General features: G+C 37.5%; 12 protein-coding genes across 27 annotated transcripts; 3 read left to right on the top strand and 9 right to left on the bottom strand.

Annotated features, from left to right (window-relative positions):
• Positions 1 to 5,760: 5,760 nt before the first annotated feature.
• On the bottom strand, positions 5,761 to 17,725 carry LOC124182404 (cytochrome P450 4C1-like). Of its 5 annotated transcripts, none has more exons than XM_046569633.1 (12): positions 17,314 to 17,725; positions 14,732 to 14,838; positions 14,572 to 14,662; positions 11,566 to 11,751; positions 11,407 to 11,476; positions 10,923 to 11,049; positions 10,352 to 10,421; positions 10,145 to 10,260; positions 8,084 to 8,152; positions 7,804 to 7,981; positions 6,842 to 7,094; positions 5,761 to 6,684 (listed from the first exon to the last, which is right to left on the bottom strand). In XM_046569633.1, the coding sequence occupies exons 1-12, from the start codon at positions 17,468 to 17,470 to the stop codon at positions 6,531 to 6,533; spliced, it is 1,578 nt and encodes a 525-aa protein (XP_046425589.1). In that variant the 5' UTR covers positions 17,471 to 17,725; the 3' UTR covers positions 5,761 to 6,530. The 5 variants fall into 5 exon arrangements, with proteins under 5 accessions (XP_046425589.1, XP_046425588.1, XP_046425590.1 ...); XM_046569632.1 differs by lacking the exon at positions 17,314 to 17,725 and adding an exon at positions 15,108 to 15,391; XM_046569634.1 differs by lacking the exon at positions 17,314 to 17,725 and adding an exon at positions 15,108 to 15,383 and having other exon boundaries at positions 6,915 to 7,094.
• Positions 17,726 to 17,943: 218 nt separating this feature from the next.
• LOC124182406 (ATP-binding cassette transporter abc2-like) lies at positions 17,944 to 19,559 on the bottom strand. The gene is made up of 2 exons (XM_046569639.1): positions 19,085 to 19,559; positions 17,944 to 18,418 (listed from the first exon to the last, which is right to left on the bottom strand). The coding sequence occupies exons 1-2, from the start codon at positions 19,118 to 19,120 to the stop codon at positions 18,023 to 18,025; spliced, it is 432 nt and encodes a 143-aa protein (XP_046425595.1). The 5' UTR covers positions 19,121 to 19,559; the 3' UTR covers positions 17,944 to 18,022.
• A 7,446-nt stretch (positions 19,560 to 27,005) lies between these two features.
• Positions 27,006 to 43,310, bottom strand: LOC124182605 (ATP-binding cassette sub-family C member 4-like). The gene is made up of 18 exons (XM_046570096.1): positions 43,179 to 43,310; positions 42,754 to 42,834; positions 42,189 to 42,333; positions 39,577 to 39,687; positions 38,811 to 39,186; positions 37,822 to 37,953; positions 36,292 to 36,483; positions 35,278 to 35,586; positions 33,878 to 34,318; positions 32,391 to 32,696; positions 31,983 to 32,117; positions 31,362 to 31,878; positions 30,992 to 31,222; positions 29,682 to 29,918; positions 29,334 to 29,596; positions 28,368 to 28,813; positions 27,840 to 27,969; positions 27,006 to 27,742 (listed from the first exon to the last, which is right to left on the bottom strand). Exons 3-18 carry the CDS (start codon positions 42,269 to 42,271, stop codon positions 27,569 to 27,571), a joined length of 4,083 nt encoding a protein of 1,360 aa, XP_046426052.1. The 5' UTR covers positions 42,272 to 42,333; positions 42,754 to 42,834; positions 43,179 to 43,310; the 3' UTR covers positions 27,006 to 27,568.
• Positions 43,311 to 48,237: 4,927 nt separating this feature from the next.
• LOC124182603 (ATP-binding cassette subfamily C member 4-like) lies at positions 48,238 to 67,894 on the bottom strand. Of its 10 annotated transcripts, none has more exons than XM_046570091.1 (18): positions 67,783 to 67,894; positions 64,975 to 65,118; positions 63,768 to 63,878; positions 63,018 to 63,393; positions 62,206 to 62,337; positions 61,182 to 61,373; positions 60,157 to 60,465; positions 56,191 to 56,631; positions 54,641 to 54,946; positions 54,233 to 54,367; positions 53,612 to 54,128; positions 53,242 to 53,472; positions 51,306 to 51,542; positions 50,958 to 51,220; positions 49,897 to 50,342; positions 49,351 to 49,480; positions 49,097 to 49,253; positions 48,238 to 48,996 (listed from the first exon to the last, which is right to left on the bottom strand). In XM_046570091.1, the coding sequence occupies exons 2-18, from the start codon at positions 65,055 to 65,057 to the stop codon at positions 48,968 to 48,970; spliced, it is 4,095 nt and encodes a 1,364-aa protein (XP_046426047.1). In that variant the 5' UTR covers positions 65,058 to 65,118; positions 67,783 to 67,894; the 3' UTR covers positions 48,238 to 48,967. The 10 variants fall into 10 exon arrangements, with proteins under 10 accessions (XP_046426047.1, XP_046426045.1, XP_046426042.1 ...); XM_046570089.1 differs by having other exon boundaries at positions 64,975 to 65,273; positions 67,783 to 67,868; XM_046570086.1 differs by lacking the exon at positions 67,783 to 67,894 and adding an exon at positions 66,127 to 66,333 and having other exon boundaries at positions 64,975 to 65,273.
• Positions 67,895 to 75,296: 7,402 nt separating this feature from the next.
• LOC124182659 (WD repeat-containing protein 35) lies at positions 75,297 to 79,402 on the bottom strand. Its single transcript, XM_046570195.1, has one exon. It carries the CDS (start codon positions 79,130 to 79,132, stop codon positions 75,590 to 75,592), a length of 3,543 nt encoding a protein of 1,180 aa, XP_046426151.1. The 5' UTR covers positions 79,133 to 79,402; the 3' UTR covers positions 75,297 to 75,589.
• A 692-nt stretch (positions 79,403 to 80,094) lies between these two features.
• On the top strand, positions 80,095 to 85,821 carry LOC124182364 (ras-related GTP-binding protein C). Its single transcript, XM_046569515.1, has 8 exons — positions 80,095 to 80,464; positions 80,704 to 80,852; positions 81,844 to 82,250; positions 82,576 to 82,712; positions 82,956 to 83,098; positions 83,177 to 83,325; positions 83,587 to 83,797; positions 85,577 to 85,821. The coding sequence occupies exons 1-8, from the start codon at positions 80,462 to 80,464 to the stop codon at positions 85,605 to 85,607; spliced, it is 1,230 nt and encodes a 409-aa protein (XP_046425471.1). The 5' UTR covers positions 80,095 to 80,461; the 3' UTR covers positions 85,608 to 85,821.
• Positions 85,822 to 86,213: 392 nt separating this feature from the next.
• On the bottom strand, positions 86,214 to 97,299 carry LOC124182363 (gamma-tubulin complex component 5). Its single transcript, XM_046569514.1, has 14 exons — positions 96,982 to 97,299; positions 95,474 to 95,911; positions 94,605 to 94,867; positions 93,989 to 94,166; positions 93,392 to 93,608; positions 92,440 to 92,740; positions 91,404 to 91,600; positions 90,866 to 91,178; positions 89,825 to 90,044; positions 89,350 to 89,638; positions 88,695 to 88,895; positions 87,985 to 88,067; positions 87,361 to 87,520; positions 86,214 to 86,818 (listed from the first exon to the last, which is right to left on the bottom strand). Exons 1-14 carry the CDS (start codon positions 97,051 to 97,053, stop codon positions 86,772 to 86,774), a joined length of 2,979 nt encoding a protein of 992 aa, XP_046425470.1. The 5' UTR covers positions 97,054 to 97,299; the 3' UTR covers positions 86,214 to 86,771.
• Positions 97,300 to 113,157: 15,858 nt separating this feature from the next.
• On the top strand, positions 113,158 to 171,007 carry LOC124182233. 2 transcript variants are annotated; one of them, XM_046569185.1, is made up of 16 exons: positions 113,158 to 113,495; positions 135,908 to 136,085; positions 144,566 to 144,682; positions 145,238 to 145,511; positions 151,173 to 151,234; positions 152,416 to 152,567; positions 153,063 to 153,256; positions 153,818 to 153,870; positions 154,393 to 154,527; positions 155,240 to 155,278; positions 156,093 to 156,286; positions 157,531 to 157,756; positions 163,904 to 164,033; positions 165,261 to 165,568; positions 167,097 to 167,295; positions 168,060 to 171,007. In XM_046569185.1, exons 1-16 carry the CDS (start codon positions 113,432 to 113,434, stop codon positions 168,222 to 168,224), a joined length of 2,490 nt encoding a protein of 829 aa, XP_046425141.1. In that variant the 5' UTR covers positions 113,158 to 113,431; the 3' UTR covers positions 168,225 to 171,007. The 2 variants fall into 2 exon arrangements, with proteins under 2 accessions (XP_046425141.1, XP_046425140.1); XM_046569184.1 differs by lacking the exon at positions 157,531 to 157,756 and adding an exon at positions 158,842 to 159,067 and having other exon boundaries at positions 113,165 to 113,495.
• Positions 171,008 to 171,702: 695 nt separating this feature from the next.
• LOC124182666 (endothelin-converting enzyme 1-like) lies at positions 171,703 to 189,939 on the top strand. Of its 2 annotated transcripts, none has more exons than XM_046570204.1 (18): positions 171,703 to 171,858; positions 173,040 to 173,214; positions 173,790 to 173,917; positions 175,335 to 175,397; positions 175,553 to 175,749; positions 176,414 to 176,518; positions 176,608 to 176,719; positions 180,824 to 181,046; positions 181,200 to 181,325; positions 181,408 to 181,512; positions 181,612 to 181,794; positions 184,056 to 184,184; positions 184,282 to 184,446; positions 184,535 to 184,635; positions 184,765 to 184,958; positions 187,770 to 187,939; positions 188,487 to 188,648; positions 188,927 to 189,939. In XM_046570204.1, exons 2-18 carry the CDS (start codon positions 173,074 to 173,076, stop codon positions 189,137 to 189,139), a joined length of 2,517 nt encoding a protein of 838 aa, XP_046426160.1. In that variant the 5' UTR covers positions 171,703 to 171,858; positions 173,040 to 173,073; the 3' UTR covers positions 189,140 to 189,939. The 2 variants fall into 2 exon arrangements, with proteins under 2 accessions (XP_046426160.1, XP_046426161.1); XM_046570205.1 differs by having other exon boundaries at positions 171,704 to 171,858; positions 173,790 to 173,931.
• Positions 189,940 to 191,451: 1,512 nt separating this feature from the next.
• On the bottom strand, positions 191,452 to 206,338 carry LOC124181990. The gene is made up of 20 exons (XM_046568765.1): positions 206,101 to 206,338; positions 204,745 to 204,982; positions 204,022 to 204,193; positions 203,517 to 203,684; positions 202,867 to 203,297; positions 202,577 to 202,751; positions 202,246 to 202,504; positions 201,869 to 202,038; positions 201,295 to 201,695; positions 200,553 to 201,129; positions 200,296 to 200,495; positions 199,999 to 200,146; positions 199,172 to 199,368; positions 198,825 to 199,087; positions 198,194 to 198,479; positions 197,971 to 198,103; positions 197,172 to 197,365; positions 196,103 to 196,591; positions 194,099 to 194,432; positions 191,452 to 192,000 (listed from the first exon to the last, which is right to left on the bottom strand). The coding sequence occupies exons 1-20, from the start codon at positions 206,336 to 206,338 to the stop codon at positions 191,452 to 191,454; spliced, it is 5,622 nt and encodes a 1,873-aa protein (XP_046424721.1).
• Positions 206,339 to 207,059: 721 nt separating this feature from the next.
• Positions 207,060 to 208,713, bottom strand: LOC124181989. The gene is made up of 3 exons (XM_046568764.1): positions 208,617 to 208,713; positions 207,922 to 208,203; positions 207,060 to 207,212 (listed from the first exon to the last, which is right to left on the bottom strand). Exons 1-3 carry the CDS (start codon positions 208,704 to 208,706, stop codon positions 207,060 to 207,062), a joined length of 525 nt encoding a protein of 174 aa, XP_046424720.1. The 5' UTR covers positions 208,707 to 208,713.
• Positions 208,714 to 224,485: 15,772 nt separating this feature from the next.
• On the bottom strand, positions 224,486 to 226,411 carry LOC124181988 (general transcription factor II-I repeat domain-containing protein 2-like). The gene has a single exon (XM_046568763.1). It carries the CDS (start codon positions 226,409 to 226,411, stop codon positions 224,486 to 224,488), a length of 1,926 nt encoding a protein of 641 aa, XP_046424719.1.
• Between the last annotated feature and the right edge of the window lie 16,985 nt (positions 226,412 to 243,396).

Genomic DNA, 243,396 nt, shown 5'->3' with positions numbered 1-243,396 from the left:
TCGCGCGATTTATTTTTTTTGTCGCACTCAATTTTCAAAAAAAAAGCGGATGGCGTGTTAAATTCTTGAAAATCAATCAATCACTGTGTGTGGCAACTAGCCCCAAAGCACGTATTCTACGGCAAGCAGATAGTAGAAATCGCTACGCAGTGTGCTGTGTGCACCTTCAATGAAGGTTACGACCCAATTTTAAAAATTTTGGAGACGATGGGATGCACGATAGGGCCGAGCGCCGCAGATTTCGCCGCTAAGTACAAGAATGCGCGCATCATCCAAGCAAACCGCCAGGCGTCCCTGGATAGCAAAGAGGCGAGGACAGCTCGTCGGACTGAACAATCCATTGAGCACGATCTTTTCGAAGAAGCAGAAGGGATATTGTACGGACCTGGCATCGCTGATTGACCGTAAGTGAACGATTTACCTAAAATTTCCTCACTTGAAACTTTGAACGCGTTTTTCTCGAAACAGCATTTTTGAAAACGGTGTCCAACTTGGAGGGCAGAGTTTTAAAGCTATCGAGTTGAATTTTTTACACAATATTCTTAACGTCATTGTTTATCGTGCTATGGAAGCTTTTTTTTTTTTTGACATCTTCCTATTTTTTTGTAAAAAAAACTGCCAAAAAAATGCTAAAATCGATACTTTTTGTTCAAACCGGCGCCATTTTCGCAAAAAAAAACAAAAAGCCTCCATAGCACGAAAGCCAATTATATATCGATCAATAATCTTTTTGTGTTTTTTGTTTCAGATCAAAATTGTGACCCCCAACGTGGACACCACATCTAAGTGCATTTTCTGCAACAATTGTTTCATCATTTTTATAGATATTAATTAATAAATGAATCGATCTTTAAAAAATTGTTTTGTATTCTTCAATACCCAATTAATATACAAAAAAAAAAAAAACAGACCGATTAGATTATTTTTTCTTTAAGAAAAAAAATCGGGAAAAACAGCGATTTTTCGGGCTGTCACACTGGAAAGCTCCCTTAACTAACTACCTGCTACCTGCTGACGCAGTAGCGTTTATTAATTTTTGCGTTAGTATGCCTTATACTACCTTAGTTTACCTATAACGCAATAGCGCATCATATTAGTATACTTTGTACTATTCCCCACCCCTGCGCAATAGCGCTTCAGCCTATGTTAATCTTAATCTCTATGTCACTTATTATATAATGCCGCTCCGAGCGCAGTCAGGTCCCCCGCTTACCGCAGCCGGCACGGAGCTTTGCTGGCACAAGCGCTCCGCTTCGGCATGCTCCAGCCACGCTTCACTGTCGGCTTGACCCACCGCTGGCGCGGAATTCGCTGACGCATTGTTTTGTTTCGCGCCAGCCCGCTCACACCTTTCGCAACTCGAGTCACTCAAGTTTACATCACACCTCGCTATACCACCCAATTAATTACTTTGTTATTGTTCGCATTGTCACTTAAGTCGGTGACTTGTCACTCCTGCTACCTGCTAACGCAGTAGCGTTTATTAATTTTGCTTTAGTGTGCCTTATACTACCTTAGTTTACCTATAACGCAATAGCGCATCATATTAGTATACTTTGTACTATTCCCCACCCCTGCGCAATAGCGCTTCAGCCTATGTTAATCTTAATCTCTATGTCACTTATTATATAATGCCGCTCCGAGCGCAGTCAGGTCCCCCGCTTACCGCAGCCGGCACGGAGCTTTGCTGGCACAAGCGCTCCGCTTCGGCATGCTCCAGCCACGCTTCACTGTCGGCTTGACCCACCGCTGGCGCGGAATTCGCTGACGCATTGTTTTGTTTCGCGCCAGCCCGCTCACACCTTTCGCAACTCGAGTCACTCAAGTTTACATCACACCTCGCTATACCACCCAATTAATTACTTTGTTATTGTTCGCATTGTCACTTAAGTCGGTGACTTGTCACTCCTGCTACCTGCTAACGCAGTAGCGTTTATTAATTTTGCTTTAGTGTGCCTTATACTACCTTAGTTTACCTATAACGCAATAGCGCATCATATTAGTATACTTTGTACTATTCCCCACCCCTGCGCAATAGCGCTTCAGCCTATGTTAATCTTAATCTCTATGTCACTTATTATATAATGCCGCTCCGAGCGCAGTCAGGTCCCCCGCTTACCGCAGCCGGCACGGAGCTTTGCTGGCACAAGCGCTCCGCTTCGGCATGCTCCAGCCACGCTTCACTGTCGGCTTGACCCACCGCTGGCGCGGAATTCGCTGACGCATTGTTTTGTTTCGCGCCAGCCCGCTCACACCTTTCGCAACTCGAGTCACTCAAGTTTACATCACACCTCGCTATACCACCCAATTAATTACTTTGTTATTGTTCGCATTGTCACTTAAGTCGGTGACTTGTCACTCCTGCTACCTGCTAACGCAGTAGCGTTTATTAATTTTGCTTTAGTGTGCCTTATACTACCTTAGTTTACCTATAACGCAATAGCGCATCATATTAGTATACTTTGTACTATTCCCCACCCCTGCGCAATAGCGCTTCAGCCTATGTTAATCTTAATCTCTATGTCACTTATTATATAATGCCGCTCCGAGCGCAGTCAGGTCCCCCGCTTACCGCAGCCGGCACGGAGCTTTGCTGGCACAAGCGCTCCGCTTCGGCATGCTCCAGCCACGCTTCACTGTCGGCTTGACCCACCGCTGGCGCGGAATTCGCTGACGCATTGTTTTGTTTCGCGCCAGCCCGCTCACACCTTTCGCAACTCGAGTCACTCAAGTTTACATCACACCTCGCTATACCACCCAATTAATTACTTTGTTATTGTTCGCATTGTCACTTAAGTCGGTGACTTGTCACTCCTGCTACCTGCTAACGCAGTAGCGTTTATTAATTTTGCTTTAGTGTGCCTTATACTACCTTAGTTTACCTATAACGCAATAGCGCATCATATTAGTATACTTTGTACTATTCCCCACCCCTGCGCAATAGCGCTTGAGCCTATGTTAATCTTAATCTCTACGTCACTTATTATATAATGCCGCTCCGAGCGCAGTCAGGTCCCCCGCTTACTAGTCGAGGAAATAAAGCAATGGACTGTCGATTTTTTGAGCAGTAAGACGGATTTTAATGCGGTTTTTTGCATTCGATTCGTAAGAGCGCCTACAAACTTTGTGAACTAAATTGATTAATTAATTTTTTGAAAATGCATTATGGCATTAATAATATGCATTTTGCAAGTGCACTTCCAAGAGACACTAAATAAAAAATTTGCTACTCGGGGGTTTTTGGGGTCGCTGAACACGAATATCGCCACGGCAACCGTCTCCGAGGTACCTGGTGCCCAGAGTGGACAGTATCAACGTCTTCTTCTAGAGTTTTGGCGAAAATTGTGATCGAATTTGTCGAAACTCGTTGCTCGGGGGTTTTTGGGGTCACTGAATACGAATATCGATACGGCAACCGTCTCCGAGGTACGTGGTGCCCAGGGTGAACGTTTCAACGTCTTTTTCTGGAATTATCTTGAGTATTATCATTTTTACCTCAATTAAAGTATATTGTTCTTAATTATTTATGGAAATATTATAAGAATTGTGTAGATTGTGGTGACAAGAAGTATAGACTTTGTCTTCTGCAGTTAATTTTTTATTTAGTGTCTCTTGGAAGTGCACTTGCAAAATGCGTATTATTAATGCCATAATGCATTTTCAAAAAATTAATTAATCAATTTAGTTCACAAAGTTTGTAGGCGCTCTTACGAAGCGAATGCAAAAAACCGCATTAAAATCCGTCTTACTGCTCAAAAAATCGACAGTTGGGCCGTTTTTAGTGCTTTATTTCCTCGACTAAGCGTTCCGCTTCGGCATGTTCCAGTTACGCTTCACTGTCGGCTTGACCTACTGCTGGCGCGGAATTCGCTGACGCATTGTTTTGTTTCGCGCCAGCCCGCTCGCACCTGTCGCAACTTGAGTCCCTCAAGCTTGCATCACACCTCGCTATACCACTTAATTGATTGATTTGTTATTGTTCGCATTGTCACTTAAGGGGTTAGGTGGGTTGCAAAATTTCAAAAAAACGAATTTTTTTTTTTTTGCTTATCTTATAATTGAATATGTTGAGAATATTCCTTCAAAATTTCAAAACGATCCGAGTCATATTCTAAGAGATATAGCCTCTGGATGTTTCACCCATCAGGCTACAACCGAGCGTGACGCAGGTATATGGAGGCAGGTATATCGAGGCAGCTGCTTAGCTATTGTTCGTTTATTTTTGTGATGCGAATACTAGGCTTAGGACTTGCCGGATGTAAAAAATTCTGTGGTTTGATGGATATAAGTTCCTCATTCTTGAATGCATCAACGTACAATTTTTATGTTGATAAAATACATGAGTGCGTCATAACTGTTGCCGAATCAATTTTGTTGTCTGCTGCAAATCAAGAAAAAAAATTAACGTGTGATGAAAATAATGTTGAAGATAAGACAGATGTTACCGTGTCAGGTGATGGCACGTGGAAAAAACGTGGGTTTGCATCATTATGCGGTGTGAGTACGATTATTTACATGTTATTTGAATGTAAATCTTCAATCGCGTTTTTCTCGAAACTACATTTTTGAAATCGGTAGTCACGATTTCTTGAAAACTTATGAACCGATCTTTTTCAAATTTTGCACACTTCTTCAAAATAACATTATCTCGTGCTTGAACGAAGGAATTTTTTTTTTCTATTCCAAGTAATTTTTCAAGGCCATGAAGGGTGCAAATTTTACTCAAAATAACGGTTTTTTGTTTTTTTTTTTTTCCTTCGTCCAAGCACGAGTTTTAAGCATCTACTAACAGAAAATTTTTGGTTTTTGCATTTCAGATGAATCTGTCATGAGTTATCCTGACTACGCCGAGAGAACTTTTTTTTGAGGGGTCATAGCAGACGACGTGTCCACGCCTTAATTGTCAATATTTTTCAATGAAAATTTCACAAACTACTTATAAAATATGTATCTTTTATGTGTTAAATTGATGGGATGAAATATTCTTTTGATTAAATAAAAAAAAATTCATAAAAATGTACCTATTTTGAGCTTTTGAAACCCACCTAACCCCTTAAGTCGGTCACTTGTCACTCCTGCCACCTGCTAACGCAGTAGCGTTTATTAATTTTGCGTGAGTATGCCTTATACTACCTTAGTTTACCTATAACGCAATAGCGCATCATGTTAGTATACTTTATACTATTCCCTACCCCCGCGCAATAGCGTATTAGTAACATTAAACTTGATTAGGTTCACTTGCGTTCTACAAATCTTCAAGATCATAAAATTACCGATTAAACAGTACTTTTAATTATCAATACCTAATCGAATTACGAACATCAAAGTGCCTAAAAGGATTTGATGCGCAAGGACGATGGGAACGGGCTGCTCAACACGAGCAGTATTCGTATAGAAATGGTGATAATTTGACAGTTTGGAGGTATTATACAAAAAACGAAAACCATATGATGAATATTTAATTGAGCAAAAGCAGCATCTCGTCGGACCGAAATCAGCCGTGTAACCGGTTGATCAAGTCAGTATATAACCATAAGAAATAACAAGTATCGTGTCGAATCACGCAATCACGTGTGTACAAAATCTAACGAAGGCCCGTGCAATACCAATTACTAATTCAATTTCTTTCCGGTCCAATAAGTAGCAGATGCCAATCCTTTGCTTGCGATCATGCAGTGGCGGCAAGGTTCGGTAGCAAACTTATGGGAGTAAAAAATCACAGACATTATACATTGCTTATATTTTGTTGAGAAAGTTATATCAAGTTTCAATTATACTTTTATTGTAAATTAACAGACATGTACTTGGCAATGGTACGCGATTAAAATCTTTTTCGATAAAGGATACGGATATTTATTTGTGCACAGTCTTCTTGTGAAATAAGTGTTTTTGTATAAAGTGATTGAATGCATACGTTTTTGATGAAAGAAGGTATTTTTGTGCGAAATAACCACAATTAATGTACTTCGCGAAAGGTTTTTGCGACAGAAGTGTTTTTTGGAGGGATAACATCGGGTGGGGTACAAAAATGCGAAAGACCAAAAAGCGACGGGACGAAATCCCAAAAGTCAAACTACCGACAAGCGAAAATGTAGAAAGACCGTTGATACGAAGAGATGATTTGTAGAAAAATAAAAATAAAGAACGCAAAACTGTATAGATAAAGTTAAACCGACATCTTTTTTTTCTCAAAATGGCCAAGATTACACAGGGCTAAATATTGAATTGCGAAAATATCGAAAAGTCAAAGAGTCGACTTTCTAAATCTAAGACACGTGTATTTGTTGAAAATCTACAAATCGAAATTTATCAATAACGATTGATCAAAGACTCGAATAATCAAAATCTCGAAACTCGCTGAAGACGGAATGGCTAAACTGGTGAAAGGTTGGATGACGTCAGAAACACATGTACAGAGAATTACGATTAAGAGTAGTTATATTTCCTATCATTGAACGTAGTAGGTATGAAATTTCAATTTTCTACCGTAGAAAAGTTATAAAAACTTATTTACGACTCGTGTTCTTTTCTTAATTCTCAATGTGATCGGTTCCGCTGGTCTCAGCACCATTTCCATTTTCAGTCGGATATGTTCGGCAGGTACAACTTGATCTTTCGTCAAAACATATCGTCGAAGAATCGTCGCCACGGACGTTTTCATCATCATCATGGCATACCTCGATCCTGGAATTGGAACATCCAGATCTAACGACTTGTAGTATTTATTTATATCAACATACTTCGTCACTACCGATCAACTTGTGATAGCAGAACTAGCTTATAAATATGTGCGAGTGAAATTAGCTCTCCTCTTAACTCGTCATGTTTTGCAATTTGTTACCGATCAACTTCGATACGAAGAGATAATCCATGCAGCAATTCAAGATCGTCCTCAACGTCGCTATTTGGCTTACCCAAACAACTCCTCGGGCCTGCGCCGAATGGTAGATACGAGTGCGGATATTGCTCGGTAATGTTTTCCGGTAGAAATCTGTCCGGATCAAACTTGAAAGGGTCAGACCAGTATTCTTCACTTCTGTGCAGCCTTAGAATGTTGGGAGCGACGGAACTTCCTTTTGGCAAAACGCGGTCACCTTGAACGTCAGTAATCGGTTCGATCAACGATTTTGCAAGCATAATGTGCTGCGACGCAATGTGCCAAGTAATGAAATAAGCTGCATCCTGCACGGAAAAAAAAATTCTGTTCGGCGAGCTGTATTCTACAGCTCCAGTAACTATACGCACTCTACGGTCTATCTTGTAGTTACAGCAACTATATATTAGTCAGCTCCGATAGCTGCAAGTTGTTCAGCTCTCACAGCTGAATGGTTTTGCTCTAAGAGCTGTAAGTTGCGCTGTGCTCTGGCGCGTTGACATATTTCATAACCTTCAAATTTCATGAGTATGATTTAAATACAGTTGATAGATAATTGTTTGAATAGTCCATTCAAATATGTAAATGACACTGAATGAATAATGATAATAATGATGAAAAATAATACTAATAGCAATATAATTGTACTATTTAATAATAAGCGCTGTGAGCGGAGCCGAAAAATTCTGGTCTAGCTCTTCGAACGAAGCTGTTTAGCTGAGAGAGCTGAACAACGTACAGCTATGACAGCTGACTAACAGTCAGTTATACGAACCATGCAGTGCTCTTCCAATAACAGAACGTTTAGTTCGACGAACTGTTTACAAGTAACTATCTAATATTTAGTTCCACGAGCTGAATTTTTTTTTCCGTGTGATCGACTCAGCTCGAGAAAGATCGAATGGGTTAAGTTACGACAGCTTACAAACCTATATCCAAGTCGTCGGTCACTTCTCGAATGAGAAAGGGTGAGCCTGGGAACAGCCTCATGGTTTCTTTGATCACCTGCTCCAGGTAATTCATCCTCGACAAGTCGTCCGGAGTGACGAGTTGATCTTCGTTATCATCGTCGCCGTAAATTTCTCTAAGTTCCTCGTAAACTTTGTCCTACCAACATGTTGAAAACGAGTCATTCGCCATGTGACGATGATTGTATTCGTGAAAGCAGTAGAGTATAACCCATAGGAAATCGGAATATTATTCACACACCTGCAGATCCGGGTGAGATGCCAGCATCAACATCACGAAAGAAACGGTAATTGCTGGTGCGTCGCTTGCCTGAAACAGAACAGCAAATCAGAATGAGTTTGTCACCGCGTAACATCGCTTTTAACATTTCTTCCTCTGTTATTTTCCCATCTTCTGTTGTGAAAGCTACTATTATCACGCCATATCAACGTTTTTACATCTACAACATCACCTCGGACCGGTTTTGGATGTGCATCTATTTTAACGTGTTCGGGTTGTTCTCGAAGCGATAGCTTGTGAGAACCCCACGTTAGTGTGGATGTCTTTCCCTAATTGCAAAGAATTAATTAACAAACAGGACTTCCCCGAAGAGGTTAAAATTAGGACCAGTCTTGTCGAACTGAAAACAACCTGACCTATTTCTAAGTTTCGTAAACTCGGGAATATCCTGAGCTGCCTTTGTCGAAGACAAAGATTTTCGATCGTTGCTACCTTTGAACAGAGCCGCCTTCCTGCTCAGATTTGGGTTAAAAAATCGAAGCTGATAACACCTGATTTGATTAATTACAACAGCTAAACTACGGACCAGGACGACTGTCGTGGCTGCCTGTCAGGCTATGGATCGCCAAATGTCGTTTTTGGACTCGGATTTCTCAGTGCCGTACAACTACTTGGGTTTTCCAGTTGCCTTCGGTTAATATATCTGATTGAATGCGAATTGAAAACAGATGCGTTGAATGTTGAACAAGTTTTCAATGAATCAAATCAAACATCAATTATAACGGTGTTGGAAGTTTTACAAAACTAAATTATAAAGTGAAGCAAAAAAAATAAAGTAAAATAAAATAAACCTAAGGTAGTTGGATAGCAACAGTAACATGATCCGACGGATAATCGTGAGCAGTGTATTCCTCGAATAATCAGAAAACAAATTTGGCAACGTCACGTGATTTTATTGCATTGTAGTCTGCTTGAGTCTTCCGTGTTTACTACGCCATAACCTTTATTTTTTTGACTCAAATGTCAGATTAGGTACGACTCAAGAAAAAAAGCGAACAAAAAATATAACAAAAATAATTGTTTTCGCAATACCATATGTAGACAGCAGAAAAAAAATAAATTGAATATCGCGCGTAATGGCATACCTATTTGCGACGCAATGATTACCTGTTTGTTGGACTGGACTATAAATCAAAATTAATAAACCATAAACATGGACGTTAAAGTATAAGAACAAAATAAAATTTGATCAAGTGTTACATTCATTAATGTGAAGGTGATCTTGACCTCGTAGTTTGAATGCTGTAGCATAAGTCTTGTATTAACAACAAATATTTGATGTCAACGTTTTGACTCTCGGATTGGAGTCGTCCTGAGGACAAATCTTCAATACATCTATCAAAAAACAAATTTGTACAAGTATCTAGTTGATGATGGCAAGAATGTATGATAGAAAAACTTACCTTAGCAAATATAAATTTATTCTTATCCGTAATACGAACGGTGGCTTTACAACAGAACTTTAAAACAACAGAAACAGAGAAATCATCCATAATGACAGTGAACGATCCGTTAATGATGTGAATTAAATATTTCAGAAATTACTGCCCAACTGCCTCAAAGTGTACGGAATTTATCGATTCTGCTACCAAATCGTTATTCTAATTAAATACATTCTGCTTCACGACTCTAATGGTTGCAACAATTCTTCATCTTACAATTAGAAATCCCGTGTTATGGTTGATTCTACAAATCTTTGGAACTCTATCATTTGAATTTAAGGCGAATGAACGCCGCCACGTGAAAGGTGAGACTGTCGATCTCACGAAGCCGTGTTCGCGTGACCTTCGATTGCATGCGTCACTTTCCGCGTTGACTGAATTTGGCTCAAAATCAAGCTCTGGGAAAATGGGATCCGAAAGGTGATTCGGTTCTCTTTATAGTCCTTCACTCTGTTGTCTACCGATTGTCCCACACGGAGAATAAATTGTTGAAATCGGACAGGTAGGTACAGATTCAAGGTATCCAGAGACTGGATCCATGGAATTCTCCATTTCACATCAACGTGTGAATAATACTCACAGGCAACACTATACTGTGCACCTCGTCCCGAATCTCATCGTCCGTGAGTGTTTTCTTGTCGCGGGGTAGGTTCAAGAGATGGTCCAAGAACACTTCGCCCCCGATCTTCGGCTCGTCTGTACGAATTGATACCGTTGACAGTGAGTGAATATAATAGTCAGTCAAGTTTCATATGATCCCTCAAATAAAACAGGTATTCGTACTGACCATATTCATTTGTGTTTATTTCCGGCTGGCAAGGACGATTTTGGAGCAGCTCTTTCTTCGTTCGTATCACCTGTAAAGTTGAAAGAGAAGACGTCAACAGCTGGCTTTCGATTATTCTTCGCAAAGTTGTAGGTGACGGTCAATTTCACAACTGATATGCAACCGGGACGATCTCTTGAAACTTGAAAATCAGCCGCGCATAGGCCGAATAATTTAATCTCATTGGTCGGCGAAATCTTCCCGCAGCGATATTCTTGTCCGCGATGCAGGCCGGCCAACGTACGCAAAATGTGTACGTTTGAATTTTCAAAGAGCATATAGACACTAAACTCCGACCGTTCTTTGAAGAATCAACTTTCCAACCCAATAACAAATGCTTCCCAATCCTTTCCGAGTCACTACCTCAATTATTTGACATTCTAACCTCGAAAATACGTATCAACTACATCGCCGCCAGAAACAGTTTGACAGCTGAAACTCGAGTTGGTCAGCCTGCACGAACAGCCGATTAAACTCGCGCATGCGCAATCGATTTTCAAGATTCAAGAGATTGTCTCGGTACATTACTTACGTTTTCAACGAAGTCATGCATTATCTGGATTTCCTTTTGCTGCTCTTTGCCAAGTTGCGTTCGGTAGAAAATGAAACTTGGATGCAACCAGGGTCTCAAGGCCCTCGTACAAATGCTGGACGTCGTTCTGCGAAAAGGTTATTTCACTTGTGAAAACCGTTTGAGAAGAATTCTCTCCAAAGTTGAGTTCTAAATGATGGGAAACTTGATTTCATTAATAAAATAGAATGACTTTCATTAATCCGTAAGAACTTGTAATCGATAATACGAGAAACAAGAATACATACAATACTTTCATGCAATTTACTCATGTGCAAGATTTGGTGTCTCAACAAAGGTTTGTGGGCTAGAAAATTTTCGGAATGAATTCCTTGTGCATGAGTTGTCTTTTTTGTTTTTCAGCAAGCGACTGTAGAGAAATAATTTCAATGATGATTTTCTGGCGACACGATGACAAAGTTCAACAAAATCACGATCGACTAACTTTTCTACCGCCTCTGCGTACTGACAATTTTCGTCCGTCTGTGCTTCCAATTTCACGCCCATCGTAGTTCCTGCGATAAAAACAAACATCGAAAGTACTGATAACGAAAAGTATCGTGGCTCAATAAAAGTAGATATCAAATCCTCGTAGTTAACGGACCACATATCATGTTCAACGTGTACGGTGATAAGTACTTTTGTACTTCGAATTCGTCTCCGTTCACGTGGCGCTCCATTTGCCGGACCATCATCGCTGACTGTCTGGAAAATACTTCGATGAAAGACTTCAGGATCATGGGACTGAAGGTCGGCTGTATCAGCTTCCGATGTACTTGCCATTTCGCTGCTGTAACGTAAAGATCAACCGATTTTAAAATCGGAGTCACACTGTCGAGAAATTTTATCCCGCTCTATTTTTTTTCCTTCACTGATAAGTTGTGCTGTTTCTTACACGCGAGCCAACTTGAGCGAGAAAAATTTGCAAACAACTTATAGAGGTCGTAAATTTTTGTCAATAGGTAGAGAGAGGCGTCACAAATAATGAGTTATAATGCTGGGTAATTGATTTGGTGTGGATTCTGTAAAAAAGTGCAAAAACCACCAGAATGTCGTTTTTTTATTTGTTTTTTTGTTTTTTTTGCCTTTGCCAATTATCTCGCTTCCCGCTAGTCATACCTAAAAAAGTTTGCAACGAAAAATGTCCGTTGGAAAATTTTCTATTCGAAGGCTTTAATTAAGAGTGTTCTGCTTCCAACAATCCATTGGTCTTTTCTGACGGCACTACAAGATTTTGACGTCACCAGCAATACGTTGAAAATTGTATTTCTCAATTTTTTGTTTACCTTGCAGACCTTTGCCGTAGTTGGAGAATAACATGGAAAACCCGTCAAAAAAATCCAGAGCCTTGCTTTGTAAATTACTCATTGTTAAACTAATGTGATTCGAAATTATGAGGAACTTCGAAACTCGCTTCGAAAAACCAAGTCTCTGGAAGATTGAAAATCGAAGGGTACGATCTTAGGATCGAATGAAACTATCGGACGAAGCTGAATATTTAATAAAATAAATAAAAATGAAGACACTAGTTAGTTCATCGGAATTTTCGTAAAAAGCACCGCACATGCAAAATAATTGTTTATTTCGGAAGATATGTTAATATTGAATAAAGGAAGAGCGTTCGAGTGAAAGAATGGCGAAACTCAATCCACGAATATAATTTGAAGCAGAAAAAAAAAAAAAATAATAATTCGTGCGTGTATTTTGCTAACTAGAAAAGCAATAAGAAAATCAGTCAGCAAATCGAAGATGCGGTACGTATTGTAATAGATTTTTAACAGATACGAAAATAGAAAAGACGGTTAAAAAAGTAGAGAAAATGATCGAAAGAAATTGGAGAAAAAGAAGTCCCATTCTGAATCTTGCGTAAAAATGTTCATTTTGGAAATTGAATGTTTTTTTTCTTGTTTTATGAAGAAAAATTGGGTTGTTTTTGAGATGGGCTTAAAAAATCATAGGGTGAAGACGAGTGATTAAAGAATTTTGAAAATATTTGAGGAAGCTTTTGAGAGGTCGTACTGAGGTAGGAAAAATCCATGGTAAAATTAAAATATGTCATGATCAACCGTTCAGGAAATCATTCGAGTATGAGCTAACGTTTTTTTTGCAAATTATTTCATCCCACCTCTAATGATGAAGATTGCTAACGTTTCCTTGTTTTGTTCACTAATGTTGTTTAACGTCAGCTAACGTTTTTTGAAAAGTTTATTGGAAAATGGACTCATTACCTGGGAATGACGGAAATGCCACTTATCGTCCCACCCTGATCAGTGTACTTCATTAAATGTTAATCCTTATTAATTAACATCAAGCGCTAACATGTTTAGTAAAAATTAATTCATTATTCATTGAGCATTGCGTTGTCTTTCTTCGGAAATGCATGCAATAAACATCATATTTGCCAAGATATTATTGTTGAGCAATTCATGCATTATTAACACCTCCGTTCAAGGATTTTTTTTTATTATTCTCAAGCAGGCCGCGTGTTGGCTTTGAATACGAACATCGAATTACCCATTTTAGCTAACGCTTGCCTGGAATGCCTTATACCGTAGAGTAACATTTGATAACGTTTCTCTGAATGGACTGACCTTCTCTCAGCGTTAGCTAATACATGAATGGTCCCTTACCGAGTTGGCATGGAATGCCCCAAACATATTTCAAAATTATTTCGAGTAGAACATAACATCACAGGAACTTTCGAAACGATTCAGAAATATATCAATCGTAACATGACATTCGAATATTTCGGCAATATTTCGGAAATATGTTATTCTGAGCGAAACAATTTAATTCTTTCAAAAATATTTCAAACATTTCTACGAATCAATGTTTGTATGTTTTCCGATACGTCTGAAATATTTCGGACATATTTCTTGAGATGCGACTAAAAATTTTTATTACTTTGGAAAACTTCGCTTAAAACCATATCTTTATGACAGATTATCCATTTAATATACTGTGACGATATTATTGAATTTTTTCGAATAACCAGTTATTTTATTATTGCCAAACTTCATTGCTGCTTCGGCAGAATTGACATCGGGAAAACTTGGATGATTTTACAAGCAGTAATGTAGCGGACATGCGATTGTAATGCGAAGATCTCCGTTCAAATTGCGACTGGAATATACCAATGCAAAGTACCACAGTGGACTTTGAATAGGCACTTTAGCCGAAGTTCGGGACCAAGTCAAGTTTACGATAACCTCTAAAAATTCCGCTGGTAAGTCATAAACGCGTTTTTTAATCCGCATATTAAACATACCACACGACACGAAATATGTCAGAAATCTTTCAGAAATGTTTCTGCAATGTGTCAAAAATTTGTCATGTCTGTGTTTAAATTTGAAATTCACGAAACATTTTCGACATGCAGACACGGACGTATTTCTGACATATTTTTGAAATGTTGCAATGAAATATAACATGTTTCAGATCAAACACTTTTGGAACATAAATAAAATATTTCGTGTCTTGCGGGTTAAACATGATTCGTTATGCACTAGCCCTTCTTTTCGCAACAATATTGCGGTGTAGTTGACGTGAAGTAATCTCAGATATTTACAATTCATGAGCGAAGGATTCTCGAGTAACGTCGACAACTTACCTTTAGCCAAAAGTATTCCCGAACCCAACCACGGCCGTGCAAAATCTAGCAGTCCTCCTCTATCAATGGTTTTCGAGCTGTTGAATATCACCTGAAACGGCAAGTAACTTTGAATGACAAAAATTTTAAATGACTTCGATTTCTATCATCAGAGACAAACCTTCAATTGCTCAGGAACACTTGTTACGAAGATCGAACGAGTGCCAAGTGATAACTGATAATATCTCGGATACAATTTATCCAATTCGAGGAACTTGTTCATGATAGCTGTAAACACATGAAACGCAAATTGATACGTACCCAGCCTTTCCTTATTCTTAGATTCGATATTCCCATTAAAGAAGAACCGTCAAGAATATTCTGTGTAATTATATATTATCGAATTAGATACTCGGAAAACGATAAGAATTCCAAAAAAATCCTGTACATTTTTCATCAGAATCCTTGTCAAAATTCCATATGTTTAATCGAAATCCTGCAACACCCCACGATATTTTCAAAACTATTGAACATTCTGGAAACCCCGTAAAAATTACCTTCGGCACTCCCGATAAAGAGATACGCATTGCCGATAATGGGCAGCCGTGGCGGTCCCTCAAACCTTGAACAACGATTGCCAAACGATCGCCTTTTCGCAAGGTTTACTATAATTTTCGACACAGCGTAGAAAATGAGGCAGGCAATAACTACACTTTGGGTGACTAGTGTCAAACGCTCCATCGCGAATGCTGTTGTATCGTATATTTTTGATAACCAACCGTTCGAAGTCAGTCTCCACTTGGGACTGTGACGATATTCCGCAAACTCTGTTTTATACTCGTTGTTGTGTATGATATTTTTTTTTTTTCTGTATATTCTACCGTTTATTTATTACTTCTACGTGTTTCTTTTTCTTCGAAATTGAAAGTTCCACGTCGTCGTAAGGTAATTCTCTTTTAATTATATCAGCACAGTTAGCCTTGTTTATCGTATAAGCCTCTTACATGTGACGATATTTTAAATTCAAAGTGCCCGCGAGGCTTTGCTTGACACATCCATCTCGATCCAGGCGTCAGGCGGGAGAAACGGCTAAACATTTTGAACATTCTACGGGAAGACGCCAAGCCGACCAATCTTAAATTCCCCGCAGAAATTTTATACTCATTTTTAATACCAGTTTTTAATCCATTTCAACACATCGTCATTACCAGTCAGTCTCCGTAATTACAAGAACGTGTAATTCATCATTATTACATAATTTTCTGTTCGTTACAGATGTTCCTTAAATATAATCGTTCCAAGGAGGGCCCCCGGGCTGAAACGTTAACAAGAAAAAAAAACTGTTTTGTACCGACCTTCATATCCAAAAATAATATTTACTCGAAAACTACCGAGGTCAAGAAACCATTATTCATCGTTAGTATCTTCTACCTGCTGATTAGTCGTTTCTGATTGTATTCTGATTTACTGTTGGCCAAAGTAATCGGACCATTCACCTAACGCTTATCAGTTTCAGTTGATTCCGCAACATCATTTGCATCTGACTTTTTTGATAGTGAACTTTCTTGATAATGGCACGAAAACGAAAATTTTCACCACAAATAAACATTCCATATCGTGTGAAGAGACGTTAAGAGAATTGCTACAATGTCAGAATCAAACTTGAAATCAAAATTTAACATGGAAACCAAGTCGAGCATTGTTAAATATTTTTTTTTCTCTCATCCTCCTAGCGACTTTTTCAAAACCCATTTTTCAAAAGAGTGAACCTCAGTAAGGAATGAAGATTTTACGGATTTTCCAACGCGGAGCAAAAGACTTATTTATTTCATTTCACGAAAAAAAAAAGTTTCTAAAACTCGATTAAGGCGTTCGGATTTTATTCTCGTTTTAAATCGATCCGTTTCTTGGCCCAACGTGTACGTGATACTTTGTTTTGGATATAAACTAATGATCAAACGTATCAGTAACATTGAAGTTGATTAGCTTCAGTTGCGTTCTACAAATCTTCAGGATCATAAAACTACCGATCGAATAGCATTTTCAATTAACATTACGTAATCGAATTACGATCATCAAAGTGTCTAAAAGTATTTGATGCGCAAGGATGATGGGAACGGGCTGCACAGCACGAGCAGTATTTGTATAAACACGGTGATAATTTGACAGTTTGGAGGTATTATACAAAAAACGAAAACCATGGTGAATATTTAATTGAGCAAAAGAAGCATCTCGTTGATCAAGTCAGCATATAACTATAAGAAATAACAAGTATTGTGTCGAATCACGCAATCACGTCTGTACAAAATCTAAAAAAGGCCCGCCAATTACCAATTACTAATTCAATTATTTTCGGATTTTCGATTCCATTATGTAGCGGGTGTCAATCCTTCGCTTGCGATCATGCAGTGACGGCAAAGTTCGGTAGCACACTTATGGGCGTAAAAGTTCGAGGAACTTATTCACAATAGCTATGAACATACGAAACGCAAGTTGGTACACCTCCAGCCTCTTCTTATTCTTATTGTTAGACTCGATATTCTGTTAAAAAAAAAAAAAAAAAAAAAAAAAAAACCGTCAAGAATATCCCGTGTAATTATGTTATCGAATTTGGTGCAGAAAAATCTTGATAATAATTCCGAAAAGCCTTACAAATTTCTCATAAGAATCCCTGTCGGAATTCCAAATAATTAGTTGAAATTCTGCAAAACCCCACGATATTCTCAAAACTATTTAAGATTCCGGAAACCATTTAAAAATTACCTTCGGTACTGCCGATGAAGAGATGTGCATTTCCAATGATGGGAAATCTTGGCGGTCCCTCAAATTTAGAACAACGCCTAGTTACAATTCTCGTAATCTCGTAGAATAAGAGATACGTAATAACTCCGATTGCAATGAATCCTGCCAAATGATCCATCGTGTTCAAATTCCGAATCGCATTAATTGCGCCAGAATTGAGACGGTTGATAACTGCCGAAATGAAAATTCCCTTCTGATATTTTCTCAGTATTTACTTTATCGACGTCACTGTTACTTTTTCCCCTACCGCAAACTATAAAATAATGCAATGATCGTCGCGACTTTATAACCAACAACGAACACCCGACTTTCACCAGAAATAATTTTGTTTAATCGTACCGATGCGTCGACCGCATAATCCGGTTGTACTCTTGGTCAGATTTTCTGGAGCGAATAAATACACGTATCCCCGCTAGCATACTCGAAAATTACCCCACCGTGTCAAACGGACCAATGAGATCGATTGAGCTTGCTATAAGATAGTCGTAACTTGAGTGTTCATAAAATCAACACAGTTATAGGCTACGAATGTTTACCACTTAACAAAGTAACGCGAAATATTAGTCTAAAAAATGAGCGCTCAGATCTTGACTTTACTTTTCAAATCGCCTAAAAATTTCTAAAAATCTAGCAGATCTGTTTGATTACTTTTTTCGATGGTCACATCAGGTTATTCAGAAGATAGAATATTTCCACTCATTTTTTCTATCGTTTTAGTATTGTCATGTATTTGATTCCACAACATTGTACTGGGCGAAGAGAAATCTGGTTCAGTTACTTTGGTGCAAATAGTCTCCTTAATAAAATCAGTCATCGTAGATCGAAATTTCAATGATTTTACTAGGTTTTTAACCATGTTGAAACGATTTGAAATGAACTGGAGTGGTATCCCTGACCACAAGTCGTTTAACCCAATCATCTTGGTGTTTATTTCGTCCAGAATGATTTTCCCGTCCAGTCCGTCTTCGATCAAACGAAACAGCACGGAAATCAGCGAAGATTTTTCAGCTCTAGTTCTTCCCACAACTTCAACCTTCCAGCCGGGTCGAATGTTCAAGTTCAGATCCTGCGGTTGGACGAAAGAAAAAACGCCGTTATGAAAACTGCCAACTCTGTGTAAAAACTATTGGTATTGGTGTGATTAGACGTTTTTAGAATCTAGTTTGTAAGAAAAAAAGCTATTATAAGATTAAACTTCGTTCAAATCGAGGAGTTAATTAATCACTCTGAAGTCTGGTATTCATGGATGTTTGAAACCCCAGAAAATATGTCCAATTTCAGTAAAGAAATTTTATTCGATCCTATCAAATTTTACATAAACTCTGTATACCTTACAAAGTTCTCTAAAAATCTGATGAAATTGAGGTTCCTTTCTTTAGACTCTGAAAACAAGAATTGAAAAATGCCTTTTACTAAAGCAAACTTTTCCACGTATCATCGCACATCATCTAGGGTGAGAATAATAGAGTGGTGATCGATGAGTCGACGCTTCAACATTCGGTCGAGGGAGAAATGAATTTTATAACTTTAAAGATTCCCCCCAAGATGACTTGAAAGCAATTTTCGACGTTGAGTTTAAACTTCAATCACAGCGATAACTTGCTTAATTCTTCTTCAACCGAACATTCAATTCCAACTGTTTTGGCTTGGGATCGTTACGGGTACTTCGGTCAGAATCAAAGCTGGACGTACTTATGAAGAAATGAAAGATATTAACGAATCATAAATTCACCTTGACCACTGATGTTTTACCGTCAGCGTACTTCATGGTAACATTGTCGAAGGCTAGAGAGCCCTTCGAAGGCTGGGAAGGCGAAAGCGGATCATCAGACCCAATGGTTCCTGCTTGGGTAGATTTGTGTACCGCAGTAACGGTTCGACCGAGGTCATTTCCGCTATCGGAACGGTGTATTGAGGCACTTGAACTGAACCAACTCGGTCAAAATCAACGATTGGGACATGGCGAGTCCCACCAAGCCGTCGTTGATGTTTCCTGTAAGTCACGGCAATCCGGTTCCGCTATGAACTGGTATTTACAATCGAACGACCGGTCCGCGTTGGCGGTCAGTCACCATCGTAGGTTAGTGTAATCCAGAAGCAAATGTAACCGATGAAGGAACACGAGAAAAAGTCAAGGACTTATGTTAAACTCTGCTTCTTGAATGGACATGCGAGAAGACGAGACTTTTCGTTGAAATGATCGGTTGAATTCATGCAAATTGCTATCGTCGAGTGCACTGCTAGTCGCTTACTCACGCCTTCGAGTCGCTTCAGATTCTAGTCATTTCCGAGGTAGTAAATATTGACGAAATACAACGTTCGAGGACCAACTACGAGGACCATTAGCGGATCAGCAGATCGGCAAATTAGTAAGCCTACGACTTTGGAAGGAGAGAGTTGTGTATGGAGGTGTCAGGAAATCATAAAGCGTGTGAAAATAACTCAAATCCTGATCAGGTAACAAATTAAATAAATAACGACGAAGTGAAACAATAAAGAACGTCACACCATTCTAAAATTATAAATACGACACATCAAACATTCTCCCTTCAAATTCTTCGAATAATTTTTCCGCTCGATTTTATCTATATACACTTTTACCGTCCGCTTTTATGTTATTGTTACTATTTTGTTTTATTCTTACTCGACTATTGTCTCTTATTTATATCTTTTAACTTATGCACCTGTGCCGTCCACTTATATTTTTTAAACTATCAAACCAAGTTTGTTGGGTTGCGACGTGCAGGGACTATGAATTGGGTATTCTGTACTATTAAATTATAATTGACTTTTTAAACCAAAATGAACGAAATAAATGCATAATTTTCTCTTTGATCGTCAACAACTATTTCTCGTAATTGTCCATTTATTTCCCTTTCTTTTACATTTGACTTATAATCAATAAGTTAAAATTCATCGCAATACCTATCATTATTTACTTTAGCCAACAGTTGATCAGAATTCAATCAGAAACGACCAACCACCAGGTAGATAAAACTAACATTTTCCAGAATTTTCGAGACGGCGTTGCGACCAACTTTTTTAATATTGGTGAATTAGAACCGTTTTTCTTCGTTTTCAAGAGCGTGTATCTCAGCAAGGAATAAAGATTTTGGGGATTTTCAAACCCTGAACGAAAGTTTTAACGTTATAATTTTAAGGGGGGGGGGGGGGGGGGGGGGGGGGTGAAGAAAGTCTTAAGTCTTAAATTTTGATTGACGAGTTCGAATCGTATTCATATTATAAATTAATCCAATTTTCTTGAGACATCGTGAACGGTGGTGATACATTTGAAAAAAAAAGAACGTTTCGAACTATGTGTAATTTGAAAGAGCTAATCTGAAAATTATATTGATGTATGTTTGAGAAAGAAAATGCAACTGCCGATTATTTATTCCAAAAATTATGTAATTCCTATGTTTAATTTCCGAACTCGACTGGTTTTTCGCATTAATAAGATATCTGGTTTACGCAGTTATATAGAATCAGGTTTACTGCCTAGCAAGCCTTCATTCTAAAGGCGTAATTCTGAGTTATCATTAACATTATTCATGTACTCGGAGTAAAAAAAGTTTGTTCTACACAACTATGAATAATTAATAATCTCTTGATTAGCGAATCCAAAAAAAAAAAAAAAACATCTCGTAGGAAATTTACATATTCAACGTTAGAAGTCACGTTGTACGGAGAGTTGTAAATCATCGACAGGTTTTTTAGTATGAAGATCGTGACCTGGGGCACGTCCATGATCGCCTTCCGGAGTATCTCATTCGGTGAAATAATTCTACCTGAGTCGATGTGTAAAAAGCATGAATTCGACCAAAATCATACTGGTCAGAAGATCATAGCATTGTTTGCAAAGAAGCATTTGAACTGATCAATGCGACAAAGTGCTCGTGACATTTGAACTAGAACGGCGTTGGTATAAATTATAAAAAACCTACGAAAACGAGACCGAATTCATTACTAAAACACGAGTCTCAATTTTACTGTCCAATTCAAGTGTCAAAAATCGAGACTCACCGAATTGATTTGTATTGCAGAGTCTTGTTGTGCGTATATCTCAGCAGTGAATAAAGATTTTTCAGATTTTCAAACGCGATATCAAAGATTCATTCTTCTAGTTTCAAGTCAGATAAAGTTTTTGGAAATCGATCAACGTGTCCGGATTTTATTCACGTTTCAATCGATCTCGTTTTTTCTTTCGCCCACCCTGTATACCGGGACAATCTCTTGAAACTATACATACAATGCGCATGCGCGAGTTTTATCGGCTGCACGGGCAGGCTGGCCACTCCGAGTTTCAGCTGTCAAACCCTGTTTCTGGCGTCGATGTAGTTTATACGAATTTTTAAGGTTAGAATCTCAAACAGTCGACATAGTGACTCGGAAAGTTGATGCTAATGCTCTTTGAAAATTGGCTTTATTCGAAAACATCGCCGCGAGGCGATTTCACCGACCAATGAGATTGAATTATTTGGCGCATGCGCATTGTATGTATAGTTTCAAGAGATTGTCCCGGTATGAATACTTGAGAATCTATTTGTCAGGTCTATAATTGAATGTCTTCAACTTCACGTTCCGTTATTCTATTCGCTCTATGGAATACTATTAACTGTATTTTTTGAATGTGTTATACATTTCGGGAAATGCGTGTGTTTTAGTTTCGCTCTTATAAATAATTCAAGTCATCGTTTTTTTCGACATCCGCATTTTTGTCCTTCGGCCCTTCGAACAATTTTTCAAGGATTGGCGTCCCTGTAACTCGCTTTTCCTAAATTCAATCGAGCCTCAATTTGCAAATTCGGCAAACTTTGGCGTGGGTTTAATTTGAGTTGAGTTAATTCATAGCTGTGTTTGTAAATATTATTTGTCAGAGGTGTAAACTTCGAAAAAGTTTGCGCAATTTATTTTCGCTGCTTGAGGATCATTAATCGTTTTTAATCGGATAGTTAAAACGATTTTGGGAATGTCTTCGAACGTTACTTTTTATTAAATTTCATATGTTTATTTCCTCTCTGTATATCTTGTCCTACATCTCTTAAACTTTCGTTTTAGTCAATAAAGAATTTTTTTTTTTTTCATTTCATTGCATCGTTAGTTAGATGAAAACTGGCTGTTCTTACCGTGAAAAAAAAAACGTTACAATTACAAATCAGTTACATACAAAAAAAAAAGGAAGGCAGCCCGTGATTTCACTAATGTGTGAGCAATCAATTCCGACATTTAGTCATCCGCAATTTCAGAGGATAAAAAACGATACTCTCATTCCGACACTAAACTCTCGGCGAGCGGACTTTAATCGCCGTTAAACTGCCAACGGGCATTTAAATTTTTTATTTGATTTATGACGCAGATGAACATAATTATAATACGCGTATGAGCAAAAAGCTTCTTCTATAATATATAATAGGTCGTATAAAATATACGATACTCAGAGTTTCATTTGGGAAATCCTTACAAGAAAAGATATAAAAAATGCTTTGGTTTCATACGTGAATAAACTGAGCGATGGAAAGTACCGTATAAATAAGAATTGGATGTAATTTTATATTTTTATTACACGTAATTCTTGCCAAAGCTCGATACTAGTTTTAGTCATTCAAGTCCATTACAGATTTTAATACGAAGACTTACGTAGACTGTAATTCTTTTAATGTAAGATTCCAATGCTTTTATGAGTCATTCTAAAAAGATTAGATATCATCCCGGCAGTCTCATAGTCACTATACAAATTTTTGAAACAGTACCTCGATTAAAAATTCCCTGAATTTTTATACTTTATGTCAATTTTGCATACGCAATAAAATAAAAATATTTGTGTGTGATTATAATACAAACATATTTTTGAAGCGCATTTCGGTCAAGGATTCATCAAAAGTTGGAAAAAGAGGAAAACCCCGGTCAAAAAATTTCTGGGAATGTTACTTGCGTTAGCAACAGTAAAATTAATAACATACAATAAATTGTGTGGTGGAAACGATTCTGAGCGAATTTGAAATTTTTGTTTCGTTAATGGAATTTGTTCAAATGTATTCCTGGTATGTAGTACGGATAGTGATACATTAGCGTTATTCACTATCATTAGCGCTAGTAATATAACTGGTCATTTTTAAGCGCCATTTCCTCGATTTTTAAACTTTCGATTCAAATGATCCGGCCGATTAATCCTTGAGAAGATTTAGCCCACAGATCGGAACATTATTGTTATCAGTATTGTTGTACGATTTTCAAGTCGATATTTTTCAAGTTTTTTGCCCTGTGGGAAGCAGGGTGAAATTCGGGTAATGAACTTCTAGAAAATTCATCCCTGAACAAAGAGCCTAATATATTCAGGTTTCGATTTGCAAAATTTTTCTCGTTTAAACACATACTTTTACATTGCCGCTGGATGCATTCACAGATTTATCATATCGTCAAATTCACGGGTATTAAAACGGTGTATATTTACCTGCACAGGCATTTGTTGTTATTGGAAAAATAAACTGGTTAAAAGTAGCCGAAAAAAATTAACTCTAAGGTCTTGAAAAATGTTCAAACAGAAAAGGGAATTTTTACTTACCTATCAACTTTCGCATTATGACAAAGATTGAAATGGTACCATTGTATTTTATCCTTGCCTTAGAAATTAATTTTTTGATAAAACGAGTGAATTTTTTTGAAATACACTTTTGGGCTTAATTGCCTAAACTTCTCAAAAGGTGTCGGATGATAATTACAGGTGTCATTAATTTCAGTCAAACGGATGAAGCTACCCAGCCCGCAGGAATAATCTTCCACTTTATTCCCTTGTGACGTAATGTACCTATTTTATTGCAAGCATTCCAAGCCTTCCGATTGGTCGGCTAAACTTTGCAAGCCAATCAGAGTATTTGAATGCTGGGAAATCTGAAAAGTGAAATTACATAATCTCGAACTTATCATGATCTAAGGAAATAAGGTGTGTCAAAACTGAAAATGGATTTTCACTCGCAATCAGTCTGCGCATATCCGAAATGACGTTACAGAATTCACGTAAATAGGTTGCTTGTTTATTTATGTATATTCTGTTTGCTGAAAATGCCAGTTTGTCCAGTCAAAAGTAGCAAAAACAATAATGTAAACACTGAAGGATAAAATATCAAGCCTCTGTGACGTCACCTTGAATATGTTTTCTGTTTGTTTACATTATGGTTCTGATAACCTTATTCTTGAACAACACGACTCATTGCCATGCACGACTGAAATGTTATTATGACGACTACTGTAAGACTCGCAAAGTCAATAATGTGCCAGAGTTGAGTCGAGAATAAAGTCCTATATGCAACACAGGAATAAAAGTCGGTTATTCCCTTGTTGAATATTTTTTAAAGCGTAAGCTTTTCACCTGAAAATTACGAACTCTCATTATATTTATGTGTATTGAAAACATTGACATAGTTGCTGATATTCTCGATTAACCCTTCAAAACATGATTGAATCGTTATTGAAGTAAGACATTACAGGACGTGAAAAATTTTATATTCGGAAATCATACGGGACTCGCTTCACGAATCTAGTTACATTTTTATTATTATTTATTTCATATTTCTGTTACAAAAACGATATTTCATTGTAAACAAATCCGTTGATGAGATGATGCGATTTCATAAATTTTACGCATATCACTCGTTTCGCATAAATTTGTATATAAATTCTATGTACTGTGACGTGGATTTTTCTGCACCTCGGTCACTCGGAGCAAATAACCGGGAACTTACCGCGTGCACAATAATTTGGCGTCCGCGAGGTATTCTGAGCCTGAAACAATATCGCGAAGTTTGTTGGGCGCCTGGCGTGATCAACACGCCTCGAAATCGGTAATATGACACACCGCGACCATATGCTCGGTAGCTCAGTACCGCGGAGAGGGGAGGGGTAAATTTTGGGTCGAGAGAATTGCAACACAAGTACGCCAACGCGTGATGTGGCTAAATTTCTATAAAATTCCAATGGTATATTTTTCATCAGCGATAATACAAAAACAAAAAGAAATAAAAATAATAAAAAAAAAATAAAAAGAATGATAATACGACCACGCAAGTCGTCCTTCGCGATTCCAAATACAATGTTACTTTTATCTAAACTAAATAAGAAAGGTAGAAATACTCCAAATAAAATGAAAATAAAAAAAAAATAACAACAAAAAAAAAAAGGTGAATAAATCTAGGAGACCTCTACGGCCTACGTGCGCTAGTCGCCGTCTTAACACTACCCTACTTCATAAAAAACCAAAAACAAAATCGGACTCGATGCGCTGCCCGCGAACGTCCTTTACAAAATGGCGCTGATCGCCAACTTAATACTAACTGATAATGCAAACAAAAAAAAAGAAAAAAAAATATTGAATAACTAAATTGATGCGAGGCTCGTCGCGACACCCGCGATCCTCCTCTAAAAACGCATACTCTTATCAGCACGCACCCGAGCTTCACTTCCTCGGCGACGGCGGGACGCAGTTGCGGATTCGAATGCTCCCCGTGACTGCTCGCGACCTATACGAGAATCGAGGATGTGCCGGATGACGTGAAATGACCCCGTGTAACGGACTTCGGTCACACTCAAACTCGAGACAATAACGTCTCGGCTCAACCCGTGGCTCGACTCGATTTTCTGGATCCCCCGAAATTAACGTTACTCTCTTACGCGCAACTCAGGCTACGGTCACCAAGCCAAAGAATCGGCAAACGAATTTCGAGTACTTTTCGACACGCAAACTAAAAAAAAGGACGGCTGCCCTTTATCGGATCAGCCTTTACTCAATTACCCTCGAAATTCGATCGCGAGAATGTTAACAACGCTTACCGCTCCACATCCACTGCACAAATTGGCCGACCCCCTCGTGACAGTTCATTGTCTTCTTCGCAACGAAATCAGTTTTTTTTTTTTTGTCTACCGCAACACCACTGCAAACGCTACTTCGAACAAAACGACCACCTGGGCCACTCGCCAGAACTAGAGTGATCTCGGATGGTCGCAACGCCGATCTCGTCGCGCTAATTTTTCGTGACGTCATCACCCTAAGAATGCGCAACAATCGATCGGTCATCGATTTTGGGGATTGCGCAACTTGCCGCGCACCTGTCGTCTCTACGCGGCGCAGAACTTAAGGCTAGATCGCGATGTCGTCTCCCGCGCAGCTCTACGTAGTCCTGGGGTTGGGCGGGGTGGTGCTCCCTCGTCGCTAGCTGGTACCTCGCGGTTGCCTTGGTTGGGCGTAAGCGGGGTGAGCGGGGAGGCTGCGGCGCGCCGGCCGCCAGCGGGAAACGCGTCCGCCTTGGATTCCCTCGCTGCAGGGATCTGCGTTGCCTCCCCCTCCGCAGCCTCGGTGTCCTTCCCGCGAGATCGTCGTGGTTTCGCCTTGCCTCGAAAGATGTTCGGTGTCGGAGTTGGTCACTGGAGGGTAGCCGGTGCACTCAAAAAAAAAATAAAAAAAAAAACAAAAACCTGAAATATCTTGGTCGCAATACTCTATTTCGTCCCTGTCGAAGCTCGGGTGCGTGACTCCAGTTCTGGCGCTCTCTGAGATTATTCCGCGACTCGATTTTCTAGACCCTGATTCCGGGATCTCGCCCAGGGTTCAGGGAGTCTCTTGTAACGGGCAGGCCTAACCGAACTGCCACGTTACAGTACATGTGAAAAAATTTTGGTATAGAGACCGCGGAGGAGTATAACTAGTAAATTCTGAAGTATGTAAGACCTTCGATGTAACGAATAGATACTATCTTACAAAGAACCTTTGCATACGAATATTCACTTTTCAAAGATGTATTGAAATCGTCTAACCAATTTCAGATTGTTATGCTTAGCAGACGTAATTGCACCCGATCATTAAATTTTCGAGAAAAAATTGTTCAATTCAATCTAGATCTTGAAATCTAATTACCTATGTCCAGGGTTATAACTGCAAGTAGATATATGATTATGAATAATTACATCTTACTGTTGATTATTCATAATTTAATCTTATTGGATGTCAATAGTTTTCATATTCTTTTTTTTTTAATGTTTAATGTAGAAATCTGAGATTCTTATATGTATCGAGGTGCCATTCGACATTATGAAAAATTGTTGAGAGTTATCGGATTGAAATTGCGCATAAGTACAGCAATAGTGGAATTTGTTATTGTGAAACTTCAGACAAGCAACTTGATCGTACAATAAATGAAGGACGCAAAATTATTGAAAAGGGATCTTCTCATTCTATTTTTTCACCATCATTTGTTACATCGCTCGCGATGTCTGAAGTTTCAGGAAATGCGCTTTCAGAAATCTTCGCCAATTCTTCCGCCATCGTTTTTCCGGTTTGTTGAACCATTTGCGAAAAGTAACCATCGCGATCCTTCAACAGCAAATGCGGATGGTCGAACTCCTGTTATAACATCGTGAAGAACGAGTACCGTTTTATCATCGATGCTCTACTTGTGCAATCGATTCTTGCAACAACTAACTGAAAATTATACACTCACCACGATGCAGCCGCCATCCATGACCAGAACTCGATCACTGTCCATTATCGTGTTCAACCGATGAGCCACTGTCAACACGGTGCAATCAACGAACCTTCGTCTGATGGTTCTTTGTATCAAGGCATCGGTGCTGTGGAATTAAAACAAATCAAATTGACTAATTGAAAGCAAATTTCTCTATGCAGTTTCATAAAACACCTGATTTGTCTGGTTCTTCTTGAAACAAAACTATCAAGTTACTGATCTCTCCTGCTGCATTCGAAAAAATATCGCTGCATTAAATTTAGACGCACACTTGTATACACGATAATCTCAACAACTCCATAACCGATTTTCATACAATTTTTTAATAAGTTTCCGCAACATCTCTGCAGTGTCATTAGAGGTATAAACCAAAGTCAGCTCACCCAGAAACCGAGAAAAAAGAAATGGAAGTAATTTTCATGGATGAATGGAGGGCGTTTTTTTCAATTAATTCATAAGCGGACAATACAATTTCACAATCGATGTTATGATGAATTTACTAACTTGGGATCAACATTGGCAGTAGCTTCGTCGAGCACGAGCAGCCGATTATTCCTGAGGATGGCTCTGGCCAAGCAGATCAGCTGGCGTTGTCCAACGCTGAAATTGGCTCCACCTCCGGCGACGGAAAAGTCGAGGGAAGATATGACACCGCCAAGTTCCACTTCCCGAATACTGTTCCACAGCTCTGCGTCCGAATACTGTTCGAACGGGTCCAAATTGTACCGCAGACTCGCGGAAAACAGAATTGGCTCCTGGGGAATGATCGAGATCCGTGACCGCAAGTCGTTCAACCCAATGGTCTTGGTGCTTATTCCGTCCAGAAAAATTTCCCCATCTAGTCCGTCTCCGACCAAACGAAACAGCGCGGAAATCAGTGAGGATTTTCCAGCTCCGGTTCTTCCCACAACTCCCACTTTCCAGCCGGGTCGAATGTTCAAGTTCAGACCCTGCGGTTGATCGAAAGAGAAATGCGGCCATGAAAACTGTCAACTCTGTAAAAACTCATGGTACATCTGCGGTTGTATTGTTTTAAAGTCTAGCCTGAGAGAGAAAAAGTATCACGAGACAAACATGAGAAACGTAGAGAAGAACAGGTCGTTCAAATCGAGGCATTCATTACACTCGAACTTCGGTGTACACCTGAGTTCAAAATTTCATGAAATCCTAGTTATGGGCTACCATGGAGTCCTTTGACTTTTGTAAACCAATTTTACGGAACCATATAAAGTCCCATGAATTCCTTTAAAGCTCTATGAGGTCCTGTAAATCTCATAGGATTCCGCACAATCATAAGATCAAGGTGATGACACGTTTTGAATTTCTTGAAATTTCATAACGGATATGAAAATCCTCGCAAGAACTTAGGTCAAATGTACACACTTATAATTTGTTGAAGCCTTTGACCCCTGGGTATATTAATGGGGACTATAAATTGAGAGCACCAGTAAATAACTATGTTGCACTCACCTTCAATGCCGGAGGCTTGTCGATTGAATACGTCATAGAGACATTCTTGAAGACAAGAGAGCCCATCGAAGGCCAATTCGATGGAGGAGAGTTGTCGAAATCGAATGGTCCCTCCTTGGGTAGATTGGTGTACTGTAGCAGTCGTTCGACCGAAGTCATCTGAGAAATTACGATAGTGATGTTCCTCATGCCCTCTTGAACCATAGCATTCAAGATAAGTGATTGTGAGATAGCAAGTCCAGCAAGCCCTCCGGAAGTATTTTCTGTAAATCGCAGCAATGAGGTTCCAGATTTTATCGCTGCACTTATCTGCAGTATAAAATAATTAAAACGGAACATTACACTGACCATTATCCATCAAAACCAACGAGAAGCAAACACAAGCGATAAAAAGCCACGAAATTAAATCAAGGGCAAAACCGAAGGCAGTTGATGTGGCAATAGTCAGATACCAAGCCGTAGTGTGCGTGTCTTGATGACGGTCGAACTCTTTTCGCAGCAAGTTTTCGACCAAGGGTCCACTGCTTCGTATTGTTACCAGTCCATCAAGGGTTGAACTGACGAGCGAAAAAACGGGGCTCTTCGCTGAAATGGTCAACCGCACAACATTTCACAGTACTCTTAAAATTTCAAAGCCTGAAGGCTTTTAAATCTGATTCATTAGTGATTGGTCGAAAGAAGTGCGCCGAAGGAAGCAGCATGTTGCGAAAACTGATCATCACGAAATGAAAATTTTTTTTTTCTGTATTACCATAAGTTTGGAAGATTTTGAAAAATCCATGATAGTGGTTTACTTTTTGAACGTCAGGAACCTCGTTTTATAGGGCCGATCATAAAACACGTAACACTGTTAGGGGGGTGGGGAGGCCTGTGCAATCATCACGCGTTGTCACATGGGGGAGAGGAAGAGTCGAGAAAAAGTCACGAGACGCAAGCGTAATTATCTAAATCAACATCACTAACCCTTAGCTGGCTTTGTCGAGTACGAAACGTGACACCCTTGCTCACGCTCTTTTTAAACTAATGAGATTGGAGAAAGAAATGGTTGAAAAAATATAAAGAAAAAACAACTTGTTTTTCCGATGTATTTGGAGTTTCAACATTTTTCCAGACTTAGTGTTGATTTCTTCAAAATAACCTGTGATATGTTTTGAAAAACAGTTGTAAGATACGCTGACAATTTTTGAAAATTGAAACAACCAGTAATTGACTCGCGATATGCATTTTAGTGGTTGTGGTATGAGACGTCCCAGTATCCCATTTATGTTATGCTGGGGAAGTGTGCCAGCTGAGGGTTAACAGAATTCGACGATTTCGTCCTTATACGTATGTAATGCTATTTTGATGACAAAATCATTCATCGGTGTGGTATTTTCACAAGAAAATTGCCCTAGAAAACAGGCGAACGTTATAATATAAGTGATTAGCGTACCTCTGTTCTTGGGAGTGGTTTTACTTCGGAATGAGCATACGCTGACCTACGTATATAGTGCCCACCAATTAGTTATGTGAAATGTGGTTGCTGATGTTCAAATAGTAAACACCAACCATCAATTTTGTGACACCTTCAAAATTTAGGGCACTCAAGGAAAACATTGATATCTGCATCACATGAAAGTCAGTTTTTGCCGCATAATGGTTCCTCAACTATCACTTACTGATGCCCTCTAATCTCTTTAGACCCTGCGCAGTTTTGATGTAGTAAATCATCATGGGATAGAAAACACCCCCTACAACGATTGCCGGAATGATCATCCAGTTGATGACAATGAATACCATTGCTAGCGATCCAATCACTGTAGTAAAAATCATAATCATCTCCATTATTGCCTTTGGTAGTATCTCATCCATCGCACCTACGTCCTTTGAAAATCGGTTCAGGATTCTACCTGAATAAAAATTTTTTGAATGTATTAACGCAAGACCCCATTCCAAAAACTATCATTAAGAGTCAGAGTAGTTGCCCTACCTGAAACTAGCGGAAGGAATTTATTTCCACAAAGATGCTATCTGATATTGAAAACCTACCAGATGGATTAGTGTTGAAGAACCTCATTGTTGCTTCCAAAATGTTCGAGAACATGGCATTGTGTATGTTGCGACTTGCGTTCATGCTGATCCTGACGAACAGTATGTTGCTCAGTACGACGGTGATGGTGCATCCGGCGATGCAAGCGGTATAGACCCAAATTCCCACATTTTGTCGCAGCAATCCGCGTTCATCGACCCACTGCGATACGGAATTATTGTAATCCATGTCACCGACGACGGATTTGTTAGATTGCAACGTGGATTTGAGAGTTTCCTGGTTGGTCCAATACGTCATCCAATAGTCACATCCACTGGCCGCCACTTGTCCGGCTACGAAGGCCAGAACGACGATCGCCAGTGAGCATAGATTGCCACCGGCAAAAAAATAGCCCCGGTATACTTCGCTTGATATTGATCCCGTTGCCATTTCCTCATCGTCTATGTTTTCCAATTCCTGCATACTCTCGGTGTGTTTTAGTCGCTGTTCATCGTTACCTGGAACTACGTCCTTTGTCTGAAAACACAATTGATTTTTCAATTAATTCCAGATGTTCTCGAAAATTTTCATGTCAATACCAATATTTGCGAAGTTGAAATTCGTCATGTGTACAAAAGTACCTCAAATTTTGTCGCGTCTGCGTCCACTTTTTCCGTGGACTCGGCACCGTCAGATTTTTCACAATTTTCGAAAATCAAATTCCGGAAGTTTGAGGCATTCAACTCCTGGAACGTTCCTTGGCATTCAACGGTACCCTGAAATAGGCAGCAAGTGTAATTCAGATGCCGCATGTAGGTAATAATTAAGACGGACAGGGTTATGTATTCTGTTACGAAATGTAAGTTCGTCCCGGAGACTCTAAGAATTCGTGGTCACTTCCCGACGAACTTGGAAAAGAACATATGGTTTCATAGTTAGGAATCCAGAAAACGTCTAGTGTCTATGACAATTCAACGACTTAATTTCAAGTGATTCGATGATGAATTCCTTGATCATATTGCACATTACAAAGCATTTCTCGAGCTTACGCGATTAACGAAAATAACAGTGTCGACTTGTTCGAGATATTGAAGCTGATGAGTAACTATGATCCGTGTTTTCGACTTTAGGAAACCATTGATGCACTTCTCGAAAAGGTGACGACCAACTCGAGAATCCACAGCGCTGAGAGGATCGTCGAGTAAGTAAAGATCGGCGTCCCTGTAAACGGCTCTTGCCAAGTTCACTCGAGCCCTCTGACCTCCTGACAAAGAAGCTCCCCTCTCGCCGACAAGACTCAGATCCCCTTGCGACAGTTGGTCAAAATCTTTGAGCAGGGCGCAGGCTTCGGTCACCTGTATATGAAAGTTGTTTATCCTGATTAACAGAATCATTCAAACGGATTGGAAATTTCAAGTTTCAGCTTAATTCAGTTGCACAAAGGTCTTCGAGTAGAATTTTCAAAGATGAGGAAATTTTTAGGTTTTCGATAGAATGGTATATGATTCTGATTTCATGGAAAGTTGGAAGTAAATGAAGAAATAAATCTAAGATTTTGAAATTTACATTTACAGCGGTGTGGTTAAGTGACTTTTTGGTTTGAAAAACTGACTAGAAGTAAACAAAAGTACCTTTTCTATCTCAAAGGCGAATGAAATCTAGATCCATCTACAAACACTCGTAATTGATGGACGTTCTCAGTCTTGAAAGTGGGTGAAAGCTAGTTTTTCAGTTAACAATTTAAATCAAATCAATATTTTCCAAATGAAAATCAGTCGAAATGATGCTTGCCGTTACAGAGTAAGAAGTAAGAAGAACTTCTTTTACTGATAAATCCTGAAAATTACCGAGAAGCGCCTTTACTTCTTTCTTCGTCTTTCACGCCAAAAATTGCATGGAAAACTTCATTAAAATTCTAGAAAAAAATAAATCCAAATTATGATATCTCGAGTACGAATCAACGAATTTTAATGATCTCGGTTTCGATCAACGCGGCTTTTTTCGCTAAAAACTATTTTGATTTTCTGTATTTTCCTGTTTCCTGAATTTTTCGAAAACCAAATTGAAAATACAATTTTCCAACACTTTGCGAACGTATCAATGAATTTTGACAATTCTGGTTTCAATCAACTCGTCACTTCTGAACTGTGAAACGATCAGATTCTTATGAGCCCGATGGTTTTCAATTTTTTTGCCTAACAAAATTAAAAAAAAAATATTCCTATCATAATGTCTCGAGAACGGATCAACGGATTTTCATGATTTTGGTCTCAATAAACGCGGGCCTTCTAAGCTGAGAGCGGATGAGATTTTGGATTCGATCGCTTCAGTAGACTCCAAGTCATTGAATGTTAAGCTTGCAGAAAAAAAGGTGTCACATAATGTATTCTGAACTCAAAACGTGCATTCAAGCGTCAAGTTCGCTAGCTGTCCAATTAGTGTCAGCCAAATAAGCAGCTTGTTATTCGGTTACATTCTGCAGAATTCCGTATTTCTGAAATTCCTTCGAATTGCATAATAATAACAGAAAATGCACCTCTTGGTACCGCTTCTTCTCGTACGGCAGACCGAACAAAATGTTGTCGCGTATTGAAGCGGAGAAAAGCCAGGGGTCTTGACTGGCGTAAGAGACGCGAATATCCCGACTGGTTATTTCGGCTTCACTTTCTTTCCCCGTGAAAAACGACAGCTTCCCAGCGCCAACGGTCAGCTCTCCCAGAATCAGATGCAGCAGTGACGACTTGCCCGATCCAACCGGTCCGACAAGCGCGCACGAACATCGGTTTTTCACTTCCAGAGAAACCTCGGACAGCGTTGGAGGAAGGTTGCCGAAAATCCAATTCGCCGCGACCGTGTCCATCCGTATTCCAACTCCGTGTTCAAGTATTTCCAATCTATCCACATCACCGGGCCCGTTTTCGGTGCAGGCAAGTTGAGCTTTTTCCACGCATTTTACTTCGTCCAGAAGTAAGAACTCCTGTTCAATCAAGATCATCGATTTGCACTTGTAAATTAGTCAACTCTACGCAAAATAAGATTGGTTTTTGAATTTGAAAAACTAAATCGTGTTTATTTTCACAATCAGGCTGTCAGGTTTTAGTTCCACGATTAAAATAAGAACGAACAAATATTTTCGAAAATTCGGGGAAGCTGTTTGGAATCTTAATTCAGCTGTATGAAAATTATTGCCTAAACGCAGTTTTACGGTTTTTGGTTAAATTTTGAGATGATATTTTCACGACGGGTTGCGATTAGTATATCTACAGTACTATTCAACCAATTATCGATCAGGATCCGAAATCAGTATTTTCGATTGAATCTCGAATTTTTGAGACGCGAGTACTGATCAAAAAACAAGTTCTGATTCTTAAGGTTGTTCTCAATCATTCATGTCTGAGATGTTACAGTTTTTACTCATATTATCGGGAACTTTGTCGATCATTTTCATGTGAAAAATGCATTTCAGTAGTCATTTTTGATTTTTTTTCATTTCTGAAATCCAACTTTCGCTGTACTGATATCTAAATCTTTGAATACGGCTGGAAAATGTTGTTGTATTTTCGCAGAATTTTGCAAACTGTTTTGGATTTAAAAACATGGGCGGTCTTAAAATGACAATATCTCATTATCACACACGGATGATTGAAGATATATGGAAAAAATCAAAGCATTGTCATTCGACCAGTACTTCTGCAAGAAATAATTTAGACTAAATGAAAAATTTCCGATCTTGATCAATACTTTATGGAATGCCCGATTTGTATATCGTGGTGAAACCAGATTTCATAAAATTTGTCTGGTGAGCTTATAAAGCCGATATCTTTGTCCTCGGAATCAAGGTTTAATGGATTCGCTTGTCTCGCAAAATGCGAATAGATATTCGAAAGCCTAAACAGATCTCCCTGGTTGATGTAATACGATTATAGAATTACTGACTGTTAATCTGTCCAAGGACACAGCGGCTTCACCGGCAAGGATGAGCGCCAGGGGAAAGTAAACTGCGCATGATATTCTCAGCGCGTTTATCAGACCAACGCTAACGAAAGCCGTTTCCGCTGTGATCGTATTTCCGTTGAGGACAAAACTTATCAGCGTCAAGTAGAGGGTGATTCTTCCCGACAGCATTATTATGCTCCAATTAAATCCTCTCAAATACGAAGCGTAGCTTATAAATTTCAGCTCCAGATCTCTGACTTTTGATACCATTTTGATGAACGGTTTTTCCCAGGAATACATTTTTACCACCTGCAACGTAATTAAAAAAATTCCAACTTAGATGGTTATACCTTTAGGATGAAAAATAATTTTACTTATTATTGCACTAGACTCGTATTTTGCTTGAAATGAAATACATGCACCGAACGCTGAAATACAACTTAAATTACACGCAGGTTTCAGGAATATTACCAGCCATTCCATGTGAATAATTCTGATGACCGACATCAGATGGATTTCAAAAATTCCGGTGAGTTTTAGAATTTTACCGGCTTTATACTTAACACAAATATGAAATTAATTCGGGAGATTTAGTCTGCTTTCGATTCGTGAGTTTAGGATCCCAACCGATTTCAATAAATTTCAGTGACTTTATATACATTCCAATACTTTCACTGGATTCAAAAATATTCCACAGGATTCCGATACCTATCGATAAGCCGTCAAATTTCGGAAAAAAAATGTAACCATAAAGAAGGAACAAAAATATTACAGCTTGCCGGACCGCAGGAAATCGTCATATTAATTTTGAATTTCAAGTAAAGTACACGAGCCCCATTTGTTTTTTCTTCATTTCTTAGGCAAGACAGTTACTTATTTAAAAAAGCAAATTGAAAATTTCGACAAATGAAACTTGTTGTGCATTGTATCCCACTTCGAGTATGATATGAAAGTTGAATCTTTTGGTCAAAGAATCAAAAATTGCCAATAATACGGGTCTGCCTGTAAGGTCACCTGTATTCCAGAAATCAATTCGGTCATCTGTTGCACCCTCTCGTCTGTTTTCCTGGCAATTTTAGCCCTCAACTTTCCACCGACGTGACTGAAATACCCTTGCAGAAGCAGCGTCTGGGTCACCATGGCTCCGATTCCTATGAACGCGGCGACGCCAATTGATAGCCACATCACGTATCCAGTTATCGCCAGCTAAAGTTCACAAAAACAATAAAACTTTGAAAGCGTTTTACACAAAGTTTTAAAATGAATATACGTTTCAATTTTATTGCCAAGCATTTGCGAATCACCGAGAAGAAACGGTGAAACTCAGCAAACTGATCGTCCGACTGCGCATGCGTGAGCCTTATCATATTTTAATGCAGGCCGATCAATTCAAACATGAGCTGTCAAACTCGGCTTGCAGAGGTTATGCAGAAGATGCGAATTTTTTTCAAGTCAAGCAGATCTGACCAAACAGTTTGTGTAGCAATTCAGAAAGGCTTTGCAAACTTTTGTCGTTCACTGAATGACGACTAAGGACCGATGAAAGTCATTGTAACAATGTAATTTCAACTCGTTTGACGTCTCATAATCTGTTTCAAGTAAGTTGGCTCCCCTACCTTGCAGACACAAAAATTCCCGCAGCACCCTTTCACCGAATAATACATCTTTCCGTACAAACAAGATATACTTAGTTTGATTATTTTACGCATACGCAGCCTGATGAGTTGAACAATTTTCTCTCAGTATACAAAAACCTTGAACATATGTCGAGGTTTCGACGCAGGACTTACCAGTATATTCTGAAATCATTTTTCTTGATCTATTTGTGAGGCGTTGTCCACCAACTCAGCCACTTTTGATTTTTTATCCTCTCGGATCTGTTCCATAATTGGTTGAATAGTAGTAATACTCAGAGGTATTCCCTGTGAATTTTTCTCCGTTCTTATTACGTACTCAAAGAATAAGTTATGTTTATTTAAGTTATGTGTATTCAAGTAAAATTAAAAAATCTGGGAAAATTCACCGACATTACCTTTAAGTAGTATCAATATACCTACAACCAATTATGAAACAGATCCGAGAGGATAAAAAAAAATGCGGGTCAGTCGGTGGAGAACGATTCTTACATGAGGTTATCATTTTTTCAACCATAATTTTAAGGAAGTGATATATTTAATCACTTCTGTCTTGAGTGAACATATACTTATATTTTACCTGAAAAATTGTAACACTTCAAACACGATTGTATGTATCTTCGGCTCGGACTTTATTGAGCTGTTGCAATTTGTCTATGAGCGTGTATTATAATGTGTACTATATATAATAGTGTACTATAATCTACTCAAAAATCTTAAGCATTCTCATTTATTACCGTTGCTGTGGTTTTATCGACAGATCTTTCACTGGCAGTATTTGATAATTACTAAACACAACAGGATTATTCAATTCGTGGGATCAAGAAAATTTCGACTCTGGGAATTGTAGAGATTATGTCAAAAATCACGACCTACCCGAATGAAATAGTTTATTACTTTGTAATATTACCTGTATTGGCATGATCCAAAAATGATGAAGGAATGTAAAAATGCTGTCAAATCGAGCCACGTCGTTGCTTATTAAATTTGCAACTTTGCCAGCTGCAGTGTTGTGGACCGCATTTTGATCAAGACGTAAAACCTGAAAATGCAAGGATTCAAATGCGGTTGATACTTATAACACCTTACTTCTCGCCTGCGTGCAGTCTTGTCTATCCAGTACTCCTTAAATTTTGCAAAACAATCTGAGATATTTAACTCTTTACAAACGTGTGGAAAAGAACAAAATTTCATTGAATTGTGTATCTATTGACAGATTGACATTTCATCTGATTCGAACACAAATTTTATATCTCGAAAGCGTCTTTTCTGTAAACAACTCAGATTTGATTCTCATGATTCAATGGGTCGTAATCAGAGTTGATTGCAGCTGCCGTGCATTTTTTCCAAATTTTTCAAATGCACCAGCGCCGAAAATTTCTGCGTTTTCCTGGATTTTCAAGAAACAGCGGAAACTATCACATTTCTAGCTTCTTTTAAGGAGGAATGCCGATAGAATTTCGATAATATCGAGTTTTTCGATTTTCAAATAATTGAAAAAGATGTGATAAAAAATACCTTACAACAGAATTGAGATTATGCCAGTGTGCGACCTAAAAAAAGACCTCAATCTTCCGCGATGAAAGCGAGGATGAAAGTGTATACCCAAGGAACTTTTTACGCGCTGAAAACTTGCTGCAAAAAGTTGCTTGCGCGTACAATTCCATAGCAGAAGATAAAAATTTTTTTTAGGACGCGTACTGCCATAATTTCAATTTTGTTATCAAACTCTCACCGGAGTCCCCCGTCAACATTTTTCAGTACCCTGGGATTCTTCTTGTTTCGTCATATCGCCAGACAATACAAGCTCGATATTTTCCCAAGTAATGTCCAAGACTCTTTTTAATCGTGTATCAGGATTTTTATCATATTTTCCAATCGATTCACGCAACCGATTACCTTTCTGTAAATCAGAGAACAGCAGGCAACCCTGACGCGCATCCCGATTTGCTGTGTGCGGAGATCAGTGTGATGCATGATGAGTATGCCGACGAATATCACGAGGACCAAAAGTCCGGCGTAAATGAGAGCCATGCTTCGTGTGATGCCACTTTCGACCCGATCGAAGTACTCGATGATCCACCCCTGGAGAACCGGTTCAACGATGTATAGAACCACGCAGAGGAAGAAAACGAACAGCCCTTGAACCATGTAAAGCAGCCAGAACATCCGCGTTAGCGCCCATCCAAGGCTCGGTTGCCTCGTTCGCTTCTTTTCGCCATCTTTATTCAGGATCCTCGTCGCTTCAGATTTAGCCAATTCCTTGATCCACTCTCTGATTCCATAAATAAACAGACTTACATTCATTTCCAGGAAAGCAGACAGCTGTAAACTCGATGAATTTGAGCCCGATTATGATCACCCTAAATAACTAAATAACACCTTAGATTTGGTAAAATATCGTGGAACCACAAATGTTCCGAATTATGTGCGATATCACTGATAATAATAATCGTATTAATAGCTGTTCGAAGTATTCAAAATTAGAAAACTATTTGAGGCAATAGAAGTTTCAGGCGAATATTGTTAAGCAAATTTTTTTTTATTTTCAACGTACTCAAAGTATTTATCACTACACACTCTGCTGTAAGAGAGTGGTCCTATGATATAAAAACAGCTATCTTGCATTGAACTTTTCAGTATAATTTTTCGGATACAGAATTACCTTTCCAGATGATCGCCGAGTTGTTCAGATTCGTCGGATTTCAAGGGATCGTACAAATCTGTTATCTGTAAATCATGCTTTGACCCCTTCCAGAAAATTGGCAGTGTCCATCTGTATGCAAATATGTTCAACATGTGACGATGATTGTACTTTAGCCGGCAAAATTCGTGATTTACGTTTTTGTTGTGAATCATGTAACGAATGCTTCGACTCAAATTGCGACACGAGAAAGCAATATCCTACAATAAGGTAAAAAAATGTCTACGTGTTAATTATATCGTCACATTGAATTATCTACAAACACCCGGGGTGGTCCCCGTCAACTCGAACAGATCCTGACACCGATTTATTGTGGTATTTCACTCATTGTAAGAAATTTTCGTGTGTTGTGAAAGTTTCTTTGTCAGTTTTCGTTTTGGAGCTACAGAATATTCACTTTTCGGTATTCAAATTTCTCAATGGATCGTATTTCAAAATTTGAAGGATTGCACGCGTTACATCCTTCAGAACTCGGATTCTTTACCCAGACTCTTACAGTTACTTTGCACCCTGCATCCTCGTCATATCGCCACCTCACTGTCTCGGTTTCCATACCGCATCAGCAGAATCCTCCCTTTACACCCAAACTGCAACTAGCCAGTACCCTTGATCCTTCCCCTCATATATTCACACTCTCAAGTCATCTTCCGTTCCCCCAACACGTGAATTCACCTCTCTTCCCTTCTTCGTCCTCCGCATCACCACTTGTTTTGCAATAAATGAATTATATACTCGAACATTAGACTCTTCAATGTAAGATCCTCTAATTTCCTCTCCGCTTTAGTACGTTACCCTAGTCGACGGATTACGAACCCGAAATAGACCGTAATAACTCCACGGCTAGGTGTGAATGCGATCATCGATAGCCGCTCGTCGTGATTACAATTATGGTGTAAGTATATGTCAGGTGGGGTCTTATCACGTCACTTTGCTACCGCGCGTTTCCGTTTAGAGTACATCTCATGTACTTAAACCATGATCACAATCAGGCACCCCGCAACATACGGCAGAAATACATACTACAAAAATGATCGCCGTTTATTTCATCTCTGTAATTCAATTTTCACAATTTTTTGGACTTACGGAATATATTGTTATGTATAAAATAATGTTTTAAAAAATCCCCCCCCCCCCGGCCCCTTTTGAATTTTTCACAGTTTTACATAAAATCCTATGAATCAAGCCGAAATTCTTAATACTTTGACCGAAATGGCTTGTGCCTTTATTACTGAGAACTTGGAGAAATATTGCCGTGCATGGTACACAGGAGTAGCAAAATGTCCATATAATATCACTTGTGCTGTAAAAAGCTGTAACTACAATAGAGAAAAGAAGAACAAAATTGAAACTCGGGAACAAGATAGTATGGCGGAACCTTTTATTTATTCGTTTTCAATATATGGTGGACTTGGTGTTCAACGGATGCAAAATACTTTTTTACGCATGCTTCACCGTCTATCATCCGTATGAAGCAGTGTAGTTTTTGTGTCGAAGAAGCAAACCACCGCATCGCATTCAGAGAATTGTTGGCACGAACGCGGTTCGATGAGATCATCTTTGATAATTGTAAACTTTTTACTTTTGGTTGGAATGATTGAAAATGAGTGTTAGGATCCGTAGAGTTTTCGATACAGTTACTGAAATTCATAAAAGAATGCATTTACAAAAAAATAGAAAATCCTTATCCGTTCTTAAAACTCTGTAACTTCTAAACAAAGGCTCAAAGTATCTTGAACGAAATATTAAAAGTTTCCGCTTCCGCCGGGATTTTTGGTATAACGAGATTTTCTATTTATTTGATTGTAACTATCTATTCCGTAACCCCCCCAAAAAAAAAATGTTTCACTTATTCGCATAGGAAAGATAAAAAGCAGTCCTTTCTGTGGTGTATATTTTTGCCACAGAACCCTTCAATTTCGAAATACAATCGTTCGAAAAGTTTGAATACGAAGACGTCGAAATTCGTTACCTCGAAAACGGGAGCTGAAAGAACATTAATGATAATTGACAAATGTTTTATACAGTGAGTGAGCAACCACAATAAATCTTTGGGTAAATCTGTGAAATAAGGGCCCAATCGAGTTAACGTGGATTACTCCTCACGGCCGCCTTTATGTGCGGATAAATATTTCTAAAATGTCGATAAAAACGGCGTCCACGACTTAATCTGTGAGTATTCGAACATTGAGAAACCGTTGAGTTACAAATCGTAGCTGATCGCGTACTCGAAATATTTCGAAATTAAATATTTTACCATTTTGAACCGTATATAATATATATAATATGGTACATGATATTTCTCCAATTTGGTCCGCAAAGAATTCGACATTATGCGTCATGTTTACTTTGAGTGTTAATCATCTCCTCGAAAAAAAAAACATTTTCCATTATTTTTATACCTAATTTTGGAAGATAAACGAAATTTTTGCTGTAGTTATTGTAGTATTGCGAAGAATTTTTTCGATTCCAAATGAAGATCATTTTTTGGAGCTGGAGCAACTAATGTCGTTTTTTGTAATTTTTTGGGGATGATTTATGACATTGATGACAATGGAATAATCATCATACTTTACCCGAAAAACAGTGCGCTCAAAAAATTGGACGATTCTTCAATATTTTTCCGGCGCCTGCATTCTTTTCGATCCCCGACGTCCATAATAACTTTTTTTCTTTTATGTATAACAATAGTTTCCTGTTGTATTTACTATTCCTTTCAACCTGATAAGTGAAAAAAAATTAAAGTCAATATTGTTTTGGCAACAATTGTTTTTTTCCTCACCGGCATTTCTGATTCGTAAATTACTAATTTCGAGTACTTCTTGTTTTGCCTATCCGGAATTTGTAGCCATTCGTTACTCTCTAAAAAAAGAATTTAATTCAAAAATGTAAAAAGAAATTCAAGAAAACTGAACTGTAATGCAAAATTCTTGAATATAATTGGTAAGGAAATGTTGAGAAAAGTGATAGAATATGTGATCTGAAATTGTTTAAAATATGTTAACAGCATCCGTAAAATATTCTAGATAAAAAATAAACCATTCAAAGTTCCAATCCCTCATCCAAATTCGCTAACCGATCAACAAAATATATACGTAATTGCAAAAATTAATCACTTTCAATACACACGCGGTAACTTACTGTTCACTATTGATTTCACATATTTCCTTTCATATTATATCCAATTCAACCCACTCGCACGTAACGACGACGTAACGTCTTCTGTAATTGGAACGATCAATTGGCTGCAGACTGTGAGATCAGGTGTTCCGAGTTTGAAAAGAATATCAAATATATTGAGGTCATCTTTAGCAAATGCCGTGAAAGTCATCATGCTCAACGTCTAATGGGCATACTAATATTAAACTATTATCAGTCTTGTAGATGCGTACATCTATTGCAATATATAATTTGTGCGAGACAATGCAAGTATTGGCGAGTTAGCGCTTGATGCGTGAAAAAAATATCGACGATACGGAATAAAGGAAATGAAAAATTACCCGTAAAATGCGGAAATTCTATGATATTGAATTTATTCATCATATGCGTCTGCAGAATTCACTTACTTTTTTTTCAACATTTTCAAACATTTTTTTTTAATCACTACACGCCTGATATAGATTTTTTTTAATCACAGTGTCCGCCACAATTCTTTAACTGGATGTGGTAAAATATTGCAATCGACTACTCGATTTTTTATTATCCAAAATTTCTTTCAAATCGTTCGAGCTACTCTTCCTGATATGTTGAGCACGCTCGTCAATTTATTATCTGCAGAAAGGCAGATATGGATTCGAAAAGTCTACGCGCCGAGAAATAATTTATTTTTTCACACACACTGGGAAATTATGCATGTATTGCAGAGAATCTTGGAATAATGCTTGCCAATGGTTTCAAAAAATTAACGTCACTGAATTACTATTATATATACTATAAAAAGCGTTTCATCGCTACTGAAGTTGCGGTGGTCCGAGTTTAGATGAGGCTGCCAAGTATAAAAAGTCCAATCGTGATTGTTTGTAAGTGATGATTATGTTGACTGACATCTTTTTGTTCATCCATATGTGCTATTTAATTATTACCAAGCAGGAACGATACGCAGTGAAATTACACTTTGCACTACAAAGTACACTTTAGTCAATGAAACAGATGAATTTTCAACCAAAGATATGTCATTCCTATAGCGTCTCAGGCGTTGGTAATTGCGAAACATGTGGCAGAATAAGGAAGAAGAACGAGTGTACCAGTCGGAGAATTAGTTAAAATGACTCGACGTATTGGTTGGTAACGAGACCGTAACTACATATAGATACCACTGTTTGTGACTAGAACACCAAGTAAACTGATGTAATTGTCACGTTGTAATTTTGAGGGAAATCGTATTCATTGTAGCATTGTAGCCGAGGTTGTGGAAGATTTCCGATCATTCAACAACAATGTTCTTGTGAAAGATCAACGTTAAAAATTTGATGGAGTTGTCTGATTCTCATTCTGAGGTACATACTGTACTGTATTTGAGGATTTAAATTATTAAAGAAGTAATAATTTATCCATATTGTCTTTGTGGAGCATCAACATGAAGAATACTGATGGAATCAATAAGTTCCAACTTCATGAGGACATGGGAGTTTAGAAAATCGATCAATACTTCCGAATAATCGTATAAAAATACAGGGTGTCCCAAAAGTTCCGAGATGGCTGAATCACTTGAAACCTTTGAGTCGTAAAAAAATGATGGATACTAAGGTCGTAGGGGTTCAAGTGCTAAGATATTGATCCCACCAGCATAATCCTCTGAATATATAATTTTTCAGCAGTTAAGGCATCTTTGAGGCAAAAAAAACCTATGTTTTGAAATTTCTACTGTACGCCCTGCTCGATTTCGATGCAGAAAGACCCAAGTATGATCCGCGAAAGCCCATGCCAATGAGAAGAATTCTATAATTTAACTTCCAACGTTATGAGCAAATTCGAAAGATATTGACAGTCAGAAGAATCGAAGTACAATCGGCGATGTGCCACCTCAATATTTATGAGCAGCTCTGACCGGCTGATTCACGCAACTAATTAGGCCCTATTTATTGATGATGATATGATAATTTGTTTGCGGGACGATAGCGACGGAGTCGGTACCACGCGGCAAGTCATGTGAAGCTCGGCGTTTCCAGCCGTGCTCCGACAGTGTTTTACCGAGCGCTCTCATTTCTTTGCCGATCGGCGGAATGAATTTACGATATTGTATGAATCGGGTACATGGAATCGGGCGGAAAAATTCTAGACGAATTCTGACACGTTACAATCTTATAGTTTTTCACTTGTAGTTAGATGTGACTGGATCTGAATGTTTTTTCCTGGGATCGGCTACCACCGAAGATAAAAGTTTTTCGCTAAAAATCGATGCGCGATTTGACAGTATGAAAAATTGCTCAAGCGTCAGCGGATTGAAATTGCGCAGAAGTACGGCAATAGCCCTGGTAGCATTTTGAGGTAAATCTGTCTACAGGCTGAAACTGCAGTCACGATGCGTCCACTTTCACATTTGACTGCGGGTCTGACATTAGAATCTACATTATTCGAAATCTTGCACAAGTCTGTGTCAGGTCAAGGATATCAAACTACAGAAGGATGTGTAGATCCCATAAGCGCATTGTTAACGGTCAAGTTCAGTGGTGGGGATAGACTGATGACGTAGCGTTAGGCCGTCGTAGATTCTTCTACATAGCGGTAGGTATGTTTCTTGACGGTTTTACATAATTTTCATCGTGATAACTCCATTATAACTAGAATATTCAGTGGATTGCGTTGAAATAATATTCTGTTATAATGTAAACTTTTGTTAGTGCCATATTATTCGAGTAAATGCACTCGTGACAACAGTGATTCCAGGTTAACCATACACATTTTTGAATATAATTAAAACGATTGGTTTTATGACAAAAATATCAATAAGATAATTTTCTACAAACTTGTTACGCCCCAGCCAAAAATTATGGCTGCACCCTCTCCGTATCGTAACCTACTGACGAGCAATTATCAGAAGAGAGCACACATGCTCGTACCATTACAACCCGCAGTTGATGAAACAACGAACGAAAATAACGAGGCTAATGTTCTGAGAGAAAAAATTCAAAATCTTGAGACTGAGAATGAAAAATTGCAACGGCAAATAACATCCGAGAAACGTCTTGCAAGGTCCACAATAAAACGTTTACAAAATCTCAACCGATATTTGAAATCGAAGAAGCATTTCGAAAAGGAATTAACCTCAAAAATAAAACAGGTTTTATCCTCCGTGTTCACATGTAATCAGCTTAACGTTATGCTCGGTAAAAAAAAAATAAAAACCAATCAATTGCACTACAGAAGAAATCTCAACTGCCTTTACCCTGAGATATTTTAGTAAGCGATGCTACATTTATATGAGATCAATCTTGAATTATCCACTGCCTGGATTGTCAACTTTGCAGATGAGGCAAGGACTATTGAACAATGTCTTCAATTTCATGGAGATGAAACTGGACGTGAAAAGACCCCAGGAAAAAAGTTTGTTGTAATTCAGTTCAACGAAGTGAAAGTGAAGGAAACGTAAGGATGATTATTTATGTGAATAAATGATCATAGCGGTATTTCATTTCCTAAGTCCTTACGTATTGAATTCACACGGGTACGAATACGACAAATTCAACGATGAAGTTGTCGGACCACATTCCCAACTGCAAGCTATCATGGCAAGAGGCTTAATAGGAAAGTGGAAGCAGCCAATATACTTGGATTTTGACCAAAAAATGACGTCAGAAATTTTGAATATTGAACTAAAAAAGCTGCACTCTGTTGGCTACGAAGTTGTTGTTTGTGTAAGTCACTGTGGCGGTGGAAACATTGGTGTCTGGCGTGATCTGAATGTATCAATCGAACAACCGCGGTTCCTTCATCCAATCACGAATAATAAAGTGCACTTCTTCGTCGACGCTCCCCACTTGCTAAAATTGATGAGTAATTGGCTTATGGAAACAGGTTTTGTATTAGAAAACAGCATAATTGTGAATAAGGAACCAGTAACCGCATTGATTAAATTGACTGGACACGAAGTTAGTGGTTGCCATAAATTGAACGAAGCCCACATTGCCTGTAACGGCAGTCGGCGACAGGATGTATCCCTTGCGTCTCAACTTCTTTCTCACTCTACTGCTACTGCTTTGAAACATCATCATCCTGCAGTCGATAAGGCACTCGCAATGAATACTGGAGATTTTATTGAGTTAGTTAATTCATGGTTTGGCGTCATTAATTCATACAGACCTGTAGTACCAGTTTTTTCATCAAAAAGTGGATTTGGAATGATCCTGGAGGCGCAAACTGAAATACTCGACAGAATGCTTCAAGCCATACACTTCATGCGCTGTATTGAAAACAAACCACTTCAAACGTTTCAAAAAGGTTTAATGATGTCGATCAACTCATTAAAGGCTCTTCGAAAAGATTTAAAAGTGCGCTATGATATATCATATATACTGACGCGCAAACTGAATCGAGATTCCTTGGAAAATTTTTTCTCTCAACTCAGAACTCGCGGTGCATTAGATGACCATCCTGCCCCAATGAATGCATTATTAAGAATACGCATGATAGTCCTGGGTGAGTGTTCTCTGATACCTGAAGTAAACAAAAAATAATCAGATAGATACCTTGCAACTCCTAGGATAAATAAATAAATATGTAGACGAATGAAGAAATAAAAATTGAACTCACGTTTGTATGTCCGACATATTTTGTTACAGGAAAGAATCCAGGTATTGTACAGAGAAATATAAACACTGTCGATGTTGCACATGACGAATACGTCGTGGCAAAAGTTCTTCAACGAGCTTCGATCAGCGTGCCTGAACCTAAATTGGAAATCGAAGTTTTCTTGGAAGTGATTTTGAGATCCTTGATGGTGTCGGTACATCATCACTTGCTTCTAGTAGCAGCAGCGACAATAACCACGGCTTTCGTAATAGAAATTACCTTGAAGGAGAAACAGCAGACGACGCAATCAATTACTTGGCTGGGTGGGTGGCAAGAAAATACCGCGATACCTATCCCAATCTTGGTGATTATTTTTACGTACGGATGGCAGACCACAATTATGCACTTCCAAACTGGACTCAGCGTCTCTCACATGGTGATCTGACAGTACCATCCGCTGAATGGGCTACAAATGCTCTAAGGTTTGAAAAATAGTTCAAAAAACATCACGGTGAATCGGGAGATGCGGCATGTCTGCAAAAGGGAAAAGGAGTAGTGGCAAAACTAGTTAAAAGAGTCATGCGCACGACAACCTTACCAGAACCTGTCGTGAAGCCTTCCATCGGACAGAGAACTTTTATCCGAATGAATTACCTAAGCTACAAGATCAAAGAAAAAAAATGTTAAAACGTAAATTCGTCGTTGCAAACCGTGAGAGTGAAATAAGAATGCGTATTCGTAATAAACAGCTCAAAATTATTGAATAGATTGTGGAGTAAATGTTTTACTTGTTTTACATATTGCGGGATTGAAATCATAATGAAACCCAATATTTGTCGATCCTTTTACTCAATCCTTTCTTCCTAACTTTTATACAAATTGTCTTATACATGACTACATACACTAATGCATAATATCATGATATGCTGAAATAAATATTACATGATAAACTTTTTGCAGACAAATATTTAATAAATTAATAAAGATATTCTCCGTTTTTATTGAAATAAAGAAAAGACCACAATATAATAAATAAGGCTTTTATGTTAGGGTTTACGTAGTTTTAAGCTAGCTATAAGGATCGAGATCGCGAACAAGCTCTGTAAGGGCTTATGCGACCCGCGAAGGTGCTAGGAGATGTGGTAATCTAAGATTAAAAATTAGATATAATACTGTTTTATAAATGTGATAAACTAATTGTAAACCTCTAGTACAAAAGCATCCACTAATAAATATGAACATGAATATGAATACATCAATAAACGTAATTTTCAAATGTTCAAATTTCAAAAATCTCGGTAATATATACATATATGGCTTCTTATCGTGTTTAATTTAACCTAAAAGCATTGAAAGATATTGCTTCCGAAAATAATAGCCTCCAACAATATTTAATACGATTAAAACGGTATGAAACCGTAAAAATGAATGACATTATAGCCGTTATTTTGTTTGTACCACCGATTTAGGGTCTAGCGCTACGTCACAGACGGACCAACCAATCAGCGTGAACGGTCGTATCGATACATCTATATATAGTTTGGTATCCTTGTTATCAGGTGGCACAAAGTCACTGTTCGGGAAGATTCTGTATTGACTCTGTAGAAAGACTTCCCGCCGAGTCGTCTCAAATTTTTTCATCTGAAGGTAAGGCTACTAGGGAGTGAAATATGATATTACGGCACTTGAAACAAGCACCTTGATCGTAGAATAGATCAAAAACGCAAAATTATTTATAATTATTATATTTTTTTACCGTCGTTCGTTACATCGCTTGCGATTTCCGAAGTTGCAGGAAATGCACTTTCAGAAATCTTCGCCAGTTCTTCCGCCATCGTTTTTCCAGTTTGTTGAACCATTTGCGAAAAGTAACCATCGCGATCCTTCAACAGCAAATGCGGATGGTCGAACTCCTGTTATAACATCGTAAAGAATGAGTACCGTTTTATCATCGATGCTCTACTTGTGCAATCGATTCTTGCAACAACTAACTGAAAATTATACACTCACCACGATGCGGCCGCCATCCATGACCAGAACTCGATCACTGTCCATTATCGTGTTCAACCGATGAGCCACTGTCAACACGGTGCAATCAACGAACCTTCGTCTGATGGTTCTTTGTATCAAGGCATCGGTGCTGTAGAATTAAAACAAATCGATTCATCAATGAAATCAAAATACACTAATTGAAAGCAAATTTCTCTATGCAGTTTCATAAAACACCTGATTTGTCTGGTTCTTCTTGAAACAAAAGTTTCAAGTTACTGATCTCTCCTGCTGCATTCGAAAAAATATCGCTGCATTAAATTTAAACGCACACTTATATACACGATAATCTCAACAACTCCATAACCGATTTTCATACAATTTTTTAATAAGTTTCCGCAACATCTCTGCAGTGTCATTAGAGGTATAAACCAAAGTCAGCTCACCCAGAAGCCGAGAAAAAAGAAATGGAAGTAATTTTCATGGATGAATGGAGGGCGTTTTTTTCAATTAATTCATAAGCGGACAATACAATTTCACAATCGATGTTATGATGAATTTACTAACTTGGGATCAACATTGGCAGTAGCTTCGTCGAGCACGAGCAGCCGATTATTCCTGAGGATGGCTCTGGCCAAGCATATCAGCTGGCGTTGTCCAACGCTGAAATTGGCTCCGCCTCCGGCGACGGAAAAGTCGAGGGAAGATATGACGCCGCCAAGTTCCACTTCCCGAATACTGTTCCACAGCTCTGCGTCCGAATACTGTTCGAACGGGTCCAAATTGTACCGCAGACTCGCGGAAAACAGAATTGGCTCCTGGGGAATGATCGAGATCCGTGACCGCAAGTCGTTCAACCCAATGGTCTTGGTGCTTATTCCGTCCAGAAAAATTTCCCCATCTAGTCCGTCTCCGACCAAACGAAACAGCGCGGAAATCAGCGAGGATTTTCCAGCTCCGGTTCTTCCCACAACTCCCACTTTCCAGCCGGGTCGAATGTTCAAGTTCAGACCCTGCGGTTGATCGAAAGAGAAATGCGGCCATGAAAACTGTCAACTCTGTAAAAACTCATGGTACATCTGCGGTTGTATTGTTTTAAAGTCTAGCCTGAGAGAGAAAAAGTATCACGAGAAAAAACATGAGAAACGTAGAGAAGAACAGGTCGTTCAAATCGAGGCATTGATTACACTTGAACTTCGGTGTACACCTGAGTTCAAAATTTCATGAAATCCTAGTTATAGGCTACCATGAAGTCTTCTGAATTTTGTAAACCGATTTTACGAAGCCATATAAAGTCTCGTAAATTCCCATAAGGCCCCATGAGGTCCTGTAAATCTCATAAAATTCCGCAAAATCATAGGATCAAGGTGATGACACGTTTTGAATTTCTTGAAATTTCATAACGGATATCAAAATATAAAATACACTTGAGGATGTGCGCTCGGCCGACTATGGCGCTGTAAATGTCTCCGTGTTGCTAACAGAACTGTCTAATGTAAAAAATTAGCCGTCTCAGATTCATTATTTCCAAATGGACATACTTATAATTTCTCGAAGGCTTTGATCCCTCAGTATATCAATGGAGACTATAAATTGAGAGCACTAGCAAATAAATATGTTGCACACACCTTCAATGCCGGAGGCTTGTCGATTGAATATGTCATAGAGACATCCTTGAAGTCAAGAGAGCCCATCGAAGGCCAATCCGATGGAGGAGAGTTGTCGAAAGCGAATGGTCCCTCTTTGGGTAGATTGGTGTACTGTAGCAGTCGTTCGACCGAAGTCATCTGAGAAATTACGATAGTTATGTACCTTAAGCCCTCTTGAATTATACCAATCAAGATCATTGATTGTGAGATAGCAAGTCCAGCAAACCCTCCAGAGGTGTTTTCTGTAAATGGTGGCAATGAGGTTCCAAATTATATCGCTGTACTTATCTGCAGTGTAGAATAATACCAATTTAACATTACACTGACCATCATTTATTAAAATCAACGAGAAGCAAACACAAGCGATAAAAAGCCATGACATCAAATCAAGCACAAAACCAAAGGCAGTCGCTGTGGCAATAGTCATGTACCAAGCGGTAGTGTGCGTGTCTTGATGACGGTCGAACTCTTTTCGCAACAATTCTTCGACCGAGGATCCACTGCTCCGTATTGTTACCAGTCCATCAAGGGTTGAACTAACGTGCGAGAAAACGGGGCTCTTCGCTAAAATGGTCAACCGCACAACATTTCACAGTATACTCATAAAATTTCAAAGTATGAAGGCTTTCAAATCTGATTCATTAGTGTTTGGTCGAAAGAAGTACACTGAAGAAACCAACATATTGCGAAAACCGATTACTATGAAGTGTAAATATTTTTTTTCTGGAGTACCACAAGTTGATCGAGTTGAAAAACATGACAAAGTCACTTATGGAGCAGGTGAGCACCTTGCTGAACCTGCTAACAACAGTCATCGCCAAGATAGCGTAATGGCTGTTGTCCTCAAACTCTCCACTTGGAATGCCAACGGTCTGTTCCAACATGCACAAGAATTGTAACTATCTCTACGGATCCATAAAATTGAGGTAATACTCATTTCGGAGACGCGCTTCACGAAAAAAAAATACATGAAAATGCCTTGCTACTGCATCTATAGTACTAAACACCCGGACGGAACAGCACACAGAGAAACAGCTATTATTATCAGGTAAAGCATTAAAAATTTCGATCGAGATAAATACCAACAAAATCACCTACAAGCCACAACCGTAACTATCAAAGGCTATTTAGGGGGCATGACAATCTCTGCAGTATATTGTTCACCCAATTTCAATAACAAAAAACAACACTTCGAGCATTTATTCACCACGCTAGGAAACAGATTCATCGTAAGTGGTGACTACAGTGACAAGCACCTTCAGTGGAGTTCAAGGATCGCAACAATAGAAGGAAAAGACTTATGGCAGCAATGGCAAGTAATCACCTGCAATGCTTGTAAGCCAGGCAACCTATGTACTGGCCGACCGACCCCAAGAAGATCCCTGACTTCATCGACTCTTCCATCATCAAAGGCATTAACACCAAACAGTGTGTAATCAGCACAACAGCGGACCTGTTGTCGTATCACTCACCAGTCCTCGTAACAGTATGCACAAAAATTAGTCACAGACAAAAACAACCGACATTCTGCAGCAAGTAAACTGACTGGGATGCGTTCAGAAAAAAATTGAACGAAACAATCCACATGAGAATTCCCCTCAAAACAGAAAAGACTGTGGAAAATGCAGTAGAGCAGTTCACAAATGCCCTCTAAACAGCGGCCTGGTATACAACCCCAGATCGAAACACGCTGCACATCCAAGAAAAATGCCTAATCATAATCAAACGAAAAATAGCAGATAAACGAAAAGTGCGCAAGCAATAGCAGCAAACAAGACTAGCATCGCACAAAAATATATTACCAACGCAGCAAAGGATCTGAAACAACTGATTAACAATCAGAGAAATGATGCGATCCAGGAATTCCTTGGGAATCTGACTGCCACCAAAGCTAACGACTACTCGCTATGGAGAACCACCGAGAAATTGAAAACCCCGCAACTTATGGTCCCACCCGTGAAGAATGGAAGAGGTAAATGTGTTAGAAGTGAAAAGGAAAAGGTTACGAGGTTCGCAACGCATCTCGAAGACTTATTCAAACCATTCGAATCAACGGTTACGTATAAAGAGAAACATACATAAAAAAATTGATAAGAATCAAATCATTTAGCCAGAGAGCAGCAACGGATTAAAATCCTGGGTCTGCAATGCAGCGAAGGAGTAACTTCCGCGTCTGCAAGCAAGGTTATTCAGGGAATAGTAACGGAGGTAACTCCCGAGTCTGCAGTTTTCGCGATATACTGGTTCCTCAATTATCACTTACTGATGCCCTCTAGTCTCTGAAGACTCTGCGCAGTTTTGATGTAGAGAATTGTCATGAAATAGAATACACCCCCTGCAACGACTGTCGGAATGATCATCCAGTTGTTGACAATGAATACCATTACCAGCGATCCAGTCGCGATGGTAAATTTTTGAAACATCTCCATTAACGCCCTTGGTAGCATCTCATCCATTGCACCTACGTCCTTTGAAAATCGGTTCAGGATTCTACCTGAATAAAAATTTCTTGAATGTATTAACGCAAGACCCTATACCAAAAACTATCATTAAGAGTCAGAGTAGTTGCCCTACCCGAAACTGGTGGAAGGAATTTATTTTCACAAACATGCTATCTGATATTGAAAACCTACCAGATGGATTAGTGTTGAAGAACCTCATTGTTGCTTCCAAAATGTTCGAGAACATGGCATTGTGTATATTGCGACTTGCGTTCATGCTGATCCTGACGAACAGTATGTTGCTCAGTACGACGGTGATGGTGCATCCGGCGATGCAAGCGGTATAGACCCAAATTCCCACATTTTGTCGCAGCAATCCGCGTTCATCGACCCACTGCGATACGGAATTATTGTAATCCATGTCACCGACGACGGATTTGTTAGATTGCAACGTGGATTTGAGAGTTTCCTGGTTGGTCCAATACGTCATCCAATAGTCACATCCACTGGCCGCCACTTGTCCGGCTACGAAGGCCAGAACGACGATCGCCAGTGAGCATAGATTGCCACCGGCAAAAAAATAGCCCCGGTATACTTCGCTTGATATTGATCCCGTTGCCATTTCCTCATCGTCTATGTTTTCCAATTCCTGCATACTCTCGGTGTGTTTTAGTTGTTGTTCATCGTTACCTGGAACTACGTCCTTTGTCTGAAAACACAATTGATTTTTCAATTAATTTCAGATGTTCTCTAAAATTTTCATGTCAATACCAATATTTGCGAAGTTGAAATTCGTCATGTGTACAAAAGTACCTCAAATTCTGTCGCGTCTGCGTCCACTTTTTCCGTGGACTCGGCATCGTCGGATGTTTCACAATTCTCGAAAATCAAATTCCGGAAGTTTGAGGCACTCAACTCCTGGAACGTTCCTTGGCATTCAACGGTACCCTGAAATAGGCAGTAAGTGTAATTCAGATGCCACATGTAGGTAATAATTAAGACGGACAGGGTTATGTATTCTGTTACGAAATGTACGTTCGACCCGGAGACTCTAAGAATTCGTGGTCACTTCACGACGAACTTGGAAAAGAACATATGATTTTGTAGTTGGGAATCCAGAAAACGTATAGTGTCTGTGACAATTCAACGACTTGATTTCAAGTGACTCGATGATGAATTCCTTGATCATATTGCACATTACAAAGCATTTCTCGAGCTTACGCGATTAACGAAAATAACAGTGTCGACTTGTTCGAGATATTGAAACTGATGAGTAACTATGATCCGTGTTTTCGACTTTAGGAAACCATTGATGCACTTCTCGAAAAGGTGACGACCAACTCGAGAATCCACAGCGCTGAGAGGATCGTCGAGTAAGTAAAGATCGGCGTCCCTGTAAACGGCTCTTGCCAAGTTCACTCGAGCCCTCTGACCTCCTGACAAAGAAGCTCCCCTCTCGCCGACAAGACTCAGATCCCCTTGTGACAGTTGGTCAAAATCTTTGAGCAGGGCGCAGGCTTCGGTCACCTGTATATGGAAGTTATTTATCCTGATTAACAGAATCATTCAAACGGATTGAAATTTCAAGTTTCAGCTTAATTCAGTTGCACAAAGGTCTTCGAGTAGAATTTTCAAAGATGAGGAAATTTTTAGGTTTTTGATAGGATGGTATATGATTCTGATTTCATGGAAAGTTGGAAGTAAATGAAGAAAAAAATCTAAGATTTTGAAATTTACATTTACAGCGGTGTGGTTAAGTGACTTTTTGGTTTGAAAAACTGACTAGAAAAAAACAAAAGTACCTTTTCTATCTCAAAAGGCGAATGAAATCTAGATTCATCTACAAACACTCGTAATTGATGGACGTTCTCAGTCTTGAAAGTGGGTGAAAGCTAGTTTTTCAGTTAAAAATTTAAATCAAATCAATATTTTCCAAATGAAAATCAGTCGAAATGATGCTTGCCGTTACAGAGTAAGAAGCAAGAAGTGCCTTTAATTTGCGCAAAATCGAGATGGTAAAATCTTCGGGCAAAGAAGTAAACAATTGCAAGTTCTTTTACTGATAAATCCTGAAAATTACCAAGAAGCGCCTTTACTTCTTTGTTCGTCTTTCACACCAAAAATTAAATGGAAAACTTCGTTAAAATTCTAGAAAAAATAAATCCAAATCATGATATCTCGAGTACGAATCAACGAATTTTAATGATCTCGGTTTCGATCAACGCGGCTTTTTTCGCTAAAAACTATTTTGATTTTCTGTATTTTCCTGTTTCCTGAATTTTTCGAAAACCAAATTGAAAATACAATTTTCCGACACTTTGCGAACACATCAATGAATTTTGATAATTCTGGTTTCAATCAACTCGTCACTTCTGAACTGTGAAACGATCAGATTCTAAGGCTGATAAGCCCGGTGGTTTTCAATGTTTTTGCTAAACAAAATAAAAAAAATATTTCTATCATGATGTCTCGAGAACGGATCAACGGATTTTCATGATTTTGGTCTCAATAAACGCGGGCCTTCTAAGCTGAGAGCGGATGAGATTTTGGATTCGATCGCTTCAGTAGACTCCAAGTCATTGAATGTTAAGCTTGCAGAAAAAAAGGTGTCACATAATGTATTCTGAACTCAAAATGTGCATTCAAGCGTCAAGTTCGCTAGCTGTCCAATTAGTGTCAGCCAGATAAGCAGCTTGTTATTCGGTTACATTCTGCAGAATTCCGTATTTCTGAAATTCCTTCGAATTGCATAATAATAACAGAAAACGCACCTCTTGGTACCGCTTCTTCTCATACGGCAGACCGAACAGAATGTTGTCGCGTATTGAAGCGGAGAAAAGCCAGGGGTCTTGACTGGCGTAAGAGACGCGAATATCCCGACTGGTTATTTCGGCTTCACTTTCTTTCCCCGTGAAAAACGACAGCTTCCCAGCGCCAACGGTCAGCTCTCCCAGAATCAGATGCAGCAGTGACGACTTGCCCGATCCAACCGGTCCGACAAGCGCGCACGAACATCGGTTTTTCACTTCCAGAGAAACCTCGGACAGCGTTGGAGGAAGGTTGCCGAAAATCCAATTCGCCGCGACCGTGTCCATCCGTATTCCAACTCCGTGTTCAAGTATTTCCAATCTATCCACATCACCGGGCCCGTTTTCGGTGCAGGCAAGTTGAGCTTTTTCCACGCATTTAACTTCGTCCAGAAGTAAGAACTCCTGTTCAATCAAGATCATCGATTTGCAGTTGTCAAGGGGTTAAGTCTAACCAAGGTAAAATTGGTCTTTGAACTTCAAAAACTAAAGCACGTTTATTCTTACAATTAGACTGTTACGTGAACGACTACGAGATTTCTGAAGTTTGGTTCTACCTCCACGATTCAAAGTATAACGAATGGATGTTTTAAAACAAAATTTAAGGAAACTTGTTGTAATCTCAGTTCAGCTGTATTGAAATAATTAGCTAAACGTAGTTTGATGGCTATTGGTTAAATTTAGAGATGATATTTCCACAACGGATTTCGATTATTATATCTGGTGCATTATTCCACAAAGTATCGGTCACGTTCGGAAATCGTTGTTTTCGATTGAATCTCAATTATTTTGCCCACAAGTACTGGTCAAAAAACAAAGCCCCGATTGGCAAATATTTTCCCGTCTCAGACATTTGCTATTGCGAGAGCGCCCAATTTGTGTAATCCGAAAAAAATAAAAAAAATTCTAGATAAATATCACTGCATTTTTGAGCCCTATTCAGAGACGGAGATTATCGCGGCAATTTGATTGCAAAAATAACGAAAATTTAAAAACTTACTTTCTGATCGCATTTTTCATATGGAAATAATCAAGGAAGTTCCTAATAACATGGTTCGAAAAAATATATATTCACAGAGTTTAACTAGAAAAAAATATGACTACCGAGGTCTTCGTTAGTTAGCGCACCGAACGTTATTGCTAAAGAAAGCTTTCTAACGCGGCGTCTAAATATCTAGCGAGGACCTCGGTAATTACACTTTTTTCGAATCAAGCTCCATGAACATATTTTTTCCAACCCATGTTACATGGAACTTTCTTGTTCATTTACATACGACAAATGCATTCCAGGAGTAATTTTTGAAATATTCGTTATTTTCGAAATCCAACTTTTGCTGTACTGACATATCTATTCTTGAATATGGCTCAAAAATGTTATCATATTTTTCTAGAATTATCTGAAATTTTTCGGCCTTCAAAAAATGGGGGGTCTCAAAAAGACAATACTCATCCTCACACACGAGATTGAAAAAAAATTTGAAAAAATTAAAGCATTGTTTGATGATCAGTACTGTCGGCAACAGACAATCTGGCAATTTGATTTGTACTCCAAAATAAAATTGATTGTTTATTTTCTACGCAACCCACTTCCTGTTATTGAACATTAAGCTATCTAACTCAGTATAACTGTCCCTTTCATTGTATCATAGAAAAAAAAATTGAGTTCGTAAGAGTCGTCGGCTTATGGTAAGGAATTTGTCCACCCAATGAACCCCGGTTACGTTACTCGAGCTTTGGCGAGTAAGTCGCACGCGTGAGGAAATTGAGAAAAATGGATTACAGAATACTGTTAGTTACAGTTCTCACAGCCGGGTACTACAAATACCCAAATTTCCTCGAGTACTAGCTATAGGTCTCAACATTCACCCTTTTCGAGAGACTCAAAACAATAATAGTGGGTTCGGGGTCGATGTAAGGATCAATAACATGGCCACCAGATATGAAACTGTACCTCACGGTTTATTGGACAGGCTTTACATTCATTCAATCAGTAATTATTCAACGCTTGTGTCAACTTGGGAGACTTTCTAACAGTTATCCGTTCGACACGGGTCTCGTCGCGAGCAGAACCGGAGTAGGCCTCAGGACGACGTGTACAGGTACCATCTCACCCGAAATCATCGGTCAGTACCTGTACTATTTTAACCGGGGGCTGCAAGCCGTTGCCGGCTACCCGACACGGAAACCACCCCAGGGTAGCTCAGCTACCCCGACAAGGCCACCCCACGCGGCTACACCAATCTTGTGTGAACTTGTTACTTATTTTCAAGTGTTCGTGATCCGTGGACTGTAATAACCATGTTGGTTTCCCAACGTGTCAACCACCCCGGGTCAAAACCTCACCCATGAGGCCCCGGGAAGGCCAGCGCGAGAGTCCCCAACCGGCTTTACCCAGTTCTGCTCTCGCATCTAATTACTCGATCACAAGTATAATCGAAACACAATCCCAATGCCATTTAATAATCAAATCGATCATTATGAGCCTCGATTCGTCGAGTTGATAGCCCCATGTTCACACAGTTCACTGTATCACTCTCGCACACATAACGAGCTACTTTCAACGAGACTCACGTGTTATTCCTTCCGAGATTCGACTAATACTGATCTGGTTTTGGCTTCTTCTTCATATTCTCATCTCGCTTGCTCTCACGGGGATTTTGTGAACTTTGGACTATATTGTCATGTTGACCACTCGTTGTAGCGTGCGTGAGATCTGCGTACTTCGATTCAATACATTCTGTCCCTTTACAAATCTCTAGCTGATCTGTAGCGGTCGTTTACCCCCTCGCCGTTCCATATCTCTCTGTTATTACATATGGTTTGAAGTAATGCTCATCCAAACTGTAGTGTCATTGTGTACAATTCTTAATTTTTTACACAGTCTCTGGTTGAGATCGCGTTAAACATCGGATTATAACTTAATAATAACATGTGGCAATAGTGGTCTGTGTCAACGGCCAATTACGAAATTATAGGTCAAAAAGGACTAGTTGTAGCTGTTGATTTCTATCTATGCATTGGCATATGTCGCCAACAGAATACGACGTTTTCTTCAACACCCACCAACCCGTGAGCTCGTTGGTACGGACGAGCGGGTTTAGAAATACCAAGCGGATCAATAGTCCGCAGGAGACTACAAAGGATAAGTCTGCGAGGTGGTAAAGTGGTCTCGGCATCTTCGTGCGGAAACGCCGGCCAGAGAGCCGTACACGTACACTTGGCGACAATGAATCTGAGACGGCTAGTTATGTTGGCAACACAGAGAAACCCACAGCGCCACAGTCGGCCGAGTGTGAATCAAACTCAATCTCAATAAACATAACATAAGCCATGACCGTCGAATCTAACCTTAGAATACGTGTCAATCCAACAAGTCATTATCCCCGCGGTCCCCAAGTGTACAACAAAAGGACGAGCCAGGCGTGGGGTCATGCGGTTGGCCGCCTTTGCGAGCGAAGCGCTACTGTACCGTACTCGTGCTTGGGGGTAGCAGATCGCGACTATCCGTGCTACGCATGCGCGGCGGCGAGTACGCGCGTCGAGCCAGGCTGCTCGGGCGGCGCTGAGCTAAACGTTCAGTCTGAACGCGAACCCCGAGTGAGGCAGCGAGTTAACCGAATTTCATCGCTACGAGATAGAAGTAACATTATCCTTGCGTACGTCACAAAAACTTGTACAAAAAGAAAAATGAATCGGATTGAATGGGAGATGTCAATTTCCGATCTTGATCACTACTTCGTGGAATACCCCATCTGTATATCGTGGTAAAACCAGATTTCATCAAATTTGTCTGGTGAGCTTATGAAGCCGATATCTTTGTCCTCGGAATCAAGGTTTAATGGATTCGCTTGTCTCGCAAAATGCGAATAGATATACGAAAGCCTAAACAGATCTCCCTGGTTGATGTAATACGATTATAGAATTACTGACTGTTAATCTGTCCAAGGACACAGCGGCTTCACCGGCAAGGATGAGCGCCAGGGGAAAGTAAACTGCGCATGATATTCTCAGCGCGTTTATCAGACCAACGCTAACGAAAGCCGTTTCCGCTGTGATCGTATTTCCGATGAGGACAAAACTTGTCAACGCGAAGTAGAGGGTGATTTTTCCCGACAGCAATATTATGCTAAAATTGAATCCTTTCAAATACGAAGCGTAGCTTATAACTTTCAGCTCCAAATCTCTGACTTTGGATACTATTTTGTTGAATGGTTTTTCCCAGGAATACATTTTTACCACCTGCAACGTAATTAAAAAAATTCCAACTTAGTTGGTTATACCTTTTGGGATGAAAAATAATTGTACTTATTATTGCACTAGACTTGTATTTTGCTTGAAATGAAATACATGCACCGAACGCTGAAATACAACTTAAATTACACGCAGGTTTCAGGAATATTACGAGCCATTTCATGTGTATAATTACGATGACCGATATCAGACGATTTTCAAATATTCTGGTGAGTTTTAGAATTTTACGGGGTTTATACTTACAGAAATATCAAATTAATTCGGGAGATTTGGCCTGCTTTCGATTCATGAGTCTAGGATCCCAACCGATTTCAATAAAATTCAGTGACTTTAGAGATCTCAAGAAGCATTTAAAAAAATATGTATAAATTCCAATATTATCACAGGGTTCCCGATACCTATTGATAAACCGTCAAATTTTGAAACCAAAATGTGACCATAAAGAAGGAACAAAAATATTACAGCTTGCCGGACCGCAGGAAATCGTCATATTAATTTTGAATTTCGAGTAAAGTACACGAGCCCCATTTGTTTTTTCGTTATTTCTTAGGCAAGACAGTTACTTATTTAAAAAAGCAAATTGAAAATTTCGACAAATGAAACTTGCTGTGCATCGTATCCCACTTCAAGTATGATATGGAAGTTGAATCTTTTGGTCAGAGAATCAAAAATTGCCAATAATACGGATCTGCCTGTAAGATCACCTGTATTCCAGAAATCAATTCGGTCATCAGTTGCACCCTCTCATCTGTTTTCCTGGCGATTTTAGCCCTCAACTTTCCACCGACATGGCTGAAATACCCTTGCAGAAGCAACGTCTGGGCCATCGTGGCTCCGATTGCTATAAACGTGGCGACGCCAATTGATAGCCACATCACGTATCCAGATATCGCCAGCTAAAGTTCACGAAAACATTGTAAACACTCTCTGTAAATTTTTTCTGTAAATTTACTTATTCGCTTTGGAAATGATTTTTCTTTCTAAATCCGTATGTCATGGAAGATTGCAGTGGGGCAAAAAAATTTTCAACGTAAATAAGTTATTTTTCCCCATGAACTATTTAATGCAATATATGTTATACTTTTTATGCCATGCCAATATATCGCATTAAGTAGTTCATGGAAAGAAATAATTTAACAATGCTGGAATTTTGTTTGTTCGACTTTAATCTCCCATGTCATATGGGCTTAAGAAAAAGATCATTTCCGAAACGCTAAGTTAAAAAATCTGAAAAAATCAAAGAGAGTACCCTTAAGTAGTACTACTATATAACCAATTCGGAAATACATCCGAGAAGATAAAAAAAAATGTGGCTGAGTCGGTGGAGACGATTCTTATGTCAGGTCATCATTGATTGAACTCTAATTTCATTGAAGTGATATATTTCATCACTTGTGTTTTGAGTGAAGATACTGACATTTTACCCGAAAAATTGCAACACTTCAAACACGATTGTACGTATTTCCGGCTCGGACTTTATTGGCTGTTGCAATTTGTTTATGAGCGTGTATTTACTATAATCTACTCAAAAATCTTAACCATTCTCATTTATTTCCGTTGCTGTGGTTTTATCGACAGATCTTTCACTGGCAGTATTTGATAATTACTAAACACAACAGGATTATTCAATTCGTGGAATCAAGAAAATTTCGACTTTGGGAATTGTAGAGATTATGTCAAAAATCACAACCTACCCGAATGAAATAGTCTATTACTTAGTAATATTACCTGTATTGGCATGATCCAAAAATGATGAAGGAATATAAAAATGCTGTCAAATCGAGCCACGTCGTTGCTTATTAAATTTGCAACTTTGCCAGCTGCTGTGTTGTGGGCCGCATTTTGATCAAGACGTAAAACCTGAAAACGCAAGGATTTAAATGTATTTGGTACTTATAACGCATTACTTCTCACTTGCATGTAGAATTGTTCATTTTATACTCAGTAAATTTGGTAAAACAATCTGAAATATTCAACTCTTCATAAACGTGTGCAAAAGGTCAAAAAACCAAAATTTCACTGAATTATGTATTTATTGGCAGACTGATGTTTCGTTTGTTCCGAATACAAATTTTGTATTTCAAAAGAGTTTTTTCTGCAAACCAATAAGATACGATTTTGTTCATTCAATGGGTCGTAATCAGAGTTGATTACAGCAGCTGTATATTTTTTTTTGCAAATTTTGCAAATCCGTCAGATTCGAAAATTGGCGAATTTTTCTGAATTCTTTTGTAATTAGTTTACAATTTTCATCAGGCTTTACATAATTCCAAATGGGAGATAAAATATTTTTGTACCGATTATCTAACAATACTATTAATTTTGCATCGCTGAGTGATGTTTTGGAAAAAAATCGCGATTCGGTAATTTCGCGCCCACACTTAATGGAACGAAAAGAAGAAAATTATTTCTGTCAAATTTGCGTATTTTCAACAGAATTTTCGTTACAAATATGCAAAGACGTTATACGTCTCAAGAATCTTTTTAATCGTGTGTCAGAATTTTTTTATATTTTCCAATCGATTCACGCAACTGATTACCTTTCTGTAAATCAGAGAACAGCAGGCAACCCTGACGCGCATCCCGATTTGCTGTGTGCGGAGATCAGTGTGATGCATGATGAGGATGTCGAGGAATATCACGAGAACTAAAAGTCCGGCGTAAATGAGACCTTTGGTTCGTGAGATGCCGCATCCGACCTCATCGAAGTACTCGATGATCCACCCCTGGAGAATCGGTCCCGCGACGTGTAGAAACGCGAAGCGGAAGAAAATAAACAGCCCTAGAATCATGTAAGGCAGCCAGATCACTCGCGTTAGCGCCCGTCCAAGGCTCGGCTGCCTCGCTCGCTTCTTTTCGCCATCTTTATTCAGGGTCCTCTTCGCCTCAGATCTAGCCAATTCCTTGATCCACTCTCTGATTTCATAAATAGACAGACATATTTTTTTTCAGGAAAGTAGACATCTTTCAGCTTCACGAATTTTAGCCCAATTATGATCGTCCTCAATAACTTTTGATAAAATATTAAGAAGCCACAAATGTTCCAAATTATTTGCGATTTCACTGATAGCAATACTCGTATCAATAACTGTTGGAAACATTTTAAATTTGGAAGCTATTTGAGATAGTTGAAGAAATTTCAGGCGGATATTGTCGACGAGATTTTTTCAATTTCAAACGTACTCCATAATTTATTATTACACAATTGCTGAAAGATATAAGTCCGATGATATAAAACCAGCTGTTCTTGCGTTAAATTTTTCAGTGCAATATTTCGAACACGGAATTACCTTTCGAGACGATTGCCAAGTTGTTCAGATTCATCGGATTTCAAGGGATCGTACAAATCTGTGGTCTGTAAATCATGCTTTGCTCCCTTCCAGAAAATCTGTCGTGTCCATCTGTATGCAAATATGTTGAACAAGCAAAAATGAGCACAACTCGCAATACTTTCAGTCCATTTACATTTCAACCGGTGAAACTCGTGATTTTCGTGTTTGTTGTAAATCATACAATAAATGCTTCGACTCAAATTGCGACACAAGAAAACAAAATCCTACGTTAAGGTCAAAAATTTTCTTCATGTTCATTATATCTTATCTATAATTAGGTCGTTGAATGAAAAATTTCGATAAATTCCATTAGGTCCGTCAGATAGAATGACGAAAAACAATTGACACGTATTTTTACTCTTTTCAATTAAATGTTTATTAATAAAGACATAGCTAGTCAAATTTGCGTGATGTCATAATGTTCTCTGTTATACGCACTCGTGTCGAAATACAGTGCTTTAATGCAGGGTAAATTTTTAGATTGAGAAGTCCATTGCTGCAGCTCTTCTGGCGTTATCATTGTTTTCTCAGTTTTGTAGAGTTGAAGATTTTCGTGACCCAATAATCAAACAACTATCACATTCAGACAGTTGTTGGTTTCAACGCATTTTGATAAGCGCGTCATTAATATATTGTAACCTTTTTGCTTTGGATTAAAATGATTGAAAACGTATATTAGAAACCGTAGATTTTTTAATACAGTTACTACACTTCACCAGTCTGAAGAATTCATTCATAAAAAATGGAAAATGTTTACCCGTTCTTAAAACTCTGTAACTTCTAAACAAAGGCTCAAACTATCTTTAACAAAGTATTAAAAGTTTCGGCTTCAGTCGCAAAATTTCATATAAAAAACGAAAATTTCAATAACGGGGTTTTTGGTATAACGAGATATTCTATTTATTTTGTTTATGCTTATCTATTCCATAATTACGCCATTTTTTATTTTTTCATTGTTTTTATAATCAATTTCGGCGGACAAATGAAATTCTTACTGCAGATATATTGCGAAAATATTTTTCGATTCTAAATCGAAATAATTTTTCGGAACTAAAGCAACTCATGTCGTTTATTGTCATTTTTTTGGGGATTATTCATGACTGATGGAACGTCATTAGTGATGAAAATGGAATAATCATCGTAAATTATACGTGTAGTACTTTACCCAAAAAACAGTGCACTCAAAAAATTGGACGATTCTTCAATATTTTTCCGTCGCCTGCGTTCTTTCCGCTCCCTGACGTCCATAATATTTTTTTTCTCCTTACGTATAACACTAGCTTCCGATTGTACCAACTATTCCTTCCAGCTTGATAAGTGAAAAAATTTCAAAATCAATATTACTTTGGCAACGATTTTTTTTCCATCCTCACTGGCATTTCTGATTCGTAAATCACTAATTTCGAGTACTTCTTGTTTTGCCCGTCCAGAATTTGTAGCGATTCGTTACTCTCTAAAACTGAACTGTAATGCAAATTTTTTAAATATAATTGATACTGAAATGTTGAGAAAAGTGGTAGAATATGTGATCTGAAATTGTTCAAAATATGTTAATAGTATCCGTAAAAATTTCTAAGCAAATAATTAACCATTCAAAATTCAAATCACTCATTCAATTTCGCGAACCGATCAACAAAAAAATATACGTAATCTCGAAAATTCATCACTTATGATATACACACGGTAACTTACTCTTCTCAGCACTATTGATTTCACATATTTCGTCCCATATTACATGAAATTCAACCGACTTGCTTGTAACGGCGACGTAACGTCTTTTATAATTGGAACGAACAATTGTCCGCAGACTGTGAGATCAAGTATTTCGAGTTTTACAAGAATATCCCATAAGTCAAGAACAACTTTGGCGAATACTGTGAAAGTCATCATGGTTGCCGTATAGTGGGAATAATAATAGTAAACTGTTTTGTAGATACGTGCAAAAAAAAAGAAGAAAACCATGTATGAAAAAGTCTGTTAATCAGCATAGGACCGACTTTATGATCAAGAAAACCTGGGGTGCGTTCGGAGCCCAGTCATGCGTTTGAGGGTAGAAAAATAGCGTCGTGAGTTCTAGGGTCAACATTTTCAAATATTTTATTTAGTCACAACATGCGTATTATAAATTTTTTTCAAACACGAAGTGACCGCCATAATTGTTTAACCGAATGTGGCTAAATATTGCAATCGACTACTCGATTTTTTATTATCTAAAATTTCGTTCGAATCCTTCGAACTGTTCTTCCTGAAATGTTGAGCACACTCGATAGTTTCTAATATGCAGAAAGGCAGATAAGGATTCGAAAAGTCTACTCACCGAGAAATAGTTTATTTTTTCACACACACTGGGAAATTATGCATGTATTGCAGAGAATCTTGGAATAATGCTTAACGATGGTTTCAAAAAATTAACGTCACTGAATTACTATTATATATACTGTAAAAAGTGTTTCATCGCTACTGAAGTTTCGGTGCTCCGAGTTTATATGAGGTTACCAAACAGAAAAATTCCAGTCGTGGTCGTTTATAAGTGATGATTATGTTGACTGACATCTTTTTGTTCATCCATATGTGCTATTTGATTATTACCAAGGAGGAACGATACGCAGTGAAATTACACTTTGCACTACAAAGTACACTTTAGTCAATGAAACAGATGAATTTTCAACAAAAGATATGTCATTCCTATAGCGTCTCAGGCGTTGGTAATTGCGAGACATGTGGCAGAATAAGGAAGAAGAACGAGTGTACCAGTCGGAGAATTAGTTAAAATGACTCGACGTATTGGTTGGTAACGAGACCGTAACTACATATAGATACCACTGTTTGTGACTAGAACACCAAGTAAACTGATGTAATTGTCACGTTGTAATTTTGAGGGAAATTGTATTCATTGTAGCATTGTAGCCGAAGTTGTGGAAGATTTCCGATAATTCAACAACAATGTCCTTGCGAAAGATCAACGTTAAAAATCTGATGGAGTTGTCAGATTCTCATTCTGAGGTACATACTGTACTGTATTTGAGGATTTAAATTATTAAAGAAGTAACAATTTATCCATATTGTCTTTGTGGAGCATCGAGAAGCCAACGAGAGGAGTCGGGCTCTTCTGGAGTCTTTGTCGACCAAAACAATAATCTTCCTCAATCCATAAAACGAAACTATCTTCCAATTAGTGAAGAGCAACGAGGTGTTTGACTGAACACTGTGCTTCCAGAACTTGGAAGGAAACATTAGGGGGTCAAGGATCTTGTGAAAACCCTCACTTTCCAATCATGCACAAATATACTTTTCGTAAGTTGAAATAGTCGAAGAATGAATGACCAGAATGGTTCCGTTTAAGTGGTTTAAGGTGTTTTCCGTATAAGATTTTCAACTTGATATGACCGTGACTTTTGACCTTCGTCAAGGCCATCTTCACCGCTTACTGCTTCTCACTGATCTCTACAACTTTTATGAGTATCACTGTGCTCTGGTGAACGCATTTTCGAAAAATTCATTTCCTTAGTCTAAGCCTAGCGTTCAACTTTGATACGACCTTAAGATGTTAGAATTTTTCGTGCCCAATGTAATTTCCGAGCATAGAATTTTCCACGCTTTTCCTTTCTGGGGTCAAAAACAGGATGTTCCTTTTGATGAAATCCACTTGACCATGAAATGATCTTGAAAGTCATAATTAAAGTCAAACCTAAAGTCACGACTACCCTACGTAGGAGCCTACGTAGGGCTGAAAGTAGGCGCTAAATTTCGACATCGGATGTCTATAGTTACGATGGACATGAATTGGTGCAACTCCGAATAGTACAAGCTCAGATCAACAGGTTGCGAGAATGCCTTCTTATTAGAAGATTCAAAATAATTGAACTTTGAGATTTATGAGCTCATTTTCAGTTTCGGATGATTATACTACTAATATCCATGTATTCACTTTGTGAGAATTACTATAAATCGCAGTTATATCAAATATACATACACGAAAAATTAACCGTGCTGATATTCTTTTTTCAACGAAATAACTTTTGTCGTTTTCCCCGCTGAAGCACAAATCACACATCCGGGAACAGACGAGCATCGACTGATGCCAGGTGAACGAGTTCTGCTGTATGACATTCGACATGTCGCAATTGGCCCTGGGCTATAGGCAAAATAATATATCGCAAAGCTCCCCACCGAGGAACAAAGTTTCTGTAATGTTCATTAGTTATGAAGCGTGGCGTGAAGAATGAATGTAAGTGCAAGCGTGTATGACTATGAAAGTGAGAATATGAATGTGGGATGTACCGAGTGTTTAATAGGCTAAGAGCCTTGGAGGCAACGGTCATAACTGTAACGCCGGGGTGATACGGGGTTACATTCGGTCGAAACCTTTCACAAATAGATTTTCTTCTTCATAATATCATGGCTATATCTCTCAAGAATATTTTGACCAAAAGCTCATTCCGAATTTCCAAAAATTGAAAAATTTATCAGTACTCCAGTGAAACAACGCACTGGTGTGCGCTTCAGTTGAATCGAGTTGAAGGCTAGAAAGATCAACCTGTTGGGAAGCTGCGTATGCAGCAAAAGGCCTTCTATACGCCTAAGGAATCGCCGGTTGAGAGTAAAAGAAATTTTCATTTCATCTGACATCAGATCAGCGTCAAAACCGAGGTTAAAACTTTAAACGCGTAAATTATACACACGTTTATCTATATACTGTATTTTCCCATGTAGTGGACCTCCTGATTCAACACGGATGGATGGAGTAACTTCAAAATTTGCACACACGTTCGTTCCTCTTATGATTACGCACGATACGATTAAACTCGCCATTTTTTGATCACACCTAAATACGGAGAGATTTTTGCTGTAAAAAGCGACGATTTTTAACAAATCATCATATCTTTCGCATTTTTTTGGCATTTTCAAAAGCCCGAACAACAAACCATAACTATTTTCATCTACGTTAATATACATACTGATTTCTTGATTTCAAACACGGCGCTTCGCCGCTACAAAGCCCACCGTTTGGTCCTGCGTAGGGAAGGATTCAGGAAATGAATACTATAACAATGTATTCAACATTCTTGTTTGTAAGATGTTCTAATGTTTTTGAGCCGGTCAAAATATTTCACAAAAAGTTACGTTCAAGTTGAATGAAGATAATTTTGTATAAATATGGTAAAACAGATGTTCCATAATAATCATATTTGCGCGTCATGTCTAACCTTTAATGTATTAAAATGTAATTTCTTCAACGTTTCTTAGACAATTCTCGAAAATCCCAATTTTCAATGTCTCAATTTTTTCATCCTAGTAAATCTCTTACAGAGTTCAGAGTTAAAACTCTTTTATCTCAGTGAATAAAAAGTGGAAAACATCAAATTTCCTTCTAACATATTTCTTCTTCTAATCTAGTGAATCACACAATGATCACACAACCGTCCGATTTTTCCACTCACCAAAATGTTTGCCCAAGGCGGATTAGAAATTAGAAAAAAAACACTATATTTTGAAAATATGTTAATTGCTGATAACTGCCAGTTACGTGATTACGGATAAAACAAAGTATATTGATCGAGAGAAGGAAATTTACTATCTTACGAAATTTATTCAGGACAATGCCTTATCCAGGACGAATTTCTTTTCACGACCAAATATTGGGTTGCCGCACAGCGACAAACTTATGTGACCACCAACCAATTACGACTGCCATAAAGTGAAAATGAGCTCTGCCCGATTTCTTAATTAATCCGAAAACACAACGGGCTAGTTCAGGAGCGTAGCTAAGACTCCAGCTGTGGTATAAAAATAACGAATCACCCCTGCCTATTGGTGTATGGTTAAATATGGTTAAAGAAACGTCTGAAATGTAAAAAAAAGCCGACAAGTACCACGGTAACCTTATAATGAAAAACTTATCGCCGATTTTTGCCGTAAAGTCAGGAACAACGCCAAGCACGACTTCCCTGTCCGTACACATCGTGAAGTCGGACCTAACTTTTCGTTTAGTGATATCAAAACATCATCCCAAGAGTCTCGAATCCACTTAGCGGACACATTAAATTTCTGCATATCGCCGTCGATATATACGTTTCTTGCCCGGTTCAATAATTAAAGAAAGAGAAGTATGCATACGTGCCTACACTACTTTTATTCATTTAGAATCTCGAGGTTCGAATACCGACACTGTACGCATGAAATAAATGCTGACATCTTTTCTAGAAGGACAATTGTTTCGGTACTTGGCAGGATATAATTTTTCAAGTATTAGGTACCTAGGCTCAAATGAGGATTGCGATATTAATCATCGACACTGATGATACATTATTAAATCATGTCAAACTCTGACCACGTGCACTTCAATTCCACCTTAATGATGACCGCTAATTGCTTTCTGTAATGATAATGAAAGAACGACTCTGGCGGATTCCGTCTCAGTGAAATGGTACTGATGTGACACTGAGATTACACTTCGATTACAATTATGTTTCACCGTGCAGTTGAGAATTTTTCACACTGTATTGTCACTGTAATTACGTAAAAAGCATACCAAGGTTCCAGCGGAGAATCACTGAAACAAAAATTTACTACACAACATAGAAAGTATACGTTTATTTTTAATTACTCTTTATTGATAATTGAGAATAAAATTTTCTTAAAAAGCTGTGCTTTAAACCCGGGCCGCCAGTATGACAATTGCCAACCTTACCTGCTGCACCACGCTCTCTTGTTCGCCAGGTTACAAGTGTCAAACTCAAAGGTACATGTATGTTGTGCGGAAAGGGATTTTTTTTTAATTTTCTCCGAAGCAAAGGCTTTTTCAACAAAATGCGGTTAGCCAAGTATTTGGCAAGGGTTTCTTTCAATATACCTGGCAATGAGACCCGTCAAACTCCTTTTTTAGTCAAATTCGTAAGTCTGGAACTCATAATTTGAAAATCGCCAATAGATGAAATGAGTGATATATTGGTGATACCACGGTGGATTTTCCGAGTGTAATTTAGGTAAAATCGCTGTGGAAAAATTTTATAACTTCACCGAAGGCTTAAGTGAAATTTAAGTGTATTCCTGGAATGTCAATCTGGGATCACTGACTTTAGGATTCACTGAAAAACACTTCAATAACACGTAGGAACCGAATCTGCCAGGGAAGACAGGAAATATGGAAGTGGAGGGCGATAGAATCCTTCTCAGGGCGTTTGGAATAAATCGTGGGCTGTCCAGTAACCTTAGGCTAACGATAAGTAAATGAACATAGACAATAAATCGGCGAGACACGGTAGACAATTGTATGTCACGAAAACTAATATTTGTTTATTCATGCAGTTAACGGGATAGGAACGTATACATTTATTACTGCGAGTAATGGTGTTGGGTGTTTAGGAGTTGGCACAATTTTAAGTGTATCTGGAAAGAAATTTTGTAGAATAATGGCACTTCCGCTATCCGAAAGTCGTACACAAAGATAATCTGTAATCCCCCGCTGTCGTATAGGTATACGAGGATTCATAGAATCAAATTAGTTACCCAGGGAGCAGCAACGGATCAAAATCCTGAATCTGCAACGCAGCGAAAGGAGTAAAATCGCGAGTCTGCAGTTTTCGCGACATACTGGTTCCTCAACTATCACTTACCGATGCCGTCTAGTCTCCTTAGACTCTACCCAGTTTTGATGTAGTAAATTATAATGAAATAGAAAATACCCCCTGCAATCATCACCGGAATGATCATCCAGTTGTTTACAATAAATACCATAGCGATCCAATCATGATGGTAAAAATCTGAAGCATCTTTATGAACGCCCTTGATAGTATTTTATCCATCGCATTAACATCATTCGAAAATAGCTTCGAGATTCTACCTGGATAAAAATTTCTTGAATGTATTAAGGGGGTGCCCTGGGCGATATCGACGTTGACGTAAATATCTTCAAATATCGAAGTACACGTATCTCAAACGCGAAAAAGAGATCAACAGGCTCATTCTATGCACAGTTCTGAACAAAGTCACTCCGACACATTTTCTTTAGACGTAGAAATAAAGAAATGGCATGATTCTACAAATTCACTGTTGGGGTTTCGTACAATACGTCATGAATTGCTGTGTTGAAAAAATCGCATTTTCAATCAGCGGTAACCATTTTATTCATACAGTTTATATCCCACACATCCACTTGTATGAATAAGTTATTTGACTATTCCTTCGGCCTCTCTTCGTAAAATTGTTCGACGTTCGAAATTAATTAGTGCAGCTAATTCAAGCTTGCGAAACATCTCCAAATGTATCATCAAAGACATTTTATATAACGCGAGCATGTTTTACGCATGTTTTTAAACTAGTTTTGGGAACCCAAAATAGCCGTTTCTGCGACGGTAAAGTGCATCTGTGAATGCGCATGCGCCGAGTATAGAAAAAATTCATTTTCAGCTTCTAGAAATTCAAAGTGGTAATTTCTGTACTGCGCGTACGTGCCGTCGCAAAGAAATCTGACATTGCGCGACCCTAACCTCAATTTCATGCTTCGTGAAAAAACGCGTGACATAGTCTTGTGATATAAAGAATCATGTGCAACAAGGAGGCGATGATCTTTTGCCTTGCGTATTTGCAATATTTCCCTTCGGCTCGTATGTATATTTATTGAAAACTTACTCGAGAAGACCGAGTTTGCCTTCTCGTTACACAATATGCTATTTCATTCGCAGATTGCGAAATTGCAACTAATCCGTTATTTCAATCTTATCTGTTCGTAGTTTGAAGCTGCGATTTGATATGACCAGTGTCCCATTTCAATTTCAGTCGTCATTTTCAATTTTGTATACCTATGCTGATAATTCTCAGAAAGTAAAAACTTTTGAGCCAAAGCATGAATTACCGATATCGCAAAATACCTTGAAACATTTTTAATTCCAAATTCACGCAAAGTTTTAGTAACAAGTTACGGAATTATTTTTCTTGGAAAACTAACGAAACATTTTGCTCATTGCAGGGGATGGTACAGTTTTGTAGCTAGTTTTGTTTTCCATTTTACAAATACATGTTCTCATCACAATTGTTTTCTTATTGAGAACCTGTTACTTAAACTTGTTTGCTTTGAAATAATAACAGTTTTGTGAATGAGCTCGCGACTCTTAACGGGAATCGCAGAGATAAATATGTACAAAAAAATTTTCGAAAGATCAACGTGATATCTTATTCTGGAGTAAAGTGCGATGTTGCAGAATTTTTTAACACGGGAATTGGAACTGAAGTCCAGCTAAAAATATTAGAATGATTATTATATACAATATATAATACATAATACAGGCAGCCAACATTTCCATTAGATAATCATGAAAAATGCATAATCGTTAATTTATTTTTAATCGTGTATACATGTAAAATGCATATACAATATATACACATATATGTATATATATACCTATATGTGTGAACATTAAATGTATAATAAACAATTTGTTAGTTAGTACTGATTGGACGGAACGAATTCTCTTTGTACTAAAACACTCTTTTTCCCTATACAATATGTTGTACATAATTTACTAACTACTTATATAGTACCTATTCAAAAAAATGATAATAATTATAATCACTAACCATATTACAAAACGATTCATTAACAGTTATTATAATACTAAAGTTTCAGGTTTTTTATAGTCCAGATAACTGAAAAGAATTGTTCTATTGAAAAAAATTTCGAAGTCTCTACAATGAACGTATGAAAAGAAATTGAAACGAAAAGATTCATAGCTCCGAAATGAATTTTCGAAAACGGAAAATATTGAAGTATGTTTCATTGATTTCAGATCACTGTGAAAAATACTTCGTTTTGTACAAAATTCAGATCTGTTCGTATTGCTCCTAACTACGTCAAGAAAAATTAATTGTCCGTCTCGATATATAATATAACTTATCAGAAGCCGAGACCCAAGAATCGGTTTTGCTACAAATGTACTGAGGAACAAATTTCAGATAATTTGTCACGTTAAGATAGCTCTTTTTGTTTTGTTACAAATTCACTTCATAATTCCAACATATAAGATTTGTAGTTAAGTTTTTAATCAGTCTTCTACTTGAAATGATTTCTTAACGAATAGCTGTTTCAAAAAAATGAATCCAACTCATTTGATTTACCCATTTCTAAGGCTTTTAGTACACATATGATTAAGTTGAGAGCATATTGAAAACCGTTGATATGCGCGAGTCCCAATTTATCATTGCTTTGTAAATGAGCTAAATAACTATGTCCGAGTGAATTGTAGGCCTCATTATTTTTTGATTAGATTCCGGAACTAATAAATTTCTGTTTCTCAAGTTATTGCAACTTAAAAGTTATAACGCTTTACTTTTAGCTAACTGTATATTCGGATATATCACAGAAAAATCAGATGTACAAGAATTGAATTCTAATGCAACGGTGAGTTTTTCAGAAGAATTGATATCTGGCAACATAATTATCTGAAACGCATTTTACAACTAATATTTCTCAATGATCCGTTATCGTAGCGTTATCAACTTCAACTTTGTATCGTCGAAGGGTATAAATCATCAGTATAACAGAATCAATTGAATCTCTCAAGAAAGCTATAATCAAAAACTTGTTCTTTAATAATAACTCTTTCGGCCGATGTCAATATGCACATTTTTGTAAAGAAAGAAAATCTGTTTGAGTAATTTTGCGGAACAAAGTCCCCTGAATAAAGTGAGCTGTTTAACATAGAAGTAAAATCGAATGAATCTACCCATTAGATTGTTTACAACTTTAAAGCGACTCGAAACGTACCAATGATATCCAAGCTTGGTTCACATAAGCCCATTATTTTCTATCTTCATAGTTTTAAGCAAAGCCTCCAATGCAATTGCTAAGTCCTATCCTATCAAATCCTAAATCGGGTATTTTTCAATAGAGCTAAATGCCCATTGGGCTACTTGTTTTGGACCTCAAAAACCACGAACAACCATCTCGAAACCGAAAAAATGTTTTTGGTGATACGTATTCTGGTCTTTGATAGGTTCCATACTTCTCGCTCTAATTTTTATTTTTTTATTTTTCTTATCAAGATTTTGAACTGTCACATTGATTTTTTTAGGATGCCTAGCACCCATAAAAGAATTCACAAATTCGCTTCTACTTTTTCATGCCCTCAAATCTGAAAAAACAAATTAAAACTCATGTTCTGGAAATAGGATTCGAAAAAAATTTACCAATGTTAGGTATTCTTCGTATAGTTCATGGAATACGACGAAAAATAGGAAGAAGTTATGAATACTTGGTTTCATGGAAATAAAAAAGAAACTGAAGAGAAAGTGTAAAGTGTGGGTATTAATTTTGTCTTTCAGATTTGGGGCCATAATAAAATAAAAACGATCCTAGGCATTCTTCGTATGGATGCCAAGAATCCTAAAACAAGTCTATGTGACAGCCCGACATCTCTTACTCAAAATAAATAAGAGTAAGTAGTCTAGAACCGAACAAAGACCAAAACATGCGTTACCAGAAACATTTTCGCGGTTATTAAATGATTATTCGTGGTTTTTAAGGGCCTAAATCAAATAGACTCATGCGCATGTTTGAATTGAACTCTATTGAAGATTGCGAACTTGGTAATGTCATCGGAAGCTCTCCTTAAAGATCTTTGCAGCATACGAATGAAATAACCCGACCAATACTCAATGTGCGACTATCTCGTTACAAATTTGGTGAAAATCATCAATTTTTGGCCAACAAACCTCCTCAATGGCAAGATTGAATATAAACCTAAGACTACGCAATAAGTCGCGATCAAATAACGTACTACGCTCTACATATAAGTAATAACACTGTGACAAAGCGGGCAAGCGTTGACATTGATGATGTCGCGTTCAGTGGCGGCATGATGCCGGCACACGCTGCAGACCCAGGCATTGGCGAGATCCATCAGAGGTTTTCCAGATATAACGCAACCTGGAAATCTCGTCGCGCAGTTTGGACAAGCGACGCACCAGTCAGGAACGAGAGTCTCGCAATTGACGCACTCCGACTTGGCGTTCCGCGAGTCTTTTGGACTGTACTTAGTGAAAATGGCCAACGCGAGTTCCTCGTAATCCTCCCTCTTCGTGTGGCCGATCTTTTCCATAGCCTCGAGCCTTATGAAGGCCTTCGAACACGCGGCGAAGGCGCGATTAATGCAGCTCGAGAGCGCCAGGAGGCAGTAAATGTCTTCCGCGTCAATGACGTCCTCGTACTCTCTGAGCCGCAACGAGGTCTTCATTGCGGCGTCTGGCTGTCCGTCGTAAAGCTGCCTGTGGGCCAGGAGCAGAAAGTGGAAGGCTTCGGCGCCTCGCCAGGCCCTCTCAATGACCTTGGTGTCCTCGTTGCTCTCTGTGAGTCCCATGACAACGTTACTTCGGCCCGCCTTCGCCGCCGGTGCGCCTTTCAAGTGGTCTTCGACGAGGAGAGCGGCCAACACGTAGATCTTCTTCGTCCTCACTGGATTCGTTCTGAGCTTCGCCTGCTCCTCAGCAAGCGCGAATAGCAGCTTTGCCGCCTCCAGATGGTGGTTCGCCTTCCGGTACAGTTCCACAGCCTGTAGCATTTTTCCATTGCCCAGAAGATGGCTCGCATACTTGTTCAGCAGCTCACCTATCTGTGCCATTTTGTACGTCTTGGCCAACTCCACCGCCTGGTCCCAGTGGTTCAAACGCACACAGGTGTCCACGGCCAGCTTAACATCTCCGTACTTTACGTACGCCAGGACAGCCTGAGGGCACATTCCGACCGACGCGAGCATCTTGCCGACGGTTTTGAGCAGCGGACTTTTGTCCGGTAGCTGCTCTATCGTTCCAGCGAGTTGGTGGTACTCTTCGAGCTTGTAGTAGCACTGGATGAGCCTCTCCGTGTTGCTGCCCTTCTCGTAATACTCCCTTGCGCTCTCCCAGTTCTGTCTCTCGGCAAAGAAGTCGCCGATCTTGTTGAATGCGTGCTCCATCTGCTTGTCCGACCCACCGATTCCCATCTTCATTAACTGGATCACGCGGAAATAATCACCCAACTTCTGACGCAAAGTTATCGCTAAATCCCTGCGGTCCAAGTCCAGGTAAAGCTTCTCCGCGTTGTCATAGTCCCCCAGGAACGCGGCGACTTCCGCCTTCTTCAGCTGGTCATTGTGCACGTTTCGTAGTCTTTTTATGAATTGAATTCCAAGGTAATCGGCGCAGCGCACCATCGCGTTCTCAGCCGTCTCGAGGTCCAAATACTTTAGCGCTGATTCGGCGAGAAGGCGCCAGAGTCTGGGGTGCGGATTGTCCTGAATGAAGCTGTTCGCCTCCTTGAGACCGACCTTGGAAAGTAGTTCCCTGGTGTCACGCAGCGACTTGACTTCCAAATCAACGATTAATTCGCGTCGCGTTTCTTCAGGCTTCTGCATTAGCTCGTCCAAGAGAACGCAGCGTATCTCCAAATCCTGGAAGCTGCATATGTACCCCGAGCAGGATATTGGCTCCTCGGGATCAAGTCCCCTTAAAACGTACATTCTGGTCTTCTCCATGATAGCAAGCAGCGAGGGGTTATCCTGAGCCCAGCACATCGCCCAGACATCCTTGCGCTCGAACTTTCTAACGTCTTCCTCGTCACCGGTACTATTTTTAGCTGGCTCTAGATCCAGCATCGTTAGGATCCCGACTGTATCAATGATCGAAGCTCTCGTGGAGTTGGAATTCACGGCGAGCTTGCAGGGCTTCGAGGCAGTTGCGTATCGGTTTGTCAGCGTTACCTGGGGCAGCGAGTACCGCTGAATCATCCCCGATTCTCTTCCTAGAAGCAAAACTTTCTCCGTCGCAACCATACAGCAGATTGGGTCCAGAGTCGGCTTCGTGTTCAGCGGAGCTTCGAAAGCTCTGTCTCTGTCCAGATCCTGAATGACCTCCGTAACCCCCGTAGGAGTGTCGTCGATGTGATAAGTTCGATCTCTTCTGGTCCGCCCAGAATTCAACGCCGAGTTTCTGGGCATCCTGAAACTCCAGAGCGTAAAATTGTCCCGTGAAGCAACTATCACTACGTTTCCGGTCATCGCCACCCACAACGGCTCCGTATGCAGGTGCTTGACGTCGATCGGAGTAGCGATCGTATTGCAGACCAGAAGCGCGTAGGGCTCGCTCACCTGCCCGGAGTCGTTCTTCACGGCAAGTACGCAGTGCTCACCGAACGACGCGACCGATATCAAAGCCCTGACGTGTTTAGTGTACGTCAAATTTCCTTCGGCGTTCCAGAAGGTGACACATATCCCGTCCCGGGTCAGCTTCTCGCTGGAAAATACCACGGTCCCCCCAAAGTAGGTCCACTTGTAGTCCGGTCTGATGTTCGCGAAGTAGATGTGCGAGTCGACCGAGAGCGCGAGTCTCAGCGAGCCGCCCTCCCAAGCGCAGGAGGTTACTTCTCTTCCTGGTACCTTCAGCGTCCTGACTAGCTCGCCAAATGGCGTGTAAAATTGGACGAAATTCGACTCCCTGGTCTCCCCACCGACTAGCGTCGGCATCATTCCGGCGACGGCGAAGAGCGAGCCACAGTGGTTCCAACAGCACCAAGCGACGGTCATTCCAGTGTCAAGGAGTGCCGGTCGGTCGTCGTTCTCGCCTCGCATCAGCTGAATCTTCCCACTTTGGTAGCAGACGATCAGAGAGGGCGCGTCAGTCGCGACGAGGCCGTTTTTTCCGTCGTACCAGTCCAGCGCCACGACACTTTGCGGCTTGGTGACACTCAGCGGAACCATGTTAAGCTTCATCAGGAATATACCCTGGTTGTCGTAGAGGTGGACTTCACCGTTCTTCACGCTAAAGAGCAGCAGCTTTCCGTCGGGAGACCATTGGACTCCCGTCAAGAGCGTGTTTTTCAATTCCTTGCCCCAGATTCGATTGCCGTCGACGGATCCGACGATCACGGCTCCATCCTCGTAAACGATGCAGATCTTCTGACCGTCCGAGCTCCACGCCATTCCCTTTACCACCGACTTGTTGCGGTTATTTATCATCTCCTCGTACCACGAACCCTTGTACAGCATCCAGACTATTATTACGCCGTGCTGGTCACTCGACGTCAACTTCTGGTGCTCCTCGTTCCATATCACGACCTGGACATGACCGTTGTGGCCTTCAAGCGTCTGGTTCATGCTCAGATTGCTCGCCGCCGCCAAGCCCAAGTTCTTCGAGGTGGACGATGTCGGGCCTCCGGTGCTTGAATCTACCCTCAGGACCTTCAGGAGGCCATCTTCGCCACCCACGGCGATAAAGCCTTGTTGCTGGTTCCAGGCCATGCAGTTCAATCGGAAGTTGTTCGGTATAGCTATTTTCTTACTCAGGTATACGAACATTGTTGGTTGTGTTTGTTACGCGTTTCTTGTTTGTTTGATTTTTTTTTTAGTTATGAGCGTACAAGGGTTCGTTTACCTTTGGAGGTTAATTACTTTTCGGTATGATTAGTTTCTGAGTGACATCGTTAAGACACGGTCGTAATTGCCCCGACTTTCACTTGAGACGGTTGAAAAAGTCCGTTTCTTCTAAACGTTTAACGTCCTCAGGCATAATATTGACGGCTGACGAAAACAAACTGACGTCGGCCGAGCTTGTTGACACTTTACCCAACTTCACGGCGCGTTTACAATGAACGATGAAATTATAACTCGGTCATAGATGAACATATTGCTAGACGGGGGATTCAGTGAGTGGAGATATCAAGCTTACTGTCTTACCGACAAATCCTCCAAGTCATATTTTGCATTCTTTTCTTCACCGGAGTTATAAATTCTCTTCCAAATTTGAGAAATGATTTAAAATTCCGAATGATATTTAAATTTGAGTATGATGTTTAAATTTGAAAATGATTCAGCGAATCCCATTTTGTATTTTTGTTTCATCGCTTTTCCAAACTTTAGAGCACCGACCGTAAATATTTATCAGGTTATTTAATGGAAATATTACATCCGGGTAATTTAAAAATAATCTAATCAGTCTATCTATCTGTATTTAATTAATTCAAGTTTCATCCCTGTTTTGGCAACTGAGAATATGTAACACGCACATATTTTATCCGTTTATCATTTGTCCATTAATAACATGATAAGTTGGCCAATTGTGATCAAGAATACAAATGAGGATCGGTAAACATGTACGTTGGATCGTATAAATGCAAGCGAATATTAAAATTAAAAAGGTATTTTGTCTCATGTGCTGCCACCGTGTTGACAATTCGAAGTTCGGTTACGTGATAATACGTATCGCACTGACGACACGACCATGTATACATATATATATGTAATTTATGTATTATTTATCCACATTTCACACACAACATATCAGTGACTACGGTCACAGTATATCAGCGATTCGTGCGATTTGTAGAGTCCGTTGATTTAGTGCTTGTCACAAAAACTTGATATAAACTGACAACCTACAGCACCGAGGAGCGAGGACAGCAACCAGTGGGCAGTAACAAGTAGAGCGGTGGTAAAAGCGTTTATAGCCACTGCATGTATCTATTGTTGGATTCATAGTTGAGAAATCATATAAAATAAAGAGGGTGAAGAAGAAAAAACAAAAATTAAAACAGATAAGAACCCAAGCGATACTCGGGCACAATACAGTATAAGCAACTGGTCAAGATTAACTGCACACACCTATTTCTCATTCTGGAATAACGAGATATGGTAAGTGTAGATACACGAATCTATGAAACGTACAAAATAACAAATGATAGTCTACTAGATAATTGTATTCACTTGCTAAGTCGTCACAACTTTTGCCCAGAGGCCGAAATATGTAGCGTGGCTATATTTGTCGCTAAACGAATCAACATTCTTTGCTATCCCTCCCTATTCAACATGATAAAACAACTGGCTTAACGGCCCGAGTTCTGATTTCGAACCTCTCAATCTTTCATTCGTAGGACGATGACGATCAATATCAAACCGGCTACGACGTCGGATCCTTTCCGAAGGACTTTGGCTACACACCGTTCGACGGTGAAGGTGATGGACCGGTCGGTCCCTTGGCCGGAGATCAGAAGCCTAGAATATTGCTCATGGGATTAAGAAGGTGAGTTCCAAATCCGAACAAGCTTTGCTGCACTTGTCGGACATATGCAGGCAGGGAAAATTTTGTCGCGAGATGACAGTGGTCAAGCATTATCGTCAGTCGAGTTTCAACGGAATTTAAAAGCTGGAATCAGAAATATCGAGTGAAATTGAAGTTCGGGCCATTCTTGTAACAATATATTTTTGAAAAAACTCGGTGTTTCACAATTTTTGGATTGTCCGAATTCGATAAATAATGATAAAGTGAGACATATACACATTTTAGAATAGTCAAGTACCTTAAAGTCATTCCAAGTTTACAAAGCAGTACTTGTTTCAATTGTTCATTATCTTAATAATACCAACTGAAGATTCGTTCTATCAAGTCCTAATTTGTGGGATGAAATACTCTGAGAGTCATACATCGTATCCAATAAAAATACAAATAATCAATTATCATTGCTGTATGCGTTGCTTTGTACTGTTTCTGAGATATCAGTCAAGGTTCTAACAAAGAAAGTTCAAAGTACATATGCCATCAGTTGAAAGTTCTCACGATTTCATGATTTCAAAGATAAGGAGAGTCAGTAACTTTGATTATTCTACTGATTTACCAAATTCTGTTATCAGGTTAAAGTTTGAAACGATACTGTAACGATGCATTTTCTTGAAAACACTATTTCGCAACTTTTGGATTGTCTAAAATCCAGTGGCAAATTTAACTCCTTCGAAGTTATGCGACAGTTGCAAAGCAGTTACTGTTCTATCAACATACAGTTACTTTGACGTTATCAACTGCAATTACATATGGTTTTATGAAATTACATTTTTTATGAATCATAGTCAGATTGGAGATTCAGAATGTTGATTTTTAGAGCTATTTTAAATTCAGTAGAGAAGAAAAAACAGATTTCTGATCAACTTATATTTCACGCAGTGTTTCATGATTTCGTAGCTGATTGCACTATTGAAAATTTCATTATCTCGTGAAAAATTAGTCGGCTTTCTTTCAGGAGCGGTAAATCGTCGATACAGAAGGTCGTTTTTCACAAAATGTCACCAAACGAGACACTGTTTCTAGAAAGTACGAATAAGATAATCAAAGATGACATAAGCAACTCGAGTTTTGTCCAGTTCCAAATATGGGACTTTCCAGGGCAAATAGATTTCTTCGATCCAACTTTTGACAGCGACATGATATTCGGCGGTTGCGGAGCATTGGTATTTGTCATAGATGCTCAAGATGATTACATGGAGGCATTGAACAAATTGCACCTGACCGTAACGAAGGCTTACAAAGTTAATCAGGCCATAAAATTCGAAGTCTTTATACACAAGGTAGATGGCCTTTCAGATGATCACAAAATGGAAACGCAACGAGATATTCATACGCGAGCTAATGATGACCTCGCCGATTCTGGTGAGTGGTTAAGATTGTTACATTTCAGAGTTTCCGGTTTACCTAAAAAACTGGAGAATCAGAGATTTCAGGGAAAATCAGCAACAATTAAGTTGAATAATTTGTTGTTAAGATATGGAGTCCCCCAAGATTCCGCCAATAAGTATACGATGAATGAAATATAATTTGTGATGATCGATTGAATTTTTTCGTTAAATACATTAAGTTTAGCAAACTGTAAAACTATAATTTTGGATGTGAAAAACCTGCAGACGTCAGGGTATTTTGAGATTAGTCGTTTGGATTATTAGTCAATTAGAATTTAATCCCATTTCTTTGCTTTCAGGATTCGACCAAATTCACCTGAGCTTTCATCTCACATCAATATATGACCACAGCATATTTGAAGCGTTCAGCAAAGTGGTTCAGAAACTGATACCGCAATTACCAACACTTGAGAATCTCCTAAATATTCTTATATCGGTAAATTTATCGATTTATCTACCGTATCTAAATCCAGAATACATCTCAGAAATTCCATAAAAATTGAATCGCCCTCAAAGCTGTTCGGAATGTGAAAAACTTTTACTAAATATAACTTGGTATTAAAGTTTTACAGTGATTCAAAATTTTTTAGTCACTTTCTAATCAATTACGCGAGTTTGGAAGAATTTGAGATTCTTTAGGAGTAATATAAATAACGAGGTTCGTTTTGATTATTTTTAGAACTCTGCAATTGAGAAGGCTTTTTTATTCGACGTTGTTTCCAAGATATACATAGCAACGGACAGTTCACCAGTCGATATGCAAAGTTACGAGCTTTGCTGTGATATGATAGACGTTGTGATCGACGTATCGTGTATCTACGGGTTGGTAGCAATCAATAAATTTCTTCTCACACTCAAAATTCTCTTGTGAAAACTATCCGAAAATTACGACAATTGCAGTTTAAGGGAAGATCACGAAGCTGCCGCTTTTGACAATCAAAGCTCAAGTTTAATCAAACTCAATAACGGTACAATTTTGTACCTGCGAGAAGTAAACAAATTCTTGGCACTGGTCTGCATTTTGCGCGAGAACAATTTTGACAGGCAAGGTAAGTAGAATTGATTAATAGACATGAATCTTTTTCACATTGCACTTGTTTCAATATCTTTTGTAAACTTTTCCAACAGATTAGATCTTACCATTTTCAAAAACCTAAATTATTCACATACTTTTTATGAATATTTTTTACTTTATAAAAGATTTGAAACTCACTGAAAAGTGAAAAAAAAAAATTGTGCAACATATTTTGGCCAGTTCTTTTCGAATTTGTAGCCTCACCACATAATCACTGCCTGTATTTGCTTTTCAGGTGTGATCGACTACAACTTTTTATGTTTCCGAAAAGCTATACAGCAAGTTTTTGAACTTCGCAACAAAGCACTCGCAGCAGCCAGCATGAACAATCATTCCACGTCCCCAGTAAGTGCCAACGAATCTGCCACCGATGTTCCTGTACCGCAAACAAACGCGATCGGACAAAATGGCACCATTGCCTTAACCCAGAGCGAACCGATTCCTCGGTAAGCAAGATTCAGCTAATAAGAAATCGAATTTGAGTGAAGCAAAAAACTGGAGAGACACGTTTTTGTCTTACCTCGATAAAGAAAAAGACCTTTGTCGTTTCCCTTACAAATATATACACGCTTATATGTATATATGTGCTGTGTAATATATAGAGTAGGTGATATTTTTAAATTGACCAAAAAAGTAATAAAATGAAAAGAAAACTAGATCGTTTTATCGCATAAGTAAGGTAAAAAATAAATTCTCTTATTTATCCGTCGACGGGGATAAATGAACGATACTCATACCGATAGCTAAACATTCGCGATTTCTGATACGGGAACAACAAATTTAGGATTCAACTCTCATCTATTGCTGTAATGAAGAGAGAGAGAGAGATTTATCAGCAATGCATATTTATTCATAACGTGTAACGGAGTCAATGTAAAGGAACAAAAATCATGGTTTGAAATTGCAAGACAACAACTGTTTTTCGTTTCCTTCCGATGGATCAATTTTAATACCGACGCATGGTCACTTTTAATAAACATCGCATAAACAAAGCAGCAAAAAGTGAAAGAAACAGAACACTACAGGAACATGTTTTGTACCGAAAGCTGACAATGACCATATCAAAAAAATAGGATATCGCAAATACAGGGAATATATTGATTCATTTTCCCAAAGATATTCATAGCGCACGTAGCTTTGTTAAAAGAAATTTCATTGGCTATGTTATTTCACATAGACGACGAATATATCTTTACACTTCAGTCTCTATGTAAACGGTTGATTCATTCCTGTCTAGTGGCTGAAAACGTGCGAGCGTTTGACAAATACAGCTGGAGGTGAACTGATTATAACTATGCGCTTATCTATCTGCCTGTTAAAAAAAAAATCGCAAATGCACATTTCATGATCAATTTTTCATAGAGTAACATCATACTTTTTTTTTATTGTATTTCACAGATTTCTTAGAAAAGATAATTAATTTTTCTATACCAGTATTTTTCGATTCTTTAATTCGCCATCTCTTTACAAGTAAAAACAAATCTAGCGAGCCCCTAGGTTCATAATAAAACTATGTCAGTGGTTTCAAAGGATTTTTAAAATCAAAAGATTTCACGCAAAACTTCGTTTCTGCTTATTACTTTTACCTGGCTTGCGATCATGACCCCCCGAGTAAGAGTTGACAACTCCCCTGGGGATCGGGACCCATACATTGAAAAACACTGTTCTAGGCGTTAAAAATTACCAAATTAGCCATTGTGTTTTATACTTCGAAAATTAAACAACACAGAGATCACAATTTGCATAATTGTATCCGTCTGGTAAACGAATATTTCAGTCTTTCGCCTTACAGGATCGAAAATATCCACGCAGGGTGTTCCTTGTCTTTGTTCAGAATACTTTTTTTTTATAATATGTTAGAGTATTTAAGATAGTTGGTTAGACAAAAATGAATACTTTTTAATAATTTTATGAAACAATAAAGTCCATAAAAAGTAGCAATTTGTCGTCAACCAACCTCAATAATTGAGGCGGAGACACCCTGCAGTCTTATTCATCTTGCCTGAACATCGCGACGGCAACTAAATGAAAAGAAAAAATAAGAAGAAATTTTACATGGCGTTCGGCAGTTTTGTCGTCAAACGGTCATATTTCTTCGGTGTGTAAAATAATTGTATAGAAATGTATATTGTTAAAATATATTTAAAAAGAAAGAAAAAAAAAAACAAATAAATTATAAACCAAACAATTTTTTTCAACGATCTGTCTTCTCTTCTCACATTCAGGCATATAGACACCTCACTCGCTCTGACCTAGAATTCTAAAACTCGTCCCTTCGCACCAATCCGACTCTTCCTCTCTTTCGATGCCTTTGATACACTCGTCCAGTTCATCGCAGAGCGAATCTGCGCTAGAGTTCACGGCGTACAACTTGAGACGTTCCTCGTACCGATACCAGCGCAAGTAGGAAAACGTTTGTTCGTACTCCGTTGCTGCCTTGACTTGTTCGCTCAGTTGAACCGCTAGACTGGGTAAATTCGAAAAACAATTGTATGCAGGTTTCGATAATAAAAAAAAAACTTTTCGAACATAGTTGAGAAGGGAAAATGTCTACCCCTGATTTTTCAATATTCGATTTTTCTCCCTGATAGCCATGAGTTTGGGCATTGGAACGGAAATTCCTGACGGAGGCAAACTTTGGTATGCGACTTCGGTCAGAAGATTTCTGCTCAACTCCGTCATTCGATCGTCTTGAAAGATTTCGCTACTGTTTTCGGAATCCTGGGAATCTTCGTCTTCCGCGCAGCTCGCAAATTGCGGCGTCAGTTTGTCTGGAATAGGACGGTTCGATGGGAATAAAAGGGGATTGGAAAGTAGGAAAAAAACATTTTTCAGGATCTGAAGTGCGGGTGTAATAAATAATAAAAGTTTTCGACATTTAAAACGTATTTTGTAATTACAGACGCAACTAATTCATCGTATTGTTACAATATAAACAATTTTTCGCTCGGTTTACATCTAGTGTACAAATTTTTCTATCTGACCATGGATATTCTCATATTTTCATATGAATACTTGCAGTCCGATTTTTAGGCATTATTCTTAAGCCTCAAATTTTATCAGTTAATAAGCTCTGTGAAAAGTTTACAGAAATTTCAAACTGATTCTCGAACATTTTTTCTCATATTTTTCTTGAACTCATAAATATCATCCAGTAATTAAATTCACTCATTGAACGAGAATATTGCAAAAAGTTGTTTTTCGTTATAACCCGAAATAATATTTTTACAAATTATATAAATTAATAATTAAGAACACAACGGAGACAAAAACGCTCCGTCGTTTTCAACAAAATTTGATCGCAATTGATTGATTGCTTAAACTTGACGATTACGCTTATCGAGAATCTGATCAGTCGATTCATGGATTGCAAAATCTATGGACATTTGTAATTTGGTGCAGCAAGTTAGTAGGCTGGAGTTAGGCGCAGGGTATGCTGTAGTTAAAAGCGGAGCTGAGGCCGGTCACTGCAATCAATGCAACACAGAAAAAGAAACAAAAAATATTAGCACATGTTAAAGCAAAATCGTTAGTAAAAGCAGCACATCATTTGCATACCATGCGGTACTTATTGTCTCCGACAAGTCATTCAATTTTCGTAAATAGTCAATATTCATACCTATCATATATATAACATTAACGTTCAAGTATTAGCAATAAAATAGCACAGATTTTAAAATTAGATAAAAAAACAATTCAAATATTCTTATACTGTGAATAGATTTCAGTGCACGGATTATCCTCGTAAATTAGAAACAAACTTATCCTTATGTACCGAACAATTTTGTTACTGCGAATAATTGAAAAAAAAAGATATTGACAAAATTAAATTTTTTCATGGCTATAAGAGTTAGAAAAATTATAATGTTCTTCGGATTATAATAAATGTTCATGATGCAGATTTTAAATATGGATAAACATCACGTATTGACATCATAATGATTGGAAAATGTTGGTATATTTGACTGAAACATTTCTTGTAACGCTTGTAGTAAAATCAGACACTTACAATAGTCAGCATCCTTGTGCTGGACCGCATTGTGCAGCGCCAGCGCCAAGTAAGTGTGATATTTAATATAGCTGCTTTCCATCATGTCCAATTCTGCTGGAATAATGTTTTCGGCTCCGCGTTTCCACCGGTCCCGAACATAAATACACATTTCCAGCAGCTGCAAGTTTTGCAAAAGTAGAATAAATTTTTCATTGTCGGGACACAGTAATGAATTAACTAATCAATCGTCCATGAACGTTTGAAAAAGAAAAAAGGTGAGCAAGCGGTAAAGGAATTAATTTTTCACTCGAATTAGGGCTGTGCGATTGATCGATTAATTGTTTTTCCAATCGATCAATTAATTGGTGGTTGCGATCAATCAGTTTTCTGATATTATCCATTAATTGATGATTCCGATTAATCGTTTAAACACAGAGCCCTCGTTCAAACTGTCGGATTTACAATTAAAATGATGCGCCCAAAAAAAGAAACACTGTCGATCTAAAAGTGAAAAGATAAACATGTTGATTTTAAAACTTTTTGTACTATTATCAAATAATGAACACGAAGAATTAATTATTTCACTACTTGCTCTACTTTGAGATTAGTGTCCACAAGGGCTAATAATATACGGTTACTCACGCTGTTTATAGTCGCAGTTAGATCTTCGAATTCTGATGTTTGGAGACAGTGCTCGTGCACTTTCATCAGATACTCGGTGTGCACTAAAAAAACATGTGAACAAAAAAAATAAAAATTTACCAACTACGGGATACAATTTTGTGTATCTTTGGTAACGAAAAACCTGCTGAGTGAAATTATGATGCATAATTTTAATCGGTTAATTTTTCTGGAAATTCGACCAGAAAGAGAAATAGAAATGGAAAAAGACTGAAAGCCAGACGAAAGTTATGAAAATAAATTGCATACAACGCATTGTAATAGGAAATCGGATTTTTCAACATTTTGAGGATTTAATAGAATCATTCTGAGCTCATAACGGATTGAAATATGTACGTAGAAATTTTTTTAACGTATGTACTCCAGTTCTTAAGCATTAGAATATTTGAAGTATCAGGACTTTTTAATTAATTTCAATTAGTCAGGGTATCAATTTAGGTTTTTCAATAAATATTAAATATTTCTAAATATCTGCAATCACGCTAAATTATTGTTAGTAAATTTTAAGTTAAATATTGCAATGCCGAAAATATTTGAGTTCAGTTTCTATTTACGAATGAACGATTTCCTTAATTTTAATCATGATCTTCGATGTTTTCCTTGCGTTCTCAAATGATTTCAAATAAATTAGAATTTACAATGAAAAAAAACAATGAAGGCGAATTACCAACCTCTGATAATGGTGTCCAAGTTATCGGCCTCGGAAAGAGCTTTTTCCAACATTGAACCGAGGCTCTGTAAAACCTGGCCAGACAAATAAGCGTGAATCGATCCTATAGCGTGAATTAACCAGAATCTTAGCGACTCTAATCGTCGTGCCTGGAAGTGTTGAACCCTGTCGTTCATCCCCGCTGATTTGGAGCCCTCGAGGTCTGAGGAAATGAAATTTAGTGAAAATGAAAATAATTTGCTACAAAAAAAAAATAAAATTAAAACACTTCAAGCATATTTTATGGAACGTCCGGTCAAATGTTATTGAAACATTTCATAATAATGAATCCAAGTTTTCGATCAGAAGCTGCTATTATTAGATGAGAATCTTTAAGTGCAAATATAAAATCTAAAGAGCAAAAAATCGCAGTGGTTCTAAACCATACTTTACTGGTTTTCATAAATTGCTTGAAACATTTGATATACAATTTGGCTGAAATACTGAAAAACTCCTGAGTTTAAACTCAATTCTTTTTGCTACTATCAGGTTTTTTTCCATAATACAATCAGATTCTGTAGCATAATAAAAATTCTGGAATTTTTATAAATGTTTGAGAATGTTAGAAATGATTTGAACCAACCAAAGTCCTTGAAAAAATTTAGATCATTCCTCACCACTAAATCTCAGGTGATCGAGAGTCCAAAGGGCCCATTTTAACTTAAGTTGAAACCTGAAAATGTCGTTGTACTTGACTAAGGCTTCTTTTGTCAAAACCATGCACATTGGCCAACTTATGGCGTAGTGAAGCATTATTTTGTTCGCCGCTACAAGAACCTGATGAGTTCTAACCTCGCTGACGACTATCGACCAGCGAGAACTCGTCTCTGGCCATTCTTGAGACAGTATTTCTTCCAGTAGGTTTGTTAACGCATTTGGATTGTTCCACGTGGCGTTTGTTTCGATCTGAAAAGTTTCCAAAAGCTAATTATCTATGAAATCACCTTGCAGTATGAGAAAATTCTTTCAGATGCCATTGAAATGCGTCGAAAGATGTTCAGTTTCTGGAAAATAACAAATATTTAAAAAATTCTTGGAAATGTTGGAATGGAATAAAATTTTTTTTAAATCGATTATAAGAGAACATGATACCTCAGTGAACAATTGCTGATAAAACCTGTTCATGACATGACCAGTTTCCATCATGTAAATGCATCGCATTAGTTTCAAGTGTTTTTCTAAATTATATTCGGCAACCATAATATCTTTGACCAATTTGCTAGCACCTTTGTATCGAGTGTTTAATATTTTTGATAAAACACTCTTCAGAACTCTCCTCGAAGGCAAAATAGACTGGGATGTGTTTTCAAGCCTGGAATTGTAATGCGAGATAGAATCAAGTATTGAGATCGAAAATATATTTAGTTTCGTGGGTATAGTATACAAGTAGACGGTTAAAAAAGTAAGTGAACTTTGACAATTTATACCTCGACAACCAATGGTTCGATTGGATTATGGTTTGTTTTATTCAATAGTATGTAGATTGAGCTGGATTTGCATATTTTGTTAATTCAAATCGATCGACAGGAAGCATTGGTATTGACAATAATGTCAAACATTTCGCTCCATGATATGTTTTGTGGTTTCCACAATATCGCAAAAACTTCAGAACTGAGTTACTTCAAGTTTGGTGACAGTATTCTTGGATAAATGATCCTCTGTCATGATCCGCAAATATTTTTTCTTTCCTTTCTAACAAAATGGTTACCGTTGGATGTTGAAATTCGTTTTTTTGTTCAACATTTACGATTACGGTTAAGAAAAATAGTATCTTGGTAAAGAGGGTAAACTATTCAAGAATACTGTCTCCAAATTTGCTGCAAATCGGTTGAGCTGGTTTCGGGATATCATGGCCAACCACAAAACATGTCAATGAGTGAAATTTTTGACATTATTGTAAATAACAATCTTTTTGTGAATCGATCTCAATAAAAAAAAGTTACAAATAAAGCTTGATCTACATACTTTTGAATAAAACAAACCCCAATTCAATTGAAGAATCGGTTGTCGGGATATAAATTCCCAAAATTCTCCCCATTTTTTTAGCTGTCTATTCGCATATGTAAACCCCTCAATATAGTTGTCATTAATCCACTTGATAAAACTTCAATTATCGTTGAATAGTATACTCGCCATTCAAAGATGTTAAAATCACAATTGGTGATAGAATTTTCGCTAGAAATCTTTCCATCGACTGCATCATTGTTTCTCAATAGATCAAACGGTACATAATTTTCGAAAGCTTTCAACAAGAATGGATCATTACTATTTGACATTTGTTGGAGTGCGTTTTGTTTGATCAGAGAACTAATTGGTTCCAATGCAGGGACTTCCGTCATCTGAATCGCGGATACGTCGACCGTATCCGTCAAGTCAGTCGGATTGTATTTACCGAATTCGGAGATCACTTCGGTGAGAAATTCTTGGTTCAGAGATATCCTCGAAACTGAAAAAATTTTTTTAGCTCATATTAATTGATCGGTAAAGAGAATCCTGCAAATTGGCAGTGCAATATTCGTTCAAAGTTGAACCCTTTTGTTCTAGAAGACAAATACCGGCACAAAAAATATAATTCAAGTTGAGAGAAAAATCTATTTTCAGATCCTGAGATGATGTTCAAGCTTATCAGAAGAGAAAAAGCGGAGAACAATCGAATCCGTTAATCACTGACCACTGCTGTCGTTTACCATCCTCCACATATCTGGTATTCGATCCAATCTTACAAGAAGTTCGATGCTTCTACCCATGTCACGTACTTTGTGCACTAATAATTCCATTATCGGGTCGTTCAAGCAAATTTGATCTAATGGACGCACTACGAACGTATCATGCTGCTCCTCGTCCTCAAGTGTAACATCTTCTGGTATTCTGTCGAGTGATCAAGTTGTGAATTACTGATTGAAAAGCATGTTAGAGAGTCTTCTTTGACATGTTTGAGGTAAAAATTTTTTTACTGAACATTTGCATTGATAAGATTAATAAATTTGAAGTAACGAAAAGAGAATAGATCGTATAAAAAATGTTCAGCGGTGTTATTTGTACTATTTATGGTGAACACGAATGAAATAACATCCCAATTACGCGATAGAAATGATTCTGGATAAATTCGAATAATAGGAGCTAAGGCGTCAGCCATTTTTAGAGAAGATATTATATTTAGCACGATCAATATGCTTAAACTTTGGTATTCTGAAGATATTTTAATATTTTTGGGGCTATTTTTACACCATAGATTCCCAGAGATTGCCTACGAAAATTTTACTAACAGTTATTTACAAAAGTGAATATAAATAGATTTTTTTATGTACAGTACAATAAATGTTTATTGACAATTACACTCCCATATTAGAATTATTAATACTTTAATGTAAAATTTCTGGAATGTTTTTACAAAAACATTAGAATCGGAACCAAAACACCAGAGTGTAATAATTTTGAACGTTTCAAACTCTTCTCAATTTATCGTTATCTTTGCTTGTATTATTCGAATTTCATCAGAATCATTTTTACCACATAATAGTAATTTTGTTTCATCCGTGTTCAGCGATTTTTTTACAAGTAACACTGTTCAAGCGTTTTTGAACAGTGTTTTTTCTCGTTCTCCGACGTTAATTCAGACCCATTTGTCTCAACCAATTAATACGACTGCTCGAATCAGAATAACCGAGAAAAGATAATAAAAATAGGCAAGGAAATGAAATACCAACTTGGCAATTACAAACTCCTCTCTCCAATCTTCGAATCGTCCTTCGCTGAGCCATGTATCGATGATGTTCAAGTAGACGCTGAGACTTTGCAAATATAAGCTGGTGCACATGTTCGCCTTTTCACGGCTGCTGGAGTTCTGCATCTCAAAAAATAGGCCAGACAAAAGCTTTGACGCACATTTCCAGTTCAAGTGATACTCCCACTCGCTTGTGACTGACTGATGAACCTCGTAAAGCATTTTAATTCCATCCAAATATGGTCTCAAATCATTCATCATTGACAAAAGTGTGTCGCAGTCATCTGAACAAAAAAATCTCGGAAAATTGAGAGATTTTAACACTAAATTTTGCTTTTTTGTCTACGAAATTTGCTCATTTGTAGGCCACAATTCTACTTCTAACTGGGAGGAGTGAGAAAATGTAGAAAATGTGATATGAATTGCACATTTTAGCAGTCGAAAAAAACAGTTACTTTGAATCAAAATAAAGCTGAGCAGAGAGGTGAAAATTCGGTCAGGCCAATAGTTTCGTAAATAAACTTGTTTTTAATGATTCCAAGGAATATATTTCATCAGAACTTCTGTGAAATAATCAATCTCCTTCGAACTGGAATGTATAAAGTCTGGAAATGTTTGACGCCTAAAAGTGTAGTGACTGAAAATGACTTTAAACTGAAAATTATTTTTCAATTGTTTCCAGGTACACATTCAAGAATGTACAACACTGAATTGCTTTACTCAAAACCAGCGACGAAGAAAACAATATTCCAATGTCAGAAAATGTTTATCGGTGAAGAAAAATAAATTCAACTGCATGTTTCATATACTGAAATTGTATGAGCACTAAATGTTGCTAAAAAAAGTTGATGTAATTTTGGATCGAATTATTTTTAGTTCGAAAAGACGTTTATTCTGAATTAATTATTTTTGTAACTTTATTTTAAACGACTTACCTTGCTTCACGAACTTTTTTTCGATCCTAATCATTCCTTCACGCATTTTATTCAAATGCTGCATCACTGCTCTGTGATATGCCTGATAAGTTAAAGGTGGGAATTGATAAACTTCAGGGGACGTGTGTTTCGGGTACAAATTCTCGCCAAACTGTTCCAACTCGCGCAGCATTACAAAATAGTTGCATAATGGATCTAAAATACTGGTGAACGCATCCTAAAAGAGACGTAATAAAATCCTAGTAACATAATTTCATATTCTTCTCTTAGGTTCATTGAAAAAATTTGTACACCAGGCGTTTCCAAGATCTCTAGTTTGTACGGTTTCACTGATATTCAAAAAAAGTATTAAACACATATTTTAGGTATTGGAATGTGAATATTACGACGGGTTTGAAGGCAAAATCATTATTCCGCAACTTCGGGATTGTCAGAAATTTTGTAAACAGTGATAAAATAAAGCATTCAGTAAATATTTTTAAAACTGATACTTTCATAACTATTGTAAAGTTGCAGACTTGTGATATTTCTCTCTCGATATCTTCTTATTTCAACTAACTACTAACTACTAACTTCGACCTAATTCAATAGACTTACTTGGGATAAACTGGGTATGGAAATGTCTTGTTTGGTAGAAAATAACTCCGAGTCTGAGTTGTTCTTCAGAAACAAAACCATCTGCACCGGGCAATGAAGCATCCACAAAACTTCTCTGCATGCTTGATATTCACTCAGAGTTCCAGTTTGTTGTAAACCTCTTGATGTGATTTCATTCCTGTTGAAAAATAATGTTCTATACAATTTTTTCATCAAACTGTTGCAAGAAATCTATTGGGGATTTTTCTCTCCGTAAAATGCCTGAAATCGATTATCACAGACTTAATTTTGAATTCAAGAACTGTAACGATTAATAGAACGAGGCTGCTAATTTGTTGTTTGAAACGTATTTCTGATGTATTCATCCACAATTTGGATCTGAGAAGAATTATGATACATTTTTATTCCAAGACAAAGATAAACTACATTTTTATATTTCTTGAAAGAAATTTTGAAGACTGATGTGAAAAAATATTTCAAATTTGATTTATTAGACATACATCAATGTTCATAAGATTGAACAAATTTCATATTAAGAATTGTATCCAGCGTGAAGCAAAGCAGATTGAAACTATCAAACTATGGCATCTTTCCATCTATTTTACTAATTCATTACCATAGTTCGCAGAATCTGGCATCAGGAAATTTGCTATCGACAGGATATTTGTTATATTCAATCCAGGTCCACCATTTGTTCTGAACATTATTCTTCAGCCAGTTTCTGGACTCAACTCCATCTGCCAAACTCTCCGATAATTTGTCCAGTGTGCTTTCGGTTCGTTTCACTGGTATCACGCTGACCAAATCTCTGACCAAATTATCAGGTGGAGACTGTTCAGCCATGCCTGAAGGCTCCGGGTCATCATTGTTGGACCACTCCTTCAAGCAATAGAAATAAATTTATATAGAACACACATATGTGACTCCTCCGGGCATTCAATCTCTTGTATAACCAGCCAGCCAGATTTTAGTTCTAGCTCAGAAGACGCTACAGTGTGAATTTTTTTCCCAGAGTTACAAAGGTGTACTTTTTCTAGTTCTTTCGTTGTGATTTGCCGCAAATTCGTTTGAATATACAAGGATTTTAGTTTACTGTTCACTTTGTAATTAAATTGTAGTTGTTAGTTCATTCAGTTCAACAAACAGGATGAATTTGCGCCAAAGCTCAAATCATAAGTTACGTGGAAAGGAAAATCCGTTTAAAAGATCTTCAGCATTTTGAACGTTCTGATAATAAAATTTTCTCTCTTCCAAATAGTTTATATCTTAGCTTGTGTGATTCGAATTTGCTCAGATTTATTTCTGATAAATATTATGTGAATTGGTTTCATTCGTGTACACAATCATTGTCACAAATAACATGTCTGGAGATTTTTTGAACTGTTTTGCCTCTTCTTAACTTCTGATTCATCATCGAGAATAAAGAATGGCTTCTTCCACCAAATAGATGAAGACCATTATATAAGTTTAACTATATAAAATTACGCTGTCCGACTCGCTCTGATAATCGCAGAAAAAATCTTCCTGTCCTTCCCTAAGATATTGTCCCCAGTCGATTTCTTCAGTGGGTTCATTTTCGTTAGCGACAGTGACGTTGAAGCTGTACTCTCCTCTTGACGATCTGACGGTCTCGAGGCAATGCAGCTCGGACTTGTTAGTTTCGCAGGATAAGTCGAGAAGAAGGGAGAGCAAGGCCCACTGCAGGTCGTACTGAGGATGATGGTCGAAATCGAAGCTTGACAAAAACGTATCGACAAGCTCTCGGAACTTGTTAGCTACTTCGTATTTTCCGTGTATTGAAAACTTGCTAACCACATCGTCGATCGATCTCTTTGTTGCTTGACTGTTCACCGAAAGATATCGATGGTGTTTTACGTTTGATAAGGCAAACGCCTCACAGATACGAAAACCTTCTTCTCCCGCCTGCAATGAAAAGATAAAAGCGTTGATGATTTGTATTCACGAATTTTTTCTCTTGTAAAATAACTAAGTAATCAAGTTCCTAGAAAATTGATTTCTGATAAACAATTTCGCATAGAGTTAGAATCCAAATTTCATTTACATTAGCTTATATATTACAATAGTAAAAACATTCGGTTTTATCAACTTGATTGAAAATATTTCTATTGATTGGAAAATTTCATTAAATTTCGGTAATTCCTCAAGATTTGAGAAAAATTCTTACGGCATTTTAGGCAAGATTCAGAGAAAATTACTGCTTTTGGGGGATTAGTACAATTTTTTGAAAATCTCGACAGGAAATCAAAATTCTTAATCACAGATATGTTCTTCCACTCAATTCGTATTCTCAAAATTTAATTTTACTTCTATTGGCAAGTTATCATCAAAATTAATTTTACAAAATCCAGAGCTGTCCTTTAAAGATGCAGAACAATGAATTTTGTCCTTTGTAACAAGTAATGAAACTTAACTAGTAAAAGACCATCCATGATATTATCTTTGATCGTTAAATTTTTACTCTTTGCCGAAAAAACCTAACTTGACTTCCTAGTAAGATTCTTATTGTAAAAATTCTCATTCCTACTGAAATTTTTCTATCAGCATTATTTATTCCATTAATTTTTCTCTAATCAACTGAGAGAAATTTCAAATCACAGATTTTTTCATTGTTCTATGGAATTTTTCTATTAATATCGAGAAAAAATTAACACCAGAATTTGGATAATCGTTGCTTTTTGCATAAGTAAGGGAAGTGCAAGTGCAAGTAGAACATGCAAGTATCATTTCTAAGCATTTCAGGCTTTCATTCCGTAGTTTTCTGAGGAATTTAACATTATTCTTTTTGTAAAGTTCTGGCCTGAAGTTCTGATTGGCTACTCAGACATTTGCCAGTAGAATGAATTAACATTGGAAATTGGAACATGCGATTATTCAAATTGTGTTCCGTTCCAATTTCGGTTAATTTAATCTCATGTAGATTTCATATTGTTTTGTTGAATATGACAACCCGACTTAACCTAAAATATCTCTACCTCGAATCCCGTTATCGCCGTTATCAATAGTCTTATGTCATTGTGAATGTCGATTAATATCTTCGTTGCCATTATTCCCAATTGGTTTTCAGTCGACGAAAACCTTTAGGAACGTTATCAATGCGGAAATAGATCCCAGCACGTATTTCTACCGCGAACGACCTTACATTCAACATTTGAGTTTGTTTACACGCATTCGCCGCATCGTGTTCGCTACATTGTTGACAATTAAATGGATAACGAATCGATTAACAAACATATGCCAACATATGGTAACAATGATGTTACCAATAAACGGCCAATCACCACTTATCAATAGTCACTTTAGCTATCGAGCAGTAAAGACATTTGATTTATCTAGCGAAACGTCGGTTGGTTGTACATGGGGTATTCCACGCCAATTCGACCTGGGTTTTACCCTTCAACTCTCAGATATGGCGCACAATTTTTTCTATGATTGTTCTTACTTTGAAAGGTACTGTTTTTTTTTCAACGCAATTTGAATTTTCTACAATTTTTAGAAACAATTTTATCGACCGACCAAAATTAAAATTCTGCAAAAATTATCAAAAATCCCATGTGACATATAAAGATGTTTCAGCAGCCATCCATGGTAAAATGACTTTCGCTGCTAATTTTTTTAATGTTTTTTTTTCGGAAAAAGTTTGAAAACAGTCAGAAGGGACAATCGGCCCACTTCGGATCCAAGATTAACGCAGGATTTTTCAGAATTTTTTCAAATTCTTAATTTTGATCAGTCGATAAAATCGTTTCTAAAAATTGTAGCAAATTCAAATTGAATTAAAAAAAACAGTACCTTTCAAAGTGAAAACAATCATAGAAAAAATCGCGCGCCAAATCTGAATGGTCAAGGGAAAAACCCAGGTCGAATTGACGTGGAATTCCCCGTATACTTTAGCGACGCGAGAAGCAGATAATTCTTGATAACATTTGTACTTGCCTTCTTTTTTTTTAAGCCTAGAACAGCATTCCGTGCAAAAACCTGTGCCTCTAACCGAAGCCGATATTTCCAAATTTCGCCACGTCACTAGTGACGGAGAGGCATACGCGCAGTTATTGCGTAGTTGCATTACCCGAGTGTAATCCACGGTCAGCCCCGCTAATGCATGCGCGCGTATATCGCTCTGTCTCTGTCACACACTTGCCCCCCCGAGATTGCAGCGCTCCGCGCATTTGCGGCCAATGTGGGAAACATGTGCCTCAGATAGAGGCACACTGTGGGGTATACGAAATATATCGGAGTGCCCAGACCTGTATATACGACCGTGGTCGCTGCCGTTGGTGTTTTGTGGAAGTGGATTTTACTTTCTTAGTCAAATCAAAATATTGAACTTGTTATTACGTAGCTTCAGCGTCAGTAGTCACATGTATTATTTAAAGCCATGTACTTTAGATATGGAAGCAATTTTCTCCGTGAACTCAGACGCTTTATAAAAGGTGTACGCTACTTTATTTTTTTAAGTGAATAGGTGGCTTAATGTAAAATGTATGCTATTATATATTTTACGCGGAAAATGGCTCAAAGAAATATTTTAGCCAGGCTGGGAACACCGAGCGGTGCGTTTTTGCCTTTGCGCTACTGCGGTCGAATGAGTTACACGATTCCTTCCTCAATTTATAATTACTAATGATATAATATTTTTTAAATGAAAGAGCTTGAAAATATTCCAAAACTCCTTACAAACACTTCTTTTGCTACATTTTTATTAACTTTTTTCATATTTCCGTGTTTCATATTTTTCCAATTTTTATGTCCCTGAATTATATGTCAACAGGAAATTGGAATGGTAATTTTTTCCTATTAGTCTGAAGAACCCTCGTCAAAATCGAATTAGAAATTTGAAAATCGGTTCATTACAAAAAGAGATACGAGATTTTCTTCTAAATATAACGTTCATGCCGTTTTTAATCACTTTTTAGTAGTTGATTGTATTTCTCACTAATTAAACTTCAACAAAATTAGGACGATTGTTCAGAAGTGCTTAGAGCCTCAGTTATGATAATATTATGGATCGACTTTTCGAATTTTGAAGCCGCTGACGTTATATCACATTATAATAACAATTTCGTAAAACGTTATATAATTATCTCATACGGTATACTTTTTACATTAATACTTGTGCCACTGATATGTACACAATTGAATACTCATATTCTTTTAATTGACGAATAGACAGGAGAAGAACTAAACGTGTTGCTTATTATAAGTCGTTTACCTGAGTGTTTAAACAACTTTTAGGATAATACAATTTTTACAGTTTATCAACAACTGAACTGCCACGCTGCGTTAGGAAAATTCGTTACATTGAATGCTCTCTTTTTTTAACGGTGTTGAAAAATTCGTATGATGTGATCGTTCAGGCGACAGTATGTGAAATGAGCCACAACTTAGAGAATATGAGGATAGTTTTTCAGTCGCTTTCAGAGACCTATTCGATTTGGGTCATCATTTTAGTAAATTTTGACAGTTGAATTCTGTTGAAACACAGTTATGATTTTTTCATTTGTATAACTCGAGATCTATAAATAAAAGACAGACTTTTCAAGAAGAAAGTCCTTAAGACGATGAAAATGTTCATTACATGGCTACGCAAAGGAATGAAAAATCATCAAGCAATTCTCACTTAAAAAACTCAGTATAATATGTCAAGGCATGAGAATTTTACGAAGAGATTACGACTGGTCATACCGGTCGCTAGGAGTAAATATTCGAGCCCTTGGGAACATGTTCTAACGTTAACACGTTATATCTTCAACGACCGAATAAATATTCAACCATGATTTAATGTCAATTCTGTTTGATCATGGCCAAGTTACGAGAAAGTTACAATAATTGATGAGAAGGTCATTATTAGATACACTAGGTGTCATTACACTCTGCAAAAACCATGGCCGAAGTATGATAAATTGTTTCTTCCGTCAGAACATGAGCTAAGAATGGTATCGACAATTACAGATGGAAGCTGAAGTCACGAACGTTCAATAATTGTTATGAATTTCAATCGATTGCATTCGAACTTTGAGCAATGTTGATAATTTCCACATTTTTAACGGCAGCAAATTCAGGAGTCCTTTCACTGTATATCAGCTTTCGTAAAACGCCTTTCAATATTTTCTCTTCTTTTGAATATACCTATCCATCTCAAGTTTGCGCGACGTGCAAAATTAACATTTGAAATGTTGTATTGGAGTTGAAATCTGACTACGTATACACTGATTTATTTGGATGAATAAGTGATTCGATAGTCATCGGTGACAAGAATCCTGAGAATCCAGAGAGTAAAAATGTGATTGGTGTCACAGTGACGATAAATAAATTTTCATTGGGAAATAAACTCAAATTATAATACGAATTTTTTTCTTGAGCTTCATCTGTGCGATTGTCAGTGAATGTTACCAACTGCCGAAACAACGTCTTTTCAACATTTTTCCAGTGATATAGGAAACAATAAGACGCGTCCATAAGGAAGCTCCTTATGTGCCATAATGTTTCTTACTATAGCTACAGACCTGAACCACTTTAAATGGATTTCGAAACTACCGAGTCTATAACCGACGATAAATCACAAGAAATCGAATATGCCTGAGCTGAAAACCACTTATAGGTATATTTGTGTGCGGTAAAATTACGAGCAGCTCTGTTATACACACGCATAATTCAAGTGAGAGTTGTAGGTCTACTCTTTATTATGCATGTATCTCATAAATAAGATATGAGTTTTGTTCCGGAAGTACATTTACAGGTATACGTTTTGTGTCTTTCTTCCGCTTGCCTATACAGCGATTAGCGAGAACATCAACAATTACGATCGTGGGCACGGTTTGTTAATCATAACATATTTTTCAATTTTTATACGTTCGTTTCTTCGAATCTGATAATAAATTTCTGTAAAAAAGATTGATGATTGTGACGCTGCATAACCTGGTTTAATTTATTGATTTTCGGATGTCAAGCTAAACGTCGTCACGTGATCCAAATATAACTATAAAATTGATTGTTATTTGATTTTCGATTCTTCGTCCATTCGTTGCGAGAAAATAAAAGCCCGCAAAGTGTTCGCACGGTATTTTCTGCACCTTATTTTCCTGTACAATCGGCTCAAAACGATCAGCTGATCTTGTCCTTCGGCGCCATCTTGCCGTTACGCCCGGATTGCGAATGCATTAAAATTACTACGAAATTTGATCGTATTCTTTCCCCTTCAGAACAGACCCGTACTCTTCCAATTCTAGTTACGCAATATTATTTTACCTGTTAATAAACCTACCCACGGATTTCCGAGTCTAGTCTCTCTGGCTACATTTCTTCTCCCGGCAACGAGCAGTAAACTATCTAGCTTCTAGCTCTATCGGCGCGGAGAATCGTGGGCGTAAAACAACTACAGACTGTGATATTCCCACGTAACACACGCACGTATAAGTATAACCTATACGACTATTCTGTGCGAGTGGATGTCGTACACCCGGATGATAGTTTTTTATTCACTTTTATTTTTATTATTTTCCCTCCCCTCCAAGGAAGTTCCGATCACCATTCTCTCTTTCTCGAGGCGCATTGCAACCTTGGCATCTGGAAATTTTTCTGTATCGTGATTACGCTCATAATTTATACATTATCCTGCGTACCACACATGTATGTTCAACGAACGTGGGTAAATGTTTAATAATGATTATAGGTTGGGTTTTATTTACAACGAAACATGATCCTGTACGTGCAAAAGAATAATGCGTATTTATGAACCGTTGAAAAATGGTAAGACCTTTTGAAATTTACTTCACGATACTGTCATACTGCCCTCGTTGATTATTTTTGAAATACGTAAGTCAGTTCAAGATGATATTATTTGAAATGAGTGGGTTGTTTGCTGTTATAAAATCACTGATTTATCATTAATCCTATAAAGACGACCAATAACTTATTCAAATTATACTACCCATAAATGTTTTATACATTATACAATGAGAAAAATTTGTATTGTGAGTTTAACTATCGAACACACATAGTATATAAACTAAACGCATAAAAAATATCAGTGTATAGTCAAGATTACTATATTTGTTATAAAACTGACAGAATAATAGTTTAGCAGATTCAATTATAATTTCAGCTTATTGTAAAGTTGAATAATTATATTGTCAGTTTATCAATCATATCATATACTAATCATAATTGAAAATGCAGTGAGTGCAAGTGTAGAAAACACGTTTGAAAGGCACCTTGAAAATGTTTCCCGGAATTCTTTCAGACGCTTGTCGGAAGGTGACGAATATACAAGAAGCCATATTAGTTAAATCGAAAATATTACCCGTTAGTAAAAACGATGTCATCGAGTTTTTTCAATTTCTTTGTCACCGTTATAGTGCGCCAATTTTTCGTTCGATTATACTCACAATGTCGTTATTTTTTGTGTTCCAGAGAATCGGGTACATAAAATATATCGAATGAATAATATGTCATTAAACAGCAAGTATAGGGGTTGAATTTGAACCTTTTTTTTTTTTTTTTTTTACCAACTCTTTTATTTTATGGAGTTTAACAGAGTGAGTTTGAAAAATATAATTAAAATGATTGGCGGCTGGCTGGTTTACAATCAGAAGTTTAATATGCGAAAACTTTGACTGTAATCTGGTTTTCATAACAGCTGAGAATTGAATCGAAATCGACATGAATGATGGATAAGATTCCAAGAGAAATTCTCCGATTTTTATTTCATAAAATCTGATAGTGATTAGTTGTTAAATGTTAATACCACGATTGCAAAACAAATATCGGGTATGGCTAAGCAATATGGCGCCATGAGCCGGGCAGTCAACGATACGTTTTAGATCAATTATACGAATACTAAAGTACAGATAAATTAATGCAAGCTGTGAGACCTGATTTTTTTTCTTACACCGAATTAGTATAATCCAAAAAACGCGACAAAGAAGGTCTTTCAAAATTAAATACGACCCGGTTATAGTAATGCACTTTTTTACCACCAGGTGTCAGCGCCACATTTCCATTTCCCATCGTTGCGGAAGCTGTGTTATATATATTATTATTTTGTACCAAAAACCTAGTCTTTAAATAAATTACTACCGGATAGACGATAGTCTTACGTCTTTAAAACCGTGATAACGGATGATTATTCAATAAATTAGCCTCGTCATCACGATTGATCTTACGTATCCGTGACGTAGCAGATATCGTTTGACTGATCTGGGATTATTTGTGAAGGATTATCGTTAAAATGAAATTTCATGAAATTGAAACCTAACCAGCTTAATCGATTCTCGTAAACCCTTCAATTATGCTAATGGACACAATAAGAAGTCAGATTTTTGTAAGTAGAAAATTTTCCAGAAACTTATATAATTGTGGTTGAAATTTATCTTTTTCTCAGATTCAATTATACGAGCTAACAATTGAGTACAGGATAGTCATGAAAGTGTGGAAAAATAACTAGACTAAATAATTGACTGGATAAGAGATTATTGTTTTACTAAAAAAAATTTTAACTATATTTCACCATTTGAAATATTTTTCGGTATAAAATATGAGATGTTACTGTTATATTATCTGAAAAATTGTGATAGCGATTTGAAACATTTTTTTATTCCTTCTTTGTGAATTTTTAACACTTTATACAATATTTCTTTGATTCCACAATTAGAAATTAAATGATACTGCGTAATATTACAAGAATTTGATCTGTCGAAATTCTACGAAATTCCTGCAATTTCATAATGATCTTGACCCCATTTTCACAGCGTATTAATTTACCGATGAACTGACAAAAACTCATCATTTTCGTGCATCCAAACTGGCTATTAGAAATTCAAAGTCATTATGTGAGATTAGAAAAAAAATCTAAAAATATCCCGAATCCTGAATAATATGAATCCATTGAATTTATTCCAATATTAATAATTTCGGGACGAATGGAACAGTCTTGACAAAAAAAAAAAATCACACATTTCACGAACTTATTTTCGCGCATACCAATATGTTGGCTTAACAGTCGCAGTGCGTAATCGTTTTTTTACGTTTACCCCAGAAATTTGACAGAATTAATTTTCACCCTGAAGGATATCCATTGCATATAAAGATAGTTTGCCAATTAGATATTTTCATAATATTATTAGCAATTAAGAGTAGAATAAATTTTTACGGCAATTCATTGATCACATATTACATCAAAGCGGACTATTAATATCTCAACATATGCATAGATACGTTTATCGTTAATAGCACTTAGATTAATGGTATCTAATTAGCGATGCCAAGAATCTAATGGGATTTGAAATGGTTTTTTTTTTTTTTTCATAATCGCTTTCTCGCTAGTTTGCGGTTCTATTCGCTTATTTCTTTGAAACTAATTTCTTTTTTTTTTTCACCTCTTCTTTTTCGATCGAATTTGATGTAATGTCCGATGAATATTGAAGCATCGCAATTTGCAACATACTCAATAAAAATGAAAACCCTTCGAGGTTAATTGTAGCATTGGTTACATATCGTTATAACTACCGATAGTAATGATTACAACCACATTAGCTCGAAAGGTTACCGAATCGTTTTACGATTTCGATATTGTACAGTATCTGGAATTAGTGCTTTTTTGTTCGTTGTTGCATGTCTGTTTTTTTTTTTTTTTTTTTTATCAGATTTAATCGAAATCACGTATAATACTTTCATTACTATGTGTCGTTATATTACAATTAGATACATAGAGCTGCAAACGAAGTAAAAAAAAGAAGCATTTCAATTGTTTCAAAAACTTATAATGGATTTATGAAATTAATGGATCAGATAATAGATGAGAAAAACTGGTATTTCTCAATATTATTCGTTCCTTGGTGCCGGTTCTTTTTTTCTCTCGACAGAGAACATATTTTTTTTAATGTTTTGTTGGAATGCTAATTTTCTTAGGCTATGTGCGATACAAATTATTCCGATTACACAACGAATGAAAGTAATCGATACAAGAATCAATCATTCGGTATTATGCGTATCGTTATCTATTAAAAATTACCCGACAATTGCTTACACAATCGCAGTAAGTACAAGATAATATAAATCTGTGAATCCGATCTACCGATCATGACGACAGATTGGTATTAGTTTATTTGTTGTTTCTTTTTTCTTCTCCTTTCTTTGTTTCTTATTTTTTTTTTTCTTTCATAGAACGTGCTTACGTATCCAGGCGGGAGCCTGCTTGTTGCATATTAAAATAACATATATATATATATATATATATATATATATATATATATATATATATATATATATGAAACTAATGTGTTACGAAGGTCGATTTTATCGGGAGAAATCGAAGGCGATTGTTATGTAAACGGAGTCTGGATCGGACCGCTCCTGCGAAGATGCAAGAGTTTTGATCCTACGGAGAAGAAAACTCGGGTTATTCCTTGCGTTGACTTATTTATCCGTATCTTCGGTTTTCATGCGATAATTAAAATATCACAAAACCCAACGAATAAAAAGAAAATACTAGTATTACAAAAAAAGATTGACAATTTACCGAGCCGTCTGACAGTTTTTTTATCAGAGTAAATAATTATTACGTGAATGTGAAAATGCATTTCCTCAACACCAGAATTGCTTGGATATTATGTGATGAAATTTTGTTTGACAGCGAATAAATTTTATTTCTTATTGAATACTTCAATACTTTCTCTCCCGCGCTAAATCATGAATTATTATTTATCCGGTTCATAGCTCGTTGAAATTTTGTTAGTTCTTTCAGAATGAATGAAATTCGGTTGATTTTTACTGTTGTTATTGTTGCTATTAATAACCAGGAAAATACATTATTTATAGTACATGAACCCTGCAGGAATAGTTATAATCATACGTAATGAAATTCATAAATATAAAAAAGAAGAGTGAAAAAAGAAAGAATGCAAAGCCAACTTAGGGCTAAATTAATATTATTATTTTGAAATGATTTAGGTGTTTTCCAAATCTGAGATCATTACAGTTGACGTAATACAATTTTGCTACATTGGATCAATTCTGACCAGCCAGTTTCAAAAAAAAGATCCTAAGACAACCATCCATCCGATACGGATAATAAAAATTATGGAACGTGCTTTGAACATTAAAAAACTAAATTACATACAAAACGTCGATTTACAAGAAATTAAATAACATGGTAAAAAAAATCACAGAGAGGTCAATGCGCAAGGAGAACAGTTGAAAATGTGTATTTTTTCTCTCGTGTCTTTTGGGGAAATTATTCTACCTAACTCGAGTGAGTGTATACAAATATTATAAACAATTAGTGTTATCACCAATACGTTACAATGTAACGAATGATTATGACAGCACTTCACGCTTGTTCGGTATTTATAACTTTGAACGCGTATACCTTCAAGAAATTGCACCACTTGTAAATCAAGCCTGTTGGCCAATCCGGCACGTACGAACATTTCGATATACTGTATGATAATAATTATACAGTGAGGCAGACGGTTGCAGATAAATCTGCGTTTGATATACGGGCCGCAGTCGAACCGGCGACTTTGACACGATTAGATGGACATCGATACCCTGGCGGAGTTTCAAAATCGCCGGTCGACCGTGCAGCTCTGAAATATACCCTTCCCATATCTCAACCGCCATACAGTACACAATAATTATAACCATTCTTCGGCATGAATAATCGCTGCAGAATCTGGTATTGTTGCAATTTATAGCCAACTTCAATTACAGCGCCTCGCGTATGTAACGTACAGAGTGTATCAAAAAGGACGGGACTCTCAAGTAGCTCGAATGGAAGACAGGTTCACAAAAAACTGTCGAAGAAAATATTAAGGATTCTTAACGAGGAATAAAATGGAAGAGTGAGATTCTTTAGGGCCCCTTTTTTGGCCAAACAAGACCCAAATTGTTTTTTTATTTTTTTTTTTTTATTTTATACACACATACCGGGACAATCTCTTGAAACTTGAGAATCCATTGCGCATGCGCCAAATAATTCAATCTCATTGGTCGGCGAAATCTTCCCGCAGCGATATTCTTGTCTGCGATGCAGGCCGGCCAACGTACGCAAAATGTTTACGTTTGAATTTCCAAAGAGCATATAAACATTAAATTCCGACCGTTCTTTGAATAATCAACTTTTCGACTCAATAACAAATGCTTCCCAAACCATTTCCAGTCACTAGCTCAATTATTTGAGATTCTAACCTCGAAAATTCGTATCAACTACATCCCCGCTAGAAACAGTTTGACTGTTGAAAATTCGGGATGGCCAGCCTGCACGGACGGCCGATAAAACTCGCGCATGCGCAGGTCATTTTCAAGTTTCAAGAGATTGTCCCGGCATAATGAAAATATTTCTTGATTTATTGCAGATTCGGATTCAAAAGAAATTTTTGATTTCTGGTATGTATATTCTATTTTGGGTCTAATTCTCAATCATTATCCTAAAAAGGCCTCAAGTTATTTACTGAAATACAGAAACTCTGTTTATTCATAGAAGATTCCGGTTCAGAAATATTTCTTACTCCTGAATATCGATATTTTGTTTTGGGCCCGGGATCCAATTTCGACTCTACAAGTCCCCGATCGACTTTCGTAAAAGGAATTACCAGAATGATAGCAGATCCCTGTTCACAATATTTACTCCACTTGAATATTTTTACCTGGTTTTGGGTTTGGGGCCCGTAATTGTGGGTCGAATTCAACACACGTGCATATTTGAAAACAATTGGGTCTCGTTGCGATTCGTGATCAAAGTGACCCAAAATACGCAAAAGCAAAAATTATTCTAAATCCGAATTGGCTAAAATAGGGAGGGTTTAAAATGGAGAGAGCAATTGATTTGGGACTTATCAAGTCAATGGTCGGGCCCAAACTCAATATTTAACTCTATCATACGATTCCTCGTCTAAAATCACAGGCCTTTTCTATACACCCTGTATATATCTACTTATCGCCGATCTTACCGTGTACACCGTAATACAGCAATACTTATCGTCTACTCGCACCAACGAAACCTGTTCTCCGGATGTTGCGTTTCCAACCAATGAGATGCCAAGAAAATGGATAGCTGCTGTTTTCGAAACTATGTGTACACGCATCTCGAGTTTACGGCTGTAAGGTTATTCATATAAATCTGCGATAAATACGAGTTAAATGCGCGTGAAATTTTGCAACCTCTTACTCCGTCCATATTTTTTTCTTCACTTTTTGATAACCGAGTTTTTTTCTCTTGCGTGTATTATCCTGTCGGGATTGCGGACATTTTGAGCAATTATTCAAGCTCTGATTAACGAAACTTATACAGCGTATATAATAATGATGAAATTACTAGAATTCGTAATTGAAAAATTGGTAAATTACTGAAATCCCAAAGTTGGTTGAGGGAAACTTCACGCAGATGATAATCTGAAAATGGCTGTAGAATTTTCAAATAGTTTATAGATTATCACGATCGTCACATTTTGATCAAACGTGAAAAATTGCGGACCAGATGAAAATTCGCACACCTATTGCTGAAAAATGGTGATATTTCGAAATTTGCACGGTCAGGCACAAAAGTGATAACATTTTATAGATTAGTGAACTTTCATGCATGTGACAAGATGTGCGAATTAACTTGATTCCAATTTTCCACACCTTGGCAATAATTCGGTGAGACACTTCTTGTTTGGAAATTTCCTTTAGCATTTTCACCAGACTTTTAGTCAACATGTTAGCCTTCAGATATTTTGTGAATATTTATTACGAACTCGTTCAACTACATCAAATAAAATCAAGAGACAAGTTTTAAGTTTTACCAAATCACTGTTTAGATTTCTGGAAGGTTACTGGAATCGTTTCACGTGGTCGTTAAAAAATAATCAAGTGTGGACAATTTTGGCAGTGAAGGTCAGTAAACAGGAATTGGTTCCACGCCTTAAGGTATTTCGATCTTCACGATTCATTTCACTGTAATTACTTTTCGTATCATCTTTCGAAAAAATATAAAAAGATTAACATCTAACGAATAACTGGTAAGCATTTTAATTACAAATTATTATTAACGTATATTTATATCCTCGGAAAGTCCGCTTGACGTATACATTCTCCTAATTTTCATATTTATTTTCTAAGAAATATACTAACAATAATTATTCAAACAAAAACTAGACTGTAAATTTTGATCTTTGGTTTGAGGAAAGAATTTTCTTCCGATAACTTATAAATTTGTATTGTCAAAATCGTCCATTCGTTGATTATTCAGTCAGTCACGGTCACTTTCTGTTTATTCCTGACTAATTCATCCAGCAATAAATTATATTTTATATAATTGTGGAAAAAAGCTAACGTGCGTAATTTTTTTTTTTCCTAGACCGTAGCTTTAATGAAGAAGAAACACAAATTTCGCGGGCATAAACAGTCAAAATTATTTATTCAAATTGGCTGACGTTTTGGTCGTAGCAAAGGTTGACCTTCCTCAAATCCTGCACACAAAAGTTTGCATACATGCCATTGTTTTTTTTTTTTTTTCATATATATAATCTTTTAAGCGGAACCGACTATTAATATCGCAAACCGTAAATCACAATGATTATACTTTTAACAGAGTTATCTAACTAATGTCGTTCAATTAACAAGTTAAACTTTTACATTTTAAACTAATTCAACGTCGAGAGACGGAACAAGGAAAGTTTGGAGGTTGAATCTAGGTATAAAACTATGCGCGATGTGAAAGATTCCATTTTTACCAATCGAACAATTTCATGATACAAAACGTAATTAAATCCAATGTCAAGAGTTATTATGTAAATTGATTACTTACAAAACGTGACTTCTACTGGCGTTTGAGATCGAGTTAATTCAGTGCGGAGCGGAGAAATGACAATTTTGCGGACAGATTGATATAAGTAACGGACACGGTCGATTTTATCGATTGATGTGTATAACCGAGATTATAACAGCGCCTAAATTTGAATTGTAGGATCAGATTTACATAATTTAGTTCGTATTTATATCAATGAAGCATATGAATTACTTAATCCATCAACACCGGATCATTTGTTTACTGTATTATGTTTTTGAATGTTGATAATTTCTTTAAAAGATCTACGGTAATGATTATTCACAGAGGTTAACTCCTTTATATTTTTAAAATCAAATATGTAGCCATGAGTGAGATTGTGATTTACCAAAGCTGATCTTTCAAAATCTTTACATTTACAATCATGTCTGTAACTTTTAATTTAGAAAATAATGTAGAAATAGTAATAATACGTTGTACACCAACTTGACACCTTGTTTTTTAATCCTATGTTGCCACGCCGGGGTCCCCGGGACCCCAGAGTCATTTTTATAGTCTGGCCCTTGAATAATGGGAAGGGGATGAGCTTGGGACTGTGTCATAAAAAAATTTTGGATTCTTCTCAGTAGTGACACGGGTTGGTGGGATCAATTGCCGTCGAGCTGCGAATGTCTAAAGTGAGTCTGGGGTCTCCGAGACCCCAGTGTGGCAACGACGCAACTTTTTTGCGGGTGAGTGCTTCTTCTGATTTATTATTCATTTTATGTTTATACTTTTACATATTTGCTCACCGTAATATTTGTTCCGCATTTTTGTGATGATTTTTTTCTCATTTGAAAAAATCGTAAAAATGTAGATTGGCGCTTCGTCTTTAAAGCTCCGTATTGACCAGCTTGTTTATCGTTCTCGACCACGACGAGATCGCTTTGATACTTCAAGATTTCACCAGTAAAAACGGAAAAAAAATTGTCATTGATTTAACTGAAAATTGAAATTAGTAAATACCTTAAATTACACATAGATATTTTACATTGATGTTTTTCCCAATTTTTCCGTAACCAAATTGACTATATTAGGACTGATCGCTACGCCTTCGATTTGTTGGTAAGACCTGATATTGACAGTGAAAAAACACAATTTTAACGAGTTTTAATGATTCAAATCACTCGTAAAATGTAGTCAGAAGATTTTCAAAATTCACCAAAAATACAATTTCAAATAAGTTGTCTGTAATTACTTCAGTGATCGTAATTGTCACTTTGATTGGTACGTATAATTTTAACCACGAACATGAATTTCTTGTAATCGTGTTTGACTTGTGAACGAAATATTTGTTAAATTAATTTGCAAAATTGATTATATTGTATCATATATTCTAGTTTCAAATTCATTCGATTATTTTCGCCCCCGATTCTACTGTCCCAAATCAAATAAACATAGAAATAAATAAAAATAAGAAAAGCAAGTTAATGAATGACCGAAAAATTTCTCCCAATTAATCATAATTTATCATATCATTAATGGTCAGATATTTTTCCATGTCTCACTTACACTCGATCTTCCCATTTACGCATTACTAGCAGGAATAGTTTTACATATTTAATGAAAAATTTCTTAGAAATTCACCGATGCGAACAGAACGATACTCCAAATTAACCCAGAAGAACGACTTTGAAAAATAATCGTTTATTTTTTTTAAAAATTTTTTTTTTACTTTTAAGCTGGAAATCTGACCTTATAAATTCGCTTTAACATTTAAAAACAGTTTTCAATTCGTTGTGTGTTTATTCTCGACTCGCCATAACGGTAACGAATAGGTAACAACTGCTAGATTTTCTAGCGAACAGCTACGAATCTCATTCTCATTTTGTAATCAGAACTATATTTTTTCGGTTGCGGTAAAAAACGAAAATAGTTCAAGACTGCACTGTAACCACAAGTGGAATTTTTCTCACGTTGTACGCAGTAATATTCCAGTCAACAATTCATTTATAGCGAGCATATTATGCAAAAATAGATTGAACACCCAGGTAGCGACAATAATTCCGGGTTGCGAAAGATTAATCAGATACGTGGAAATCGGCTTTGTCCGTCTGGTCAAGAGTGAGTTTACAAGAACGGCCTTGCCTTAGGAATGAAGTGAGTGTTATGGACCGTACAGAAAGTGGATAAAACTCACAGGCTGAAGTCGGCAGCCATTTTTAAAAAAAATTGAAATTTGTCATCGATACTTTTTATTAATTCGATGACGAGATATTCGCACGTCGAGTATTCATCGGATTATTATATTTGTAAGTTGCGAAAACGTTTTCGAAATAAAACAGAAGATACTGGAAGTATGAGAAAAAGTTTGAATACTGATGTTTCCTTTGAGACTTCACTCTATAATTTTTTATTTTATTTACAAGACTATTTTCAACAAATATACTGAAACACCTTTTTTATCGCGTTGGTGTCGTCAATTTTTTAATTTTACAACATCTCACTGATACTCATTATGTTTAACGAACGCTAATATCGAATTGACTACTTACTGAAAAAAGGAAAACCTGTTTCAACGACTCGTCGAAAATAGTCTTATGAGTAAAATGAGTAGACCGAGATTGAACAAGTCTATTAGATATTCAATCGCTTGGAAGTAATTCGAAACAATGCACCGCAGTCTAATTTATTGTTTGAAATTTCGGTAATTTTTATTTTGTGCTTTTGCAGCAATCTTCTTGACCCACGAGTACAGTAACTTGATCAACACTCCGAGATGAAAAAGTCTCAATTCCTTACGAATAATTCTCCTCAAATTAATACAGTCAATTTTTTCTACCGCGTAATAATTGAGTATTTGAATGAAATTTTTTTATTTCACATTCTTGTAGATTGGAAAAAAATATTTTGACGTATTATTTATTTTTTCGATTGAATCAAAATTGCCATTAATATAACAGATTGAAGACTATAACATTGTGACGTCACCCATGTTAAGATATATCTATATATATTAAAATCAGTGTAATTCAATCACCTATAACATGAAAAATTATCATTTTTAACGAAAAAAAGTACGTCCTCATTATTTTGGCTTGCACTGCATTATGGACCCCTAAAAATGGAAAAGAAAATTTCATTAAAATACTCAATTATCCAAACATGCTGGTTAACTCTACGCGGCTACACTTGGATAGTTAAACGCATTCGGCGGCTGGCAGCCGGAGTTTCTAGGTAGAACGCTTGCCCGCGTCTTGTTTTATTTGCGCTACAATAATATTCGTTAGAAAGGTGCACCATGCCGCAGCTCGCTGTTAGGAAGCCTACGGTCCGATTCGAGGAGTTGACGACGGCCTCCATCCCGAGGCCCCCGTCTGGGTGCCTCGGAGAAACACGCCTTGCGTTTTCCGTGACCAGTTTAGTCGCCTTTCTCCTCTTGCGGCAGTAGCTTAAGTCCGAATCGGCAGTCGATGCGGTTCCTTCGCGCCGGATTGAACATCACAAGCAGCAGGAGCAGCAGCGGTAGCAGAAACGGCGGGAAATTTGAACCGCGTTCCTAAAACCCGGACGCCGCGCGAATTTTATCGCGTCGCGAAGTGTTCCGCGTTCCAGTGATACGTACGTTTACTTCTTTTGGTTTCTTCGTATTCTAAGGATTCTTTCGAAACTTCGACACCATGCTGCTGTTCAACGGCGTTATGATCTACTGCTTATTGGCTACGGCATTCGTTTCCAGAACCGGTGAGTTTAATCGCAACGTGCTTTCACGTGTTCCACACTCGGTGATCGTGCCTCACTTGTTTCCCTTTTCGCGGTCCAGTCCAACGAATGAAAAGTATCACTACGCAATCTTCAATCTGCACATTATGCACGTCAATTTTTACCCTCGTACCCGATTTCCCGACTAATTTATTCGGAGTTTCACCTTGACGATGCAATAGCTACTCGGCAGACTCTCTGAGGATACTGTGTAATTCTAGGTCAAATTTGACGGTTTAACCGTGATGAGAATCGTTTCAGACTGATCATTAGCGTTTGTAAGGTGAAGGCATCGAAGAATGCTTCAATCCGATGTGCACAAATTCCAGTTGAAGACCATGAAGATGCTGTAATAAGTGTTATCAAATGGTCTTTGGCTTGCTTACGTTCCGTATTCTTCACTCTCTCTGGTACTTGCAGAATTTATACACCTTATGCTGTGTGCTGCTGAGAAGTATCAACTCACACGGAGAATATCAGACCTAGGAATTACGTGTTTTGTTGGAACTTCGAAGGTTGTTTCTTAGGCCCATAATATGGGGCTTCTGACGCGCGGTTTTATCTACTGGGCTTTTCTTTGCGCGATTTACAACAGATCAGTTTACCTAAAATTCACATTTTATACCATAATAATATATTCGTTCACACCTGAATCTATGACGAAGGCAAAAATACGCAACGGGTTGCATTTGCCATAGCATTCTACTCATCAAGTTGCTGATATTATCAATTTTACCCAGAGTGAAGAGAGGCCAATGAGGTGAAGCTACATATCACAGGCTTCATATCTTACGGTTAGGCCAAGGAAACGTTCAGTCCTAGGAGTTTGAGCAGAATCCATGATCCGGATTCCCTTCTTTTCAGTCTCAATTTTTATATTCACCATGAGACGCTCGATTGATTTATATAGATTCGTCTACTGTTGTCGTCTGCACTAGTAATAGAGTAATTACCCTACGCAAAAAGAGTGGTTGGAATACTATTACGGATCGGAGGAGTCGCTGATTTCTTCGTGTACAAACACTTCATCAGATCAGCCTGAAATTCTTACACTGGTCACGTAGTGATACGCAAGTTACTTTTGACGAACAAAGAAAGTAAGTTGAGTTTGGTTATAGGTGGCGAATGCTTTTTGTTAAGAACGCTTTTTTTTTAAACATTCAATGATCAAGACGTCAGTAAGATTCGTTCCTGGAAAAGTACATTTTTTGCGTCTTTGAAGTTTTTGACAGATTTTTGCCAAAAACTGTTCATCAATATTTCTGAATCCGTCAATTGCTCACGGTTAATGAATAAAAATCCATTACCTCCAAACCAAATTCCTTATTCACTTTGTGAGTGATAAAGTATCTTTATGACTCCACATTGGGTTAGAACTATTTCTTCTAAACTAGATTCTTATCAATGTCGTTGGGCATCGAAAACATATTATAAGCTGACGTGATTTCCAAAAGATTTTCAAGGATATATCTTTTCATTCTAGTTTCACCCCAGTTGGTTCCGAAACGTTGCGATAAAGAATGAATTTCGCTTTTCAACATCTTTCACACGGTTCGTGCGGCGTGCATAAAATTAGACTGTCAGTAAAACAAGCTTGACTTTTGAACGTCTTTGACATATGAACTTTAGACATTTCGTTTTGTCTGACGCGTCTACAACCTTGTATAAATATTGTACAGTAACGTTCATTAATATCTTGGGCTTCCGGCTAACTTGTTTGCGGTCCGAAATAAAACGCGAGTTCGATTCTATAAGAATTATGTGACAATGACTCCCAAACTCCGACGTTGGCTGGATCGCCGGTCATTGTCACGTAAATCGTATATAATCGAATTCGCATTTTGTTTCGGGCCGAAAACAAGGTAGACGGAAAGGGAAGGCATTAATGAACATTATTGTACAGTACAGATCTTTCTGTGAACCCAACGAATACAATGTTTAATATTTCTTACACGAGAACAAATGAAATCTTAAAAATTACAATTATGGTTTCTTTGAATAAATTATGCATTTCGCACCACGGAGATAGTGACGATTTAAGCCGACATAACGTGACCTAACCAACGTGTAGATATCATTTCGAGAAAGTTACGCAGCGTTGACGTAGTGATATACATCACGTCCGGCGTTGCATAAGCTGGATCAGATAATGAGAACCGAAGTGGCCAGGTACCTGGGCGTTCCATCTCCCGTTTTTTGTTTTCTTCAACCTCCCGTGGCGCGAAATTTGAATCGGTTTAGTGCACGCGAGATTGAAAAACTGAAAACCTTCGCTCCCGATAATCACAATCTAGCGTAATAACGTTCAAAGTGAATCGTTCGAGTCGACGCTAAGTTTATCTGTCACAACAAAACCAATAAATGAAACGGTGAAACTTATTAGTCCAAGTAACCGACTACGCATGCGAAAAATAATCTGTACTTTCGTCTGCTAGGCAGGGCAGCCAACCTACACGAAACGGGTCACGTGATGTAAAACTCTCCCGCGTTAAGTGGAGAATTGACATTATTGCGATGACTCGTATCTGTCGGTCAATTGACAATGAAAGTTTACTACATCGACTAAGTGACATCAGCTCAACTGAAAAAAATTCGCATCGCTTACTCAACCTCCGTGAGCCGAGTTTCACTGTTGAAGTTTAAAATAGGCTAGCCTGAATGAAAATTGGATAAATCTTGCGCATGCGCAGACGGACATTCAACTTGATAAGTCTTACCGTTTTCCCTCGGTATTTTATATATTACATCTACGTTCAGTTTCACTTCCATCGTTGTGTATAATAGTGTGTACACGATCGGCACGTGATCAATTATACCAGAATCACTGTGCCGTCGTCACCGCTATACCAACACTTTTGCTTTTTGCTCGAGATGTTGACTTGCTGCCGCGACAGGTTGTGTCGTTGTTGAAACGCTCGCAGGCATTCCGTATCAGCACATGATTGAAACACTCCAGGCCAGATCGCATAACGGGTCCCGCGACAGATCGAAGATTTTGCGATTACGTCAACTCGAAATAAGCTCTCTTACACCGTTTGACTTTAAATCACCGTGGCAGATTCAAATCTCCCCGGCTGACAAACGCGTTTGGGTGATGATTATAATTACAGCACGTGATAATTTTTATGCAAAATTATTATTCAATATAGGCTGTGCAAAAAATGAAGTAAATTTCTTAATATATCGTCACGTATAATTATTAATAATCTATGAAAGAATCCTAACTCATTTTTAATTTTCCTCTAAGTGTGTCAAGAATCATCTGAGAATTTTGTGTTTCTACGTCACATGAAGTAAGATAGAAACAAGGATAGAAATACTTGGAAAAAATATTCCATTATAAATCGTCGATTATTTTCAAATTAAGGAAGATTGAGAAAAAAATTGGAACACTTTCAATGATGTTTGAAGAACTTTTAGAATACTTTTAAAAATCTCGAATGTGTATATCATAGTGGTCAAAAAACTTGATGACCTATAATAATTTTTAACTTTGAAAATTCATAATAAATGGACTGTTCATTAAGTCTTCATGTCCATACACATTTTAATTTTAATTTTCCTCTTCGACATCGTTTATGCAGATGAAGAAGAAAATTCATGGATACTTTTCCTTGTTACGCAAAATTTGGTCTAATTTTGAAACACCAATGAAATTTCCTGAGTCTATTTTAACCACGATCAACAATACAGTTTCATGCAGATATGGCTTTTCAAAAATATTTCCTGATTTATAAATTGATAAAAAATATATATATACATATATATAGGCACGTACAATTAAAGAAACGATACCGAAATTTTAGCGAGTTTTTTTAGAACCTTTCAAACACTTGAACTGTCAACACCGCAATATATGTAACGCTAAACTGAGTCATTAGAGAATTTGGCCAAGTAAAGTTACAGCATTCGAGTTTTAACACAGTTGTGAAATTCCCTTCAAGACAGCGAAAGTTTTTCTTTGCCTGAATGTGTAAACACTTGATAGTTTGCAGCTGGGTGAACCAGTTTTTTTTTTTTTTTTTTTTTGTTTCACATCATTTTTTCTTTCAAATCCATGTGTGTATTCACGGTTATACAACAAATGTATCGAAAGTGTAATAACGTATCTCTACGTACATAATAGATATATCATAAATCAATTTATCAAACAGTTCCGCTACCTTTTTTTTTTTTTGTTTTTATATTACATACAGTTTTTTACTACACTTGTATCTTTTTAGTCTTTTAACGATATTCAAGTTGGTGAAAATTGTATGGGTACAATCTTTCTTGCACTTTCGGCTTTCGGTGCCAAGATCGTCCGACAAATCCCAAAGTTTTATCGAAAGTTCATTTACAAACCCGAAGATTGCATAACGCGCAGTAGATTCTCTCGATTTCGTCTGGCATTAATTGCGGCGAGAAAAAAAAATAAATAAATAAATATGGAATTAAAAAAGACACCTTCTTTTTAGAATTTACTGCAACATAAACTTGCGTCGTTACATATGCAACTTATGCGCTTGTATGCCAGTCGGGCTGGGCTGATCGCCGACAATCGGTGAATGTTATTGCCCGTTGCGATCTAGGCGGCCGGTTTTGTCCCAGGCCTGTTCACTCAGCCTTGGCTCGCCTTTCCATATAAAACCGATCAAGTAGGCACGGCTCCAATTACCGCAATCTCCAAATTGACCCTTATTCCAATGCAAACCTGATCCTCGTAGACTCTGCAAGAGGGTTGTGCATCACGCCTATACATGACACTACGTGTACATAGGTGACATATTTACACCTAACACCTGTGTACAATTTACGTATATATATTTTCATACACACACATACACTCGCATGTATATATATATAATAATCTCGTGTACATACGGACATGCGTAATAAGTCGCGCAGTCATTTCGCAACCGAGTAATTCATCGTGAGAATATGTATCTTGTTACGTGTAACATATACACAAGCACGAGTATTATACATACGTATGTATGTGTATGAATGAGTATAGTTGTGACAATAACAATTAGTTGAATAACAATAATTGAGGTACAATTGTTGTATGGGTGGTTAGACCGCGGAGTTGAGTCGAGTTATTACTATGTAATATCACAGAAGGAAAAAAACACAAGTCCGCATTAAAGTTCGTAATTAAATTCTCTAAACAATTGCGTAGGTGTGTACGTATATATATATAGATAGATGGTTAGATGATACACAAGCATAATTATTTGAAGATGTAATTTCGGGCGAAACTTATACTCGATTTGAGAAATAATTGTGGAGAATTAAAAGAGTAGTATTCGGGGTGACCGCTAGGTGGTGCTTGATTCTCGAAAATCCAGTCAATCCTTGATGGATATGACACAAGACTTGTGATTCACATTACATGTGTTAAATTGTTCCTCAAATTGTCGGTTCTTTGGCTATCCGATCATTTCGGCACGATTTGGAAGGTTGAATCCGGACACAACGTATGAGAGAATTTTATAACAACAAAAAATAACCTTGCTAAAGAAATGAGAACAGAAGAAATAATAATTCTGGCGGAATTTTATTCAAAGGCGATGAAAAAATATCGCACCATATCGGGTTTCACATTGTGTGGTGGAGAATAAGTAGCTTGAAACGTGACGGAATACGGTTAAACACACCCTTCATTTATATCCTTCGAATGTGAAGTGTAGGTTGGCGCAAGTATACGTTATTAATGCGATGTATGTGTGGAATCGTGTTTAAGTAAAGGCGTACAATTCCCACCGATCTAGTGACCTTATGACCAGTTTCAAATGGAATAAAAATAACCAACGCTGCAACTGCAGAGAGAGAATGTATGTAGTAAAACAATGCAATGCAAGTGATCATGCTCCTGCGATTACGTATATTTAATATTTACCCATACGTTTAAGTATTATATACACGACCGCACCATGATACATAGTGTTTGAAAATTAAAGCTGTGTATCGCATAATGGATCTATCGTAAACATCGATTAAGCGTTTCATGACAATTTCTATGAATCGTTTTTCTGAATAGTCCGTTAGTAATTGGTTTTTCCAATCAGCCGTTTTCCGATTATTTCGTCAAAAGGGTATTTCAATTATTTGCTTTTTCGATCAGTCGATTCATCGCACATCCCCGTTGTTCCTAAGGATATCTACCAACAGACTGCTGAAAGCATGGGTGAATTTTGGAAATTCGTATTTCCACCGAATAAAAAGTTCATTTTGATACAGGTTCGTTTTATTCAAAAGTAACGATATCAAGCCTTATGTCCAAGTGTTTTTGACATGAGAATCAATCAATAGAAAGCATCTTTATGACAATAACGTCAGCTACTTCGTCTGGTGACATGTTTTGCGGTGGTCACAATACGTCAAAAGCGTCTGGATAGATTTAAAAATATCTTGAAATTAAAAAAAAATATTTATAACTTAAAATCTAGAGACAGTCATCTTGGATAGTTAAGCTTCTCGGTATCAATTTCCATTTACAATTAAATTATCATGTTCTTTTGTAAATTGAATGAAATATTCGGTAATTCCGAATTAAAAATCGAATTTCAACTTTAAATGACTTTTATGAATAAGTGAAAACACAAAACAAACTCGAATTGTGGAAAAGGGGATGGACTGTCTAAGAATACTGTCTCCAATTTTGCAGTAAATTAGTTCAATCGTTTTAAATATATGTATCTTAGGCACTGCAAAACATGTCACAGAGCAAAATGGTTGATGTTATTATCAATAAACAATGACTGTACTTCCCTTTAATTGATTCGCATAAAAAAAAATATCTGAACGAAGTTCGATCCACATACTTCCGAAGGAAACAAACCCCAGTCGAATCAAACAATTCTTCATCCGGTTTAAAACTCCTGAAATTCTCCCAAATTGTTAGTCGTTCATTCGTATATGCCTCGCAAAATAGCCTACAGACTATACATTTATCAGTCCTTTCCGTATCCTGCAACGCTGAATCTCGATAAACTTGCGTACATAATAAGGGCATGGACAGTTAGTACTCCCCTGCACTCGTTATTCGTAAGATTTAGACCAAAGCGAAACCACAACAATGGGACAAATGATAAAAAGATAAAAAAATTTTCGTTGCATTCTTGATTCCACAGAGATCGGCACAAATACTGTAGTACCAACTACTTCAGTGATAATATAAAATATTCTATAATATCTTTAGTGGAAATCATTGTTACGTGTTGGCTAAAATTTGGTCCAAGCCACGAATAATTCGTCCGTGAAACAGTAGAGTATCCATACCGTAGGCATAACCCGTAGACGATCGTTGCGGTAACATATATTGGGCGATTGAAAGTATCGTTCGATAATGAATTATAGCCTGTCTCCGCCCACCTCACACTTTTCGAGTATTTAATGCCAAACGTGAATTAATCGCCGACTGTCCCAATACAGGCGCAAATCGGCGCCTAGCGCATGCGCGCGAATCAACAACTCATCGGCAAAAAGCCTTCAGCAGCAGACAGCAAATTGACAATCGAATTTATTCGCGATGTATCGAAATGCGCGGAACGCCGAAGAAACAACTGCGCGGGCGAACCACGTGACTGTTTAGAACGGTCCGAAACTACGTCTGGAAATCTGATGGCGGCCTTGAATCCGTTAGGTTCAGTCGAATACAGTTACTTATATTATACAGCTCGAATATTGTGGGTGTATAATATAATAAGTAATCGTCGCGCCGACGATCGTTGTTTTTATGTTTTTTTCTTTTTCTTATCAATCTTCTTCCATTTTGATTAATTCTTTAGTCTTTTATATCTCGACTGTTTCTGTTATTATTTTCTTTGTTTCTTTCGTAGACGGCAAATTAATTTCATCACGTTCTTCTCGCCAAACTGAAACACCATTTTAAATTAGATCACAGCCATTGTGATCCTTACGGTGTTTTTCAATCGCCGACATCTACGCTTTCAAAATACGTTACAAACTGTCGTACCCTGACAACGTAACCTCGAAATAATTTGTAGGTGTACCGGATATCCTCTGATAAGAAGCATACTCGATACTGCATTCTTTCCGCTTTCCATTGCAATAAACAAAAAAAAAAAAAACAAATAAACAAATAAACAAAAATAAAAAAGAAAATGCCCTAACCAAATCAAAGGTCACGTTGCTTGCATCTTTTTCGAGGTTATAATATCAACCGCTCCGCTAGTACGGACAGTGTTTTGAAAGTTTAGATGTCAGAGCTGGAAAACCACGAAAGCACGGTTCTCAAAATCGACTAAAGAGGAAGCAAAAAGTGAACTCGTACACTTGATAGCTATTAGCTTGTGCTTCCGCCGAATATGTGAGCTGCGCTTATTATCCCTGGGCGAGACCCTGCAAGTGTCCGATATTATGCAAGCCGCCGCGCTCTAGTTTTCGAGCTCCGGTATGCCGGCTCACTTTCACTCATTCAGTGGGCCCCCGACAACTCTTTTATACACGCTGCTCTCTCCCTCGTCTCTCTCTCTCTCTCTCTCTCTCTTTCTGTCTTATTCGTATGACTTTCACTTCTCTCGGTTTCATAAAACCGTTTGTTTTTCTCTTCCTTACGTCCTTTGAGCGCGTGCATGCGCCGGCTTTTAACCTGGAGTGTAAATTGGTCCTCGGATGTATTATGAAAATATATTATGAGATATTTAATTATTGTGGGTAAAACAGCTGTTTGCATCGATTAATTCAGCCTAGGATTTGACGCAAAATTTCAATTTTTTTTGTTTTTTTTTCCCCAAACGTCAGGGGTAAAGTTAAATATTACAATAACTTCCTCCCCCGTTAACGATTTTTGTTGATTACACGAAATTTTACAACAAACTTGGAACTTTTGTTTGAAATATGAAATCTATCTAACTAACACTAAAATAACGTGCTTTTGATATCTATTTTTTTCGGTCCTTGTCACTGTTGTAATAAATAAATCAGTATCACCATGGATTCCCGAAAACTTGCAATGCAAAATAATTTTGTGGATCTAAAGCCCGTTGAAGAGAAAAAAAACCTAAACTAACAAAAAAAAATCTCATTTTCAGATTGTGACGCCAAGTTTTGTTTATTCATTTCACTTTATTTCGTAAGAGAAAAAACCATCGTTCTATATCGAAATATTATGCTTGAATTTCGTTGACTACAAGAAAAAAGTTGTGAATTTTGTTTTTTTTACCCTTTTTGGAGGAATTGTTGTCAAATCTTTGAATGTTTTTTTTCCATATTGTTATTATTTTCATACATCAGATCATACTAGCAAAGATCTTTCCAAATTGAATAATGCAACTAAAGTTTTTTATTAATTGAATTTACGGTTCTTAATATAATCTTACGCACTAAGAAACGATTATGTTTATGATATCCGGACCAATAAACTTGCGTTTCACTCTTTAAACTCTGATCAACCAATTTTTCTCTTTATTATGATTTTTTTAAAATTACTATTCAGCGTATATCAGACAAAGAGAAAGGATTTATCGAGTCTGTAGAATATTTTTCGCATTGACGAAAATGTTATTTGAGGCAACAAAAATTGGCCAGAACCTAGTTCGTTGTCAAATCGGAACTAAATTTATTCGAATTGGCAAAAAATTTTTGTCGCGATATTCAATTTTCACTTCTGGTAAATTCTACAATTCTTATTTTTATTTTTTTTTTGACTTGCAGCGAATCGAGTAGTACTGATAGAAGCTGATCGATCGGGTGCGAATCAAGACGCGATAGTCACGCTCGCATAATTCCGCGTCGCGAATCCGGCTTCGATGCATAAATAGAATGATAGGAAAATCAACGTAAGCAATTCCCACATCTTTCCTGTCGGCGAACGTGATCGGGAATTACAGCCACTCCCTACCGCTATCGACACACCGATTATACGGACTTGTTTTGTTCCTTTTTCACACCCCGAGGCTAATTGTCCTCGCGTATTAAATCTCTGACTATTACACGCAGTTTGAACGGATTTAAAACTGACTTATATGTACGTGTATATTCGCTAAATTACCCACATAATACATATATTGCGCCGCATGGCATAATACAATATGTATTACATACATGTATAATATGTATATTTACAATATTATGTAATTTAACTGCTCTGCTTGCATAAATTAAAGTCAGTTCTGCAGGGTAATGATGTGAAATATTGTATACACTTTATGGATTAGCATTTCATAGATTACTGTTATTAGTATTATTATTATTATTTATATTCGTTTTTTTGCGCTTTCAGTATTCAAAAGTTTTGAAATAAATGTGAAAATGTAAATTACTGCGCAAAAATCTGCAGAGTGGAACAATCTGAGTAAAACAATCAAATCTGCGGCTTGATTATGCTTGTGTTTTTTTTTTTTTTTAATACGAATCTCGTATATCATCTCAATTTAAAAAAGCTAAAAAAATCTTAGATGTTGAATAAAAACCGACGAATTCTTACAATAACTTGAGATGAAAATCGGGCTACTAATTGTAATTCTGCAGATATAGAAGCTTCAAGTTTGGAGCTGAAATTATTCACAGAGAACCGAACATTTTGATATCCGTCTGGGATGGTGAAGTATCAATAAAATTTATCCATTAGTTTTACTCAGGAATTTATTCATCGGTTTCTTGTTAAATAAATGAAACGATTCGTTCAGAGGATGAATTTTATTCAAATTTTCCCCAAAGTTCCATAATAACAGTAATTCAAAGTCGAGTTAAAGTAAATGAGCGTTTTTTATTTCCTTTCCGGTAGTTTCCAAAATTTTAGAAACTCGATTAATTTCGTCTACGAAGTAACGAGAATAATGAAAGTGACGTTAAAGGTAAAAACAAAAAACACTCGGTACATTAAAGCATATAATTTCACAAAAGATACGTATTATATTATACATATATATTAAAAAGTGAAGGTGTCAAATAAAGTGAAAAAATAGGTAAATATAATATAAATTCGTATCATCTGACAAACGGCGACAGGTACTAGGAATCTCGCTGGGAACTGTTTTGAATTATAAAACGAGAAAAAAAAAATTAGTAGGTATGCAAATTGAAAGATAACTCGACCGCCAGAAGTTCGGTTCAACATACGACTCGCCCCAGGCGTTGGAATTGTCGTCCTTGGGATATTGTTGTACCAGGAAGTTGCTGGTGAAGTGAATTCTTTATAAAAAAAAAAAAAAAAAAAAAAAAAAAAAAAAAATACACGAGTATAATTAGTCATGTGCGGATCATTACACGATTCGTGGGCGAAATTTTCAACAGCGTCAAGAGCCGAATTGCCGAAAGTTACGTGACGGAGAGCGATGTATTGGGATATATTTTGGTATCGGCATCTTTTTTAAGAAAAAAAGACAAAAAGTAAAGTCAACAATAAAGCTGAAGACATTTTAAAGCGAGATGCCGATCCTACGATCGGTAAAACCTGCGAGAGATATTCTGTCTGCTGTTTTTAGAATTGGAGAATAAGGTCGATTCCATAGGTCAGCGCTTATCCCGAAGAATAATTAAAACGTGATGCGAATCCGTGTTTTCCTAACTTGACGAGTTTCGATGCCTCGAAATATTTCAATTACGTCATCTGCGAACCGGAATATCTTGTGAATCGTGTTGACTACTGTGATTACAGAGGAAGACAGGCTCGCATAATCGGTTATCACTGCAAATTAAGGTAAAGAATGTCGCACAGAAACGAAAAAAGAATTCGTCAGATATGAAAGTTCAAATCACAGATTACGAACCAGAGAGAGAAATGAAATAAACCAAAAAAAAAAATAAAAAATAAAGAAAATACACGATGCGCAGAATTTGATACAGAAAATGTCAGATCAAGTTTCCAAGAACATGACATAGTATGACTAAAAAATATTTTTTCTTTTGAATACAACGTCTGTTCTGTTCTCTTTTTTTTTTTAAGAATCGGAACGAAATGAAAAATACCCACTAATTAATGCGTGATAATAATAAAAACTTATGGTAATTACGATTACTGCTAATCTGATCATCTTTATAATCAAATATCAGCTGATTATATATATATATATATATATATTATTTATATAGATTCTTTTTCTGATCTTTTCCATAATTTCAGATACAGAATATCACTCGTTACTCGAGAGAATTTAAGAACGGAATTCGATGCAAAACCACGTATAACCGCAACTTTCTAGCTGATACTCGTATTCTTTAATTACGTAATAATAAATGTATTTTATATTATAATATCCTGGCAGGTGAAAAGATTTTGTCGCAGATTTTTTTGGGCAAAAAAATCCTATAAGATTCTAGTAACTCGGTGAAACTGACTTGATTGGTTTCCTTTATTAGAATCGATTTTTGAGTTATTCAAACACTTCTAGATATTCAATGAAGGTTTTGTACCCCATTTTCAGATATTGAAAACTTTATGAAAATTTTAGAAGGATATGTTTTTTTTTTTTTTTTGTTTTTTAGCGTCATTAAGAATTTTTTCTAAAAATTCGGCGTGCAAAGTCTCTGTAATACTTTTAATCGCCTACTTGCTTTATACAATGAAATTTGGACTGCAATTCAACCCCAAAATTCAACTTCAATTTCGATCTTCAATTGTTAAAATATCTGAAAACTTCCTGCTAAATCTTTGTGAAAGCTTTGAAAGTATCCGATTTGCGTGAAATTAGCAAAAAAAAAAAAAACATTGAAGATGGAATTGAGTAGAAATTTTTGCAAAAATAATTGAAAATTTTTATTAACCACGCGTAATGAGTTGAAAATATTCAATTTCGGGAATAAAAATAATCTGAAATCTCATAGGCGAAAATTTACGTATACTTGGCATCACCGCGGATTGAAAAAAAAAAAAAAAAAATGAATAACAATTTCGAGGCATTGGCACGTTCGAATTTTGCGTGAAATGCGTTCGAGGGTTGCATGCAAGTCACGTTCGGCATATGTCGAGTTTACCTTGAAATCATTGCGTGCACCGCGGATTTTACGGTTACACATATTACACAAAACGATCCGAATGTTCTATTTCCCAACAATATTGGCATCAGTAGACAAGAAACAATTCGAAATCATGTGAACGTTGTTATAATCAAATATCGCCCAACCTTGAGTGGAGTGCAATAAATCAATCGTCCACCAATTTGTTTCAGATGAATTTTTCGATATCGGATTGAAGCGGACACGCGCGTTTTGTTTATATACGCCCATAATTTTCTTCGGCTACTTTTTTCCCTTGGGAAAAAAACGACCGATCAGCGAATAAATAAGAAACTCCTTAACCGTGCCGTTTGACAAAAAACGGCGAAACTAATGCCGCAACTTTTGCACTCATTGGGCTAAAAATCGCCTGGCGTAAGTTTCAAATCTGTTGAGGTTATAGACATGATATCTTGAATCTGCAGTGTTGATGGTGTCGGGCTTCGTGCCGTTTTTTTCTTCGTACTTTTTGCCGCAAGCAGCTCAACGAATTGGACAACATCAACTCGCTTGTCTTCGAAACTCCAGACAGATATATACATTTATATATATATAGAGAGAGAGAGAGAAGTTCACGTGGTTTACGAAATGCTTCGCGTGCCTGTCACAGCAACCCAGATAATTAACTGGCGTACTTTTAGCGAAAACAGAATTTTTAACCGGGAATTCAAAAATGCACTCTGATTCCGAAGACCGAGTCCATTTTACGCAATCACTTGGAGACGCGTCAACTGCAAGGCTGCGGGCATTTTATTTTTTCTTCAAAAAAGCAATGAGCAGTGGCATTTCTCACCGCTGAAAAAAAAGGATTTCATTTTTACTAGTCACAGTTTAAATTGTAGTAAAATCGGTATCGTTGTAGTAACGGTTTAATTCTGTTCGAATCACTAGGAAATATGGCGCAGGTAAGTATTTAGCGTCGACAGTGAATTTTCTGAACATTTCAACCAGGTCTGTTTGGTTAATTGGCTACATTTTTTCAGTTAAAAAATGCCTCTGGAACAATTTGTTCTGGCAACAGCATTAAGTCATCGCAATAGTTACAAGAAAATATCATGTAGTTGCGGTTGGAAAACTAATTTTTATTTTTTAACCAGTTATAGTAGTCAGTGAAAATAGTTAGACTTCGCAGTAACCACGGGTTGAAATTTTTCTCGGCATGTAGGTTGCGCTTATCTTCCACTTCCAGTTACGGTGAGGCACCAGTAGAACAACTTCCAGTAAAATGTCACATGCCAATACAACATCATCTGGGTATTTATACAGTTGGATGTTTCAACCGATGTTGATTCGAAAAACTAGATGCCCAATAATGTTCATTTCTTGTAGCACAAGCTCGCTGTTTGAACATAATATCGTCACACTTGACGTTGAATCGAATGTCGACATGACGTATCAACTGATTACATACAAACATGCCTCTGCGTTTTTCTTCTTGTTATTGAGAACAGGTTCTGTGCCAATGGAATATTGTCGTGATGTTGAATCTTGTGAAGTGGTAGTTTCTAGTTGTAGCGGATTGAATATATTATCTATTTTGAAGACTTTCGAAGTGTTTTCTAGTTTTTTGAAGTAGTTTAAAGTCAGTTTGGAACCATTTAAAGTGTATTCAAGTATTTCAAAGTCGTTTGAAATGGTTCAAAGTCGTTCCAAAATTAGTTTGAAGTTCTTGGAAGCATATTCAAGTCTAGAAGTTTGCTTCAAGCTATTTGAAGCCATTTCGAGGTTATTAGAACTGTATTCCAGTGTTTGGAAGTTTTTTTTAAAGTGGTTTAAAGATGTTTTTAAAGTGTTTCAAGTAAATTCCAAATTTTCTGGAGTAGTTTAATGTCGTTTCAAACTTATTGTCAAGACATATTAAAGTATTCCAAATTTTTTTCAAGATGTTTGAAGTCATGTTGAAGTTAAATAAAGTACATTAAAGTCCTACGGAGTTCTTTGAATTGGTTTAATGTAATTTTAAACTCATTCAGAGTAAGTCTAAGCCTAGTCGATTTGTAAAGTCCTTCGTAAACTATCGAAGACCTTATTAATCTTTTGATAATACAAAAATTCAATTGAACTTCATTTGATCTAATCAAAAAGAGTCTCTTAATTCAAAGCATTGACCCGTGAAGACACAAGATCACCGTCGGTCTAAATATTTCTTCACATCGCGACATTGGACGCGTTATGCGTTCACACACGTCACCGTCACGATGACAAGTATCACATTAATCCACATCACAAAAACACTCAACATTCTATTATTCAGCCCTATCGGCTCATACTCAGTAAGTATAGAGAGAAAGTAATAACAGGGTCAAAACAAGGCGCCTAATTGCCGATCTATTTAGGCATAGCCTTACCGCCACGCCCATTTTTGCCTATTCATATGGCACATCGTATATTATACGTGCAGTAACGCAAAGTAATTGGGAAATAATACCGACAATATATAATATCCTTTCATTTCAATCGTAGATATAAGTGTACAAGTATTTCGCCGATCCGTTCGCCTTGGTTCCCAAGCCTCGAGACCGATCTCGAGTCTGGGCTCTTTTACTTTCACGGTTGTCAGTCGCTGCACCCAGAGCACACATGTAACAATATAATAATATAGTTAACGTACGTACACGCATACCTATACACACAATATCCGAGTAAAGGAGTGTCAGTCAGAATTGTCTTTTATTAAACACAAGACTCTGCGTGTGATCCGAATATGGCGATCCGCGAAGGTCGAATTCGAACCTATTCCCGCAGTATTGTAAAATTGGAGCGGTGTACACGATACTTTTTCTATTTTTTTTATTTATTTTTATTTCTTGCGAGCCTTAACGCGAGTCCGGGTGTGCGAATAGCGAACGTCGTTATCATAGGTTCTCACTTATTTCGACGTTGGTACATGGGTGTAACTACCAGCTGGAATCCGGGACTCCGGTGACCATGAAAATGAGGTTTTTGCCACCGCGGTGGCGGTTCGACTTTTGCTTCTCGTTTTCACCTCGGACGTAGCCAATCTCGCACATGGGCTGCAATTTATATCCCACACTCGTTACCTGATCTTTAGAGCAACCCACGCCCTCCGTAAACTCGCGTTAATGGAGATAAGATCGCTGGTTCTCCGCGCGTTCCGAACAGCGTAGGTACTCTGCAATTTGTATACCGCCGACTTGTTGCAGGCATCCCGGATCTTTCCGAGATCGTAATCGTAATGTCATAATTTTCTTTTTTTTTCCGGGTTTTGCTTCTTGAACGGCAAATTTTTTTCAAAGGATTTACCTTATTTAAGGGAAATGAATACTCGAATCAAGAAAAAACATTTTGTTGGAGTCCATTCGCTTCAATCTAGTATCCCTTATTTGTTTGAGACACGATGACTTTAAATCAACAGTTTCAATTCAGTTAGTTTGACGAGATATTTTAGTCAAGCGAATTCCTCGATTCAACAAAAGCTTTTTTTGTCACGATCGAGTCAAGTATTGATTCGAGTAAACCTTTTGACGTATTTCCGAAATTGAGTCAAGCAAGTATCATTTCATTTGAATTTTTACGCATTGTCACTCCGTGACGCGTTATTGTTGACGGAAAAAAATAGGTACCCCAAGTAAACCAAGCGCATGAGTCCAGCCGACAATAAAATTTACATGAATTGAACGCCGTACTGTATTGATGAACACTTCATGCTTTGAAACAAGTAGAGAACACATCTGTCGTAAACATTGGTACATAAGTACTATAAACCGCCACTAGGCGGTGAACTCTCTCGCTACGGAAACAGCGTAACAAATAGTTATAAAGCTGGGTAGGCAAGTAAAGCTAGTTACGGACAACGTAATATAAATTTGACGTAAGACCTGTTACAAACCAAGAAAGCATAATACCAAGATTCGAGTCTTAGAAATTGATACTGACGTCGAATAAATGGAAAATGTACAACGAAAAGTTTTCGAATTTTACTCATCAAACATCGAGTAAATCCCGCGAAATTTCGAGTTAACAGAAATGATATCTTTCGAAGAATACATTTGGGCGCTTGGATAATTCTAATGTTTCAGTCAATGCAAAAGATTTTTATAACGACAAATTTCATTACCTGCTTCAACCATTGAACTCTCTTGACTCAACGAAATATGAGTTGAAACAAGTTTAATTTGCTTTGATAGAAAAATTTCGCATATTTGAAAGAAAACGATTGACGTGCGTTCAATCAATTTTTTTGTCATTTCGATATTTGGAGAGATTTACGTCAGCGTCGAAATCGACCAGAGCATCTTCTTAAATAATTTGCCTAGTTTTTTTCTTCACAATCCAGTGATTCGACGCTTGGTAAAAACGTTGCGTTCGCCAATTCAGAGAAACACATTATTCGTCTACATACGTATAAATGTGTCTGCAGAAAAGAGATTAATGCGCGTTATTCGGGTTACACGGTATTATTTTATTTCACGTAATTTTTCTTGGGTAAAGAAATTCGCCGAACTTATGTGAGTTATTCTTTCTTTGCTGTTCTTTTCGCGGTGTGATTTTGCAACAATGAATTATGACCTGGTAGGTTTAATTGGCTCTAATCATCCGGTGACGAGAACTCCACTGCAATGCACCACGGCTGCTCAGAGTGTTGCGAAGAGACTTAGTTAGTTGGAGAACCGTGTGAAATTAAACGACGAAATTTCACAACTGCCTTAACCAAATTTACTTAGCATTCAACCCGCGATGCTAATCTTGTTTTACTTTCCATTTCCCACTGCAGCTGTTGTGCTCTTATGTATGTATATTGTACCGATGTACATGTAAGGCACCTACATCCGTAATTTTATGTCTCGACTTGGTTTCCGTTTGTTTTCACGCATTTCTGCAGGTATTTCATTGACGAGGGATTTCCCATAACCACAATGGCCAGATAACGGAATAGCGTGGTTATCGCGATATCGAATCTTCGAAGATGGGGAAACTGCATTTGTTGCAGAATTCAGGATTCAAATATAGAATAAATTCAAAATATAGAAAGGTAAAAATGTATAGAACCAAAATACAGAAGCTCCGGGAGGTTTCGTAGAAATTTGAAATTTGTAGTAAACGAAATTATAGAATCATTGGAATAAACCTAGAAATATGCAAGAAGACAGATATTCAATTGAAAATGTACGGGAAGCAAAAATATGAAATCGTCAGATTAATGCACGGATGCAGACAAATGTAAAAATTCGAGCAAGAACGTATAAAAATTCGTGAGTTATCGAATCGTTGGAACAAATGCAGAAATACAGAAAAAGTAATTCTGACGATGCTATAAATTTGGTATTCTATGTTATGTTTTCATCTCAATCTTCATATTCTTGACCATTTCTGCCGATTCTGTAATTCTTGCCTTCTACGTGCTCATCTCTCCACATTTTGATATTCTTTTTTTTTTATTTAGATGTTTTATTAGCAAACGGTTCCGAATGAATTCGAAAATCTAAAGTCGCGAGGTGAACCGTTATTTAAACCAAGGTTAAGGCCGCTGGAAATTTGAACAATTATATCGTCCTCAAGTAGAGTTTTGAATTTATTTACACGATACTTTTCACTTTTGGTGTGAAAAATTAATTTGCCACAGGGTTCATAATTATGCGATACTTTCAAGAGAAAAAAAAAAAAAAAAAAGAAAATTGCAAGCCGATTTACAAGTATTGCAGAGTTTCGTAACTTTTGTACTTTTGTATTCTTGTAACGTGACGCGGTGAAAAATTTACTCGGTAAAAAAGTAAAATTAAATTCAATCAAACTTCTGAAAATCGGACAAATTTTCAAAATTTTCACTTGTATTTGTGTCTAAGAATTACGTTTTGAAACGTACTAAATTCTTTGTAGAAGTAAAGTTGAATCACTTTTAACGCGTCAAAACGCTGTTTCCTTTGCGTTTTGTGAAATGAAACAAAATTTTTATCACTAATTCAAACGAACATACAATTTTCGCTTCAGGTTAACAGAAGCGATTTGAGATGTGACGTTAATTTTTTTATAGCCAAAACATTTTTCCTCCGAGTGATAATTTCCTACCTCGAGTTCCTGGATCAGTTTACATATCGGGAAAATTATTCACTCGTTAAGTGAGCCTGCGAGACGGGTTTTTTTTTTCATGAATATTTACCGCCCCTCGAAGGAGATTTTTCAGGTCGGAAACACGGCGCGCGCGCGCGTTTCAAACTTCATTCAACTTTCTAAAAGCAGATCCACGATGATAAATCTGACGTGTAAATTATACAGTCACTAACACGCGTTAGAATCCTCGCCGAGGCTTATAATCTCGACGTTTATACATCTGTACATATACATATATGTGTGTGTGCGTATGTATCTGGAGGCGTATCGCGATGATTAGCTTTAAAAGACTTCTTGTCGCCTGTTTTTATTTTCTTCTAGTTTTTTTCCTCGTTTCTTCGTATACTCGCAGAGAAAGGTCGTTTGCCTCGTATTATAATTACGCAAGGGGGCGCCTAATTCTTCGGTGTTATTACAAATATAAGGTTAAATTGTCTGACCTCATAACTCGAATTCTTGCGTAAAAATTATCGCATTATGTAGCGGGTTTCTCGAGTCTTGACCCCGTTTTTAACCTATTCTGTACGATTTAAAACAAGTTCGCGGCAAACGTTTTTTTTTTTGTTTTTTTTCTCGTCTTTTGTCCCGTTGTAATTTTTTAAATTCTTGCGATTAATTCTTTTGAGAGACTAAATTTTTTTCCAGCGGAGAAATTCGACCTGGTTGTTTTTTGAATTTCGTCGCACACGCAAATACGTTTCGCGGTACGAGAAAGAATTTCGACCGATTGATATGCATTTTAGTTTATCAACAAGGTTCCGTTATCGCAAAATTTTTATTTACAGTAAAAATCGCAATCACAGTGACGTTTAAAATCTTTTTCGAGAACTGAGATCGATATTCTAATAACGCGATATTAAAGTTATCCTTTTTGTACAATTGGAGAAAAAATTCGATAATTTTTATATATCTAAACAATCTTTAAGCAAATTTGGAAAAATAAAATTGCAAAGAGACACTCTTGAAGGAAAACAAACGCTATCACTGCTATGTAAAAAAAAAAAAAAAAAAAACAAGGAATAAAAAGAAATGACGAAGAAATCGATAAATAACTGGAACTATGAAATTCGTGTTCAGTTGAAAACAAAAAATTGAGCATTTTCCGAACGGATGGTCTCAGGAGTCTGAAGTAAAGGCTAGAAACTATTTTCAACTATTATTGCCGGCTTTGAAAATTTGAAAGATATTGGTGCAGTTGAAGAAAATGAGCGGCTAAATTGACGGAGAATAATTCATACATTGATTCCGGCGATTCTGCAACGCCCGGAATGATTAATGTTTATGGCTTCATCTTCGGGACACCGATACGCATGTTCGCATTTACCGGTGCTTAATTCTCTTTCCGCGATAACTTTCGACGACACCTCGCAGACACACGCTGACTCAACATTTTTACAGCCTCACGCTGCTGGGCTCGTTCCGGTTTGTAATTGAGAAAGTGTAATGTCAAACTCGGCTTGGCCGAAATTGTGTCAAAGCTCGTAATAACAGTTATCGGTGTATCGAAACCGGCGTATTTTTCAACATTTGCTGATACATGAACTGCCGTTTGTGATACTCGTCCTTGTGAAAGTTTGAAAATCGTTAAATGATAACGATGCAAATAGAAAGTAGGGATGAAAAGAAAAGGAACCGTTCGAAAAATCTCCAACAATATTATTTTCACCAAACACGGTGAGGACGGATGAAACGAACTTTTTACTATCCGATAAAATATAATCCCAGCAAATTCGTACGCAACAAAAATTGAATTGTGAAAAATTTGAGAAGAGGTTTTACAATTGCAACGATCGAAATGATTGAATTCTGTTGTTTGCAATCCGACTTTGATGGCTTTAGGCTCGTTTTTACACGGTAAGACCGATTTGTCCTTAAATCGCAAGGGACATTTAACTCTTCAGACGAATCTCACATGGTATATAATGTACACACGTGATACATAGCGATCATCCGATCTTTTCTATGCCTTGGCATTGCGTCACGAGAAGGATCAGGGATCGTCCGCTTATAGTTGGAATCAATTTTCTAATTCCCAGCTATAATCACGCTTCTATTACGAAACAAACGACACGCGGGGTCGGAGATTTGAACTTTAACGAAGGAGTTTCTATAATCTCCGAAAGATATTATGGAATTGAACATTTTTACCGTATTCGATGAAATCTATAACCAGGTATATTACATGCTCGTGACGACAAAAAAAGATTCGTGTTATTGGGTCACCTCGTTCAACTTTTCATTTTAACGCCCTTGGGCAGAAAAGAAATTCACTAGTCTAAAGTGAATCTTATTTTCGTCGGATTGCAACACTATTTGTGTATAATGTATGTGATATTCAAAGAATGATGGAGTGGTAAAAGAAGAAAAAAAAAAAACGGAAAACCACAAACAAAACGTGACGTTTGATGTAAATATTCATCGATTTTTTTCATCGCGATTGAATTATCGAATTCCTGTAAAGATCGATAGAATATTTTAATAATTCTCGACAGAATAATGGGCAGTAATTTCCAAAAATGGAATGACGATGTAAATTTGTTCTTGTTTCTGGAACTTGAGATGTATACCTTCAGCGTATTGAAGAAATTCGGTCGTTCGTCTATTCTTGATTCCTCAGCACCTCATATTCGATAACATTTTTCGTTGAATCGGTGATATTGATTCGATTTCTTTTCGTTTGTTTTTTTAAAACAAAGGCAGCTTAACGCTGTTTGAGAATTTTTGAATGGCTCCAAAATGAGCGACGAAGTGGTAAAAAAATTTGTCTTCCTTAAAAACTACTTTCCAGAATTTTCAATTTTCCGACGTAATACTTCGAGTCTTGATCAATCAAAATTCTTTGACCAAATCGGATTGCTACAATTAAAAGAAACGACTTTGGAGAATTCAGTTTTGTGTGTGTTTCTAGGTTCTTGAATTTTCTTACGCAGTTTTAAGAAAACGTTGAGCTATTCCAAAAAGTTAAGCTCGACAAAACTGTCAGTTTTAATTCGGGTTAGGGTAAAAGTGTAAAAAACTATTCGTAGAATTTTTAAATTCAGAAGGCAGTCGAAATACAGACAAATCAAAATGTATATGTGTCAATGGTAGAAAACGAAAGTGATAAAATCTTCAAAATTTTAACAATTTTGATGTTTTTTTATGATTTTTTATTTTGGCTTTCTTCACTTCGACTTTTCCACGTTTTGACTCTTTTATATATTTTGACTCTTTCGTGCCTCTAAAAATTCAATGAAACAGATTTTCACCTCTGAAAATTCGATATTACGTGACCCTTCGATTTTTTTTTTTTTTTTTTTTTACCCACTCAACCCTCCCAATTCAGACAAATCAATTCAGAGTGTTTCAACGGCAACTGATCCGGGAAATTTTTCTGCTTCTAGAATCCCAGCGAACATCGCAAAGAAGGAACTCTCGGCAAAGCCGCACTGAAGGAGGCCTCGACTTTGAGTGTCCAGAGGAGTTCGGTTACTATCCTCATCCCCACGACTGTACTCAATACTACGTCTGCGTTTTTGGCGGTGCACTTCTGGAATCGTGTACCGGAGGATTAATGTACAGGTGAGGGATACGTGTTCTAAAACCAAATTCTAAAAGCTCCGAATCTCAATATTATTTCGAGGTCTCATCTCTCATTCTCAAACGTTAGATTGATACAGAAATACGGAACAATAATAAAGAAATTGAATGGATTTTTATTTATTTATTTTTTTTTGTTTCTGTTCATTTTTCGATTTTACATTTTAGTAGCTTAGGGGAGAATAAATCGGTAGTTGGATTTATTTTTTCTGTCCCAAGCAAAGCCAGAGGACATTGTTTTTATTATCTGCGGAGTTCGATTGCATGTTATCATAACTTTTGTACAACTGTCGTTTTGAGTAAACGGAAATGAAAAATGCGACGTGATTCTTTCAAAACGTTTTATGATTATACGCGTGCATATAAAAAGCAGGAATTTTTAACTCATTGAACTTCGATATTACTGAATATACTTTCTTCTTGACAACTTTACTTTTTGATTAATTAATCTTACCATTTAAATTAATCTCGTTTAAACTCTTTCAAGTGATAATAACACGTGCTTCTGGTTTTTCATGCAACCGTTTTTGAGTTATGAACATTTAAACATTTCATTACAGTTTTAAATACCTCATAAAAATACTTTCGTTTTTGGTTACGAATATTTTAAGACGATCCCATAATGGATCTGTCGTTTTTTTTTTTTTTTTTGTTTCATATATTCAGTATTTTAAAAGTCTTTTGTGGGCGAATGCCAATTTGCAAGACCTTTGAAAAACTTTGGAAAAATTTGCAAATAGCATTATCGATCTTGTGAGAATTGTGTTAAAATTCCACAAAAGGTCAATTTTACGTTTTTACTATTTTTAACCCTGCATCTGAAAAATTTGATCAAAAATCTCTTTCATTCACTGCATATAATTTTGATTGTATTTGTCGCAGAGCCATAATTTTTCCAGAATAATACTTTCAAATTTTCAAATCATCGACCAAACATTTCAAACAACATCTGAAATTTCGAACATGCTAAAAACGAAACGGAAGTAAAAATGACTCCGGCGTGAAATCAATTTTAAGAAAATTTCGGAACAAAGTATTGAAAGTTCCAACGAGTTTGTAACCAACTCCAGTTCATCAATCAAGTTTAATTGATCAAACACATTGATATTCAAAACTCGAGTGGCTTGGGGAAAAAAAAATATGAATGGAAAATAAAAACTAAATGGAAAGGTCAATTCGCGGTAGATTTTGACACGGAATTGTTTTTGTCACTTATCTAAACACTAACCGGATGGCCTGACTCCTTTGCTTCCAGCATATTATAACTTATGCTGTTTAAAAGTCCCAAATACCGAGACTAACACGCTCCAATACCTGAAGTCACGGAGTAGTAGGAAGGAGACAACACTCGAGCAGCACTTGGCTCAAAAGCTGGCCCAGTTTTTTGGGCAACGTAAGAAGAATTGTCTAAATGCGATTTAAGCGCCTCTGGCGGTGTAAGCCCGTATAGCGCACTCACCCCCCTCCCCATATGATCTTACGATTCGCCGTTTGCAAACCTTTTCCTCGGATTTAATGTCGGTTGAGATTAGAAAAGCAATCACTCGGTTTTTACTGTTTTTTAGTCACTTCAGACGCGTATTTTACAAATTTACGGAGTATGTTTATAAAACGGAGGCTTATAGGTTACGATTGCCGCCCTTTTTCTTACATTTTATAGCGAAAATTTCACTTTTTTCCGTAGGAGGCGCTCAAATCGCATTTAGACAATTCCTCTTCCGTTACCTCAAAACTGGGGACAAGTTTTATCGCAGAGTGTTGTCTCCTTTCTACTATTTCGTGCCTGAAGTTAAACTAACGGATCACGTGGTGGGTGACAAGAAACAGATTTAGTCACGTGGCAAAGCGTGGGAAAGTTCAAACGCATGTGCCTCGTGAGCAAAATTACGATGTATGTACTTGCTTGAAGAAATGCACTGACAAATATATATTCTCTACTCTCTTCCAAAAACAACAAAACCCCACAAGTCACATATTTTTCAACTCGATATTTGGCTCTGAATTTTGTCACTCGGGGATTCTTCGGGTCGCTGATCACGAATCTAAAGTCACGATTCGGTAATTTCTAAATCCAAGATGGCGGATCCAATATGGCGGATGTAGAATCGATAAAACTATGAAAATTCGATGATTCCGGCCGAAACCTGTTACTCGAGGGTTTTTTTTGGGATCATACGAAGTAAAAAAAATCCTTATTGGAGTTGTAAATAAACTCTGATAAGGATAAGAAGATGGCAATTTTTTGGGTGGGACGTTGAGCGTTTCACTGTGACTGAAAGGGTTGAACTATTCAAGCGCTGGTTTCGATTTCGTTTGCTTATAATCGATTCAGGCCGAGGACGCCAGTCAGGCATCCAGTTAGTATAGAGATTAGTGGAAATTGTTGTATGCAATTGTATACAGCTTGGATTCGTAAGGTTGGTCAACTCGAAGTATGTTTTTGAAATTTACACAGGTGTGACCTCTGACGCGAATTTTTATTAACGACTTGGTGTTTCGTTTGTTAGATATATTACTTTTAATCTGTTAGGATAGCGTATGTTGAATATGAAAAAAAAACTCATCTTTCTTATTTTTGCACGGAATGTCCTATGCGCATTAAATATAAAAAAAAAGGAACACAGAACACAGAGAAGGAAAAAAAGGACTGATGAATTATACTGTGGATAAAATTACGTCGGGTAAGTCATCCAAAGTGAAAAAACTAACCGTTACCAGTTTTGCATTTTGCGTAACTTCGCGCCTCGGTATTAATAAAAAGAAACTTGTATATAAATGGCGTAACTTGTCGGGAATGGCACTGTCTTATTTCAACGGAAAAAATGCTTCTTTCACTTTCGGTGAAGTTTCGTTGAACGTTGGAATTTTTGGTTACTCATCGGAAACACTCATGGCCGCTGTCAAATTCAATTTCCGTTCTAACGTTCGTCTTCTGAACTTTTACAATGCTTTTGAATTCAAATTCCCTTTGTTCCATTTTTGGTTTTGCATCTTTTTTTCTTTTTTTTACCGTTCTCTTTTTACACATGTCGAATTGAATAACATACGCATAAATTTCTCGTCAGTTACGGTGATTTTATAATATTAAACGCCAAACAGTGAAAGAGAATCTTGTGAACCAAGGTCTCTGAAAAGAACACGATTTGTGCAAATGGAAACACAGGCATTTCAATTTATTACATCCGAGAGCGATTCGCCGAACTCATATTCTGCACCTTCGGATAAATCAATTAATTAAACAAATTGCACGGACTACAATGTGTATGAATGCGCAGTTTTTTTTTTTCTTGTCTCTTTCTTAAATTCCTCTTCAGTCGGTGAATAATTTTATATGAGAATGAGCCAATCGTTGCAGTTGCGTCATCGTGAGGTAACGGATTTTTGTGACGATTGGGGAGAATGGGTACCTATATGTGTGTGTGTGTGCATATATATATATATATATATATGTGTGCGTTAACACGCAGAATCTTTTTTGAGCAGGCATAAAGAGCTTCAACGTGTGTCGAATTCAAGATGCACAGGCACGCGTTATACTGAACTTATTATCTTGCGAACTGACTTCCTGTTTTAACCCTTTCAGAACTAAATCAAATCTAGTGGTGTAAAATTTCTTTTCTCAACGTATTTCAATTCTGTATCGTTCAACTAATATATCTGATATTTTTCAGAATTTTTTTAAACCTATATAAAATTTTGTACGCATGTCCGTTACAGTGGAATCGTAATATTTTTTGCTTTTCTTAAGTTTACCAATTTACCTTAATAGGAGCCGGCCTAATATATTTTTTTCGATAACATACGAAACTATCATAGAGACATACGTACTTATTTATCGGTTGAAAAATTTATTTTAAATAGCCTATAAAATTAGAAGTAAGAACGAAAGTCTGACGAGTGAACAAACGGTTAAACAAAATAAGGTTCTAAATTCAGAAGGAAAGTCGAATTTAAAACTCGAACGATCGCCACTTTGTTGAAAAAACAAAATTGAAAATTGCTTCTCTTTTGTGCCCAGAAATCTGTTGCGGCAGAATTCGCCGACTAACAATTTCAATTCTTGGAATTCGAAAAATCGGTCGAATGGATAATCAAAATGAGTAAGTTTTTCACGGTCGATATTTTTTTCTCAAATTTTTTCGAACGATATTATTCTACAAATCATTTACATAGTTAACCGTAGTATATTTACTATGTAATAATTCTTTTCTTTCATCAGTTTCTGATACTCTTCGGTTCATTTATTTTACAGTATTCGGTCGATAAAATATAACTTGTTTGAACTAATAAAAAAATTGTCCTTCGTATTAAAATAATTCCATACATTGCAAGCCTGTTGAATATTTTTTAGCGATATTTTTCTGTGTTATTGAGCGAAATTTGATGTAATAACAATTCTAATCAATCATTCCACATTTTTCATAGACATTTTTACGAATTTGATTTCCTTCTCTCCTTTTTAATATGTAAAAAAGAATCGTCGAGCAAAAATAAATAGAAACAAAATTTGTCCAACTAATCGGATGGAAATGAAATTGCGCTGAAATGCGTAAATGAAAGAAAAAGGAAGTAGACGAAATTTCCAATCATACTCCAATTTAAAACAATAAAACGCTTGGTTTAAACTAACGGAAATAAAAATGAATCGAAATAATATAAACAAAATTTGTACAACAAATTGGATGGAAATAAAGTTGCGCTGAAATGCGTAAACGAAAAAAAAAGGAAGTAGACAAAATTTCCAATCCCAATCGAATTTAAAACAAAAAACGACTGGTTCGGACTAACGGAAATAAAAACGAATCTGTTTCAACAAGTTTCAATCTTTCTTCTTTCTTGAAAAGAGCCTGCGCCTGTGAATTGAGGCTGTTGTAAGCGGTTACGCGACGCATAAATGAATGATAATTCCAAGGTTCGGTTCTACGGCATCGACGACGATCAGTTGACACCGGATTCCGGTGGGCAATCCAACGTTTAGCGATGCGGTTATACAATGAGAATAATGGGAATGAATAGTCGGTTAAGGATTCCCAAATATCTCGGCGTCCGTGAAACCGCACGAGCTTCGCGAGGCGGAGTTTCCAATTATTAGCACCGCACTGATGGAATATACATGCGCGTATAAACATTTTTACAACTAAATTCTATCGACCATCAACGATAGTATAATTTTTCCAGCATCGAAAAAGAAGAAATATACACTTCTAGAATTTTTCAGCGCGGGTTCGACGCGATTTTCGAATCACGTTTAACGGTTCTAAAATCTTGGACGTTAAATTTCACTGCACACTTTGTAAGATTTGATTGAATTTTTTTTTTTTCAATGCCGTAAAACGGTGCTCCGACAATTTCTAAAATGGGATTTACACTTCGAAACGCCATTCCATCTTCTTATCGAGTCATTCGCGTACGTCATTAATTATCTTTCAAATTGATAAAAAAAAATTTTTGCACGTCTTATAACGAACTGTTCGAGATCGAAAGCAAGTGTCATCATTCATCGATATTGCCGTGTGATGAAAATGATGACAAATATCTTCCGGAGTGAAACGCATGATTGTTTGATTTCTCGAGGCAAGTAGAAAAAAAAAAAAAAAAATCGTTCCATTGTATTGCAAAGAATCCCGTGACCTAAGGGGATATTCTTCTTCAAATTATTGTAATAAAAAACATGACCTTTCTAATACACAATGACGATGACGAATTGTGAGAGAAAAGTCCACTGACCCGAAATCTGACCTCTGAAAGTCGAGAAACCTTTGTCCAAACACTGGTCAGGGTCTCCAAAGACACCGGAAATAATCGACCTTGTAAAACTTGAACCAAGATTGAGAAAGTTTGATCCCAAGTAATTTTGTTTTTGTCTCCCCTTTACTCGAGTGTTATCGGTATCTCTAAGCTTGGCCTGCGGAATGTGTAATTGTTCGAATTACAAGAGATCCGATAGAACGTTTCCCCGGCTTGATTGTTGATTCTATTTTCTTTTCGCAACGCGATGATAATCTCCTTTGTTTCGAGGATCTGAAGCTTCCGCCGTTTGTTTCGCGCATTTATTGCGCTTTGGCAAGATCTGAACTGTGCGATGCAGATAAAGCGCTTACACTTCGCAGACTCGATCAGGCCTCGACCCATATCCGCCATTTCCACGGATCTTTCGCCACCTTCGATGATGCCGCATCATCACGGTCATCGGTCCGTGCTCTCACCTGCAGCATCGCTGAAGGATACATCTAATGTGAAATATACATATACGCACGCCTCGAGTCGAGTCAGGGACATGATTTGTTAACAGGAAGTTAAATCTCCGAATAATTAACTGTATTCAGAAGTTACGATGATCCCCGTCATTTTAAGTACCGTGAAAATGTCGTCCGAGATTATTCGATGTCCGCTTGGAGACGATAAAAATCATCAACAACTTCGACGAAGTTGCGTAGCCGATCCTCTGTCGAAAGCTCACATCAATGATTTCGTCCTCAAATTTGAGAAGAAGCTGTCGAAATTCGAGTGCAACTGTTTTAAAACAATTTTCAGAACAACGTTCGAGTCATCGTCGTGCAACAAAGAATTTCATTCTAGTTTTTGTTTTTACAGTTTCCTCAGACTTCTGACCAAATATTTTAAACAGAATTTTCATAGTCTATTAAAATATTTGCAATATTGAAAATCTTTAATAATTCTACCGGACAAAATGTTTAATTTTTAATGGATCTGATCCTTAATCTGCTTAAATAATTTTGCCACCGTCATAGAAGCTTATTACGCTAAAAATTCGCGAGCAAAATTCGACATCAATAACCCAAAAAATCTAGAGTACATTTTTTTTTTCACGCAGAAATCACCCGAATATCGTTTGATATATTTTTAGAATTATTTTCGAATTTCAACGAGTTGTTTCTTTCTCAAATTGGAGTAAAAAATCCCCGACCCTGCGCTAGAATTCGTTGACGCAAACCATGGCAAAAGGTTTTCACAACTGCATTAGAGTTGAGAATAATTTTTCTTCTTTAATATCGAAAAAAGTTTAACAGTATCGAATAATCTTTGCAAGGCATAATAACGTGAAATATTCCGTCTCCCGATAGTCGAGGACGGTGAAAATTGACCATTCAGATGCGGTAAGCCCAGCAATGAAAGACGAGGTTATCATTCCGAAGGCACTAATGTGAATAGCACGATCCTCAATGAATTGTGCTAACATATGTAAACGCATATTTCGTGTTGCGTATGTAGACGCACGTTGTTATCGTATTTAGTACACAGATGGTAAAATAAACGTGAGCAGCATTTCGAATTTGGTGTTATTCGAAAAATGTGATCCATTTTCTACATCAGTTATACGCCACTGTCATGTATTATGCAACGATAACATGGGAATCGTCTTTCGTCATCAACTTAAAAACGTTTAACGTCTTTAACATGTGTCGTAAATATGCATATTTACCAGACGATGCAAGAATTTGTGGTTCCGAATTTTTTATAGTCAAGTAAGAAGTTGAATTTTACTTCTGGGAATATATTATTTGACACCTATCAGACCTGAAAGTACGAATTTAATCCTTGATCAGGAAGTTTTGAAAGCGCATGTTTGTACACAAAATTGGACATTTTATTAATTGAGTGAAATTGAGGGAGAAAACTGATTAGTTAGCAGATAAAAGTTCAATCAATTTTGTCTGAAATTGATATCCACAGATTTTTGGAGTCATTATTTGGGAACTGAGCTTCGACCTCTGCAAATTTCAAATCACGTATTCGACGTGTGCGAGAAAAAAGTAGAGGTTGTTTTCTAATTTTTAAGTCATTCGATGTCTGAAGAATGTCGAGGTCATCCATCATGAATTCAATCTGGTCAAAATTCAAGAATCTAACATGAAAGATTCGGCATAAAATCCAGAATTGACGATTCGTATGTTGATTTGTAAAACAATTCAGCAAAGTGCGATCACCATATTTTCACTTCAACTCAGATAACTGTAATTTTTGTATGGCAAATAAACGCTGTAAACATAATATATTTTTCACGAACAATTCGCAATCCGTTCCGGAGTGTTCAATATAGGCCGAAAATATCTCAAATCGACAAATTTTATAGAGAACTGATTTGCCTGTAGAAGGTATCGACAATTTTTTATAATACAATGAACAATTTGGAAGCCAGCACGGCTAGAAGTCCAAAGAGTTTCGGTTCAACTTTCGACACATGAGAAAATCTTTCGGATATTTCAAGACGGTCGGTTTCCAAGTTTTTGAAACGATATTTAATGCTCTGCCAGAAGTCGAATATTACATTATTGCGTTTCTCATTTTCAAAACGCAGAAACGTTGCTTTGTGGTTCGACGATCAAAATAGTGAGCTTCACAACGCGTTTCTTTACAACGATCATCGTTTCATCAAACGATTATCCCCAGTTTCAAAAAATCACGATGTGCCTCAAATCGCAATATTGTCATTGTTTCAGCAACGAACTGCAAACCTGTGACTGGCCCAGGAATGTTGGCTGCGTTTCGCAAGGCGGAGAGAGAGACGCTGCCGTGAAAGACGTAGAGAGGATTGAAGAAGAGCCTCAGCTGGTGAGGTGAGTAAAACTATAAAAGAGTCCACAAGCAGAGTCTGGTTAATGGAGGTTCGCCCTTTTTTATCCTGTCAAAATGAAAGTTCCATAAACCTTTGTGTTCTTTCTTACTTGCGGGTCTTCCAATAAGAAAAGTACTCGTGACGCACTTCACAGATTTTCATTAACTCGTGATATATTATGGGACATAAAAGTACACGAGACATTTATTTTCTATCGATGTACCAATTCAACCGTTTAAAAAGCAAAAACGATGTCTCAAAAACGAATAGCGTTTAATGGGTTTTGTAAAAAAGTTCTAACTGACCGACTAGGTATTCCCAAAAAATCGATTCTTGAGGGTGAAATTCAGGAGTGATTTCGACCTCCAAAACGGCCGAATTGGCACGTCAAAAAAATACTCGCGTAATGTCTTTTGCTGCACTACAACATATCGCAGATTGAATAAAATCGGTGGATTGCATCTCGGGTACGTTTCTTGTAAATGGAACCGATCGTCCGAGTGTGGCGAGGCTGGACGGTAAATTCACGTTGACAGGACATTCGTCTGATCCTCAGGGCTTCGAAGGTCGAATCTGTGCCGCATCAGCGCCACTCACGACCGACTCAAAGGCAGCAGGTGGCCACGTCAAAGACGTCTTCGGTATCGCCACCGGTTACCGAGAGGCAGCTTCGCCAGAAGCCGCAGCCTCAGCCAACCTACAGCGAAGAGGAATACGAGCCGGCATCCGAAGTCGAGAGCGACAGACAGCAGAGAGTTTACAGAGGGCAACCCTCGACCATCGGTCAAGTGCAACGGGACAGAGATGGACTCCGAAGGAACGTCATTTCTGTGAGTAAAGCTCGTTGTCAGGACGAATGGGACCCACGGTCTTGATCAAAAGTAAGGGAAAGAGGGAGCCGATGACAGTGAACACGAATGAACAACATCCATGCTCGTGTGATGTAAGAATGTATCCGACCAAATTCGAATGGCACAAGTTGCAAGACGTCAAGTGTCAACAGTTTGAGACAAGGTTTGGTAATGGTATCGATGATCAAACTTTGGTGTTCACGATCCAATTCCGACGTATTTCATTTCCAATTTCTTAACTTTTGACTCGCACTGCGGAACCCATTCTCCTTAACTCTCACCCTTTCAGGAACTCAATGATGAGTGCTTCGCGTATTTGCCTTGAAAAGAACTGTTAAGAACTCTTCGCGATTATTTGCAGTACCTAATGATTCGCTTCGTCATAGGGGGGTAATGTACCGATACTGAGCACCTTATGGTTAGTATTGGTTGTCGACATATTCAGCACGTTGTATCAAAGGTTTTGGTCACAAATGGTATCCAAAGTTCCTTTGATCTACGTAAACAGTGATTTTGAAACAAGCAATCGATACATCTGTCTGACGACTTGCTAAACGCGGGATTTCGCCAATGGATTGAGTAATTGAAAGCACAGCAGGTCACGTTAACGGACAGAGAATCTTTCAAAGTTGGCTACGAATGGCACAGTGACCACAAGTAATGCATCTGACATATTGACGACTCTTCGTTGCGTTCCAGAAACGAAGCTTTCCGTTGTTCTCTGCCTTTTATTTTTCTCTTAGATCGAGTGACTGCCGAAAGTCATTGACTCCGGTTTCAACTGAGTCATATTATTTACTGGTTCTCAATTCCTCAGATCGGTCATCAGGCACCATTAACAATCGTTTTGATCGTCTTTTCTCTCACCATTTGGACTGCTTTAGTTCGTTTGGACAGCGAAAATTTTCAGATATCATCTTCAATCGAATCATGGATTAGTTATAATACTTCAGTTGAAAATTGATGATCCTTTAGACAGCCTTATACCGCTGACCTGCCAAATTTTAACGTTTTAAATGTTTTGGTTCAACCTTGACCATCTAAACCTCTCAATCAATGCCAGCGATCTTCGAAAGTTGATTAGCGAATTACGCGCCGAAATGTGCCTCATAATCTTTTGTTTTTTACCATCCGCATCATTGTCAAGAGAAGTGAATGTTTTTTTGCGTTTTTAAATATATCTAATGTAATCTACAATGCGTTTTTAAAATTAGTAACTTCTTATCGAGGTAAATTCAAGTCGCGTCTGGCTGTTTTGCCAGAAGAGAATCGATGGATGGTCGAAAACTAGTGATTTCTAATCTGCGCACTCCGTGGTCTGTTTGCCCAAGAAACTCTTTTTACGATCGTTCACGAAACTCGATTGCTTTTATTTTTTCCATTTGCATTTCTCCAGCCTTGTTCCAACCGGCCGGAGAATCGTAAATCTCGTTTCGACGAACGTTGCCGTTGATCGATTTCAGTGAAAGATCAAACGCCTGATTCGAAAATCAACGACTTTATCTATATGTATCAACAAAAATTTACCAGTTGTCGAAAATTTCCTTGCGATTTGCTTTTCTGTTATATTTTCAATCGTTGCAGAGTATTTAATTGCTATCATTCGCCAATTTCGTACACGGTTATAGTTGGTATTTCGTTTGTTTAAACAGTTTCAGGTGATTCCATTATAGCGACGCCGGAAACTTTTCAATTCTCATGCCTCGTTCTTTATTTGTGACATCTGTGAGATCCTAATTGATCCTTAGAAAATTTTGCCATTTGATTTTTGCTAGACTGCATTCATCGTGTTGAACGAAAAACAGAACTTGCTGCTTCTTCAATTGGGTGAAATTTGGGAATTTATCCTTCGTATCCACTTATTTGATTCGATTGGAGTTTATTTTATTCAAAACTATGTAAATCGAGCTTCGGTTAAGTATCCTTAATTAAAATTGATTCACAGGACGCACTGTTATTGGCAATAACGTCAACGATTTCACTCGGTAACATCTTTTCCCATGTCCACGATACCTGAATAATGGTTCGACCAATTTACTTCAAGCTTGGAGACGGTATTTTTGAATATTCTATCATTCTCGCTAGGATCCGAAATCATTTTCTATTCCAAATCAAATTGGCGACCCATGATAAAATGTTTCGATGCCCAAATTAACAAGCTTATGGAATCTTTCCCAACCTTCTTTTTCTTCTTCTCGCGGTTATTTATCCTCATTTTCAACGAATTGAATGTTTCAAAAAATACTTGTCTCGCACTCGAAATGGTTGTTCACTTCAGAACGAGGCTCTAAATCGAAGCTCTGGTCATTACGGACAGTAAAAGCTGTCGATGAAGTGGTTCGGCATTCCTTACAAGGTCAACGCAAAGCTTCAGCGCGTATTCAGCATGCGATAAAAAGAGAAAAATAATAATGAAAATGAAATGGAGAGTGTGTGTCTCACGTATGAGTGAGAGTTCCAATGGCCTGTAGGACACGCACGTAATAATATAACACGTGGTTCCAGAGGCTCTTCGAATCACTATTTAAACCACGTTGCCACCCAGTTTGCTGCACTCGCTGTCGTTTTTCTTTTCTCGGTCAGTCGGTACGTGCGTTTGCGCACATGGAAATCTACGAAGAAAATTATGAGCGCTAATCGGTGCCAGACTAGGTCTCTTAAGGATGCGTCAGGCGTACAGTCCGGGACAAAAAGTGTCGAATCAAAAAAATTGGGAAACTGCAAGTACAAGTTATCATGAGTTTTGTCGGGAAAAATATTGAAGATCTTTAATTTCGACGAAAATTATTCAACGTGATCGATAATTTTCAGACCGGTCACGCGATTGTCGAGTAACCTCTTTTTTTTTATTTGTTTATTAATTTTTTTATTTTTCTTGCTAGACTCGTGTGCATGAAGTAGTTTCGCAATTTGAACGAACGAGAATCACCTCAAACGGATTTTTAATAACTCATGTATATATTTTAAAACAAAGCATAAATTTCTTACAATTAATGTGTGTTCATTTTACAAAACATATTTTTTTCGGTCACTCGTAAAGGTTAATAAAAAATCAAGTCTTCGGATTTATAGACATAACAGACAATTCAATCAGACACAAAATTGGCCGCCATCTATCGAATTTGGGTACACGGATACGTTTGATTACAAAAAAAAAAGCAGAACAGTGAATCGTGTCCAAAGAATTGTTGATACCTGAACTCTTTCGATACAAATCCATTTGTTTTTTTTTTTTTTTTTGGATCTCCCCTTGCTCGATCAAATTTGACTCGATTAGCGTCAGCTGCACTACGAGTTGAATATTTAATCCTTGATTCTTTCGTTGTTAAATTTTTTTCAACCGGACTGTACACCCGATACATCCTTAATTTATAGGTCCGTAACTTTACCCACGTCTCGATCAGTTACGAAAGACTTTCTTTTCTTTTCAAACGCTGCACCCGTCTAGTATAATTCTACGTATGTCGTATTATACGCACGTGTATACTGTGTATGTACAAATATCGATAACTTGTAACCAGTGTATTGTTCACCACGTGGCTGTCACCTTTCTCTGTTTTTTTCAATGCACACAAACCTACGCGCGTATCCGTTATTATGTACTCAATATTATACGCGCAATTATCGCTCAGTGTAAATATGACGTGCGCAGGATACTCAGCGCGTGATTTCACTGGCAATTCTTACTCACGGTCCATTTCGATCATTCATTCACGGTAAAAAAAGCACATTTTTTGAGGTTATCAAAAAATTTCAATCCACCTGAAAGCCCAAAATAATTGTCAATATTGGGTGAAATTATTCCTTTGGGAGTTTAATACAGACACACATCAAGTTTAATTTTATTTATTACCTGTAATTTTGCCGGAATGTTAATAAACTTATATTTTTAACAGGCGAATTCGAATCTCTGTTCAGATCGATGTAAATTGGCGTATGTTTTTTCTTTTTTTTTTTTTTTTTAGCATGACAATTCAAGATTATGCGTTGAAAACGTGGTTTGGTTCTTACGCAAAAAAAATTCCCAACACTTTTAATGTATCATTACTCTTTACTCTACAAATTAATATCATATTTCAAGAAATTTTCAGCACAATTGATGTGCAATGTTAGGATTATAAATATGGACGTGAAATTTCGAGTCAATCAAACTAATAGTACTTGTGATTTGAATATAATGCAGACTGTTCAGGAACATTTCGGAGAGTAATTCAGATTATATAATACTTATTCGTTTTGCATTGCATGAAATATGACTTTTTTCATCATATAAACAATAATCATCAATTCTCGAGGAACAAAATTAACTTTCTACTTCTACTGTGCGGATATTCTGTCACTTTGCCGATCAGTTTTTGTGCCTCTTCGGTAAATCGTAACAGACTCGAATGTTCGCAATTTATATGCAGATTCGAATGTCCTTCTCATAAACTTATTGTATAAATCATTCCAACTAAAATCACGAATATTTCCAACGTCTAGAATTTTATAAAAATTCGGTAGACTTTTTTCTACTCTCAAACTGATTTGTAAACAAGTCCAAAAGTGTTCAAAAGGAAAAAAACCAAACACAGATTTTACAACTATTTTCGCTGAGATAAAAATGGAACAGTAGGTACATAAAAAAAAAAAAATGCCAGTTCACGTATGTTAACATCGCGTTATTTTTCAAATTCGATAAATTTTAACAAGAAAATAATGATTTGCAGTATTTCCGAAAAACAGTGAAAACATTCAAGATAACACAACAATCGGAAGACATGAATTTTTTTTTTTTTTAATTCTTCTCAACTTTCAAATCATTTCAATCATTCATTTCAGGTTTCAGTGTTCTGTCATACGTTTTCAAAAATTAGATACAAATATTCGATAAAGTCTAGCTGGTAACTAAAATAAATTATTTTGACATATTATTGTCGATAACGCGTCGACAGAATTGCGAATAATTTCTCCAGGCGAGTAAGAAAACGATTGAATAAACGTTGAAAAATATTCTAGCAAAAAGGAAAAACTCCTAGGTTAAAGCTTAAACCGCGTTTCACGCGTAGCAAGATCGTGTAATCCAAGAGATAAAGCGGTTAATAAATTTTAAATTCAAACAGAAATTCAAAGTAAATTGGCGAAGAGTTCAGAGAGTGTCAGCCCCTCAAATTTTATAACAATATACGATTGGAAAGAAATGCCAATATAGCTTTTTATCATCTTTCGCTCGTCTTTTACTGCGCGTAAGAAACGTTCAGGGATATACTCAACACGCGGTTAATTTCGTTTGTACACACATATGTACAATACTCGTACACTTGACGTTGAATCGCCGATAATCAAATGACACACGTTTACAACCATGAAAGAATTCGTTTTATTTCTCTCTCTTTCTTTTATAAAGGCGCGGTGAAAGCGCGCGTTTAGCTAAAATCTTGCGCAAGATGATCGCACATGTTCTACAAGAATTCGCAAATTTATTCATGCGATTTCTGTCAATTATTATATCGAACGAAAACATTACGTTCAATACGTATCATCAATTTTTTTCCCCTCCGTTATTTTGAAAAACTGCAATGCTTATCTTAAAAAATTGACAAGTAGATGAGAAGTTTGCTGAAATTGAAAATGAAAGTGATTTCTTGCCTCTTTTTTCAGAACATGGAAAGGGAAAAGGACATTCTTTTGGACTCGCGTAATCAACCGGAAACATTTTTCAGGTTGGTAAAAAGTATCTGACCATGTATACTAAATATAAATGGTTTATATCCGGCTTTCCAGGGTATTTATATTTATACCTGTATATGTATGTGTATGTGTATGTTTGTAGGATAAAACGTGCCGCAGTTTTGCGTCTCGAGTTTCCGAATTGCGAAAGGTATTATATATCGATGACGTGAGCAGCAAAAAGATATTTCCCAACATCGAGAATCCTAGTCGTTTGATCCGCAGGCTTATAATACGCGAATTTTTGTCTCTGCATTTGTTATAACATAACTTACATAACGATGATGTAGAAGTATATAAATGTACATAAACACGTCATGGCATGTATTATAAATTGTCTGAGTTACATCTTTGTGACTCTCCCGTTTCCCGAAGATTAATAAATTACCGATCGAGTATGTTCATTTTGGAATGGCAAACGTTAGGTAGTCAGAAAAAAAAAAAAACAAGTGCAATCTGGATAAATTTTAACGCAAATGCATATTATGCAAATACATTATGCATGGAGTGAATTCCAAACGACTGCATGGTCCGTCTGCTAAAATTTAATGCGCATGCGCTGCAATCCGAGAGCGATTGTTTGACAGGGCTACCAACCGTCTCTAACCTCAAAATTATGCGCAGTTGCGAATGGAGCACAACTGCCAAAATTTTTGAGGTTACATACATCGCAGCGAACCGTTGTGCAAATTTACGACGGTTGCTCGACCTGACAAACAGCCGCTCTCGGTTTGTTAGCGCATGCGCGTTAAATTTTAGTGGACAACGGACGATGCAATCGTTAGGAATTCACTCTGCTGTCCTTTGTTTCATTGAAGAAGAGCCTAGAATTTTATTCAAAATCATCGTTGATCTCCCTTTGGTAGTCAATAATTCCGTTACAAACGTTTCAAATTGCTTTCGTTTGAAAATAATATTGACAAAAATTGAATCCAATTTGACTGAGTTAAATACTTTTTATTTCGTTTCCAAGATACATATTTCTTCAAGGCATGCAATGATGTGTTCATAACATTTTTTTAAGCAGAAACGTTTTAAATTTCATAAAAATTTCAGATTGGGATACGAAATTGAATTTTGTGCAGTGATCTTGAAGCAATTATTCAGGTCACATTTCAGCCTTTCAATAATTTTTCCCCTACCCAATGTTCTAAATTTTGATTTTCATCCTCAGGCCCATTCAAACCGAGCCACCAAGGATCGTACAAAAAATTCTGACGACCCCAGTACCGATTATCTCAAAGTCTCCCTACTTCAGTGAGCCAGATCAGAGCTATCACTACTACCCAATTTACGATGACGATGTTTCGCTTTACAAAGATGATGGTGAGTCTCAAGAAATGTAAAAAAGGTTAGGTTAGGTTAGATTTCATTCGGCTAAATATCTGGATAAACTTTTTCGATCACCGTTGCAAAGTTCATTGCAATGTCGGGACAATATTCTTTCAGAAGCTAGTAGTCTTGAAAATTGCTTGGCTGCAGGAATTTCACTGTCCAATTAGTTCCATGTAAACTTTCCCAGGTGTCGCATACTTGTTACGAATAGAAACTACTCTTGTAATTCAGTCATAAACTCAACAAAGTTAGTTTTTCGCATTGATGAGAAAACCTCTTTATAATTCAACCATCTATTTTAACAAACCATCGAAGTATCAAAAGTTGCAGGTGACATTTGATAATTTTTTCAAATCACCGAAACAGTTTCCAATTTAAATTCCATGATTTTTAATCATCAACAGCAATATCCAATCTGCATTAAGGAAATATTTTGGACATTTTGTCTACCACTTTCTCATATCTTGTTTTTCTTTTCTTCGTCAGTCGACTACAATCAATACTCCCTCAATCAGAGTGATCACATTGTTTCCCCAACCCCGAACATCAGAGTGACAGAAGTGTCGGTTAGCCCTAAAAGCTACACTCAACGGCCGAAGAAGGTCGATGTTAATGACGCGGATAAGTACAGCGTCAATCAGGACGTCACGGTCCAGGATTACGACATCTACGATACTCAGGTCAGCCACCCGTACTAATAAAATTGGAAACGGGGTCGTTAAATCATTCTCCCGCCTATTTTTTGAAATCGTTTCGTTCTTGTCTTTGGGACAGGAATGCAGAATAAATTTTTCTCAAATCCCTAGCCAAATTTTCATTGTACTCTGAGTAAAGAAGGTAATCAAACAAAATCCTCCATAATTCTAATCGTCATCGTTGATTAAAGTCAGATTCCGAACAGACATTCATTGTCGATGATACTGTGAACCCTAACCGGCGGTCTGACAAATGGCGCCACGTGAAAGCGTGACGTCAGAAATGCAGTCGCCAATTACAGTCGGTTCACGAAAGCGCAGGAAGTTTGAACAAGGGAATTTCAAAGTTTTCATATTTCCGGCAAGTGAAGTTCGGTTTTAATCGCGGTCACGTTGACCGGACGATTTGAGAAAGAAAAGTAGGCGTGATTTAATTTCGACCGAATCATGCAGCAATGCGACGACCTCATTTCGTCGAACGATTACGAAATAACTATTACCCGTAAATTGGCGTGGAATTTAACGCAACCTCCGTTCGCGTTTCAGGCCGATCTCAATAGAAACAAGTTCCGCATTTCCGACGGACAGCAAGTCATCAGGTGAGTCAAACCGTATAACTACATTTCTCAATGAAATTTTTACTTGTGTATAAAGATATGTTATTTTTCTTGACCGTGGAATTAATGAAGAAAATACACTGCGTGGGTATAAACGGTCAAACTATTTGCTCAAATTGGCTGACGTTCGGTCAAAGCAAAGGTCGACCTTCATCGGAGCCTAGAAAAAAATGTGTACATAGTTTTTATGTCTTAAGGTGAACCTAATATTAAATATAACAACAGAAAATCACAATGTTTATAATTTTAACTTATTTTACCGATTGCACGTGTCTGCAACAAAATCCTTTTTGCAAAAAAAAATTAAAAAAATGTATTCTTCAACCGAAACGTCAGCTAATTTGAATAAACAGTTTGACCATTTATATCCACGAGGTGTATTTTCTTCATTGTATAAATGTAGTATAATAAATTGATGGTTTATGTATATGTGAAAGCGTGGTGATAACAATAATGGCGATGAAAACTGGAGTATATATGATCGTTTTCATCTTTTTCTTCAAGGAATAACGTGATCAGTCACTCTGCCGGAATCATTACGACGCCGAACGTCGTTATTGAGACTCACACGCCAACTCTCACCACCACCACTACGCCTATACCAACTACCGAACGTCCAGTTTCCGTCACGGTACCGACGTATGTAATAAACTTACCAATTTTCAATCATTGCAAACCGTTTTTTCGAAATTTTTATTTCGTTTTCGTTTACCGACACGTCTTACAAAGTATTCACTTGGCAACGTCAGAGAACTTCATCAAAAATCGCCATTACGCTACTCGAATTCTGTGATACTAGTAGTTTTTCGGGCTTCCAGTTAATCCTTCAAGAATTTCTTTACGTCCGGAAATTTACCGGAATTAAACACATTCGGAAATAGTTTTGAATAGTACAATGATTCAGTTTTGAGAAAAAAATCGAACGTGTTTGAGGTAAATTTGGTTATGAATAGATCCGATTTAAAAAAATTCCGACTTTCGACGATTAGATCGGAAATTACATCAGCTTTAGTTTATTGCGATTCGTTCGAGCAACATATTAAGTAGAGAAAGAAAGAAAACACAAGTCATGAGGATTATCTGATTACACGTTTTTGTTTAAGTTCTGAGATTTTCTTTCAAGTATATTCTTAATCGCCGGTTTTTGATATATTTTATATACCTTCAAAGAAATCCTGAGGTCTTTTTTCGAAACTCGCATGATCGTTTCATCAAAGTTTCGTGGTATTGGAAACGGTTTTTATGATGCTAATATAAAGACTATTCCCTCAAGACTCGTATTTCCGGATAACGTTTCGAGCGATATTAATTACCAGCTAACGATGTTCTTTTTTTTTTATTTATTGCTCAGCCGGTCACGATCGCAGGTTAACCGAGGAACAGCACCACCGTGAGTATTTCGACAACGCATAATACATATTCATTTGGATTTTGGCTAGTTATAGCTAATTTGTATTCGATTATCGGCCTATCCGAAATTGACCGGGCATTGATCTCGACGAAATCAAATCGTCAATCTCATCTCGATCGTCTGACAGACACGTTTAATGGACAAAAATATAATATCGGTTAACGAGTTGTGAAAAGTACGAAAATTATTTTTTTTATTCTGAAACACCCTAATATATATATACACATATATATATATATATGTATATATATATATATATATTCGTTTTGTACCCTAGTTACTAATTACGTTTTCTTCATCTTGACGCCGAGAAAAATGGAAAAAAGTTACCTATATTTTTATCAAACTTTGCTATTGTGACCAGAACGTAGATATTATGCTGATTATAAAGAAAACGAATTGAGTCTATAATCGTAAGACATAGAAAAAAATAATTAGTTTCAACTTTCAACCTACGGTAACTGATCTTATGGAAAATTGGTTAAAACGAACCTGTCGAATAGTTGAAAAGGCTCGTCTTGGTCTACAGAATCATTTATTAAACTTCAAAATAATGCTCTCCTAGTTATTGAACTTGAAAAAGTTTCTCTTCACTTTTGAGTTGAAAGAAATTAAATTACACTATGCATTTATACTCCGATGAAAAAAATTTTGTTGAACGGTGTAACAGATGCTTATCAGCGATTCGTTAATCACAAAATTACAACGTCAGGGATTTAAATTACACTTCGCTTCACTCTATAATCGTAAGATCGATTTTAATTTTGCAACTAAGATTTTTTTCGTCTCAAAGTCGTTCTCGGCCAACGCTGAAACCGTCGACGCAGTTCGTATCGAAGGCCCAAGAGTTTGTTGACATATACAAGAACCTGCCGACCAGACCCGAACCCGTCTATCCAACACCTCAGGTTGACAAACCTGCCGCCAAATGCAGGAAGGACGTCTGTCTTCTTCCTGATTGCAACTGCGGAGGCCCCGACATTCCGGGTGAGTCTTTTAACCTGTTGGTAAATTTTTATTTTTTTTTTATTTTTGCAATTACATCCAAGGCGATGCACGTGAGAATGACAGATCATTCGACAAAGGGTGAAATCTCTCGGTGAAAAATTTCGTTTCGAATATTATTTCGTCTCGTTTCAAAGATCTTCCCGAAAAATCGTTAATTTTTATTTAAACGGGCTTAAACGTTTCTGTGAACAGATTTCAGTCGAGAGTTCAGTACGAATGTTGTGAATTTTGGTTGAAGATGAAAGTTTGCAGAAATTTGAGATGATTCTGTTGGAATTTTTTTCACTGTCGAAGGAAATCAATTTGAAATCATTTTTGACTGAAATGAACATCACGGATATGTTTGGTCGACATTTGCGACATTATTTTTTTTTTTTTGTTTTAAATTCGTGAATAACTGCAAAAAAATATATATATATATATATATAAAAATAAAATTGTGCAAGATCACATCCTCAAGCATTACGTATTTTCTATTTCCAAAGCTTGGACGGTGAAATAAGTGTTAGGTATACTTTTTATCGAACGAACGTCAAAAGATTCTTGACATTCTCTATCGTCGAATAATCTGCTATTCTTCATGCATCGTACGAATCTACACCGTACAATAATTATCGTAAGCTTATTCCGTTGGTAGTATTGTTTCATCAGAATTACACCCGCGACGAACAAACGAACAAATAATATTTGCAGACACAGCGTGCGACGCAACCAGCTTCAAAATTATTACTACTCAAAATCATCACAAACTTAAAATCGAATCAGGAGAGTTACCGGCTCGAAAATTTTTTACAAATTTGTATTCTTCGCTGGAATTTGAAAACAGAGTGCGATTGACGTGTGTGCATGAAAAAAAACTATAATTCAATCTGTAAATCATACAATTCAAAAAGGTCTTTTTCACGAATTACTAGACAGAATTGTTTTCAAATCATCTGTTCAATTTCATACAAATTTTCGTCTAGCGTGCTTCATTTTCAAATCGTCAAATTTCTGAATTCTCGATCCTGTAACTTCTCTGCAACATTTGCCAGGAAATTTTCTAGCACACGATTATTTACAGTTGACGTAAGAAAAATTTCAGAATCACAACAGAAATTTCCAACGCATTTTGAATATCTGAAAGTGGATTCGGAGAACAGAGAGAACTGACATATTTTGATAATCGATCGCGACACTTTAGCTGACGATGAATTATGTAAAACGGATTAATATATCTGTAGGTGGTTTGCTGCCTGAAGAGATTCCTCAGCTAGTAATTTTAACGTTCGACGACGCAGTAAACGAACTAAACAAACAGTTGTACACCGATTTGTTCGAAAATGATCGGCTAAATCCAAACGGCTGCCCAATAGCGGCAACTTTCTATGTGTCCCACGAATGGACAGATTATAGCCAGGTACAAAATCTTTACGCTGCCGGTCACGAGATGGCTTCGCATACCGTTTCGTAAGTTCACGTACCAATTCCGATCAAAATCCATCAGAATTACACACACATTTGTATCTCACGTCATCCGCTACCCGGATTGCGGATCGAAAACGAAAAATGGGCAACGAAACTTGCACGACCTGTCCGGAATCGGTATCAAAAGACTCCGGAAAAGGCTGAATCAAACACATTGTTCAAACCATAATTTCAATTTTCCAGCAAAAAGTTCGCAGAATTTTTAACAGATTCAACAGGTTTCGTAATTTGACCGTCATCATTTTTTGTTTTCGAATCCCGGTTGGGTGAAAATCGCGTATAATATTCTTCGAAGGCTTGAAGCTTGCACGAGGGCAACTTGACTTGATAATTTCAAAACCGATTTTGAACTTGTCATAAATTTTGGGATTCTCAATAACGACGATTTTGTCACCGACAATTTACCCGTACAAACTATAACGCGGAAACTGATCCTGAAAAATTTGAGTCAACCGGTTTTTAACGATTTTTTATATTTTTGCTCAGGCCTTTTACGGAATAATATATGTGTAATACGCGCGTCTAGGCGAAGCTGGTTGTCTAATTGCTCTCATTCCCTCTGTCTATCTCTGTTTCTTTCTGTGTTTTCTCAAGCATTACATATTAATACTCGAGCCGATTTTCTCACGCTCTTTTAGCTTTCGCTCCGCGGTGTTCACGACTAGTATTTACCGATTATATCATAATCGTCGTGAGCATTTTACACACATTACAACGGTCACTTCAAAACACATAAATTGGAAAAGTAAAATGAAAATCGGCAAGAAATCGGCAAGAAAATCGGCAAAAAAATCGGTACTTCGATGTATTTTCTGCGAGGCAACTAACACTGAATGGTGATCGCTAACATGTTTTTTTCTTTGTGTTCTTTTTCACTCCTGAATTCCTAACACTTCCGACCTGATCTTCTACGCCTAACCTGAAAACTGTCTGTGATCTTCACCACTCTATCTTTCTTTCTCTCTTCCTCTTTCTGTGACTTCGATCGCTTGTTACTCGACGAAAATCCGATCCCTCCGATATCCCCAATTCCCGGTCGATCAAAACCGATTCCGGCAACGATTCAGGGGGTTACACGCCAGAAGAAATACCGCAGATGGTCCTCCTGACTTTTGACGACTCTGTAAACGACCTCAACAAAGGTTTGTACGCGGACCTGTTCGAAAAAGATCGAAAAAATCCAAATGGATGTCCAATCTCAGCAACATTCTACGTTTCCCACGAGTGGACTGACTACAGTCAGGTGCAAAACCTTTACGTTAATGGTCACGAAATTGCGTCCCACACAGTTTCGTAAGTACAAATAATTGTTAACCTTTTACGTGCCCCAATCCGTAATTTTTATTTTCCTTTGTTTTTTTTTTTTTCTGTTTTTTTTGGCTCGAGAATTTTCAGCAGTTTCCCTAAATTGATTTTTTCAATTAGCTTCCAATCTTAACGCACCCGATCGCTTTGTTGAACCCCATGAATTACGTTTTTTTATGTTGAAAATAAGGCACACTTTCGAAATTGAACCGCAATTCTCGCGAGAACATACAGAAATTTGATTTTTGAAGATCCGAAACAATTTCTTGGCTTTCGACTTGCGTAACTTTTAATTGCGTACATCCAATGTTTTTGGATTACAAACGAACACTGAATTTTTTGTACATCGATAATATTGTACCTGCTGGGAATATAATTAAATTTCATAAATTCAAGTCATCGTCTGATAACATTTTATGCTACGTACTCTGAAGTTTTTACGCAAGAGAAAGAAGAAAAAGTCAGCCATTATAATTATATTGTTTTCACTCAGGCAATTAACCAAATATTCCCAAATCCGTAAGGTTTACAGTCGGTTTTTTTTTTTCACCACGCTATTCGAAAACAAGGTTATAATTGGATCGCATCCGCATGATAACATAACAATATTACACCAACTTCCTCAATATATTTATATATAAGGAAGATAATTCTCTGGGATAAAGTCTTTAATTGCCAATTATTGTTGTTATTATTATTAATATAGCTATTACGTCGGAGATTTCGCGTCTCGATCGAAGCAAAGCTCTCACATTGTTAAAACTGCGTTGCCTATAATTAGCTGAAATAACATTACGCAACATTGATTATTATAGTCAAGTTATTGTACAACGTACTCATTTATTATTATTATTATTATTATTAGTAGTATTATTATTATCACCGTATCATTCGCACAGAATTATTGAGAAGAAAGAAGACACAAAACAAAATGATAATAATCATTATTAGTAGCGCAGTGAATGTCTTGACAGAATATTTTATTTGATGGATGTAACCTCAGTTACAATACAGTCGATGAACATTGAACACTACATTTTACACAGCAACATTCTTCGTACAAACCGCGTTCCTTTACACTGCGTGATGCAGTATATAAATAGTTTCGCAGTCAGTAAAAGGATAGTTCAACTTACCAAGACTCGGCAGTCGACCTTCTGACCTTATAATTCCTGGTGAAAAGCGTGACGTACGAACACGCAAATGCCTAGATATAAATTCCCACTTTGTTACGTTCAGTAAAATATTCAGAGATAATTTTTAAAAAAATTTCGTTCACGAACAGTTCTTTCGTGAGTGGCTGAAAAGAGAGAATCAAAACGCAGAAATTCCCATAACAAATTATACTAATACGGTTTTGCATAGAAACCTGCAAAAATTTCGACGTTTCAAAACTCGGAATAGCAAAAAATTCACGCTCTTTAAACGTACTGAGAATTAACGTCCGCTCAAGCATAATTACTTGAAATTTAGATTTCTATTCACGAATATTTGATTGAATAAAGTTAATCGAATACCTCTGCATTTTTTTTTTTTTTTCATTTGCCATCTTTTCAATTACCGCGTGTATGTTTAATATAATTTTTTGTAATCACAAGAGCGGAGGGAAAAATCTTTCGTCGAGAAAATTTCGTCAGGATGTCGTAATTATGTATAGTTGCATATTTTTGTCACGATGAGGTAATAAATAGTCTGTACATTATAACGTAACTATACCTCGTCCAAATCGGTAGAAATTGACGCGAGAGAAACGAAAGACAGGAATAAGAACTAAAAAAATACAACTAAACATAAATCTATTTTATCCGTTCTACTCGAAGGCTGTTTGAAGCTGAATCGCGCTCAGAGAGATAATTATCGTGCAATAGAATTGCACGCGACTAACAATAAGCTCAAGATTCTTTGTGCGTGGAATTAGCGGATAATCTCTCATTGTCAGCGACTTTACAAGGCTTTCCCATCATCAAGGCTCGTTTTTTTTTTTTTTTTTTTTCTCGTACTTCTTTCTTCTCAACTAAACTTTGCAATATACAGCCTATAGCCGTACATTGTAGTTCAGAACAAGGTGACGCAACTTGAACAGTTTGTTTCACACATACACACAGATTTGTCTTGTGCCAGTTATTATTGCATTGCATCGCATCGGATCGCATCGTGTTGCGTTTTGCATGGACAAAGTCGTCTAAAATGGTAACAACTCGACTCTGCAAACTCGGACAATGACGTCCAGGATCGGCGTGGGTTAGTGTGGGAAAAGTAATAAGCCGAGAACCAGAACGCGGTAGTTTATTTATATTGTAGTCTCTGGTTCTCCTCTCGAGCAGAACATTGCAGTTGATAATCCCACGTAACTTGATAACTCGTTTATCTTCTGTAAGTATTTTACAACTCGATGCGGTTCCCGGAGTTGACCTTTTATGACGCTAGTCGGGTGATACTTACAAAGATGCTGCTTGGCCAATTAATTATCGATAATTTTTATTAATGTTATTAGGTTAGATTTTAATCTACGAAGTCTAATTTCATTCTTGAAAAATCGTTAAGGCTACGAACTGACTTGAAAGCTTTTTTTTCACGATATTGACGGCGATGAATATTTGATTTTACAACATTGACAACTGATGATACCAAATGGCAATATTGAATTGACTACTCAGAAAAGGAAATCTGTTTCAGCAACTTTGTGGTAAATAATTGGCCAAGTGAAATGAGCCATCGTAGAATGAAATTCAACAAACATATCAGATTTTCAATGATTTTTAAGTAATTTGAAACAAAGCATCGATATCTAAGCGTTTGTTCGTAACAATTATGTGAGAAATACTCAATCTACGAATATCTCGTCAAATGATTCTCGTCAAACGTATGTATTTTTGACGAGACAATTTTCTTAATTTAACTTGGCGGCTAGCTTCAGTTGCACTTTTGAATCCTTTGTTGCATTACGCTTTTATTTCAATGCTTTTTTGACCTAACTCGATTCTCAGTGTCAGATATGAATTTCGATACATTATTTCTAACGCTTCATGGATAATTTAATACAAAATGATAACTTACCAATTATCAATTTTCTTTAAAAATGGTGAACGGTATCACAGTAATTATCTCGCTTCTTTTTCATCTGTAAAAGATGAGATTGAAATTAGTAACATTATCGTAACGAAACATTAGGGATAAAATCATGGTTTTCTTAATTTTGCACTGATTCTAAAGAAGATAAGATTTCGAAACATGGGTGCGTTTTGTCTTATTACGTCAAATGATGGTTTTTTCCCAGCATGAATCGTTACGATAACGTCACTAACTTCAATATGATGAAAAAAAGGAGGAACGAAAACATCAAAAACTCTTCACCCACGTCGTACGAAAGGCTTACGAATAAGGAACTGCATGTTTTTAATTGTCGAACGTAATATACTTTGATACAAACCTTGGAAAAAATTCCTTACCGCTCTGCAGTCTCTGAAACCTTTAATATTTATATTGGCTGCCATATGTGAACTATTGAAAATCCTCGCTGTAATGCTCATACCTCTGTAATAACCGCGTTCTAAGTTGTATAAGCCGATGCATGCTGCAGCCTTCCTTCAGGCGTGGGAAGCGGGCTTTGCTCTTCAATTACGGATTACGTGCAAATATTAGCTATGAAACGCAGCCTGCATTTTGCCATTTTCGCTCCCTCTTGCAGCGATCTCAAGCTATTTCTTCTTTTCATTTCTGGAAAATTGATCACGTACTTTTCTTTTCATGAATTTTTCGCAAAGGTTTTTATTTCACATTTTAATGTTTGACCTGTGATAACATTTTACGCCTTATGTTTGCCGGTTTCTATATTAATGTTATTCCGTTTTTTATTAAGAACGTTTTCTTGGGTGTCTGGATTTTTCATTTTCCTGTTTTTACTGTTTTATCTTTCATCGAAATTTAATTGAACACAGTTTTGATCACTCTTTCACCTAGCTTTTCAATTAGTCGGGTAAATTTTATTGACATTTACATCCTTTCATACTGAACATTCTTTCGAATTTCGATGGTCTAAACTCAATTCCACATACCGATTTATTATCAGTTTTTAAATATTCAGGTTTGTCAAGGCTCAAATAAATTAGTTGTAGAAAAAATCTTTTTGATCAAATATTTTCTCAAACTTTCTGGTAATTATTTTTTTTTATTCGAACAAACCGAGACTGCGAACACATTTGATGAATTTTTTCGATTCAACCTTCTTAATCATACATATTTACAATGTATTCCCTTTTACTCAATTTTTGTGATGTTTCAAACTGAAAAACCACCCAGTTATATTTTTGAAGTAATTCATCCATGGACTACAATTTCAGGATTCAAGTTTGACAATTCAGTACATTATTTTCTTACCAATGTTATTATTATTTTTATCAATATTATTAGGTGTGTATTTTGCAAATCTATTCAGTGTCACATTTTTCTACCTCATTTTGTTGTTGCTTCCGGATTATGTGACTAATAACGAAAAGTTGTCATGCGATTATAAGGAAATTCGTTATTCATTATACCGTTGATTAATTTAACAACCTAAGTATTTTTGTAGATGAAATAGTAATGATCACAGTTAACGGTTAGTCATTCGTTCGGTGTGAAATAATTATAGACATGTATATTTTCTTCCTTTACGAATTGTTTAATTATAACAATTGAGCTTTCTTCACTGCTACACGGTTTCTAATATCCATTCATATCATTTCAAAACTAACAAAAATATATCATACATCATTTTTTTATAATCTAGTTCGAAAAGCTGCGGCAATTGAAGAATCACGTTGTTCACTGATAATCCAATTCCAGGCACAGTTTTGGAGAACAATTCTCTCACCGAAAATGGGCTCGCGAAGTGGCGGGACAGCGAGAAATTCTCGCTGCATATGGAGGAGTGCGTTTGGATGACATCAAGGGAATGCGAGCGCCATTTTTGTCGGTAATTATAGTTTCATCTCGATCCAAAGAATTAAACTTCCAAGTCTAATTCTAAGCAATCAGACTTCATTCGAACTTGGAAACCCATACTTTTGGACCCTTTATGGCGGATAACGTGTTGAATAATCAGTCGGTTTTATTCTAATTTAATATGGTCAAATCAATTCATTCAAGAAATTATGTTGTAAGCACTGTGATTTCCACGAATACGAAAATGCGCATGCGCCAAATCACGTGGTTCCAATGATATAATATTTCATCGACGCGCTGAGGATTTTAGCAAATTATCAGGTTGACCAACTCGGAATCAGTTGCGACCGAACGCTAGCTCGAAAAATTCGCCGAAAAAAGGATATGTTGCGTTGAGAATTTGAGGCAGCGAAAATTTGACATAACTGCATTTAGGTAAACATAACCTCGAAACACTCCCGCGTATTAACGATTGGCGCCGGGGTGACGCCAAAGTTCGAAAGGTCGAAACATTCGCAGGAGGTTATGTTGAGAACTTGAGTCAACGAAAATTTGTCAGGACTGCATTTAGGTAAACATAACCTCAAAACGGTCCCGCGTATTAACGATTGGCGCCGGGGCGAAGACAAAGTTCGAAAGCTCGAAACATTCGCAGGAGGTTGTGTTGAGAACTTGAGTCAACGAAAATTTGTCACGACTGCATTTAGATAAACATAACCTCCAAACGCTCCCGCGTATTAACAAAGTTCAAAAGCTCGAAAATTTCGCAGGAGGTTATGTTGAGAACTTGAGTCAACGAAAATTTGTCACGACTGCATTTAGGTAAAGATAACCTCAAAACACTACCGCGTATTAACGATTGGCGCCGGGGCGAAGACAAAGTTCGAAAGCTCGAAAAATTCGCAGGAGGTTATGTTGAGAACTTGAATCAACGAAAATTTGTCACGACTGCGTTTAGGTAAACATAACCTCCAAACGCTCCCGCGTATTAACAAAGTTCAAAAGCTCGAAAAATTCGCAGGAGGTTATGTTGAGAACTTGAGTCAACGAAAATTTGTCACGACTGCATTTAGGTAAACATAACCTCAAAACGCTCCCGCGTATTAACGATTGGCGCCGGGGCGAAGCCAAAGTTGGTCAACCCATCTACAGACGAAACCTTGTCGTATGCGCACTTGAGTGTTCAGTTTCGCGAAAATGTGACAGTACGCACCACAATGCAGATGTGAATTTTTTATCTCACATGATTACCATCCAGGTTGGCGGCAACAACATGTTCAAAATGTTATGGGACATGAACTTCACCTACGATTCGTCTATGCCGATATACGAGAACCGTCCACCCAGCTGGCCGTACACCCTGGACTACAAACTCTTCCACGACTGCATGATACCGCCGTGTCCGACCAGGTCATACCCGGGTCTCTGGGAGGTGCCAATGGTCATGTGGCAGGACTTGAACGGCGGAAGGTGCTCGATGGGCGACGCTTGCAGCAACCCTCCGACAGCCGACGGCGTCTACAAAATGCTGATAAAGAACTTTGAACGACATTACACGACGAACAGGTGAGCTGAAAGATAAAGGAATTCATTCCAGTTCGGGGTAAGATTTCATTCTCGGATTATGGTAATTGCAATCGTTGAATTAGTGAACTAATAAGAAAATCAACTTTCGGTCAGTTTGATTGTTGCGTAAAAAAATTTATCCATCTGCAATTCGATACGTCATAGGTTACAGTAAGATATGAAAATTTTTGAATTTTTAGACCTTTGGCCTATACCGTTTATAGAAACGCTTTGAGAAATTTTATCACGATTTTGAATTGAACTTTTAATTGTCTTCGATGTCGTAACACTTTCTGTCGTTAGAAAAAATTTGATCTGATGTGTTTTTCAAGTTAAAAGGTTCTGGTCATTTCGAATATGAAATTGATATTGAGGTAGATCCTGAAGAACTGCCAAAGAATGCGTCTTTAAAAACAATTTCAACTTTTTAACGGAGAAGCCGAGAAAAAAAAATGCAGTTTTGAATATTATTATTATTTTTTATTGTTTTTTTTTATTTTCTTGCGAAACAGTGGACAATATGAAGTATGTCTTAATAATTTTACAGTCAGATGAATATGGAATGATTAATAAATCAGTATAGTTGTTTCAGGGATCTCGAATTTTATAGATACATCATATATGAAATAGTTCCAACACTTGGAACACTTTTAAATGATCGCAGGGAAATTACCTACTAAACATTTTGACAGTAATTGACGGATACCGATTTACTAATGTTATAGTGACATGTAATATAACAGTAATATTTTACGCTAATGAAATTAATTAATGAGGCGTAATCGTAACTGCTTTAATAAGAGTTGTAATAGTAATTTATGAAATGTTTGTCGCTGACACGTTATACGACGGATATTAATAATGGTAACTCTAGCTATTTATGTAAATAAAAGAAGTCGAAGTCAATGATTATAATGGCACTAATTATAGTAGAGGGAAATTACTGACTGTTAGTAATTACATTTACAGTAACGAAAATAATTGACAATGACATAGCGATAAAAAAAAAGTCACCGGAAAGAGTTGTCGACATTGTTAATTGTAGTAATTCACGATAGCAATTTTTTCAACAATATATAGATATAAAATCATCGATGATTGTGATAATTAGATTAAGTAATTGTTCACAGGTCGGTGACACATTGCAACTTTTCATGAATTAAATTGTTACACTAACCAAAATATTTACAACGATGTTTATGTACACTAATAAATCAAAATATTTTGGATAATCTATTGTTTAACGAACAAAACATACAGTAATTCTGTTTCTATAATTAGTTGATTATAGTGAGCAAGGTAACAAGATTATGATCACTTTAATATTATGGTTGATTAATTACAGTGACAGTTGTTGACAGTGAAAAAATCATTGATTATACCGGGGCTGAAATAGTTGAAAATTAAAGTGCCTAGTGTCATCGATGATTGATGATGACAATGATGATGATGATGACAAGGGTGATGATAAAATGATCGGAATGAAAAGTTTATTCAACTTTTTGATTATCTTCTCGTCGTGTTCCAGGGCACCCTTCGGTCTGTTTTATCACGCCGCTTGGTTTACGCAAGCTCATCACAAGGAAGGATTCATCTCGTTCTTGGACACTATTGTGGCGATGGACGACGTTTGGCTTGTGACAAACACGCAAGCGATTGAATGGGTCAGGAACCCGACGCCAACTACGCAATTGGCGAACTTTGAACCCTTCCAGTGCAATTACCAGGTACGCAATCACATGTGACGCACCTTAAACGTGTCATTTAAATAAAGTTTGTAATTTTTCGCCAAAAAAACTAACTGATTAAAAATGCAATAAAGACTAGATGAGTGCAATGGAGATTATTCGAATTGAATTAGATTGAATCAATGCCCGCTAACTATGGAGGAACAAAAAAAAAACAACATTTGAAAAACAAACGTTTGACATAAAATACTATTCTATATTTTGTTTTTTTTTTTTTTTTTTTTTTTTACCAAAACAGTACCGCGTATCCAGTTTTGATAAACCATACGTTATATGGTTTGTGAGTGAATTATCGACGAAATCCTTGAGCTTGAATTTTTATTTAGCTTTTGAACTGACTGGAATAACAAACTATGCAAAATCATGGTACAGGGTCATGCATGCATATATTTGTGTTCTTATTTATACGTTTACGAACAAATTTAGCTGTTATTAATTTAAATCGGACAATTTATACGGATTTGGCATTGACTAGAGTTCTTTAATACAATGTAACCAATCTTAGATTATTAATCACTGTAATTCCAGCAAAACTCACGGTGTTCGGTTTTTTTATATTCCCACGCGGATAGTTTTCTGATCTCAGAACTCAAAACTCGTCAGAATTTGATTCAGTTATCGATTCAGAGTCTTGTATAATTTTCTGACTTTCCATTTTTGATAGATCCTTAGTTGAACTTCTAGCCTAAACGGAGTTTTCAGAGACTTAATCTTTTACTATTGTTTTTTTTTTTTTTCTTCAGGGACGACCGAAGAAGTGCAACAATCCAAAAGTCTGCAATCTGTGGCATAAAAGCGGCGTAAGATACATGAAGACGTGCCAGCCTTGTCCGGACATTTATCCGTGGACCGGAAAGTCCGGAATACGAAGCAGCCGCATAGACAACGAAGTCGAAACCCATGAATGAGCCGGAAATCGCATAATGACAACGAACATTCGTAATTCTGATAGTAAAAATGAGGGTCCAATATCAATTTGAGGTTGAATTCCCAAGCTTTCAGTGCGGTATATTAATATAATAGTATATACGTATACGTATACATTGAATTTACGTCGAGTGCTCCAATTAGCACGCGTATAATAACTGTCAGATTTATGATATTGCGTGTGTTCAATATATATAATAAATAATCCGCATATACTCATTAGGATTTATATAATTATATTAAATAGCAAGAGCAAACGGTAAAACTTGACAGATTTTCAGTCCGATTGCGCATGCGCGAGATTCGTCGTATTTTCACGCAGGCTGGCCAACGCAAACTTCAGCAGTCAGGCTCGGCGTTTGAAGGTTATGCGGGCCATGCGAACGTTATTGGGTCGGGCAGGTCTCGAATAACGAATCTAACGATTCGGGAAGGCATGGAAAACTTCTATTAACAACTGACTGATGACTGATTACTGCTACGAGTCATCGTAACAACATACTTTCAATTTGCCATCTGACAAAGGGAATTTCACATTTCGTGCTCCGTGCCGCGGAGTTGGCTCCCCTGCTTAGCAGACAAAAATCTTGACGCCGCACGATCTCGCCAGCGAATGGAGATCGAATCTTCTGCACACGCGCAGTCGGTCACTCAGCGTGTCGAGTTTCACTGTTTTATTTTAGACGTATTAGTCACGTTAAAATTCACGCCCAAGTGACGATGATAGGTGTAATTAATGACAAAAATACTGACCGATTTTCTGTCGTTGAGAGAAAAATTTACTCGAAACAAGTTTACGCATATTTCAGTTTTATGATATTCTATGTGGATAGGATTTATGCAATTTCAGAGTGAAAGTTTGCCCAAATCAAACTAATAGTTACTAAATTTTACCTAATTATACTTTGAGCGAAAAAAATAATTTCTTCTGAATATCAAACAAATTTCTACTCAATCAAAATACAAACCTTGGCTATACGGAATAGAAATTCGACTATGCGTTGCCTTGATTTCGATTGCACTGTTTCTTCTCAGTGTGAATAAATTTATATTGTATACATATATTACAATACGCGTAGCACGTATGTACATTAATCGCTGCAATATTTTATTTTTGCGTGTATGATATACATCATCGTTTTAATACTTAGATGTAATTTCAAACAAAAACTGCGCTGATAATAACTTACATAAAATATGTAATATTGTAAGGCTAGTTACATAAATTATATCGTATATATATATAAATAACTAAATTACGATTATCGTGTTATCAGCGTACTCTATTATATATCTCTTATTATACGACATTATGTAAATATATTATAAGAGAAGTGCCCACGCTTAGGTATAGAATAATCTACCTTATGCGTAACATACATACGTACTTTTTTCCAAACTATACTAGAAATATCTACCTACATTACCATTTTTTCAAGTAGATTTTTACCAATTGAAATGTCATTTTAATTAATATACGAAACCGAGAAAACGTGACGAAAACAATCCTCATATAAACGCAGACATAATTTATCAACTCAGTGACGTCCAGCGGAAGAAAAAATTTGCATTTCAAATTCACATTTGTCAAATTTTGAAAAATCTTCCGCATCAGGCAAAAAAATTTCCAACAGTTTTATCGAGTCAATTATCTATTATCTAATTTATTTTGTGTTATTTACCGAGCTTGAAGTCTTTGGACCTTCGTTTGCACGAATTCTTTTACTTTTCAACCCAAGAATTGCTCAATCGTTATATTTCTTGATACTTCTCTTTTTCAAACTTTGGGACAAAATATTCTACGCTTGTGTTAGAATTGCTATTTTTGGCATGATTCTAGAAAAACGTCGAATTATATACACATATATGTATATTCTTATTATTCGTGTACTTATTACGATGGGTATTTTTTCACAGGGGGTTCTTCTGAGCGTTGAGAATCACCACCGAAATATTGATTTCAATCTGTTTCTTCCTATTTTCCGTAATCTCGCATTATTATTTCTGTGATTCTTATAAATATGCGTTTTTTGTTTTTAATAATTCTTATTCATCGGTGCCTAATTTTCAATTGATGCATTTTCAAATAACGTTCTGTGATAATAATCAAATTATCATTGCACAAAAAATGTATTATTCCCACGTATCGATTCGCAGCTGTTTTAAGTCTCGGTGATAAACCGAACGGTGAATTTTTTTCGGATGATGTTCGACGACAATCGATGGGAAAACAATTCGAAAACCTATAATTAATAAGCTTTGAACCACCTTGTCGAACCACCTTGCCTTTCGTATTACAATTGACAAATAGTTAGCATTACATACATTAAACGTTACTCACTACGATTAATAATAATCATCATTTATTGCAGACAGTTTGAGTAAATACAATATATAGATTATACGTTATGTAATAAGATAATTATTATATATATAGATAATTGGCGCACTCGGTGGCGATACGTATGTGGATTATTATTATAAATTTTAGGTACGCAATGCGCCATGTGTGTAACTATCGAAATTATAGAATTGTGCGAACCATTTTGAGACGCGTAGAAGTTTCGCAGAAACATGTTCCGCAATTCATTTATTGCGTAAACTTATCCAAACCTGCGATTCTCTGTAATTACCATTAGAACATAACTTATGATACGTATACGAGTGTATGATATTCTTACGCAGACACCGAAATTTTCGGCGATTTCGGGTATGCGGAATATCATGTATAAATATTTGAATAGAAAAATTCGACACAACTGAATCGACCCGAGCGCGATTATTTTTATCCCGTTCAACCTCCGAATCCTTCTCATCATCTTCGATCATCAACGTGATTTGTTTCTCGTTTCGAGTAATTTTACTCAATTCGGAATTTCTTTATCTCGCTTGCCATCGCTATGATTATTAAATTTTCCAAGTGGAACATCTATTCGGTAAATATTATGCAAGACACAATTACTATCCTCGTTAGTTGTAAACATCTCGGTAGACATTTGAGATACCGAAATTTGCGTGGAGATAATTCTCATTTGAGTCGTGATAAGATTCATCATTTGACACGAGTCATAAGTTTTTACAGGATGCTTGATTATTCATTTGATTCTGACTGTTTATTTTTTGTCATTAGAGTTCTGGTTCAGCTTTTTTACCATCACAAGATATTGCGAAATACGAGGAAATTCACACACTACGCGATATGTCGGAATCTTTGAGATTACGTGTCGCAGTGAAAAGGTTACCTTACAATCAGTGACCCGTGATTTTATACAGTCCGGATGAATTTCTACACGAAGTATAGTTGTTTACATGATTCACAACATTCAATTTTCGAATTCTTGGAACATGTTGCGAAATGCTGTACAATCTACGAGCCACGTCATTTTACGTAATTTTTTGAATAACAAGTCTCGGTACAAAGGTTATCTTCGTGACCGTTCATTTGATACAGTCCAATTTTCCTGTTGATTAGCACTTCGAAGAGAGTCAGTCGAAATCGGTAGCTCGAACCGAAAACAGCAAAGGTTCCATCTATTTTTACCTTGCAGAAAAATATTGCGTGCAAGTCGGCTCATGGCAAGAAGAAACTTGATGCGGGAATCTCCAGAGAATTACGTGAGTCAATAACGATGAGTATTCGGTAATATATTGTCTAACAAGGAGGAAAACTCGGTCTTTTCCGGCCAAGCGTAAATTTGCAACATGAGTCGCACGTGAGCCGAAGATGAATATTGCAAATATGCGAGGTGACAAAAACCGTTGCCTCCTTTTTGCATACGATTCTTTATGGTATCTATAACAAGCTCGAGTATGTTACGCGTTTTTCCACCAAGCGCTAAATTCAAGTTGGAGTCGCGTGATGTCAGATTTGTTAGCGACAGCGCATGCGCCGAGTACTGAAAAGACCGCTTTCAACTCCGAGTACTTAACCCTTCTTTACGGCACAGTGTTTGATGTATGAGACACCTTTTTCGAATCGGTCATTCAAGATGTACTGAATTACATTCAATTTTTAAGATATTGCTGTCATTTTTTTTTTTGCATAATTGAACTTCTAAGATATCAATATTGATGTTTTAAGAGGGATTATAATGATTTCGCGAATATGGTAAGCGCTATTAATAAACAAAGTGTTGACAATGCCTGTTTTTACAGAATATAAGTGTAATTGTGGGAAGGTTCTGGGGACTAGAAAAGTGGAATTCGGTAATCCTGGATTTTTGGGGTCGCTGAAAATCAATCCGACGTCCAACTTCCAAAATTGAAAACATCGGATCCAATGTTTTTTGGTCACATGGGAGTTTGACGGGTTGCTGAAAACTAATCCAAGGTTGGGATTTTAAAATTCAAAATGGTGGATCCTATACGGTGGACTTGAAGTATGAAAACTTATCCGATTTGCTTGAAATTTGTCACTCGGTGGTTTTCCCGGTCTATGAAAGCGAATCCAACCTCAAAATTACGAAATTCAATATTCTCAGTCCGCCATATCAGATTCGTAATTTTGAATTTTGAAAACTTCTCAAATCTGATCCCATTTTTGAAATTAGCGACCTTGAGAACCCTCATATACCCGGATTCAAGGAATTTGACAGCAAGGAAAAATGCATGTTTCGAAGGGTTAAAAGTGTTCCTTTTAGTACTCCGCGCATGCGCATTCGCAGACGCACTCTACCCTAATAGAAACGGATACTTTGCGTACTGAAAACACGCGTGAAAGAACGCGTAAAACATGCTTGCGTTATATAAATGTTATGTCTTGGCAGAATAAATCGTATAAGAATAATTTTGTACAGACGTGAAGAACAGGCGGAGTGCTAACTGTAACAGATGTCTGCACTTTTTCGAACACACAACATGACCACGTCAGCAAAAGCCACTTCAAAAAATGCTCGGCCGTTCAACGGAAGTTGGAATCTTTGGCAAATCACGCTACCGATATTAATCGTTTTTGCTGTCACACAAACAGAGGTATGAATGATAAAGTTTTAAAATCAAACTAACAGCACGCAATGACTCATCGAAGTGACACAATTTCTCGAATAATTCACATAGTACTTATTCAACACACCTGTGTCACAATATCTGAACAGTTCGGATTTCATTTCAAATATGCAACTTTTTATCATTTCATTTTTCGGATTTCACTTTTACATTACGGTTTATCTTAATTCTGAATTTTGGTAAACGTGCGAATTTATCGATCTTTCAACTTAAACTTTACTCTTTACTTTTCAAAGATTACATTCAATGTCCTGTGGAGAATAATTTTTACAGTCACACATTTCGTTCGACTGAGTTCTTCTGAAAATTATCTGGATATTTTGTCACACGGACGTAAAATGCAAATCGAAGTTTCGCGTTTCCCACCGAATGATTCGATAAATTGGAATTTATCCGAGTTCGAATTGAAATATTCGAAGACTCACGTGACTCGGAAAATGAATTACATGACACGCTTTCTCCACTCTGCATAATCGACGAGCAACTGCTCATTTGCGAACGTTTACTAATGTCAATTGCTTGTCATCTGAATTTTTTTTCAGACTCGACCAAAGACCGGATATCATAGAATATCTTACATTCCAAACAGAACGAGCCCTCAAATATATGATCTACATATATCCATCGATTTGAAGCTTCAGCAACCGACCGATGATCAGATTTACATAACGTGAGAATACGATTGTACGGAAATATACAAGTAGATCGCTAGAAAATGAGCGTGTTCTAATTTTTTTTATACCTCGACAACTGGTTATTCAATTCAACTGTGAGTCCATTCATTCAAGAGTATATAGATCGAGCCCAATTGACGACTTTTTTCATCGAAATAAACTACCAGAAGCTATTGTCACTGACGTCTTCAATAACGTCGATCATTTCACTCGGTGATATTTTTTTTGCCCCTCCCACAATATCTCAAAAACTGTCCAACCGATTTACTTCGAATTCCGAGACGGTATTCTCATCTCTTTCTCAAGATCAGACTATTTAAAATTGTCTCATTTTCGCTTCATTCGTCTTGTCAACGAAATGAAGAAGTCATTAATTTCAAATCTAAGTAAAGAGGATGGTACTGTCCCGAAATACTGTCTCCAAGTTTGAAGAATATTTTTGAGCCATCGTGGACACCGCAAAACAAGCTACTAAGCGAAACGGTTGCCGTTCAGTTTATACGATGACAAACCGCCGGATGGATAAATTTTCATTTTTCCAAATATTACACGTCAATGATGTTTGACCTACATACTTTCGAATAAATCGAACACTCGTATTGTTGGAATAATTAGATAGCAAGGTATAAATTCACGAGCTCGTAAAGATTTTCAGCAATCTACTCTAACGTAACGTTTGTTTCTAACAAACATACGATTGTTCTTAGTCTTATTCAAATAATCAGAAAGAACACGAGAGAAACGGAAGATTTTTATCGTCGTTAAAAAAAAAAACAATTATTGCTTCAACAAAACATTTCTTCACGGTTAGTGTAAAAAATATTTTACTACTGCAAATAATTATTTGTGTAGGCACCGGAAGATTGAGTAGGATCAACTGTACAGTGTAGATATTTCGAGACAAGAGAAGACTTGTTAACATCGAGTAAAATTTTTCTCGATCCACGGAGTATTTTTTTCCATATTCGGAAGATAACGAGTGTTTGGCTGAAGCGATTCGATTTTTTCCCGTGTATCGTATTACAAAGAGTTTCTAGACGCAAGAAAGTTATTATTGAATTATACATTTTCGCAAAATTACGTTAAAATCTTGTACAGTTTATCTCATCCATATACCGTGAACAAAAGTGTACAAGATGAAGACCAGATTCATTTATATAAAAATGAAAAATAATCTTGACTCACATTATAGCTATGCGATAATAGAAGAGGCGAGTTTAGCCGAGTCGATTTACAGCCCCGAAATTTTTTTATCGAAACTGCTGAATCAACGAGTAAATGTATTTGCGACGTATTTTGGTGCGCTGAATACGGTGGCGCAGTCCGTTTTCTACCGTCGCATTAGAGTTTCGAGACATTTTTATCGAATATTGTCATTTTTGACGGTAATTGCACTCCATCTCCTGTCAACAGGGCAGACGGCGAATCTACACGGGAGACTACAATTACTGAAACACCGGACACTTTACCTTTAACGTGAGTTACCTCATTTGTTCATCATGAACGTTCGTTAATTGTATAAAACGTAGCCGCTTAGAGAATTCGTGATCAGCTCACTAGCTTACTTTACGAAACTTTGTCTTGTAGTTCCTCGATTTTGTTACCTCATATACAACAACTGATACTTTCAGAAACCACATGCCACCTGTGACGTTATCTGAAATTATGTCAAAAATGGCCAAAGGCACAGCGAGTCGAATTCTTTCCTACATGAACCATCTTTCCGATGCGTGTGATGATTTTTATGAATACGCTTGTGGAGAGTTCGAAGATAACCAGCTCACGATAGAAAATGACCTCGCAGAACAAGCAATGCAACGAATTTTCAGTAAATAATCTCACGTTATTATACAAGTTTACCGTGAGAACGGAACTCAAACATAACACGACAGAAACGATGTTCTGAGTCAATCATCCGACGTGCACTCAAATGAAGCATAATTCGATAGGATTTTTTCACTGTATTGGTACAAGTTTGATCTACTTCATTGACGCGGAAAATCGTTGTGTCTGGCTGTGTCACAATAATCGAAAATAATAAACTGTCTAAAAATGTAACATGTCGATGTATGACTGTTCCACGATAGATGCAAGATTACAATGCAATATCATGAGACATCTAATAAGTTCTCGATACGAAGCTTGCAATGACACGAGTCGAGGCCAGTCGTATGGATTTTTCGTCCACACATTTAACGAACATAAGTCGATGTAGAGTCTGAGAAATTCCTTTAGTGGAAGTAGTTTTGTATTTCATCGCCAATCGGCGATACCTAGTTGCGAAAGAAAAGACCAACGGGCGTGCAACTCGATCAATTGCATTAATTTAATGCGCCCAAAATTACACTAATATTGAACCGAAAAACGTGCTCGGTAGATCAAGCTTGTAGTTTTGGGTGGTATACTGAAACTTCTGGATAGGGTGGCAGTGTGCAGTACACACGTTTCTGTGTTAACGTTATCAACTGTTTTTGTTCTCTTCCATTTTCTAGCCGAGGCTCAAAAACGCCGAAGTGACGAACAGCCCTTTCTCGACTATTACGAAAGCTGCCTGAATTACGAAAAGACGACCAATCAGTCTGAAAGATTGGCAAACGGTAGGCAATTGAAACCTTACTGGACCGAATCAAATGAACGGCAGGTATTTTTGTACTTAGTAATAGGCATTGTTTTCATCACGTTGTAGTTCGACGAGCTGTACAAGAAATCGGACGTTTTAATTACACGGATAACATTGGGAAGGATGATACCCAACCTAAATTCCGCGATACGCTTCAGAGACTTCTCGAACGGAACAGGTGAGCTTACCATTAGTATTTCTACTGGCTAATCTTTGCCCGCTTGATCACAGGTGTGAAATATATCGTTTAAAAGGCAAGCAATAAGAAGAACGCCGTAGTCATTTATGAATCAAGCATAGGTATGTAAGTAGACCTTGGTTTGGATTATTAGGCTATTGACGCCACGTCGTGTCAATGAAAAATGTTAGCTTTAGACGTAAAAAAACACACGAAATCTTTTTAATCGTTCGAAAGTATGTTTCCAAATCTTGAAGAGTTTACGAGATTTATACGAAATTGGTAAAGCACTCGTCATGTTGGTGCATACATGACTAATTTTTATAACAGAATTCTGACAATCACTCCGCGATAAATGCATCCATCACGGTGGTTGCTATACCTGATTATAAAAAATATTTCTCAGTCTAAATGCTAAAGTAATAATATCATCTCAGTGTTATCAAATTTTTGCGAGAAAATCGTAAATGAATGAGTTAGTGTAATTCCGACATATTTTGGTGCGCTGGATACGATAGCGTTGCCCGTTCTTTTTCCATTGGTGAAAAATGGCATGTTTTTACGACAATTGTATTTTTAGTCCTATGATCTCCCAAACTGTTTCATAAAGTACGCTAAGAAAAATTGAAGTGTTCTTTTTCTCATCTAAAGAATGTCATACAATAGTATCATAAAATATTATTACTTTTCAACACCTCTCCTGATGTCAGAGAAGTATTAGTTTCAGTCGAAAATCACGTTTGCTAATGTTAAGGAATCTTTACGTTTCCGATCCTCTACAATTCGAAAAACAGGTTTTTATAGAAGTGTCGGTCGGTCTGCCGGCCTGTTGGTCTGTCCGAAAAACTTCCGCAATGATTTCGAAAACATCTCGATGAAAAAATCTATAAATTACAGATTTTCACAGCCTAAATGATTGCCATGAAAAATTTCCACATCCCTTTCAATTTGAACTTTCGGTTCTACCGGAAATGAATCGCTTTTTAATGTTTAATCAACAAACTTATACTTTCTCTTCTTCATTAAATTACTTTATGTTTTTCCAAGTTTATATTTTTATTGGAAAAAAAAATGTATGAATTTTTTGTTCTGTAGAAAATTTTTTATTCTTCTAAATTTTCTTTCAATACTTTTTCACTTCATTGTCAAGTCTCGGCAGTTTCAGATTTTTCGTTTAGCCGTTTTTGCGATCATCACGGCAGATTTTCAAACAGCCCGACAGACTCTCCATTCTCATGACGATGAAAAGTATCGCGAAAAAAAAAGATTTCACGGCAGATTCTTTTTTAATTCCATCACGCCTACTAATAGCCGTAACAAAATATTTCTGACCCAAAAATTTCATATCTCTTACGATCGTAAATATAATCGTATTTTTCCCTGTTTGAAACGTTTCATCCAAGATGATTTCAGAGTGATGAGAGTATTTTCATTCGACTTAAATAGCAGCTTGACCCTTTCAGAACCCTTGACCATTGCAGTGGTTGTGCATTTTGAAAATTCAGAACAAATGTTTCTTTCATCAGAGTTTTTAGTAAAGGATGGGTGTTGACAACATTTCCAATAACTATTTGAAAAACCACATATTGAAGACTATTCCTTCATTTGAGCATGTTTTCGAGTCGAAAAAGTGCAGCTTCAATAGTTAAAAAAAGAGATGCGTGTGGCTTTTGTTTTTATTTCTACTTTTGTAGGCTATTTAATGTCAACTCTCTTTCTGGAAAAAACATTTATGCTCCCAGGATAGCCTCAAACGTCATGAAAAAATAGATAAGCTTGGCAACAATTAATGCAAAGATTCTGTTATGAGAAAAAAAAGATTTATTATACATATATGGTCATTAGGGAGTGCCAGAAATTATTTTTTTCAAACACGCAACAAAATTTCAGTGAATCATCTGAAATAGAATATCTCGACCAAATATGAGCTCAAAATATTGATATTTAAAGGTACCTATTTAATTTTTTCCATTTTGTATTTAAATAACACGTAAAAAAATCGGAATTTTGTTTTTCTTTTGTAAACGGCTATTATAAACTATCTAAACACAGATTCTTAAAGAAAATTTCACGCTCTATAAAAAAGTACTGAGATAAAATTTTCCTAACTCTAACCAATTAAGATATATTCGTCTGTAAACATTGAGTCATCTTGAATATCTTCTGATCAGTTAAAGCGAGGAAAATTCTATCTCAGAACTTTTAATATAGTGTGAAATTTCCCATAAGAATCTGTATTTACGTAGTTTATAAGTCGAGCCGTTTACGAGAAAATAAATTGAAAGTCCTCCTATTTTTCTAACAATAAGTGTTATTCAAATAATAAAATAGGCGTCTCTAAATATCCATATTAAGAGCTCATGTTTGGCTGAGGTATTCTATTTGAGATGCTCTACCAGAATTTTGATGCGCGTTTGGGAAAATAATTTTTTTTGGCACACCCTAGTGGTCATCATATGTGCACGCAAGAAAAACATGTAACGATATTTATTTAACATGTAGAACGCACTTGTAAAGAAATAAATGCTATTCAAGGATTATAATTAAAAGGAATAATCTCTCGGGTTGGACACATTATTTCTATCGATTGTTTATCATTTTTCCTACTTCAATATTTTTTCCGAATCATCAATATGTTTTCGAATTATCCAATCGCTTACTTAACAACTTTCCCAACATCACAAAGTATATAATAAAAGTAGTGATAGGAATATTAAATTTAAATTTTCTTCAAATCTTGCCAATGCACACTTCGTATCCATTAGAATGGACCCACGTTTAGCTTTTAATACAGGTTAAGGAACATTCTGAAAAAGATTAGAAAGCTCATTTGAAAGATAGGGAATCGATACACGCCTAAGCAAATTTTATTCCAGCGCTAGATTCAATTCAGTTTTGAAAGGGTCAAGTGGTAAACTTTGACATAAAAAACGCAAATATTGTACCCAAGTCCCGCCAGGTAACGTCGTCTACACGTAAGATCATTGAGGTTGCAGGAGGGGATGAGTCTATAGACTTGAGGTGGTCATGTCCGGTTACATGCCTCAGTTTTATTTATTAGAAATAATTTTCTTCTCGTTGTTTGTCTTGCACAAAGGAAACTGGGAATAGAATGAACATTGTAAGGTTCGGTGGTATCTAGCTTGGAAGCTATTCATAGGGAAGGGCCGTGCCTGTGAAGGCTTTTGTTCAGAATGCCAAGATCTATAACATATCAAAAATCCAGACGATTCCACTAAAACCCAATTCCTGTAGGATTATTGCGGGACTCAAATGGTAGCCCTCTATTGCAAACACATCGACACAACATGTTCATGATACATGAATCATCTCATGTACTGTATTAAACTTGAACTTTTCGCGAAAAAATATGCTTTTCCTGTGTTTATTAAAGATTGCTATCAAACTACGGTCAATGAATGTTCAGAATTTGACATAATTTGGTATTACTCTAGCTGAAAACACGTGACAGAAGATGTGATAAAATCGAGGTAAAGGCACTTTTCACAGCATGCTCATCAGGGTGGTTAAAAAAAAAAATTTTGTCCGCTCTTACCACTTCAGATGTTAGTGTTTGTCGCTCTTTCCATGTTTACTTCCCATGTTAAATGAATGACCTGTTAAATTTGAGGGGTGGGGTACAAAAATGCGAAAGACCAAAAAGTCGACGGGACGAAATCCCGAAAATTAAACTGCCGACAGTTAAAAACGTAGAAAGACCAAAAATACGAAAAGATGACTTGTAGAAGGATAAAAATTGAGAACGCAAAAATGTATAAATAAATGAATACTAACATTTTTTTTTTTTTTTTTCTTTTTTGAGAACGAGAATTTTGACCCCCACCCGACTTAAGCTGGAGAGCTCATCTGTTGGGAGGATTTTTTTCTATCAAGCACTAACATTTGAGGGGGTAAGAGCAGAAAAGGTTTTTTTTTAACCACCCTAATGGTCGTACAGTTACATCCGAAACGCATTAAAGTTATAACATTTGGATTCTCGAGTCACTTCTGACTACAAGTCAATGCAATCGCGGATGGAATGCAAGTTTCGTTGTTAGAAAAAAATCTAAATCCTATCGAATAAGCATGAGGTCTGATTCGCAGCGCCCTCTTATTCGACATTACTCCAGACCTCGCAGTAAAAGAAGGGAATTGTAACACAGAGCCAGAAACAGTTCAGTTTACTTGGAAAATTGGGCCACTGATCAGCAGAACTGACCCCTACACGAATAGAAGAGCAGAGGAATGCTATAAACAGCTGGAATCGGTGAGAAACGAACCGGAAGTGAAATTTACAGAAGTCTACGGAACTTACAAAGAGTGCAAGGTGAGATTAAGTATGCCTTCGATACCTGGTTTTTACATAATACAATCCAATAGCACGATTACATATCTTATACGTACATGCGATGCTGGAATGACAGGTAATTATATTAGCTGTAACAGTAAATTTAACCCTTGAAGTAAACTTTGTTGACAGAACTACTTGGGCACCTTTACAACGTCCATCAAAGATAGCGTGAAAAAAATTTTCGGAACGGATTATGATCAATCGGAGCAAATCGGGGTTGACGTTGAGAAGCTGATTCAACCTTTCCTTGTGCCGGCATGTATCTCATTTTTTGATTCCATACGTGTGCAATGATCGTCTATAATATGTCATCTATAACGGTGATTCTGCATTGCAGGAGATGGATGAAGATGAAATCCGTAAGGCCTACGCAACCAAGAAATATATCTTGAAGGGTGACGATGACCTCTCTGTCAGATCGGCACATAAACAACCGCCATTCGTAAGTAAATTACAGAGAATTCTACACATTGCAACAGAGGAAAAAATAAGAATCCGATGATATATCGAAGAATTTCATCAAACATCGTTACTCTTGTAGCTTGATTTCAAGAAACTATTACCACCTCGAGCAAATGTGGAAAGAAAACTCTGGCATGGTTATCTTCTTGAAGACCTTACTCGAGCTGTAAAGAATGTCGCCTTGCGAAGCTATCAGATTCGTGACGAAACGTGGATAAATGATGCTCTCCTCGCAATTTACGCTCACGATGTCTATCACGAGGTAAGTTTCGTCATTTGATGAGGGGCCGTTGGAGATCGAAATGCATGGGGTGAAGAGTCTGTATCGTGACGATTCAAAACTATTATCTCGTATTTGATAGCTTGAAGTCATAAGCGCCAAAATGTGATTTTTCGGACGAAGGGTCACCTCGTGTTTTTTCACTGATTCCGACAAAAATTATGAACAAATCCATGAACAAGTTAGCATCAATGATCCGAAAATTCGAAAGCAAAAGGTTGTCTATAGGCCAATAGAGTGTGCTGTGCAGTAGATCCACCAGACAATAATTTGTTGTTACCTTTATCGCTTTTTTTACAAAGAATATATTTATATAAGTATATAAGTTTATTAAACATTTTTGGTGAAACCATTATGAAAACTTCTCAACACTGTTCGATCTATTTCTTTACATAATACGGACTACCTTTTGTCAATAACTTGTCAATCTTTCAATATCGACATTTTTGATCACACTTTTCGAATTTCACCGATTTTCAGAAAAAAAAAAATTATAATATCCAGTTCGAATTTCTAACTACAAATTCAGATTCGTGATTAACGATTTAAAAGACCTCAGGTACCATATTACATGAAAATATAACGATTTTTTATTTTCAACCACTATAATGGATCCACCGACACCAATTTTGAAAGTCTGAGCTCGGATTCGTTGTCAATGACCCAAAAGACCTCCACCTACTAATTTCTACCAAAATCCGAATATTTTTAGATTTTTTCCACCATATTGGATACACCATTTTGGATTTCGTAAATCTGACCTCAGATTCATGATCAGCCACCCAACAAACCTTACGGTACCAATTTTCAATCGAATCCATTAGGGGGGGGGGGTAAGGGTTTCAGCATAAAAAAAAAACACTTTTTTGTGATTTTTTTTTAAAAGTATGGATTGAGCAAATTTACTCAAACTTTTTGTACATTATTAAGTATACTTTAAAAATATTCTGTAATTTTTTCATGCGGAAATATTGGAAAACAAGCCAGTGACAGAGCTGGCCCCAGAACGTCTTAGAAAAAAAACAACTTGCGTTGTTCACTATATCTCGTTCGGAAATTATCTGAAAACGAAAACCATTAAAATTTAGTCAAAGTACCATCAAATCCTCCCCCCAAAGTTCTATAATTTTTTTTTTTTTTCATTTAAAAATTTTTTGTCACCATCTAAAGTGTAAACTTCTATTTTCCACGAAAAATTCCGCCATTTTGTGAGTGAGAAACCCCCTTAATGTAAAACAAAAAATTTAAGTAAACGTTGGGGGGAGGTATTTTATATGTAGAAAATGTGTACCAAGTTTGAAATGAATCGGTCAAGTAGTTTTAAATGGCAGTGAACACGGACTTTGAAAAAGCAGTTTTGAGAAAAAATCAAAAGCGCACGATCAAACGTACAACGACAAACTGACGCTCGTCTCTCGTTTTAAAATATTGTACAGTGTATAGTATGTACATACAAATATAAAATATGTCTTTATGGCTTTACTTACCTGTCTTTACTAAATGAAATATTCTCGAAACAGGATAATGGATCAGAACGATAGAAGTGAATAAGCTGTATACCTGCTGTCAGAACTATAGTGTTAAAGGGCAGGAGACTAACTAGACAATAACTTCAAGAGTTTTGCTCAGAGCGATTTAAAATTTTGGGAATATATTCGTAAAATGTTTAACAATAAGATAAGACAAAAAAATTCGATTTTTCGAAAGTGCAAACCTTTACCCCCCCTTAATTCATTCTCAAGATATCATTTTTATTTTATATTTTGGAATTTTCTCATTTAAATCATTTGACGACTGAAACGATCAAAGCCAAAATTTAATCAGCTCGAAGTTTGAAGAAGCTGCGTCGACTGGACCAAACTAATTGAAATCCGGTAACTCGCTCTCGAGATGCCGTCGGACGAAATAACTGATCACACAGATGCATACATAAAACATACATCCACACATATATACGTCCATCCGAAAATGGTTGCATGTCATTTTCTACATCTCGTAACGTCGAGATCTATTGAAAACTCACCTTTTTGTTTTCGGGGTAATTCCGATTACTTCCTTTCTTATCTGAGAACAAGGAAACGGGAAATTCAAAAATTTATACCGCCTTTCCTCTTCACGAACACTAAAAGCTCGTCTAATTTTAAGCCTACGACCTTAAGTAATTAGAAACGCGATATAATATTAGTTTCGACTTGAAACCAACTTATTTCGTACAATTTCCGGATTTTTTTTTTTTCTTGCAGTTTGCTGCTCCGCGCCACGATGTCGAAAATTACTGCAAGCGACTAGCAACTAACCTGATGAAGACGCATGCATCCAGTTTATACATGTCATCATTCAAAAGCGAGGAACTCGAGGTCATGGACAGAACGGTAAGCGAATAAAGCCTTCGAATTCTGCGACGTTCCAAGCATATAATTCACGATGTATCGATCTGATTGTGAACCAAGATTGTTGTTGTGGCTTCAGATGACCGAAATGTTTGAAAAATTAAGGAAAACATTGGAGTCGAATGTGTTGAAACAGAAATGGATTGGGAAGAAGAGCAAAGAGGCAATTTTGAAGAAAATCGCAAGTCTCTCAATCGCGACACCCGCCCACCGAACCGATTATCATAAATCAAACGACAATGAGGTATGCAACATCAAACCGCAGACACCTACCTTCGGATTGCGGGCTAGAACGGATTGTTTAAACCACAGACGTTATATTTTCTTCACAGATCGAACTCACAGGCGATTTTTTCAACGACACAATGGCGCTGCGGAAGATGTACAGAACGTCCATGTACCAGATGCTGGATAAACGGCCAAACGAAGAAATGTATGCGTTTGCTTGGTTGACGATCATTTTTACGGTCCCCGCGATACGAAATCGATGATCAGTTTCGCAGGGAATATAAATTGTCCCGATCGGTCAGCATTGGTCTGAAAGTCGATTTTCGATTCACAGATGGACGTACTTCGCCCAACCGTACGACGCGTCGACTTCATCTATATACGAGCTCGAGAAAATAATTATACCGGTCGGAGCTGTAGATTGGCGCTTTTTGGACCGTTCCTACACCACGTCAACGCAGCATTTGGGGCTAGCTACTCTTGGAACGCTTATCGCCAATGAAATTGCTCATCATTTTGACTTCACAGGTACGTGACGCGTCGTGAGTACACTAAAAAAATGCTAGAGTCAAAACAACTACGTGATATACCTATGTGTACATAGAACGACTGTAGTTGGGGGAAATATTAAATATAACTTCCCTCACTGCGACACTAGATAATTGAATGACGATATCAACTTCAAGAATATAGCGAAAGACATCATTTATGGCAACTATGTTCTTCGTTGGTAGCGACTGCTATGAAGTTACCGTTGGTTTCACGCATGGCGCTGCGTTGTACGTATAACGTTCGGTGTGATTGTCATGAAAATAACGCGTAGTTGCTTTAACACGTATAACCCGTCATGTGTATGAACAGTTAACCATACTGTAATTTCACACGCAACGAAAACGTTAACGATTTTCTGTAGTTGAACGAACCAGCGCGAACGAGTTACGCGAACGGCGCTTGAGTTCGATTCAATATGAAAATAGATGCCATAATTATGGAAATTATGTACGTCTCCTTTTCATATACGTAGAGATAAGTATCGTTTAATAAACCAAACCGATTTATTGGAAAATTGTTCGTTCGATCATCATTTTATGAAAATAAATCGCGACCGATCCGCGTAAAGAAGGATGTACCTGCGGTTAATTGACATTGTTTTAACTAAATATTCTGTCGCCATTAAAGAATATAGTCATCCGTGGAGTCCCAGATTCGAACACAGGCTTATGGAGATAGACTGTGCGGTGTTACGGGGCCGCTTAAGACCTATGTGAATCTGTCACACGACTGTGGAAAAAAACATTTCAAAAACTAATATCAATTGTACTTCGTTGGTGCCCGCTTGTATCACCATTTTTTTCATTTATACTTTGAGTCAACAAAAGATGGAGTCGTTTCTTTGATTTTTATAAAAGCTAACTCTTCTGTTTGCAAAGATAGTCGGATTCTTCCAACGGGGATAGCTTCAGAGTCGTTTCTATAGATTTCTACCACCTTTCTTTTTGTTGTACTTCGACCCGAGTCACCGGTTAGAGTGAGAGGGCCAACTCTTGCTCCCTCTCTCTCTCTCACTCTCTGAATACGGCTTACGGCTTCAGCTTGGTGAACAGAGCGCGCAGTCTATCTCTGTAAGTCTACGGGTTGGCGTCCCGAACAAAATTGTGCGTACGGCGTTTTTTCGGGATTTAAGATAAAAATTAGCTTTTCCCGATTTGCGATCAATTATAAGTAATTGACATGTCAGAAAGATGTGCATAATGGCCGTAATCAGGCTACATATTTGAATTCTATTTGTTGATTAGAACTACTCCAAATGATTACATGCTTATGTTTAGTTATTAAATCTATCGCATATGTTGACAACTATATAAGGTGTCTCAAAACTCGCGCAAAGAGTAATTTTGGTGGAAAACCCTGCTTTATAGTTACAAATAGTCGATTTTTTATTGATCCATGAAGTATACAGAACGGAGTTGTGTATACAATAGCATTGCTGGCATATACGCGCTCTTTTGTTGAAATTTTTCTGCAGTACCGTTTTGCGTAAGTATGGCTGAATTTCGCTGACACAGCGCTCAATTTCCTCCTCAAAGGTACGAGTCCTTCAACGACAGCCAAAGTGTTTAAGATGACTAATAGATCCAGTCGATCTACATTTTTAATTGATCTCCTCACATTTGATGAACTTAAATCACTATTCCGACCAGATTTTGTGCAAAAATTGCAAACTGTCGTTGTCAAGCCTTCGTTATTTTTAAATTATTGCTCAACAATGAAAACGCGTTTTTATTTCGAGTATCGCCCTATATTTAATAACCCCGAACTGTCAGCTGTCACGCTGTATTTTGATTTTTGGTGGCAACACTTTACCGCACAAATTTCGCGAAATTTAAATCTTGCGCGAATTTTGGGACACCCTACATACAAATGTTAAACTTATCCACGTAACGAGTTCAATTCTTGGGCGGAAGAACACCATAACCACCCCATCACTTGAAACCGGATGACAACAACGATAATCGACATAACGATATATTATGATTGGTTTTGCCAGACGTAACAATCCTTACGAGCATCCTAATGTAGTATCAAAATATGTAATTTTGTAATACGAGCGAGTAAATTTGATATGGCAATCACAGCAAATAAATTATGCCAAAGAAGTTTCGTAGTAAAACCGCGTTTAGTCAACGTAACTATATGATTATCGTTGGCGATGTAGATGATAATACCTGATGTTGCTACATTTTTTATAGTTAGTATAACAATAGAACATTGAAGGACCGGGAGTGCATCAGATTTTTTAGTTATTTCATATTTGCCAAAACTATAAATTTTTTCAGTATACTTGACTGAAATGTGATGGGAAATTGGGCAGGGGGAAGCTAAATTGAAACTTATATTTGCCGAAAGTTGGATCGTGCAACCTTTACGCTATTGTTTTTTAATTATTCATACAATAACGGTAATTATGTATAATAACGCCTCGAGTAGGGACGTGCGGATACCAGAATTCTTCAGCTCTGATCGGGAAAAATCTATCAGTTTCGGGTCGGATTCCCGAAAATCTCGGCATTCCCGAAAATATTAATGTTTACAAAGATAGCTAGATCATTGACGTGGGATCCGTGAATTAGTGACAGAAGACAAGAGCGAGTGAATCGGCATCATGATTGAAGATAGTCGATGATTAATACACAATAAAAGATATACTTTATTTGAGCGAGATATGTGCGAACTGTGTCGCGAGAGATCAGACAGACAACTCAGATTTGATGAAAGCTGAGAGAATACATATGACGATATACATAGGAGATATTGAGACAGTTATTAATCTCTTTTCAGGCATAAATTACCTGAACGGTTGGAAAGGTAGGAAAGTGGCGCCTGTTTTCTGCTCTAACACGGAGGATGATACAGCTTACAGAAGCGACTACAAAAACCATTACCAAAATTTGAGGGGAAAAATGGACTCCATCTTCCTGCCATCGACTTCTCAAAATATTCATTACAGCGTAAGCCACAGACGTTCAGCATTGTCCGTTTTATTCATTGGTTAGACAAATCAAATATGGGGTCGTAGTAAAATAATTTTTTTTTGCATTTCTGAAAATGTATTCTCTGAGCAAAGTTTGAATGACTCGGGTAAATCGTCAATAAATTATGATAAATCCCGACTGTCTAATTGCTAAAGTTGTGGATGATTTCAAAAAATTGTACCAAATCAGTTGTATGTAACAAGTCGTTCGTTAAAATCTTTATCGAATTCACACCGGACGCATACTTTGAATTTTCTATAACTCGCCGGCACGAGTAAATGGATAGAATTGATTTTTTCACTACGCTCAATAATTATAATTTTGCTCGGATGCCCTAAGCGAGTGCCTTGTAGAATTCAATTCAATTTCGCTGGACTGTTGATTTGGTCAAACTAGTGTCATTACGCATGTAATAAGGAAAATGTCATAATTCAAAACATCATGTATTTTGTCATTGTAACCCCAATTCTTAATCTCATAAATAAAACCAGAATAAACTGTCTGGAATTGACTGAATTTGCAGATATCCGACCTCAGTCTCAATGAGAGATTCTCAGACGACGCCGGCCTGCGACTCGCCTACGATACGATGTTAAACTTACCCGCGGAAGCCAAAATACCATTGCCCTGGCTTTCGAACTCGGAATCCAACGAGATACAACAATTCTTCTTGGCCTATGCTCAGGTGCCTACCTAATTGACACTTGTAATACTTTTTTTTTATGCATGTGGTCGCTGTTCGTTGTATGTTCAACGTCTAAATTAGTCTAACGGGAAATGGTTAAGCTCCAACGGATGCTGAATACTGTATTCTCATAGAGAAATCACAGTACGTGCTGACAGAGGAACCGAGCAGTTGGTAAAGAGGAAAGATCATAGATCATTTTCGACTGATACGCACTACGCTTTTCATTGTTAAACCTACCACTTGACCGCTCGTAACTGTTGTTCCAATATTTACAGATGCATTGCACAAAGAAGCCTCTCACAACATCCTTCAGATCGCTCTACGAAGACGAAAACTTGCCAAGCCGACTACGGATTGCGATAACTGCCGCCAATAACGAAGCCCTTGGAGAAGCCTGGCAGTGCAAAACGGGAACCAAAGTCCGCCCTGAGGAAAAAACATATAATTTTCCTCACCTCGACGGTATAGACTTCGGTCGTGATATCTAAGTACTCCCACCTAATTAATGAGTTTATGTTTCATCTCAAGAAACAGCCGTTTGTGTCAAAAATATACCAGTGAACTGTGAAAAATATCACTTCTATATAATTACTAAAAAATTCTATTGAGATTAGAGTAACGTTTCAATAACGGTTTATATATTGTTGGGGTTACATTAAAATTTGGTACGAGTACTCATTCAGTGTGATTGTAGTTATCAATACTATATTTTCTGCCTACTGCAACAGTTTTTTAATCAACCAAGGCCACAACATCAATTTTTCGTTGCATCAACATCTAATCACCGCAATAGTTACAAAAAGACATGGTACAGATGACCATAATCAGAGAGAACAGTACTCACCCTTGATTTTCTGGTTACAGTTACAAGATTATTTTTCATTTTGTACCCAGAAATATATTTTTGGTCAAGTTGAAAAATGAGAATAGTTAGGGACTGTACATTAAATGTGTAATATATATGAGAATCGATAACAAGTTCACAAAATTAACCAATTCGTGCAGTTCTGAGGGCATAAACATTGTCATCTGTCTTATAGAACCATTCGGCTCGTCAGAATCAGTCTGATTCCGTGGTTTCTGAAAAAAAACAATCTGCCTTGAAGAGTTAGGAGATAATTTTTTCAATCTCCACGTTTTTAGTTCAATCGAAATAACTATGAATAACACGTATCCGGTATCAGGAAGTATGGAACTGGGTTGCATGCGACATGAACACCCTTTAAGTTTTGATTTGCCCAAGATGGATATGCTTATTTGTCTGAAATAAACAAAAAGAGTTTAATTATTCCTCGATCAATAATTCATCCGGTAACAAATATCGAAAAAAGTATATTCTTGGATTCAAAATTTTAATCTTTTCAGTGCAGTGAATAAAAATTATTTCAATAGCCAATGGCAAAAAATTGATCAGCTGAAACAGACAGAGATGCGTACGCTGATGAAAAACGTTTCAAACCCAACGTAATATTCGTTAAAATAAATAGTCTTTAGCTTGATTATTTTTACTGGGAACCAAAGATATTTTTCTTTTTCAATCGACATTAATTTCCTGCTGATGATTAACGAAGTAAATATTCCATTCGATCGAACACTCTCTTTTTCTCAGTGTACATAGTTGTGGAAAGATCGATCTCATGCTCTGAAATGGAAGTAAAAAGGACCATTGCGACGTGCGAAAAGTACCTATCAAATCATTCCGAAGAAAAATTGACCGAGTAGCCGAAGACTTAGCGCATAGAGAGTTCTTCACTTTTCTGGAAAGCCTTTGCGGAACCGATGACGCGAAAAAAGCGCGCCCGATTAATCTAGCGTAAAATGTCACAACACTGGCAATTTTTCCAAAATTCTGAGGAAACACAATCCGCATCTGCCATCTGTCCTCGTTTAGCGTGTCACGTAAGACGATAGATGATCCAGAGATGGGTTTTGCTAATTCTTACGATTACAGACGTGAATTGAATGAAATAACGATAGACAACTATTCAATATTTAAATTGAATATTTGCAAAATACAAGTGAAGCCTCGAGTTCATGACGGTTCATTAATGGGTCGAATTTTAGACAATGCTTAATGTTGCAAAATAACGAATTTCACTTGAAAATGTACATTGTCCGGTTATAGGTGTGGTTATAGGAACAAGATGTGAAGAAGAACATAAATAATGTTGAAAACAAATAACAAATGAGATTTAAAGAAACTATCTATTCTTTACCAAACTAACTGTCTAAAATTGCAGCGTATAACGAAACACACGATTCGTAAAGGAATTTCTTTTTCTTCTGCTGAACTTTTTGCGCCATTTCAAATCTTGTAATAGGATTTCTCATTAGTTTTTTCGACTGAAGTGATTTTCTTTTGCATTCTACAAACTAAACGCACACTTATCTCAGATTTATATATTATGCTCACAATTTTTATTAGTTAGGGCAAAGACAGCGCAGATTTCGCAAATCAAACGATATTATCTAAAGTGTACTCGTAAAAAACGACGGTCCAAGATTTTTCGATAAGGACCTAAATTCTTTTAATAAAATCAATCGGTTATTATTCACTACAAACAAACGATAATATCGACAGTGCTTTCATTCTCAGCGGTTGCATCCCTTACTTTCTGTAGGTGAGCTTTCGGGGTGGTTTTGACCGCTTAAACACTAAATTGGCGCGTAAAAAACACGAGTCTGATATTTATTGACGTACAAAAACTTATTACAGTACGTCAGAAATCCTTGAGGTATAACCTCGAGTGAGAACTTTTCTTGTCAGAGTAAAAATTCGTGATGACAATTACGAAGTGCTTCAAACGAAAACCTCGAGTCCAGAGGATTGGATAAGACGTGTGGCTTCTCTGTACAATTTGACAGCAGTGACGGGAAAATACTTCAAAAGGTAAATCCAGTCGGGCCGATTCAGGTAAACGATGTGCGTCGTCGTTTGAGCGGTGTAAGTCGCGTTGTGAGGCATTTTTTCGTAAAGACCTTGGAGAATTCCGAAGGAATCGCCGGCTCTAAGGGTCTTTGTCAACCGGGTGTCTTCCTCGTCGACGAGTGATTCCTGGACAGTGACGTTGACGGTTCCCTTGTGAACGAAATAAATGGTCTCGTCGACTTCGCCGACGTGCACGATAGTATCGCCCGGAAAAAAGAGGCTGTCCTTGAAGTGGAAGGTCAGCTGTTTTATGAAGTCCTCGTGTAACTCGCCGAAAACGCTGCTTCGCCGAAGATGGCGTCCGTACATTTGGTACGAAACCGCGTATTGAAGATAAACCGGCAACTCGCTCATCAAAACCGGCGTTTGCTGACCGCTCCGCATGTCCCAGAGCTTTGATCCGTAGTTCCAAGCGCTCAGCTGAAGGATTAAACATTTTTGTAAAGCGATACGTTTTTGAAAACAGATCGTTGAGGTGGTTGACTGACCAAACAGCGGTGCTCTTTTGTTGGCGACGCATACCAATGCATAGACAGAAATCAACGACTAAAATTAGTCCTTTATGACCTATAATTTCGTAATTGGCCGTTGCCACAGATCATTATTGCAACGTGTGATTATTAAGTTATAATCCGATGTTTAACGCGATCTCAACCTGAGAATGTGTGAAAAATTAAGAAGTGTACACAGTCGCACTACAGTTTGGATGAGCATTACTTGAAACCATACGTAATAACAGAAAGGTATGTAAAGGCGAGGGGGTGAACGACCGCTATAGATCAGCTAGAGATTTGTAAAGGGACAGAATGTATTGAATCGAAGTACGCTAATCTCACGCACACTACAACGAGTGGTCAACATGACAATACGGTCCAAAGTTCACAAAATCCCCGCGAGAGCAAGCGAGAAGAGAATATGGAGAAGAAGCCAAAACCAAATCAGTATTAGTCGAAACTCGGAAGGAATAACACGTGAGTCTCGTTGAAAGTAGCTCGTTATGTGTGCGAGAGTGATACAGTGAACTGTGTGAACATGGGGCTATCAACTCGACGAATCGAGGCTCATAATGATCGATTTGATTATTAAATGGTATTGGGATTGTGTTTCGATTATAATTGTGATCGAGTAATTAGATGCGAGAGCAGAACTGGGTAGAGCCGGTTGGGGACTCTCGCGCTGACCTTCCCGGGGCCTCATGGGTGAGGTTTTGACCCGGGGTGGTTGACACGTTGGGAAACCAACATGGTTGTTACAGTCCACGGATCACGAACACTTAAAAATAAGTAACAAGTTTAAACAAAACTGTTGTAGCCGCTTGGGTTGGCCTTGTCGGGGTAGCTAAGCTACCCTGGGGTGGTTTCCGTGTCGGGTAGCCGGCAACGGCTTGCAGACCCCGTTAAAACAGTACAGGTACTGACCGATGATTTCGGGTGAGATGGTACCTGTACACGTCGTCCTGGGGCCTACTCCGGTTCTGCTCGCGACGAGACCCGTGTCGAACGGATAACTGTTAAAAAGTCTCCCAAGTTGACACAAGCGTTGAATAATTACTGATTGAATGAATGTAAAGCCTGTCCAATGAACCGTGAGGTACAGTTTCATATCTGGTGGCCATGTTATTGATCCTTACATCGACCCCGAGCCCACTATTATTGTTTTGAGTCTATCGAGAAGGGTGACGGTGAGACCTATAGCTAGTACAAAAGGAAATTTGGGTACTTGTAGTACCTGGCTGTGAGGTTTGTCACTAACATCTTCATCTAATGAATTATTATACTCGTCGGCTAAGAAGACCTCTTTAAAAATAGAGAAATACAAATTATTGGATTTATAAAGAAAAACAAAAAAAATTGGTAAAAATCTAGCAGATTCCTTCGATTTTCGACCAACCAACCTCTTTAAAGTTGCTTAACTTGGCTTAAACTCTCAGATTTTGTTAATCGTTGAGAATTTTTTCGCCACCTTATTATAAATAGTGATTTTAGCTTCCAAAGAAAATCCAGTTTGAGATCTTTTTTTTTTCTCGCTATTGCCGGTGAGGAATTGATTTTTATACATCGGAGAAGCCTTATTAGAAATCGAAGAGATGGTCAAACCGGAATTTTCTCAGATACATTGATACACGCTCTAACGTCTCAAAACATGTGATCAGTGGAAAGGCGAGAACAAAATTCAAAATCGTCTACCTAATTATACATAGTCATCAGAACGAAAAAGTGACTCAATATTCACGAAAATCACTATATTGAAGATAGTATCGTTAACGTCACGAAATATGGAAAGAAAAATCATTATATTGCAACTTTAGTATGATTTTGAAATACTCGGCTTTCCAAAATTTGATGATTTTTCTTTTCTTACAGTTCTTTGAATCCCAGGTTGCAGTACCAAAGTTGCGAAATATTGGTTTTTCTCAATATGCAACGTTATTTCAACATTGCGATTTTCGAAACTCTAATTCCGAAAAAATTTAATACTCCAAATGGCGGATCCGATGTTTTTGGAATGATCTTCTTACCTTGAGAGCGTAAGTCAGATCCATGCAGTTCATGCGATCCCGGAAGAAGTTTATCCGGCGCTCGTACTCGTTCATGATGAACTGATTGATGCCAACTATGGCGCAAATTTCGCCGAGCAAAACGGAGTAGGCGACATAAAATATGAGGAACAAAACGATGAAGTAGCAAGCCTCGAGCGAGTTTTTGGCGATGATTCGCGAGGATATGACCGCGAAGGTTGCGGAAACCGCGTAAAAATTATTGACGTAAATTTCGAGCCCTTCGAGGGCTGTCATATCGTCGAATGCCGCCTTCTGTGCGATTATCAGAAAGCAAGTTGCCGCGTGAAGAAGACTGCCAAGCAAAACCATCAAGTAGCAAATACGCATTCCGGATATGTTCACGTTCAGCCGGTTACAGACGGTCCGGAAATAATTCGACACCAGTATCTGAAAAGTTTATTAAAAGAAATTATCAAGGAAGGAAAAAGTGCGCTGCAAAAAGACAAATTTCACTAGTTACAGTCGCAAAAAATTTTAGGCGACTCGATTTCATTGCGACAACGGTTCCAATATCAGTGAAATTATAATGAGAAAAACAAAATGGTATAAATAACTATTCAGAGTTGGTAAGTTGGAAAAAGTTAAAATCGGGCCACTCTTGGATCATAAAAAAACTTGACCTAGATTATGAAATATCAAGCTGCCTTGGTTACTTTAATATATATGTTGGTCACTACAATGTTTTCTGGTTAATGCAACATGAAGCCTGTTTCTTTGGTTTACAACATTTTTCCATTTCAACGTCTCGACATCAATTCAATATTGCAAAAAAATCGAATCATCGCAACATGTTACAGGAAAACATAGAACGAATAATGGTAAAAAATGGTAATTTTTAAGGACCGTGAAGCAGCCGCAACGGGAAATATTTTTCGCTGTATTCGGAAGACTTGCGAGGCTCATAAAACTAAAAAACTAACCAGTCTTAGCACCCGGTTCATCCTGTACCAAGGCAACGCGTGCCATCTTGCATGAATGTCAGCGATAAAGATGCACGAAATTTCGAAGGGGATTAACGTTAATATGTGAAGATAGAGTCCAATTTTCGAACGGTGAAACCTGAAAAATGGTGTCAATAATAACAGTGAATAATATTTTACATGGAAAAACTAGTAAGTTTCTGAATTATTTGTAAAAACATCGATGTCAATCATTTTTATGACACTTCAAAACCATCCGGGACATTATCGATGTGAGTATTTCAATAATTTACACAAATAACAACGTTTGCAAATTCCGATTCATTGAGTCTTCTAATAATTCGTACGTTTTTTCAGCTGACAAAATAGTCGATCTATTTTTTTGCAAGTAAAACTTATGAATTTTCAGTAACGCTTTTTAAATTTTGATAATTCAGGCTTGAATTGTAGATTTAATGGGGGGTTTTGAAAAATGCATACGGTAAATTGACAGATTATGGACCCAAAACAGAAAAAGATCTTTCAAATATAAAATTCATTTTCTGAATGTTATTTCAGTTGGTAATTCTAATTTTGAAGTCAAGGTTATCAAAATTAGACATTTGAAACTGAAAAATCTAAAAATCAAACGTCTCATACGTATCATTCAGAATCTTTCAATTTCAAAGATATTTCAATACTGCTTAATAACCGAGAAAAGCACAGGAAATTCAATTTATAAAAATCCTGTATTGATTTGTAGAAATTTTTTGCGATAATTCTCCGTCTCAGGCCAGTAAGTCATGCCAGATTTTGTGGTTGCAGTTACAAAACTCATTTTCATTTTACAAAAAGAAAAAAAAAAAACTATTTTTTTCGGTAGTAATGAAAATACGAGAATATTTAAGGACTGTACAATAACCACAACTTGAAAATTATCTCGGTGCAATGTCGATTCAACTTGGCAGATCAAAGAGCATTGGTTAAAATTAGCGCCAAGAGAGGTCTGAAAGGGCTTATAAAGTTTTTTAGACCCCATGTAGTCAAGAACCGATCTTCTCACCTTCGAGCAATTTCAGCTTTATCAACTACGAAATCACCGAGGTCGTCTTCGAAGGCGGTGAAGAAGACCAGCACGATTTTCACAAGGAAAATGAGATCGGTGACATAGAGGATGATCAGCGAGTATCTACTTTTGAAGTGGTTGACAGCTATGTGGTAAAGACAGACGCTGAAGGCGAAGTGGCAGCTGAAGAGTACCGCAAAAATCTCCCAGGCTCGTACAAGTTTTGAGTTAGGCAGTAGGATGAACACTGAGGATTTTGTCCGAAACTGGTCTCCAGTGTCTTTCGTTGTTTCCGCCTCGCATTCTGTCTCCAGAAAGTCAGTGTTTAACGCCACAGCGCTTAAAAATCTCTTCTTCATTCCCGGATGGCTCATCATAAGGTTGAAGAAATCGGTCGAATCGATCACTATCGCTTCGACGTGAGTTCGGGTCACGATGCTACAAGTTTGTCGCATCGTTGAAGAGCCAGTAAAGTTTCCAAAAATGCTGTAAAAGGACTTGTCAAACAATTGTTTTGTATCTTCCCGTATGTCCTAGCAAGAAAAGTACCCGAGTTGTACGTCACCGATTCTCTTCAATCTGAGATACCTTGTTCTATACCAAAAAACATTCGGCATGTACTTTTTTCAAGCGCCAATTTGGTCGCTCAAAGGATAAAAACAATCCCTAAAAATCAATTGCCCAGGATTTCTCGATTACAGGAACATTTTTTGCTTGTTTCAATGAACTAGACGTTATTCGCTATTAAGAGGCGATAACGTGGCGGTGTTTTTACATTTAGGTAAACCTTGGGAGTTGATTTTACTTCATGAACGGCCGAATTCGTTGGTAAAAATAGGATTGAAGGTGATGTCGAATACTAAAAGATAACAAAACTGCAGAAAAATCGATGCCTTGACCCTGGACTGTTTACAGATAATTGATGGACCCACCCGGAAGTCACATCACCGATGTTTGATCGGGCTTTTGTCAAGATGACAAACGTTTCAAACAAATCATAGAACGTTCTATGATTGTCTGAGGGTTAGATTATAACTTTTTCCTCTGAGAAGTCTTCATGGCTTACCTTCCACAGCCAAGAACTGCGATAAGAGTTCCGTCTGGACCAAAAGCTTCGGCCAATCCCCGATGAATGAAGTAGACTGAACGGTGAACTAGATTTACTGTCATGATCTCCGACCTTTTGGAATAAAACTTGACTTCCATGTTGCGAAAGAGGGATCGGAAGAAGGATTCATTTTTCTGCGAGAATCCAGGACTCTGGAGGAATAAAATGACTCCGTAAGCAATTTCGTGACAAATCCTTTCAATGTTTGTGGAAAATTGCTCTTAGCATCAAAACTTTTTCACAAGTAAATTGAACTTAGATTCGTTGATCTGAATTTCATTATATAAATTAATTATGAACGTTGACAGGCTGAAAAAGAATTTTCTTAATATATCAAACAGATCTGGTACACCAAAAAATCATTCGACCTGATATTATAAACTTAGAAAAAATGACTTATCCAAAACCACTGACATCTAGTTGGTAAATTATTTATTATTTGCAAAACTAGCAGCTATTTAAACTCGAAACGAAAAATTAAATATGAAATCAACATTAGACACAAAAATTCTTGAACTCATGACACTTGACGATTTGAACAACTATATATCTAGCGCAAGCTTTTCGTTTAGACAAAGATTTCATTTATTTAATTCGTCAACTCCATCGATATGTTGTAGTTTCCAAATGCAAAGACCTTATCTCTAATCACTTGTATTAGCATGTTCAGTTTTACGTCACAAAAGTGATTGAATTTCAGAAGAAAAATTGGATTGAATTGGATTGAAAAGTGATCCAAATTCGGTAGAATACTTACTTTCATCAGTGACGGCCCATAGACACACCATAGAACGTCGTCCTTCAATGCAGGAGGAAAGAGCTGCATTTGTTTGATGATCGAAGTTCCTCGCCTGAGGATCCAGAAGTTCTCAAAGTAGTTTACGACTTCACTGCAAATCAGGAAATAAGGATACAAGTCACAAGCTACGATGTTTGCCAATTTAGTTGACAGGAATCGCACATTGACGATATAAACACACTGTCGAAGTTCCGTGGAAACTTTGTTTTCCTTCAGATATGACATCAGGATCATCATTTGCTGCTGGTAAGCGGTGAGCTTTGCGTCTTTCTGCGATATCGTTGATATTGTGTGCGTCACGACGATCATCAGAAGCAGAAAACTCATTGAAGTCATTACGAGAATGTAGACCACCGAGCTGTACCTCATAGGTTTCAAATTCACGTCTCCGATTCTCGTCAAAGTTGCACATACGTAAAGCAACGAATAAATGTACATCTTCAAGGGTGTTATCGGATCTCGTTCTTCTGAAATGATCAACCAAAGAACAAAAATGAAAGAGGTAAATTGAAGGGCCCAGGATAATAAGCTCATCAGTCCATTTTCAATCGAAAACGAGTTAGCGATACCATCGTTGTGGCATTAGAGACTACTGTCAGAAAATACCACTGTCAAATAAGAAAACCAGCATCAGTCTAAGAAAAACCTGCCAGAAGAATTGGATTCGTAGGAGAAAATAAATCTTAATTAGCACTTTATTTGAAGTCAGTCCGAGTGGACTAAAGCGGTTTTTACTCAGGACCCTTCAATTTTTGATGTCTCCGGATTTTTCCCAGTTCGTTTTCAAATTTCAAAGTTCAAATTTCACCCACCGTGTTTCATCTGAACGTTTTCGAGACTGCAAGATATCCCAGGAGCAAAGTCTTCGTTCTTTTTAACGTCACTTCCCAAGTCGCATAACTCGTGGAGAAGAGCGCAGGCAAAAACGTGTCCGATCAGGGTGATCAGCGGGAGAAATATCACGCAGCTCATATACTTGAGGGTGTATGGCCAGGAGTAGTAGTGCATCAGATCGGCGATCATTCGGTGCGTCATCAGGATTCTGTTGAGTCTGTAGAACCAGAGCGTCTTGGCGCTGAAATGGGAACATGTGGAAGTGTCAGAAGTCACCGATGAACACCCATTTTGATGGTCGACGCTTTTGTTTGCTGATACTCACTTTCGGGAGGCTGGTGAGAGGAAGAAGTATTCGAAAGGAAACACTGCGATCAGGTCAACGATCATTCCGCTGAATACGTAGTTTTTAGCGGTTGATAATGGATGTGTTACCAGGATTCTGTGATTGTTATAAAACTGGACGTGGAGTTGCACGTAAAAGTCAATCACCATCATCAAATTCAGAGTTGATATCGCTGTCTGGAATTATGTGAGCGGGATTTCGTCAATATATGGACCTCGTGCACGTGATTAATGAAATGCGATTGTCACTGTTGAATGGTGAAAGAGAGATTCAGTTTGTAATAACGCTTGAAACCGATGACCAAGTATTTCTGTCTTTTTTACATCCTCGAACACGTATCTTTGGCTGATTTTTAATGAATTTCATTTGCAATTTAACTCTCCACACATTCCCTGAGACGGATCTGGTCTTGAGCAATTGCGCCGAGAGCAATGGTGGTCGTAAGTTATCATTTACATACTTAAGATTTGGCAAAAGATGGATTAATGCTATCACAAATGTATTTAAAGCTACTCATATAACATTAATTTACGCAGAAAATAAGATATAACTGATCAAAATGAGCTTAATGATATACGTTTCATGATGAAACAATGTAATACTCAAATGTTCGTTTACTTCAAATTCATGATTTCCAATTTTTTTTTCACCTTGTAAGAAGCAACCGTTTTCATCCAGTTAAATTGACAAGCTATATTTTTCATTTTTACACCAACGTTTTATTACGTTTTCGATCAGACCATAATAGATCAACTGAATCCTAACTACGATCCAATTGTGTAACTATAAGAACCAAATGTACCTACGATTCGAAAAAAATCAGGCATAAGTTGAGAGAAGATAGCATCTCCTGAATAAAGTGTGATAAGTAGATAAGCGCAGGTGAACCGAACACCTTCCCAGATTTTAATGAATCTTCCGTCAGGATTGATAGTGGACTTGAATAAGAATAACCTAGAGAAATAACAGTTTAGTCACTGAACTTGCAGCATATCTAATTTTGCGAATGTTTATATATCGGAATCTCTAAAGCCTTATATAGAAAATTTATTATCAGCTTGGGCTTGTTCGGTCTCACATCTTCACTGCGCAATACGACTTACATCATCAATGTGTGCCTCCAAGATCGCTCCCCAGAGACATTGCCAATCGCATGATCTGACAAAGTATCCTTTTCCAAACTTTGAATTTTCGGGCTTTTCTGTCGTCGCGTGAGGTCCTCGATTTCTTGCCACTTTTTCTCAATCTCCGCCATCTCGTTTGGCATCATACGATTGGACTGAATGCTGACGAGCTTCGTAAACTGTGCCAACGAAACAGGAATCAAAAGACTATCGTAAGAAATATCCGATCCTCATACCTCCGCTGAGTTCCTAAACTTAGCCAACACCCGAGTGAGGCACCTTTTCTCTAGCAGGAATTTGGACAGCACTTGCATCAAGTCCCGGAGTCGAATCTGGACGACGGAAGCGTGAGTTACGGTCGTCACAGTGTGAACCTTGTTCATGCTGCAGCACATCTCAAGAACGTAGAGTTCCGTTCCCTTCGTCAAATCGATCGGCGTCCAGTCAACATTCCTCCATATTTGACAGTGTCCCTTTTCTATTATGTACATCTCCTGGCACTCGCTGCCTCTGTAGCCCAACACCTCGTGCGGCGGAAGAAGCATCAGTCGACAGACAGAGCATATTTCGTTTATACACTCTTCGCTCATACCACCAAAGAACTCAACCTTTCTTATCAGCGATGCGAAACGCTCAATGTCCAGCTCCTGTCTCAGCTTCGCGGTCATCGTGTCGAAGATCTGCCGCTCAAAGGTCAAAACGTGGGCCTTGTTGGCGAACCACTCCATCTCGAGGTAGCAGAACACTCGGTTCTGAATCGACTTGGTGACCATATTTATATCCATCATCAATGCGATGTTTGCGGTATTAAATCTGTTGCGATCCATAATCCCTTCATATTGTTATATTTTCAAAATATCTCTATTCTAAAACTTGGGGGGTCAGAACTAACTTCAAGCGTGAGTGGGATTGAATTCCACAACTTCTGACTTATATTAAAAAATTATCTGATGCAGGTGCGAATGAAGTGAGATAAACCTGAGCCAAGTCTTGGTGAATCCGTCGAGTATTTGGCAGGCGGTGGCAGATGAAATGAAGTAGACGAACACAGTGGCTCCAATAACGATGAGTGAAATGCTGACAAGGTACTCGGTCACTAATACAGGGACTATGAGGTCTATACCCACGCCAATGAGAATCTGAGAAGCATAAAAGAGGCTGGAAGCCAGGAACCTTCCAGTCATATCCTCGTTGGAAGTTGCTAAGAATATCTGCAGCCATCCCGACGAATCGCACTGGGAATATGGGCAGGTTGCGAGCAATATGTAAGCTCCGGACAAGTAAATCAGTGTCATCATGTAGAACGCGTACTTTATCATGAGTATCTTTTTCGAGGATAGGATCATCTTGTTTTCGAGAAACGAAAAGAGCTCGCTGAACTGAAATATGGGAAGGTCAATTATTTTTACACAGGCAAACAGTTTCCGAACATGTCACTGATTCATTTCAATGATACATTTCATACCTATTGTTTCTGGGAATAGTGAATACTACGTCATGAAATATACAATATTTGATGATTGATATGTATAGTCAACCGATGGATACTGACCTTGTAAATCTTCACTAATCGATTGAGCTTGCAGTAGGCAAGAACCTGCGCATCTCTGGATCCGAACATTTCTAATATCCAATCGGCAGGGAAGGCAGCCATGAAGTCAGCCCAGTAACTCATGTAATGCATCCTCCTGGAGATAATGTCAAGAATGTCCGTGTACACCACTGTTCCAAAAATGAGCAAGATGAATGGAAAAAGTTAAATAAGGTAAATCGAGCTGTTTCTGAACAAGATTTATTAAATGCAACCAACAAACTGTACCTATATATTCTCATATCTCTTGTTGTAGAAACGAAAGATAGGAGAAATATTTCTAAAAAGTTTACTACCGATGCGACTGTATGGTTACTAACATGTATGTTGCGACTTACTGTCGTTCTCGTGAATCACGGTTGACGAAATGATGAGAAAATCAAAAAGATAGACCAGAGAAAGTACGTGGAGACCGAAGATGAGATCAATAACCTGGAAACTCGGTAGGGTGACATGGAGAGGAATAATTGCAGTCAGAACGAGACAACAGGCCATTACGAAAGCTCTCCAGTATTTGAGAATCATCGTATCAGGGCAGAATATCCATGGTAATTTACCATTGTTGAGACAAACCTGTTCCGTCATGGTGGCGATGTCCTGAAAACCAGGATTTAATCACAGCTTCTTTGAATAAATTATTTACACCTGTGAAAAAAATTCAATACATACGTCCGATATGACGAGCATATCCAAAAATGCGAATGTATATCTGAAATCTGTGGATGTGAAAACTGTGTCCGTCTGCACGCCTCTCTTTTCTCTTCGAGTTATACGATTTGTCCGATTTTGCAACACTGTCAGGGTCTGCTTGAGCCAAGCTATGTCAGTGCAGGCGGGCACGTTTCTGAAAAGAGGTAATCCTAGGGAAAATTTTCTGGCATTTCAACCGAGAAAAATCGTGGAAGGATGTCGCTTGGAACACTGTTTCATTTCCTTCCATTTGTAATGAAATTGCTTACACAATGTGGGACTTGTTCTTCTGAAGAGCAGCGCCGATGGCTACCATCCTGACTGCTTTCCAGTACCTGAGTCTGACCCTGGACTGAATGACCCTGTGAATTCCATGGTACCTGGATGACATCAATTCGACAAATTTGTGCCGATGCAGCACGTTCAGTTCCACCTCCGTGCAGGCGATCACGTTGCAGAGCGATCTGTGGCTAAGGATCAAGGTGCTTTCGCCGAGAACTGTTCCCCCGGAAAAACTCAGGATCGGTGACTGGTCGTCCTCCTCCGACAGAAGTTGGATGACACCTTTTACGACGTAGATCAATTTCGTCTTCCACTCGTACTTGCGGAATATCACTTCGCCGGGACGGTAATATTCATGCTCGAAAAGTATTGCCAAATTCCGAAGGAATGGGATCGGTTGATCGCGGAACAGGTGCGACTGCAAATCATTTCTACCGTGTGAGTATAATTTGTACTCATCTTGTCTGACAATATTACACCGTCTAAACTGACAAGATAGTTTTGATTTCAGGGGTCAGACACGTGTTTCTTTGATAATAATGAATCTGGATCATAACAGAATTGTCAGCTTGAAATAGGTTTAATCAGTACCCTTTTAATATATTGTCTCCTTTCCACCTTGTTAAAATTCACTCACATGCTTGTAAGCATCCCAGGCCAATTCCAAAGCGCATTCCTTCAGGAATATGGTTGGATAAAGAGTGAATTTCATTATATTGAACTCGGAGTTACCTTGCTTCTTCCAAAAATAAGTAAAGTACTTTTCCACCTTGTATCGCATCTCTTTCGGGGCTGTTATCTCATCCTGTTCAAATCGCGACACAGAAATCAGACTATACTAAATTAGGAGTGAGAAAGGACCTCATCCATTAAAACCAGAATCATAAAATGTTTTCAGGTGATATTTTTTTAGACCTAGAACACATTTTTAATGCACGTTAAAATCAAAATCATCGTAACCGAGAGATTGCCTAAAATAATTGACTGTTCGGTCCGATCAACACTTGACTAAAAAACAGAACAAAAAAAAAAAAATGGAAGTTGGTAAAATTTCGATAAGAGATCTCTTTAATTCCATAATTTTTCTACAGCTTCAAGGGTATCGTATACTTTCTTTCATAACTTGTAATATTAGGACTCACCATATATGAAGTGATCAGATGCATCTCACGATGAAAAAGTGAGCGATTGTAATCCCTTTGCACGAGTATATCCGTCATGTGAGCGATTTCAAAGGCCTGAACCATCCACAGAGCAGCAAGTACGATCACGATAAAAACGAAACTATAGTTTGCTGGATAGACTTCGGGAAAACTGAAATAATTTGTACAATCAGCTTTTTATGTCATTTCACATCACAAACGACTTTTCTTCTAAAAATCTTTGTTCATATTCTTCGGGAGAAATCGGACAAGCTGCAAGGTATCGGAAAGTTGAAAAGGAAACTTACAGAATTTTTCATCATGGACTCTTTTCAACTTTAACATTGAAGAATTTTGAAAAATCCATCAAGAACCTCAGCGCAATCCAATAACAAAAGTACAAAATCCCAGTTTCGTTATTGAAAGCAAAATGCTAATAATTCAAAAACGTCGAATCATGTCTGGGACACGTTTTATGCTTTGAGCGCGAATTGACAAAAACAAATTTAAGTACTTTTGCTGTTGAGAAGATCTTTGTACAGTCTTTGGAAACAGTTCAAGCGTTTTTGAGTGGACATGCAAACTCGTATACATTGTTTCTACAGTTTCTCGATTTAAAAACACGATCGAATCTACCAATAATTACATTTAAACAAAGAAATTGAAACAGAGTCGAATAACTGCACGATCAGTGATTAATTTCTTTATTTGTTCGACACTCACCCATGGCCGGATACTTGTGTCATTATAACGTAGTAGCAGATGACACACCATTCAAACTCGCTCTTGGGATTTGTAGATCGTTCCTCGATTATCGCTAACCATTTTAAATCAAGCTTAATCATGTCAACGGTGCGAATCATCACCGCGATTGCGACACCCGTCATTGAAAAAAGCAGGACAAGCAGTTCTATAATCCTTATGGAAACTGTTCTCTGACCCACGCTGCGTCGAATTACACCTACGAGTGTTAGGTTGAAGAAGTGATTTTTACACCAAAAATACGACATAACCTAACAATTATTTACGCATTTCTAAGAAAAATCACCAATTCGAGCTTTCTGATTTTTTTTTCAACTTCACTGAACCTTAATAAAAGAGAACATTCTTGTATTTTTGAAACTCGAGTCATGGCAAGATTATAAAATAGTGAATTTATCTGCAAACCTGTTACTAAAAACAAATTAAAAGAACTGCAGTTCACGATATATTATGGAACCATTTAAAAAACTGAAACAGTACAAGACGAGTATGAAAAGTGTTTCGACTTGTGACTAGCATTACGCAGTTTTGTCAAACTTCGATAGTTATTTTTTCCACAAGTTTGTATCAAGTTCAAGTTTCGTACGGAAAAAGTTGAAGAGCCGATGTATTCTGAGGAGACGATTGATGCTCAGAAGGTAGTAGACTTCCAGATCCCATTTGTTTATTACCAAACGGTAAAACCAACTGAGCGGGAAAAGTGATATGATGTCCGCGACGAGGAGAAACACCGGCCTAGTTGGGTGACCGTAAATTAAAGACAAACTTGTCCATTTCTTGTACATTGTTGCAGCCAGTACATCAAAGACGTACACGATATCCATCGCCATTTTTTCGCTTGCCAAATCGTCTACAGGAAAAGCGTATTGGAATTTTTCATTATTTGTTGCGTATGAACAATAATAATGAAAGACGTTACTTAAAGTCCGTCACTATAAGATCTAAAATCGAAAAACGAAAACAAAAAAAAACACGGGGAAACTTATCAGGCTTATCAGGCAATTGAACTCTATTTACAGGCGAAAATTGTTTTCGATAAAAGTAACAATCAAATAAGTACGGTCAGAAGCAAGAAACAATAAAAAAAAAAAAATCGATGATCATTATCAGAGAAAATTTGAAATGAAAATATACAAAACAGAGTGATTACTTGTAGACTGATTATTTATTATAACCACTTAATTGCGTATCGCGGAACGGTAAACTTTTCACAGGTTCATACTATACTTAAAAAAAAAAAAAAAATCACCTCAGACTTCTGATACGATATAAAATTTGTATGATTTTAAAGAAATCTAGTATGCATGTACAAATTACTGGTCTGTGGTGGAAATGACGTTCGTCCTCTGAAAGATACGTCGTACAGGACCAATTGGAACTCAATGAAGACCATCAATGCGATTAAATTATTCCAAGCGCTTTTCGTGTGTATTAAAATCAGCTGTTTCCACATCGAATAGTCAGTCTCGTCGTTGACGTACGAATTACCCGCTTCTTTGGCATTTCCCGACTCCAGCGCGCCTCCTTCCTGCTGTTTCTGTTCTAGCATCGGCATAATTCACATTCAACTCTAACGCAATATTTCACGATTTTAATGACTTTTTTATGACCGATGAAAAAATGTCTGCCACCGTTTAAAAAATGAATTTCGTGCTGATTCGTTTGTTTTTTTAACGCATCGGTAACGGTCAGTCGATGAAAACAACTGAAATTGAATGGAAGCGTAGGAATTTTCTTTTTTTTACCATTCATTGGTATACCGGGTTTTTTCGTGGACAAGCAGTATCACCGAAATCATTTTCGGAATATCACAACTCTTGACTGAAACATTCGTTATCAAATGAATATGATGAGGTTCAACACTCGTTGTTAGTAGAATGTTTATTCTATACCCTTGTAACTACATTTCTAATACCTCCATTACTTACACGCTGCGTAATATCTGTAGATTTTCTAAAATAAATATTTCAAACCATTTCGAAAATCGTGCTTTGTATTGATCGATTCGCCTCGGGTGGAATGTCCCATAGATATCAAAGAATAAAATTTGAAATGATTTTCTACGTCGAATACCAACTGTAGAAATTTATTTTACTCTCAACAAGTGAAAAATTATAATACGTAAATTATACATGTAAGTAATACTGATTTTCCATCAAACTGTCTGAACATTTTTGGCGATGAATTATATCTGCCAATTAGACATCATAAATCTGTCAATGCTTATTTTACTGCGATCTGCTCGAGAAATGTTCGGATACAGCTATCCGACGCAATCAAAGGTGATTTTCTGGTTTTGGAAGGCAGTACATAATCGACATGTAATCAACGTTTGACAAATTGCAAACGTCGTGCCAATCGACGCGTTCTTCTTGATTGGCAAGTTCTATCCAGTGTATATTCGTCGCTGAATAATTATCGAACCAGGCCTAAAATAAAAAGAAAATACAACGTTTACAAAGTGTGCAATTTGTTACACAATCTCGAAAAGATTTTCTGAACCAAAAATATCTATTCGTATAAAACGAAACATTGTTTTCAATCTTGCTTCCAAAGTTTTTTAGGCGGAAATTTATTCAAATCGTAATCCGTTAAACGAGTTAAATTTTTTTGATACATTCATTTTTTCGCATATATTTTTATGAATCTTACCGTTCAGTTTCAAAATTACGTGATATTAATTCAGATAAATATGAAAGGAAAACAGTTCAAACTTTTTATGGGTATAAAAACGGTCGTCACATTTTAACTCATTATAGACGAAAAATACAGTTTGCCAAAATATTCGAAAACGTCTGCATTCTGAGTAAAAGGATTTTTGAACGATTTTTGAAAGCTTTACGATTGTCGAGAACAATTTTTTTATACGATAAATTGAATAGTGAGATAAGATGAATAAAAAATATTAGAAGTATGGCATGAAATTATTTCGAGAACACTTCGACGATTAGTCATAATATCTTTTTCAGACCTATAAACTGCAATAAGAAATAAAGGCTTGTATTTTTCAGTTTACAAAATATGTAGTTCAAATTTTTTACAACAGATTTGTATCTAATTGAAAATTTCAAAAGTGTGCTAAAAAATCGCTCAACTCGTTTTTTTTTTACTAGTTTTAAATCATATAACTGCAGTCACCTTTCTATGAAGTTCGATGGAGGCTTGCATGAGGAGATTTTCTTGGTTGTGAGCATTTCTCAGAGCCACACCAACAAGTTTTTTCGCCTTGTTCATGCGCCCTCGAATAACGTTCATGTACGCTTTCAATAAAAACAGTCGCGGCTTTACGAAGCCGGAAATTTTTGAAGCTTTCGTCAGATGCTCGAGGAACTCGGTTACGTCGTTCCTAACGTCTGGCAAAGTGTTGGCCTTTTTGTAGTTCAAGAAATACGTTATCTTCAATACCCGGCATTCCACAGCCTGCGAAAATAAATTATCAACAAGACGGTACGACGTTAAAACTAATTTTGCGAAATGATCAATACAAAAACAATGGTTACATCAATTCCTTTGACTTTTTTACGTACACAAAAGCTGATTTTATATATCCCAAAGACATGAGTATATTTAAAAAAGTATAGAGATTATATCTTTTCCCTTTGTTTTTTGTTATTAAAAAAATTTTGTAGGAAACTGCTATGTTTAATTAACATTATCGCCAATTTTTGCGAAGGCTATGATGTAAAAGTGTTTTCAAACTAGCCTGAAAATGACAGATAAATGTGTGCAAACTCACAAACAGTAACGTATGTTCGATTTGTTGAAAATTCAGTTTGAAGCAGTGAAAAGAATTGATTCACCTTGAAAGTTGAAAAGTCTAAGCATGGACGAACCTTTAAAATTGTCCACAAATCAGAATAACTGCTGTGCTTAGTTTCAGCCAAATAAATGTCACGCGGAAGCTCATATTTTGCAGAATCCATTCCCCTGTAAGCGTGCTTTAAATTTATTGTAATTATATTATATATAGAACATATTTCATATATTGGATCCTGATAAAATTTTGCACCATGAAACAAAATAATCAGAAAATTCTAGTATGCTTCTACGAAGATTATTTGATTCTTTTTACCAATTATCTGAGTATAATAGAGTTTTAATATTAGAAATTTGTTCTCACCGTTTTAATGAAATTCAGTTAGCCCCGAATTTGTTATCAAACAAATTTCGTTCGTGTTTAAAATTAGAAACGAGTACAAAAATTTTCCTGAACAATTCCTGAACAATTTTTATTGAAAGCTTAGAGTACCTACAAACTGGTTTTTAAAAAAATATTAGCTCCAAGCAAATTAACTAGAAAATTGATGGAATAATCTACTTTTCAGTAAATCTGTTGCTTTTTAGTTGTTATGATTTAATTATTGCAACTATTTTCATCCAAGTTAATACGTTCCAATTACTATTACTTGATTAGTAGCGTTTCCGTTTTAGTTATTGTCATTACTTTGTCTCGAATGTCAGATTTCATTTGTTGTCATATTAAAATAAAAATTAAAATTAAATTATGAAAACGCTGCGTAAGGCATTTATACTTGAGTTTTCGCTATTGATGTTTTCCTTTCGTGGAAATACCACTATATGTAGAAGCGTGAACTGATTGATCGCTACGACCTGATTTTCACAAAACAAACAATCAATAAATTCCGATCGCGGTATCGCAGGTAATCTGTTGCGCGCAGAAGATCTTGTCCAGAATTTGTTTGCCTTTCCGAATGAAATGTTTCTTGGTGAGAGATTTAAAATTGTTTTATTCAGAGAGAACGATCAATCATAAATGCGATAAGCTTCGGACGATGTGGTTTTCATTGAGAATGAAAATTTGTGAACGGTTGCGCAGGAATAATAAAATAATATTTGACTGCAAAGAATATGAATCTCTCTCTCTCGTCGCCTAGAAATCTCGAAAGGTACGGGGAGACATGGGACCCCTAAGCCGATAAGCCATACGGCCCAGGGCGTCCTTTGGAATAGCCCTGGGTGTGCGTTAGATCTCTCGCGGAAGTTGCTTCCGAGATTTGTTGGATCATTCACTCGTGCACAGGTAAACCGTGTGTTAATCTGAGGCCGATTTTGGGGTCGCGAGCATGGGAATGAGAGAGAGAGAGAGAGAGAGAGAGAGAGAGAGAGAGAGAGAGAGAGAGAGAGAGAGAGAGAGAGAGAGAGAGAGAGAGAGAGAGAGGGAGAGAAACAGAGAATTTAAAGTACTACAATCAGAGGAGGGTTTCTTCTCTCTGAGATTCGAAGTAAAAATCGGAGTCGTAATGACGCATGAAATGAGAATAATTATTCGATCCTGCGGAACCTTGATCCAAAAATATCACATTTTGGGTTATTTACCATAGCGCTAAATAATATATAAGTAATAAATGACAAATAAATGAGTATAGATTTAATTTATACTGAAATCAAGGTTCTCGGGATGTCGAGCATTGTCAGTTGCGTGCGCACCCCTCCCCTCTCCTCGCTTGGCGATGGAAGGGGGGGGGGGGGGGGGGGGCTTCTGACCGTATAAACGATCGCGCTGGAGCGAGAGCGTCTGTATACAGAGAACTTCGGTACTAAACATATCGTGACAATAAACGAATTTAGAGACGGACCTTTGCTTGTTATACATATAACCTCTTTCCTTAATCTAAGCCGAACAAAATCAATACTATTTTTTATCGCAAAAGTTTGTTTTATAGTCTCGAAAAGTTATCCCGGGATTCAAGAGTGAATAAAAATCTGTATTCTCATAAAAAAAGTTCTACACTTTCCTAAGTCTCGAATTAAGTTTCTCATAAGCAGATTTTAATTCACCTTCAGTTTTCAGACTATTCAGAATGTTACCTTTACCAAAGAAAATGAAGAAAATTCGGGGTTAAAAAAAATATTAACAAAATAAAAATTCAATGCATATAATTTTAACCAGGGTGCACATAGTTAATAGAAAAACGGACTAAACTCTTTGAACTTACATCCTAGTTAGCAGGAGCCAAATGTTAGTGATCAATCGTTTTGATCCATCAGAATCTCTGATCACGGTGAGATTTGCCCCATTCGCTGCTGTAAAAAATGTAAAAAAAAACACAGAACAAGCGATTGCAGCTGTGCTTTAAATCGCATAAGTGATAATCGCGAAGCCAAATTTGGAAAGAAAGTCAAGAATAAAATTGGATGATTGCTAGATTCGAATAAGTGAACTGAAAAATTTACCCAAAAATCTGTTCGTGAATTCTTGACAAGATTCAAGCGATTCCACTGATACTCCTACTTCAAGAATCAAGTCCAGGCAAAGAGCGTAGTACCAAATAGTAGCGGACATGTCGACGTCTTCCTGAGCCAGGTAAGAAAGCTCCTGAAGCAGGTCGACGGCTTCCGGAATTCGTTTCGCCTGCACCTGAATGGAAGTTTGAGAAAAGTTGTAAACCAGCTTCATTATACGACTATTTTGAAATGCCTGCGCAGAGTAAAACGTAAGTTGTTGTATTAAACCAGAAAAAAGCTTGCATGTGTTTAATGTGTAACAGATTTTTTTCAGGAATCTTGTCCACAAACCTGATTCATTTAACTAATTAAAATTATTCGGGTTTTGAGCCAAATCAGTCGTGCCATTAATTCCTAGGGAATTATTTGTACAAGTAAAATTTTTCTCTTCTTAACTCGAGGACTGTTCTTTTCAGACACAATTTGATTTTTTTTTTGTAATACTTTTGTCAATCGCACGTGAGCTATGTTTTTTTTTTTTTACTTGACGATTCTGAAATTCTTTCTGTGATATGATAAATTGTAGTATAACCTCCTTGAAATCATTATTACTCAATTGATTCAACGATGCGCGTTTTTTTTATTTCTCGAAAGCAGTATTATTAAAAAAAAAGTAGCTGCTACATGGAGTAATTGACTATTTGCGATGTGGACAGAAATCACAGACATCGAGTTGAACGGCATAATAGTCTAGAAACATATTTATTGAATCAAAATAGTATAATTCTTGACCTCAATTTTGATCAAAATCATCTACTTCAACCGATGTTACATTTTTTGAATGAATTATTCTTCTGAAGTTCAGTTTATTTCAACATGTTTATCGAATACATTCAAATCTTACTTTGCTGCGCTACAACCCTCATTATTTTTACTATATTTCTTCTGTCCTCACCTGAAATTTAGAGGGCAGCGACAAAAAAATTAGTAATCGACTACCTTCAAACAGCCTGCAAATGTGAATTGCGTAACTTTGAGTGTGAAGAGTCTTTACCATAGCCTGAATAAGGATCGGTATAATATCAAGTCGAATATTGATGGAGTGGAACTTCCCAGCGATCTGTAGAGCCTGAAATCCGTACTCGATTGCTGTTTGAAGTTCGCCTCTGATCAATCTAAACACGAAAAGAAAGCAGTAATAAAGTAAGAACAGCTTACTCGACATTTCACTTGAACATTAATTTAAAAAAAAAATTAAACGAGCAATTGCTAGTGTTTAATTAATTGTTTAACACGTTAAGGATTTCCGGAAAGCTTTTTGTATTTAATTTTAATCCCAATATATGTATAATGCGATACTTGCAATAGCTTGCAATCTTTTTAATCGGTTTTTTTTTGTATACCCTCTGAAGTTTTCATGCCGTCTTTTTATCCGTGAAATCTTTATAAGTTTTGTAATCCTTTTTTACTGTTCATATTATATTCTTTGCAAGCGTTCAAATCCCGAAAGTTTTTGCAATTTCATTGTCATTCCTGTTACGTCTAATCAATTCATACGTTTTGCAATCGTAAACAGTATATGCCATTTCAAATGAACCCTTTCAGAACTGATTTAAAGCTAACGGTAGAAAAAATTTGTTTTGAATGTAATTCGATTCTTTATCTTTCAACAAAAATATCAGATTTTTTCAGAAATCTTCTAAGCCTACAACAAAAGGTGTACACATGTCTATTAGAGTGGACACGTAATTTCTTTAAAGATTATAACATTGCATTGATAATTGTTGAGCTTATATATTTTTTTTTCATGACATTTGACACTATTCTACCAATATAAACAATTTTTTTCAGATAAAAAATCAATTTTAAATATCCCGTAAAATTAGAAATGAGAACGATAATTAAACGCATTTTTTCGGTTACTTTAGCTGTTCTCTTTTAACTGTAAGACATACCTAAATTTAGGGACAGTCTTTAATATATTTTATGTAACGCGAGCATGTTTTACGCGTTTTTCTATGCGTAGTTTCAGTACACGAAATACCCGTTTCTATGACGGTAAAGTGAGTCTGCGAATGCGCATGCGTTGTCACAAGCAAATTTGACATTACGCGACCCTAACCTCAATTTCGTGTTTCGTGAAAAAACGCTTAACGCACTCTTGTTATATCGGGGCAGTATCTTGAAACTTAAAAATCAACTGCGCATGCGCGAATTTCATCGTCTGTTCGTGCAGGTTGGTCATCGCCAGTTTCAGCTGTCAAACTGTGTCTGGCAGCGATGTAGTTGATACGTATTTTCGAGGTTAGAATCTTGAATAATTGCGGTAGTGACACGGAAAGGTTTGGGAAGCATTTGTTATTGGGCCGGAAAGTTGATTCTTCAAAGAACGGTCGGAACTTAATGCTTATGCGCTTTGATAATTCAAACGTAGACATTTTGCGAGGGTTGGCCCGCCTGCATCGCAGACAAAAATATCGCTGCGGGAATATTTCACCGACCAATGAGATTGAATTATTTGGCGCATGCGCGGTTAATTTTCGAGTTTCAAGAGATTGTCCCGGTATAAAGAATCGTATCCAACAAGGAAGCAGCAGTCTTCTCGCCTCGTGTATTTGCAATGTTCGTCTTTGGCTCACCTACGACTCACATCGCAAAAGACCGACTTTGCATCCTTGTTATAGAATATACTATTTCCCGGGAAATGCATGAAAAAGTCACTTAATGATGCCTGTTTTCGATCCGCAAAGTGTAAATTTATATGGCTAATTTCAGAACTGCCTAATAATGTTTTTATACGGCAGTTTCGAGGCGCAGTTTTTTATAAAGATAGGTTACGCGAAAGCTTTGACTTCTGTTGCGCGGGCTGACGCCCGGATCTCAACTGGCGTCAAAATCACGTCTCATGCTTTACCGTAAAAATGTAATATGAGACTCACCCGTAAACAGTTTTATTCCCGACTCAACCGTAATGCTAACTTTATTGACCTGAAAAGCGGGACGAAAGCAGCATATTATTCCGTCTTAACTAGCTCAAGTCTAGCCAAATTTTAACTTCGTACTGAAGCCTTCTGCGGACTACGGATAGCCATCGGATTGTAGATATTTACCTCATGTCTGGGTGTTTTCAAGTCAATAATATGGCCATAGTTGAGTCGGAAATAAAGTCCTATATGTAACACAGGAACAAAAGTCGACTATTCCCTTGGGTATAATCACCGACTTTAATCCCTCGTTGCAAAATGTACTATTTGACTCAAATAATAATTTCAGTACTCGCTTTCGGTTCGCCTTGAGCTGGTACGTAAAATTATTATCTCCGCCTAAAAATACCTAATTTGCGGCATAGCGCATAATATTGGAACTTTTGACAAAACCCATCCCTTGGAAAAAAAATCTGATGAGTCAAGCGTTTGTTATAATTTTTTTAAATGTATATGTACTGAAATAGACGATCCTTCTGAAAAAATTAGTAAGGCTTAAGTGGAATGATTTGTACTTTGCGTAGAATATCGACTCGTATACTCGGGCAATTATAAGCACGCTCTCGAGATTGGACCACACATATCGATCGGCTATTATCCTGAGCGCCGATTTTTCAAGGCGTTGACAAAACCTGACATCTCCTGTCTGCTGGTAATATAACATCGCCAGTCTGTACGAACACAACTCGGTTATCGGCTGGTCTTTGCACTTCGCCGAGATATTCAAGCTCGCCGTGATCGTTAATTTGGCTAGCTTGGGTTCATCGTTCGTCTGAAAATTTGAAAATTGGGAAAATTACAAGGAATGTACTTCCAAAATTGAACTATACGCCTTGATAAATATTTTTTTCTGTGGGGTAGCCGTATCTTAATCGAATACTTTACTAGAGTCCAATTCAATGCAGTAGATAATGTGGAATTCTATAAATGAAATTATAACAATAAAATTGTAATGACGTTTCGAAATCTAGTGTAAATGTTCTATAGTTACATAATTTCGACGTACAGTAACGACATTCAAACCTCTTAGGCTTTTAATACCAGATTTGATATTTTTTAAACAAAATTTTCGAAATTTTTGTATAAAACAAATAATTTTATATTAATAATCATAAAAAAACGATTCGTGTTTCAAAATATTCATTAATTCATTTGTGAGTAAGTTCAAAATCAGCATTTTTTTTTATTGGAGTACGAGATAATCAAAGATTGAAAATTTTTCAAATAAATGCATTTTCAAACTATGACGGTTTTCTTAAAAATGCTATAAAACATGCTAGAGTTATGAACGAAAACTAGGGTGTACATTTTTTGGTTCAAACTACTTCAAAATAGTCCAAAACCTAATGGATTCAGTCGATTTTGTTTCACGCGGGCTTATTTTGTTTTGAAAACTATTACCAATTCACTATAACAGATTTTTCCTATCAACAGTCTGACTGATGTTGAATATTTAATGATACTAACGCCATAATATAAAAAGTGCTGAAGTGAAATTGCGGAGTCAGATTAATCTTCTGAATATAATAAATCGTTGCTGAGTAAAATAAAATGAATATTCTAGGGTTTCTAGGATCATTTCATTTCATTTCATTCTAGGGATCATTTTTAAGTTGCCAACCTCTTTGAACCGATGATTTACCATGAATATTGAGGATAGTCTGCATATGCATGCCGAAATTCTACTCTTCTCGACAGTTTCTTTGCCAGAAATCATTCGGATAGATAGACCAGGAAACCATTCACGTAACAATTGACTACGCTCGTTAGGAATAAGCTGATTGTAGGCAAACGTCTTCCTGGTTTGTAGCATGTAGCCGTAAATTGCCATCTCATCGAGAGTGCAACGATGCGCCTTGTCGTAATATCCCAATCGAAAATACGTTTCACCTGGACAAACATATTTTCTCCATGATTGGAATTTATTCTTTGAAACTAAGTAAAATTGCACTTTGCTCACTTATCAAGGACAGTATCACTCCCTTGGTAACGATCTTGTCAGTGATGGACTTATCATCATCATCGCTGACGCCTTCGTTCATCTGCAAGAAAAAAGTATAGTCATAAATTCTCCATCACAGCATAAAGGCGAGTGAAGAAAGTGTACTATTAGCAATTTTTATCTAGTCCCCAACTCGTGCGAACAATGATTTGAGAGAGGCAGAGAAAAAAACCACTTAGTTTTGTCGTATTTTCGCGGCTACTGACCCTAAGGTGTTCTGCATGTCTTTTTGGATTCATAAGTATCCAATTCAGGGAAAAAGGGTGCTGCGAAGTTTATTCTGCGACAAAAAGTGTTGGACTCGCAGGAAATCGCAAAAAAAGAAAAACTGACCTTTCGGACTTTCATAGCCCATTTTTTTGTGAATTTTTATTAATGCTGGAATTTATTTATTCTGCCGCTACATCGACGTAATTTTTCGAGACGAAGCGATTACGTGTAGTCTCAAGTCGCTACAAGCAGCAGACTTGAAGTTACAGTTGAAAAACGAAAGATTTCTTTGTATTATTTGCGCGATTTCTTAAGTGTTGATCCTACGATGTTCTGCACTTTTTTTTGTACCGCTAAGGTTCCAAATAGCAGAAAAATGATCCTACAAATCGATTCGGTGAGAAAAGCATTTCCGCTTTCAAAATCGCAATATTAGTATGGTTTTCTCTGTCAGTGGAAATACATCCCTAAAGATCGATTAGGTAACCAACATTTTTTTGCCGCAGCAAATCAGAAGAAAACCAATTGTTAGCCCTGTATAGCCTGAAATTTTAACTTTATATTCTGCGAGGAATTTCGAGACTTCGAAAACCGCTGCAATGAATTATTCAAGATCCTATTTTATATTGTCGTTTTTTGAGAATACTCCTTGTGACTAGTCTCATTTATTTGCATGAAAAATTTGGTAATTGCGGGCAAAAATTCATCGCTTTTCCTCGGCACGACGGTTTGGTTGCCATGTCAAAATACGCCAAATATCAGCTAATGGACAAAGGACTTTGATCATTCAAATTTTTCAGTAAACCGAAAATTCATCAGTACTGTAGAGCACGTTCTATCAGTGTGTACTTTTAGGACAATACGCTTTTTGGGACAGCATTTTACTAGACTTTCTAATAAAGAAAGAATATCATTTCTCTGTGTTACTTTATGTCACGTGGTTCTACTCTGTAGTCATACCAATCACTCAAAATCAGTCTTTCAGAAACTCTTCAACAATTGACACACTCATAATTCGATAATTTGTCACGTCAAAATGTTGCGTCCTGGATCATGTATGATCTGAGGATGATCTCATGGTAAACCGTGTTGCCTAATAATACTACAAACAGTAGAGGAAATACCTTATTCAATTCATCGGCTGTAGAAAGGATTTTCATCGCATGTTTGTACTGTGCAGTTTGGATCAATCCAGCACTATAATCGATCAAGTACTGGACGTGGTTCGTCATGTTACCTGGATGTTGTTTCGAATACAGAAAATCATTACAACAGAGATTAAGAATGACGTAGAATGAAATATAATGTGTAAAGTAATAATTGGAGAATTTCTGTTAATATCAATTTAGGTTCTTCTAGAAGCATGGAGACTTAGATAGTGAATTTTCAATCGTTGTACATTTTAGAACAAAATACGAATCATTGATTTTTCGGATTGATAGATATACATCAATATTTAGTTTCAATCAATCAATCAAGTCAATGGATTATGAGGTATTTTTAAAAACGAATATGGAAACTGATCATTGAGAAAAATAGATCAATTGAAAATTTTTGTTTAAAAGAAGTTTGGCTCAAATAACGAAAATATGATACTCGGATCTAAAATCCGAATAAATCGTAGTTAAATACCATTTATCATTATTTATTCTCAAATGTTTGTAATTTTGTCATTATTATCACTTCTCATTATCGTTGCACGAGATTTTTCATTAACATAAAAAATTGTAATCCAAAGTATAGTTAAATCAGAAGTTAAATCTTCAATAAATTTATTTTCGAAACAGCTATTGAAATCCGTGGACACTAAGAGTTAAAAAATTATTTACCTTATACCTATTACAGAATGATTCATTTTTATATTCTTCAAATTTTTGAATTTATTAAAATTGCATGGCAAGAAGAAATAATTCGACAAATGCTAGATGCGAGTAAACTAACCAGTACTTCTGCTGTGATACAAAAGTCTTTTGTAAATATTGTTCAGGATGAGGCTGCACTGACAGTTTCTAAAATCAACACCACGAAACTGGTTCAATCGCGGTATTTTAACAAACTTTCGATCGTAATTCGTCTCGGACGATGGTTCGACAGCTGACTTTGAAAATTGATTCTTCATCCAATCGCAACATTTCACGCCTCGATCTGTGCGACGACTTTTTACCTCCCCTGACGCCTCTAAAAAGCTGTCTGACGAAGCTGTAAAAATAAAATCTATAGTAGTGAAAATGATGTAACCATATTACCGTAATTTCATTTCGTTACAGTTGATTATCATCTAATCAAAGTCAAATAAAGTCCACATTCTCTTTACCCAAATAAAATGATTAAATTAATGCAGGATTTAATAGTTTTGCGATACTGATTTTATTCTGAGTCTCTTTTACGGATTGATCAATATTACACTTTTTCCCCTGATTTAAGTTCCCAAATAAACTTGTGCGACATTGTAATAATTTATTTATGCAAATGAAGCTACAGATGCCTGAAAAGTTTATTCAAAAATTTGGGTAGTTGTAAAAAAGTCGTGAAAAAGTAACCACAGACAAGTGTGCAGTAAGTCACGTTTTCTGAAATTTAAATAATCCTACAATCAAAACTTTACTTAAAATTTCATAGAATTTTTGGAGTAAGGTAAAAATGTAGAAAGATCAGAAATTAAAGTAGTTATAATGTTGAATTTGAAAAGTAGTATAGCCAATTTTACACGATTTCGCAATGTTGTAAACTAAATCATCAAGTTGATACATAAATATATCAAGACAAAACAAACTTATGGATTTTATCGATACTTTATTTTAGTTTTCTATAATTTACGTTTCAAACTTTCAACTAAAATTCTATACTTCTATTTTTTGCATTTTAAGATTCCTTCCCGTTCCTGAAAATTCGACATTATAAACCTTTATTTTCTAATCTTTGAACATTTCTACCCCCACTCAACTTTGGTGAAAATTTTTATTCCATGTAACTCTGCAAGCATGTCGAGTCACACGAAATTCTGTATTGTAATATTTCATGTATCATTAGTATGCTCGTATTTTTTCCTTTTCTTTTTACATTCCTTATTGCTCACTTACCCAACATCTGATCGTTCGATTCCGTGTAAAATGGCAAAATAGAGACTTTCCTGCGGCTATCAGAGCCCCGCAAGATTACTTTGGAATTTAGAAGTTCTCCTTGCGCCTGATAATTGCCAATGGATCCTTTAGGAGTTGGCTTACTCTCCATACCAAATTGGCTCGATTTACTTTGAGTTGAAATTCTGTAAGCATCTAAGCTCGGTGAATCTGTGCTTGTGGTTATGACGTCGTTTTGCTGGCTCAGAGTTCTCCGATTTTTCGAAAGCTTCGCCCCGGCAATACGCTTGTTTACCTATCAAAATAAATTTTTATCCTCAGGATATTACGTAATAGTCTCGCTTTTACCAACCGAGCTATTTTTTTAACCATTCAGCTGATGAGCTTCCTCTACAATTTTTCAAGTAATAACGAGTGAAATGATACATCACAAGATTGTTTTTATCCAAAAGCTTCATTAAGAAACGTAAACTGCTGGAAATCTAATGGTGTCGACAGATTTTGCAAGAAAATAGTGCTGTGAGATATCAATCTATTGACCTCTTGTTATTTCTCGAATCCCGGTGAATCCCTCAGCTGACAGATCTGAATTCTATTGCTCGGTCGGTAAGGGTCCCACACGGAACGCTTACATCTTACATGCATACATGCATACGAAACGACGGATCACGGACAAACGGAACAAAATAAACAAAAGTTGCTAGATTCCGAACTCCGTTGAGAGCGTTCAGCCAGGTTTTATCCGAAGCAGCATTCAGTCGCACTTCGTTTAGACTCCGTTGAGTACAATTTTTTTGAAGCCTAATCTCAAAGTTTCTAGCATCTGCTAGTAATTTCAACATTGATAATACATGAATTATCTGAAGAGTGAAGCGGAATACTGAAAATTTGTATTTATTTCATTCCGGCGTTCCGTTCGAAATTTGCCATAGAGGTCATAAGGCCGAATAACGTAGGGAACGGAAATCTCAAAATAACTAAATTTCATTCCGTCGTTCCGTGATCGGTCGATCTGTCGCTGACATGGGACGACGCGACACCTTAGTTTAGAGCTTTTTTTGTGACGAGAGAGGGAAGCGGTCGTTCGCCACATAGTGGTTATCTATAGTACTTCCACTCAAATGCATGGATAGTCATAGACATCCAATCAACATCCACGACCGGCTTTAATCAAACCGTAGATATTGTGGATTTCTGTAGATGACGATCAGAGATCCACCACGGATATAGATCTTTTATGGAGCTGTGAATCCTGTATGGACCTCTAATAGACAGAGTGTTCCGTGTAGGCTTGATGGAACAATATAGCATCGAAAGTGGGTAATAAGACTGATAAGCTAAGTGCAAATCATTAGACTCACATTTTATGACGCCAAGTGAAAATAGAGGAAAATGTGAAAATGAAATATAACCTAAACAAGGTGTATGAACTGCTATACTTTGAGTTATTCTACAGATATTTTTTCCTGATTATAAAACTGGTTCCATTTCATTCTGCACAAATTTGTCACTTTCCTGGAAAACTGCCTTTGCCGTAGATTATCTTATAATTTTTTTTTTTTTTGAAAATAATTCATATATTCTAGAACGAGCAAGTTAACATATTGTTAAAATTATTTCTCAATGATTTCTCGGTTATAAATTATTCGAAATGAACTTTTTTACACACAGTATGGCTAAGGACTAACCTTGGGCTTCACTGGAACATTCAAGAAGCTACCGCCGCCGCAAGCTGTGCACTTGTGAGCCTCATCTTTATAAATGTTTATGGCTTTGAAGTGATAATCCATTTTTTCGTCGTCGGGTACAAGGTCGTATATCAATTGCTGAAACCGTGGCATTTTAAAGGCGAGAAACCTGCACCTCGAGTACCAAGGGAGCTCTTCTGACGGCGTGCCGCTTATTCGCTGAACGTTGTAGATGTCACCGATATGGGTCTCGGAGCAGTGGCAGTAAAGGAGATGTTGGGAATCAGCAAACATACTTTTTCTTCTAGCCACGCAGAACTGGACCGGCTGCGTTTGACTTACACTCGGAATAAGCAGTGAAGCGCAGCAGAGGATTCGGATATTAAAAAGGCTCATTACGGCTGAAAACGGTAGAAAGTAGTTCAAATGCAAAATTTACTTGAATCAAAAGTTAAGGGGCGAGTACTGACTGTTTAAAAATCCCTTACAAATGTTAGTTTTCATCCATACTGAGGATGATTATTTATAAATCTTTGCTCTGGCGATTTCTGGACATCTCTATGATTAATAAGCTTTTTTTCAAAATTTGAATGCTGATTTAAAACGCAATTACGATATTAAAATTACATAACAGATGTGACCCGAAAACTCGAGTATTAAGGAAGAGGATCTTGTAGAAATTTAAAAATATAGCGAGACAAATGGCGTGCTCGGGACGGATAGAAAACGGTGTAAGTGCCAAAATAAGAATAATTTGCTAAAAAAAGTTGTGAAATTTCAACTAACGAAAAACAGTAGAATAGTCTCTATAGTAACTTAGTTTCATTGAAGTAAATCCTAATCGTCGGTCTGGCTTGCGGATGTACGAAGCGAAGCATTCGGTGAGGTCCTTTTTTTCAGTCGTAACGTTACGCGATTTTGTGAATTTTGAACTGACTAGGATACACGGAAGATTAAGGTTAATCGCTGAGAAAGACAGTTTGAGTTTAAATTAATCAATAAAATTATCGGACAGTTTTTTTCTCTCCTGAAAACCATAATAATGGCACTTACACCCTTTTGCAGTGCCAACTTTTTATAACTTCATGAATAAATTTTTGTCAGTCTTATTTTGTTCAGTTTTTTAAGATAAAAACGTATATTGGACATTTTGGCACTTGCACAGTTTTGCCGTGCCACCCTTTAATTGAGATCCACATGATAGAGCCGATTCATCTTTAACAAATAATTATAACGCCAGTTAGTCGTTTGAAAATAGTATTTTTTATAGCTTTTTAAGTCACGTAATAAAAATGTTCGTGTAATATTAAATTTGCAAATCTGTAAAGATTATTACATATATTTTTATTTGAATCAGAATTATTTTTCTGATATCGATCTATCGTTTTCAACTTGAATATTTTCACTCCAAGTACTAAATAATTTTGCTCTGTATGAAAAAGCTGCAGCCAGCATAATCATTTTTTTTTTCTTTCGTTCAATTTTTTTCGATGAAATTTTGTTATTACTTCTGTAGTCATTTCTTCTATTACACGCGTGTAGTTTCGGAAATTAGTAATCGTAAGATTATAATGTACAATCGGGGACAATGAATCTGAGACGGCTAATTTTTGAGTTATGTTGGCAACACAGAGAGATCTACAGCGCCATAGTGGGCCGAGCGCGAAACAAACTCACTCTTAATAAACATAACATAAACTATGACCGTCGAATCTAACCATAGAATACCGCGGAAATAATGACTTGTTGAATTGACACGTATTTTAAGATTAGATTCGACGGTCATGGGTTATGTTATGTTTATTGAGATTGAGTTTGTTTCGCGCTCGGCCGACTGTGGCGCTGTAGGTTTCCCTGCGTTGCCAACATAACTGTCTAGTGTAAAAAACTAGTCGTCTCAGATTCATTGTCCCAAAGTGTACCTACTACGTGAATAACCTACCTCTCGTTGTATGGAAATTCGAATAATTTGGCATCATTTTCTGGAGCATCTGTCGTGTGAAAATTACTCCGAGGACAGCTGCACACTTCAGTAGTCCTTGCTCGTAAGGTAACAGTTTTAGGTAAGTGTTGAGTAGCATTTCTATCAGAGAAAAGGTATTGGTAAATCGTAATGGAGATTGGTCAATCCATCAGTGCATAACAAACCATTTCTAGCAATTTTAGAAACATAAAAGGGAATTTCAGAGGTTTTGTAGTTACTGACTTCGAATTTGAAATAATATTTTTCAAATTATTATTCGAAATTACATTTTGAAACTTCAAGATATTAATTTTCTAGACATGCACATTATAACTGAATTTGTTCCACATGCAAGATCGCTTATTGATTTAACTACATTGTCAACCACTAGAAATTGTCCCTCTCGCTATTATTGAGTTCCACAATTAAATTTGAATTGACTAATTTTCAAATAATTTGCGTTTCAAATATACCTTTGGAGTTGGTTACTCTAGACCAAAACTTTAGATTCTCAAATTTAGAAAGCTCGTTGTAGTATGAAATGAATCAGTTGCTGCATTATAAATTATCTCAAGAATTTGAAATTTTTGTTTAGTAAAATTTTGATTAGTTTGCTGAAACTTTACAGTGGAGCGCCGGTGTGAAACTACCTGCCTTAATTTAAGATTAATTTAATTCCATTACACGTTCGTTGGGAATACAGTTGTTGTTTCCATAGTTTCAGTGGTCGTATTACACAAAATTGATAAAATATGGAAAACCCCGTATTTCCTGTATTATAGCTACCACAATGATTGTTTTCATGAGCTGGCTGTTGTTTCACAAATACGGAAGACGAAATTATAGGTCGAATACAACTAATGAATGAGGGTAGATATAGGTATTAGAATTGAGTAATAGATATTGAAATTAAATATCAAGTGAGTACAGAAAATATCAGTGCTTTAATAAAATGTAAAATTATAATATGTGAGCTCATGCTTACATAAATGTCATGATTGTTGGATGATCATCATGACTGAAAAATAAGTGGGTAAGAACTTAACATAATGATTTAGTTTTTTTCTTGTCGAGTTGAACATAAAATATAAACGTGTATACATACATTCAAAATTACATGCCATCACTAAGTAAAAATATCTAGACAGATTTATAATTTTAAAAAACAAAATACTTTTATGAATCCCAAATCATTTAACGATTTTTTAATATGTAGATAAAAAAATATATACTGAGGAGATAAGAACATATTTTGATAACAAGCTCATAAACTCTACTGTTATTATATACTTCAATTAACTTCATTCTTATCTTAGATGTTCTGATAACAAGCTTATAAACTCTACTGTTATTATATACTTCAATTAACTTCGTTCTTATCTTAGATGTTCTGATGACAAGCTTATAAACTCTACTGTTATTATATACTTCAACTTCGTATCTTATCTCACATATTCTGATAACAAACTCATGAACTCTAGTGTTATTATATACTTCAATGTAAGTTTGTTCTTATCTGTCGATCCTATTATGTATAAGACGTTTTACTTTATTTTAATCAATTGTAAAGACTTCAATAACTTGTAATATTAATTAGTTTCACATAATTTCTCTATGTCCGGACGGTAAGAAGTTGAAGAAATGGTTAATACATCATTTAAATATTTATCGGTTGCAGTTCGCGACCTCAGCGATGACTTGATGCGTTCCATGGAGGAAAATAGATTTCGAGACAACTGAGTAAAACCAAAGCAGGACATTAATCTTCTGAAAGTCTTTACAAGAGTTTGGTATTCATCTTGATTAATTGCAGACCAAAAATGCTCAATATTTTTACCATCTTGAGCTATTGAAAATAACATTCGTCGAGCGTTTTCGTCATGGGCGATGCTAACAACTTCCCTGGAAATGAGAAATGGGTCCGACAAATCAGGAAAGACATTGTAAATTTCGGAAGTAATTTCCTGCTCTACAGTGTCATCACAGTTAAAAATGGGACAACTGAAATATTTGACGATTTTCTCTACATATTTGAAGTCTTTGAATCTTGACTCGAACGATGCTTTAAGTATCTCCAAATGTCGAGCAAAGCGCTCTCCATTGAAAATTATCGCTGAGTCCATTTCATCCACGGTCTTGGTCAAGTGTTTAAAAATATTTGCAGACAGTTTATTTTTGTGCAAGTGTTCGGCATACAGCCCTGCTGTTTGTTGGAAGCACTTCACATACTCGTATAGATTGAAAATTTGCGGCTCAACCACACTTTTCCCTTCTAACTGCACCTTCAAGTTATGTAGATGCTGACTGATATCGACTGCAAATGCCAAATCCATCTGCCACTCCTTGATTTGGAGTTCAGGGTACTTCCAAAGGACTCTCTTCGACTGTAAGAAAGCTCTCACCTGCAGCAGATCTTCCTGAAACCTTTTCAGTAACAGTCTCCCTTCGAACAACATTGATTCTTCCTTAGAGCTCAAAGAATCTTTAGGAATTGCTTCGATCTCCGTCAACAATTCTGGCAAGATTCCCGTGGCCTTAAGGTGCACCGAGCCTCGAATAGTGTTCACAATGTTGACGATCGGGTTGAAAACCCACGACATCTGCAGAGCGCTGGCAGCCAAAACCAGCTCTTCGGTGACACAGTGAAATGTTAGCACGTGCGAAAAGTCTGAATCATCCTTGAAGCATTGAATAAACTCTTTACACGCTGTGGATGCAGTTACAGCGACCAATTTTTTCAACTGAATCTTCTTGCTAGTGAGAAAATTCTTCAGTTTTTCAAACCCATCCTGATCTTTTAGTTTCATCGCATTTAAGGGAATCACTTTGAGTAGTTCCTCGGTTATATAGAAATCTTGAAATACCATTCGTACATAGACACTGCACAGAGGCGGGCTTGCCGTGTTTATACTTTCATATTTGCTGAACTGCAACGAGAACCATTCGCATCTTTCCAAATCGGCATCAATCTGCTTCAATATTTCAGCTCTGATCGCATGGACTCTGATTTGCATTGTCGGAACGGAGAGCTGTACATTGTGCAATTTTTTCATGAGTCCTGTTTTGACTTCATTGTCTTGGTTGCACGCGTAGTTAATAAACAGGTAGATCAGATCCTCGGCAAACTTTGATCCGTCGTCGGGTGGTCTTTCAGATCGAGCCAGCAAGTAAGCGACTTTATAAGAGAATTCCAGAGCCGATTTGTCAGTTTCAGTAAACATATTGTCAAGCATTACCACCGTGCCGTATTGAGGTTTTGGAAGCATAGGGTAGCACTGAAGTAGACTACAAATTTTCGTCGAACGATCTCTGGAATCTTTCGGAAAGTCATTGTCGTATTCACTGTGACAAGCATTGAAGTGGTTTTTGATTTTTACTTGATCATTAAGTTGAAAAATTAAACCGCATAAAAGACACATGGAAGTGTCCTCATATTTAGCGACAAAAAAATCAGTCAACCACGCAGTGTCGTAATTCGAGTCTTTTTTCTGTTTTTTTGCAACGTGATCATCCATTGTCACTAATTTTCACTATTTTTCAATACCGCTCAAATTATCGACTTCGCGTCAACACCGTGTTCTAAAGATGATGTCGGTTGTCACGTTGTGCGTCGTTTCAATGTTTACGATCAGTTACGTCACAATCTAGTGGCTATGCGTGATACGGCGGGGAATTCTTTGCTTTTCGACTCTCGTGCAGAAACAGAGTCATCTAGCAATCACATAACAAAGTGCTATCACAGCGAAGAATCTTATTATTGCTATTATTGCGTTTTCATCTGTCGATAAATCTTGGATGACCTGAGAAAGAATTTTTACAACAGTACAAAGTCAGTCCTTACTGACTGCAACACGGACTTATGGATGGTCACAGTGTTCCCAACCCGTCCGTGGGGGGCTATGTGACCAGGGCCGTAGCATTATAGTACCGAACAAAAAATTATAGTACTTTTTTGAAAATGTTAATAATGCAATAAAATCACGGAATATTATTTTTAGAAGTATATTATCCCTATCCATTACGATACGCGTGCGTACTTACATTTAATTGTACGAATGACCAGAAGGTACTTATTTGAATTATTTTTGTACACACTAGGAATGACGGCAGGAACTGGCGGGAAGCGGGAAACGGGGCGCTCAAATCAACACCAACGCGCCTGAGCCCGAACCGTGCATGTCAGCGCCCTCCGCAATAATGTGGTTAAAATTAAAAACCACATTATGGCGAATGGCGCTGACAATTTTTTGCCTAGCGCGAAAAGATTTGAATACGTTTCTTTTGAAAAGTATTAAAAATCTTTTTTTTTCGAAAAGTATTAAAGAATTTTGTCCCGCCAGTTTTTGTATTACAAAAAAAAACTTTTTTTTATACAAATTTCCAAATTATAGTAGATTTCCGTCACATAATGAAAGTTCTATGTTACATAGTACGAAGTTCATATTTATGTGACATCTACTATAATTATGTGACGGTTGGGAACACTGTGGACGGAGCCTAAAGTGGCATTATGGGCGCGTGGAGTGCGGCGAAAGACGGAAAGCGAATCGGCCATGGCAGCCATGTTGGTAGGGAGTGTTTGCGTGCCATATTCAAATTACAAACCATCCGGTAACTCGTTCTAAACAAATCGTTCGACCGAAAAATTGATCACATAGATACATACGTACGTACGTACGTACATACATACATACATACACACATAAAGCGTCCATCCGAGTTAAGAATTCACTCAGTTACAGAATCTATTATCGTTTTACCGGTGACTGAAGAATATAAAGACAGTTGCCCTAATGGGCTTTGTGTGACAACCAAAAATTGTCGTACACTTGCGCCCTCTGAGATGTTCCAACGGTAGAGTTGAGAACTTATTGCACAACATCAGAGAGTTACTGATTTCGATATGATGCTGGCTGTATTCACCTTCCGAGTAACACAGTCTTCGCAATGGTAAGAAATAAGAACCAAGCCAGTCCTTAGCCTGTGTGCACTTACCGACTTGTCGGCGATACAAGAAATTAACAATGAAAATAAATTTCTTCCAAAGTTCGTAAAAAAAAAATTGATTTAATTAGAATATAGGTGCCCGAGAGAAGAATGTATACATAGATCATGAATAATAATAGATCAGATGTAATAATGATGCAGAGACCAAAAATTATATATGTATATGCGGTCCACGTACATACAATACTAATATATGTGATCCATTTTCCAGGAGACAAACTAGATTATCTACAATAATATGAAAATGGAAGAATTATTAATCTCGAAATGGGATTCTATTCGACACGCGCTCGATGTATTCGATAACATTAATATTCATAATTATTCCAACAACTTTTCATTTGCATTCTTGATATTGAATTTTCGTAAACATAGAATCGAAACGCGGATTTGGCTAGTCGCGAGTGAAGTATCTACGTTGGGTAGAGAAGCAGAATTGTTTCAAAAAGTGTTCGTATGGAAAACAAGCAGATTTGGGCTGACTGTGAGGCAGCCTTTGAACTTCCCGTTATTTGTGCTCGAAACTAGTATATTTCGATACGAGAGGCCAAACGAGCGTTTCGCGCACTGCGAGTCTAACGGCAGCACGAAGCCGAGGTAAAGCCTCGGCTTCATGCGGCCTTCAGACGAGTAGTGCGCAAGAAGCAGCGACCCCAAACAGCTTCGGATACCAATTTTCATGCAAATCCGATCATCCGTTGCGAAGATAACACCATTTTTATTTTATTTTGTGAATATGGTTTTTTAAATTATTCAAAAACTACTAAACCAATCACAGGCAAAATCTAACCAGGTCTAAGTCTGAAAGAGGTGCGTCGATTTAGACCAAGTTCATCAAAATCTGACTAATCGTTCTCGAGATATCGTCAGACAAAAAATTGATCACGCACGTACATACATATATACATTCATACATACATACATACATACATACATACATACATACATACATACATACATACATACATACATACATACATACATACGTACATACATACATACGTACATACATACATACATACATATGTCCATTTGAAAATGATTGGAGGTGATTCTCCGGACCTCAAAACGTGGAGATCTAGTGAGAACACAACTTTTCGTTTTTGGGGTGATCACAATAACTTCCTATTTTCTCTGAAATCAGAGAAACGGGAAGTTAAAAATTCAGAGTAACTGTAATACATCACGTATGCGCTAATTTTGATCGAGATGAATGGATGCTCCGTATATGAGACAGTATTTAACGCGGTGTCCTGATTTGAAGACCTAAAAAGGTGGTTGTCGGCGATTTGATTTATGGGATAGGGAGAGAAAAAACGAAGCTTCTTAAAACTTCAAGTGTATTTTAACACACATTTGAAAGGTACGAGCAAAAATTTTTATCATCCAACTATCGCAGAACGGCCGCATTATAAGCAGACCCGTTAACTGAAGAATATATCTTTAGTCAAAGGCTGACCATCGAAGGGCCAAGCCGCTTGAGTCTGGAATCGGCAGGAAAGATAGAGTGCGTATTTCTTGTCTGTAATGTGTAAACTAAAATCATGAGACTTCTTGTCATATCATGCATCATACATCAAACATCATACATAGTATTAAAGTTCAAAACCATAGTTTGGATGATCGGATTTTCAGAAAGTGACGTCACCCGAATTTTTTTTCTTTCGACGTCATCGATCTATAGTAATCAGCTACCCGAATTCCTCAGTCTGGAAACAACCGCGCAGTAGAGCGGACGTATGAAAATCGTGCTCCCCAGATTTCGGGTACCGGGGTCTCTTCCTTCTGGATCCTGCGCTCCGTACTTCCTACGCTCCAGGTCCGCTACCTGGTGGATCACGACTTTCAGGACAAGCGCTCCGTATTTTCGGCGCTCCAGGTCCACTACCTGGTGAAACTCGACTTCAGGAATAAGCTCTCCATAGTTTCTGCGCTCCCGATCCGCTACCTGGTGCAACTCGACTTCAGGAACAAGCTCTCCGTAGTTTCTGCGATCCCGATCCGCTGCCTGGTGCAACTTGTCTTCAGGGACAAGCGCTCCGTAGTTTTTGAGCTAAAGATCCACTACCTGCAGGAACTCGACTTCCTGGACAAGCGCTCCGTAGTTTCTAAGCTCAAGGTCCGCTACATGGTGGAACTTGACTTCCAGGACAAGCGCTCCGTGGTTCCTGCGCTCCAGCTCCGCTACTTGGTGAATCTCGACTCTCGGAGGACGAGGAAGACGAGGAGAACAAGGTGGACGAGGAGGACGAGGATTTCTGCACGGTGATTATAACATTTTTATAATATTTAATGGCAATTGTAATTGTATTTTATCTAAAATTCTTCAAAGTTGTCATGCTCACAATAAATTATTTCAATTCATTTTTCGCGCAGGCCCAAATTCAGAAGCTATCAATGTGCTAATAAAATTTCTATAACTTCTTATAATTATCTCATAATTTTCTTGGCTAAATGTGAAGATAGAAAAATAATATCAATCCTTACACAACATTTTTGATGTGTTCTGATACTGAAAACATTCATAAGTATTCCAGGTATAACCCGTGGTGATTATCGGTGGTCGTTGGAAGTGATTGACGGTGGTCGGAGATGGTTAGGGGTGGTTGCGGGTAATCGAGGTGGACGAGGAGCAGGGTGGGGAGGAGGAGGACGAGGAAGACGAGGAGAACAAGGTGGACGAGGAAGACGAGGATTTGTGCTCGGTGAGTGAAAAATTTTTATGATATTTAATGGCGATTGTAATTGTATTTATTACAAAATTTTTTAAACTTGTCATGTTTACAATGAATTATTTCAATTCATTTTTCGCGCAAGCAGAAATTCAGTAGCTATAAACGTGCTAATGAAATTTCTATAATTTTCTCATAATCTTCTTGCTCAAATGTGTCACTTACAAAATTATATAAATCCTTACACAATATTTGTGATGTGTTCTAATCCTGAGCATATTAATTAGTATTCGAGTTACAATCCCAGGTGGTTAGCAGTGGTCGTTGGAGGTGGTTGGTGGTGGTTGAGGGTGATCGAGGTGAACGACGAAAAGGCCTAAGAAAAGGAGGACGAGAATGACGAGGATTTGTGCACTGTGAGTATAAAATTTATATGATATTTAATAGAGTAGAAGTAGGAGTAGGATCAGGACTAGGATCAGGATCATGAGTGGGATGAGGATCAGAATGAGGAGTAGGATCAGGAGTAAAATCAGGAGTGGAATCAGGAGTAGAATCAGGAGTAGGATCCGGAATAGGTGTAGAAATAGGAGTAGAAGTAGTGGAAGTCGTAGGAGTTGGAGTAGGTCGTAGTAGTACCCTACCCTACCCTATTATATCCTACCTTACCCTTTTTTTTTCAGCAGCGAAGGGGGAATCTTCAAAAAGACATCCAGATGTTCAAGTTGGTGTCTTCGGATAGTGCTGGATTTGTACCGGCTAAAACCCCTCCGCCGCTCATCACCCAGGACGAGGCGGAACCGCTTTCGCATTACTTCACGTCGTCCCTGTGGCCGGCTTGTTGTCATAGCCTCCCTCGCCTGTCCCGTGGTTGCATGCTACTCGCCGGCCTGACGGCCCCACATCTCCGCTCCCGTCGCCCTTGCTCTACTGTCCTGTTTATCCTATAGTTATATGTCTGGTGAGTCCCCGTCAGTCCGTTAGTTAGTTAGTATGTCGTGTCCATTGTTGCTATGTTATTTTATTACATGTCTGGTCTGTGAGTCCCCGTCAGTCAGTTCGTTTGTCACTTTGCCGTGTCGTTGTTACGGCTCGCGTCCTGCTGCCGGCACGGAATTTGCTAACGCAGGGGTTCCGCGCCGGTCAGTCTACTCCTGCCCTACGGTTTAAAGGCCGTCGCTTAGATTGAATCTTACTCTATAGTGTTTGTACTATTTACTACTACTTATTTTACTTATTTTATTTGCCTGCTAGAAGGCAAATACTACAAAATATATTACCTGTTATTTTATCAGTCACTTGCCGTAGTATTACGGCTCGTGACCCACTGCCGGCACGGAATTTACTGACGCAAGGATTCCGCGCCGGTCAGTCTACTCCTGTCCAACGGTTTAAAAGCCGTCGCTTAATTTTAATCTTACTCTATAGTGTTAGTACTATTTACTACTACTTGTTTTATTTGCCTGCTGGAATTTTTATTATCATCTAGGCACTCGAGTCTTTTTTTTAGCAATTATAAATATGGATAATAATATGTTTATAATGCTACCTCACTTCTGGCCTGCCGTGCGTTGCTGCCCGTCGGAATTTGCCGACGCGAATTCCTGCGGCCTATTAAGTGCTATTGTTTGTTTACTTTTATTAAATGCCCACTTATTTATTGTTTGGCACTTTTCCCGAGTCACTTTGATGATCATTTATATTACCTTGAACAATTACTCGGCTGTGAGTTATTTGTTTACCCGTCATTTTCTGCGACCTCCCGTCCATTCGACATCACTTTCACGCGGCACTTGTCTTTTTGTTTTCTGTCCTTTATGGATTTCGTCCCTAGCACCGCACCACAAGAGCATGTTCCGCGCAGTCCTTGTACAGCCCCCTCCCGCAGCTGGGGCGACGGTTCGCGTTGACTCCGCAGTCACCCACCAGTCGGACTTTGTTGTCCCATTGGCCACCGTGGTGCGGTAGTGGGGGAACATGCGTTCATGTTCCGCCGAGCTGCCACATTGTCAGCTGGCGGTGAACGCCGTGCCATTCAGCACCACAGCATCGTTCCAACGTGGTTGCATTGCGAGGGGACTTGTGAAGTTCACCAGTAGTTGGGTGACGCCCTACCCTACCCTACCCTACCGCACACTACCATACCTAGGATCTCGGTTTTGCGCTGTAATTTTAGATGCGTTGATCGCAGCGTATTGGGACTACGCCCAATAAATTTCTCTCGCAGAATTACGTCGGAATAGTGCTTGAAAGAATTGATTCCAGCACTTTTCAGAATCGCGAAAATTTTCGCCAAAAATACTAAGGGGTTAGCCTTCCTTTTTTTTTTGACCAAAAAATCTTCCGTCTGGGAATTGATTTGTATGACCCTTTCCCGAACAATTGGATCCCCAGGAACTCAGAAAACGCAGCGAAACGAGCGTGGGACCAACAGGAGAGAATTGGCGAGCGAAAAAGCACCAGCTGAAAAATGTCGAAAATGCAGGTTCTCGTTTTTTGGCTGTAACTTTTGATCCGTTAATCGCAGCCTATTGGGACTGCGTCCAATCGATTTCTCTCGCAAAATTACGTCGGACTAGCGTCGGACAGAATTTATTTCAGCACTTTTCAAAATGACGGAAATTTCCGCCAAAAATACAAAGGGGTTAGCCTTCCTTTTTTTTTGACCAAAAAATCTTTCGTCTCAGAATTGATTTGTATGACCCTTTCCCGACCAATTGGATCCCCAGGAACTCAGAAAACGCAGCGAAACGTGCGTGGGACCAACAGGAGAGAATTGGCGAGCGAAAAAGCACCAGCTGAAAAATGTCGAAAATACAGGTTCTCGTTTTTTGGCTGTAACTTTTGATCCGTTGATCGCAGCCTATTGGGACTGCGCCCAATCGACGTCTCTCGCAAAATTACGTCGGACTAGCGTCAGACAGAATTTATTTCAGCACTTTTCTAAATGACGGAAATTTTCGCCAAAAATACAAAGGGGTTAGCCTTCCTTTTTTTTTTGACCAGAAAATCTTTCGTCTCAGAATTGATTTGTATGACCCATTCCCGTCCAATTGGACCCCCAGGAACTCGGAAAACGCAGCGAAAAGAGCGTGGGACCAACAGGAGAGAATTGGCGAGCGAAAAAGCACCAGCTGAAAAATGTCGAAAATACAGGTTCTCGTTTTTTGGCTGTAACTTTTGATCCGATAATCGCAGCCTATTGGGACTGCGCCCAATCGACTTCTCTCGCAAAATTACGTCGGACTAGCGTCAGACACAATTTATTTCAGCACTTTTCAGAATGACGGCAATTTTCGCCAAAAATACAAAGGGGTTAGCCTTCCTTTTTTTTTTGACCAAAAAATCTTTCGTCTCAGAATTGATTTGTATGACCCTTTCCCGACCAATCGGATCCCCAGGAACTCAGAAAACGCAGCGAAACGAGCGTGGGACCAACAGGAGAGAATTGGCGAGCGAAAAAGCACCAGCTGAAAAATGTCGAAAATACAGGTTCTCGTTTTTTGGCTGTAACTTTTGATCCGTTAATCGCAGCCCATTGGGACTGCGCCCGATCGATTTCTCTCGCAAAATTACGTCGGACTAGCGTCAGACAGAATTCATTTCAGCACTTTTCAAAATGACGGAATTTTCCGCCAAAAATACAAAGGGGTTAGCCTTCCTTTTCTTCTGACCTAAAAATCTTCCGTCTGGGAATTGATTTGTATGACCCTTTCCCGACCAATTGGATCCCCAGGAACTCAGAAAACGCAGCGAAACGAGCGTGGGACCAACAGGAGAGAATTGGCGAGCGAAAAAGCACCAGCTGAAAAATGTCGAAAATACAGGTTCTCGTTTTTTGGCTGTAACTTTTGATCCGTTAATCGCAGCCTATTGGGACTGCGCCCAATCGATTTCTCTCGCAAAATTACGTCGGACTAGCGTCAGACAGAATTTATTTCAGCACTTTTCAAAATGACGGAAATTTCCGCCAAAAATACAAAGGGGTTAGCCTTCCTTTTTTTTTGACCAGAAAATCTTCCGTCTCAGAATTGATTTGTATGACCCTTTCCCGACCAATTGGATCCCCAGGAACTCAGAAAACGCAGCGAAACGAGCGTGGGACCAACAGGAGAGAATTGGCGAGCGAAAAAGCACCAGCTGAAAAATGTCGAAAATGCAGGTTCTCGTTTTTTGGCTGTAACTTTTGATCCGTTAATCGCAGCCTATTGGGACTGCGTCCAATCGATTTCTCTCGCAAAATTACGTCGGACTAGCGTCAGACAGAATTTATTTCAGCACTTTTCAAAATGACGGAAATTTCCGCCAAAAATACAAAGGGGTTAGCCTTCCTTTTTTTTTGACCAGAAAATCTTCCGTCTCAGAATTGATTTGTATGACCCTTTCCCGACCAATTGGATCCCCAGGAACTCAGAAAACGCAGCGAAACGAGCGTGGGACCAACAGGAGAGAATTGGCGAGCGAAAAAGCACCAGCTGAAAAATGTCGAAAATGCAGGTTCTCGTTTTTTGGCTGTAACTTTTGATCCGTTAATCGCAGCCTATTGGGACTGCGTCCAATCGATTTCTCTCGCAAAATTACGTCGGACTAGCGTCAGACAGAATTTATTTCAGCACTTTTCAAAATGACGGAAATTTCCGCCAAAAATACAAAGGGGTTAGCCTTCCTTTTTTTTTGACCAAAAAATCTTTCGTCTCAGAATTGATTTGTATGACCCTTTCCCGACCAATTGGATCCCCAGGAACTCAGAAAACGCAGCGAAACGTGCGTGGGACCAACAGGAGAGAATTGGCGAGCGAAAAAGCACCAGCTGAAAAATGTCGAAAATACAGGTTCTCGTTTTTTGGCTGTAACTTTTGATCCGTTGATCGCAGCCTATTGGGACTGCGCCCAATCGACGTCTCTCGCAAAATTACGTCGGACTAGCGTCAGACAGAATTTATTTCAGCACTTTTCTAAATGACGGAAATTTTCGCCAAAAATACAAAGGGGTTAGCCTTCCTTTTTTTTTTGACCAGAAAATCTTTCGTCTCAGAATTGATTTGTATGACCCATTCCCGTCCAATTGGACCCCCAGGAACTCAGAAAACGCAGCGAAAAGAGCGTGGGACCAACAGGAGAGAATTGGCGAGCGAAAAAGCACCAGCTGAAAAATGTCGAAAATACAGGTTCTCGTTTTTTGGCTGTAACTTTTGATCCGTTGATCGCAGCCTATTGGGACTGCGCCCAATCGACGTCTCTCGCAAAATTACGTCGGACTAGCGTCAGACAGAATTTATTTCAGCACTTTTCTAAATGACGGAAATTTTCGCCAAAAATACAAAGGGGTTAGCCTTCCTTTTTTTTTTGACCAGAAAATCTTTCGTCTCAGAATTGATTTGTATGACCCATTCCCGTCCAATTGGACCCCCAGGAACTCAGAAAACGCAGCGAAAAGAGCGTGGGACCAACAGGAGAGAATTGGCGAGCGAAAAAGCACCAGCTGAAAAATGTCGAAAATACAGGTTCTCGTTTTTTGGCTGTAACTTTTGATCCGATAATCGCAGCCTATTGGGACTGCGCCCAATCGACTTCTCTCGCAAAATTACGTCGGACTAGCGTCAGACAGAATTTATTTCAGCACTTTTCAGAATGACGGCAATTTTCGCCAAAAATACAAAGGGGTTAGCCTTCCTTTTTTTTTGACCAAAAAATCTTTCGACTCAGAATTAATTTGTATGAACCTTTCCCGACCAATTGGATCCCCAGGAACTCAGAAAACGCAGCGAAACGAGCGTGGGACCAACAGGAGAGAATTGGCGAGCGAAAAAGCACCAGCTGAAAAATGTCGAAAATACAGGTTCTCGTTTTTTGGCTGTAACTTTAGATCCGTTAATCGCAGCCTATTGAGACTGCGCCCAATCGATTTCTCTCGCAAAATTACGTCGGACTAGCGTCAGACAGAATTTATTCCAGCGCTTTTCAAAATGACGGAAATTTCCGCCAAAAATACAAAGGGGTTAGCCTTCCTTTTTTTTTGACCAAAAAATCTTTCGTCTCAGAATTGATTTGTATGACCCTTTCCCGACCAATCGGATCCCCAGGAACTCAGAAAACGCAGCGAAACGAGCGTGGGACCAACAGGAGAGAATTGGCGAGCGAAAAAGCACCAGCTGAAAAATGTCGAAAATACAGGTTCTCGTTTTTTGGCTGTAACTTGTGATCCGTTAATCGCAGCCCATTGGGACTGCGCCCGATCGATTTCTCTCGCAAAATTACGTCGGACTAGCGTCAGACAGAATTCATTTCAGCACTTTTCAAAATGACGGAATTTTCCGCCAAAAATACAAAGGGGTTAGCCTTCCTTTTCTTCTGACCTAAAAATCTTCCGTCTGGGAATTGATTTGTATGACCCTTTCCCGACCAATTGGATCCCCAGGAACTCAGAAAACGCAGCGAAACGAGCGTGGGACCAACAGGAGAGAATTGGCGAGCGAAAAAGCACCAGCTGAAAAATGTCGAAAATACAGGTTCTCGTTTTTTGGCTGTAACTTTTGATCCGTTAATCGCAGCCTATTGGGACTGCGCCCAATCGATTTCTCTCGCAAAATTACGTCGGACTAGCGTCAGACAGAATTTATTTCAGCACTTTTCAAAATGACGGAAATTTCCGCCAAAAATACAAAGGGGTTAGCCTTCCTTTTTTTTTGACCAGAAAATCTTCCGTCTCAGAATTGATTTGTATGACCCTTTCCCGACCAATTGGATCCCCAGGAACTCAGAAAACGCAGCGAAACGAGCGTGGGACCAACAGGAGAGAATTGGCGAGCGAAAAAGCACCAGCTGAAAAATGTCGAAAATGCAGGTTCTCGTTTTTTGGCTGTAACTTTTGATCCGTTAATAGCAGCCTATTGGGACTGCGTCCAATCGATTTCTCTCGCAAAATTACGTCGGACTAGCGTCAGACAGAATTTATTTCAGCACTTTTCAAAATGACGGAAATTTCCGCCAAAAATACAAAGGGGTTAGCCTTCCTTTTTTTTTGACCAGAAAATCTTCCGTCTCAGAATTGATTTGTATGACCCTTTCCCGACCAATTGGATCCCCAGGAACTCAGAAAACGCAGCGAAACGAGCGTGGGACCAACAGGAGAGAATTGGCGAGCGAAAAAGCACCAGCTGAAAAATGTCGAAAATGCAGGTTCTCGTTTTTTGGCTGTAACTTTTGATCCGTTATTCGCAGCCTATTGGGACTGCGTCCAATCGATTTCTCTCGCAAAATTACGTCGGACTAGCGTCAGACAGAATTTATTTCAGCACTTTTCAAAATGACGGAAATTTCCGCCAAAAATACAAAGGGGTTAGCCTTCCTTTTTTTTTGACCAAAAAATCTTTCGTCTCAGAATTGATTTGTATGACCCTTTCCCGACCAATTGGATCCCCAGGAACTCAGAAAACGCAGCGAAACGTGCGTGGGACCAACAGGAGAGAATTGGCGAGCGAAAAAGCACCAGCTGAAAAATGTCGAAAATACAGGTTCTCGTTTTTTGGCTGTAACTTTTGATCCGTTGATCGCAGCCTATTGGGACTGCGCCCAATCGACGTCTCTCGCAAAATTACGTCGGACTAGCGTCAGACAGAATTTATTTCAGCACTTTTCTAAATGACGGAAATTTTCGCCAAAAATACAAAGGGGTTAGCCTTCCTTTTTTTTTTGACCAGAAAATCTTTCGTCTCAGAATTGATTTGTATGACCCATTCCCGTCCAATTGGACCCCCAGGAACTCAGAAAACGCAGCGAAAAGAGCGTGGGACCAACAGGAGAGAATTGGCGAGCGAAAAAGCACCAGCTGAAAAATGTCGAAAATACAGGTTCTCGTTTTTTGGCTGTAACTTTTGATCCGTTGATCGCAGCCTATTGGGACTGCGCCCAATCGACGTCTCTCGCAAAATTACGTCGGACTAGCGTCAGACAGAATTTATTTCAGCACTTTTCTAAATGACGGAAATTTTCGCCAAAAATACAAAGGGGTTAGCCTTCCTTTTTTTTTTGACCAGAAAATCTTTCGTCTCAGAATTGATTTGTATGACCCATTCCCGTCCAATTGGACCCCCAGGAACTCAGAAAACGCAGCGAAAAGAGCGTGGGACCAACAGGAGAGAATTGGCGAGCGAAAAAGCACCAGCTGAAAAATGTCGAAAATACGGGTTCTCGTTTTTTGGCTGTAACTTTTGATCCGATAATCGCAGCCTATTGGGACTGCGCCCAATCGACTTCTCTCGCAAAATTACGTCGGACTAGCGTCAGACAGAATTTATTTCAGCACTTTTCAGAATGACGGCAATTTTCGCCAAAAATACAAAGGGGTTAGCCTTCCTTTTTTTTTGACCAAAAAATCTTTCGACTCAGAATTAATTTGTATGAACCTTTCCCGACCAATTGGATCCCCAGGAACTCAGAAAACGCAGCGAAACGAGCGTGGGACCAACAGGAGAGAATTGGCGAGCGAAAAAGCACCAGCTGAAAAATGTCGAAAATACAGGTTCTCGTTTTTTGGCTGTAACTTTAGATCCGTTAATCGCAGCCTATTGAGACTGCGCCCAATCGATTTCTCTCGCAAAATTACGTCGGACTAGCGTCAGACAGAATTTATTCCAGCGCTTTTCAAAATGACGGAAATTTCCGCCAAAAATACAAAGGGGTTAGCCTTCCTTTTTTTTTGACCAAAAAATCTTTCGTCTCAGAATTGATTTGTATGACCCTTTCCCGACCAATCGGATCCCCAGGAACTCAGAAAACGCAGCGAAACGAGCGTGGGACCAACAGGAGAGAATTGGCGAGCGAAAAAGCACCAGCTGAAAAATGTCGAAAATACAGGTTCTCGTTTTTTGGCTGTAACTTGTGATCCGTTAATCGCAGCCCATTGGGACTGCGCCCGATCGATTTCTCTCGCAAAATTACGTCGGACTAGCGTCAGACAGAATTCATTTCAGCACTTTTCAAAATGACGGAATTTTCCGCCAAAAATACAAAGGGGTTAGCCTTCCTTTTCTTCTGACCTAAAAATCTTCCGTCTGGGAATTGATTTGTATGACCCTTTCCCGACCAATTGGATCCCCAGGAACTCAGAAAACGCAGCGAAACGAGCGTGGGACCAACAGGAGAGAATTGGCGAGCGAAAAAGCACCAGCTGAAAAATGTCGAAAATACAGGTTCTCGTTTTTTGGCTGTAACTTTTGATCCGTTGATCGCAGCCTATTGGGACTGCGCCCAATCGACTTCTCTCGCAAAATTACGTCGGACTAGCGTCAGACAGAATTTATTTCAGCACTTTTCAAAATGACGGAAATTTTCGCCAAAAATACAAAGGGGTTAGCCTTCCTTTTTTTTTTGACCAGAAAATCTTTCGTCTCAGAATTGATTTGTATGACCCATTCCCGTCCAATTGGACCCCCAGGAACTCAGAAAACGCAGCGAAAAGAGCGTGGGACCAACAGGAGAGAATTGGCGAGCGAAAAAGCACTAGCTGAAAAATGTCGAAAATACGGGTTCTCGTTTTTTGGCTGTAACTTTTGATCCGATAATCGCAGCCTATTGGGACTGCGCCCAATCGACTTCTCTCGCAAAATTACGTCGGACTAGCGTCAGACAGAATTTATTTCAGCACTTTTCAGAATGACGGCAATTTTCGCCAAAAATACAAAGGGGTTAGCCTTCCTTTTTTTTTGACCAAAAAATCTTTCGACTCAGAATTAATTTGTATGAACCTTTCCCGACCAATTGGATCCCCAGGAACTCAGAAAACGCAGCGAAACGAGCGTGGGACCAACAGGAGAGAATTGGCGAGCGAAAAAGCACCAGCTGAAAAATGTCGAAAATACAGGTTCTCGTTTTTTGGCTGTAACTTTAGATCCGTTAATCGCAGCCTATTGAGACTGCGCCCAATCGATTTCTCTCGCAAAATTACGTCGGACTAGCGTCAGACAGAATTTATTCCAGCGCTTTTCAAAATGACGGAAATTTCCGCCAAAAATACAAAGGGGTTAGCCTTCCTTTTTTTTTGACCAAAAAATCTTTCGTCTCAGAATTGATTTGTATGACCCTTTCCCGACCAATCGGATCCCCAGGAACTCAGAAAACGCAGCGAAACGAGCGTGGGACCAACAGGAGAGAATTGGCGAGCGAAAAAGCACCAGCTGAAAAATGTCGAAAATACAGGTTCTCGTTTTTTGGCTGTAACTTGTGATCCGTTAATCGCAGCCCATTGGGACTGCGCCCGATCGATTTCTCTCGCAAAATTACGTCGGACTAGCGTCAGACAGAATTCATTTCAGCACTTTTCAAAATGACGGAATTTTCCGCCAAAAATACAAAGGGGTTAGCCTTCCTTTTCTTCTGACCTAAAAATCTTCCGTCTGGGAATTGATTTGTATGACCCTTTCCCGACCAATTGGATCCCCAGGAACTCAGAAAACGCAGCGAAACGAGCGTGGGACCAACAGGAGAGAATTGGCGAGCGAAAAAGCACCAGCTGAAAAATGTCGAAAATACAGGTTCTCGTTTTTTGGCTGTAACTTTTGATCCGTTAATCGCAGCCTATTGGGACTGCGCCCAATCGATTTCTCTCGCAAAATTACGTCGGACTAGCGTCAGACAGAATTTATTTCAGCACTTTTCAAAATGACGGAAATTTCCGCCAAAAATACAAAGGGGTTAGCCTTCCTTTTTTTTTGACCAGAAAATCTTCCGTCTCAGAATTGATTTGTATGACCCATTCCCGTCCAATTGGACCCCCAGGAACTCAGAAAACGCAGCGAAAAGAGCGTGGGACCAACAGGAGAGAATTGGCGAGCGAAAAAGCACCAGCTGAAAAATGTCGAAAATACAGGTTCTCGTTTTTTGGCTGTAACTTTTGATCCGTTGATCGCAGCCTATTGGGACTGCGCCCAATCGACGTCTCTCGCAAAATTACGTCGGACTAGCGTCAGACAGAATTTATTTCAGCACTTTTCTAAATGACGGAAATTTTCGCCAAAAATACAAAGGGGTTAGCCTTCCTTTTTTTTTTGACCAGAAAATCTTTCGTCTCAGAATTGATTTGTATGACCCATTCCCGTCCAATTGGACCCCCAGGAACTCAGAAAACGCAGCGAAAAGAGCGTGGGACCAACAGGAGAGAATTGGCGAGCGAAAAAGCACCAGCTGAAAAATGTCGAAAATACAGGTTCTCGTTTTTTGGCTGTAACTTTAGATCCGTTAATCGCAGCCTATTGAGACTGCGCCCAATCGATTTCTCTCGCAAAATTACGTCGGACTAGCGTCAGACAGAATTTATTCCAGCGCTTTTCAAAATGACGGAAATTTCCGCCAAAAATACAAAGGGGTTAGCCTTCCTTTTTTTTTGACCAAAAAATCTTTCGTCTCAGAATTGATTTGTATGACCCTTTCCCGACCAATCGGATCCCCAGGAACTCAGAAAACGCAGCGAAACGAGCGTGGGACCAACAGGAGAGAATTGGCGAGCGAAAAAGCACCAGCTGAAAAATGTCGAAAATACAGGTTCTCGTTTTTTGGCTGTAACTTTTGATCCGTTAATCGCAGCCTATTGGGACTGCGCCCAATCGATTTCTCTCGCAAAATTACGTCGGACTAGCGTCAGACAGAATTTATTTCAGCATTTTTCAAAATGACGGAAATTTCCGCCAAAAATACAAAGGGGTTAGCCTTCCTTTTTTTTTGACCAGAAAATCTTCCGTCTTAGAATTGATTTGTATGACCCTTTCCCGACCAATTGGATCCCCAGGAACTCAGAAAACGCAGCGAAACGAGCGTGGGACCAACAGGAGAGAATTGGCGAGCGAAAAAGCACCAGCTGAAAAATGTCGAAAATACAGGTTCTCGTTTTTTGGCTGTAACTTTTGATCCGTTGATCGCAGCCTATTGGGACTGCGCCCAATCGACTTCTCTCGCAAAATTACGTCGGACTAGCGTCAGACAGAATTTATTTCAGCACTTTTCAAAATGACGGAAATTTCCGCCGAAAATACAAAGGGGTTAGCCTTCCTTTTTTTTTGACCAGAAAATCTTTCGTCTCAGAATTGATTTGTATGACCCTTTCCCGACCAATTAGATCCCCAGGAACTCAGAAAACGCAGCGAAACGAGCGTGGGACCAACAGGAGAGAATTGGCGAGCGAAAAAGGACCAGCTGAAAAATGTCGAAAATACAGGTTCTCGTTTTTTGGCTGTAACTTTTGATCCGTTAATCGCAGCCTATTGGGACTGCGCCCAATCGACTTCTCTCGCAAGATTACGTCGGACTAGCGTCAGACAGAATTTATTTCAGCACTGTTCAAAATGACGGAAATTTCCGCCAAAAATACAAAGGGGTTAGCCTTCCTTTTTTTTTGATCAAAAAATCTTTCGTCTCAGAATTGATTTGTATGACCCTTTCCCGACCAATTGGATCCCCAGGAACTCAGAAAACGCAGCGAAACGAGCGTGGGACCAACAGGAGAGAATTGGCGAGCGAAAAAGCACCAGCTGAAAAATGTCGAAAATACAGGTTCTCGTTTTTTGGCTGTAACTTTTGATCCGTTGATCGCAGCCTATTGGGACTGCGCCCAATCGACTTCTCTCGCAAAATTACGTCGGACTAGCGTCAGACAGAATTTATTTCAGCACTTTTCAAAATGACGGAAATTTCCGCCGAAAATACAAAGGGGTTAGCCTTCCTTTTTTTTTGACCAGAAAATCTTTCGTCTCAGAATTGATTTGTATGACCCTTTCCCGACCAATTAGATCCCCAGGAACTCAGAAAACGCAGCGAAACGAGCGTGGGAC

This window comes from Neodiprion fabricii, chromosome 5 (assembly GCF_021155785.1).
Source record: "Neodiprion fabricii isolate iyNeoFabr1 chromosome 5, iyNeoFabr1.1, whole genome shotgun sequence".
NCBI lineage: Eukaryota > Metazoa > Arthropoda > Insecta > Hymenoptera > Diprionidae > Neodiprion > Neodiprion fabricii.
The sequence above is the reverse complement of the archived record's forward strand: the minus strand, read 5'-3'. Positions and strand labels throughout refer to the sequence as shown.

Excerpts from the sequence above, each read along its gene's own strand:
- LOC124181988 (XM_046568763.1), bottom strand. The coding sequence starts at position 226,411 with ATGGATGATCACGTTGCAAAAAAACAGAAAAAAGACTCGAATTACGAC.
- LOC124182603 (XM_046570091.1), bottom strand. The coding sequence starts at position 65,057 with ATGGACGTCAGGGAGCGGAAAGAACGCAGGCGACGGAAAAATATTGAA. Across the intron at positions 51,543-53,241 it reads TCAGAGACTAGAGGGCATCA|CGAAGAGCCCCGTTTTCTCG; the intron begins GTAAGTGATAAT and ends TGACCATTTTAG. Across the intron at positions 49,254-49,350 it reads TGGATGGCGGCCGCATCGTG|GAGTTCGACCATCCGCATTT; the intron begins GTGAGTGTATAA and ends ATGTTATAACAG.
- LOC124182666 (XM_046570204.1), top strand. The coding sequence starts at position 173,074 with ATGTCTGCACTTTTTCGAACACACAACATGACCACGTCAGCAAAAGCC. Across the intron at positions 187,940-188,486 it reads CTCAAAATATTCATTACAGC|ATATCCGACCTCAGTCTCAA; the intron begins GTAAGCCACAGA and ends CTGAATTTGCAG. Across the intron at positions 188,649-188,926 it reads TCTTCTTGGCCTATGCTCAG|ATGCATTGCACAAAGAAGCC; the intron begins GTGCCTACCTAA and ends CAATATTTACAG.
- LOC124182364 (XM_046569515.1), top strand. Across the intron at positions 82,251-82,575 it reads TGATGACCTCGCCGATTCTG|GATTCGACCAAATTCACCTG; the intron begins GTGAGTGGTTAA and ends CTTTGCTTTCAG. Across the intron at positions 83,798-85,576 it reads CAGAGCGAACCGATTCCTCG|GCATATAGACACCTCACTCG; the intron begins GTAAGCAAGATT and ends TCTCACATTCAG.
- LOC124182233 (XM_046569185.1), top strand. The coding sequence starts at position 113,432 with ATGCTGCTGTTCAACGGCGTTATGATCTACTGCTTATTGGCTACGGCA. Across the intron at positions 153,257-153,817 it reads ACGACATCTACGATACTCAG|GCCGATCTCAATAGAAACAA; the intron begins GTCAGCCACCCG and ends TTCGCGTTTCAG. Across the intron at positions 155,279-156,092 it reads AACCGAGGAACAGCACCACC|TCGTTCTCGGCCAACGCTGA; the intron begins GTGAGTATTTCG and ends TTCGTCTCAAAG.
- LOC124182363 (XM_046569514.1), bottom strand. The coding sequence starts at position 97,053 with ATGGCAACGAAGATATTAATCGACATTCACAATGACATAAGACTATTG. Across the intron at positions 91,601-92,439 it reads GAGGAGTTTGTAATTGCCAA|AATACCAGAAGATGTTACAC; the intron begins GTTGGTATTTCA and ends ATCACTCGACAG. Across the intron at positions 88,896-89,349 it reads CGATCACCTGAGATTTAGTG|ACCTCGAGGGCTCCAAATCA; the intron begins GTGAGGAATGAT and ends TCATTTCCTCAG.
- LOC124182404 (XM_046569632.1), bottom strand. The coding sequence starts at position 15,291 with ATGGAGCGTTTGACACTAGTCACCCAAAGTGTAGTTATTGCCTGCCTC. Across the intron at positions 11,477-11,565 it reads CACGTTGAACATGATATGTG|GAACTACGATGGGCGTGAAA; the intron begins GTCCGTTAACTA and ends TTTTTATCGCAG. Across the intron at positions 6,685-6,841 it reads CTTCGTATCGAAGTTGATCG|GATCGAGGTATGCCATGATG; the intron begins GTAACAAATTGC and ends TTCCAATTCCAG.
- LOC124181989 (XM_046568764.1), bottom strand. The coding sequence starts at position 208,706 with ATGGATTCTGCAAAATATGAGCTTCCGCGTGACATTTATTTGGCTGAA. Across the intron at positions 208,204-208,616 it reads ATTTGTGGACAATTTTAAAG|GCTGTGGAATGCCGGGTATT; the intron begins GTTCGTCCATGC and ends TTATTTTCGCAG. Across the intron at positions 207,213-207,921 it reads CCATCGAACTTCATAGAAAG|GCCTGGTTCGATAATTATTC; the intron begins GTGACTGCAGTT and ends TTTTTATTTTAG.
- LOC124181990 (XM_046568765.1), bottom strand. The coding sequence starts at position 206,338 with ATGCCGATGCTAGAACAGAAACAGCAGGAAGGAGGCGCGCTGGAGTCG. Across the intron at positions 204,194-204,744 it reads ACACAAGTATCCGGCCATGG|TTTTCCCGAAGTCTATCCAG; the intron begins GTGAGTGTCGAA and ends AAATTATTTCAG. Across the intron at positions 198,104-198,193 it reads GTTTCCACGGAACTTCGACA|TGAAGTCGTAAACTACTTTG; the intron begins GTGTGTTTATAT and ends CCTGATTTGCAG.
- LOC124182605 (XM_046570096.1), bottom strand. The coding sequence starts at position 42,271 with ATGGACGTCGGGGATCGAAAAGAATGCAGGCGCCGGAAAAATATTGAA. Across the intron at positions 28,814-29,333 it reads ACAAGCCTCCGGCATTGAAG|GGTCTGAACTTGAACATTCG; the intron begins GTGAGTGCAACA and ends GATCAACCGCAG. Across the intron at positions 27,743-27,839 it reads TGGATGGCGGCTGCATCGTG|GAGTTCGACCATCCGCATTT; the intron begins GTGAGTGTATAA and ends ATGTTATAACAG.
- LOC124182406 (XM_046569639.1), bottom strand. The coding sequence starts at position 19,120 with ATGAAGTACGCTGACGGTAAAACATCAGTGGTCAAG. Across the intron at positions 18,419-19,084 it reads GTAAAACATCAGTGGTCAAG|GATCTGAACTTGAACATTCG; the intron begins GTGAATTTATGA and ends GTCCAACCGCAG.
- LOC124182659 (XM_046570195.1), bottom strand. The coding sequence starts at position 79,132 with ATGTTCGTATACCTGAGTAAGAAAATAGCTATACCGAACAACTTCCGA.